The sequence below is a fragment of the Phascolarctos cinereus genome, unplaced genomic scaffold (assembly GCF_003287225.1).
Source record: "Phascolarctos cinereus isolate Bilbo 61053 unplaced genomic scaffold, phaCin_HiC Scaffold_1;HRSCAF=81, whole genome shotgun sequence".
NCBI classification, from domain to species: domain Eukaryota; kingdom Metazoa; phylum Chordata; class Mammalia; order Diprotodontia; family Phascolarctidae; genus Phascolarctos; species Phascolarctos cinereus.
Genome location: NW_027555514.1, coordinates 198,034,088 through 198,322,445, shown reverse-complemented (window position 1 = coordinate 198,322,445; position 288,358 = coordinate 198,034,088). Strand labels below are relative to the sequence as shown.

The 288,358-nt window shown below is 38.7% G+C and overlaps 6 protein-coding genes and 2 long non-coding RNA genes across 16 annotated transcripts; 2 read left to right on the top strand and 6 right to left on the bottom strand.

Moving 5' to 3' along the window:
* Positions 1–5,163: 5,163 nt before the first annotated feature.
* LOC144454054 (aldo-keto reductase family 1 member C1-like) lies at positions 5,164–33,731 on the bottom strand. The gene is made up of 9 exons (XM_021001536.2): positions 33,574–33,731; positions 24,460–24,627; positions 23,306–23,422; positions 19,502–19,579; positions 18,156–18,278; positions 17,391–17,499; positions 16,822–16,982; positions 11,109–11,191; positions 5,164–6,199 (listed from the first exon to the last, which is right to left on the bottom strand). Exons 1-9 carry the CDS (start codon positions 33,658–33,660, stop codon positions 6,157–6,159), a joined length of 969 nt encoding a protein of 322 aa, XP_020857195.1. The 5' UTR covers positions 33,661–33,731; the 3' UTR covers positions 5,164–6,156.
* A 12,161-nt stretch (positions 33,732–45,892) lies between these two features.
* On the top strand, positions 45,893–49,668 carry LOC144455616 (uncharacterized). The gene is made up of 2 exons (XR_013484337.1): positions 45,893–46,029; positions 48,919–49,668. It is a non-coding gene; the product is annotated as an uncharacterized LOC144455616 (long non-coding RNA).
* Positions 49,669–70,234: 20,566 nt separating this feature from the next.
* LOC110218692 (aldo-keto reductase family 1 member C1-like) lies at positions 70,235–118,591 on the bottom strand. 5 transcript variants are annotated; one of them, XM_078156252.1, is made up of 9 exons: positions 118,407–118,591; positions 112,847–113,014; positions 110,531–110,647; positions 107,191–107,268; positions 105,864–105,986; positions 105,122–105,231; positions 104,553–104,718; positions 98,604–98,686; positions 70,235–70,277 (listed from the first exon to the last, which is right to left on the bottom strand). In XM_078156252.1, exons 1-9 carry the CDS (start codon positions 118,491–118,493, stop codon positions 70,250–70,252), a joined length of 960 nt encoding a protein of 319 aa, XP_078012378.1. In that variant the 5' UTR covers positions 118,494–118,591; the 3' UTR covers positions 70,235–70,249. The 5 variants fall into 5 exon arrangements, with proteins under 5 accessions (XP_078012378.1, XP_020857190.1, XP_078012369.1 ...); XM_021001531.2 differs by lacking the exon at positions 70,235–70,277 and adding an exon at positions 84,514–85,054; XM_078156243.1 differs by lacking the exon at positions 70,235–70,277 and adding an exon at positions 85,247–85,382.
* Positions 118,592–118,640: 49 nt separating this feature from the next.
* Positions 118,641–136,373, top strand: LOC110218696 (uncharacterized). 2 transcript variants are annotated; one of them, XR_002327383.2, is made up of 5 exons: positions 118,661–118,727; positions 126,659–126,724; positions 132,674–132,917; positions 134,711–134,825; positions 135,877–136,373. It is a non-coding gene; the product is annotated as an uncharacterized LOC110218696 (long non-coding RNA). The 2 variants fall into 2 exon arrangements; XR_002327384.2 differs by lacking the exon at positions 126,659–126,724 and having other exon boundaries at positions 118,641–118,727.
* AKR1E2 (aldo-keto reductase family 1 member E2) lies at positions 123,448–157,214 on the bottom strand. The gene is made up of 10 exons (XM_021001541.2): positions 156,943–157,214; positions 150,446–150,613; positions 145,989–146,105; positions 141,652–141,729; positions 140,134–140,256; positions 135,920–136,017; positions 135,247–135,310; positions 132,216–132,299; positions 128,302–128,384; positions 123,448–123,853 (listed from the first exon to the last, which is right to left on the bottom strand). Exons 1-10 carry the CDS (start codon positions 156,979–156,981, stop codon positions 123,811–123,813), a joined length of 897 nt encoding a protein of 298 aa, XP_020857200.1. The 5' UTR covers positions 156,982–157,214; the 3' UTR covers positions 123,448–123,810.
* Positions 157,215–163,558: 6,344 nt separating this feature from the next.
* USP18 (ubiquitin specific peptidase 18) lies at positions 163,559–199,619 on the bottom strand. 3 transcript variants are annotated; one of them, XM_078156232.1, is made up of 12 exons: positions 199,433–199,450; positions 197,352–197,448; positions 187,127–187,252; positions 183,257–183,353; positions 180,813–180,958; positions 177,731–177,810; positions 177,104–177,250; positions 168,761–168,856; positions 167,985–168,155; positions 166,389–166,511; positions 165,742–165,791; positions 163,559–165,075 (listed from the first exon to the last, which is right to left on the bottom strand). In XM_078156232.1, exons 3-12 carry the CDS (start codon positions 187,182–187,184, stop codon positions 165,030–165,032), a joined length of 1,014 nt encoding a protein of 337 aa, XP_078012358.1. In that variant the 5' UTR covers positions 187,185–187,252; positions 197,352–197,448; positions 199,433–199,450; the 3' UTR covers positions 163,559–165,029. The 3 variants fall into 3 exon arrangements, with proteins under 3 accessions (XP_078012358.1, XP_078012366.1, XP_020857198.1); XM_078156240.1 differs by having other exon boundaries at positions 166,389–166,508; XM_021001539.2 differs by lacking the exons at positions 197,352–197,448; positions 199,433–199,450 and adding an exon at positions 199,530–199,619.
* Positions 199,620–214,954: 15,335 nt separating this feature from the next.
* On the bottom strand, positions 214,955–241,850 carry LOC110218691 (tubulin alpha-8 chain). Its single transcript, XM_021001527.2, has 5 exons — positions 241,672–241,850; positions 228,498–228,720; positions 225,303–225,451; positions 220,604–221,284; positions 214,955–215,728 (listed from the first exon to the last, which is right to left on the bottom strand). The coding sequence occupies exons 1-5, from the start codon at positions 241,672–241,674 to the stop codon at positions 215,435–215,437; spliced, it is 1,350 nt and encodes a 449-aa protein (XP_020857186.1). The 5' UTR covers positions 241,675–241,850; the 3' UTR covers positions 214,955–215,434.
* A 25,345-nt stretch (positions 241,851–267,195) lies between these two features.
* PEX26 (peroxisomal biogenesis factor 26) lies at positions 267,196–281,521 on the bottom strand. Of its 2 annotated transcripts, none has more exons than XM_021001578.2 (5): positions 281,283–281,521; positions 278,499–278,636; positions 277,834–278,129; positions 269,577–269,723; positions 267,196–268,819 (listed from the first exon to the last, which is right to left on the bottom strand). In XM_021001578.2, the coding sequence occupies exons 1-5, from the start codon at positions 281,510–281,512 to the stop codon at positions 268,716–268,718; spliced, it is 915 nt and encodes a 304-aa protein (XP_020857237.1). In that variant the 5' UTR covers positions 281,513–281,521; the 3' UTR covers positions 267,196–268,715. The 2 variants fall into 2 exon arrangements, with proteins under 2 accessions (XP_020857237.1, XP_020857238.1); XM_021001579.2 differs by having other exon boundaries at positions 277,834–278,114.
* Between the last annotated feature and the right edge of the window lie 6,837 nt (positions 281,522–288,358).

Below are 288,358 nucleotides of genomic sequence, written 5' to 3'. Positions count from 1 at the left end.
TGAGAAAATAACTTGTTTGTGTTATAGAGTTCCTAAACAATTCATTTAGCTTACTGAGAGGTTGCAACTTAATGTACAATAGATAGAAATGATTTCTAATACTTGGCTTTTACACCAGAACAAGTTTAAAGTTGAGGAAAAGGGATGTTAAGTGAAATCTCTTATATATGTGAGTCCTACTAAATCTTTATTACTTATTACAACTCGATGAGAATAAAATTAAGTGTGTCTGGCTTTACGCTGTGATTAGTGAAACTTGTTGTTTGAGGTAAAAGATTCTTAGGACTATAACTAATTTTGTTTTGAGTTTGAATTTGAGTGTACTTATCTCTATTAAATCAGTATCTGAAGTTTCCCTATTATGTTCCTTTAAGAAGGAATGTTTCCCACCATATGCCAGAATTTTGCTCATAACACTATTAAACCTGTTAGTCAGAGATATTCTCAGACAAAAATAATTCATTATATGGATGATATACTTTGCAGTTGTTCAACTCCTTGCAAACTCTCCTTATTAATGCCTGAGCTTAATCAAGACCTTCAGTCTCATAGATTTATAATTCCCCCTGCAAAGGTACAAAAGAAATCACCCTTTGCTTACTTTAGACATATTGTTTCACAGTCCACAATTAGACCCCCAAAATATTACAAATTAGGCAAGATTCTTCAAAAAGTCTGAATCATTTTCAAAAAATTTCTTGAAGATATTAATTAGCTTTAGCCTGCCTAGTAGATCACCACTAATCAATTATTTAATCTGTTTACTGCCCTGAGACACCTCACCAAGAATATTTCCCCTTAATTTGTTGGGGCGTGATATTTTACATCAACGGGGAGCTGGTATTTTCTCCTGTCCCCACCATGTTCTTCTCCTATCCATAAAGCTGATAAAATACAATGGAAATCTGAGAAACCTGTTTGGGTGGAGCAGTGGCTTTTGAGAAAAGAGAAGCTTTTTGCATTAAAACAATTAGTTGAACACCAACTTTTAGGAGGCTGCCATTTAACTTTTTATTATTTTTATTAAGCTTTTATTAAGCCTTTTATTAACTATATTCTGCCAATACAACCACCTTAATTGTAGAGAGGATAACATTTTGTGACCATTTTTCTATAAATAAATTCCTGCAATATTGCAAGCATAGTATAAAAAGTAATATAATGTGTTTGGAAAAGGCTGTTCCAAATGTATCATTTTACTAACCCTCCTTCTTTTGCCATTAAATCCCAGATGTTTTTTCTCCCAAACACATATGACAAATGCATGTAACTTATAAGCCTTCTTTTGTAAATCTTTCTTATATTCATGTTACAATTGATACTTTTCTTCTTTCATTTCTGCCACTTTACTAGTAAGTGGAACAATTAAACATGATCAATCATATTGTATAAGCTTTCGCAGTTAAGTTAAAATAGATAATGCTCCTGCTTACATTAACAAAACCTTTTCTTCCTTTTATGCTTCTTATAACATTTCTCTGATCACAGGCATTCTATATAATTAAAAACATAGATATTAAAACAATTCTTCTTAAAAAAAGGGGGGGCGGGTATCTGAGCTATTACCCCTCATTAACATTTGACTATTAATTTTTCAATAATATTAACAAAGGTGGATACACTCCAGCCGAAAAACATCTTGAAAAAAATAAACATCCAGAGGCCTGGATTCATTACTAATGAGGGGACTAGGGTATGCTTGTATCTTTTCAAAAAACTTTGATAAAGCTGTCTAGATACTGGATAAAAATGTCCAAGCGTGTACCACAACTCACAGCTCAAATGCAAAGTATGAAGATTTGGGGAAAGCACAGAAGGAGCCAATCTGCAGGGATGAGTTGCCTTCCCACATGGAGTCAAGTGAAAGTTCCCTCTAATCGAGCAATGGAAGACTCCTGAACTCATATTTTTAGCAATAGTAGCTTTACTTTCTGCTCGAGTGTATAATGTACAGAGTGCCCAGCACTACACTTATTTTCCTTTATCACCCTGGTTGTGACCCCTCACACATGTGGACAAATTGGGAACTACATATACTAATAACACCTGAATATTCGGAAGACAAGAATATCCCTTTCTCCACAACACAGCCAATGTTACAAGTACCCTCAGATCTCTAGCTTCCAGGACACCTATGTTTTTCAAAATTTACTAACAATATTGAACCCTGTCTTTTTCTTGTTACATCATTTTTGATACCAGTTTGTCTAATGGATATGTAAATTTTGCTCAATCTAATACTACTTTTGAATAGAATGTTACTTGTGTCAATTGTACTCTCAAACAGCGTATTGATAATAATGACTATATTGTACTTTCAGGAGAACACTCATCATTTGCTATTTTCGCTACTAACATCTCACATAAATAGTTCCAGAACTCTGGTGAACATGCTCCTCAAATTATTACTTCCTCCTTAAGTCAATCAAAATAATTTATTGGTCTCCTTATTACTGGTTTAATGATTGTTGCTTCTTTTATTCTATCTACTACTGTTTCATCTATTGTGCTAGAATCTGAAATTCAAACTGCACCCTTTGTAAATGACTTAGCAACAAAAATACATAAGCTTAGCACTTAAACACAAGAAGCTATTGATAGAGATATATTATATGAAGTCAATTTATTAGAGCAATCCATATTGTATTTAGGAGATGAGTTAGAAACCTTGAAAACAATGTTTAAATTGAAATATGATTATTGCTATTCTTTTATCTGTGTGAGTCCCTATGTGTGTTCAAATTTCACTAATATGACTATTCAACAAATATTGAATAAGCTTCAGGGTGCACGGCACTCTAAAAATATTACATGGGAAATTATCCAATTATCCAACATACAACATGAGATAGCTGATTCTCATATTGATGGTACTGACCCTTGAGATATTGCAACCAAACCGTTAAATTGGATACATCAACTTAATCCTCTTAATAATGTATTGATCTTCCTGTTACATGTTCTAGCTTTGCTATGTTTTGTATTAGTTTTATGTTTCCTTCTTCCCTATGTTTTAAGATATGTTGCCACATCTTAGGTGAGCTTCAGGCATCCCTTCATTATCTCAAGTTAGCATAGAAAAAAGGGGGAGATGTTGAGGGCCAGCTGTGAGGAGTCAGAGGATTCAGGCCAGCCCAGGTTTTTCCTGTAGCTTGTCCTCATCCAATGGCTGTGTAAAATCAGGATGTTGGTCTACCACCCCCCTGTACTGTCTCTTGAGAACAGGATCACTTTGGAGATTACAAGGAAACAAGGAAACCACCTCTTCTGTCTCCTGAGAACAGGATAACCTTGGAGGTTACAAGGAAGTGAGAAGGAGTACACTTGTCGTTACTTTAGGTGATGTTCCCATGAGAAATATACTTATTGTTGCTGATATGCTTGTTGTTCCCCTAGTTCAAAGGTAATATAAACGCTTTCCCTCAGATTAATAAACGGAGTTTGTTCTTTACATCTCCGACCTGGCCCACATGATTTTTTTCTCTGCTCACACTCAGTCGGGTTAGATGAGACCATGGCCAAGAATGCAGGCACTCATGGCACACAGTAGGTCAGGACTGAGCTAGATGAGATCAATCTGTATAGTGAGGAACCTTAATAATCCAGTGGAACGCAATATTTGTTCCCTTGCTTGAACTCTACGTAATTCGGGGGGCATTAGGAGTCCTTACCACACCCTGACTCAGAATGTTCTGAGTAGATTTAGAATAAGCCTAGCTACCTTCATGAGCAAATTAGCAGCCCTACAAGATTGATTACCTAAGGACTCTTGAGGCAATGCTGCCATCTGTTAAATTTGGCCATTAATATTTTGTCTCAATCTTTGCCTATCTGTGTCTCCCTGCATTTTCTGTAACCCTACTGCAGCCATTAGAAATAAACTAGATACCTGTATCTGGTGGCAGCCACCCTGATATACTGGTGAGTATGACACTGTGATCCAGGACTCAAATGCAAAGGCCACCAGTTGAACCACATGACCTGCCCAGAGGCAATATTTTATCAGATATTTGTGTTGTGTCTTCCCATGTCCTAATGTCCTTTTAGTTGACTAAGTGACCTTGATAAAGAGCTCACTTAATATCAGCACTACACCTGTTCCCTAAGGATAACCCCAGGTTAATGACAGAAGGACCATTGTGTGTAAGTCAGATAAACTACTGACCAGGGTTTGGTGTTTATGGGCCAAACATCAGTACCCCTATAGTAGAAAACCTCTTCTTTCCCACCTATGAGGTTCTCAGGATAATGTGTTGTGTCATGTCTGGTGTATTTGTAGATTCTGCTACATTGGAAGATTTCTAAGGGGAAAACACAGCTGAGCAATAAAGTCTGCTGAAAAAACATGTAGAAAAGGAGTTCAGAATGGTCAGTGGGGAAGATTAATGAAGTTTCATACTTGAAACAGCTCTCCCAGCTTTCTATAATCTGATGCTAAACTCTCCTTCTCAATAACCAGAGATTTACTCCTATTTCAGAGTTCCAGAGCAAGATAAGGTTTTAGGAATTTAGAAAGAAAAAGACAAAAAGAACTTCAAGATATTTTCTCTCTGTCATTTCAGTAGTCATATTGGGGTTACAGAGATAAAGTTAGACAAATAAAGAAAGGAAATATTTTTCTTGGTTTGTAAAAATTTACAGCATTATAAACTAATTAGAGAACAAATCCGTAAATGAAATAAAATATCTTTACTGTAAATTTCAGAATTATAGTTTAAAGAATTTTGCAAATGCTGAGGTATTTTTAAAAAGGAGATACGAATGTGAAACTTCCACTATAAATCTTTGGAATAGAGCTAATTTAAAATAGTGGCCTCCATAATTTGAAGTGCTGGTAGCTAATGGTCTTTGGGAAATTGAGATTTTGAATGAGATCATTTGTGATTGTAAATCCAAACTAAATTATAATGTGATTCATTTAATGTTTTACCCTGTATAGGTAGATCATACCTCAGTGAAAGAACCATTTGATATTTGTCATTAAGGTGATATACCTAGAAATTGCATGAATAAGAATTAAAAATGTAGTTGCTCTATGCTACTCTTTGGTGTAAAACACCAAATTGATAAGGCATGAAGTGATGTTTTATGTAAGATGATTCATAACGCATTGAACCAAATTGATATTTGACTGGCAATAAGTTTAAAAATCCATAATACTAGTTATGTTATTGTTAGACTTACAAGTTTATTTTAAAAAGAATACTTTTTATTTGATAGATTTAATATAATAGATTTTTATTTCATGTATTGTTTGGCCATTGATTATTAAAATCATTAGAGTCCACCTAGAATAATGTGTATTGCAGTTACATCTTCTTTACTACAGACAAATCCCCGACTCAAAGATCGACTTTTGCCTTAGGAGTTACCTCAGATATGGATATTTCTCATCCTCAAGGCTTGCAGGGGCTAGTGTTCTCCTGGGTTTTGAGTGAACTATCATCTATTCATTATTTGTGTGTAATCATAGCATATGATTGTTTTCTTAATATGTATATGTATGTATGTATGAATAGATTGGCTTTCTTGTATACCCCATAGTAGTGGCAAATCTCATTCCAGAAGAATTACAGAAATTACTGCATTCATGTTGGATACAAAACTAGCTGAGATGAAATCGTAGAGAACTGAAGGAGACTGCCATTCCTAGGACAGCACATCTACACTACTATATGGATGGTGCAGTGAAGAAATTGTCCATGAGAGTTGAGGAAATTAAGGAATTGAGTAGTTAGGATGCTGGAGGACATATCAGTATATATATGTATATATATATATGTTGAAGTACTTCAAATAATGGTAAGATCTGAGGAAAGAAGAAGACTGTGAGCCACATGCTAACTCTGAGACAACCTCTCTGAGGGAAGGTTACCGTTCTCAGAAAAAAGTGGATAATACTTTCACTACTGTATGGTAAACTTTGAAATGCTACATAAATGTGTACCATCATGTCTTTCTTATTGAGGGCAGGAAAGGCAGAGCTTATAATAGAGCAACTGCCTTTAACCTGTGCTTTGGTGTAGGTTTAGCTATGGTGCATGGCTTAACCATAATACTGGATTTAATTTCCATAAAATACCAACAGAATGTAAGCTATGCCTTTGAGAGAACTGCAATGTCTCAGGGCCACAAATCTTCTGAATCAAAACTTCATTAATATTCATCATTAAAAGGATAGTTGGGAATGTCCTGGAATCTAAAAGGAGAGAAACATACATATATAGGTCTTATTCATTAAAGAAATCTCTCTAACACACCAACTCCAACAACTCCCCTTCTCCCAAATCCGACCTCCTCAAATACACCCTTCCCCAAATTAAGAAATACAGTCTTCCTAGTGGTTTGTTTTCTTTGGCCCATGCACCTAACTACTGAATGAGGGCTTAGCTATAGATCCCTCTTGCCTTGGGTTCAAGCAGATTTTGTTCAGTTTCCTTAAACAGAAAGCATTTCTGAGATACAAGGAAAATAAATGGCTAGTATAATAGACCTAGAGAAGGATATGGCAAACCACTGCAGTATCTTTGCCAAGAAAATCCCAAATGGGGTCACAAAGAGTCAAACATGACTGAATCAACTGAAAAGTAAACAAAAGATCCTGGCTCCGGGATCAGAAAACTTGGATTCAAGTTCTGGCTCTCAATTATTAGCTATATGAGTATGAGCAAACTACCAGAACGTTTCAGACGCTCCATTTCCTCATTGTTAAAATGGAAAATAATATTTTTGGACAAATTTTACAAGGTTATGGCAAGGTTTACTTGAGACTATGGGTACAAAGGTCTTTGCAACCATAAATCACTATGTAAATGTCAGTTACTATCATTAAGAAGGGCCATATAATAAGGGGTATTTGGAAGGGTCTGATTTAGGAAACTGAAGCCAAGAGAGGGGAAGTCACTCCCCTTGAGTCAAACTGGTAGTAAGTGGCAGAGAGAGGAATCAAAGCTAAAACTTAAGACTTAAAATTCAGTGCTATTTTCATGATAATTGTCACATTGCCTCCCTACACTATGGCATACCTTTATCCACATCAATTAACAAAACAAGCTTTGCTCCCACAGCATAGAGGGAATTTTAGAGCAGGAAAAGTTTTGTGGTGGACTTTGGCCAGGCTGTACTATGAACTCCATTAAATTCTGATTGTTTGTATAGAATCAGAGGGAGGAGATATTCCAAGGGCAATCAATAGCATAGTAAATATTCCACTATGCAGCAAGTCAGTCAGTCAATAAGCGTTTACTGTGACTACCATATGTGAGACGCTGTGCTAAGCGATGAGGATGCAAAGAAAAGCAAAGGACAATCTCTGCCCTTGAAGAGCACACAATCTAATGGGGGGAGACCACAAGTAAAGAAATATGTAAAACAAACTATATATAAGAAATAATGAAAAGAGTGAAGGCACTGTAAATTTTTTGTGCATTTGGGTCCTTTTCCATTTTTTATGATCTCTTTGGGATACAGTTTTAGTAGTGGTATTGCTGGATCAAAGGATATACACAGTTTTATAGCCCATTGGGCATAGTTTCAAATTGTTCCCCAGAATGGTTGGATCCATTCACAACTCCACCAACAATGCATTAGTGTTACAATTTTCTCACACCTTCTCCATCATTTCCCATTTTCTTTGCTTTCATATTAGCCAATCTAATAGGTGTAAGTTGGTACCTCAGAGTTGTTCTAATTTACATTTCTGTAAGCAATAGTGATTTAGAGTATTGCTTTTTAAACTGTGGGTCATGACCCACACATGTAGGTCGTGACCCACAGTTTAAGAAGCATTGAAAGGGTTAAGAGTGAAAAACAGTTTAAGAAGAATATAGGTAGCTTTAATTTCTTCATCTGAAAACTGCCTGTTTATATCTTTTGACCATTTTTCAGTTGGGGAATGACTTGTATTTTTATAAATTTAAATCATTTCTCTATATATTTCAGAAGTGAAGCCTTTAAAGGATCTAAGACATTTCCAAAGGTCTCATGATGGAAAATACTGTCCATATCCATAGAAAAAACTATGCAGTTGGAATGCAGATTCATGCATATTATTTGTTCTTTTTTTTCTCTGTTTTGTTCTGTTTCTTCTTTCTTGTGGTTCCTCCTATTGGTTCTAATTCTTCTTTACAACATGACTAATGTGAAAATATGCTTAATAGGAATGTATATGTAGAGCCTATATCAGATTTCATGCAGTCTTGGGAAGGGGGTGGGAGGGAAGGGGAGAAAATGTAAAACTCAAAAGCTTATGGAAGTGAATGTTGAAAACTAAAAATAAATTAAGAAAAAAGAAAAAAAAAGAAATGTAATAATGATGATGAAAGGGGCAGCTGGGTGCTGCCAAGACAATGATGCAGATGAAGATGACAACAATGATGAAGATGATGAAAACAATAAAAGAGAAAAACATGGGGGAAAAAGGAAAAAAAAGAAGTGAGGCCTTTATCAGAGAAGCTGGCTGCAAAAATTGTTTCCCAGCTTTCTGCTTACTTTCTAATCTTAGCTGCACTGGCTCTGTGTAAAGAGTTTTTAATGCAATCAAAATTATCTCTTTTGTACTTCCTAATGCTCTCTACCTCTTGTTTGGTCATAAGTTCTTCTCTTCTCCATAGGTCTGACAGGTAAACTATTCCTTGCTTTCTTAAATTGCTTATGGTATCATTCTTTATGTCTAAATCATGCACTCCTGTTGACCTTATCTTGGTATACTGTGTAAGATGTTGCTCTATGTCTAGTTTCTGCCTTACTATTTTCCAGTTTTCCCAACACTTTTGTCGAATACTGAGTTCTTGTCCCACAAGCTGGAATATTTAGGTTTATCAAATAGTACATTACTATAGTCATTGACTACTGTGTCTTAAGTACCTAATTTATTCCACTGATCTACCACTCTGTTTCTTAGCCAGTACCAAAGAGTTTTGGTGGTTGCTGCTTTATGAAACAATTTTATATCTGGTACAGTTAATCTATCTTCCCTTACATTTATTTTCATAATTCCCTTCATATTCTTGACTTTTTTCTTCTAGACAAATTTTTTATTATTTTTCTAGCTCAATAAAATAATTTTTGTTAGTTTGAGTGGTATGTCACTGAATAAGCAAATTAATGTAGGTAGAATTGTCATTTTTATTACATTATCTCGGCACACACATGAGCAACTGATATTTTTTCAGTTATGTAGATCTGAATTTATTTGTGTGAAAAGTGTTTTGTAATTCTATTCATATAGTTTCTGAGTTTATCTTGGCAAGTAGACTCCCAAATATTTATATTCTCTACAGTTATTTTAAATGGAATTTCTCTTTGTGGATCTTCTGCTGGACTTTATTAATAATATCAGATTGCATGCTGTCTTGGGGAAAGCGGGGGGAAGGGATGGAGAAAAATATTTGGAACTCAAAATCTTATGAAAGTGAATGTTGGAAACTATCTTTACATGTAAATGGGAAAAATAAAATACTATTAAGTGGGGTGGGGGAATAAAAAAAAGAGGGAAAGCACCAGAATTAAGAGGGGTTGGGAAAGGCTTCCTGTAAAAAGTAGAAATCTAGTTGGGAGTTGAAGAAAGCCAGTGAAGCCAGGAGACAGAGGTGAGGGGAAGAGTATTCCAAGAATAGAGGAAAGCCAGAGAAAACATCCAGAGCCTAAGATGTCATGTCTTCTTAATAAAAAACAAGAGGCCAGTGTCACTGGATGCTTGAGTACATGGAAGGGAGCAAAGTGTGACAAGATTGGAAAGGAGGGGGAAGAACTCTAAATGCCGAACAGAGAATTTTATATATGCTCCTGGAGATGACAAGCAGCCATGAGGGTTTCTTAGCTGACAGGTGTTTGACTTAATGGTGGCTTAATGGAGAATGGACTGGAATGAGGAGAGACTTAAGGCAGGCAGACTTACCAGAAGCCTATTACCATGGTTCAAGTATGAGGTGAAGAGGGCCTGCACCACAGTGGTGGCAGTATCAGAGGAGAGAAAGCAGCATATTCAAAAGAAATTTCAAAGGTGAAATCAACAGGTCTTGGAATAGATTGAACATGAGAAGGGGTAGGGGTGAGAGAGAGTGAGGAGTCAATGATGACACCTAGGTTGTAAGCCTTGGGGCTAGAATGGTAATAGGGGAAGTTTGGAGGTGAGGAGTATGTGAAGGAAAGATAATGAGTTTAATTTTAGATGTGAAAAATAAGGTTGCAAAGTTAGAAAACCAAAGATATGGACCATGCTTATTTAAATGATCACGTTTATATGATTTCCCAATAACCCTAGGCTAATGTGGAGCCAGTCACCTAATGAGAAGAAAAGCAGTCATGGGAAGAGGTGTGGGGCTTCTCTGAAACTCACTTCCTGAGGAATGATAGAGGAGTACAACAATCCTCACAGGAAATGGGTTTGGAGGAAGCTACACCCTGTTTTCTTCATCTATCCTTGCATGCCTATGACTATACACTTCCATGGTAACATTAAAGAATGTTGCTTTAGTGCTCATCTTCACAGAATCGAGGCTTTAGGGCACCCTTCAGACCTAATTTGGAGACCTTAGAGATCATCTAATGGAAACCCTTCTTCTTCCAAATTTTCAAAGAAACTGAGATTCAGAGAGGAAAATGGACTTGTTCTTTGTCTCATAGCTAGTAAGCATCAGAAACATAACTAGAACCTGTTTCTGATACAAGGTATCAGAGATAAGTTTTGTATGGGAGAAGTTTAATTACTGAAAGTGAAAAAAAATCCATTGAGCATGAAATATGATAGAAATACAAATTTTCTATTAAACTAAAAAGACAGAGAGAGGAGGACTACATAGAGAACTGAACAGCCATGTTTGAAGACAGAGAAATGACTGTAGTTGCAAATAACTTATTGCAATTTTACCTTTGACCATCAATTGCTGAAAATTTTTTCAGACCTGACCTAGCATAAGATAGGTTCAGAATGTTGCTTCAGATAAGAGGAAGAGGAGATGTGATGACCACTGCAAAGTATTATAGTTTGTAGATTTATAACTTCTCCATGAAGGACTTGAAAAAGGACTTCTTCTTTAAAGTGCTACCCTTCATCCCTACAGCAACATATCTCTATTAAAAACTTAGATATTAAAAGCAAAACTCACTGCTTAAAGATCAGGTAACGAAGGTTTTTGTTAAGGCCATCAATGGCTTTCATGTCTTCTGGAGTCAATTGGAAGTCAAACACCTGCCAGGGAAGAAACGATATTATAATAAGTAGGATCTGCTTACAGCACCTCTGAATGGAATAGGTAACTTAATTGATTACATCAGTCACATTCTCCACTGAGACTCTTATAACTCTCTTCTGGTGTTGGAGGTGATTAGGCTAACTGAAAACTAGCTACTGCCACTTGATAGTTCCCATCTTCTTGTGGGTGGAGTCATCCTTTTCTAACTCCTCCTTTCAGAGCTGTAGACTTCCCCTTAATCTAGAACTTTGCATTTACCTGATCATGAACCCCTTGGGGATTCAGGATATTGATACAACAGGTTCATGTTTACAAATTTTTAATTCTGCTTTATGTAGCAAATAATTGCCCCAAATTTGTTGTAAACATATTTTCCCCTGTGACAACAACCATATGTATATTTGAAGCAATATAGCTTTCTTTCTGAAAATATTCAAAACCATCCTGCACACAGTGATTTCTGTGTCTGTATGGCTGACACCAAACTGACCACTTCTGACTTAGCGCAACATGTTCTTGAAGTTTCTCAACCTGTCATCAAATTGTTTCCAAACAGCTATGGTCACAGGAGTCCAATATTTGAATGCAAACAGATTTCCAATAGGTGATCAGGTGTATAAGCATACTCTTATTTGCTCTCTATATACCACACCAGAGAGCTCCTTCATTCCCCTTTGTTACCATATAATTCTATCTCATCAGTGGCATAATCATATGATGAAGATGCTATGAATATTTGCATTCTTGCAGTGCAAATAAATCTCAGGCTGTTTGAAATCCATGAGCACTTAGAAGTCATCGTGAAATTATCATTTCATTATCACAAGCATTCAGAAGAAACAAACTTTTATTGCCTCGCATTGTAATATTAAGGCTTTTTTCTGATTTAACTATATCTTCCACTTATGATACTATTCTTCAGTAATAATGAACTGGTTGTCAACACTCATCAGTGTTTCAGCAGAGTGTCTTTGAGGGTATAGCCAGTATGCCAGTGATATAGAAGAATGAAGTTATATCTGAAGAGATTATCTCCTTACAAAGATTAGTGTAGATATAAAAATTGTTAAAAAAAAATTAAGCAATATATGTAATTACACCTTAAGTATATTTATCATTTAATACAATGCTACTTAGAAAGTAGAAAAGTGAGTCTTTTATATCTTAACTAGCTGTGTATTTTCATTAATTGGTTAGGTAGCCAAAAATTTTAAATGAACTTCCATCTTTAAAGAAAGATAGCTTATGAAATTCTCCTACTATTTTCCACCACATTATTTATGGGAGCAAGCATTTTCAATTTAAACTTATTTTAAATTAAAGTGTGGAGATAAACTTGATGTGGAAACAGTTTTAAGACTGTGCTTATCTATTGTTAGATCAAATATTATAAAGTTGTGTTCAAATAAAAAGTCGTATGTCAAAATTAAGTTTACATATGATTACTATATTAGGTTAAACATATTGCAATTGTAACTTATTTCATTATGTTAGTCATATTCAAAAAGTTGGTCAAATAAATTTAATATGAAGTCTTGGCGATAATTCTAATAATATGAGGTCTTACTTGAATACTTTTTTTAATTCTTGGAGAATTTCTCACATAAAATCATTCATAATTAACATTAGAGTTTTATTTTGTATTTAGAGTTTTCATAATTATGAGTAGAATTATAATTACATAATGTAAATTTCTATTTAGATCTTTTTGTGTAAAATTTATCACTGGCATTTTAAGCACTTCATAAATAAATCTAAAACAACATTATGAACAGCATATTAAATTACACTGGTGGCTCACAACACACTGTATGTTGGTGTTGGAAAGGGTTTGGGGGACAAAAAAGTTGGGAATGACTGCCTTAGTCAACATTTCCACAATGTGAGAAGGAAATGTGCCTGAAGTATTCTCATAGTTATTCATACTGTTTTCCCTAATGCTATTGCTTTCACTCCTTCTTTGTTCTGGTTTTGAAGGTGTTAGCAGGGTGGAACATGACATCTTAATTATATGGTTGTCACCCAACTTGAGAAATTTGTAAAATATTTTTAAATCATTCAGATTCCCTCTCGTATAGCTACCATGCCCCTAACTGGATCCCTCTACTGAAATTCAGGCTGAAAGGCTCTGTGCCCTCTCCCCAGTTTTCCTCTTCTTCATCAAGTACTAACTTCAAAGCCCTGTTCCTCTTCTTTGCACTCCCCAGAGATGAATAATTTAGCAAAGAACCAACATTTAGGATCTATCACTTTAAGTTAGCTTTAGTAATAATTAAAGAGAACATTGCAGATTAAGGTAGAATATGCAGTTCACCTCCCAATAACTATAAAATAATGCCTCAAAATGAATTCTAGAGCATTAGAACCAATGAAAAGACAGAGTGAAAAAATTTTGCAGCCAAATACAACTTGGAAAATTGGTAGGAAAAATCTGTCTCACAGGTAAAAGGGGAACACAGTACAATGCAGGCAGCATCCAGTCAAACCAGCATCAAAGTCCTGAGTCTAGGCTCAGGTCAGTGACTCTGGCACAGTAGTTCAGAAGCCAGGCCCCACAGGTGCTGGGCATCAGGCAACTGAGAGACCTCTCACCCCAGGAACAATAGACCAGTGGTGAGGTCCCTCTATCCCAGTACAAGAAGCTTTGGATAGTGTCCCATCCACCCAAGTAACAGAGTCTAACTTTAAGTAACATAATAGACTGGGAAATGAGCAAAGACCAAAAACAAAACAAACAAACAAAAAAATGACCATAGAAAGTTACTATGGTGACAAGGACAATTAAAACACAACCTCAGAAGAAGGCAACAATGTCAAAACACCTATATGCCAAGCCTCAAAGAAAAAACATAAAATTAGTTTCAGGCCCCCCAAAAAAACTACTAGCATGCTCAAAAAGAACTCCTGGAAGAGCTTTAAAAGGATTTTAAAAGTTAAATAAGAGAAGTAGAAGAAAAATTTGAAAACAAAATGAGAGTGATGCAAAAGAATCATGAAAAAAGAGTCAACAGCTTGGGAAAGGAAGCACAGAAAATAGAAAAATGTGTAGAAAAATTCACTGAAGAAAACACTCCTTAAAAATAATTGGCCAAATGGAAAAGGAGGTACAAAAGCTCACTGAAGAAAATAGTTCCTTAAAAATTAGAATTGGAAAAGTGGAAGTTAAAGAGTCCATGAAACATCAAGAATCAATCAAACAAAAATTTTAGAAATGAAAAAACAGAAGAAAATGTTAAAAGTCTCATTGGAAAAAGAACTAACGTGGAAAATAGATTCAAGGGAGACAATTGAAAACATTGGAAAGTATAATAAAAAAATAAAAGCCTGGACATATTTCAAGAAATTATCAATGAAAATTCCCCTGATATCCTAGAACCAGAAGGTAAAATAGAAATTGAAAGAATCCACCAAACACCTCTTGAAAGAGATCCGCAAATGAAAACTCCCAGGAATATAATAGCCAAACTCTAGAACTCCCAGGTCAAGGAAATAATACTTCAAGCAGCCAGAAAAAAACAATATTAATATTGTGGAGCCATAGTCGGGATTATAGAGGATTTAGCAGCTTCTACATTAAAGGACTAAAGGGCTTGGAATATTATATTTCAGAAGGTGAAAGAGCTAGGATCACAACCAAGTGTCACCTGCCTATAAAAACTGAACATATAACCCTCAAGTGGGAAAATGTTTATTTGATGAAGTAGAGGGCTTTCAAGCATTCCTGATAAAAAGACAGGAGCTGAACAGAAAATGTGATTTTCAAATACAAGACTGAAGAGAAGCATAAAAGGCAAACAGGAAAGAGGAAAAGACATAAGGGATTCAATACAGTTAAACTGTTTACAAGGAAAGATGATACTTCTAATTCTTAAGAAGTGTGTCACTATTAGTCCAGTTAGAAGGAGTATACATAGAGGGAGGGTCAGGTATAAGTGGATTTTGATGTGATGACATAAAAATGAAATGAGGGATGGAAAAGAGGATTGCACTGGGAGCAGAGGGAAGAGAGGTACAATGGGGTAAATTATCTCACATGAAAGAGGCTTTAAGAGAGAATAACATATATACTCTTTCGGATATAGGAACCTAGCTTACTATATAGGGAAGTAGAAGGGGTGGGGAATAACAGCAGCAGGAGGACTGATAAAAGGGAGAGCAGATTGAGAGAAATGGTGGTCAGAAGCAAAACACGGGTGAGGAGGCACAGAGCAATAAGAACGAGAAGGATAAGCAGACGGAAAATAGGATGGAAGGAAATGCACAGTAATCATGACTGTGAATGTGAATGGAATGTATTCACCCTAAAATGGAAGCAGACAGCAGAGAGGATTAAAAACCAGAATCCTACAATATGTTGTTGACAAGAAACACATTTGAAGAAGAGAGAGAGAGAAACAGGGAGACACACACACACACACACACACACACACACAGACACAGAGACAGAGATAGACAGAGAGAGTAAAAGGAAGGGGCTGGAGTAGAATCGATTACACTTCAGCTGAAGCACCAATTGAAAAGAAAAGTTAACAATTTTAAAGAAATTTTGGATTTAATGTCTGCCATCTCAGGCAGCCAGAAGAGTGGGGAGAATAATAGGAGAGGTAAGAAGGAGAGACAGAGCTCAGTTTTATCAGATCTCCCAAGGAGACATTTCAAACGAGATGTTTAAGACCTCTGAAATTCAATATGCCCAAAAACAAGTCATTATCGTCGTTCCGAAAGCAACAATCATTCCAAATCTCCTGATTTCTGTATAAACAACCATGAGTTCTCCAGTCTCCCAGGTTCATAACCTTGGTGTTACCCTTAATTCCTCATTTTCCCTCACCCCACAAATATAATTAGTTGCCAAATCACTTATATGTCATCCTTTTGCTGAAACAGCCACCACCTTCACTTCTCACCTGGATTATTGATCACTCTCCTTCAAGTGACTCCCCAGTTTAGTCCATTCTCTTTATTGCTGACAAACTCATTAACCTTAAGTGCAGATCTCACTATGTTATTACCTTATTCAATCAAATCCCTATTGTCTTGAGGATAAAATAAAAACTCCTCCACAATCTGGCCCCAACCTATCTTTCTCTTGGTTCCTCACACACAACACTGCATTTCCTATCTCCTTCCCTTTGCACTGGCCATCCCCTATGCCTGAAATGCATTCTCTCTTCATTTCTACCTCCCAGAATCCCACTCTTCCTTTGGTATATCTCAAGTACCAACTTCCATATGAAGTCTTTTCTGATTCCCTTAGCTGTGAATGCTCTCCCTCCCAAACTACTATGTATTTAACTACTTTGTATCTCTTTTTATTAAACAAACATGATATAAAGTGAATAAATACCAAACAGTTATTCCAAAGAGTGTGTTACATAAACGCCACATACACTGTCTCCTCAGAAAATTGAAATGAACAACTACTTTCTTGGAGATCTTTTGAAGATAGGAGAGAATGTTGGTGAATTCACACTTCTGTCCACCGGACTGAATCACTGAAGTCCACTAGACTCTTTAGGAGTCAGCTTCCTAGTGACCAGCTGTCAGACTTTTCATCATTTTCTCCAATATTCCATTCAGCAACAACAGAGTTTCTGCAGCTGCTTAACCCAACATGCCTCTTTACCTGAAAGTTCTCTTTGATCCGCTTTTCAGTGAAGCTCTTTGCCAAGACTACCACCCCTCGCTGAATCTGGTATCGGAGAGCAACCTGGGCTGGGGTTCGATTGTGCTTCTTAGCAATGGCTCCCAGCACTGGGTCTTCTAGGACAAGGGGAGAATTTTGATCTACCCTGCAGGGGAAAACAAACATGTTGAAATCTGTGGTCAGGGAAGTGGGGAAGAGTTCAATGCCATGTAGATAATAATCATCCTTTAGCTTTTTTACATTTTTCAAAGCATTTCCATAGACATATCATTTGAACCTCTAATAATATCATGAGGTGGGAAGGGCAAATGCTATTATCTTTTTTTTCACATATGATGAAATGGGGCTTGGAAAGGTTAAATTCTTTCTTCCAGACCATGCAATTAGTAAAATGCCAGAAGTCAGATGGGAGTCAAATCCAGTTAATTAGAACCCCACAATCAATGCTGTTTCCAATACTCAATGTTGCACAATTTGTAAGCATGCAAAAATTTGGGTAGTCAACTGTAGTAGTGATTAAGGAATCCATTACAGACCCCCTTTCTCACCATGAGCCTCTCTGTGGGATCCCAAGGCACTATATGCTACCAATACGATATCATTTGACTTGCAGAACTCCAACAATTTGCTCTGGTTCAGGTAAGGATGGCATTCCACCTGCAGTACAGTAAATACTGAAGTTTGGGCTTATAAAAATAAGATGCATGATACCCAAAGGGATGATACTAAGCTTTTTGATAATCAAAGGACTTGGGAAGTACCTAGCTATAACCCAAAGCACAGAATGTTAGCATGTCTATTTAAAGCACTTTTCACATAGAGCCTTAGTGCTGAAAGGACAGAAAAAGCAGTTTTCAGTTAAGGAAAAGACTTAAATCAGTTAATAAAGAATATAAGATTCAGATACTGCCATTGATGAATAGTTTGATGCCTGAAAGAAGTAGGAAAAGAACTTTAGTTTAATAAAAAATTGTTTAAATATGTTTGAAGATACATAGCTTTCAGGTATTATTTGAGTACTTTTGAATAGAAAATCGATTGTACAATAAAAATAGACTCAAATGACCTTATGGATTACATAGAATGAAACCTTACATGTCTGTGAAAAGTCTTATGGATTAAAGAATCAAAGAAATATGTTTCATTTATTAAAAACAGGGAAAATGTGAGCATGAAGACGCCATTTGAAAATAAAAAATGAGATGTAGGACCATCATGAAGGTGAAAATTGCAGGGAGCTGTAGTTCCTGCACTCATTTATCAGGAAGGGCAAGGATAGGAAAGAAACTGCACTAGAATAATAATTGTTTTACCTGATTGCAGACAGGTTTATATTTAAGTCCAGGTTTATTCAGGATCATCTCCAATTGCCTGCGGTTGAAGTTGGACACTCCAATGGATTTCACGAGGCCTGCATCCTTACATTTCTCCATGGCCTGAGTAGAGAGGGATTGTGAATGCCTATAGATTCCTGGAGGACATGTGAGTAGAACCCTTTCCCCATGCATCACCTAGCCTTGATCTTTTCGCTTCCTTTCCTCTAATTTGAAAAAAAGAACCTCAGGAGAGGACACCTCACAGAATTCGAACCTGGAAGGGGCTTTAGATACAATTTAGTTGAACTTCCTTATTTTCTTTTCTCTTTTGGTCAAGGAAACAAACATCTAGAGAAATGATTGCCAAACATCATATAAGTAAACAAACCATGATTTGAGTTCAGATCTTCTGACTTTTTTACAATGCTGGTTCAGTGGACAGCTCTTTATCAGCCATATTTCTGGTTTTAAGAGAAATATTTTAACTGAACTTCATCTACGAGACTACCTTTCCCATCAAAGTATGAATATCTGGAAGTTAAGTGATTATTTCAGGAAATGACATTTAAAATCATAGCAGCCAAAGCCAAGATACTCAGAAATATTAAATTAGCCTTTCATTCTTTGAAAAGGGTGATAAAATCCACACTGTCAAGAAACAAAAATGGTAACAACCGCCAGAAAAACAACCCCCCTCCAACTTCTAACTACTTTCTCTTGTTTTTAATTTTTGTTATTTTCCAGCACACTAATTACTCTCTTCCCTGCCATTCCCATTCAATTTGTCATGGGTTCTTTCCCCTTGATCTGAATCTGACAAGATGTCTAAATTTCTTGGAGTTTGTAAGAAATCCTGGGCGTGTGACTCTTCTTTTTGTCCTCCTCATTCTATAACCCACCTCAGGGGACCCAAGATCCCACTGTCACCAACAGAGGCTGCTTCAGCAATACCTTAAAATATATAATTCCCTGGATTTTCTGATTAGCCTGTCAATCTTAATTAATCCACACTTATATACCTTTTATATTAATATAGAAGAAGACAGTAAACCATTAGGGTCAGAGACTTCACTATGTTTTAGTCCAGCTGCCCTCATTCTTCAAGTCATAGTTGAGATGACTCACTCAATATCCCCAGATCAGCGTCGGAGCTAAAATTAGAAATGTAGGTTTCTAGCGTTGCACGTGTTCCACTTAACAAGCTGCCTTGCATCTTTTCATTTGAGAAAGTTCACTTCCAGCTACCTGAGGTTCTCCCTCTCCAGTCACAATCACTATTAGGCAGGGCTATCTTGACCTCAAAGCCACAGCATATTTGTTGTCTCCTTCCACAAGTCACCTACCTCCCAAGTATCACGCAAATCCACAGAATCACTGATAACTTTGTTATTTTCATCCATTGGGATCTTCTCTTTACCAGGCTGTAATTAGAGAAAGGAGATTTTTCTTCTTGAGACACTGAAGCAAGTGAGCTGTTCTATTGCACTCAACAAACATTTATCAATATCTAATATAGAAAAAAATACAAATAAGCACTGAAAATAGTCCACAAAGTAAACATGAAATGGCATATAGCTCTTGCCTTGTAGTTTACTTTCTAGTAGTGGGAATCTAGTACATGAATAACTATAATACAAGTCCACAGGACAGAGATGCAGACCTGGAAAAAATCTAGACATATCTAAGCAAACTCTTTCTTTATATTATATACTTAAAAGTTTATTAATAATTTTTGACAAAAGAAATTTCTCAACAAACATTGAATTAAGCCCCATGAAGAAGCATATTTCCTAATACAATTAAAAATACTGCTTAGTTTCAATACATGGTTTTGAGAGATATCATGCATCAATTTTTAACTTGGTAGTCTACTGAAATTGAAAAAGAAAAGATGTATCCTTTAACTTGAAGGGTTTACAATTTTTTATACAATCGTAGTCATGTATATGCATTCACTCATTCATTCATAAAGTGTTTAGTAAGCACCTATAATGAGTAAGGCCGTGAGCTAGGCTCTGGGTTTACCAAAAGGAAACAATGCACTACAGAACAGTTTTAGTAATTCCTATTTTGTTACCTGTGGCCCAGAATCAAACTGCTAAATCTTTGATTCATTTTTATTCATTTGCCTGTTAATCAGCCTTCCACAGTTGTAGCTTGTTTTACCTGAAGAAATTCCCCCCTCCCCTAACACATTCATTCCTCTTACCTCTCTGACTCCCTTCTTCTCCCTCCTTAGTCCAATCAGCTCCCCTGTTCATTTTATCCTTTTTTCTTAAACTTCCCTTTACCAGCATGGATGATAGGATGGTTCATGTATCCCTTCAACCCTCAACCCTCTCTTTCTATAGGGTGTCTCCTTTAAACACCCATACTCACAGTTTCTCTTTGCTCCTCACTGACCAATAGACACAGTTGAGTTCCCCTTTTAGTGGGTAAGCACTGGATTATCACCTTAAGGCCACTTGGACTTGTTGACATTACTCAAATTTCTTTTGTTTCTTGCATTTTGGGGGAGGCAATTGGGGTTAAATGACTTGCCCAGGGTCACACATCTAGTAAGTATGTGAGGTCAGATTTGAACTCAGGTCCTCCTTACTCCAGGGCCAGTACTCTATCCACTGTGCCACTTAGCCGCCCCATCCCTTGCATTTCAAAACCTATTAAGAAGACAGGCTCCAGAAGTAGAGGCAGGCAGCCCAGCTGCCACATACCTACTCAAGCAGAACTGAACTTCATGTCACACTGAATAATGATCAAGAAATTAATGAGAAATGATAGTAAGTGAAATTTTCCACTTCAGAACTGCCTAAAAATTCATCTAGCAGCCCTGAGACAAGAAAAGCACACCCTTTCCCTCCCCCCAAGCAAAGCTTCCTAGAGAGATGTGGCATCTGTAGTCTGCAATGCTCTGCATCTAGGTTTAGCAAGAATGGGTGACTCATCAATTGGGGAATGGCTAAACAAGTTGTGGTATATGAATGTAATGGAATACTATTGTATGATGAATACTAGTGTATGAAATGATGAACAGGCAGACTTCAGAAAAACCTGAAAAGACTTGCATAGTCTGATCCTGAGTGAATTCAGCAGAACCAAGAAAATGTTTTACACAGTAAAAACCACATTGTGCAATGACTAATATTGATAAACTTAACCCTTCCCAGCCAACAAGGATTTAAGACATCTCCAAAAGCCTCATGATGGAAAGTGCTACACACATCCAAAGAAAGAACTATGGAGTTTGAATGTGGATCGAAGCATACTATTTGCAATTTTTTTTCTGTTCTGTTTTGTTTCCTCTTTCTGGTGGTTCCTCCTATTGGTTGTAATTCTTACTTACAACATCATTAATGTGAAAATATGTTTAATAGGAATGTATATGTAAAGCCCATATCAGATTGTGGCCTGTCTTGGGGAAGGAGGGGGAGAAAAATTTAAAACTCAAAAACTTATGGAAGTGAATGTTGATAAATTAAAAAAAATTAACAACAACAACAACAAAAGAATGGGGACTCACCTGAGAAAGCTCTAGGGCAGACCTTGAAAATCTGGGGAGGAACAGCTGGAAGAACTACTGAGGTGCTGCTGAGCTTAGGTCAGAACAGCCAAAGCCAAGGGGTTCTGAACATTCACTTCTGAGATAGTCTTGAGAACTCAGCTCTCTGAACCTCAAAGCACATGAGGAGCCAAACTCTAGGAGATGGAGATCAGTGCAAGAACCCAAGCCAAGACCAAGCAGAGCAAACCACTTGACCCTAAAGTCCAGCAAGGGCCTTTGTCTGACCTTGGAACAAAGCCCTATTTAAGAAACTGAATCTAGAGATGAGTAAATCAAACACCCAAAATAATTTTTTAAAGTATTGCAAATCCAGCTTTAAAAATAGAGATTTATCAGTCTAACAGATTGAGTATATAATATATGGATGGAAATATATCTATTACTCTAATATTCAAGAAATAATCAGACTCCAATTACTGCGATGGGTTCTCACTATTTAATGAAAACTGCTAGGAAAATTGCATAGTAGTATGGAAGAAATTAGATTTAGAACACCCACATCTTATGCAAAGATAAGCTCCAAATGTGAGTGTGGCCTATATATGAAAGGCTACATCATAAATAAATTAGACAATCTTTCTAACCCAGGCAGGTTTGCTCTGCCTGAGGCAGCCTGGGGCCTCACCAGATCTGTGCTGGCCTTGGTGGGAAGGATGGATAGGCTGTGCTCATAATTAGGTGACTCAAGCAATCCCCCAGTCTTAGCCTCTCCAAAAACAGGCAACACAGATATTATGTGACATCTTGATGGACTAAAAATCCTCAAACCTCCTAGTGTTCTAACATTAGAAAGTCCATCAACCTTATGCAATGAGAGTTTGAGCTTGACAATGGACTTATCCCACTGTTGGAGGCAATGAAGTTTTTTCTAAAAGGACTCTTTTCACAATAGTCAAAGACTAATTGTAAAACTTTGTTCTCTTCCCCTTATCCCCTGCTCTTAAATATTTTTTAAATTCTGATACTGAATCCTACCACTTCCATTCCAAATACTCCTTTTTTCTCCTTTGACTAATACCCCAAACCTTTTCTGTGAAATGCTTTTTTTCTGTCCTAAATTTTTATGCAATGCTTTTGATTGGCTGTGTACTCTAAGCAGCCTGAAGGTCACAAAAACCAAATCTACACTCAATCAAAGGAACATGAATTTGCTATCAGCAAGAGCAGATTCCCTAGCACTCTAATAAATCTCTAAGTTTTTTCCTGATATCTTTGACCCACAGTCACTGGGCCCTCTGACAGGTATATTTCTCCCAAGAAGTCAAAAGAATTCCCCCAGCACAGGGACTATAGGCATTCACCACCATGACCAGCCTCATTTCTTAAGGTTAAATCAGGATATCCTTAGGAAATGTTTACTTGTAGGCATTTACTTTAAATATTAGGACACTGACACCAAATCTTATCAATACTGGCTTTTTTTTCCTGTCAAAACATTAATCTGCAGTCCTCTAGAGACAAAGCCCAAATAAGGACAAAACATTCCTTCACTTCTTACAGAAGCAGGGCTGAAAATGCCAAGGCAGAAAAGGGAGAAATGTGGTCAAAACATCTTTGTGTACCTAGACGAGGTTCTAGTACTTACTTTAAAAGACATGGGAGTATGGATGATATAAAGGTCAATGTAATCAAGCTGGAGGTTTTTCAACGTCTCTTCCAAGGCAGGCCTGACCAGTTCTGGGCGGTGGTATGTATTCCAAAGCTAAAGGGAGTGAAAGAACATTCTAAGTAACCTGGTGAATTCTTTATCAAAGCAATTCCAAGTAGGACAGCAAACTGTGGCAATACCAGGAGAGCAGACTGAGTTCCCAGAATGGCCAATTTACAGAAAAATTGTGAAGTTCATCCTTGTCACTTAACCTCTCTGTGCCTGTTTCTTTGTTTCTAAAATGAGAGACAACAAATAAATTCTATCTACCTTCAAGAGTTCTTATGAGGTTCAAAAGAGATGTCACATGCTTTGTAAACTGCAAAAGAGACCTCTTTGGGAAGCAGAGAACTTTACCCACTAGAGCGAGGGTCTTGAACTCCCTGTTGAAGCAGGTTGTGAGTGAATGTACACCCAGTATGGAGACATCTCTGAATCAGGGGTTTTAAAAGAAGTATTAGACAAGCCTGCAGCTAGAAAGATAAGGAGGAGAAGGAGGAATAAGTTAGATTTTAGTCTTCAAGACTAAATTTAAACTGCTAGCATAATTATGAAATTGTCAGTTCAGAACAGTGAGCCCACTGAATACCAAAAAAAAAAAAAAGACATTTGGCATGTCATAATAAGGAAAATAAGCTCATAGCTTATCATTCAGAAAATATGGTCACTGTACCTACTTAGTAGTTTTTCCTGGAGGTGCTCATTTCTCTCATTGTCCCTAAGGTGATTTCTTAATTATTTGAGAAAACCAAATGTCTAGCTATTTTACACTGCTTTATAGGAGTGTAAGCTCCTAAAGACCAAAGATAATATGTGTTCTTTAATCAATGTCCCTGTGAGTCTTGCTTATTAACAGAGTGGCCACTCTACTTTTGAAATTAAATGACTGGGAGTTCAATTCCATTGTTACTCAACACTAGCTAGCCTTCCTCTTTTCCTTTATGCAGCATAATTCATTTTTGTTTTTCAGATTGCCTTGGTTGGGAGACTTCCTCTTTGATCCACATAGAATACTGTTCAAAGTTTGTCGCATTTTTTTACCATAAAAAAAATCCCACAAAACTCAATCCCTGATTTCCTCCCAACAATACCTTCCCCGTGTAGAATATTTCCTCTCGAGTCACTGTCCCATCTGCAATCTTTGCTTGGATTGCCTGTCCAACTTCTTTTTCATTTTCATATAGGAAGGCCCCATCAATGTGTCGGTAGCCAGCTTCAATAGCCACCTTTGTGGCCATCTCACCTTCACTTTTGGGAACCTAAGGATTCAATGGGAGAGAGTTTCAACCTGCATAAAGACAGCTTAGCCCAATGGACCTCCTTCCCTAAACTTCCCTTAACTATTGTTTCTCCTTCCTTGTACTCTTATCTCTCCAGTTCCACTTTCTCCCTTGCTTGTCTTTCCCTTGGTCAAGTACTACTCAAGTTCTTCCACACACAGCTGCTTTTGTAATTGTTTTTTTTTAGATCCTGATGTTTGTTTATTTTTTTATTTGGTCATTCTAAAAAGTATGGGGTATTAGGTAATAAAGAGAATTGAACATTTTGCCAGATAGACAGATGCCCAGGTCAGCTGAATTCTTTGGCTTAGACTTCAATTTTAGGATCTGCTGCTACATTCCATGCTTTTACTCCTCCCACAGCTCATAGTTTCATAGAATATTTTGTTTGAAGTATATTGAGTTCATGGCTACCACAAGACAGCAGAATACTGTGCCAGAAAACTGAGCAATACGAATTCGCATTGCAACACAGTAAGGCTTAAAGGAGAAGGAGAAAAGCTTTCAACAATGAAAAGTTTGGGAGGACTTTTAGTGCATTAGGGGAGAAAATGAAAAAAGATAAGAGAATCACTACCAGTCATGGATTGAAGAAAAAAAAAGAAAGAAAATTAACTTGATGTCTGCTATGCATGTCCACCCATTTAAACTAAAATTCTAGAATCACCTAAAGGGGCAGGGCAAAGAGTTTAGAATTAGTGTTAGGGAGTCTATACCTATAACCTCAGCTATAGCATTAATGAGAATAAGAGGGCAAACCATAGAGTTTAGAAATATTGGTAGTGAGATTTTGCCAACAACCACTTTAGGTACAGATATGGAAAGGACAATTAATCATAAAAGAATTAGAACCATCAAACCAATAAATAGGCTAAATAATGATGTTGAAGTGTAACTGGCTACTTACTCAGCTCAATGTTACTTAGTTTTGAATTACATGTAACAATGTCTTGTACTTTTTGACATGTATATGTAATATTGTATGTATGTTGTCATTATGTATTTTTTTCTACACTTACTAGAGTTGGCCTGATTTGAAGCAGCTTGTTAAGTGGTGCTTTGAAATGTGATATCTGTATTACACGTATACTATATTTCTGTATGGCTCTGAGAGTTGCACTATAAGGAAAGCTTAGAGCCACAGAACTGATGCTTTCAAACTGTGTTGCTGGAGAAGACTTTTGAGAGTCCCTTAAACAGCAAGGAGAGAGATCAAATCAGGCAATACTTAAATTAGTTCAAATACTGAAGCTGAAGCTTAAAGGCTTTGGCCACGTAATGAGAAGACAGGACACAATGGAAAAGACCTGATGTTGGAAAAGATTAAAGGGGAAAAGGAGACAGCAAAGGATGAGATGGATACATAGTGTCATGGAAACAATGAACATGAACTTGGACAGACTTTGAGAGATAGTGAAGGGCCTGGTGTACTATGGTCCATGGGGTCACAAAGAGTCACACATGACTGTACAACAACAAACATTATATGTCAAATTAGGGTAAATGATATAGATCCCAAATGATTTTCAAGAAATAAAATTACGGGTTGCAAGGAATATAGCACCAAGTTCAGCAGCTTTTCCCACAGAGTCTAGGTACTATCATTATATTTGTAAGAGAGAATAAAAAGAAGGGAAAAAAAGATTGTGGCAGAAAAAGACATTGACCTCTCCTCTTTTTTATCCTTAAAAAAATTTTTTTTAATTAATTTATTTTGATGTATCAACAATCATTTCCACAAGCTTTTAAGTTTTAAATTTTTCTCCCTCTCCTTCCCACCATCCCTCTCCAAGACAGCTCGCAATCTAATATAGGCTATATGTATAATTCCTATTAAACATATTTTCACATTAGTGATGTTGTAAGGAAGAATTAGCACCAATAGGAGGAACCATCAGAAAGAGGAACAAAACAAAAGAAAAAAATAGCAAGTAGTCTGCTTTGATCTGCATTCAAACTCCAAAGTTCTTTCTTTGGATGTGGATAGCATTTTCCATCATGAGACCTTTAGAGATGTCTTTGATCCTGGTATTCTCCTTCTCCTTCTCCTTCTTTGTTTGTTTGGTTTTTGTGTTTCTTGTGTTTCTTGGTTTTTTTTGTTTTTTTTGGTTTTTTGTTTTAGGCAATTGGGGTTAAGTGACTTGCCCAGGGTCAGACAGTTAGTAAGTGTCAAGTGTTTGCTGTGAGGCTAGATTGGAACTCAGGTCCTCCTGATTTCACGGCCGGTGCTCTCTCCACTGGGCCACTTAGCTGTCCCGCTTCTTCTCCTTCTTAAGGAAATATCTTCAACTAGGTTTCTCCCACCAAAGGAAGGTATATATGGAATAAATACGAAATTAAGAGAAAGGCTTCTCCTTCTTTTCTCTCTCTATTCAAAGGAAAAGCTATTAACTAAGGCTGACCACAAGTGAGAACTTTAGAGTCCATAGTAAAGAAAAAGGCTAAAGAAAGACAATGGAGCTTGTAAAGGAAAGATACTCAACTTGATCTGATCCCTCAGAGTAGAGGAGACCTAGAATTCAACACCTAAGGCCTCAGCAATAAAAATGAATTACACAAAAATTAGAATATAAAACTTTTATGACAAAGGAGTAGACCAGAAGAGAATGATGCAAAAACTTCTATGATCAAAACCACAAAGAAAAAAAAAAGCTTGCTCACAGAAAACTTCTAAGCTTTGAAAAAATTATATGAGTTTTAAAAAGGCATTACTAAAGAAACCAGAATTATGGAGGAGAGAACTGAAACCAGTAGCTTAACAGAAGAGGTATAAAGTTTATAAATCAGAATGGATCAAACAGAAACTAATGATTCTAGGAGACAACACAATTCTTAAAAGAAAGTGAAAGGAAATGTCAAAATTAGAAAATATAGTGAATGTGAATGGGATGAATTCATTCATAAAATAGAAGAAGTTGGAATGGACTTGGAAAATAAAATCTAACAATATATTGTTTGTAAGAAACATCCTTGAAACAGACACACAAAGAATTAAAATATGGGGTTCGGACAAAATCTGTTATGACTCAGCAGCACACAAAATGGCTGGGTTAACAATTATCATTTTAATCAAGGCATCAGCAAAAAAAGACTTAATTTAAAAGAGATAGAGAGAAAACTACATTTTACTGAAAGGTTAAACAATGGATTGATTTCATAAAATATACATGTAATCAGTGGCATAAGTATTAAAAACAAATGAAAAACTAAATGAATTATAAGGAGAAACAAAGCATAAAACTATAATAAGGGACTTCAATTTACCCCATCAGCCATAGATAAGTATAGCAAAAAATAAATGAAAAATTAAGAACATGAATAGAATCTTAGATAAATTAGATGATAGACCTCTAATGATTATTGAAAGGAAGTAGAAATAAGTATTCATATTTCTCAGCTGTGTATGACTCCTTTGCAAAACTTGATCATGACTTAAGATCAAGATCAAATGTAGAAAAAAATATGTGCATATATCACTTTACTTATAATAATATACCAGATACTGTAAGCAATAAAAAGCCCTTGGAGTTTATAGAGCAGGGGAGTGATATGATTGACCAGAGCTTTAGGAAAATCATTTTAGTGGTTGAATGAAAGATGAATTGCAATGAGTAAAGACTTTTGGCAGGTAGATTCATCAGAGGTCATCGTAACAGACCAGGTGTGAGGTGAGAGCCTTCACTAGAGTAATGGCAGAGTCAGAGGAGAGAAGTAGGCATATATGAGAGATGCTGCAAAGGTAAAATCAACAGGCCTTGGCAAAAGATATGAAGGGTGAGACACAGTGACAAGTAGAGTTGGGTGTGATCTGCAGGACTGGGAGGATTACAGCCCTCCACAGGAAGATTGGGGAAAGGTTTAGGGGGAAAGTTGTTTTGAGTATGTTTAGTTTAAGACTTCTACTATAAATCCAGTTTGAGATATCTGAAAGGCAGTTGGAGATAAGAGTGGAGGGCAGCAGAAAATTTCGGGGTAAGTAAGATTTGAGAGTCATCAGCACAGAGACATTTAAATTCATGGGAGCTAAAGAGATTACCAAGTGAAGTAGTGGAGAGGAAGATTAGAAGAGGGCCAGGACAGAACCTGGAGGGATACCTAAGGTTAGAGGGCAAGATCTGGATAAGTTTCCAGCAGAGGAGACTGAGAAGGAGCAGCCAGAGAGGGAGGACAACCAGGAGAGAGGGATGTCTTGGAAACCCAGAGAGATGAGAGTATCAAGGAGGTGAACCACAGTGCCAAAGGTAAAGGAGAATGAGAATTGAGAAGCAGCCATTGGGTTTGGCAACTTTAGAGAGCAGCATCAATGGAACGATTCAGGTGAAAGCCAGAACTGTAGGGAGTTAAGAAGACAGTAAGAAGTGATCAGACTCCCAAATGAGGAGGAGCATAGGAAAATAAAAGAGCTAGTGAAGGTCCTGTTCTTATGTTTCAGGCAGAGAGCTTTCCCCTGAGAAGAAATTATACACAGGGAGCATGGACCAAGGATCTGAAGAAGATGAAACAAGTTGAGATATTCTACTTGGGAATCTAGAATGCCACCAGAACTACTTTGAGATCTGTTCCAGTGGAAAGAGTACCTGGGTTTCCTCTATGGTGCATGGGGAAGGAATAATGTGTAAGACTAGAAAGGTAGGAGGCGAATAGGGTATAAAGGGCCTTTAATGCCATATTTTATATTTGATGCTGGAGGTAATATGGAGCCACTGGAGTTGACTGAATAGTGGTGTGACATGGTCAGATTGGTGCTTTAGGAAGACTAATTTGACAGCTGAGTAAGAGATAGACTGGGGTTAAAAGAGATTTGAGGCAAGGAGATCAATCAGCAAGCAATACCCTAATCAACAGTCCAGGCATGAGTGATGAAGGCCTGCACCAGGGTGATGACAGTGTCAGAGAAGAGACAAGGGCATGTGAGAGATGTCATGAAGGCAAAATCAAGAGACCTTGGCAAGAGATTGAATATGGTGAGTGAAACATAGTGAGGAGTCAAGGATCACACCTGGGTTGTACATCTGATACCCTCAGCAGTAATAGAGCAATTTAGAAGGGGAGAGGTTTTAGGAAACAAGAAAATGAGTTCAATTTTGGACATGCTGAGTTTAAGATGTCTGTAGAACCCCAGTCTGAGGTGTCTAGTATGTAATTAGGGATGTCTAACTGGAGGTCAGCAGAGAGATTAGGTTGGATAAGTAGATTTGAGAATCATCAGCATAGAGATAATCACTGAAACCATGGGAACCAATGAGATCACCATGTAAAATAGTACAGAGGATGAAGGGAAGAGATCCAGGACAGAGCTCTGGGGGACATCATAGTTAGGGGTGGTGGTGTCATGACCTAGATGAAGATTAGTAAAGGAGAAGTCAGACAGGTAGGAGGAAAACCAGGAGACAGTATTGTCATGGAAACCTAGAGAGCAGAAAGGATCACTGAGAAAAGGGTGATTGACAGTATCAAAGACTATAGAGATGTCAAGAAGAATGAGGACTGAAAAAAAGACAAATGCATTTGTGAATTGAGAGGTCAATTGTAACTTAGGAGAGAAGTGTTTCTGTTCAAAGATGAAGTAGAAAGTCAAATTTTAGCAGGTTAAAAAACGAGATTGAGAAGAAAGGAAGTAGAGACATTATAGATGGAGAGAGGAGATATGGAACAATAACTAGCAGGGATCAAGTGAGGCTTTTTTTTTAAGGATGTTTGTAGACAGTAAGGAAACAGCCAGTAGACCAGGTGAGATTGAAGATAAGTGAGAAGAAGATGGGATGGAATCACAGAGGGCTTTGCTTTGTTGAGGAGAAAGGTAACTCTTCATGTGAGATAGGGGTCAAGGAAGAAATAGTGGCAGAAGATGTCTCAGAGGGAGCTCTTGGCATTTGGCCTCAATTCTTTTAGTAAAACATGAGGCAAGGTTCTCAACTGAGAGTGTAGGTGGGGAAGAGCCCCAGGAGAGTTGAAAAGGGATGAAAAAGTTTGGAAGAGTCACTGAAAGGATTGTCTTGTATTGTTTATATCTGATTATCATATTGAATATCATTCAAGTTGTAACTTTTAAAAAAATGTTACTTATATTCAACAAAATTTACAAAATAAAGAAATATAACATGAAGTTTCATAAATAATGATAAAGATATGAAATATTGCTGCATTGTTTCTTACAGATTGGTCTATATAAAATATAACTCATTAATACCTGGTTTGTAATTAGCATTTTATTGTTTTATATTTTGAATTTTCCTAAGTGTAGGCAGAATAAAATATTTTCTTTTTAAAATATAAGTATAAAATGTAAATTATGTTTTGGAAGTTTGGAGGGAATATTATTATTGTTGTATACATTTAATGAATAAATCCAAAAGAATATTATGGATAGATTATTAAGTAACCTGATAAAAATAAAATGCATTTTTTGTTTTTAGGAAAACATTGAGAAACTCTGGTTTGAAGGTATAGCAGGGCCTAATGCAGATAGTAATCCTTGTACTCCTTAGCAGAAAATACTTCATGAAGTACTGTGAACAAAAAATATTCATCACCTAGTAATCAAACTTGTGATGATGTCTCCAGATCCCAGACAGATTCAAATTTTGTCACCAGGCTCATGTAAAAAATGAGAAGGACTATTCCATAATTAGTCCTTTCTCACACTTGGACTTTGATTTACTATCATGAATACTTTGTGCACTTCCTACTCCAAGGGCCTTTGAAGGTAGGTGCTATTATTAACCCCATTTTATAGTTGAGGAAAACAGGTTAAAGGACTTGGCCAGGGTCACATAGCTAGTTAGTGCTTGGGGCCAGATTTTAACTTGTCTTCCTAACTCCAGGCTTAAACCACTGAGCCATATAGCTACCCCAGGAGAAGAATTACACATAAGAGCAATGCAACACAGCCAGCATTCCTAACCATACCACAAAGCTCCATTTAAATATCATTTTGTCCAGAAAGCCTTCCGTTATCCCATTTCTCCCTCTCCCCACTTGGTTATTATCTCTACTTCAAACTTCTCATAATTCTTCGCAGTATAATTCTCTAATGTAGTTATTATATAACGTATATTAATAGTTTTCTGTGTCTGTGTCTTATTTCTCTTTTAGTTTGTGAGTTTCATGAAATTAGGAGTAGTGTCTTAGCTAACAGACCAGAAAGTATTAACACGATTGCATCTTGTTCTCCCTAGCCTGAAGGTCTCCAGATATAATGTTCCATTTTCTTGTTAGGGTAGTCCTACTTTGGCTTGTACCTTTCCTCAGCTACTCAATCAGTAAGTCCAGACCTTCACCCTATGTAACCTCAACCAGTCATAAAATTTAGTGCAGACAACTGTCAACTCCTTCTTCTTCTTCTCTCCTCTGCCTTCCCCCCAAAGGTCCTCATTTCACCTCAGAACTAAAGGGGAGGAGGCAGACTAAGCACGTCTGACAGTGAAACAGTGACACCTAGGGAGAGAACGAGTTCATAGCTGTGGCTGTTGATCTCTCCTCACCTGGGCTATTTCCCCACAAAATCCAAAGTACTTTAAGAGCCCTGCCATCCTGAATGAAGGAAGAAATAAACTGCCTGCTCTCTGGAGACCATTATGTGGAAGCAGAGAGGGGGATGGGGCTGGAAAAAACCTGCTTCTCTTGGCTGGCTCCCATCTGTGCTCACATGTTAAGCAAAATACAACCCCACTATTATCTTTCTGTCTCTTTTCCCTCTGCTAGCTGCAATATTCACAGAGCAACATGGATACTTCCCCAAAACAGCTTCCCTTGCTGCACATTCTTTTTCCTTAATGCTCAGACTCCTTCAATATCCAGATGCCCTCATGCTGACCCTGCATTTCCTGCACCTGTATCTGAAATAAAGCTGTCCCTTCTCCTCACCCCCCAGGAAGTCAGGGCAATCCACCCACCCATCTTCCAGCATCCATGTCCGCCCCCCTACCTTCCCCCGCACCCCAGCCCCGAGGCGAACAGGTTCAATAAATAATCTGTCCATAGAGTACAACTGTTACTCTCATAAGGCACTGTTTGTGGCACAAATTTACTTCACGGATGGTGCACTCATAGTAATTTTGTGACTGAAAGTGTAATTATGAAATGGGTTGTGCTTATGCCTTCAAAGCTAAAAGAGCTTCTTGCCTTGCCCTGGGCAAGGTCCTTCTCTCCTGTGTGGTTCTCTTTTCATCCTCAACCCTCAGTCAAAGGAACACTGGGCAACACTAAGCACCAAGTCAACTACAGTTGAAAAATTGTATGAAAAAAATACAATTAAATTTAAATTAAATTAATTTTATGTAATAATTATAGTTTATAAGATTTGTATAATTTATAAACATAATTAAAATAATTAAAAATAATATTAAATCTGGCAAATATTCTACAGCAAAATTTTTTTTAAAAACACGACTAAGCAGAAGTAAGGCAGGTGGCAAAACCTCTGTTTTTCTCTTAGCACTTTGGCTCCTGGATTGAGCATGCATGATATACAGCTCCACATTCTCTCTGCTCATCTGTCAAGGTCTCGAAGATGGGAAAGGCAGATACAGCAGACACTGTGTGCCACAGATGGTCCTCTCCTTTCCTCATACACTCCCAAGAGCTTTTGCAAACTCTGAGCTTAGTGAAAAACCTCCCTCCCTCCCACCTGAGGGCTGATCTCACCTTAGCTGTCTTTTCCCAACCTGGGAAGAACTACAACTCCAGGCTCTCTGGCCCACCAGTGATGGTTAACATCAAGATGTGATGTATTTACTACAGTGTCAGGGTTATACAGAAATTCACTATCCTGTATTTGACATATAATTATGTATTTCTACCCCAGAGTCTCTGTGCCGTACTGGGTGTTATGGTATGAGAAGGGAATTAGAATAACATACTTCATCGACCCTCCCAGTGTCCAACTCACCCTCACCCACAAACCCCAATGCTCTCTATACTTACACTTCTGGGTCCATAAGTACCAAGTCCCAGCACCGGGATGGTATTCCCATCATTCATTGTCACCCTATGAGAGCTGGAAAGAGCCATTTCTTTCACCTCACAGGTCAGGTCAGTTCTGTGCAAAGTCAGAAACCTCTCACGCTGTGGCAAAGACTACTGGACAGAAGCCCTGACTGTTTATATTTATACTCTATTGCCCAATAAAGCTCAGAGGGAGTGGCATGGTTATCAAGTTGCATGGGGTGGGGTGGGGGAACAGCAAGCCATGATCACCCATCTACAGCTTCCCCAAAAACTTGGCTGCATTGAAATGTTAAAGAGAGTAAACAAAGTCTCCATTTGACATAAATTTGATTGCTATCCCCTTTCTCAGTAGCTATTCCTAAAGAATGGTGGGGGAGTCTGAGTGGGAGGACTGCAGATGGAAGGCTAGAATAGGGAAGAAGTGGTTGGGGAGGGAGAGATCACAGAGAGGGAGCAACATGATGGGAAGGGGGAAAGGAGAAGAAAGCTAAGTTCGTGAGCTGATTTGGCCATATTTGCTCAAGTCGAAACTGTCCCAGCCTCCTGCTCATATTTCACTAATTCATCAACCCATACCTGTATTGTTGTGTGGTGTGGGAGACCCATAGCTAGAGTCTGAACTTTTGGAGAAAGCACTATCCAATTGCAGCTGACACAGGCTAAACATAAGATGTGGCAGGCTAGAGGGCAGGTGGTGGGGTGAAGTGTGCATAAAGCTAATCTTTCAAATCCACTTCCTTTAGGAACTTCATTCCCATCCATCCACATGCCCACTAGCAAGCTGACTGCAACCGGGAATTCATCTTTACAAGGTGAAGTCCGAATAACTCCCCATCTCAACTACCTAAAAGGGACGAAAAGTATCCACTCTCTGGAGGTTCTAATAAATTTAGTTGGCTCTGTAAATCTATAACCTCAAAGAGCCTCTAGGCTATGGAAGTCCTGTACTGAGAGCCTCTCAGCATTTCTCCACTGGATCATGCCCCTGGGAACCATCCTTCCAGAGACTCCTCAGGTTTCAGTTTGAACTTCTACAACCATCCTCTTCCTCCACAAGCAATGATGGGATAAGCCTAGCACTTTCTTAACACTAGTGGGAGCTTCCCAGTCTTTACCACATCTGCTCTTCTCCAACCTCAGGATTCCAACCCCAACAGAATCATAATCTTGGGTGAGAGATCACAGGGTAGTTTACTCAATGGAGTTAGTATTCCTTCAGGAGAGAATTATTCACTTGAGTGCCCCCTGACTCCATTAGCTGCTCTCCGTTTTGAGGTCCCAGAAAGCCTCTAACTACTGAATCTACTGACTTAGTTGTTTTTAGTCTTACTCTGCTGCAGCCCAATTTCTGTCAGAAAGCCAACAGCCAGGGAATGTTGGCTTTAGCAATTTCTCTATCCTCCCAGACAGTCTCCTGCTACACCTATTGAGCTAATCCCTCAGCCTGAGTGGGAGCCTGCTCCAGTACTAGAGAGAGGACTCCCCATACTAGATCAAGAGGGCTTTCTGTTGATAGGGAGCCATGCAATGTCCTCCCACCCCCATCTGATTAACCTAGTCTCCTCTTTATTTTCAGGGTTCTCCCCTCAACTCCATCATGATGTGAGCTGCCTTCTCTCATCCCAACCTGCTAAAACTATGCCAAGTGTTGAAGGAGCTGCCTTACAACCAGCACCATTTCAAGGTCCACTTAGGGACAAAATAAGGCAGAATCCAGAAGGTAGAGATGAAGAGGAATACTATTCCAGGCATGCAAGTCGCCCTACCAACATATTCCCTCCCTTCCATGACCAAACGACCATGAAATGTGGTTCCTTACATCCTCAACAGCCTAAAGGTCTTTGGTCGGTGGGCTTGATTGAGTTCCTGAGTCAATGATAAAGAGCTCATGAAAAAAACAAATCTCTATCAGAGTAAGATCAGCAGTAAGTGACCAAAGCTAATTTGAGTATAAATTTTAATGGCCTCCAATTGCTCCTAAGTGTCTTCTCACTCCCACTCCTTCCCCACTCCATCAGCCCAGGTCCAGGCTCCTCACTCCCTTCCCTCAAAGTCTGCTCCAGCTAAATCCAGATGAGAAATCTATACATAAAAATGCATTAGATTTTCCTAGGAATGTGCTGCACTCCCCCAGGGGCCCTAACCATTGCATTCACTTTTGAGTATCTCCCCTCAATAAAGCTGCCCTGTTTTTTCTGTCTTGTGAGCTCCATGTTTCCTTGTACTTGCTTTCAGGTATCCTTATGGAAATTTTGAAATTGCCTTTTATTATTCAGGACTCAGGGCCATTTCTACTGCAAATTTCATTTAACTAAAAGGGTTTCTCAAAATCAAACTCACCTCACCAAAATTTGCCCTATGGGATGTGAAAATTTACTTGGAGCATTCAACATTCCTCAGATGAGAAGCCAGAGGAAGTTTCTGAAAAGTATATAAAAAGTATCTGTACAACTTGGCATTAGGTAGGGGCCAAAATTAAAATGGGCTGCACTTTTTCAGGCTGCAGAAGGGTTTTTAGCAGCTCATTTTCCAAGTAAAGGTATAATTAATGAATAAACTATTTTGCAAATGAATTATATTTTTTAAAAAAGGAAATTTCAACTAACACCAATTAATTGCACTCATTAAAATTTTTATTTATCGTGAAATCGCTCCTCTCAGGCTAGAGATAGACTGATAATGGTTCGTTGCTGGAGGTCATGTGACAAACAGGAGAGAGTGAGCAGTGGCAACTCACCTGCCAAGTTACGTGATTGGCACAATAGTGAGCTAAGTGGAGCACAGACAAAGCACTCCTTATGTCTTTACTTTCTTTTACATCCTGTCCATTTTTTGTGGGCTGCCCAAAATCCTTTGGTGGGCTGGAAGCAGCCTGTGGGCCTGATCTAAACTGTCCTTGACTCTTCAGTGACCCAAATCCCTCTAGCTCTCATTGATTGGCCAACAAAAGGTCCCAGGCCATGTCCCACAGGGTCATCATTTTGGCCCTGATTGGTTCAGAGTGAATGTAAACAGTAATCCTTTCTGCTTTGGTCTGAGACCTGAGGAGTTTCTCCCAGATTGGTTGTTGTTGTTGTTTTATGGACTAGGTAAAGAGGCCATCCACTGCTTCATTTCTTGCCTAGCCTTGGTCACTGAATGGGCATTGCCTCAGTCAAACTGAGATCTATTAAATACTTACTGTTAACCTAGCCTAATAACTGAGTGGGTGTTGCCTCAAACTGAGATATGTTAAAGACCTTCTAACCTAGCCTTAATCACTGAATTGGTGTTGTCTCAGTCAAACTAAGATCTGTTAAAAATCTTAACTTAAAAAGGCAAAGGTCTTCCACTACCTTCAGGATCATCTCCAGTCATCCAGACATGTATGTGGTCACTGGACCCAGATGTCTCCAGAGGGGAAAGTGAAGCTGGTGACTGCACAGCCCTCCCTCACTTAAATCCAATTCACTTGCTTGTCTTGGCATCACCTCCCTCACCTCATGGTCCTCTTGGAGAACAAAGGACAAACAGAAGCAGCAACAGCCTCTGTGGTGACATGTAAATTCTCCACCTCCATCACTCTGTGAATGCTCTAATCTGTACCTGACTTAGTTTATCTGGAGAGTTGCTTTGCTGAGGTTTGTTTCCTTAGGGAAGGCATGATGTCATGAGCCTGTTTACCTAAGTTTGTTCAATTTTTATGTCATTGAACGAAGCATAGGCTTGGATTGAAATTTGTAAAAGAATGATTTCAATGTCACTGCTCTAACTTTACCTATAAGAAGTGTGTTTAAAATCCTAATAATCGTTCAGGTATAATCCGTGCTTAAGCATAATAATAATTAAACCTAGGGCTTGTGGTTTTCTTTTTTTTCTTTTTTTTGAGGCAATTGGGGTTGTGACTTGCCTAGTGTCACGTAGCTAGTAAGTGTCTCAAGGCCACATTTGAACTCAGGTCCTCCTGACTCCAGGGCCTGACTCTATCCACTGTACTACCTAGCCTCCAAATCTAGGTTTTTACCTCTATAATTTCTGTTAGGTGGTAAATGCATATTTGGCAGTAGTTTCCCACCATATAATGTAGTGGCACAATGAGTACAGCACTAGCCCTAATGTCAGGAGGACCTGAGTTCAAATCCAGCCTTAGATACTTTCTTTATCCCTGTTTGCCTTGGTTTCCTCATCTGTGAAAGGAGCTGGAGAAGGAATTGGCAAATCACTCCAATATCTTTACCAAGAAAACTCTGAATGGGGTCACAAAGAGTGGAACATGACTAATGAACTTAAAAAAAACTAAACCTACCACATGAACTGAGAGAGGGGATATTTCCCCATAATAGTATTAAGACACATCCATCCACAATAAGTGTAATGAAGCAGCTTGTGGAAAACCCTTGACCTTCCTCAGACTAAGTGGGTAAGTTTCCAGTAGATCTTTCACCAGTCCCCCAAGTAGAATGATTTTCCCTGGAAGCCACAGTACTTTCCTCACAGAGGGTAACACCCACCCCATGGAAATCCACCCCACCTTCAATTTCTCAGTTGGTGCTGTGCACAGAAAGCAACACCTGGAACTGGGAATCCCAAAATGCAAATTTGCCCCTAGACACTAACTATGTGACCCTGGGCATGACCTGATTGCCTATCTGTAAAATGGGGATAATAGCACTTAGGTATAAATAATAGCATTTGGGATCTAGGGTAAGATCTGGCTTTTGTTGCAGCAATGAAAGTGTTAATATCCTCCTCCCTGCTACGAGCAGTCATGTCCAGTGATTGCTATTAAAAGAACACAGTCTGTTTAAAGCAGAAGGAAGGGAAGCTAAGCTGACTGACTTCTAAGTAAATTCCTTAATTCAACCAATGGAAGCTTTCTCTTCAGGCTGAGGAGGGCCTCCATGTCTTCTTTTGTGAGTTCAAAATCAGACACCTAGAACCCTAAGAGATCATAAAATTTATTGCTGAAAAAAGACCTTAGACATAATCTATGGAAAGGCAGCATAATGCAGAGGTTCCCAAACTGATTTGGCCTACTGTCCCCTTTAAAAAAGAAAAAAATTGCTCAGCACCCCTATAGGCATGTCATTTCAAAAAAAACCCATAAAACCTTTTTTAATGAGATATCTTAAATTTAATAATTTATTATAAATTTGTGGGTTTTTTCTTACGTTGAAATTTTGATGATTCAGTATTTCATCATGTAACTGCACAATACTATACTGTAAACAAGTCATTACACACACATATTCTTGCCCATACACTCTGGCCTTCCTGACAATGAACAACACACTTGCCAGCCAACACTTGCCTGTTAGATCTGTAGGTGGACTTGACCACTGAGCAGTTATAACTTGCATTTTGTGTGCATATTTGGAAAAAAAACGTAATCACTACAACTTTAACTCTGTCACACAATAGATGAAACATGTACAAATGGTACTTCAAAAGTTTCTTTTTTCTCTTCTTTCCTTTCTTTATGCTTCCATTGCCCCCTTATTTTTATTCAACAGCCCCCCAATAGTACCCAAGACTACTACTGCCCACCCTGGATCGTTCCAGCACCCCCAAGAGGAACCTCTGGTTCACTGGTCACTGTAGTCAACAGACTTGACATTAGGAAGCCCAGGTTGGAATCTTACCTCAAACACCAGCTGTGCGACCTCAGGCAAGTCATTCTCTCAGCCTTGGTATCCTCATCTATTTAATGGGGAAAATAATAGTTGTCTTGACACTGGACTTGTATGACTCTGAAAGCAAAAGTGAAGCTGATGACTTTGGGCCACTCTGTCTCATTTAAATCCAATTGATGCTTGAGGTAGGATGTCATCCTTGATGTTAAGTGGTCCTCTTCAAATGAATGACAGCATTCCTCAAAGACTTATTATGAAGATACAGTGAGATCATGGGTATAAAGGATTTTGTAAAACTTAAAGTATTAAAGCAATTATGGTCATTAAAATCACCACCACCACATGGTCCAGACTCCTCATTTTGAAAATGAGGTGAGGCTTAGAGAGATTCAGTGACAAAGGTAAGGTGGTAAGCAATCAGAGGCAAGACTTGGACCCAAGTCTTTTGACTCCAAATCTGGGACTTTTTCACTACACTACATATTGCTAAAAGAGGAATTAAAGCCAGGAAATAGAAAACTGGTTACAAATGTTTATGAGGTTAGATTGTAATGAAAACAAACCAATGATAGCAGTTTAAAGTAAAATAATCCAGGCAACTAGTCCATCCCAATCTGATGACTCCTCTCAGAACCAACTCTGAAATATTGCATATCTAAGTACTTAGAAACTTGCTTGAATCCTGTTCCATTGCCTTGTAAACTTTTATGGGGGAAAAAAACTATCCACTTTTAGTTGTAGCAGTTTGTGACAACTTTAGGACAACAATGGGAGTTCTGACCTGACCTGACCTGACCTAACCTAACATTCTATTTCACACAGGATAGAAAAATATTCCCCTGCAAAGAATTAGCTTGCGTTTTTGCCTTTCACAACCAATGTTACATTGATGGCTGATATCCAAACACTGATCACAAGTAGGGAGCAGTTTCCTCAAAGTCACTGTTACATAACCAGTGTCCTGAGAGAATTTTAATATAGCTGCTATTTTGCCTCAGACAGTAACAGGCTGGAGCTTCCAGAATTTAGCAGAGATGTGAAACTTTGGCTCAGCTGAGTGATAGAAGAATTTCTGTCTCAGCTTTAGTATACCTATTTCATTAAGCTCAGACATCAGTTACAGCTTTGACTCTATCTGGTCAGTTCCTATTCTGTTTTCAAATTCCAGCTTGAGACAGTAACTTTAGCTCCAGTATTTGCTGATCAGTTTGTTAATTTACCTGATGTATATCTGCCCCTTCTTCTACCTATTCTTTAATGTATACATTTTTACCTTCCCTCTATAAAATTCCTACTATATCCATCCTGATTGTTTGTAAGTTAACACTTACAGAAATGTTACTCATTTCAAAACTGGTTTTTGTGTAATATGAGACTCTACTCTTAGCATATAATAAACCAATTGTTGAAATGTCTGTGCATGCTGACAAATATGATTGGCAGCAGTACTTATCAATGAATCCCTGCATACAATTTCCCATTAAAATTTGAAGACATCAAAAATGCAAATAAAAGTCTACAAAGTGTAGACTGAGAAATTCTGTCTCCAGGACTTGGAGTCTCAGCCAGTGTCACAAAGGTCCCAGGTTGCACTCTGCCTGTCAGGGTGCTTACAGAATATCCTAACTACTCTAAAAGCTGGGATATTTTACAATGATCATGTTACCTTATGAGTCCCTATAATGTTCTCTGAATTGGGAGAATGGAATGATGGTGGTAGATTAGTGGAAAGTGACAGATATGAGAAGAAAAAAAGCATCAGTAACACATTTTTCAATGCCCAGAAGAAAAGAAAATGGTAAACAGGGTGGTTTTGTTACTACCTTGTTAAATTTTATATATGTGTTTAGAAGCAAAATGTGAATACTGTTCAATTTCTTGTTTTTATTGTAGTTCAGTCATTTCCAACTCTTTGTCACTTCATTTGGGGTTTTCTTGGCAAAGATACTGGAGTGGTTTGCCATTTCCTTCTCCAGCTCATTTTACAGGTGAGAAGACCCAGGCAAGCAGGGTTAAGTGACTTGCCCAGGGTCACACGGCTATTAAATGTCTGAGTCCAGATTTGAACGCAGGAAGATGAAGTCTTCTGACTCCAAGCCTTTCACCCTGTCTACCACCCAGCTGCCTCCTTAGACCTACTTCTTTCTCCCCTCCTCTCTCCTTCTCTGCCTGTCTATCTCTCTGTCTGTGTCTGTCTGTCTGTCTCTCTGTCTGTCTGTCTGTCTGTCTGTCTGTCTCTCTCCCTCTCTCTCTCTCTCTCTCTCTCTCTCTCTCTCTCTCTCTCTCTCTCTCTGTGTCTCATTTCTTGATGATTATTTTAAAACGAAAATTAAAGCAGCCTGGGGAAAAAAAGAAGCTGCTCCCCCTCGACAATCTCTCTCCCATTTTGGGAGTGGGGGTGGGGGTCAGGATGGGGAAAGGATGCTTCCATTGATTTAGGGAGTTCTTCTACCCATGCTGGCCAGCCAGCTGTTCTGCAGTTTATAGTCTTAGAGCTTCTGAGGTTAAATGACTTGCCCATGGTCACAGGCACACATGCAGTATGTGTCAAAGGAACTGAACCCAGGGCTTTCTGACAACAATTTGTTTCTCTAGGGACTTAAGCCTGGCTAGTTTCTATCATATACAGTCTACTAATTAGATATTCATTTGGCTTAAGAAAGTCTTTTTTCTCTATATCCAATAATTTATTCACCCTTTAAACTTATCAGTTGTTTACACTCTTACTTTAACCATATAGTGTCTCAATCCTTAATACCTAGTTGCTAAACAGCTCTACCACCCCAAAAGAAAGAGTGCTTTGAATGGAGAGTAAGGGGGAGTAATTTAATACAATAAGCCTGAAAGGAGTTCAGCTGGGAGGGATTTTGAATACATTATTCAAGGGAGGTATGAATGTGCCAGAAACAAAGGTCTGAGACCAAAGAAAGGGCAGCAACAACTCAGTGAAGACAATGCTAAACCCTGGCCTAATGGGGGCAAACTCAGATGTTTGGCTAGAGCTACTCAATGTTCTACTGTATCTAATGAATAACTAGTTTCCCTGACATAACAGACCCCACCTGATTGGGCTGCCCCAGCATTCAGACCATTTCTCCTATTTCTCTTACATCTTCACCTCAGTCACTGCAGATTTCTTATAATAATGTAATAAAGACCCCTAACAGGATCACAGACTGAATTGGAGGGGAATTAGAGATTATCTTGTTCAAGGCTTTCTCCTTTAAACTCTGATGACTCCTTTTTGCCTATGAAATTTTTATGTGACCTGAGCATATAGGTATATAACATTTGTACACAAATCAAACATTTACTGATAATAAATCATAAAGAAATTAATTTTAATACAGTTCTTTGATATGCATATAATTTTACCATTTATTAAAGACAAAAGCAAATTTACATACTAATGAGATGGATGTTTGTTTATTTTTACATAAAGAATTAAATCTTGGCTGAATATTTGATACTGCTGGACATAGTGTATCTTCAACATTTTTCATGGTTGAACAATATTTTGATTTTATAATCGTCAGTGCTGAGAAAGCCACTTTGAATAAATATGTGGTACAAAATGGCAGAAGTATGTTTAGGACCATTTCATAAATTGTTGAAAAGTCTATCCTAATCCCAAGACAAAATTCATTTAAAAATTTTTTGGGAAACTCAGGTTTTAAAACTGTGTCTCTTACTAACTCAGCAAATTCTTCTTGAATGTGTGAGAGATGATCTCTCAGAAGTGAAGCCTCCTCAAAGGTCAATCATTCTTATTAATAATTCTTGATTGCTGCTTTCAAAATCCTCCCCCTCTCAGACCCTGTGGTTAAGAGTCCTTGCAAAAACTTCTGCCTTTTCTTGTCTCTGGGCAAACTTGTGTAACTACCTTACTTCTAGATTTCCCTGAAAAGATTGTGCCCCCTGAAAGATCTGCCAATGGGATAAGGGGAAGAGGGTTAGGGAGGAGGAACTCCCATGAGGGTACGAGTAAGCCTTGGTTTCTATAGTGAATTTGTACTCTTGTGGCCCACAATGGCGACTAAGGGGGTACCCTTTCTCATGAGAAAGCAATAAACACTTTTCTACTTTCAAGGTATCTAAGTCTTTGGGTTTTTTTTTCTTTATTTTTGAGTAAGTGGTCTCTGTCCCACACAGTTGGGGGCTTGTCAGGTATTTCCTTTCTTATCTGAGAAGGGCCTCTCAGGCAGTCCTTGGACAGGGGAGTTTCCTTTCACTTTTGAGGAATGGACCCGAAGAAAGACAGATACCTGAAAACAGAAACCTCAGAAAGGGAACACCAAACACCACCTGCTGAAGAATTTGAAGAATTTGAATCGGTCCATAAGTTTGTGCACACAGGCCCAGGAAAGAGAAGATCGGTGAGCCCCTGTAAAGAGGGCAAGAACTAGTGAGTCTCTGGGTAACCAGGGAGGAGTTGAAACAAAGCTGAGCTTAGGGAGGCAAGAAGGTAAGATCGGTGAGCTTTCTACAGAATGCAAGAACTAGTGAGCCCTCAGCAAGATCTAGCCAGCTCCCTTTCTGTAAGGGGACAAGATCGGTGAGTTCTCGAAAGAGGACAAGAGCTAGTGAGCTCCACCTCATGGCAAAGTACAGTGAGTCTTAATGGGAAAGAACTGGTGAGCCATGGGGAAGTCCAAAAGCAAGTGGTCAGCAACATAGTTCCTTTCCTGATGTCCTGGAGGATAGCTAATTGGACTTGGTCAAAGTATCAAGGGAAAGATAAATATGAATTGAGGATTTGAAGATTTTACAATTTGTAGGATGTTTGTTTTTGTGTTTGTGTTTGTGGTGTGACCAGGTGTTCCTATGTAAAGGTATGTGCAGAGGGATAAGTAGGTAGAAGGAAGGCAGGAAGGTTTATGAGAGTAAAAGATTTGGCACCTAATCTTTTCTGACTCCCATGAAAGAGAAAAGTTTTTGTGTGCCAGAACACAACCAAAAGGTAATTTAATTCATTCTGGTAATATTTTAAATGAAATGTGATGGTACACTGTTTGGCACTAAGGTAAATTGGGAAAATGTATGGATCTGAAATTTGTTATGATTGGAAGGTGCTTAACATAATGCCTAGCAGAGGGCAGACACTAAAAATGTGAACTATTATAATTAGTTCCTTAATTAGATGTGACCAGTATATAATGCAAATGGGAAGAAATGCCCAATTTTCTGTGTAAAGAAAGTTGGAAATACAGTCAACAGAAGTGGAGCTACCTGACTGGTAATGTGTCTAGTTCAAGTTTTAAACCTGTAGTATTGTTTCACATTGGTAAACTTTTGTATTGTTATGTCAAGTAGCCTTTGCTATTTGGAGAACCAGATTGTCTCCACCTTTGCCTGTAATTAAAGAAGGGGTTATAGCTGTAACATTTTGTCAAGACCTTCGCCCCTTACTCCAAAAGAATTTGGGTCTCATTAGTTTGAATGAAGAGGGTTAGGATCTGGGCCCCAGAAATAAAAACCCTGGAGTGTCCCACATGGAAATCTCTGGCATTCACTTGAGGCTATAATCCCATCAACTGGCCTTTCCTTTTGGGTACACTCAATCTCCCCTCCATTGTCTTACCTCCCTATGGCCCCTGGCCTTTTCCCCTCCCATCCAGAATTCCTGGCTAGCATAGATAGGGGTAGGAGTGCCCCCAGGAGACTGGACCTGGTGAAAGAGTTCAGAAAGAAAGATTTTTATTGGGTCTGTTTAACCTTTTATGAGAAGGTGGAACTTGATGAAACATTTGCTTGGGTTCCAGGGGTTTAACTGGAGTTGGTAAATATTCAAACCTTTGTGGGGAGCAGTTCAAGCTGATGAGCATGATTGCAGGAAAGGTAAAAAAAATGTCACCCTTAGTAGTTACAATTTACTTATTACCAGCAGAAATTTAACATTTTTCTGACTAGTATAGAAGCAGATTTCTATGCTACCTTTTGAAATGGCATCATTGTCTTTTTAATCCTAATTGAGTTTGTTCATTGATGGTTGTTTAATTCTGATGTATTGAAAAAATGGCACACTTGTTCACATTTTGGGATAATAGCACACTTGTTCGCATTTTAGGAACAGAAAGGAAAAGCCACAATTCTGATGTCAGCCTTGAATTTTGGGATATCAAGCAAGAGCTGAAAAAAAATTACCATTTTAATTAGAAAATGAAATATGTAAGGTTTACAGGAATTTGGATTTCTTAATGATCAGATTTTGCTATTTCAGAAAATGAAAAGTTATCAAGTATTTATTAAATACATCTCCCTTTTTCCAACACACCCACCCTTCCTCCTCCAATGACTGTCATGATATGATGTAATCTGGTTTCCAATTGTATTGGTTATGTTGCTGGAAGGGCAATTTCTTTCATAATCTAGAGTGTTAAATTAATTTGAAGTACTGAACTCCATGTGCTGAACTCCATTTTTTTTTCTGACCTTCACCTTGTATGCCCTTCTTCAGGGAAGTAGGAGTTCCTGCCTTAGAAGTTTCTGCCTTAGAAAACCAGCCAAGAAAGATACCCGCCCCAATCTTATTCCATGATCCTTATATAGTCCCAAAGGCAAGATTAACCAATAGCTTGTTTGGCTTTTGTAACTTCCTGCTTGTGCAACCCCTGACCTTTCCTCTGTGGCCTCTGCCTTTATAAACTCAAGCTCTGCCCCTGATTGGGGCTGCTTGATTTGGGTATGTACGGTTTGCAGCTGTGCACTAATAAATCCACATTTCAAATTATGTCAGGGTCTCGCTTGCTGATTTCTCTGTACAACATTTGGAGGCCCCAGGGAGATTGCAGTGTACTGTGTCCCTGTGGAGACCCACCTGGTGAGGACTGCGGCCTCCGGAAGGGGGAATTTCTCTGTTCTGACTTTTAGGGGATCCGGCCTGTGAAGATGTTCCAGGGCCCTGAAATTCAGATCTGTGTGAATAGAGGGTTTTTGAAAGTAAGAAGGTTTTGAAACCTTTGAAAAATAATATAATAATTTCTCTCTCTCTCTGCATTCTAATTCTGGCCAAATTTGAGTGTTGAGACAAAGAGAAAGAAGGGAAAAGCAATTTTTTATATATAAGCTAAATGTTGTTAGGTTCCTTTTTTATAAGGCTAATAACCAGGTTTGTTGGGGGATGGGCAGTATGAGCCAGTCTCTTAAGGCAGGGACTAGAGCTATCAGACCAGTAAAAGTAGCATAGATAAAAAGAAGCCAGTCTATAGGGGTAGGAGTGGCCCCAGGAGACTGTTGGACCTGGTGAAGGGGTCTAGAAAGAAGAAAGATTTTTTATTGGGTCAATTGTATTAGTTATGTTACTGGAAGGATGATTTCTTTTATAATCTAGAATGTTAAATTAATTGTGTCCAGAGAAAAGAGAAAAAAGAATGAATTTGGCTGTTGGCATTTTATATGATCCTGTTTTGTAATATTTCCTTTTAAGTATTGTAATTTAAGAAAGCATAAAGTTTCCAAATTCTGTCTATATTGAAAGGGAATTTTTAGTTGAAATTGTTTTGTTATAATTCATAAAATTTGTGAGATTGTTAACTAAGTTATTTGGGGTTATTGTTTTAATGTCAAAACCTAAGATTGTTAATTGATTACTTGTGTGTGAAAGGGAGGGGCACATGGCAATTCCCCTTATTATGTAAACTTGCAAGGATCCCTGGAAACTATTGGGGGGGGAAGGTCATCTGCCCTGAGAGAGAAAAAAAAAGGTGCAGTGTCCATATGTTTGTTTGAGTTGTGGCATGGGAAGGGAATTTTCTCAATTGAATGGGTTGTAAATTCAATAGAGCAGGAGGGTGTTAAAGTGTCAGTTGAAATTATAGACCAAGATATCTGTGTTTCTTTTACCATTAACATGACATAGCATAGTCTATGTCCATAAGATACCAAGATAAGAGAAGTCCCATTGTTCAGGAGAGTGTTTGGTCCAACACAGCCTGGGCTTACTGATGACAAATGGAAAGAATGCTGGCCAGTTCCATCTGGTCCTGGAAAGGGATGTTTTTAGTTTACTTGAAAAAATTTTATTTTGAGTTTTTGGCCCTTATTGGGGTTCAATTGATCTTAAATGATTATACTCACCTCAAGATGTTCCCATTGTTTAAAGGAATTATGAGAGCGGTAGTATTTTTCTGTGACCAGTCTCTTACTATTACCAATGTGAGATTAAATTCTTATTATCTAGGATTTGTAATTTTATGGGAAAGAAATTTACCATTGTTTTGAGTTTTGATTACCTAGATAATTGTCTGAGTTGTCATGAAGCCAATAGTAGAATGGCATGTGCTTCAGGCTGAGAACTGATAAAGGTTAGGGAAGAGTTTTGAGGATGACCTTGAACACAGCCTAGGTAGTTCCTTCCTGACTCTATTTCCCAATTGTTCTATTTCCTTTCTGAAAAGGAAAATTCCCACCTGATTAATCCTAAGCCCTGCTTTTAGTATCCAATGACTGCATTATTGGCTATCAGATATGACTCATGCCTGGAATCAAACAGAGCTAAGGAAGTTCTTTCCTTCTGATATGATATATGACCTTGTCCCACTGGAACGTCTCTGAGTTATCATAATACAATGCAAGTATGAATAGCTTACAATTTTCACTTACAAAGGTGTAATGTGATGTCTAATTAAATAGGATAGCAAATTTTGAGAAAAGCAACAGGATTAGATTGATTCCTCTAAGAATTATATTCAGATGTATATGATTGGCTTCCAAAATGTATCTGTCATGGAAATACAAGCTTTAAGCATGTTTAGGTAAGAAGATCACACATTTGGGTTTTTACACTAAGCCAGAGAAGCAGAGCTTCCTTTTTGAACTGCTCTAAATTAAACCTATTGCACATGAGCAAGGAACTTAATGTTCCTTAACATTGGTAATACTGATTGTATTGATTTGTATGGTTCATGTGTAAGGTTTTCTTTGTTTTCCGAATTACATGTAAATCTCTCTTCTCAAAACTAGTCTATTGTGAGCTCTCTGATTAGTTTAATCTGTACCTGACTTAATGTAATTATGCAATTTTTCAAATTACGAAAAAACTTTGTTGTATTGTTTGGACCTAGTCCTGTGTGACTGGGAAAACTGAACCATCTCTATGTGCCTTTAACTAAAGACTTATGAGGGATTCAGTTTCCTTAATAATACTCTGGAATTTGTTATTTAAGAACATTTACACCAATTTAGTAAGATTTTATGAACAAGAGTGGAAATGCATGCAAGCTATTTAGGGCTCATTTTAGAGACGTTCCTTAGGCAATATGAGATTATGGAACTTCTTAGGTTACTATACACCTGGGACTAGTGTTCCTGTGTGTGTTCCCATATGAGTTAGGGTTCTTTACAATTAGGTCAGGGATTTGTGAATGTTAATTTGTTATTTGGATAATATCATACTTGTTTAAAATTTTGTTACAATTAATAACATTAAAAGGAGAATGGCTTGTGGTTTATTTCATAAATGTCATCAGAGAAACGTGGCATGACTGAAAGCTTAAGATCTTATATGTACTGTGTTAAAATGGATTATTTAATATATCTATGTACGTACTGGAGCCTGTGGATTAATGTAAAGTATGAGACACTGAGTTCTGATGTGAATTTCTTGAACATGACAATTGGCCATGATTTCAATTTTGAGTTTGTAAAAATGATCAAGGTTATAAGGATTAAAAAATAGTAATTGAAAATTGTGCTACGATCACTTTTGTAGGAGAATGGACAGAAAGCTGGTTCCTACAAGAAGATAAGAAGAAGAAGATGCTGAGATGCTGTGCTGGAGATGGCTGGAACAAATACCAAGGACCAGAGGACTTCATCGATGATGTTCCCTGCCAGATAGCTGTATAAGAAAAGACTTTTTAAATCTTAAAGGGACAATTGCATTATTACTGTTTTCTTTTGGGTCTCTGTATCTGTGTTATGAAGGGGCTGCCCCTTTGATTTTCAATGCCTATATTTGCTTGAAGGGGTGACAGAAAGGAAAAGAAGGCTGAGAAGAATTTGAATTCAAATTTAATGTGAAAGGTGCCAAGTGTTAAAGCTCTATCAGCCTCTGGCATGTACCTCCTTTGCACCCTACAATGGTGCAGCCCCCACCACACCAAGGGTTTGACATGGTACACAAAAGAAGTGAGGAATGAAGTACTGAACTCCATGTGCTGAACTCCATTTTGTTTTCTGACCTTCACCTTGTATGCCCTTCTTCAGGGAAGTAGGAGTTTCTTCCTCAGAAAACCAGCCAAGAAAGATACCTGCCCCAATCTTATTCCATGATCCTTATATGGTCCCAAAGGCAGGATTAACCAATCGCTTGTTTGACTTCTGTAACTTCCCACTTACGCAACCCCTGACCATTTCCTCTGTGGCCTCTGCCTTTATAAACTCAAGCTCTGCCCCTGATTAGGGCTGCTTGATTTGGGTATGTACCCCTTGCAGCCTAGTAAATCCATATTTCAAATTATGCCTGGGTCTTGCTCGTTGATTTCTCTGTACAATAAATTGTGCTTCACAGAAAAGAGAAAAAGGAATGAATCGGGGCTGTTGGGGCATTCTATATGGTCCTGTTTTGTAACATTTCCTTTTAAGTATTGTAATTTAAGAAATGAGAACTTCCAAGTTTTCTCTATGTTTAAAGGGAAGTTTTAGCTGGGATTATCTGGAACTAAGTTATTTGAAGTTACTGTTTTGATGTTAAAACCTAGAATTATTAATTGTTTACTGTGTGAAAAGGAGTAAGTGCCCATTCAAAACAGTCCTCCTTGGGATATGGGGGTCAGCAGGCAAAGGCACCAAGATTAGCTCCTCCCTGGAAGGACCTAATTGATCTGAGGGAAGCCACAGTTGGCCCTGCCCCTCTCTGCTGAGAACTAAAGCAGTTACTCAAAGACCAAGAGAACTTTCACTACCTACTTCTAGCACCACCAGGGAGTTCCCATTGAAAGAGATTCCTTTAGCTCAAGGAGGAATTGAGCATGTGAATGCTCCCCATAATAGCTCAGGATAAGGAATTTTAAGAAGGATATGAAGAAGTTAATTGAGGACCCCTCAGGGCTCACTGATCAGGTCAATTTGTATATTTGGGGAGAAAATGGTGGTGATATTAGATATCTTACTCACTAGGGAAGAAGAAGATCAGATTCGGGGGTGGCGATGAAGGCCTGGGATGCTGGCCACTCGCTAGCACAAGGGGAACCAAGGAGAGAAGAGAAGTTCCCCCTTGTAGACCCAAATTGGGACCATAACAACCTGGCCCATAGAAAGAACATGAGGAAATTATAGGGAATTAGAAATGCTGTCCCTAAAAGCCAGAACGTGAATAAGATATGGGGATCAAACAGGAAAAAAGAGGAAACTCCTTCTGCCTTTTTAGACAGGCTGAAGGAGAACATGAGGAAGTTTTCAGGGTTAGGACTTGAGGATTCAACTGCACAAAGTTTGTTGAGAGTATATCTTGCAACCAACTCCTGGCCAGATATTAACAAAAAGTTGCAAAAGTTGGAGAATTGGCAGAACAGAACAGAGTTGCTGGAAATGGCCCAAAAAAGTGTATGTGGCCAGGGTAGAGGAAAGTAAGAAGGAACAGACAAAGCAGAGTACATCTGCCCTGAGGAAAGAACTTGCAGTTCCTAAACAATGAACTTGGCTTGCTGAGAAGTTGCAAGTTTCTAATGATTGGCTTTTACACCAGGACAAGCTTAAATTTGAGATGCGAGTCCTGGTAAATTTTTCTTGATTATTACAATTCCGTGGGACTAAAATTAACTATATCTGGCTTTAACCTGTAATTAGTGAAATTTTGTGTTTAAGGTAAAAGGCTCTTGGGAGTATAATTAATTTTGTTTTGAGTTTGAATTTTGGTATACTTGTCTGCATTAAAATCAGCATGTGAGAGAGATGCCACAAGCACCCAGAGGGAATGTGATCCTGTAGGTGGAGGTCTGCATCTGGGAAAAAGCTGTGAGGACAATCTTAGCCTCAATCTAGGATGGGATCCTCCTGGCTCAGTTTCCCCATTGTGTTCCTTTGAGAAGGAATGTTTCCCACCTGACTATTCCTGAGTCTGGCTATGATATGGAATTGATACTGCATGATTGGAGAACTGTGACTCTTACCTGAATTCAGACACAGCTAAGGCACATGTCCGTGTCTTTCCCTTTTATAGTAGATTTCTCTGATTAGAGCAAGTGGTCAGTAAATGAAGTAGGTGAGTTGATCTGAATTTGTAGTCATCTCATGGCCTAAGTAAGAGTAAAATCATTGTTTGATTTATCATATGTAAAAGATTCAATTTCTGAAGTATAATTAGAGAAGATGCATATGTTAAGATGCGGAATATGTAATAGTTAGAGTTATCAAAAGTGCCAAGTGTTAAAGGTACCATAAGAGTGATAATTTCAGTATGTGATAATAAGGAAATGCAACTGATGTTACCTGAAGTTTATTGTTTGTGTTACAAAAGTTATTACTGTTTCTAAATTGTATTGTATTTCTAAAACTCTTAGATTGTAAAATTTGAGGGAAATTGTTGTTATCCTCCTCCCGGTGTGTCTCCCCTGTATGCAAGACTCCTTGTCCCCCTTGGTTAAGATAGAAGGGAAAGGAGAAATCAAGGTGAAGAATCAGGGTTGAGTGCCAGTCCGAGACCACCTTGATGGTTATTAAGATTTAGTAAGGCGTGATGAGGCTTCAAATTGTATGAAATGAGAGGGGGGAATTGTGAGAGATGATCTCTCAGAAATGAAGCCTCCTCAAAGGTCAATAGTTCTTATTAATAATTCTTGATTGTTGCTTTCAAAATCCTCTCCTGCTCAGACCCTGTGGTTAAGAGCCCTTGCAAAAACTTTCTCTGGGAAAACTTGTGTAAGTACCTTTCTTCTAGATTTCCCTGAAAAGAGTGTGCCCCCTGAAGCCCTGTCAATGGGATAAAGGGAAGAGTGTTAGGGAGGAGAAACTCCTGTTAGGGTATAAATAAGCCTTGGTTTCCATAGCGAATTCGTATTCTCCTGGCCCACAATGGCGACTAAGGGGGTACCCTTTTTCATGAGAAAGCAATAAACTCCTTTCTACTTTCAAGGTATCTAAGCTTTTTTTTTTTAATTTTTGAGTAAGTGGTCTCTGTTCCACACAACTGTGTAATGGCAGATGACTCACTTTTTAAAATTTCAAGTGAGTATGGTTTATGAACCCAATGTAATTTTTTAGAATCAAAATTTGAAGGGAAGTATTTCTAAACCTGTGTGTCCAAGCACTTCAGATGATCAATTATAACTCTTACAATTAAATCTTTGGGAATGTTGTTTTCAATTATAAAATCAGCTCTAGCTATAAACATTTCTAAAGAACCATTTTCTATCCTATTCTTCCATATCACTTTTTTAGTGAAACCTTCAATTTTATCTTCTAACATAAATATGTTACAATTTTTTTCCCTTGAAGTAACATGTTTGAATCATTGAGTTTTTTGAAAATTTCTTACAAAACAGTTTTGAAAGCCATGTGTGGGGTGTTTGTGACCCCCTTGTAATAATCAGTGAGAGACTGTTCTTAAGAAAGGCAAAAAGGAGTTTTATTGCTTTCTTGCGAGAAAGGACACTCTCTGTGTCACTCAAGGTGGCATCAGTGAGAAAGTGTAAGGGTGTAAAGCTCCAAACAAGTTTATATAGACCATAAAGCAGAATCCCCCACCCACTCACTGGCTCTTCTTCCCCTTGACTGGGCTTTGAAGCTCACATTCTAAGGGGAAGAACTCCCCAGCAAGGAGGAAAGAAAGGACAAAAAGGGCAAGAAACAAGGAAGGGTTTGCTTAACAACTAGGGAGGGGGTCTAAGGAAGGATAGAATCTGGGTGAACAGTATCTGACTCTGTCACCTGATCTACTTGTAACAGTGCTTTCTCAGCCAGGCAGCTTCTGAGAAATATAAGGAGGGGTCAGCTCCTATCCTACACTGAGGGGCTTCACTATTTCAGCATTGCATTCAGCCATAAGTCAATATAAAAAAAATTACCAAATGAAATTTCTGCTCAGTCAAAAATATAACAGCTTCATCTTTCAGTTTCAATAATCTGTTTAAATTTAGCAGTCTTGAGCCACCTCAACTCTGCATGGAACAATAAGCTTCAGAGTCCAAGTCTTTCCAAAGGTTTGAAAAGAAAGGATTGTTTAGGGCTGGGCTTTTAATATAGTTAATGGTTTTGACAGTATCTCTGATGAGGAGGGATCTAGACCCCAAAAAGGAAAAACCCTGAACTTTCCCCCATGGCCAAATCTCTGGCTTTGCCTGAGGCTATAATCCCATCAGCTGGCCTTTCATTGTGGCTGATCTCCCAATTCTCTGTTACCCTAAACCTAGCCTAGCCTAGCTCTCCATTGTCCCTATCTCCTCATGCCCCCCCATTTCCCATCCTTCATTGCAGCTAGGCTCCATTCTCCCTTGGCCACATGGCCCTGGCATTCTATTATCTCACAGTCCCTGATACTTGGCCACTCCTAGATCTCTCCCACAGTCCTTCTATATATAAGTTCCATCTTCTCTCCATTAAGGTACTGAGATTCTTAAAATCTAACCAATAGCTCACTAATGTTCAGGCTCCTTAAGAGTCTTCCCAATATGATGATATTCTAATAAAACTTGTCTTTGGCTGAAAGAAGGCTTGGGTCGAATTCTTTCAGGCAGGCCTCATTTGGCGTAATTTTGGGGTCCCAGAACCCCTAAGCCCCTAAACCTCAACATATCAAGAAACAATGTCTAACTTCAGTGATTTTTTTTGGCTCTGAGTGCCTTCAGATGGATCATGCAGTGAGTAAAATTGATATGTTCATTGCTACTAGCTTTAAGTTTTGCTACAAATCCAACATTCATGCCGATCATTGCTCCATCACTATCTATACAGACTCAAATGCAATTTTTCCACTGTCAACCTTCATTTGTGAAAAAATTCATCAAGACATAGATATAGATATATCTTCCCCTATTGTGTGCCCTTCCAAAGAGCAACAAAACAATAATTCCTCATGTATGCTTCCTCCATAAATATATCTTACATAAAGTAAGAACTATGCCATGTTAGAAGTATCAGTTGTTTTATCTGACTGAATTGCAAACTTTGGGCTGATGAGGATAGGATCTGAACCCTTAAGATGAAAAGACCATGTCTTTGAAGGCAAAACCAGTCCCTGAATTTCCCCATATATTTCAGTAACCCAAATCATTGGTGCCTTTGCAGAAGGCATCTGGCCCACCCCAACCCACCTTGATTACTTAATTATCTTACTTGATACTCCTTCATCCAATTTAGACCCCTTCTCTGCTACCTCTGGAGCATCCAAGCCACTTTACCCTTCCTTAATGCCATCCAAATCTTCTTCCCATAGTATTTTCTATCTAAAAATATCAATCTCATCCCCATTAAATTGCATAAATTCTTAGAATCCTGCCCACTCGTATTGATGACACAATAAACCTTGTCTCTGACTGAAAGGCTTGAGTGATCAAATTCTTTTGAGGGCAACCTGCCCTGTACCCTTATATTTTGGAGGTCCTAGCACCCTAAACCACAACATATTGGTGGCCCTTTATGGGGAATTGTCTGACCCCCTCAAGCCTCCTCTCTCTCAATCCATTTCTTTTGCTCTGCAGTTGGGGTCACTCTCCAAGAACCCAGGAAGGCTTGAAGAGGCCTTTTGGGCCTGATGCTCTCAGGTTCCATTTGGCTCAGATGGTTATGAAGCTTTCTCAAATGAAGGCAGGCCTTCCACCACATGGGTGATGCCCTATCTGGAAGAGATACCCAATTCTCTAGGATGCTAAGGAATTGGGAAAACTTCAGGTGCCGTTTTAGTTTCCTGAGACTTACTACACCCCAGGATCCTCCTTCATGGAGGCATTCCCTGTCCCCATGACTTTGCCTGCAGGATTCCCCCTCTCTTCCAGCCTCATGGCCACCAGATCCTTGAAGCTGGGGAGGACATCCTCTCAGCAGAACTTCCCTAAGATTTGCCCCTAGGTTAGAACTGGAAAAAATCTCAGTTTCCAAGACCTTGAAAATGAAAAGGAAAAACCAAATGAACAATCAATATGATCTAGAGGACCAAGAAAAATTGTAAACATTCAAAATCATTTTTTTTCCTTAAGTGAAAAGTTGGAACAACTAAAAACATCCTAGCAGGTTCTGGAGGTTTTGAGATTGATTGTCAAGGAGTTTTGAAACACCTCCTAACATTCCCAGTTACTCCCTTTCCCTCACACCCTTCCCTTGAGTCAAGAGGGTATCTCAGTGTGGGAAGTGCAAACAGCCCCAAGTTTTCTTGTTAACCCCTCTCATCCCAGATCAGACTAAGAAAAGAGAGTGCTGGAGAACAGCAGGGAATTTGAGTCCCCCTCCTTCACCTAGTCAAAGGAAGGAGGGGAGAGGGGAAGCAGTTATATTGGGGCTTCGCTGGCAATGTCCCTGGGCTCCACATAGCCCACCCAGAAAGCCTGGAAGTGTCACTCAGGTTCAGTGCATCCTGCTCACCATCCCACACCCAACTCCCACCTCCAGCAGCTGTGGGGAGAGAGGAAAGTGACATGGGTCAAGGTAGTATAAAGTAAGAAGCCAGCCAGCCTCCAAACTTGGGTAAGCCTGCTCTTTTAAAAGTTGTAGCTTTAGCATGTTAATGATGAAATGCCAGTTTTCTATGTAAAGTAATTTGGAAAGGCATTCAACAAAATTCAAGTCATCTGATTGGTAATGGGTTTGTTTTAAGTTTCAAACTAATAAACTTTTGTATCAGTCATGCCAAGTAACTTAAAATAATTTGGTTACAGCTAAAACAATTTGGCTATCACTTATGAAAATTGTAAGAATGTGGGTTATTGTTTTAATGCTAAAATCTATAAAACTGGTAATAGATTACTCTGTTTGTGAAAAGGAGGGAATGAGTAGAAACCTTATCCAGATTGGTTTTTACACAAGGCCTTTTCATCTTGATAGTACCTTACATTAATCTGGCATGAGCTTCAAGGACCTAGAATCACCCCTTTATCACAATGAGGCAGCAGAGTAGGAATTGTGTTAAGATGTTTAATAAATTTTTGTTGACTAGTTACTGCATTGAACTGACAAGATGGAGCAGAATGAGGAAATCAGGCTGGTGAGGAGACTCACAACCATGATAGCTGATGATTCAGTAGGCTGCAGACCAATGATGGAGTAAAGGGAGAGATATGGGTTGATATTCTAGATATCCCTGGTGAGAAATCTAACAGAACCTATGATCCAATATGGTGGTCAAAATGCCCCTCACATAAAGTTATTTCCCAAAGTAACAGCACCAAGATATGGGGTAGCAGTAGAAATAGCAACCAATGAGTGGGTCAGCATCACTGCTTAGGAAATCAGTATAATTCACAACCATTTGGAAAGTGCAGAGGCATTGTGCAGAGGAGAGATTGAAGGAGGGAGAAGAGTGCATGCTGTAAGTAGTTATTGTATTGGCCATAACCAAAAAGATTTTTGGTTTTTTGAAAAAGTAAATTATCGGAGCCAAGATGGAGGAGTGAAAGCAGTGACTTGCTTGAGCTCTCCCCCAAAGCCCTCCAAATACTCATAAAAAATGGCTCTAAACAAATTCTGAAGCAGAAGAACCCACAAAAAGAGAGAGTGAAACAAAGTTCCAGCCCAAGGTAACCTGGATGATTGATCAGAAAGGTGTGTCGCGCCAGGCTGGGAGTGCAGCGCAGTGCAGCGTGGGCACGCAGGCCGCAGCAAACTTGGAGCAGGCCTCAGAGGACTGAATCACAGGCAGCTGTGGAGATTTCCAGACTCCTCAATCCATGAATCTGAAGGACATCTTAGAAGGTCAGTGGGAAAAGTCTGTTTCTGTCGGTGCTCAGAGAGGAAGGCGGGGTTTCAGCTCCATTCCCCAATAGTGTGGCCCTGGTGAGGGGCAGCTGCTTCGCGAGCTTCCAGCCCACAGACTGAAGGGAAATCCAGTGGCTGATCAGAGAGGGACTGCAGGGATCTCTTTGCCAGAGCTCAGGCAGGAATCTCTTGCTTTGCCTGTGTGTGGATCTGGATCACAGTTATGGGTGGCGGTGCTGGGGTGAGGAGGAACACTGGCATGGTGGAGCTTGTAGTGGCTGTGAAGAGGAGCCCCTCCTCACAGTTACAGGACAGAAAGGAATACTTGTGGTCACAGGACAGTAAAAGAGTAAACAACTCGCCCCTTATCATACCACCTTGGAAGAACTGAAAATTTACAGGTCCCTACAAGTATCTCCGAAAACAGCTATACAAACCCCTGAAGCTTGGGACAGTACACTCTCAACATTGGAAGCAGACTCTTACCTTAACAAAGAGTTAAACTCAAGTAATTGGCCCAGATCATGAGCAAGCAGCGCAAAAAGAGTCAGACTGTATTATCTTACTTTGGTGAAAAAGAAGATCAAAATATACAACCAGAAGAAGACAACAAAGTCAAAGCTCCTACATCCAAAGCCTCCAAGAAAAATATGAATCAGTCCCAGGCCTTGGAAGAGCTCAAAAGGGATTTTGAGAAGCAAGTAAGGGAAGTAGAGGAAAAACTGGGAAGAGAAATGAGAGTGATGCAAGAAAATCATGAAAAACAAGTCAACAGCTTGCTAAAGGAGACCCAAAAAAATACTGAAGAAAATAGCACCTTAAAAAATAGCCTAAGCCAAATGGCAAAAGAGGTCCAAAAAGCCAATGAGGAGAAAAATGCCCTAAAAAGAAAATTGGCCAAATGGAAAAGGAAGTCCAAAAGATTACTGAAGAAAATACTTCCTTAAAAATTAGGATAGAGCAATTGGAAGCTATTGACTTTATGAGAAATCAAGACACTGTAAAACAAATCCAAAAGAATGAAAAATTAGAAAACAATGTGAAATATCTCATTGGAAAAACAACTGACCTGGAAAATAGATCCAGGAGAGAGAATTTAAAAATTATTGGACTATCTGAAAGCCATGATCAAAAAAAAAGGACCTAGACATCATCTTTCAAGAAATTATGAAGGAAAACTGCCCTGATATGTTAGAACCAGAGGGCAAAATAAAAATTGAAAAAATCCACAGATTCCCAAAGGAAAACTCCTAGGAATATTATAGCCAAATTCCAGAGTTCCAAGGTCAAGGAGAAAATATTACAAGCTGCCAGAAGGAAACAATTCAAGTACTGTGGAAACACAATCAGGATAACACAAGATTTAGCAGCTTCTACATTAAAGGACCACAGGGCATGGAATATAATATTCCGGAGGGCAAAGGAGATAGGATTACAACCAAGAATCACCTACCCAGCAAAACTGAGTATAATCCTTCAGGGGAAAAAATGGTCATTCAGTGAAATAGAGGACTTTCAAGCATTCCTGATGAAAAGACCAGAGCTAAACAGAAAATTTGACTTTCAAATACAGGACTCAGTGGAACATGAAGAGGTAAACAGGAAAGAGAAATCGTAAGAGACTTATTACAGTTGAACTGTTTACATTCCTGCATGGAAAGATGATATTTGTAATTCATGAGAACTTTGTCAGTATTAGGGTAGTTGAAGGAAAAAAATTATATGTATGTATATACAGATAGACAGATAGAGGGCACAGGGTGAGTTGAAATTAAGGGGTCATATCTGGAGAATAAAATTAAGGGATGAGAGAGGATGATACTGGAGAAGAAAGGGAGAGTAGAATGGGGTAAATTATCTCACAAAAAAAACAGAAAAGAAAAGTCTGTCACAGTGGAGGGGAAACAGGGGAAGGTGAGAGGGAATGAGGGAATCTTATTCTCATAGGATTTGGCTTAAGGAGAGAATAACATACACATTCAATTGGGTATGGAAATCTGTCTTACCTACAGGAAAATAGGGGGAAGGGGACAAGAGAGCAGGGTGATAGAGAGGAGGGCAGATTGGAAAGAGGGTAATCAGAAGCAAATACTTCTGAGGAGGGACAGGGTCAAAAGGAAGAATAGAATAAATGGGAGGGCAGGATAGGATTAAGGGAAATAGAGTTAGTGTTTCACAACATGTCTACTATGGAAGTGTTTTCCACAACTGCACATGTACAACCTACATTGAATTGCTTGCCTTTTCAATGAGGGTGGGTGGGGAGGGAGGAAGGGAGAAAATTTGGAACTCAAAGTTTTAAAAACATGTGTTTTTAAAAAAATGTTTTCACATGCAACTGGGAAATAAGAAATACAGGAAATGGGGTGCAGAAGTCTATCCTGCTGTACAGGAAAATATAAGAGGAGGGGATAAGAGAAGGGAAGGTAGAGAGATAGAAGAGAAGGCAGACTAGGGGAAGGGGTACTCAGAATGCATGCCATCTTGGTGTGGGGGGAGGGGTAGGAAATTTGGAACTCAAAAACTTGTGGAAGTGAATGTTGAAAACTAAAAATAAATAAATTTATATTAAAAAGAAAGAAAAGGAAAAGTAAATTATCCAAACCCCAGTGAATAACTGTGAAGTAGAAAGCATGTGGCTGAATTATTTGGATTCCCTGACATGAATTGTCTTTTGCAGTAGGCAGACATGTGGGATGCTGGGTTATGTCTGCTTTGACCTTCTCCCTAGGTAACTGTGGTGCTATGTGTATTCTTGGTACCTTGCTAAAAGCTATGTGTTCAGTATTTGGTGACTGATAAGGACTTTCTGATTCACATTAGGGTATTATTTCTGATAGCAGGTATCTGAGATTCTGTTCCAACAACCTCAGGATATGTTTGAAAGCTCCAGATGTGATACCACAAAAGAAACAGGGCAAGTAAGTAAGAAGTTAAACAATTTGGCTGTATTCCCAGGGGAGATGGTATTTCTACTGCCTAGTATTGGTTTCTAACCATCTAAGCTCTAAGAAGAATCTAAGCCTAGAGGCTTTTGATAGGAACGAGTTTCTTAGAGGATGAAAATTACGGAATGTTAGAGGTGGAAGAGATTTTCAAATCTAGTCTGAACCTTGCACTTCCTCACATGAGGAAACTGAGAAATGAGGGCACACAGCTGACCACACAGGTGACCAAACAGGGAATAACCTCAGGTATTCCCATTCAAGTTAGTTCAATTCAAGAAACATGGATTCAGTATGTACTATGTGCAAGATAGTATTCTAGGTGCTGGGAATATAAAGAAAAAAAATGCCATGGAATCAAGGAGCTTACCTTCTATAAAGGAATTTAAAGAAATTAGGAAAGGGAAGGTAACTTAAAGAGCAGGGGAACAAAAGGCAAGATTTCACTGCCTCCTCTTAAAGATACTCTGAGTTTGCAAACCTGAGTAACACCCACCCCCCATGCTCAGGGGTACAAAAATGAGTGTCTTAATGATGATTGTAATTACCATAGTGCACCTTAAAACCCCTACGCCAATGAATAAGGTAAAGGTCCAAGTAATCCAACTGTAGATCCTTCACGCTATTTTAGCAAACATGTTTCAAAAAGTCCTTCTTATCAAGGTATTCATTCCAGAGTTTTAGAAAGGGAGCAATAAAGTATCACTATTACACAATCATGCTAAGTATTATCAGATTACGGGCTCTCCTAGATCATAATCCAAAGGTCCATAATCCAAAGAGATTTAAACAAGTTAATAACAAACAGGGAAGAAAGGTAAAATTAGTACTCAAAATCCAACATAGTGATGTCAAGGTCAAAGGGATGATTTTCCAGTTAGTATCAATCAATTTGACATAATTCTATGGAGGTAATGATTATAAGTTTTGTATATTTGGCTCCAGAACTGTGAGCTGAAGATTGTAAATTCATGTGCTTAATCATAGGAAGTTAACTAGAGGCCCTCCACCTTTGTTTTGCCTTGTCATGGTGACCAAGCCCAGTGTGGCAGGGGTGACCTGATTACATGGAAAGTCCCTCAAATTATTTTTGTACCTCTAGAACATTCTGTCTTATCTCATCTCTCATCTCTCTTATCTCATGTTATGAGTGCTTAGTCAGTGGAGATGCCCCATGCTTCATCCAATCTGTGACCCCCAATCCCACTAATACCTCATTTTTGGACCAGATGACTACACCTGGTCAGTGGAGATATTCTTTGCTTTGCCAATTTGTGACCCTGCTGATATATTGTTTGCTTATTTTAGCCTATGCGTTGTATGTCAACCAATGGAATTATTCTGTATTTGTTATAGCTGTTCTTGAATGTCTAGATATCTAACCCTATAAAAATAGGGCCCTGAATGGAGGGGGTATCTCAGATTAGGAGGAAGATCTGAGGTCTACTCCACTAGAGGGGACCATGGACCCTTTAAGTAAGTGCCATTGGCTCAAGCTCTGTCTCAGTCTCTTAGAGAGGTTGGATAATGTTAATGCCCACAAGTACAAAAGAGGTAAATCTGGCCTATATTCACACAAAAGAGTTTAAAAAACCGGGCTTATGAAACAAGTCTAATTGTACAAAGAGGTACATCTCCAATTTAACTTTCCAATGTAGTGATTCAGTCAATCAAACAAGAATTTATTGGATGTCTACTATGTACCACCCACCACGAGGGGCTAGGTTCAAAGGAAAAATGAAATAGTTCATATCCACAAGAAACTTAGATTTTTTGGGAGGAAGTCAATATGAATATATAGAGATATGATATGATATATATATACGTGTGTATATATATATATGTATATATATATATATGCACATACACACACTTTTATATACTCACACATCTACATAGATGTGTACAGATATGTGTTTATATGTGAAATAGATATGTATGAAGTTTTATAATATATGAATGTGTGTATGTGTATGAGAAATGGATGCTAGACTGTTTGGGGAAGGAGGCACTAGCAGTTGAGGGAATCAGGAAAGATTCATGTAGAAGATGGCTTTTGAGTTGAGTCTTCAAGGAAACTAGGGTTTCCAAGAGTCTAAGATGAGGAAGGAGTGCATTCCAGGCATAGGGAGCAGCCAGTGCAAAAGCAAGAAGATACAAAATGGAGTGGCATGGCTGAGGGACAGTGGTATTATTATTGTTGTTGTTGTTGTTGAGTCATTTCTGACTCTTCATGACCCCATTTGGGGTTTTCTTGGCAAAGAAACCACTGGAGTGGTTTGACATTTCCTTCTCCAACTCATTTGACAGATAAGGAAATTGAGGCAAATGGGGTTAAGTTACTTGCCCAGGGTCACACAGCTACTACATGCCTGAGGACAGATTTGAACTGAGCGACAGTAAGAAAGTCAATTTGTCTGATCACTGAGAGCATAAAGAAGAGTAATGTGTGAAGGATTGGATGGTGGGTTGAGAACAGGTTGTAAAGAGCTTTCAGGACCAAACAGTGGGGATAAAGTGAAACCTTCTGTAAGAGTCCTTTCCCAGTCCTCCTTCATCTTAGTGCCTTCCCTCTGTAACTAATACCATTTTATCCTCTCTGTCTCTCTCTCTCTCCATATATACATATATGTATACACATACAGTTTATCTATATATATTTGTTTATATTATGTCTCCCCTAAGAGAGTTCCTTTTCTCCAGCACTTAACACAGTAACTGGCACTTAGTAGGCAGTTGATAAATGTTTCTTGACTAACTGATTTTTGATTGCTTCTATAGGTGATAGAAGTATATTCATTTAGGAACTGAAGTTTATTGAGTAAGGAAGTGACAAGGTTAGACCTGAACTTTAGGAAAATCACTTGCACTTGAAGTTAAACCTGCTCCTTGTGTTCTCCCAAAAAAGCTTGAGTTTTGGACACCTACTCCCCTCCTCTAACGTTTACCCAATGAAAATTGTTTAATGGCACATTGTGTTAACTCTGTCAGAAAGAATTGGGAACAAGTAACCCATATAATTAGCTCCCCATTCCCTTTCCCACCTTTGAGTGGTGAATTTTTTAAAAAGAAGAAATTAAGTGTAAAGTAGTAAACAGTGGTAAAAAGTAAAAGTAAAAAAAAAGTAAAAGTAAAGACAATCTATTGAAGCAGATTTTCCTAAATCACCTAAGAAAATAGAAGGTGGACCATGATTAGTTCCTAACAAGGAAGTTGAGGCATTCTAGGCTTGGGAAGTAGTCAGGTTAAAGCATGAAGATGGAAATGGAGTCAAAAAAGTTCTTAATCAATCTGATGGGATTGTGGAGCACTGGCCACTGGATGAAGGCAACTGATAGGGCAAAGGGATCTTTTAATGGTGGGCTCAGAGGTTCAGCCATACTCCTTGAGACTTGGATTAAAATCAAATGAACAATCTAGTCCCAATCTAAAAGACTTGAAAAGACAATGAACTTGAGGTTAGCTCTGCCCTTGCTACAAAGTGGTGGGAGAGGCAGTAATTCTCTTCCTCATCTCAGTTTCTCTTCCTACTCTACCTTGCAGCAGGAACATACACACATATGGCTTGTATATACATATGCTTCAAGAACGTTTTTTCCTAAACCCCAGTCTTCTGCATAGAGAAGTTGAAGGAGGGAGCTTGGCACCTACAGCAAGAATCCTGCTGCTCAGGAGATGGCAGGCCCCAGAGCCAAGGTGGTGAAGGAGCTTCCTACTGGTCCTCTGGTAAAGGTTCTCATCCTGTAGAAGGCATCTGGTAAAGCCTCAGCCAAGGATGTCAGCTAAGACAGAACCTAGAGGTTGTAGAGATTATAGTGATGTGCTGTACTGAAATCAGGCTTCATGAGTCCAGCTGAGCGACAAGCCCAGAGTATTTATCTCACCCAGTGAGAACAAGTGTGGGGATATCATGATGAGAAATCAGGGATCTTTCAGCATTGAACATGTAAGTTACCCATCTATACATGTTCCTCAAGTATGATTCTCCTCATACTAACCTGTTGGTAGGAAGTGAACCTCAGATTATTTGGGGAATGAATGAATGAATGAATGAATGAAAAAGCATTTAGCGTATAACAAACACTGTGCTAAACGCTAGAGACAGAAGCGTAGAAAATGGGACAATCTCTGTTCTTAAGGGGCTCAACTCTAATTATGGAGACAACACATGTAACAGAGTTCACCTGCAGGGGGGATGGCAAATTATAGGCAAACAGTAAAGCCCAGAAGACTTCAGGACATAGTGGTAGGGCAGATGGCAATACTTGGAGGTCCTCAGTTTCACTGAAAATTTCATAGTTCATAATTCCTAGTGTGTCCAAGTATTCTATACAACTATGCCTTCTTCTCACCCAGCTGCCCCAGTGGGTGTGGAGAGCCTGAGAGTTCACTGAGGAGGGACAAAGGGAAGGGAACAGGAATGTCTTATAAGTCTTCTTACCATGTGTTGGGTTTCTATTGGGAAACAGCCATAAAATACAGTCATAAGTGAAAAGCCATGAAAACTTGAACTCTCTAAATGGTGGAAGCCTGAACATGCTGAGTGTTAACAATTATAACTTAGATGCTGAATTACGTTTTAGACACTGAACCAGAACTTAAGATACTATGACCCGTGAAAGCCATAACAAGAATATTTTGACCTCTAAGTGACCAGGACATGATCAGTACCCAAACTTATGTTTAAGCATAGCATTGGCTTAACTCCTAAGCTCATTACTAAGCATGAAACCAAAAAAAATCCACCAATTAGTAATGATGTACTCTCTAACACTTCCTCCTTTTGTTTTCTATAATTGCTATGAGAACGTTGAGGTTCTTTGAGGGGATCTACTAAACCTACTGGCTGCTACCCTAGACTGAAGATTGGCCCTGTTTTGTATATATTTGTAACGACTGATTAAACTACTACTTTAAACCAATCTGGAGATACTTGACCTCTTCTGTTGGTGTCAAAAGAACAGTCCATGGTTATGGAGGAGGTATAAAGGTTCCCCAGCCAGGGGAATTCTAGACCTTACAATTGGCATAGTTGGGGAGGATACCAATGGAATGTCAAGGGAGTATGGGATAGTCCAAAGAAGAATCCCTGGATTGCTTCCTTGTGTGTGTGTGTGTGGGGGTGGTCCTATGTTGGACACATTTGAAATGTTGCATAAGCATGGGGATGCCCTGAACACATCCAAAGGCCTAGAATCCCTTTTGATGGAGTTATGTTCTACCAGATTAGGAAAACAAGGGAAGAAAACAATAGCAGATGTAGGTTATCCGTTCCTCACGGCATTGAGAGAAACCACTACCAAGTTCTTAGACTGAGCAGCTGAGAACAGAAAGTTGCAGGAATTCCAGTGAGAAGAAACATGTAAAAAAGCTGTTTTGCCAGTTAGCCAGGTTGAAGTGAGTTTCTTGTAGACAAGAAAGCAACAAGGCATGTCATTGTGAGAAAGTCTCTTTCTTCTCTCCCTCCATCCCTGGCTGACTGCAGCAGCCTGAGTGAGTGAACAGAAAACAGAGAAAAACAGAAAATATATTTAGTGAAGATTAATTGAGTCAGATCAGAGTATGAAAGAAAGAAGACTTGGGCTGGCAAATCTTTCTGTGTCCTGTTAATTAAACCCCTAAAAGTTCAACTGATATTCTTTCTCTCCCTCTGCATTCCTGTAGCCAGGTTGTGGAGTGTAAAAGGACAAACAAAAAAAAAAGAGAAGGGAGAAATCTTTTCCCATCAGGTCTAAGAGAAGAAGGTCACTTCCATATTATAGAGAGTCAGGCTTGGGGGCTATGTCATTGAATGTTTCAAGGTGAAGAGAGGGAAGAGGCTGCACTTTGGAATACAACTGGCATTTAACCCTTTCCTTGCTCACCAAAAGGGGAAGGGTTTGAATCAGGAAACAGCTAAAACGCAGTTGACCCAGCAACATCAGTACTAGGTTTGTGTCCCAAAAAGATAAAAAAAATTTTCAAAAGGGAAATGATCTATATGTATGGAAATATTTATACCAGCTCTTTTTGTGGTGGCAAAAAAAAGTTAGAAATTGAGGGGTTATCCTTCAATTGGGGAATGTGGAATAATATTATGCGATTAGAAATGATGAGCAAAATGCTTTCAGAAAAATGTGGAAAGACTTACATAAACTGATGTAAATTGAAGGGAGCAGAGTCAGGAGAACATTGTACATGTTAACAGCAATACGATCAACTGTGAATGACTTAGCTATTCTCAGCAATATAGTTACCCAAGACAACTCCAAAAGACTCGTGATATAAAATGCTATCCTCCTGCAGAGAAAGAACTGATGAGTCTGAGTGCAGATCAGAAGCACAATGTTGAAACTTCATTTTTCTTGATTTTTTTAAAGGGGGAGGTCTGTGTTTTGTTTCACAACATGACTAATATGGAAGTATGTTTTACATGAATTATGTGCCTTCTCAATGAGGGAGGAGAGAGACAGGGAGAGAATTTGGAACTCTGGATTTTTAAAACCTAATGCTAATATTATTATTTTTATGTGCAATTGGAAGAAATTAAATAGTAATTTTTTGAAAAGATATCCAAAAAGAAAAAGTGAGTGACACCTCTAGCATATTGGGTGGATCTCCATGTTGAAGACATGAACAAACATTATACAGAATGGGCAAGCATGGACTGTGATCTGCATAGATGGCAGGAATACTACAACAATGAAATCACAGATCCATTGAAATATGTGGGTACTGTACAATAGCTACACAATGTAAATGGAAAGAACAACTGCAAAAAGATCAAAGCAGAGTGTTGCAAAATTATAATGATGAAACTTAATCCCAAAGAGACATGAGAAAGCGCTTTTCCCTGCTTCTTTGTAGAAGTGGAGATTAGTGGTTGAAGACTACATGTAATGTCAGACTTTGACATGTTGTTTAGGTTTTAAAAAAAATTATATTAGTGTATTTTGGTTTTCTGTCACCTAAATTTCTCCCCATGTCCTTCCTCCTCTCTCCACCTAGGGAGTCATCCATAACAAAGTTTTTGGTTTTCCTTTTTTTTTTAAGAAAAGAAAAAAGAAGAGAAAAAAGAAGCAAAATTGGTTAATAATTTTTTTTAAGTGTTCAATGTTGCACATCCATTCCCTCTCCCATCCTCTATCTGTGCAAAAGAGCTGGAAGTGGTGTCTTTTCATATTTTTTCAGTTCAACCAACCTGTTCTTTGTAATCTCACCATATTCATTTTCTATTATTTTGTTATTATTTTTTTTTTGTTAACTGTGTTGTTGCCATTGTACTTATTGTTTTCTTGGCTTTCCTCACTTCATTTCATACCTCTTCATCTACACCCTTCCTTGCTTCCTGGCATTTATGTTGTTTACACTTGCAAGTCATGTTGTCATCTTCCTGATCTAGCTAGTGGTTCTAATTAAGCTTCTGGGGAAAAGAATAAAAGAGGTTAGCATTTCAAATTCCATGAAAATGGAGGAGTTCCCAATGACCTAATGACATCAGGATGTTACCTATGAACCAGGAATGTCATTTATGTCACTTAGCTTGAGTATATATGGCAATGGTTTGGAAGTAGTTTGAATATAATTTTCTCTCCGTTGTGTTAGTAGGCAAAGCTATTGGTGCTCATCTTATTCTTATCCTTTTCCCATCACCTAATTTCCTGTTACCTAACCCAGGTAACTGCCTTTTAATTCATTTTCTTGCTCTTGTCAACAGTATGGTCATTGATCTGCTCTGGGAATCCTTTGAGTATGGTGTACTGACCTGCCAGTCAGAAGACATAGGTCCAAGTTCCTGCTCTATTACTAACCAGCTATGTTTCATGGACAAGTCACTTTATCTCTCAATTTCCTCATTTAAAAAAATGACAGGATTTGACTAGATGATATCTAAAGTTTTACCAACTCTACTACACTCATTCTGTGGCTTTGCAGTCAGAAAATATCAGTTAGTTTGAACAATTTATTGACTTAATTTAAGGAAGTAAATGTATTGAAGAACCATTTAATATATTTCAAAATCAATCTAAATTGTGGCAGGAGGTCCCTTTCTGTGCCTTTCAATTTATACTGGGCAGCTGATTGTATAAACTATCTATTCATAAAGCTGGTCCTGATGTTTATGTCCTGTTAATTGTATAGTAAAGGGGTCCATGATGGTGGGGTGGTGAGGAAAGGGAGGGACTGTTTATTTTCTTAACCTAGATTTGGTCCAGTTTGAAAAATAAATACTTTGGTCTCTTAGTGATCTGCTGTTTCCCTCTCACCAGCTATTTCCTTTTAAGCTAGCAGGGTTTTGAGATCACTTTCTGTGAGGGTCCCATGATTTCTGAAACAGGAAATGCAAAAGAGAGAGTCTCAGAAGGTTTCGTCAAAGAACCATTTTTTTTGCCCAATACTTCATGAGGCAAATTGCCACTCTGGCTTATGTTTAAGACACACTATTCAGCTGACAGCTAAGTGGCGAAGTGGATAGAGCACTGGCCCTGGTGTCAGGAGGACCTGAGTTCAAATTTGGCCTTGGACACTTGACACTTACTAGCTGTGTGACCCTGGGCAAGGCACTTAATCCTGGTTGCCTTGCCAAAAACAAAAACAAAAACAACACAAGATTAAAAAAAAAATTTAGAGCAACGTAACTGTAGATATAGGTCAAATAGCCCAGCTAAACAACCACAGAGTGCTCATCTGTCTTTTTCTCCTTCCGTCTAACACACACAGCTATAGGGTCAGTTTATGATCATTAACTTAGAGACCTGGACATTCTTTGCTTTTATATGCTGCCCATTGGCAGCCTTGGAATGGGAGAGAGACTGGTATCCACTGTACACCTTTTGGCAGTAAGTTCTGTCATCATGCCCCCATAGCTAAGCTACTGTGCTGTTCCTAATTCTGGCAAGGACGAAAGTGCCCTGAAAGAATTGCATAGTAACCATGCAATAGTCTGTGCGCTTCCTGTAATGACTATCATGTTGCAAAGGTTAATCTGGTACAAGAGTTAACACTAACATTTTCCAAAGGTCACATCTAGGTGTGTACAAAGTAGTTGAGGGAGAGGAGATGTGGGAAATAAGTCCACATCTTAAATCTTGAAAAAGGGTAGCTAGGTGGCACAGTGGATAGAGCACCAGCTCTGAAGTCAGGAGGACCTGAGTTCAAGTCTGGTCGCAAACCAAACACTTGACACTTACTAGCTGTGTGACCCTGGGCAAGTCACTTCACCCCAACTGCCTAAAAAAAAAAAAGCTTACAATTTACGTGTTTGCATTCAATATGCAATGTATTCTCCAAAAGTTTTTAATACCACATTTTCTTCTTCTTCTTGTGTCACTGATCGTTTTTTTATCCTTATTCCTTCTCTCCTCTTCTAGGCACAATCTTTAATTGACCTAGATTCTCCCACTGTAGAGGTACAACAGAGAGAGGAAAAGCCTGTGAAGCTTAAAGAACTAGGAGGTAGAAAAAAGGCTTATCAAACTAATTTTCGCTACAAGAAATCTTAGACATCATCTAATTCAATCTCCTGTAAGAACAACATGTTCTCTTTGAAACTTGTATTCCTGAAAATCTCTTTAGAGCATAGAGGGTGATGGATGATACTAAGAACGTGTGTACTCTGGTTGGGAAGGGGCCATTTACAGTACACCAGGTGAGAGGCTAACCCCCGTGGAAAAAAAGATTTTGGAAGCCTACCAAAGAGGGGGAAGAGAAAGAGAAAATTGATATAGTGCCAGTAGACTTTCAGCAGATTTTCTTCATTCCTGCAGTTAATAATAGAAAAATCTTCATTCTGCTCATGAAGCACTATGTAAATATGGAAACCAGCATTGTAATACTAGAGCAGCAACAATTCTCTGACCCTAAGATTTCACTAAATTCATCTGAGAAACAAGGTCATCTTTCAAGCCTCAAGACTTCAGCATTCGTCTTGCTGATAGGCCAGCATAAGAACTGGGAAATTCAAACTTGTACCCTTCAGAACTGTAGGTGGGGAGAAAGTTGTTAGACAAATAGATGCTCAGAGTGTTTTTTGCTTGACTTACCCTTTTATTGTGTAGATGATCTTTCATCATTCTTAAGTACATATTCTTTCATCTTGCTATTTTGTGCTATTAAATTCTCACTGACTTTTGAGAGGTTCGGAGGAAAATGGGAGTTTTAGAAAAGCAGTTTTGAACAGATCACAAAACATAAATCCAGATCTAGATGGGCCTTTGCAGGCCTCACCAATGACTCCTTTATAGATGAGCAAGTCCAGAAAGGTTCCAGTAGCATTTAGAATTTGAACTCCAGATTCAGGAGCCTGGATGATAAAATCAGACAAAATTTAAGAAAATGTATAGGTACTAGGGCACCACACTTAATTTTACAAATTTAAGTCCTAGGAGTAAGAAATTACTTTGCCAGGTTCTCACATGTAGCAAGTAGAATCTGGAGAAGTCCAAGCTATAAACAGAGAAAGCTGTGTCCCAGAAAGCTGTGCCAGTATGCAGTTCCTTATGATTTTGCTATGAATATGATTTTAAAAAAATCTTTATCTTAATGCAAATAACAAAATTAGAGAAACTTTTCCAATGGGAAAACCCAAAGGACTTATCTCTTATATTTCATAAGGTTCCCAAAACTGAGTTTCTGAATTCAGAGATCCCTGGAAAATGAACTTGATGTAACCCTGCTTGCCATAAAATTAATATGTACCAAAGAGGAAAACTGCATGAAAAGTGTGAGTTCTATAAGGAAGTCATCACTGGAGCTTACTGAGCAGGAAGTGATGTGATCAGATGCACTATTTAGAAACACCATCTTGATAGCAAATGGGGTGTGGATTGCAGTAGAAAGAAACTTGAAGCATGGGGACTCATTGGAAGGGTGTTGCAGTAGTGCAGCAGGGAGAGGAAGAGGGCCTGAACTAGGGCTGTGGCTGTGTGAGTGAAGGTAACAGGACATACATTTTGTTGTTGTTGTTCAGTATTTCCAGATGTGCAACTCTTCATGAGCCCATTTTGGAATTTTGTTTTTGGCAGAGATACTGGAGGGGTTTGCATTTCTTTCTCCAGCTCATTTTACAGATGAGGAACTGAGGCAAACAGGAAGATGAATCTTCCTGATTCCAAGCCCAGTGCTCTATCCACTATGCCACTTAGCTGCCACAGGGGACACACATATATAAGAGATATTTTGAAGGTAGAAGCAATAACATTTGGCAAAGATTGGAAATGTGCAGTGAATGATGAGTGAAGTGACTGTGGAGTGAAGAATGACATTGAAGCTGAGAGCTGGGTCCTTGACAGTCATGGGAAAGTTTGGGAGGGAAGGTGGCTTGGGAGAAATGATAATAAGATATGAGGCTTCTATATGGCCTCCTAGTGGCCATTTTTACCATGGATGATTTCTACATAGTCTCTTTTTCCTATGCCAAGTCAAGCACCACTGGTAAACTTTCAGACTGAAAGTACAGGTTGTGACTTGCTCTGTACTCTGATCACTAGCACACGTGCTTCTGTCAAGTAGCCACCAGAGGTATAGGCTCCAAACTTTGTTCCCTGACCCTTCCCTCCCCTCACACATAACCCTACCGTGGATCTGGTGCTCAATTTGTCCTTCAATGTTGCTGTTTATTTCTAACTGGATAATTGTGTCCAATAGACTCATCAGGTTATCTTGGTCAGTATGCCCTGTGTAATCGGTTATCTTGGAGCTCATCTTTCATTCCCTCTCATCTTCAAAATCTGTCCCAAGTCTTGAGGTACTTCCCAGGAAGCTGAGCCTTCACCTTGGCCCCTTTCAGTTGGCCCTATGCTCAGGCCCCTTCCTAAAGGGTGTATGACCAGAGGCTATTGGTTGGTCTCCATAGTCTCTGTCCCACTGGGGACTATGTCAAATATGATTAACATCTGTGCAGGAAAAGCTGCTCACTCGAACACGGAGCTTTACATACCAAAAGCTCTACCTTGGACCTCTGACAGGAGGTGAGGGGATGTCAGTGGGCACCTCCCTGTCTTCCTCTGGGCTCCTATGGGCCAGGTATGGTCTTGGGAGAGCCTCAGATCCCAAAGGGAGGAGTCAACTTTTTTTTTTCATTCTATACCTCATCATGCCCCCATCCCAGAGTCCCAGGGAAAACTTCATGTATCTTGAGTTTAGCTGTTAACAAGGTCCCCTCTAAAAAAGTTATTCAATGTAAGAAGCAGTAATTATCAGGTATAGGAAAGCCATTTATGTCCTCCACTATAAAAGAAATGCTTATACCAAAAGACTCATAAGCAATCACTGGCAAATACTGAAAACAATAACCCTTCAATGATAATCTTCTTTCTCAGTAATGAAAGTGTTATACATCCTGTTTTCTGACAAAGAAAGACATACAGAAAAATGTTTTTTAACTAGCTTTCATGGTACAGCCCTGCATCTGAAGCTTTTCATGCACAAGACTTCTGCTTCCAGAAACATCCTGTGAAATTGTTCATATGCATGGTACTATACTGTACAATGAAAAACACCCAGATATGAAAAATGAAATCTGCTATCTGTGAGACTGTGGAAAAGTGAACCTCTGTGAACCTCAGCTTTCTCATCTATAAAATGGGAAGAACAATATTTGCATTTCCTACTTCATAGTGTTGTGTGAGGAAAGCGCTTTGTAAACTTTAAAGCAGTACAGAAATATGAACTATTTTTGGTATGCACTGCATCCTCTTTGCTGCCTCATATGGCAACAATATGAATGCCAAAAGTCACTTTGGTTCCACCAGTTTAAAAGATGCAGGTGACCGATCAAAGGGGTCTACCTCACCCATCTGTTAGATAAACACGACAGGCTCAAAAGGCCTGGTTATACTAATTTAAAAAGAGAAGTAGAGACCTCAGAAAACATAAGCACTTTCATCACTACTGTGCAGAAGTTATGTTTAGATTATTTTCATGGGCCCAGTGTTCAGATAGTTCTTGTATGCATCATTCCCAGGGAAACAAAATCTTTCACTTCTCTATGACCCCATTACCCCATTGATTAAGCCCCCTGAAAAGTATTCTTGCCAAACTCACTCTGTTAAATCATCTACTTTGAATGTTAATTTGAGTAGAAATGGATACGAAAAAATCTGTCATGTCCCAGGAGCAGAAACTCTGACTCAGAGCAGCTTTCCGGTTTTCTACTTTCTCACCAAACAATGTCTTTTGAAGGGCTCTCACGGTTTGTTAGATCATGAACCACTAACTCTACTTGTTAACAGACCCTCAAAGAGTTATGATAATGCCTTGTGATGTTCTGGAAATTTCTTCCAGGGTTTATTTTTTGTCTTTTCAAATTGATTTTCTTTAAAATGAACTGTAGGTGAAAAACAGACATGGGCACAAGAGTCGTTATTGTTGTTATTGTTGTTTTTTAATGTGACTGGATATTTTGGTTGCCTTTGTCCTGTGAATTTAAAGCAAGGGAGAGAGCATTGAGGCAATACTTAATACCATCTCCCACTTTAATTTCAGAACCTGGTCAACATGAATTTTAAACTATTCAATCACCTGAATCTCTGGCTTGAGTAGGCTGCCACCTGGTGGACATATTCAATATGATAATCCCTTGTAGGGGAGTAATTATTACAGTGACATACTATGCAGAGTCTATATATCCAGTTGCCCAAGTATCACACCTAGTCTAAATAACTGTCCCAGAGTTACCTGACTCTTCACTGCTGCTCACAACTCATATCCAATCAGTTGCTAATCTTTTCAATTCCACTTCCATTATGTCTCCACCATCTGTCTCTTTTTTTCACTCACGTGACTATCACCTTTGCTTCTGTCCTTAACACATCTCTCACCTTAATTATTGCATTACTCTCCTAATTGATTTCCTTGTATCAAATATATCTTCTTTCCAACCCATCTTCCATGGAGTTGTCAAATTGAAGCTTTCTAATACTTCTAGGACAAAATATAAAGTGTTCAGTGGCATGTAAAGCCCTACACAATCTGGCCTTACCCAATTTCATAGACATTGCATATTGCTCCCCCTTCTTGCATCTTACTATCTACTCTACTGTTCCTTGCACATGATATTCTTTCCCCTGTCTACGTGACTTTTCATATGGCCTATCCCCCATGCCTGGAATAATGAAATGAAATATCAGGGAGTACAGCTTAATTGTCATATATAAGAAAATGGAGATAAGACTGAAAATATAACTGTCGTTGTGTTAACCTTTATGGCTGGAGAAAGATTGGATAAAGTCCACAGAGATTGTGGACCAAGAGAACTTCGATCCTGAAGACAGAGTTAACTGCTAAGGAGAAAAAAAATAGAAAGAGTTAGAATTTAACTTTTATCTTTCAAAAAAACACGAAGAGAAGTCTTAAGAGTCTTTGGCTGCCATTCTAAGAGAGTTAAATGGTGGAACTACATTTCCAGAACTGAGTCACATTAGCTAAAGGTGATCTGTACTCATATCTGATATATTACAAATAAGTATTTGTTACACTTTTGGTAAGTTGTAAAGCCAGTAACCTCTATGTTTCCTTAAGTACAGGAGATTAGGGAGCTTAATATAAATATAGAGATGAACAAAAGCTTATGATGGAAAAGATTCTCCAATTTATTTAATAATTAATATTTCATAAACTGGGATAGGGGCACAGCAATTATTGATTAAATAATGAAAGAGATGTTATGTTGTAATTTATGAGGAAATGTCAGCATGTACTTCTTGATTATCTTGAAATTTCTAATGAGGGAGGAAGGCAAAATGGGCCCCTTCTCCCACTGGTGAGCTCTTCCCAGAACCTTCATTTTGAAGAAAGACCAGATTTTGTCCTCTGCACTTAGCCACCATGCCCACATGCAGGTGCTTCCTTCCTTCTTCCCCAGTTTTCAGCTCCTCCTTCATGTTTTGCCATCCTCCATGAGAGTGCTAGCTCCTTGAGGGAAGAACTTGACTTCATTTTGCTTGTATTTGTATGCGTGGCTCTAAGCACTGTATGTGGCAAATTATAAGCTTTTAATAAATGCTCATTGACTAACAAACAGGAAAGAGAGATTTGGTGTGGTTGTTAACCAGATCAGGGTTACAATGTTACACACTGCCTACTGGGTTCCCGTGTAGTGTATACAAAGACCCTAAACCCTGTGATAAATGCAAGTTCCTTAATGGAAAAGAGGAGAATCTGGACTGTCTTGAATGAACCAGAGTAACCAAGTCATAGGTAAACTCAAGGTTGTTTCATAGGATTGTACAGCATCTTTGTTAGAGGGCAGAGTCCCTTACTAGAGAACTGCCCACACTCCAAAGTAGATTTCTGGAAAATATTTGGATGTTGTCACAGGCCATAAAATGGTATAAGGTCCCTGAGGGAGACATTTGCAATACCTTTTAGGCTAAAAAAGTCAATCTTGGGACAGATTTTGAAGATGGGAGGGAATGAACGATCAACTCCAAGACAACTGATCACACAGGGCATGCTGACCCAGATAACCTGATGAGTCTGTTGGACACAGTTCTCCAGTTAGAAATAAACAGCAACATTGAAGGACAAATTGAGCACCTGATCCAAGGTAGGGTTATGTGTGAAGCAAGAGAAGGGTCAGGGAACAAAGTTTGGAGCCCATGCCTGTGGTGGCTACTTGACAGAGGCACCTGTGCTAGTGGTGAGCATACAGAGCAAGTCACAACCTGCACTTTCAGTCTGAAACTTTTCCAGTGGTGCTTGACTTGGCATAGGAAAAAGGGACTATGTAGAAATCATCCATGGTAAAAATGGCCACTAAGAGGCCATATAGAAGCCTCATATCTTATTATCATTTCTCCCAAGCCACCTTCCCTCCCAAACTTTCCCATGACTGTCAAGGACCCAGCTCTCACCTTCGATGTCATCCTTGACTCCACAGTCACTTCACTCATCATTCACTGCACATTTCCAATCTTTGCCAAATGTTATTGCTTCTACCTTCAAAATATCTCTTATATATGTGTGTCCCCTATGGCAGCTAAGTGGCACAGTGGAGAGAGCACTGGTTTTGGAATCAGGAAGATTCATCTTCCTGAGTTGAAATCCATCCTCAGACACTTACTAGCTGTGTGACCCTGGCCAAGTCACTTAACCCTGTTTGCCTCAGTTCCTCATCTGTAAAACGAGCTGGAGAAAGAAATGCAAACCACTCCAGCATCTCTGCCAAAAACAAAATCCCAAAATGGGCTCATGAAGAGTTGGACATGTCTAGAAGGACTGAACAAAACCCACAGAATATGTCCTCTTACCTTCACTCACAGAGCCACAACCCTAGCTCAGGCTGTCATCACCTCCCTCCTGCTTTACTGCACCACCTTCGAATGAGTCCCCGTGCTTCAAGGCTCTTTCTGCTGCAATCCATACTCCATTTGCTGTCAAGTTGATCTTCCTAAACAGTAGATCTGATCACATCACTTCCTGCTCAGTGAGCTGCAATGATGACTCCCTTACAAAACTTATACTTTTCATGCAGTTTGCCTCTTTGGTACATATTCATTATATGGCAAGCAGTGTTACATCAAGTCCTTTTTCCAGGGATCTCTAGATTCACAAACACAATTTTGGAAATCTTATCAAATGTGTAAGTCCTTTGGGTTTTCTCACCAGATTGTGTAACAGTTTCTCTAATTTTGTTATTTGCATTAAGATAAAGATTTTTTAAAAAATCATATTCATAGCAAAATTATAAACAACTGCATCCCGTCACAGCTTTCTGGGACACAGCTTTCTCTGTTTATAGCTTGGACTTCTCCAGATTCTACTTCCTACCTGTGTGAACTTGGCAAAGTAATTTCTTACTCCTAGACGTAAATTTGTAAAATGAAGTGTTGTGCCCTAGTACCTCTACGTTTTCTTAAATTTTGTTTGATTTTATCATCCAGTCTCCTGGATCTGGAGTTCAAATTCTAAATGCTACTGGAACCTTTCTGGATTTGCTCATCTATAAAAGAGTCATTGGATGAGACCTCTAAAGGCCCATCAAGATCTGGATCTATGTTTTGTGATCTGTGATCAAACTCCCATTTTCCTCTGAACATCTCCAGAGTCAGTGAGAATTTAATAGCAAGAAATAGTAAGATGAAAAAATATTTACTGTAGAATGATTAAAGAATATTTACATAATAAAAGGGTAAATCAAACAAAAAACTCTCTGAACATCTATTTCTCTAACAACCTTCTCCCCAGTTACATTTCTGCAGGGTGCAAGTTTAAATTTCCCAATTCTGATGCTGGCTTGTCAGACAATGCTAGTCTTCATGCCTGAAAGATGACTTTGTTTCTCAGATGGATTTAGTGAAATCTTAGGGTCAGAGAATTGTTGATTTTCTACTACTGCAATGCTGGTTTCCATATTTGCAAAGTGCTTCAAGAGCAGAATGAAGATTTTCTATTATTAACAGTAGGAATTAAGAGAACCTGCTCAAAGTCTACTGGCACTGTATCTGTCTTTCTCTCTCTCTTCCCCCTCTTTTTTATGTTCTCTGGCTCTCTCTTACTTCTCATATTTGAATTTTCCAAAATCTTTTTTCCCATGGGAGTTAGCGTCTCACTAGATGTACTACAAATAGCTCCCTCCCAACCAGAGTCCACACCCTCTATACTCTAAATAGATTTTCATTAATAAAAATCCCAAAGAGAAGATGTCCTTACAAGAGATCGAATTAGATGATGTCCAAGATTTCTTGTAGCCAAAAATGATTTGATAAGCCTATTTTCAACTACCCAGTTCTTTAAGCCTCATAAAGTTTTCCTTTCTTTGCTGTACCTCTACAGTGTGGAGGATCTAGCTCAACTAAAGATTGTGCCCAGAAGAGGAGAGTAAGAATAAAAATAATATAAATCATCAGTGACACAAGAAGAAGAAGAAGAAAATGCCGTTTTAAAAACTTTTGGAGAACACATTACATAATGAATGCAAACAGGTAAATTGTATGCTTTTTCAGGATTTAAGATGTGGACTTATTTTCTATATCTCCTCTCCCTCAACTACTTTGTACACACCTGGATATGACCATTTGAAAATATTAGTGGAAACTGTTGTATCAGATCAATCTTTGCAAAAGGATAGCCATTACAGGCCATGCACAAGCTTGCTCATGATTACTGAGCAATTCTTTCAGGGCACTTTTTTCCTTGCCAAAATCAGGAAAAGCACAGTAGCTTAGCCATGGGAGCATGATGAGAGAACTTATTGTCAAAAGGTCTACAGTCTCTCTCCTATTCCAAGGCTGCCAATGGGCAGCATATAAAAGCAAGGAATGTCCAGGCCTCCAAGTTAACAATCTTAAACTTACCACATAGCTGTGTGTTTCAGAAAGAAGGAGAAAAAGACTGATGAGAACTCTTTGTGGTTGTTTACACAGGCTGTTTGACCTATCTCTACTTGTGTTACTCAGAATTAGTGGGGGGGGGTTTGTTTTTGGTTTTGGTGTTTCTTTTTTGGCAAGGCAACCGAAATTAAGTACCTTGCCCGGGGTCACATAGCTAGTAAGTGTCAAGTGTCCAAGGCCAAATTTGAACTCAAGTCCTCCTGACTCCAGGGCCAGTGCTCTATCCACAGCGCCACCTACCGGACACCTGAATAGCGTGTTTTAAATATAAGCCAGGATGCAAGTTGCCTTATGAAATATTGGGGAAAAAAAAAAGTTCTTTGACCAAACGTTCTGAGCCTCTCTCTTTTGGATTTCCTGTTTCAGAAATCATGGGACCCTCACAAAATGTGATCTCAAAACCCTAACAGCTTAAAAGCAAATAGCTGGTGAGAGGGAAACGGCAGATCACCAAGAGACCAAAGTATTTATTTTCCAAACTGGACCAAGTCCAGATTAGGAAAATAAACAATCCCTCCCTTTCCTCACCACCCCACCATCATGGACCCCTTTACTATACAATTAGCAGAATTCTGCATCAACATTAGGGTCAGCTTTATGAATACAGTTTATGCAATCAGCTGCACAGTATAATTTGAAAGGCGCACAAAGGGACCTCCTGCCACAATTTAGATTGATTTTGAAATATATTAAATGATTCTTCAATACATTTGCTTCCATAAATTAAGTCAATAAACAGTCCAAATTAATTGACATTTTCTAACTGCAAAGCCACAGAATCAGAGTAGTAGAGCTAGGTAAAACTTTAGATATCATCTAGTCAAATCCTGTCATTTTTTTAAATGAGGAAATTGAGAGATAAAGTGACTTGTCCATATCCAGTTAGTAACAGAGCTAGAACTTGAACCTATGTCTTCTGACTGGCAGGTAACAGGAAATTAGGTGATAGGAAAAGGATAAGGATAAGATGAGCTTGAATTGCCTTGTTTACTAATCTGATCCACAGTGAAGAGAAAATTATATTCAAACTACTTCCAAACCATTGCCATATATACACAAGGTAAGTGACATAAATGACATTGTTGGTTCATGGGTAACTTCCTGTTGTCATTAGGTCATTGAAAACTCCTCCATTTTCATGGAATTTGAAATGCTACCTTTTTTATTCTTTTCCCCAGCAGCTAAATTACAAGCATTTGCTAGATCAAAGGTTCCCTGTATGAACTCCTGCATTTTGTGGCAAAGACTGCTCTGAAGAGTGATTATGTCATAAACACACTAGCGGGATGGAAGAGGAGAAAACCGGCATTGAACATTTACGTGTCCAAAAGAGATTTGGAAAAGATTATCTGTACAGCTGACTAAAGCTTCCGGTGTAGCGAAGGTGGGACTGGGATGCTGCAACTATGTAGGAGCTGCAAAGATGGCACCTCACCTTTATATTCTTGAACAGGAAAAGTGTCATCTCTAAAATGTGTTGGAGATGCTCCTTCCTTTTCAGACATTCCAACATGGTGATTGCTCAGGAATATGTGGCTCTGTTTCCAGAACTATGCTTTGGGATCTTTGAGTACAACGATTAGTTGGAGGGGTTGGGGTAGTGTTAGAATATGGGAACAGAATGTTTCTTAATTTACTCAATGTTGGCTAACAAAGGGGATGTGGAAGATCTTAGGTATCATCCCAGGTATTATGAGAATGTTTAAGCCTTAGTAGACACTTACCTATTAGGGTTATAATTGGGGAAACAGATGGAAACTTCTTGACTGGTTTCAAAAGAAGAAAAAAAGAAATCAATTAAGCAATTAAAATACATAAGTAAATAGTTAGTAGCCAATTAATTTGAACATGCATCATTCCAGAAATTTTTGACTAGCAAGTGCTGGGAGATGACGTTGTTATTCTCTCAAGTGAGGATAAAGGGAACATTTGTAAATTCTACATAGCTTTTCCCCTTGGATTCTATATATTAATGCTAACAGATTCTGTACAGGCTGGGAATAAACTTCTAGTCAAATGTCCTAGAAGTAGAGAAAGGTATTAGTACATGGCTATGTTTAAATGTGTGTGTGCATTTATATTTTTCTGGTAAGAATGTCCTAGAATGAGAAGCATATGGCACAATGGCCTAAGAGTTGGTGTTAAAGCCAGGAAGGCCTGGGTTCAACCTCTACCTCTGACACATATTAGCTCTAACCCTGGGAAAGACAAGTACCCTGTTTATGCTCTAGACAACTGTCTAATAATGTTGCAGAGAAAGCACAAACCTGCATTATTTAGCAGCAGAAAGGAATGAAGATATCACTTTGGAAGGGAGAAGAGGGGGAAAGGAGAGCCCTTCAGACTCAGCCTTTATCTTGGTCTCCTCCTCTCTTCTTGGCCAGAAGAGGGGTTTGTGAACTTCAGAGTACTAGAGGATATGGATTTTTTGTTGGCATATTCTAGCAGTATCCCTAGGACAGCAACACCTGATAGAGGTGCAAAGGGAGTCAGGACAGACTAGATGGGATGAGGAAATGCAGATTCAATATTTTGCAAGGAGCTCAGCAGACAAGTTATAATATCTACCTGAGGAAAACATTCTGAGAATTCCAACAAAAGGATTTCCAGGGCTCATATTACCCCTCTTGCCACATGTGCTCTCCAAACTTGAGACCACTTTTCCTTATTTACTGGTGGGAGACTATTACAGAAACAGGAGGAATCTTTTAACATTCTTTTCTAAAAATTTCAAGCTCCAAATTTTATCTCTCCTTCTACCACTCCCTTACCCATTGAGAAGGCAAGCAATATGATACCAGTTCAATTATACAAGTCATGCAAAACCTATGTCCATATTAGCCATATTGCAAAAAACAAAAAACAAACCAATAATAAAAAGCAAGAAACATAAAATGGAAAAGGGGACACTTCAATCTGCTCTAATATCTCTCTCTAGAAGTGGATAGTATTTTTTATCATGCTTCAGATCATTGTCTTGGATCATTATCTTGATTACTGTAATTAAGTCTTCCATAGTTGACCATAATTACAATTTTGCTGTTGTTGTTACTGTGTACTATGTTCTCCTGTTTCTGCTCACTTCACTCTACATCAGTTCATATAAGTCTTCCCAATATTACATTACAATTATATACCACAGATCCTACCTCCCTTCCCCAATTAATGGGCATCCCCTAAATTTCCAATCCTTTGTCATCACAGAAAGAACCTCTATAAATAATTTTGTACAAATACGTCTTTTTCCCTTTTCTTTGATCTTTTTCGGATACAGAGCTAGTAATGGTCTTTCTGGATGAAAGAGTATGCACAGTTTTATAGCTCTTTGGACATAGTTCCAAGTAATTCTCCAGAATGGTTGGGCCAGTTCACAACTTCACCAGCAGTGCATTAGTGTACCTATTTTTTTTCACATCAAGAGGAGATGTTTTATACCAATAGTACTGCCATAATAAATACTCAGTTTTTGGTACATTTTTTTATTTGAAACTTACATATAAAATAAGAAGAGAAAAAAGAAACAAACTTACATGTTAAAACTAAAATAATAAAAATAAGAGGGGGGAAGCATTGCCATGTGCACAGCAGAACATAAGAGAGGATTCAAAATATACAGCAATAAATTTCCATATCAAGAAAGCCTATACGATAACCACTATGCATTGTGTTGAGAGCTGTCCATCTTTTCTTTGCTTCCTTGTAAATTTTCTTCTCCTCTCTGATGTGCACTTTTTCCTTTGTTCTTTTTCCCCTTTTCTCCCCTCCACCCTAGAAGGCTAAAATTAAGCATGTATTTATTTACATATAGATATAGATATGTACACGTACATATACATATACATACATTTATACACACAAACATATATAGACATATACACACAAAGATATACATATATACATGTACACTCATATGCCTATGCAAATATACACTTACTTATACATACCTATACTTATATATGATAATCCTAGTCATATATAGACATATATATTTATATGCATCTATGTAGACTAAACTAATTTCTCCTCTGTTTTTCTGAGGTGGATAACCTCTTCCTTAATAAGTCCAAGTCTTTCTACATTTTTCCAAGTCCACCAACTCATCATTTCATACACCACAGCAATATTCCCACCTTATACTATCTAGTTGCTTTAAATAGTCCAAAACAACATTGATAAATTGGCTGACACATAATGCACTTTCCCTATTTTTCCCTTTTGATTAAATCTATTTTAGCCTTAACTTTGTCCAAGATTATGATTACTATCCCTGCTCCTTCTTCCTAAGAAATTCTATTCCTGATTTTTATTTTATGTTTGTGTGTATCTCTTATTTCCTAACCCTCCTGACTCCTTCCCCTGCTACCTTGCCCTTCTACCTACTCCCCCTTCAAGGATCCCTCCCTTATCCTCCCATTTCCATTAATCTAAACACCTGCCTATATCCACTGTTAACCTATTCCCTCACGCTCCCCACTAAAAATAACTCCCTCATCCTTTCCCTCTTCCCTGTCCTCTTAGCATTTTCTTTCTTTTTGAATTTAGAAGACTTTTATAATCTCTTCCATTTCTACTTTCCCTTCTTGTTCTAATGCTGCAGGACAATTTTCTTTAATTACTTCTTGTATTGTTGTATCAAGATTCTTTTTTTGATCATAGCTTTCAGGTAGAGCAATTATTCTTAAGTTTTTTTGATCTATTCTCCAGATCACTTGTTTTTCTTATGGGATATTTCATATTCTCTTCTAGTTTTTCATTCGTTATATTTTGTTTTATTATTTCGTGATCTCTTATAACTTCACTGGCTGGAGAGAGAGAGAGAGAGAGAAAGAGAGATCAACAGACAGACAGACAATCAGTCAGACAGAGACACAAATAAAGACAGAGACAAAGATATACTGTTTTCCTTTCTTTTTTTCTTTTTTTTTTGGCTTTGTAGTCCCTGTGCACAATGAGTGCTTAATATGTGCTTGTTGGTTTGAATTGAATTATATATTCTTTTCTCCTTGGACCCTCTGCAGCATTTGACAGTATTAATGACCTCTTGCATTTAACTCAGCAAACTATTAACTATTTCTTCATTAATTGTGAATTCATCTTTTTAATTTTTGATATTGGTAATTTGATTTTCCTTCTTTTAAAAAACTGAGTTAGTTTGCAATTTATTTATTTTGTTGGTGTTTTGAGGGGGAAAAAATGCTCCTAGTCTTTGTTTTATTTTTTACTTTCAATTTTGTTAGTCCTTTCTTTGATTTTTGAGATTTCTATTTTGGTATCTAATTGGAGATTTTTAATTTATTCAGTTTTCCAAGATTTTCTAGTTCTATGCTGAAGTCATTAATCCATTATTTTCCTTTTTCATTGATAAAATTGCATATAGAGACATTTTTTCCATAAGGACTGTTTTGGCTACATCCCCAAATTTTTAATTTATTGTCTTTTTGTAATTATCTTTAATAAAGAGAAGGGGAGAAGAAATATGTGTTTATATACTACCTAATAAGTGCCAGGCAGTATGCTATGTGCTTTATAAATATCTCATTTTATCCGCACAATAACCTTGCAAAGTAGGTGCTGTTATCTCCATTTTATAAATGAGAAAATTAAGGCAAATGTAAGTAAGTGACTTGCCCAGAGTTACACAGCTAGTAAGTATCTGAGACAAGATTGGAACTCAGGTCTTTCTGACTCCAGGCTGGTATTCTATCCACTGTGCCACCTTGCTGCCTCAATGAAATTAATGATTTTTTTTATGATTTGTTCTTCAATCTACCCATTCTTTAACACAAGTCCACAATTAAATAATTTTTTCATCAGAGTTCATTCAAGATATGTTTGTTTTTCTGAATGTGTTTGTGCACTTTTAATGCCCTAGTATATGCTCAACTTATGAAGGTACTATAAACAATGGAAATATATCATACCCCCTTTTATTTCCATTCAGTGATCCCCAGAGGCGCATTATACCTAAGTCTTCTAAAATTCTATTCAAGACTTGAACTTCTGATTTGTTTAGTTTTTGCTTTTATTCATCTAGGTCTGAGAGGAATAAACTGAGGTAGTGGACTTAGACACGTGTTGGGGAATTTCTCAGGCAAGAGGATATTGACTTTCCGGGAGTGTTTCATCCACCAGGATGACCTTGGACTAAAGGGCAAACTGAGTAACTAAACTAAATAGAAATGAGATTGGCACACTAGAAAAGACACATTATGGTGTGGGAAATCTTTATTGCATTGTGTGAACAGAGCCCTGTGGGGCTGAAATATCAAACCTGTTTTTTATAGAACAGATTATTTTTGCCTCAGGACTATAGGTTACACTGACTAGAAATCTTCTAGTGGAGGTAGATCCACAGATTGGTGTGAGGATGTGTCTTAATCTGGAAAGTGCTGAACACTCAACTGTTATTTCCTTGTTCCTTTTTTGAATCTATATAATCCTATAATATACTCAAGAAACCTGGGAAAGCAGACCACCTTTTTTCAACTCTTTCACCTGCTAGATGACTTGATAAACTTCACATTCTTTTTAGCTCTTAATTCCTTTCTGCCAAAAAGTTTTGATGTCAGAAGTGGGATCTCTGATGGTCAATTTGAGAAGTCCAAAGTTGTTGAGGGCCAGCTCTGAAGAGTCAGAGGACTCAGGCCAGCCCAGGTTTTCCCTGCAGTTTGTCCTCTATCCAATGGCTATGTAAACTCAGGATGTTGGCTCACCACCCCCCTGTACTGTCTTTTGAGAACAGGATAACCTGGGATATTACAAGGAAGCGAAAAGGAAAACACTTCTTATTATTTTGGGTGATGTTCCCATGAGAAATATACTCGTTGCAAATATGCTTGTTGTTGCCCTAGTTAAAAGATACATAAACCCTTTCCTTCAGATTAATAAACGGAGTTTGTTCTTTACATTTCCCACCTGGCCTGCATGAGTCTTTCTCTCCTCACACTCAGTTGGATTAGATTAGCATGGCCGTGGACACAGGCGCAAGCAACAAGTGGCACACAAACAGGGACCGGAAAGAGTGGCTTCCCCCGGCAGAGTGGTCCTGGATAAGGCGGGTTGTTTGGCCAACAGCCCTAGAAAAGGAGCTCTGGTCATCAAAAAAGGACGACTAAAAAGGTATAGCAATAATTTTCTATACATAAGTTTTTTCACCAGGTTTAGTGGGGATTAGAAGCACAGGTCGGGTGTGTGTGTTTTACTTTCACTTTGAATTGAAGTGCCTTGGGATATTCAGTTCACAGTGAAGGTGAAATTACATGGGCCAAGTAAGTGTGTAGAAAAATATAACTAGTTAAGATGGGACATAGTTCATCAGCAGAAAAGAGAGGGAGAATATTATTTGAAAGTGTTGAAATCATTAGTAAAAGACAGGGGATTGTTGATCACTTCTGGACAGTTGGTTGAATTCTTAGATACAGTGGAACAATGCTGTCCTTGGTTTCCCAAAGAAGGGATGATAAACATGGAAAAATGGGAAATAGTAGGTAAACAATTAAGTGAATATTATTGAAAATGCGGACCAGGTGCTTTTCTGGTGTCCACTTTCTCAATATGGAATATACTTAAAATATGTGTCCAAAAACCAGAAGAGTTGCCTTTGGCCATAAAAGTAATTAAGGTAGAAGCTTCTTGTGGTACTATGAAGGAGGAAGAAGTTGCAGAAATATTAATGAAAACAGAAATTAAGAATGAAATAAGTGATGAGGTAGCTGAAGTTTCAAAGCCCAATCCACACTCTCCATACCCTGGAGCTCCTCCAAGGTATTCAACCCAGCTAAATCTTTGTTGGGAGGAGGAAGACATTGTGATCAGAGCTGTAAGACAGGCTCAAGCAGCAGGACAACAGGTCCCTATAGAACTACAGATTGCTTTGCCTGTTATAGAAACCAAGACCTTAAGTAAAATTTTGGCTGCTTTCCATAACATCTGGAAAACCATGAAAACAAAAAATAAAATAAAATAAAAATGAATATTATTTGATTTGTGCAAGGAATTTCTAGCAAACCCCTCTGAGCTTTTGAATTTTCCCTGTTATTAGCATGTTATTTGCTCTCTGTGTGTCTATGTAGTGTGAGTGAGTGTCCTTGTGTGTAATCTGAAACCTTTTGCAGCCAAGTAGCTGGAATGTGGCCTTGTTTCTCTCCCCGTCTTCCCTCCCTGATAACAGCAACCTCAGAGGAGTGGGTGGATGGGAGAGACAAGGAGAGAAAAAATGCTTTATTCTTTATTATTTAGGTTATATGATTGGTAAAAGGCAAGTAGAGAAGGATCCTCAAAGTGTCGGGTCAGAATTAGAAAGGAATAAGATATGTGTTTTAAAGGGACTTTAATCAGAGTCCATTAGAGGGATAAGTAGATAGAGAAGGAAAGGCAAGAATTTTTAAGCACATGGGAATGAGAGAAGTATGGGTAGAAAGAAAGGCATAAGCTGTTTGCATGACCAGTGTGAGCAGGAAATTTGAGAGCAAAAGATTTGGAAAATTTTGGACAATTAATAAAAGAAATTCTGTATCCTTTTACATTCTGGACTCTGGCCAAAGTTTTGAGTGTAGATGGAAAGATAAGAAAAGAAAAAGTTGTTGGAAAATTTTCTCTTCCCCTCTTCCGTATTCAGCTTTGGCTGGGTTGTGGCACCCAACTCGGCCGGGGCTGGGGTGCGGGAGAGAGAACAAGAAAAAAGGAAAGGAAGGTGAATTTTTTCCCCTCAGATCAAAAAGGAAAGTTTTTATGTATTAGAACACAACCAAGAGATAATTTAGTTCATTCTAATTAGTAATGTGTTTCTTTTAGATTTTAAAAATCTAGTATTGTTTCTAATTGGTAAACTTTTGTATTGTTCTGTCAAGCAATTTTTCCTAATTTGGATGTTATTAAAATGTGAACTAAAAGAAGCTAAAGGATGGTGGAAGAACTGTGTAAAACCATTTAAATTATTTTATCAAGCCCTGTTAATCTTCTCTTATAATGTTTTATAACTGTCAATTAGAAAATCAGGTATTTTCATCTTTATCTGTAATTTAAAAACAGCTAAAAGTTAAAACAATTTGACTATCACTTATGAAAACTACCAGATTGTTAATTAAGTTATTTAAACTCACTGTTTTAATGTTAAAACCTAAAATTTTTAATTACTTAAGAGTGAAAAGGAGGGGCATAAGGCAATTCCCTTTACTTTGTAAACTTGTCAAGGTCCCTAGAAGCCATCTGTGTGGGCAAGGTCATCTGCCCTGAGAAAATAACTTGTTTGTGTTATAGAGTTCCTAAACAATTCATTTTGCTTACTGAGAAGTTGCAACTTAATGTACAATAGATAGAAATGATTTCTAATACTTGGCTTTTACACCAGAACAAGTTTAAATTTGAGGAAAAGGGATGTTAAGTGAAATCTCTTATATATGTGAGTCCTACTATATCTTTACTACTTATTACAATTCCATTGGAATAAAATTAACTGTATCTGGCTTTAAGCTATGATTAGTGAATGCTGCTTGAGGTAAAAAAACTCTTAGGACTATAACTAATTTTGTTTTGAGTTTCAATTTGAGTATAGTTGTCTCTATTAAATCAGTATCTGAAGTTTCCCCATCATGTTCCTTTAAGAAAGAATGTTTCCCACCATATGCCAAAATTTTGCTCGTAACACTATTAAACCTGTTAGGCAGAGATATCCTCAGACAAAAATTATTCATTATATGGATGATATACTTTGCATTTGTTCTACTACTTGCAAACTCTCCTTATTAATGCCTGAGCTTTAACAAGCCCTTCAGTCTCATAGCATTATAATTGCCCCTGAAAAGGTACAAATCACCTTTGCTTATTTTAGACATATTGTTTCACAGTCTGCAATTAGACCCCCAAAATATTACAAATTAGGCAAGATTCCTTAAAAAGTCTTAATCATTTCAAAAAATTTCTTGAAGATATTAATTAGCTTTAGCCTGCCCAGTAGATCACCACTAATCAATTATTTAATCTCTTTACCACCCTCAGACACCTCACCAAGAATATTTCCCCTTAATTTGTGGGGGTGCGATATTTTACATCAAAGGGGAACTGTTATTTTCTCCCACCCCCACCCCCGCCCTGTGCTTCTCCTATCCATAAAGCTGATAAAATACAATGGAAATCTGATAAACCTGTTTAGGTGGAACAGTGGCTTTTGAGAAAACAGAAGCTTTTTGCATTAAAACAATTAGTTGAACACCAACTTTTAGAAGGCTGCCACTTAACTTTTTATTAAGCTTTTATTGAGCTTTTTATTAACTATCTGCCAGTATAACCACCTTAATTGTAGAGAGGATAACATTTCATGACTATTTTTCTATAAATAAACTTCTGCAGTTTTAGAAACATAGTATAAAAAGAAAATAATTTTTTTGGAAAAGGCTGTTTCAAATGTATCACTTTTATTAACCCTCCTTCTTTTGCCATTAATCCCAGAAGTTTTTTCTCCCAAACTCATTTGACAAATGAATGTAACTTATATGCCTTCTTTTGTAAAACTTTCTTATATTCGTGTTATAATCGATACTTTTCTTCTTTCATTTTTGCTACTTTACAAGTAAGTGGAACAATTAAACATGTGATCAATCATATTTTACAAGCCTTCGCATTTAAGGGTGTACTTAAACAAATTAAAATAGATAATGCTCCTGCTTACATTAGCAAAACATTTTCTTCTTTTTATGCTTTTTATAACATTTCTCTGATCACAGGCATTCTACATAATTACAAACAAAGATATTAAAAAAATTCTTCTTAAAAAAAGGGGGAGTATCTGGGCTATTACCCTTCATCGACAATTGGCTATTGCTTTTTTAATAATATTAACAAAGATGGGTACACTCCAGCCAAGAAACATCTTGAGAAAAATAAACATCCAGAGGCACTGATCCATTACTAACAAGAGGACCAGAGTATGCTTGTATTTTTTCAGAAACCTTTGATAAACCTGTCTGGATACTGGATAAAAATGCCCAAGCGTGTACCACAACTCACAGCTCAAATGCAAAGTATGAGGATTTGGGGAAAGCACAGAAGGAGCCAATCTACAGTGACGAGTTGCCTTCCCACATGGAGTCAAGTGAAAGTTCCCTCTCACTGAGCCATGGAAGACTCCTGAACTTGTATTTTTAGCAATAGTAGCTTTACTTTCTGTTCAAGTGTATAATGTACAGAGTGCTCAGCACTAGACTTATTTTCCTTTTCCACCCTGGTTGTTACCCCTCACACATGTGGACAAATTGTGAAATATATATGCTAAGAACACCTGTATATTCGGAAGACAAGAATATCCCTTTCTCCACAACACAGCCAATGTGACAAGTACACTCGGATCTCTAGGATCCAGGACACCTATACGTTTTTCAAAATTTAGCAACAATATTGAACCCTGTCTTTTTCTTGTTACATCATTGTTTTATACCAGTTTGTCTAATGGATATGTAAATTTTACTCAATCTAATACTACTTTTGAATAGAATGTTACTTGTGTCAATTGTACTCTCAAACAGCGTATTGATAATAATGACTATATTGTACTTTCGTAGAACATCATCATTTGCTATTTTCCCTACTAACATCTCACATAAATAGTTCCAGAACTCTGGTGAACATGCTCCTCAAATTATTGCTTCCTCCTTAAGTCAATCAAATAATTTATTGGTCTCCTTATTACTGGTTTAATCATTGTTGCTTCTTTTATTGTATCTACTACTGTTTCATCTATTGTGCTAGAATCTGAAATTCAAACTGCACCCTTTGTAAATGACTTAGCAACAAAAATATATAAGCTTAGCACTTAAAACACTAGAAGCTATTGATAGAGATATATCACATAAAGTCGTTTTATTAGAGCAATCAATATTGTATTTAGGAGATGAGTTAGAAACCTTGAAAACAATGTTTATATTGAAATATGATTATTGCTATTCTTTTATTTGTGTGACTCCCTATGTGTGTTCAAATTTCACTAATGTGGCTATTTAAGAAATATTGAATAAGCTTCAGGGTGCGTGGCCCTCTGAAAATATTATGTGGGATATTAGCCAATTATCCAACATACAACATGAGATAGCTGATTCTCATTTTGATGGTACTGACCCTTGAGATATTGCAAACAAACTGTTAAATTGGATACATCAACTTAATCCTCTTAATAATGTATTGAGCTTCCTGTTGCATTTTCTACCTTGGTTATGTTTTGTATTAGTTTTATGTTTCCTTCTTCCCTTTTTTTTAAGATACCTTTGCCACATCTTAGGTGAGCTTCAGGCATCCCTTCATTATCTCAAGTTAGCACAGAAAAAAGGGGGAGATATTGAGGGCCACCTCTGAAGAGTCAAAGGATTCAGGCCAGCCCAGGTTTTCCTGTAGTTTGTCCTCTGTCCAATGGCTGTGTAAACTCAGGATGTTGGTTCACCACCCCGCTGTACTGTCTCTTGAGAACAGGATAACCTTGGAGATTACAAGGAAATTAGGAAACCCCGTGTTCTGACTCTTGAGAACAGGATAACCTTGGAGATTACATTGAAGTGAGAAGGAGTACACTTGTTGTTACTTAGGATGATGTTCCCATGAGAAATATACTCATTGTTACAAACATGCTTGTTGTCGCCCTAGTTAAAAGATATATAAACCCTTTGCCTCAGATTAATAAACGGAGTTTGTTCTTTACATCTCCGACCTGGCCCACATGATTTTTTTCTCTGCTCACACTCAGTCGGGTTAGATGAGACCATGGCCAAGAATGCAGGCACTCATGGCACACAGTAGGTCAGGACTGAGCTAGATGAGATCAATCTGTATAGTGAGGAACCTTAATAATCCAGTGGAATGCAATATTTGTTCCCTTGCTTGAACTCTATGTAATTCGGGGGGCATTAGGAGTCCTTACTACACCCTGACTCAGAATGTTCTGAGTAGGTTTAGAATAATCTTAGCTACCTTTGTCAGCAAATGAGTAGTCCTCTAAGATTGATTACCTAAGGACTCTTGAGGCAATGCTGCCATCTGTTAAATTTGGCCATTAATATTCTGTGTCAATCTTTGCCTATCTGTGTCTCCCTGCATTTTCAGCAACCCTACTGTGGCCATTAGAAAAAAACTGGATACTTGTGTCTGGTGGCAGCCACCCTGATATACTGGTGAGTATGACACTGTGATCCAGGACTCAAATGCAAAGGCCACCAGTTGAACCACATGACCTGTCCAGAGGCAATATTTTATCAGATATTTGTGTTGTGTCTTCCCATGTCCTAATGCCCTTTTAGTTGACTAAGTGACCTTGATAAATAGCTCGCTTTATATCAGCACTACACCTATTCACTAAGGATAACCCCAGGTTAATGATGGCAGGATCATTGTGTGTAAATTAGATAAACTGCTGACCAGGGTTGGGCGTTTATGGGCCAAACATCAGTACCCCTAGAGTAGAAAACCTCTTTTTTCCCACCTATGAGGTTCTCAGGAAAATGTGTTGTGTCATGTCTGGTGTATTTGTAGATTCTTCTACATTGGAAGATTTCTAAGGGGAAAACACAGCTGAGCAATAAAGTCTGCTGAAACAAATATGCAGAAAAGTAGTTTAGAATGGTCAGTGGGGAAGATTAATGAAGTTTCATACTTGAAACAGCTCTCCCAGCTTTCTATAATCTGATGCTAAACTCTCCTTCTCAATAACCAGAGATTTACTCCATTTCAGAGTTCCAGAGCAAGATAAGGTTTTAGGAATTTAAAAAGAAAAAGACAAAAAAACTTCAAGATACTTTCTGTCATTTCAGTAGTCAGATTGGGATTACAGAGATAAAGTTAGACAAATAAAGAAATGAAATATTTTTCTTGGTTTGTAAAAATTTATGGCATTATAAACTAATTGGACAACAAATTTGCAACTGAAATAAAATATCTTTACTGTAAATTTCAAAATTATAGTTTAAAGATTTTTGCAAATGCTGAGATATTTTTAAAAAGGAGATAAGAATGTGAAACTTCCGCTATAAATCTTTGGAATAGAGCTAATTTAAAATAGTGCTCTCCATAATTTGAGGTGCTGGCAGCTAATGGTCTTTGGGAAATTGAGATTTTGAATGAGATCATTTGTGATTGTAAATCCAAACTAAAGTATAATGTGACTCATTTAAAGGGAGATAATCATAATGTTTTACCCTCTATAGGTAGATCATATCCTAATGAAAGAACCATTTGATATTTGTCTTAAGGTTGTATACCTAGAAACTGCATAAATAAGAATTAAAAGTGTGATTGCACTACCCTGCTCTTTGGTGTAAAATACCAAATTGATAAGGCATGAAGTGATGTTTTATGTAAGATGATTCATAAATGCATTGAACCAAATTGATATTTGACTGGCAATAAGTTTAAACATCCATAATACTAGTTATGTTATTGTTAGACTTGCAAGTTGATTTTATAAAGAATACTTTGTATTTGATAGATTTAATATAATGATTCTTATTTGATGTACTGTTTGGCCATTAAATTATTAAAATCTTTAGAGTGCACCTGGAATAATGTGTATTGCAGTTACATCTTCTTTACTACAGACAAATCCCCAATTCAAAGATCGACTTTTGCCTTAGGAGTTACCTCAGATATGGATATTTCTCATCCTCAAGGCTTGCAGGGGCTAGTGTTCTTCTGGGTTTTGAGAGAACTATCATCTATTCATTATTTGTGTGTAATCATAGCATGTGATTGTTTTCTTAATATGTATATGTATGTATGTATGAATATGATTGGCTTTCTTCCATACCCCATAGTACTGGCAAATCTCATTCCAGAAGAGTTACAGAAATTACTGCATTCATGCTGTATACAAAAGTAGCTGTAATGAAATTGTAGAGAACTGAAGGGGACTGCCATTCCTAGGACAGCACATCTACACTACTATATGGATGGTGCAGTGAAGAAGTTTTCCATGAGAGTTGAGGAAATTAAGGAATTGAGTAGTTAGGATGCTGGAGGAGATATCAATATTGATATGTTGAAGTACTTCAAATAATGGTAAGATCTGAGGAAAGAGTAAGACTGTGAGCCAGATGCTAACTCTGATACAACCTCTCTGAGGGAAGGTTACCTTTTTGGAAAAAAGTGGATAATACTTTCACTACTGTATGGTAAACTTTGAAATGCTACATAAACGTGTACCATCATATCTGTCTTTGAGGGCAGGAAAGGCAGAGCTTATAATAGAACAACTGCCTTTAACCTATGCTTTGGTGTAGGTTTAGCCATGGTGCATGGCTTAACCATAATACTGGATTTAATTTCCATATAACCAACAGAATGCAAGCTACTCCTTTGAGAGAACTGTAGTGTCTCAGGGCCACAAATCTTCTGAATCAAAACTTCATTAATATTCATCATTAAAAGGATAGTTGGGAATGTCTTGGAATCTAAAAGGAGAGAAACATACATATACAGGTCTTATTCATTAAAGAAATCTCTCTAACACACCAACTCCAACAACTTCCCTTCTCCCAAACCCACCTCCTCAAATACACCCTTTCCCAAATTAAGAAATACAGTCTTTGTAGTGGTTTGTTTTCTTTGGCCCATGCATCTAACTACTGAATGAGGACTTAGGTATAGATCCCTCTTGCCTTGGATTCAGCAGGTTTTGTTCAGTTTCCTTAAACAGAAAGCATTTCTGAGACACAAGGAAAATAAATGGCTAGTATAATAGACCTAGAGTAGGATATGGCAAACGGCTGCAGTATCTTTGCCAAGAAAATCCCAAATGGGGTCACAAAGGGTCAAACATGACTGAATCACTAAATAGTAAACAAAAGATCCTGGCTCTGGAATCAGAAAACTTGGATACAACTTCTGGCTCTCAATTATTAGCTGTATGACTATAAGCAAATTACCAGAACGTCTCAGAAGCTCCATTTCCTCATTTTTTAAATGGAAAATAATATTTTTGGACAACATGCTTTACAGGGTTATTGCAACGTTCACTTGAGACTACGGGTGCAAAGGACTGCAACCATAAATCGCTATGTAAATGTCAGGTACTATCATTAAGAAGGGCCATATAATAAGGGGTATTGGGAAGGGTCTCATTTCGGAAACTGAAGCCAACAGAGGGGAAGTCACCTCCCTTGAGTCAAACTGGTAGTAAGTGGCAGAGAGAGGAATCAAAGCTAAAACTTAAGACTTAAAATTCAGCGCTCTTCCCATGATAATTGTCACATTGCCTCCCTACACCATGGCATACCTTTATCCATATCAATTCACAAAACAAGCTTTGCTCCCACAGCATAGAGGGAATTTTAGAGCAGGAACCAGTATCGTGGTGGACTTTGGCCAGGCTGTACTATGAACTCCATTAAATTCTGATTATTTGTATAGAATCAGATGGAGGAGACATTCCAAGGGCAATCAGTAGCATAGTAAATATTCCACTATGCAGCAAGTCAGTCAGTCAATAAGCATTTACTATGACTACCATATGTGAGACGCTGTGCTAAGCGATGAGGATGCAAAGAAAAGCAAAGGACAATCTCTGCCCTTGAAGAGTACACAACCTAATGGGGCAGACCACAAGCAAACATGTAAAACAAACTATATACAAGAAAGAATCAAAAGAGTGAAGGCACTGTAAATTTTTTGTACATTTTCCATTTTTTATGATCTCTTTGGGATACAGTTTTAGTAGTGGTATTGCTGGATCAAAGGGTATGCACAGTTTTATAGCCCTTTGGGCATAATTCCAAATTGTTTCCCAGAATGTTTGGATCAGTTCACAACTCCACCAGCAATGCATTAGTGTTATAATTTTCCCACACTTTCTTCATCATTTATCATTTTCCTTTTTGTCATATTAGTCAATCTGATAGGTGTAAGGTGGTACCTCAGAGTTGTTTTAATTTACATTCTCTAAGCAATAGTGATTTAGAGTATTGCTTTTTAAACTGTGGGTCATGACCCACAGTTTAAGAAGCATTGAAAGGGTTGAGAGTGAAAAAAAAAGTTTAAGAAGAATATGGATAGCTTTAATTTCTTCATCTGAAAACTGCCTGTTTATATCTTTTGACCATTTTTCAGTTAGGGAATGACTTGTATTCTTACAAATTTAAATCATTTCTCTATATATTTGAGAAGCGAAGCCTTTAAAGGATCTAAGACATTTCCAAAGGTCTCATGATGGAAAATGCTGTCTACATCCAGAGTAAGAACTATGGAGTTTGAATGCAGATTCATGTATACTATTTGTCTTTTTTTCTCTTCTGTTTTGTCCTGTTTCTTCCTTCTTGTGGTTCCTCCTATTGGTTCTAATTCTTCTTTACAACATAACTAATGTGAAAGTATCCTTAACAGGAATGTATATGTAGAGCCTATATTAGATTTCACGCAGTCTTGGGAAGGGGGGTGGGGAGGGAAGGGGAGAAAATTTAAAACTCAAAAGCTTATGGAAGTGAATGTTGAAAACTAAAAATAAATTAAGAAAAAAAGAAAAAAAAAGAAATGTAATAATGATGATTAAAAGGGGCAGCTGGATGCTGCCCAAAGACAATGATGCAGATGAAGGTGACAACAATGATGAAGACAATAATAAAAGAGATAAAACATGGGGGAAAAAAGGAAAAAAAAGAAGTGAGCCCTTTATTAGAGAAGCTGGCTGCAAAAATGGTTTCCCAGCTTTCTGCTTACTTTCTAATCTTAGCACTGCCTTTGTGTAAAAACTTTATAATGCAATCAAAATTATCCATTTGGTACTTCATAATGCTCTCTACCTCTTGTTTGGTCGTAAGTTCTCTTCTCCATAGGTCTGACAGGTAAACTATTCCTTGCTTTCTTAAATTGCTTATGGTATCATTCTTTATGTCTAAATCATGTGCTTATGTTGACCTTATCTTGGCATACACCATGTAAGATGTTGCTCTATGTCTAGTTTCTGACTTACTATTTTCCAGTTTTCCCAACACTTTTAGTCGAATACTGAGTTCTTGTCCCACAAGCTGGAATATTTAGGTTTATCAAATAGTACACTACTATAGTCATTGACTACCTATTTTATTCCACTGATCTATCACTGTGTTTCTTAGCCAGTATCAAACAGTTTTGGTGGTTGCTGCTTTATGAAACAATTTTATAACCGGTACAGTTAATCTATCTTCCCTTACATTTATTTTCATTAATTCCCTTTATATTCTTGACTTTTTTTCTTCTAGACAAATTTTTTTATTATTTTTTCTAGCTCAATAAAATAATTTTTGGTAGTTTGATTGGTATGTCACTGAATAAGCAAATTAATGTAGGTAGAATTGTCATTTTTATTACATTATCTCGGCACACACATGAGCAACTGATATTTTTTCAGTTATGTAGATAAGACTTTATTTGTGTGAAAAGGGTTTTGTAATTGTATTCATATAGTTTCTGAGTTTGTCTTGGCAAGTAGACTCCCAAATATTCATATTTTCTACAGTTATTTTAAATGAAATTTCTCTTTCTGGATCTTCTGCTGGACTTTCTTAATAATATCAGATTGCATGCTGTCTTGGGGAAAGAGGGGGGAAGGGAGCAAGTAAAATATTTGGAACTCAAAATCTTATGAAAGTGAATATTGGAAACTATCTTTACATGTAAATGGGAAAAACAAAATACTATTATGTGTGTGGTGGGGAATGAAAAAAAGAGGGAACACACCAGAATTAAGAGGGGTTGGGAAAGGCTTCCTGTAAAAGGTAGAAGTCTAGTTGGGAGTTGAAGAAAGCCAGTGAAGCCAGGAGACAGAGGTGAGGGAAGAGTATTCCAAGAATAGGGGGAGCCAGAAAAACACCCAGACCTAAGATGTCAGCTTTTTTTAATAAAAACAAGAGCCAGTGTCACTGGATGTTTGATACATGGCAGAGCAAGTGTGAGAAGATTGGAAAGGAGGGAGAAAGAACTCTAATGCCAACAGAGAATTTTATATATGCTCCTGGAGAAGACAAGCAGCCATGAGGGTTTCTGAGCTGACAGGTGTTTGACTTAATGGTGGCTTAATGGAGAATGGACTGGAATGAGGAGAGACTTAAGGCAGGCAGACTTACCAGAAGGCTATTACAATGGTTCAGCTATAAGGTGAAGAGGAGTTGCACCACAGTGGTGGCAGTATCAGAAGAGAGAAAGCAGCATATTCAAAAGATGTTGCAAAGGTGAAATCAACAGGTCTTGGCAATAGATTGAACATGAGAACAGGTGGGGGTGAGAGAGAGTGATGAGTCCATGATGACACCTAGGTTGCAAGCCTTGGGGCTAGAATGGTAATAGGGGAAGTTTGGGGGTGAGGAGTATGTGAAGGAAACGTAATGAGCTCAATTTTAGATGTGAAAAATAAGGCTGCAAAGTTAGAAAACCAAAGATATGGACCATGCTTATTTAAATGATCACGTTTATATGATTTCCCAATAACCCTAGGCTAATGTGGAGCCAGTCACCTAATGAGAAGAAAAGCAGTCAAGGGAAGAGGTGTGGGGCTTCTCTGAACCTCACTTCCTGAGGAATGATAGAGGAGTACAACAATCCTCATAGGAAATGGGTTTGGAGGAAGCTACACCCAGTTATCTTCATCTATCCATGCATGCCTGTGACTATACTCTTCCATGGTAACATTAAAGAATGTTGCTCTAGTGCTCGTCTTCATAGAATTGAGGTTCCAGGGCAGCCTTCAGACCTAATTTGGAGACCTTAGAGATCCTCTAATCCAAACACTTCTTTTTACAAATTTTCTAAGAAACTGAGATTCAGAGAGGAAAATGGACTTGTTCATTGTCTCATAGCTAGTTTGCATCAGAAACATAACTAGAACCTGTTTCTGATACAAGGTATCAGAGATAACTTTTGTATAGGAGAAGTTTAATTACCGAAAGTGAAAAAAAAATCCATTGTGCATGAAAAAATGATAAAAATCCATGTACGATAAAATACGAGTTTTCTATTAAACTATAAAGACAGAGAGAGGAGGACTACACAGACAACTGAACAGCCATGTTTGAAGACAGAGAAATGACTGTAGTTGCAAATAACTTATTGCAATTTTACCTTTGACCATCAATTGCTGAAAACTTTTTTCAGACCTGACCTAGCATAAGATAGGTTCAGAATGTTGCTTCAGATAAGAGGAAGAGGAGATGTGATGACCACTGCAAAGTATTATAGTTTGTAGATTTATAACTTCTCCATGAAGGACTTGAAAAAGGACTTCTTCTTTAAAGTGCTACCCTTCATCCCTACAGTAACATATCTCTACGAAAAACTTAGATATTAAAAGCAAAACTCACTGCTTAAAGATCAGGTAACGAAGGTTTTTGTTAAGGCCATCAATGGCTTTCATGTCTTCTGGAGTCAACTGGAAGTCAAACACCTGCCAGGGAAGAAAGGATATTATAATAAGTAAGATCTGCTTATAGCACCTCTGAATGGAATAGGCAACTTAATTCATTGAATCAGTCACATTCTCCACTGAGACTCTTATAACTCTCTTCTGGTGTTGGAGGTGATTAGGCTAACTGAAAACTAGCTACTGCCACTTGATAGTTCCCATCTTCTTGTGGGTGGAGTCATCCTTTTCTAACTCCTCCTTTCAGAGTTGTAGACTTCCCCTTAATCTAGAACTTTGCATTTACCTGATCATGAACCCCTTGGGGATTCAGGATATTGATACAACAGGTTCATGTATACAAATTTTTGATTCTGCTTTATGTAGCAAATAATTGCCCCAAATTTGTTGCAAACATATTTTCCCCTGTGACAACAACCATATGTATATTTGAAGCAATATAGTTTTGTTTCTGAAAATATTCAAAACCATCCTACACACAATGATTTCTGTGTCTGTATGGCTGACACCAAACTGACCACTTCTGACTTAGCGCAACATGTTCTTGAAGTTTCTCAACCTGTCATCAAATTGTTTCCAAACAGCTATGGTCACAGGAGTCCAATATTTGAGTGCAAACAGATTTCCAATAGGTGATCAGATGTATAAGCATACTCTTATTTGCTCTCTATATACCACACCAGAGAGCTCCTTCATTCCCCTTTGTCACCATATAATTCTATCTCATCAGTGGCATAATCATATGATCAAGATGCTATGGATATTTGCATTCTTGCAGTGCAAATAAATCTCAGGGTGTTTGAAATCCACGAGCACTTATAAGCCATCGTGAAATTATCATTTCATTATCACAAGCATTCAGAAGAAATAAACCTTATATTGCCTCTCATTGTAATATTAAGGCTGTTTTCTGATATAACTATATCTTCCACTTATGATACTATTCTTCAGTTAAATGAACTGGTTGTCAACACTCATCAGTGTTTCAGCAGAGTGTCTTTGAGGGTATAGCCAGTATGCCAGTGATATAGAAGAATGAAGTTATATCTGAAGAGATTATCTCCTTACAAAGATTAGTGTAGATATAAAAATTGTTAAAAAAAATTAAGCAATATATGTAATTACACCTTAAGTATATTTATCATTTAATACAATGCTACTTAGACAGTAGAAAAGTAAGTCTTTTATATCTTAACTAGCTATGTATTTTCATTAATTGGTTAGGTAGCTAAAAATTTTAAATGAACTTCCTTCTTTAAAGAAAGATAGCTTATAAAATTCTCCTACTATTTTCCACCACATTATTTATGGGAGCAAGCATTTTCACTTTAAACTTATTTTAAATTAAAATATGGAGATAAACTTGATGTAGAAACAGTTTTAAGACTGTGTTTATCTATTGTTAGATCAAATACTATAAAGTTCTGTTCAAATAAAAAGTCGTATGTCAAAATTAAGTTTACATATGATTACTATATTAGGTTAAACATATCCAAATTGTAACTTATTTCATTATGTTAGTCATATTCAACAAAGTTGGTCAAATAAATTTAATATGAAGTCTTGCCGATAATTGTAAGAATATGAGGTCTTACTTGAATACTTTTTTTAATTCTTGGTCAATTTCTCACATAAAATATTCATAATTAAAATTAGAGTTTTATTTTGTATTTAGAGTTTTCATAATGATGGGTAGAATTATAATTACATAATGTAAATTTCAATTTAGAGCTTTTTGTGTAAAATTTATCATGCATTTTAAGCACTTCATAAATAAATCTAAAACAATTATGAACAGTTATTAAATTACACTGGTGGTACACACACTGTATGTTGTTGTTGGAAAGGGTTTGGGGGACAAAAAAGTTGGGAACCACTGCCTTAGTCAACATTTCCACAATGTGAGAAGTAAATGTGCCTGAAGTATTCTTATACTTATTCATTCTCTTTTCCCTAATGCTATTGCTTTCACTCCTTCTTTGCTCTGGTTTTGAAGGTGTTAGGAGGGTGGAACATGACATCTTAATTATATGGTTGTCACCCAACTTGAGAAATTTGTAAAATATTTTTAAATCATTCAGATTCCCTCTCATATAGCCACCATGCCCCTAACTGGATCCCTCTATTAAAATTCAGGCTGAAAGGCTCTGTGCCCTCCCAGTTTTCCTCTTCTTCATCAAGTACTAATTCAAAGCCCTGTTCCTCTTCTTTGCACTCCCCAGAGATGAATAATTTAGCAAAGAACCAACATTTAGGATCTATCACTTTAAGTTAGCTTTAGTAATAATTAAAATAGAAGATTGCAGATTAAGGTAGAATATGCAGTTCACCTCCCAATAACTATAAAATAATGTCTCAAAATGAATTCTAGAGCATTAGAACCAATGAAAAGACAGAGTGAAAAAATTTTCCAGCCAAATACAACTTGGAAAGTTGGTAGGAAAAGTCTGTCTCACAGGTAAAAGGGGAACACAGTACAATGCAGGAAGCATCCAGTCAAACCAGCATCAAAGTCCTGAGTCTAGGCTCAGGTCAGTGACTCTGGCACAGTAGGCCAGAAGCCAGGCCCCACAGCCCCTGAGCAGCAGGCAGCTGAGAGACCTCTCACCCCAAGAACAACAGACCAGTGGTGAGGTCCCTCTATCCCAGTACAAGAAGCTTTGGATAGTGTCCCCTCCACCCAAGAACAGGGTCTAACTTTAAGTCACATAATAGACTGGGAAATGAGCAAAGAACAAAAACAAAAAAAAAAACTGACCATAGAAAGTTACTATGGTGACAGGGACAATTAAAACACAAACTCAGAAGAAGGCAACAATGTCAAAACACCTATATGCCAAGCCTCAAAGAAAAAATGTGAAATTAGTTTCAGGACCCCCCAAAAAAACTACTAGCATGCTCAAAAAGAACTCCTGGAAGAGCTTTAAAAGGATTTTAAAAGTTAAATAAGAGAAGTAGAAAAAATTTGAAAACAAAATGAGAGAGATGCAAAAGAATCATGAAAAAAGAGTCAACAGCTTGGGAAAGGAAGCACAGAAAACAGAAAAAGGTGAACAAAAATTCGCTGAAGAAAACAACTTCTTAAAAAGAATTGGCCAAATGGAAAAGGAGGTACAAAAGCTCACTGAAGAAAATAATTCCTTAAAAATTAGAATTGGGCAAGTGGAAGCTAAAGACTCCATGAAACATCAAGAATCAATCAAACAAAATGTTTTAAAATGAAAAATAGAAGAAAATGTTAAAAGTCTCATTGGAAAAAGAACTGACCTGGAAAATAGATTCAAGGGAGACAATTGAAAACATTTGAAACTATAATAAAAAAAAAAGCCTGGACATATTTCAAGAAATTATCAAGGAAAATTGCCTTGATATCCTAGAACCAGAAGGTAAAACAGAAATTGAAAGAATCCACCAAATACCTCCTGAAAGAGATCCCCAAATGAAAAAACTCCCAGGAATACTATAGCCAAACTCTAGAACTCTCAGGTCAAGGAAATAATACTTCAAGCAGCCAGAAAGAAACAATTGGAATATTGTGGAGCCATAGTCAGGATTATACAGGATTTAGCAGCTTCTACATTAAAGGACTAAAGGGCTTGGAATATTATATTCCAGAAGGCAAAAGAGCTAGGATCACAATCAAGAATCACTTGCCTATAAAAACTGAATATATAACCCTCAAGTGGGAAAAGTTTATTTGATGAAGTAGAGGGCTTTAAAGAATTCCTGAGAAAAAGACAACAGCTGAACAGAAAATGTGATTTTCAAATACAAGACTGAAGAGAAGCATAAAAGGAAAATAGGAAGTAGGAAAAGACATAAGGGATACAATAAAGTTAAACTGTTTACAAGGAAAGATGTACTTCTAATTTTTAAGAAGTGTGTCAGTGTTAGTCCAGTTAGAAGGAGTATACATAGAGGGAGGTTCAGGTATAAATGGATTTTGATGTGATGACATAACAAAGAAATAAGGGATGGAAAAGAGGATTGCACTGGGAGCAGAAGGAAGAAAGGTACAATGGGGTAAATTATCTCACATGAAAGAGGCTTTAAGAGAGAATAACATATACGCTCTTTTGGATATAGGAACCTAGCTTACTGTATAGGGAAGTAGAAGGGGTGGGGAATAAAAGCAGCAGGAGGACTGATAAGAGGGAGAGCAGATTGAGAGAAATGGTGGTCAAAAGCAAAACGTGGGTGAGGAGGCACAGAGTAATAAGAACGAGAAGGATAAACAGACGGAAAATAAAGATGGAAGGAAATGCACAGTAATCATGACTGTGAATGTGAATGGAATGTATTCACCCACAAAATGGAAGCAGACAGCAGAGAAAATAAAAACCAGAATCCTACAATATGTTGTTGACAAGAAACACATTTGAAGAAGAGAGAGAGAGAAACAGAGGGAGAGACACAGAGAGAGAGAGACAGAGACAGAGATAGAGACAGATAGAGACAGAGAGACAGAGACAGAGAGATAAAGAGAAACATAGAGGCAGAGACAGAGACAGACACAGAGACAGAGAGAGACAGAGAGAGTAAAGGGAATGGGCTGGAGAAGAATCCATTATGCTTCAGCTGACGTACCAATTAAAATGAAAAGTTAACAATTTTAAAGAAGTTTTGAATTGAATGTCTGCCGTCTCAGGCAGCCAGAAGAGTGCGGAGAGTGATAGGAGAGGTAGGAAAGAGAGACAGAGCTCACTTTTATCAGATCTCCCAAGGAGACATTTCAAATGAGATGTTTAAGACCTCTGAAATTTAATATGTCCAAAACAGAAGTCATTATCATTATTCCCAAAGCAACAATCATTCCAACTTTCCCAATTTCTGTATAAAGAACCATTAGTTTTCCAGTCTCCCAGGTTCATAATCTTGGTGTTACCCTGAATTCCTCACTTTCCCTCACCCCACAAATATAATTGGATGCCAAATCTTGCAGTTTCTGCCTCAACATCTCTTATATGTTATCCTTTGCTCAAACAGCTACCATCATCACTTCTCACCTGGATTATTCATCACTCTCCTTCAAGTGACTCCCCAGTTTAGTGTATTCTCCTTATTGCTGACAAAGTCATTAACCTTAAGTGCAGATCTCACTGTGTCATTATCTTATTCAATCAAATCCTTATTGTCTTGAGGATAAAATATAAACTCCTCCACAATCTGGCCCCACCCTATCTTTCTCTTGGTTCCTCACACACAACATTGCATCTGCTATCTCCTTCCCTTTGCACTGGCCATCCCCTATGCCTGAAATGCATTCTCTCTTCACTTCTACCTCCCAGAATCCCTTTCTTCCTTTGGTATATCTCAAGTACCAACTTCCATATGAAGTCTTTTCTGATTCCCTTAACTGTGAATGCTCTCCCTCCCAAACTACTATGTATTTAACTACTTTGTATCTCTTTTTATTAAACAAACATGATATAAAGTGAATAACTATCAAGCAGTTATTCCAAAGTGTGTGTTACATAAACACCACATACACTGTCTCCTCAAAAAATTGAAATGCACAACTAGTTTCTGGGAGATCTTTTTTTTTTTTGCTTTTAGGCAATTGGGATTAAGTGACTTGCCCAGGGCCACACAGCTAGTAAGTGTCAAGTGTTGGTCTGAGTCCGGATTTGAACTCAGGTCCTCCTGACTTCAGGGCCAGTGCTCTATCCACTGTGCCACCTAGCTGCCCCTCTTGGAGATCTTTTGACAATAGCAGAGAATGTTGGTGAATTCACACTTCTGTCCACCTGACTGAATCACTGAAGTCCACTAGACTCTTTAGGAGTCAGCTTCCTAGTGACCAGGTTCCAGACTTTTCATCATTTTCTCCAATATTCCATTCATCAACACCACAGTTTATGCAGCTGCTTAACCCAACATGCCTCTTTACCTGAAAGTTCTCTTTGATCCGCTTTTCAGTGAAGCTCTTTGCCAAGACTACCAACCCTCGCTGAATCTGGTATCGGATAGCAACCTGGGCTGGGGTTCGGTTGTGCTTCTTAGCAATGGCTCCCAACACTGGGTCTTCTAGGACAATGGGAGAATTTTGATCTACCCTGCAATGGAAAACAATCGTTTTGAAATCTGTGGTCAGGGAAGTGGGGAAGAGTTCAATGCCATGCAGATGGTAATCATCCTTTAGCTTTTTTTACATTTTTCAAAGCGTTTCCATAGACATATCATTTGAACCTCTAATAATATCATGAGGTAGAGAGGGCAACTGTTATTATCTTCTTTTTACATATGATGAAATGGGGCTTGGAAAGGTTAAATTATTTCTTCAAGACCATGCAATTAATAAAATGCCAGAAGTCAGACTGGAGTCAAATTCAGTTAATTAGAACCCCACAATCAATGCTGTTTCCACTACCCAATGTTGCACAGTTTGTAAGTACGCAAAAATTTGGGAAATCAACTGTATTAGCGATTAAGGAATCAATTACAGACCCCCTTTCTCACCATGGAGCCTCTCTGTGGGTTCCCAAGGAACTATATGCTACCAATATGATATCATTTGACTTGCAGAACTCCAACAATTTGCTCTGGTTCAGGTAAGGATGGCATTCCACCTGCAGTACAAGAAATGCTGACGTTTGGGCTTATAAAAATAAGATGCATGAGGCCAAAAGGGACAATATTAAGCTTTTTGATAATCAAAGGACTTGGAAATTACCCAAAGTACAGAATGTTAGCATGCCTATTTAAGGCCCATTTCACATAGAGCCGTTAGTGCTGAAAGGAGCAGAAAAAGTAGTTTTCAGTTAAGGAAGAGATTTAAATTAGTTAATAAAGAATGTAAGATTCAGATACTGCCATTGATGAATAGTTTGATGCCTGAAACAAGTGGGAAAAGAACTTTGGTTTAATAAAAAACTGTTTAAATGTGTTTGAAGAACCATAGCTTTCAGGTATTATTTCAGCAATTTTGAATAGAAAATCAACGGCATGATAAAAGTAGACTCAAATGACCTTATGGATTATATAGAATGAAACCTTACATGTCTATTAAAAGTTTATGGTTTAAAGAATCAAAGAAATAAGTTTTATTTATTTAAACCTGGGAAAATGTGAGTAGAAAGAAACAGTTTCAAAAACAAAACATGAGATCTAGAACTATGATGAAGATAAGAATAGCAGGGAGCTGTAGTCCCTCCCCTCATTTATCAGGAAGGAAACTGCACTAGAATAATAATTGTTTTACCTGATTGCAGACAGGTTTATATTTAAGCCCAGGTTTATTCAGGATCATCTCCAATTGCCTGCGGTTGAAGTTGGACACTCCAATGGATTTCACGAGACCTGCATCCTTACATTTCTCCATGGCCTGAGTAGAGAGGGATTGTGAATGCCTATAGAGCCCTGGAGGACATGTTGAGTAGAACCCTTTCCCCATGCATCACCTAGCTTTGATCTTTTCGCTTCCTCTCCCCTGATTTGAAAAAAAAGAACCTCAGGAGAGGATACCTCACAGAATTCAAACCTGGAAGGGGCTTTAGATACAATTTAGTTGAACTTCCTCATTTTTTTTTCTCTTTTGGTGAAGGAAATGAACATCTAGAGAAGTTATTGCCAAATGTCATATAAGTAACCAAACCATGATTTGAGTTCAGGTCTTCTGATTTTTAATATGCTGGTTCAGTGGACAGCTCTTTATCAGCCATATTTCTGGTTCTAAAAGAAATATGTTAACTGAACTTCATCTACGTGACTACCTTTCCCATCAAACTATAAATATCTGGAAGTTAAGTGATTATTTCAGGAAATGACATTTAAAATCATAGGAGCCAAAGCCAAGATACTCAGAAATATCAAATTAGCCTTTTATTCTTTGAAAAGGGTGATAAATCCACACTGTCAAGAAACAAAAATGGTAACAACCACCATCCAACTTCTAACTAATTTCTCTTGTTTTTAATTTTTGTTATTTTCCAGTACACTAATTACTCTCTTCCATGCAATTCCCATTCAATTGTCATGGGTTCTTTCCCCTTGATCTGAATCTGACAAGATGTCTAAATTTCTTGGAGTTTGTAAGAAATCCTGGGAGTGTGACTCTTCTCTTTGCCCTCCCCATTCTATAACCCACTTCAGGGGACCCAAGATCCCGCTGTCACCCACAGAGGCTGCTTCAGCAATACCTTAAAGTACATAATTCCCTGGATTTTCTGATTAGCCTGCCAATCCTCATTAATCCACATGTATATACTTTTTATATTAATATAGAATAAGAGTAAACCTTTAATGTCAACAGACTTCACTATCTTTTAGTCCAGCTGCCCTCATTCTTCAAATGATAGTGAGATGACTCACTCAATATCCCCAAATCAGCATCAGAGCTAAAATTAGAAGTCTAGGTTTCTAGCCTTGCATGTGTTACACTTAACAAGCTGCCTTTCATCTTTTCACTTGAGAAAATTCACTTCCAGCTACCTGAGAATCTCCCTTTCCAGTCACAATCACTGTTAGGCAGGGCTATCTTGACCTCAAAGCCAGAGCATATTTGTTGTCTGCTTCCACAAGTCACCTACCTCCCAAGTATCACGCAAATCCACAGAGTCACTGATAACTTTCTGATTTTCATCGAATGGGATCATATCTTTGCCAGGCTGTAATTAGAGAAAGGAAACTGCTCTTCTTGAGACACTCAAGCAAGTGAGTTATTCTATTCAACTCAACGAACATTTGTCAAACACCCAATATCAAATAAAAAATATCAAATAAGGCACTGAGCCAGGTGCCACAAATAAAACATGAAATAGTGATATAGTTCTTGCCTTGGAGGAGTTTACCTTCTACTAGTGGCAATCAAGTACATAGACAATTATAATACAAGTCCACAGGATCAGAGATGTAGACCTGGAAAAAAATCTTAGAGATCATCTAATCAAACCCTCTCTTTTTATTATATACCTAAAATTTTATTGGTAATTTGTGATATAAAATGTTTCTCTACAAACATTAAATCAAGCCTGATACAAAAAAGCATATTTTCTGAAACAATTAACCAAAACTGCCTAATTTAATTATATGGTTCTAACCGATAGTGTGTCACTTTTTAATTTAGTAGTCTACCGATATATAAAAAGAAAATACATGTCCTTTAACTTGAATTGTTTAGAATTTTTTATATGATTGTAGTGACATACATCCTTTCACTCATTCACTGATAAAGCATTTATTAAGCACCTATGGTATGTACCAAAAGGAAACAATTCACTACAGAATAGTTTTAGCAATTCCTCTTTTATTACTCATGGCCCAGAATCAGACTGCTAAATCCTTGATTCATTTTTATTCATTTGCCAGTTAATCAGCCTTCCGTAGCTGTAGCTGGTTTGGCTTGGAGGAATTCTCCCCTCCCCTAACACATTTATTCCTCTTCCTTCTCTGACTCCCTTCTTGTCCCTCCTTAGTCCAATCAACTCCCCTGTTTATTTTAACCTTTTTTTCTTATACTTCTCTTTCACAGCATGGATAAAGGATGGTTCATGTATCCCTTCATCCCCCAACCGTCTCCTTCTGTAGGGTATCTCCTTTAAACCCTCATACTCACAGTTTCTCTTTTCTCCTCACTAACCAATAGACAAAGTGGGGTTTCCCTTTTAGTTTGTAAGCACTGGACCATCACCCAGACTCTTAAGGCTACTTGGACTTGTTGACATTTTACAAATTTCTTTTCTCCCTTGCATTTGGCTGGGGGGAGGGAATTTAGGTTAAGTGATTTGCCCAGGCTCACACATCTAATAAGTATATGAGGGCAGATTTGAACTCAGGTTCAAAATTTGAATTTAGGTCCTGTTGGACTCCAGGGGCAGTGCTCTATCCACCATGCCAGTTAGCTGTCCCTGTCCCTTGCATTTCAAAGACTATTAAAGAAGACAGCCTCCAGAAGTAGAGGCAAGCAGTCAGGCTCCCACATACCAAGTCCAGCAGAACTAAACTTCATTTCACACTGAATAATGATCAAGAAATTAATGAGAAACAACAATAAATGAAATCTTCTACTCCAGAACTGTACAAAAAGTCACCCAGCAGCCCAGAGTCAAGAAAAGAACACCCTTTCTCTCCCCCCAAGCAAAGCTTCCTAGAGAGATGCAGCATGTCTAGTCTGCAATGCTCTCAGTCTAGGTTTAGCAAGAACAGAGGACTCACCTGAGAAAGCCCTAGGGTGCAGGCCTTGAAAACCCTGGGGTGGAACAGCTGGAAGAAATACTGAGGTGCTACTGAGCTTAGGTTGGAACAGCCAAGGTCAAACAAAGCTAAGGGGATCTGAACATTCTGTTCTGAGATACCCCAGAAAACCCAGCTCCCTGAACCTCAAAGAACATGGGAGCCAAACTCTAGGAGATGGAGGTCAGTGCAAGAACCCAAGCCAAGACCAAGCAGAGCAAATCACTTAACCCAAAAGTGCAGCAAGGGCCCTTGCCTTCACCCTGGAACAAAGCCCCATTTAAGAAACTGAATTCAGAGATGACTAAATCAAACACCCAAAGTAATAATTTTTTAAAGTATTGCAAATCCAACTTAAAAAAAAGAGAGATTTATCAGTGTAACAGATTAAGTATACCACATACTGGTGCAAATATATCTAACCCCCTAATATGCAACAAAAAGAAGACTCCAGTTACTGGAGTAGGTACTCACTATTTAACAAAAACTGCTGGAAAAATTGAATGGTAGTATGGAAGAAATTAGATTTAGATGAGTACCTCATACCTTATGCAAAGATAAGCTCCAGATATGTATGTGACCCATGTGTAAAAAACTTTAACATAAATTAATTGGACAATCTTGCTTTATTTCTAACCTAGGCAGGTTTGCTTCTCCTGAGGCAACCTGGAGGCTCACCAGATCTGTGCTGGTCTTGGTGGGAACCATGGATAAGCAGTAGCACTACTATAGCTCAGAACTCTCTAACTTGAGCCATCTACCAGCCTTAACCTCCCCAGGAGCAGGCGCAGATTAAAAATAAGCAACACAAATATCATGTTATATCCTGATGGACCAAGAATGTGGAAGTCCCCCAACCTCCTGGTGGTCTAACATTAGAAAGTCCCTCAACTCTATGCAATGAGAGTTGACCTTGACAATGGACTTATTCCACTGTTGGGGTTTCTTCCTGTCCTTAGATAAGAGACACTGAAGTTTTTTTCTAAAAGGACTGTTTTCACAATTGTCAAAGACTAATTGTGAAACCTTGTTATCTTCTCCTTATCCTCTGACTTTAAACATTTGTTTATTCTGGTAGTAAATCCCACCACTTGCATTCCAAATACTCCTTTTTTCTGCTTTGACTGATACCCCAAGCCTTTTCTGTGGAATGCTTTTTTCCTATCCTCAATTGTTATGCAATGTTGCTGATTGGCTGTGTACTCTAAGCAGTCTGAAAGTCATAAAACCAAATTTATACTCAATCAAAAGAAAATGAATTTGCTATCAGCAAGAGCAGATTCCATAGCATTCTAATAAATCTCCAAGCTTTTTCCTCCTATCTTTGACCCACAGTCACTGGACCCTGCTGACAGGTATGCTTCTCCCAACAACTCAAGAGAATTCCCCAACCCAGGGACTATAGGCATTTACCACCATGACCAGCCTTATCTCTTAAGGTTAAATCAGGATTTATTTAGGAAATGTTTACTTACAGGCATCTACTTTAAATATTAGGACACTGACACCCAACCCTATCAACAATGGCTTTTTTTTTCCTGTCAAAACATTAATCTGCAGTCCTCTAGAGACAAAGCCCAAATAAGGACAAAACATTCCTTCACTTCTTACAGAAGCAGGGCTGAAAATGCCAAGGCAGAAAAGGGAGAAATGTGGTCAAAATATCTTTGTGTACCTAGACAAGGTTCTAGTACTTACTTTAAAAGACATGGGGCAGTGGATAATATAAAGGTCAATGTAATCAAGCTGGAGGTTTTTCAGCGTCTCTTCCAAGGCAGGCCTGACCAATTCTGGGCGGTGGTATGTATTCCAAAGCTAAAGGGAGTGAAAGAACATTCAAAGTAACCTGGAATATTCTTTATCAAAGCAATTCCTAGCAGAACAGCAAATTGTGGCAATACCAGGACAGCAGACTGAGTTCTCAGAATGGCCAGTTTACAGAAAAATTGTGTGTAAGCTCATCCTTGTCACTTAACCTCTCTGTGCCTGTCTCCATAAAATGAGAGACAACAAATAAATTCTATCTACCTTCAAGAGTTCTTATGAGGTTCAAAAGAGACATCCCATGCTTTGTAAACTGCAAAAAGGACCTCTTTGGGAAGGAGAGAAATTTACCCACTAGAGCAAGGGTCTTGAACTACCTATTGAAGGAGGTTGTGAATGAATGTACACCCAGTATGGAGACATCTCTGAATCAGGGGTTTTAAAAGTACGAGACAAGCCTGAAGCTAGAAAGTTAAGAGGAAGAAACTCATGGATTGAGGTGAGGTGTTTTCTGTGGGCCAAACCTATCTGACCATTGAACAACGAGGTATCCTCTCAACTCATGTTAATGCTGGATTTCGAATATTAACAAAGCCGTGTTTTGGTAACTTACACTAGGAAGCAGTAGCTACAGAATCAAATGTCAAAAGACATAGTAGAGAAGTAGGCACTGACTAACATACAACACCTTCACTTTCACCTTATTGGTTGGGTAAGTGGCCAATTTTCACTACATCAGTTCCTAAGATTGAACACAAAGATGATTTAATAGCACACCAGAGACAGACAACAGGCTAGATTTGTTCCTTTCTATGCTTTTAGTTTGGGAGGAGGTTTTAGGAGATGATAAGCAACATTGCTATTACTTTAATCTCTTACTATTTACTTTTCTTCCTATTTCACTTTGGAAACCTTTAATATGATTTAATTAATTGTCCTAATCCAAACTCCTGTCTCCAACAAAGTAATGTAATGACTAATATCTTCTGCAAGATTCAGGGACTTTTGAAATGCTAGAAACCAGCCACCTTTGGGGACCAAAAGAAAAGAATAAGACTGAGCTAGAATAGGTTGATAAAGTACCTTTTAATCCTTTTCTCATCTAACTCCAGTTAAATACAAATAGCATGACAAGACTATGAGAAAACCTTTAGACTTCTTAATTAATTTAATTAAATAAAACCCATGAAACTTTTTAATGATATAATAGCATGTTGCTGAATTTCTAACAAATTTGAGTGCACATTACTGCTATTCAGAAGCAATTAAGCCCACATACTCTTCCTTAAAAAAAAAAAGTTGCAATCTACTTTGTTTTTGTCTGGTCTTTCAGGCATTCTTCTATGTTTCCCACAATGATAAGGTGCTTTTAAAGAATGACTAATATGACTAATAATCAGCTACATATTTATGATTTGTATTCTTTCCATTAAATCTGGAATTCAACTTCCTGTTAGATAATTTATTTCTAATTTACAAAAAAAAAAATACAGGTTTATCAAACACTAAATTCCACAGTAAGAATATTACTTTCCTCCAAATTAACTCTACTTTTGACCCATTAGATAAAAAGAAAAGTCCACTAACTGATCATCCCATACATTCTCACAATTTAGTCAAGGAGCTTATGTCCTGACTGAACGTAGGAATAATTTAGATTATAGTCTTCAGGTTTAAATTTAAACTGCTAGCACAACTATGAAACTGTCAATTCAAAATAGTGAGTCCACTGAATACCAAAAAAATGATATTTGGCATGTCATAATAAGACGAATAATCTCACAGCTGCTCATTTAGAAAATATAGTCACTGTTTCTCCTTAATAGCTTTTCCTGAAGGTGCTTGTTTCTCTCCTTGTCCCTGAAGAGATTTCTTAATTATTTATCTAGGGAAATTAAATGTTCAGCTATTTTAAACTTGCTTATAGGAGTGTAAGCTCCTGAAGAGCAAAGACAATGTCTGTTCTTTAATGAATATCCCTGTGCAAGTGTGCATCTTGCTTATTAACTGAGTGGCCACTCTACTTTTGAAATTAAATGACTGGAAGTTAAATTCCATTGCTTCTCATCAACATTAGCTAGCCTTCCTCTTTTCCCTTATGCAGCATAATTCATTTTTGTTTTCTAGATTGCCTTGGTTGGGAGGATTCCCCTTTGTTCCACATAGAATATTGTTTATATTTTGTCACCTTTTTTCAATTTTGAAAAAAAATCCCACAAAATTCAATCCCTGATTTCCTCCCAACAATACCTTCCCGGTGTAGAATATGTCCTTTCTGGTCACTGTCCCATCGGCAATCTTCGCGCGGATTGCCTGTCCAACTTCTTTTTCATTTTCATATAGGAAAGCCCCATCAATATGGCGGAAGCCCACCTCAATAGCCACCTTTGTGGCCATCTCACCTTCGCTTTTGGGAACCTAAGGATTCAAACGGAGAGAGTTTCAACCTGGATAAAGATACCTTAGCCCAATGGACCCCCTTCCCTATACATGGCCCTTTAACTATTGCTTCTCCTTTCCTCTATTCTATCTCTCCAGCTCCACTTTCTCCCTTGCTTGTCTTTTTCTTGGTCAAGTACTACTGAAGTCTTCCATTGAGCAGCTGCATTTTGTAATTTGTTTTCTTTAGATCCTGATGCTTGTTTATTTTTCCATTTGGCCATTCTAAGAAGTATGGAGCTATTAGGTAATAGAGAGAATTAGACATTTTGCCAGATAGACAGATGCCCAGGTCAGTTGAATTCTTTGACTTAGACCAAGGGTGGGGAACCTGTGGCCTTGAGGCCACATGAGGCCTTCTTGATCCTCAAGTGGGCCCTTTGACTGAATCCAAACTTCACAGAACAAATCCCCTTAATAAAAGGATTTATTCTGTAAAACTCAGACTTAGTCAAAAGGCAACACCCAAGGATTTAGAAGGCCATATGTGGCCTCCAGGTCCCAGGTTCCCCACCCCTGGCTTAGATTTCAATCTTCAGACTTCAGTTTCAGGATCTGCTGCTATACATTACATGCCTTTCCTCCTCCCACAGCCCATAGTTTGATGGAATGTTTTGTTTTAAGTATATTGAGTTACAGGCTTTTGCAAGACAGCAAAGTACTATGCCAGAAAACTGGGCAATAATAATTCACATTGCAAAGCCAATAATGCCTAAAGGAGGGGAAAAGTTTTCAACAATAAGAAGTTTGGGAGAAGACTTTTTGTCTATTAGAGAAAAAAACAAAAAAAAAGAGATAAACTTAAAAGAATCCCTCCCAATCATAGATTAAAAAAAAAGAAGAAAATTAACTTGACTTCTGCTATCTATCACTACATATTTAAATTAAAATTCTAGAATCACCTAAAGGAACAAGACACAGAGTTTAGAATTACTGTTAGGGAATCTATACCTATAACCTTAGCTATCATATTGATAAGGATAAGAGGTCAAACAATTCAAGTTTCAAAGTGTTGGTAGTGAGATTTTGCCAACAACCACTTTAGGTACAAATATGGAAAAACCCATTAATCGTAAAAGAATTAGATCCATCCAACCAATAAATAGGCTAAATAATGATGTTGCAGTATAACTGGCTACTTACTCAGCTCAATGTAACTTTTTTTGAATTATATATAATAATGCTTTGTACTTTATTACATGTATATGTAGTGTTGCATGTATGTTATTCATATATATGTATATATATATATATATATATATTTACTGTTGCTAGAGTTTGCCTTATTAGAAGCAGCTTGTTAAGTGTTGCTTTGAATTGTGATATGCATATAATATGTATACTTTATGTATATATGGTGATGAGTTGTACTATAAAGAAAGCTGAGCACCACAGAATTGATGCTTTCATACTGTGGTGCTGGAGAAGACTTTTGAGAGTCCCTTAGACAGCAAGGAGATCAAATTACTCATTACTAATTAATTCAGGCTAATCACTGGAAGGTCAAATACTGAAGGTGGACATGAACTTGGACAGATTTTGAGAGATAGTGGAGGACAGAAGGACCTGGTGTGCTGTGGCCCATGGAGTCACAAAGAACCATACATGACTGAACAACAAATATTATAAGTAACATTAGGGTGAATGTTATATATCCCAAAACGATTTTCAAGAAATAAAATTATGGGTTGCAGGGAATACAGCATTAGGTTCAGCAGCTTTTCCCACAGACTGCAGGTACTATTACTATATTTTTAAGGGAGATTAGAAAAAAGGGGGGGGGGAGATTGTAGCAGAAAAGGACATCAACCTCTCTTCTTTTTTTTCTCTGTTTTTATTAATTTATTTTGATTTATTAACAATCATTTCCATAAGCTTTTGAGTTTTAAATTTTTCTCCCTCTCCCTCCCCAAGACTTAGGCTATATATATACATTCCTGTTAAACATATTTTCACATAAGTGATGTAAGAAAGAATTAGAACCAATAGGAGGAACCATCAAAAAGAGGAAACAAAAACAAAAGAAAAAAATAGCAAATAGTATGCTTCGATCTCCATTCAAACTCCATAGTTCTTTCTTTGGAAGTGGATAGCATTTTCCATCATGAGACCTTTGGAGATGTCTTTGATCCTTGCATTCTCCTTCTCCTTTGTAAGGAAAAGTCTTCAACGAGGTTCCTCCCACCAAATGAGGGTATGCATGGAATAGTTAAGAATTAAAGAAAAGGCTTCTCCTTCTTCTGTCTAGTCAAAGGAAAAACTATTAACTAAGACTGACCACAAGAGAGGAGAACTTTGGAGAACACAGTGAAGAAAAAGGCCTAAAGAAACCCAATGGAGCTTGTAAAAGAAAGGTACTCAACTTGATCTGATCCCCCAGAGTAGAGAAAACCTAGAATTTAACCCCTAAGGCCTCAGTAACAAAAATGAATTAAGCAAAAATTAAAATAAAAAAACTTTTATGAATACAGAGATGACAAAGGCACTAACCAGAAGAGAATGCAAAAACTTCTGTAATCAAAACCACAAAGAAAAAAAAGCTTGCCCACAAGAAAACTTCTAATTTTTTTTTAAATTATGAGTTTAAAAAAAAGTATAAAAGAAATCAGAATTACTGAGACAAGAACTGGGGAAAGGAGCAATAGCTTAATAGCAGAGGTACAAAACTTCAGTAACACACTCTCTAAAAAATCAGAATGGACCAAACAGAAATGAACGCTTCTACAAGACAACACAATTCTTAAAACAGGGTCAAAAGCAATGTGAAAATGAGAAAATAAAGTGAATGGGAATGGGATGAATTCATCCATAAAATAGAAGTTGGAATGGATTTGGAAAACAAAATCCAACAACATATTGTTTACAAGAAACTTACTTGAAATAGACTCAAAAAGAGTTAAAATAAGGGGTTGGGACAAAATCTATTATGACTCAGCTGAACACAAAATAGCCGGGATAACAATTATGCTATTATGCAATGGCAATAGCCAAAATAGATTTAATTTTAAAAGAGATAAACAGAAAATTTATTTTCTGAAAGGTAACACAATGAATTGATTTCATACTTAATATACATGTAATCAATAGCATAACATTAAAAACAAAGAAAAAACTAAATGAATTACAAAGAGAAACAAACCATAAAACTATAATAGTGAGGGACTTCAATTTACCCCATCAGCCCTACATAAAATAACAAAAAAAAGTGAAAAATTAAGAACATGAATAGAATCTTATGTAACTTAAATATGATAGACCTCTAATGATTATTGAAAGGAAATAGAAATTAGTATTCATATTTCTCAGCTGTGTATGACTGCTTTGCAAAAATTGACCATGACATCATAATAATGTTATATTATAAAGGGCCACTGAAAAAAGTATTAAAAATAAACCATACCACAAAGCTCCATTGAAATATCATTTTGTCCAGAAAGCCTTCCCTTATCCCATTTCTCCCTCTCCCCACTTGGTTATTATCTCTACTTCAAACTTCTCATAATTCTTTGCAGTATAACTCTCTAATGTCATTATCATATAATGTGTATTTATAGTTTTCTGTGTTTGTGTCTTATTTCTCTTTTAGGTTATGAGTTTCATGAAATTAGGAGCAGTGTCTTAGCTAACAGACCAGAAAGTATTAACGTGATTCCATCTTGTTCCCCCTAGCCTGAAGGTCCCCATATACCATCTTCTGTTTTCCTGTTAGGGTAGCCATGCTTGGGCTTGTACCCTTCCTCAGCTACTCAACCAGTAAGTCCAGACCCTATGTAACCTCAACCAATCATAAAATTTGGTGCAGATAACTGCCAGTTCCTTCTCCTTCTTCCGCCCCTCTCTCTCCTCCCTCAGAACTAAAGGGGAGGAGGCAGACAAAGCACATCTGACAGTGAGGCAGCGACACCTAGGGAGAGAATGGGTTCGGAGCTGTGGCTGTTGATCTCTGCACAGCGGGGCTATTTCCCCACAAACTCCAAACTACTTCAAGAGCCCTGCCATCCTGAATGAAGGAAGAAATATCACTATGTGGAAGCAGAGAGAGGGATGGGGCTGGAAAAAACCTCTTTCTCTTGGCTGGCTCCCATCTGTGCTCAGATGTTAAGCAAAATACAACCCCACAATTACCTTTCTGTCTCTTTCCGCTTTACTAGCTGCAATACTCACACAGCAACATGGATACTGCCCAAATACAGCTTTGCTTGCTTTGTACTCTTTTTCCCTAATGCTCAGACTCCTTCAATATCCAGATGCCCTCATGCTGACCCTGCATTTCCTGCACCTGTAATTGAAATAAAGCTGTCCCTTCTCTTCAACCCCAGGAAGTTAAGGGAATCCACCCACACATCTTCCAACATCCATGTTCCCCTGAGGGGCACAGGTTCAATAAGTAATTTGTCCATAGAGTACAATCCTTACTCTCATAAGGTACTATCTCTACATAAGGTACAGATTTACTTCAAAGATGGTGCACGTTCATAGTAATTTTGTGACTGAAAGTGTAATTATAAAATGGCTTGTGCTTATGCCTGCAGAGCTGAAAGAGCCTTGCCCTGGGCAAGGTCCTTCTCTCCAGTGTGGTTCCCTTTTTGTCCTCAAGCCGCAATCAAAGGAATACAGGGCAACATTAAGGACCAAGTCAACTACAGGTGAAAAATCATATTAAAAAATCATACAATTAAATTTAAATTAAATCAAGTTTATGCAATAATTATAGTTGATAGGTTTTATATAATTCATAAACATAATTAAAGTAATTAAAAATAATATTAAATCTGGAAAATATTCTGCAACAGAATTTTTTTTAAAAACACAACTAAGCAGAAGTAAGGCAGGCAGCAGGACCTGTTTTTCTCTTAGCACTTTGGCTCCTGGATAAGAGCATGCATGATACACAGCCCCACATTCTCTCTGCTGGTCCATTTAATTATCATCTGTCAAGGTCTCGAAGATGAGAAAGGCATATACTGCAGACACCGTGTGCCACAGGTGCTCCTCTCCTCTCCTCTCCTCTCCTCATACACTCCCAAGAGCTTTTGCAAACTCTGGACTTTGTGAAAAACCTTCCTCCCTCCCACCCGAGGGCTGATCTCACCTTAGCTGTCTTTTCCCAACCTGGGAAGAACTACAACTCCAGGCTCTCTGGCCCGCCGGTGGTGGTTAAATTCAAGATGTGATATATTTAACACAGTGTCAGTTTTATATAGAAATTCACTATCCTACATTGATACGTAATTGTGTATTTCTACCCCCAAAAAGTCTCTCTAACGCCATACTGGGTAGCATGAGAAGGGAATTAGGATAATACACTTCGTCTCCCCTCCCTATATAGTGCTCACCCTCACCCACAAACCCCACTCCTCTCTATACTTACGCTTCTAGGTGCATAAGTACCAAGTCCCAGCACCGGGATGGTATTCCCGTCATTCATTGTTACCCTATGAGATTTGGAAAGAGCCATTTCTTTTCACCTCACAGATCAGGTCAGTTCTGTGCAAAATCAGAAAACTCCCACGCTGTGGCAAAGACTAAGCCTGAAGCCCTGGTTATTTATATTTATACTCTATTGCCCAATGAAGTTCAGACGGAGCGGCATGGTTTTTGAAGTTGCATGGGGTGGAGTGGGGAGGAACAGCAAGCCACGAATCACGTCTCTACAGCTTCCCCCAGAGCGTAGCAGCATTGAAGTGTTAAAGTAAGTAAACAAAGTCTCCGTTTGACTTAAATTTGATTGCTATCCTCTTTTCCGGTAGTTCTTCCTAAAGAATAGTGTGGTCTGAGTGGAAGGACTGGGGAAGGAAGGGCAGGGTTGGAGGAGGGAAAAAGGAGGTGGGGAGGAAGAGATCACAAGGAGGGAGGAGAGCGATGGAAAGCGAGAAGGGAGAGGAAAGCTAAGAAGGTGAACTGATTTAGGCAGTCTTTTTGACCCTTTCGCCAAGGAGGCAATAAACACTGAGTTTGAAAGGAAGCAATGTCCCCAAAGGAAAGTAAAACTGTCCAGGAAAGAGAATGAGTTCTCCAGGCATGTATATTGATAGCTTTATCTGCCTTGGCTTGCCAGAATCTCCTTGTGGTTAGATATTGGGTTAAAGGAATTAATTTTTTTTATTATTTGTGCTTTTAAATAGATTTTATCTGTTATTCTAGTCATAGTAATATTATCACTGAAAATGTTTATTTTGTTCTTTACCTTTGATGCTTTTGAGTTTTGAGCTGAATTCAGCTCAGCATTTCTTAATATTTTTGGAAGATTTTCTTTACTTCTTATTATAATGTTTGGTGTATCTTTTTAAAATATTTGCACTGGTTCTACAGCTTGATTTTTTTTTAAATCTAGTTTCTAATTTGTTTCCTTTTACATTGATTTAATTTCTCTTTCAGGTTGATTTACAAGATTCACATCACAAATAGTATTTAAAACAAAGTGCACAATTTTGTAGCCCTTTGAGCATAGTTCCAAATTGCTCTCCAGAATGGTTGGATCAGTCCACAATGCATTAGTTTTCCAGTTTTCCCACATCTTCTCCAACATTCATCACTTTCCTGTTTTGTCATGTTAGCCAATCTGATAGGTGTGACATGGTACCTCAGAGTCATTTTGATTTGCATTTCTCTGATCGATAGTGATTTAGAGCATTTTTTTCACATGACTATATACATCTTTAATTTCTTCATCTGAAAACTGCCTATTCATGTCCTTTGACCACTTATCAATCGGGGAATGACTTGTATTCTTATAAATTTGACTCAATTCTCTATATATTTCAGAAATGAGGTCTTTATGAGAGACACTGGCTGTAAAAATTGTTTCCCAGCTTTTTGCTTCTCTTCTAATCTTGGTTGCATTGGCTTTCTTTGTGCAAAGACTTTTCAATTTAATGTAATCAAAATCATCCATTTTGCATTTCATAATGTTCTCTATGTCTTGTTTGGTCATAAATTCTTCCTCCTCCATAGATTTGATAGATAAACTATTGCTTGCTCTCCTGGTGTGCTTATAGTATCAGTCTTTATATCTAAATCATGTACCCATTTTGACTTTATTTTGGTATATGGTGTATGGCTAGTTTCTGCCATACTCTTTTCCAGTTTTCCGAGCAGTTTTTGTTAAATAGTGAGTTCTTATCTCAGAAGCGGGAGTCTTTGGATTTATCAAATAGTAGATTACCATAGTCATTGATTACTGTGTCTTGTGTACCTAACCTATTCCACCATTCCACCACTCTATTTCTTAGCCAGTACCAAGTCATTTTGACAATTATTGCTTTATAATACAATTTAAGATCTCATACGGCTAGGTCACCTTCCCTTGCATTTCTTTTCATTAATTCCCTTGATATTCTGGACCTTTTGTTCTCCCAGATGAATTGTGTTTTTTTCTAGCTCTACAAAATAATTTTTGGTAGTTTGATTGGTATGGCACTGAATAAGTAAATTAATTTGGGTAAGATTGTCATTTTTATTATATTCTACCCATGAGCAACTGATATTTTCCCTATTTAGATCTGACTTTATTTGTGTGAAAAGTGTTTTATAATTGTGTTCATATAGTTCCTGAGTTTGTTTTGGCAGGGAGACTCCCAAATCTTTTATAATGTCTACAGTAACTTCAAATGGAATTTCTCTATCTCTTGCTTTTGGGTTTTGTTAGTAATATATAGAAATCCCAATGATTTATGTGGGCTTATTTTATATCCTACAACTTTGCTAAAGTTGTTTATTATTTCAAGTAGTTTTTTACTTGATTCTGTAGGATTCTTTAAGTATACCATCATATCATCTGCAAAGAATGATAGCTTTGTTTCTTTTTTGCCTATTCTGATTCCTTCAATTTCTTTTTCTTCTCTTACTGCTAAAGTTAACATTTCTCGTACAATATTGAATAACAGTGGTGATAATAGACATCCTTGTTTTGCCCCTGATCTTATTAGAAACGCTTCTAGCTTATCCCCATTACATATAATGCTTGCTGATGGTTTTTGATACATGCTACTTATTATTTTAAGTGTATTATACTCATAACAAGTTACTGTAATCTCTTTGCTAATATTTTATTTAAAATTTTTGCATCTATATACATTAGGGAAATTGGTCTATAATCTTTCTCTGTTTTGGCTCTTCCCAGTTTAGGTTATCAGCACCATATTTGTATCACAAAAATAATTTGGTAGGACTCCTTCTTCATCTGTTTCCCCAAAGTTTACATAGTATTGGAATTCATTGTTCTTTACATGTTTTATAGAATTCACTTGTAAATCCATCTGGCCCTGGAGATTTTTTCTTAGGGAGTTCATTGATGGCTTGTTCAACTTCTTTTTCTGAAATGGGGCTACTTAGGTATTTTATTTCCTCTTCTGTTAATCTGGGCAATTTATATTTTTGTAAATATCCAACCATTTCACTAAGATTGTCAAATGTATTGACATACAGTTGGGCAAAATAGCTCCTAATTATTGTTTTAATTTCCTCTTCATTGGTGGTGAATTTACCCTTTTCATTTTTGATGCTGGTAATTTGGCTTTCTTCTTTCTTTTTTGTTTTAATCAGATTAACCAAAAATTTATCTATTTTATTAGTTTTTTCCCATAAAACCAGCTCTTAGTTTTATTAGTTCAATAATTTTCTTAATTTCAATTTTATTAATCTCTCCTTTGGTTTTCAGAATTTCTAATTTGGTATTTAGTTGGGGATTTTAATTTGTTCTTTTTCTAGCTTTTTTTAGTTGCATGCCTAATTCATTGATCTCTTCCTCCTCTATTTTATTCATGTAAGCATTGAAACATGTAAAAGTTCCCCTAAGAACCACTTTCATTGCATTCCATAAGTTTAGGTATGTTGTCTCATTATTGTCATTCTCTTGGATGAAGCTATTGTTTCTATGATTTGTTGTTTGACCCACTCATTCCTTAGGATTAGATTATTTAGTTTTCAATTAATTTTAGTCCATCTTTCCATGGCCCTTTATTACATGTAATTTTTATTGCATCATGATCTGAAAAGGATGCATTTAATATTTCTGCCTTTCTACAATGGATTGTGAGGGTTTTATGCCCTAATACATGGTCAATTTTTGTGTAGGTGCCATGTACCACTGAGAAAAAGGTATATTCCTTTCTATCCCAATTGAATTTTCTCCAGAGGTCTAACATTATCTAACTTTTCTAAAACTCTATTCACCTCCTTAACTTCTTCATTGTTTTATTCTGTGGTTAGATTTATCTAGTTCTGAAAGGGGGAGGTTGAGGTCCCCCACTAGTATAGTTTCACTGTCTGTTTCTTCGTGTAACTCCCTTAACTTCTCCTCTAAGAATTTGAATGCTATACCACTTGATGCATATATGTTTAGTAATGATATTACTTCATTGTCCATGGTACTTTTTAGCAGGATGTAGCTTCCTTCCTTATGTCTTTTAATTAGATCTATTTTGTTTTTGCTTTCTCTGAGATCAAGATTGCTAACCTTGCTTTTTTTACTTCATCTGAAGCATAATATATTCGACTCCAGCCTTTTACCTTTACTCAGTGTGTATCCCTCTGCTTCAAATGTGTTTCTTGTAAACAATATATTGTAGGATTATGGTTTTCAATACACTCTGCTATCCACTTCTATTTTATGGGAAAGTTCATCCCATTCACATTCATAGTTATGATTGCTAACTGTATCTTTCTCTCCATCCTATTCCTCTCTCCCCCATTTATGCTTTGCTCTCTTTTCTCCTTTTCCCTCTTTGCTGGTATTTTGCTTCTGACCACCCCCTTCCTCAATCTGCCTTTCTATCAGCCCCCTTCCTTTTCTTTCCCTTTCCTCTACTACTTCTTCCCTCCTTTCTATCTGCCCCTTCCCTTTTCTTATGCCTTTCCTCTCCTACTCCCTATAGGGTAAGTTAGATTTCTATACCTGAATATGTTATTCCGTCTTTGTTCCAAATCTGATAAGAGTAAGGTTCATAAATAGTACTTTCAAAACTACCCTGCTTGTCTGTACTTCCTTCTGAACTTTCTTCTCTTTTTTTCAGTACATTTTAAACTGTTACAAGGGTGCTTTTTCTTTTCACACCATTACTGGTAACCTCTTTCTCTCCCTTCCATTGCCCTTCCCCCAATTAAAAACAGAGAAAAAAAGAAAAAAATCTTGTAAAAGGGGCAGCTAGGTGGCATAGTGGATAAATGCTTATTACATAAATTCTCCCTCACCCTCATCCAGTGACTCAGAATTACCTCCAAGTCAACTAAAGGACTCGCTTCCTTCCAGATAAAATAAAACTGGCCATAGTTATCTAGCTGGAAAAACACTTGCAGGAGAGCCAACTCCCTCTTGGCTGAGAAATTCCCCAGCAAACAATACTTGTAATATATACATACATCTGAGTCTAATAAACACGGTACCAAATCACTACAATAAAATTGCACCCTCATTATTTCACTTACCATTACTTTATTAACAATCACGTATTTCTCCACAGTGAATTAATTGAATAATGTAAATTTAGGCACTGTAGCACACAGGTTGACATTAGCGATTTATAGGTCAGTTTTCTAAAATCCCTCAATACCTTGTCTTCAGTCCCTTAGTACTAGAGATTTTGCAAAAACATGGAAAGTCTGGCCACCCTCCAAATGTTTATATTTCCCAACTAAAGCTGCTCCTATATACATTTTTTTAAAACACAAAACACTTTCCAGGGTTGGGGTAGTAGAGAAAATTTTCTAGAAGTCAAGATTGCTGTCTTTGTACTCAGATGTGAAGGGCAGAGAAAGAAGGCCAGTCCAGACCATCCTCAGTATTCGATGTTGAAAGGATAGTCTTTGTGATTTTTAGCACTACAAAAAGAGAAAAAAAAAAGATCCTGGTAAAAATTTAACAAATAAACATCTGAACCAAGTAATGTGTATTGTTTCTTCCTGTTGGCATAAAGTTAATCTTAACCCCACTTAGTGACTTGCACAGGAGTTAATAATGCAGGTGTGGCAGGAGGTGGGGATTTCGCTGATAATAGAGAACCTCCAGGTGAGGAAACCCCCTCTACCCAGCACCTTCTCTGTAATTTAGAATCTCAGAAAGCTGCTTAGAGCAAGGGTTCCCTGCCTGTTTTATAAAACATTTTAAAAATGTAAAAAACATTATTAGTTCATGATGGGGTGCTCATGATGGACCCCTAAAAGGAAAATACCATGTCTTTGGGACCTGAACCCCAAAACCCCTGAACCCAGATCTCTGGTGTTCACCCGTTCCCAGTCAATAATCCTTTTAACTGCCCTTTCACTGGGGATCTCCCACCACTTAACTCCTTTCATTGTAGGGTACCTGGCCCTAGCCCAGGCTACTTGCCACTCCTTAATCCCATCCAGATCTTCCCACAGTCTTTCTGTATAAAATATCAATCTTATCCTCATCAAACGTTCAGATTCTTAAAATCTGGCCCACTTGTAGGGGCATTACAAATAGTGCAGACTCACTAGGAGTCTGCCCCACTTCTACTGGTTTTACAACAAACTTGCTACTTGGATTGAAAAAAGGCTTGAGTGGTTGAATTCTTTGGAGGCAGATCTGTGCCCTGTACCCTTGCATTTTGGGGCTCCTAGCACCCCTAGACCACAATAGTTCAGGCTGTGTGGGACAACGGCCACACTAGAATTAAAAGTTCAGAGGCTGAGGTAGAGATCAGAAAAGATTTTATTCTTTCTCATGAGAAAGGGCACAGCCCTTGTCCCTCAAGCAGCGGCAGCCAGAGAGTACAAAGTCTGTTAGCGAGGAACAAAGTTTTATTGTCCTAACCAGATGCCCCCTCCCCATTCCTGACCTCTTCTTCCTATTGGCTAGGTTTCAGGGCTTACAATCTAAACTGGCTTTCTAAGACCCTTAGTACAATAATATCCTTATTTGGAAATATTTGCCTAGATTGATAACCATTTAGAAGTTCTCCCTAAAAATATAAGTAGGAAGCCCCTGGCGGTTAAGCTAGCAGTCTTTACAATGTTTATCTTGCTAGAGGAATTGGAAGGCAAGTCAGCTCTTGCTTAATGCACAGCAAATGTTTGACTGCTTTGGGGGTACAAAGGGAATTTATGAGTTTTAGTACTGAGGAAACTTCATCTGTCTCACTCAAGGCCAAGCAGAAATAACTCTAATTCCATGTGACAGTTTGCAAAGTATGGTATAGATGGTTACAAAGCACCCCTTGGCATACCTTTTTAGGTTATATATAAACACTCCCACAACCTAAGAAAGATTTGTCATTATTTTCACTGTTGTCATTAATTGGCTCTGTAAGACCACAACATTGATGCTACTGGCAGAACTAGCCCCAGATAAATACTGGTATAAAATTGGCAAGGAGCTGAATAATGCTACAGTGGAGTGTGCTTATAATTCATTACTGAATATTTTAGGAAACTACTTTACTTCTGTGACAATAAAATCTTATGTGGGTTATGCCTCCAATAGCTAAATATTAATATGAATAATTTCACCACCATAAAGCTCTTTAAAAGTTTTTAAAGTATGAAAAGCTTACAAAAAAGGCTAAAAGGCAGCATGGCATATGATAGGGAAAGTACTGGTTTGGAGTCAAGAAGACATGCAAACACTGCCTCAGACACTTACTAGTCAAGTGCCTCAGGCCAAATTAATTAACCTCTTTAGGCAATTCTTCAATATTAATTTATTTACTAAATCAGGCACATCACAGGCCTCCCAACCAGGAATAGAGGAGATCACAGACAATTTTTATTGCATGAAATTCAAAAGTTTTGGGATTAACAAAATTAAGGCAAGTAGGATAAGAATGGAAGTGACTAGAAAAAAACTTTGCAACTATTTTTGGTAACGGTTTGATATCCAAGATATGTAGATAACCAAAGACAAAAGCTAATACCTGTTGTATAAATGGGGGGAAATATCAGCAAACATTTCCAAAGAGAAGAACAATCATAATCACTAATAACAAGCAAAGTGAAAGCTGAGGCTTCACCCCCACAGCTAGCACACTGGCAAAGATGACAAAAAATCGGAAGAATCAATGTTGGAGGGGTTGTGGTAAGAGAACTTATACTAATACATAGTATTTAGGACTGCAAAATGGTCCAACCTTTCTGTAAAGCAATTTGGAATGATTTTTTTTTTAAAAAGAGACAGTTGCCATCAATTCCCATTGCTATGCATGTACCACCAACTCCCAAAGGAATCAATCACAAAAAGAAAGGCCTTATATATTACCAAAATACATATAGAAGCACTTTTTGTAACAGCAATAAACTGGAAACATAGTAGATGCTTATTGACTGGGAAAATCACATATGCAATGACTACGGAATATGGAAAGAACAAGAATAATAGAATAACTGAAGTTAACATTATGAAATTATAATGACCACACTTGGTCCCAAAGAATAGATATAAGAAAAGGTTCCTCTTTTCTTTGCGGAAGTGTTGGCTAAAGATAGGGGAACACTGCAATAATATCAGACTTTTTCTATACTATTGCCTTTGCTAAACTGTTTTTCTCTTTTATAAATTTTTATTATGAGATAACTGTTTGGTGGAAAGTGAGAATAGAAATATTGGAAAATGCAGGTTATACAAGAACAAAAAAAAATGTTAATAATTTTTTTCTTTGGTGGAGGAAGTTTCCATGCCAAGAATTCTCCATGCTGATGAAATCAGAGTTCATCCTGAAAGCACGTCCCAAACAGGTAAACATGTGCCTAAACAGGGTAACGTGGAAGGGCAATAACTCCACAAGCATCCAGAAAACACAAAATCATTTTGTGATCAGCTTTGACTTTTTCAGTGACTCTTCCTCGGACTCTTGTAAATTAAACTAAGTAAATTTACAGGTGAGTTGCTTCTCTACCACCCATTAAATTTGTGCAGGCATTTGACCCAGATTTTTGTCCTTGGTCTCCCTATCTGTTCCTGACATAAAGTTCCTACCTTAGTCCTCAAGTTCTAGACCAAATGTAATCATTTGTGCCAGCCCTACCATGGTTTTTACCTAGGTTTTGCCTTGGTTTTACCATTCTGAAAGGATAAGTGGCCAGAACAACCTTCACCAGGAGGGACAGTGATATACACCTACCATTCTATCTGATCCTGACTGATCTACAGTCAAGGCCACCCACCACTAAAGCATGCTAGCTGAATCCTGCCTCAGGATTGGGTTAGGGTGAATCCCATGATTCTTGACTCTACCTGGAACTGGTAACTGTCCCTGCTGTGACATTTTGTTTCCCCAGAATAGGCTATTATAGATTATCAGAACAGCCTGTCGATGTTATCCCCACCACCACTATCCTCCAAGGCAGCTCAAAAAACCTCAAAGTAGAACCTGAAGGAATATAGCTGTGGACTAAAACATTCTAACTTTTCAAACGGATGAGGATTCATGGGTATTTCATCAGCTATAAACACGTTTAACCCCACTCCATCTACACTGGAAAAGTAAAGTATATTTGCATATCACCTGTTTATACATTTCTGAGATGCATGTTCAGAAAATTGGCAGGAGAGTTTCTGGCAAATCAATGAATTCAATCAATCTTTCATTGTGAGGTACTGAGGTTAAAAAGATGAAAGGGTTTGAATTTCTGACCCGATGGAAAAATACAGCACTCTCCACTGTCCTAACTCTACTAGAGTGATATAACACGCACAATATACACAAAGTACATACATTTGAGGAAGGAAGCATTCATACCTGGGGGGAATTTGGAAAGGCCTTTTGAAGGAGATGGCACCTGAACTGAACCTTGACAGGATCAAGGAGTTCTAAGAAACTAAAGTGAGGAGGGAAAGCATGGCAGACATCTGGATAGCTTGTGCACAGTGACACGGAGGCAAGAGAGAGACAGACATTACAGGTGAGGATAACAAAAAGTTCAGAAGTTTAGAAAGATCAGAAGAAAATTGCCCCTTATTGGTTAAAATGCAGCAGTGCAAGTAATGCTTCTGTCTTTCTAAAATGAAAAACAGGCAGGAAATGCCCCATGTCTGGGCCCTAGGATTTGGCTCAGAAAATGGAAATTAACTTGGAGTAAGCAGTAGCATGCAAAATGCCAATGAATTACCTTGCCTGACATCAGGTCTTTAGGATCTAAGGTAAAATCTCTCCTCTTTGAAGCATTTCAAAGCTGATCCTCAATTTTAATGGCTTTTGTTGTAGCAATGAAACCATTAATATCTTCCTCCCTGCTACAAGCAATCGTGTCCAATGATTATCATTAACAGAGCACACACTGTTTAAAGCAGAAGAAAGGGAAGCTAAACTTACTTCGGAAATTCAGCCAATCGAAGATTCCTATTCAGGCTGAGGAGGGCATCCATGTCTTCTTTTGTGAGTTCAAAATCAAACACCTAGAACCATATGATATCAAAAAATTTATTGCTGAAAAAAGACCGTAGACATAGTAAGCACGGTATAGTGGACAGACTTGAAGTTAGGAAGCCCAGGTTGGAATCTTACTTCAAACACTAGCTGTGTAACCTTAGGCAAGTCGTTCTGTGAGCCTTAGTATCTCATCTATTAATGGGGAAAATAATAGTTATCTTGCCACTGGACTTCTATGACTCTGGAAGCAAAAGTGAAGCTGATGACTTTGGGCCACTCTGCCTCACTTAAATCTAATTCATGCTTAAGGTAGGACATCACCCTTGATGTTAAATGATCCTCTTCAAATGAATGACAGTACATTCCTCAAAGACTTGTTATAAAGATACAATGAAATCATGGATATAAAGGATTTTGGACAACATAAAGTATTAAAGCAATTATTATCATCATTAAAATCACCACCACCACATGGTCCAGACTCCTCATTTTGAAAAATGAGGTGACGAGGGACAGCTAGGTGGCACAGTGAATAGAGCTCCGGCCTTGGAGTCAGGAGGACCTGAGCTCAAATCCAGCCTCAGACACTTAACATTTACTAGCTTAGTAGCTGTGTGACCCTGAGCAAGTCACTTAACCCTGATCGCCTCACCAAAAAAAAAAAAGGCAAAAAAAAATGAGGTGAGGCGTAGAGAGATTAAGTGACAAAGGTAAGTAAGGTGGTAAGCATCAAAGCTAAGACTTGAACCCAATTCTTTTGACTCCAAATCTGGGGCTCTTTGACTACACTACAAATTGCTAAAAGAGGATTTAAAGCCAGAAAATGGAAACTGGTCACAAATGTTTATGAGGTTAGAGTGTAATGAATACAAACTAATGATAACAGTTTAAAGTAAAATAATCCAGAAAACTAGTCCATCCCAATCTGACGACTCCTCTCAGAACCAGCTCCAAAATATTATATATCTAAATACTTAGAAACTTACTTGAATCCTGTTCTATTGCCTTGTAAACTTTTATGGGGAGGGGGGGGAAACACTATCTGCTTTTAGTTGTAGCAGTTTGTGACAACTTTAGGACAAGAATGTGAGTTCTGACCTGACCTGACCTGACCCAATCTAACATTCTATTTTATACAGGATAGAAAAATATTCCACTGCAAAGAATGAGCTTGCATTTTTGCCTTTCACAACCCATGTTACATTGATGGCTGATATCCAAACACTGATCACAAGTAGGGAGTAGTTTCCTCAAAGTCACCATTATATAAACAGTGTCCTAAGAGAATTTTAACATAGCTGCTATTTTGCCTGAGACAGTAACCGGCTGGAGCTTGCAGAATTTAGCAGAGATGTGAAACTTTGGCTCAGCTCAGTGATAAAAGAGTTTCTGTCTCAGCTTTAGTATACCTATTTCATTAAGCTCAGACATCAATTACAGCTTTGACTCTATCTGGTCAGTTCCTGCTCTGTTTTCACAATTCCAGCTTGAGACAGTAACTTTAGCTCCAGTATTTGCTGATCAGTTTGTTAATTTACCTGATGTATATCTTCCCCTTCTTCTATCTAGTCTTTGATGTATACATTTTTACCTTCCCTCTATAAAATTCCTACTATGTCCATCCTGATTTGTCCTATGTAACATTTACAGAAACATTACTCATTTCTAAATTGGTTTTTGTGTAATATGAGACTCTGCTCTGAGCATATAATAAACCAATTATTAAAATGTCTCTGCATGCTGACAAATATGATTGACAGCAGTACTTATCAATAAGTCCCTGGATATTTTTATATCCCCAGTATTTGGGCACAATTTCCCAATCTGAAGACATCAAAAATGCAAATAAAAGTCTACAAAGTGCAGGCTGAGAAATTCTGTCTCCAGGACTTGGGGTCTCAGCCAGTGTCACAAAGTTCCCAGGCTGCACTCTGTCTGTTGGAGAGCTTACAGAGTATCCAAACTACTCTAAAAACTGGAATATTTTACAATGATCATGTTGCCTTATGAGTCCCTATAATGTTCTTTGAATTGGGAGAAGGAAATGATGGTGATAGGTTACTGGAAAGTGATAGATATGAGAAGAAAAAAAGCATCAATAACACATTTTTCAATGCCCAGAAGAAAATGGTAAACAGGGTGGCTTTGTTACTACCTTGTTAGATTTTATATACGTCTTTAAAAGTAAAATATGCACAAAGTTCAATTTCTTTTCCTATTGTTCAGTCATTTGGGGTTTTCTTGGCAAAGATGCTGGAGTGGTTTGCCATTTCCTCATCCAGCTCATTTTACAGATGAGAAAACTGAGGCAGGCAGGGTTAAGTGACTTGTCCAGGGTCACACAGCTACTAAGTGTCTGAGTCCAGATTTGAACTCAGGAAGATGAAGTCTTCTGACTCCAAGCCTGTCACCCTATCCACTGCACCACCTAGCTGCTTCCTTATACCTACCTCCCCCCCACCCCAATCTCTCTCTCTCTCAGCCTCTCTCTCTCTCTCATTTGTTGATGATTATTTTAAAAAAGAAAATTAAAAAGAGAAGGGAAAAGGGAACAGGTAAGGAAATAAGCATTTGTATATCACCTACTATGTGCCAGGCATAGTAATAAGCCCTTTGTAAATTTCATCATATGGTCTTTTCACTAGCTTTGATTTGGCCTAGAAGATGGGGTTGGCACCTCTGAGAAATTGTTAAACCCTGTTTATCTCCCTTTCTTGGGTGAAAGAGTTAGCAGCCTGGGGAAAAAAGAAGCTGCTCCCCCTCAAAAATCTCTCTCCCATTTTGGGAGTGGGGGGTGGGGGTGGGGAAGGGAAGGCATCCAGACCTATGCTTCCATTGATTTGGGGAGCTCCTGGACAGGAAGTTCTACCCATGCTGGTCAGCCAGCTGTTCTGCAGTTTATAGTCTTAGAGCTTCTGAGGTTAAATGACTTGCCCATGGTCACAGGCACACATGCAGTATGTCTCAAAGGAAGTGAACCCAGGGCTTTCTGACAACAATTTGGCTCTCTAGGCACTTAAGCCTATATACAGTCTATCAATTAGATATTCATCTGGGTTAAGAAATTCTTTTTTCTATATCCAATAACTCATTGACCCTGTTAAACTTGTCAATTGTTCACACTCTTACTTTAACCATACAGTGTCTCAATCCCTAATACCTAGTTACTAAACAGTATTGCCACCCAGAAAGAGAGTTTTGAATGGAGGATAAGAGGGAGTAATTTAATACTGTAGGCCTGAAAAGCTGGGAGGGATTTTGAATACATTATTCAAGGGAGGTATGAATGTGCCAGAAACAAAGGTCTGAGACCAAAGAAAGGGCAGCAACAACTCAGTGAAGACAATGCCAAACCCTGGCCTAAGGGGGCAAACTCACAGGTTTGACTAGAGCTACCCAATGCTTTACAGTATCTAACGAATATCTGCAGCTTCCCTCATATAACCAACTCTACCTGACTTGGCTACCCCAGCACTCAGACCATTTCTCCTTTTTCTCTTGCATCTTGGCTTTGGTCACCCCAAATTTCTTATAATGTAACAAAGACCCCATTCACAGGATCACAGACTGAGTTGGAAGAGATTTGAGAGATCTACTTCAAACCTTTTATTTTTACAGGTGAAGAATCTGGCCTGGAGGAGTGAAGTGACTTATTTAGGGTAATAGAGGCAGTAAGTAGCAGAGCCAGGATTTGAACCCAGCTGTTCTGACTACAAATCTGTCCTGTCCACTCCATCCTCCTGTCTCTAGTTCCCTGATCCTGAAGAAATCTAAGGAGATTGCAACTCCCTTTGCACCTTTTGACCTGATGACTCGTGAATTTTTGGCGCAGTCATCAACAAGCCAGCAATACTTACCTGGAAGTTCTCTTTTATTCGACTTGGTGTGACAGACTTAGGGATTACTGCCACATTTCTCTGTATATGAAATCGGATCAAAACCTATGGGAAAAGACCCACATATAGAGATTGTGTGAGTCAGTTAATAACAGTTTTTTCCCAATAAAGAGTATAATCCTGCTTACTTTAATACCTCCCCACTCCCAAAATAATCATTCTAATAGGTAGTTTTTATTATATTATCACCAAAATCTGAAATTAATCAACCAAATTCTCCCACCATGTTATATATGGAAGGTTAGTGAGCCTCAGCTCTCTAGTAATTATGACAGTAGAACAAAATAAATTTCAATAATAAATTCTGCCTTCCAATACACTCTTGTTTATGATATTAAATGCTATAAGGGTTTAATTATTAAATACTATAGGAATTAGTTTGCTGGGGAATGCTACAAATATCTCTGTTTTTATTCCAGTTTTTAGGGAAGGGGTTAAACAAGAAAGTGTTCATGGAACTGGCAACACTATAGATTTTGTGAATCATTGAACATCTTTGTGGGCCATCATCATCATCATTATCATCACCATCGCTACAATCAAGCTTGTTTAATACCTTCCTCATCTCCTGAGGAAATGAATACTCATCTTTTGGAGAAGTTAATATCTAGCAGCAGGAACTTGTGGTGTGTAGAGAAGACCTAGGATAACTGACTGCAGGGGGTAGGTTATTGCATGGTTCTCTCTTCTTAAGGCTGGTTTCAGGCTCAGGGCCAAAGAGTCTTTCAAGCTCTCTCTACATGACCTGGCTCCAAACTGCCTTTCTAACTTCATCTCATACTACTTACCGTCTTCCACATACTTTATTCTCTAGTCAAATTTGACTGGTTACCAACACATGAAAACATCTCATGCTTTCCCTCCTTTGTGCTTTTATTCACGTAATTCCCTACTCCTAGAAAGCCACTATTGTAAATATGATTCACTCTTCAAGATATAGCACAAGTAGCCCCATTTGGATCATTCGGGGAAGGGTACAGAGGGCAATCTATGGAAGAAAGGACTCTGTATCTGTGAGCCCTTTTGGCAACATCTAAGGCAGGGCTAAATGAACCATTCTATTTTGTAGTATTTAATATCATAAAATATCAGGTCCCCAGAAGGGTGAAAGATATTTCTCCTCTCACTATACCAGCTCCCTTTACAACAATCCTGTGTTACCTGTGAGGAGGGCAAATGGCACCTGGCCACTCAGAGTGGACTACAGGGAGCTGAACAAAGTCATCATGCCTGTCCCTACAGCTACTCCTGATTTTGTCAGTGCAGCAGAAAGCTGAATGGTATGGGGCTGTCAATCTTGCCAATGCTTTTTTCTCTATTCCTGTGGCTGAGATTAGTCAGGAACCATTTTGTTTTCACCTAGGAAGGAGTCTAATATACCTTTATTGTTCTCTTCAAGGGCTACCTGAACTTTCCTTCATATTATTATTCACACATTATGCTTGACAGAGACCTGAAAGATGACTCTCTTCCTATAGTGTGCACTAATTAGTGTACACTAATGTACACCACTACATTATTTGCACAATGTTAATGGGGCCAAATGAGGCCTAGATCAGATGGTGGCCTATATATGAGGAACAAAGATAAGAATCAACTTTAAGGAAACCCAAGGTCCACTCAGTCAAGTTTTGAGGAACACAGTGGGTAAGGAAAACCCAGAGGATTCCAGGCACTATTCAGAATAAGTCATTACCCTGGCTTCCCCACAGTCTAAGAAGGAAGCCCAGAGAACCCATATTTCCCTCCTGGTTTTCCTGATGACTCCCATTTACTGATTCATCTGCAAGTATATACCTCTTTCAAATGGGATCCATAATAACCCTGAAATACCTAAAGTAGCCTGTCCAATAGTCTCTGTCCTTGGGCTCTTAGGACCTTGAAAAGCCCATAACTCTAAAGACTTGCCATCATTCACTACATGGATGAGACTAAGACTTGAGACATGGTCTTTCAGAAGGGGGAATTCTGGCTTTTATTCTCCTCCACGTTTTTTTTAATTTTCCCCTTTTTCCCTTAGTAATGCCTATGCTAAAAGGACTATCTAGTAAAAGCTCTATAAGAATTTAAATGATAGAAGGTCCTCTGGAAGATCCTTAAAACCTTGCAACTAATGGGTAGTATGTGATAGGCAGTATGTGATATTTCCCTGATACAACTTCTTTCTATTTATTGCTTTTTTTTTTGTTTTTTTGTTTTTTGCTTTTAGGCAATTGGGGTTAAGTGACTTGCCCAGGGTCACACAGCTAGTAAGTGTCAAGTATTTGGTCTGAGGCCGGATTTGAACTCAGGTCCTCCTGACTTCAGGGCCGGTGCTCTATCTACTGTGCCGCCTAGCTGCCCCAACTTCTTTCCATTTACAACATGGGAAGGTTTTACCTAAAAGAAAACAAAGCTACCTCCAGGGCTTAACTAGTTTCACCTTCCTTAATGTAGCTTCCTTTCTCTTCCTTCAGTCAACATTGGGCAGGCCAGGACAAAGCTGACCCAGGAGCTGATTGGCCCCAGCTTCCTGATCATGTGCAGGAATAAAAAGTCTCAGTCACATGGAGTCTAAGGTTCTCAGATATGGTGGGTATCTAAGACTACACAAGTCACTCTGATCACCTGTCAATCACACACATTTCCAGTAAGGAGACAAGGGGAACCTTGTCCAGAGCAGTTATGTATCACCATATATTTGTCGCATATTCTTGATGTTTTAGGACAAAGTAAACTTCCTTTCATAAATGTTCAGTAACTCATGAGTTACTTTGATCCCAACTGAACCTGAACTAAGAAAGTGCTGATATTGGAGCTATACCTCCAACACATGTACATGTCTTATTTCTTCTAACATACTCTAAGTTCCCTGAAAGCAGAGAGGGACTGGGTCTTATTTATCTTTGGCTCTCCCATAGAGTCTAGTAGAATGCATTTTACATGGAAGGCGCCTTTGCTAAATTTGTTGAATATCATTTAGCAAATATGAGGGAACTTTCCATCCCCATACCTGAGCTTCAGATTTCTTGTATTTTTCGGCAATCTTCTTAATAATGGGTTCACTGAAGGCATCACTAGAGAGAGGCAACAGAATTAAACAGAAGACTGAACGACCAGCCCACCGCTGCTTTCCCCTCATCACCATTCTTCTGGACTCCTGCAGTAGCAGACCTTTCCATAGGCTTCCCTTCTCCCATCTATCCAAATGGCTGCCAACTCAGTTTTATTAAAACAAGGGCCCGACATTGTCACAAAAAGTTTCAGAGGCCATCTCAGGATATAAACTCCTTGTGTCTTATATTTAAAGCCTTCATAATCTGCTTCCTGCCTTTCTAAGCTTACTGTTCATCACCCTACTCCACACACTCTACATTCTCACCACAATGACCTACTAATCCTATGTACACAATAGCCTGTCTCCCACCTTTTTGTTTTTGTAGAGATTATCCTCCAAATCTGGTCTGTACTCTTTACCTCCACCCTGCATAATCCTTAGCTCCTTTCAAAGCTCAGCTCATGTGTCACCTGCCACACAAGTCCACTCTTGAGCTCCCTGATTTCTAGTGCCCCACCCCTGTGGAAATTACTTCACATATAATTTGTATTTTCTCATGTGTGTACATGTTATTTCCCTCAACAGACTGCAAGCTCCGTGACAGCAGAAATGAACAAAGAAGATTTACCTCGAGCCCCCAAGCGGACGATAGGCTGTCACAGAAATACCTTTCGAATGACAATAGTTGATCAGCTTCTCCTGAGTGAGGAACGGGTGGCTCTCTACCTAGAATCAGATTCACAACTCATGTCAAAAAGAAGTCACAAAGACAATATTCTTGGTTGGGTCTGATTATTTCAAAGAATTATATCTTACTTTTATTCATACCTTTTGTTTTTAACATTGTATTTATTTCGGAAAATATACCTCCCCCCAATCCCTTGCAAAAGGTTTCAAAAGAAAGTGGGAAAAAAAGTGGTTAAAAAAAACTAACCAATGTATTGACTGTGTCTGATAGTAAATATAATATGTCACACCCTTAATCTCACAATTACTTCTGCAGTAAAAAGAGGCAGGTCCATCTTCTCACCTCTTCTTTGAGACCAAACTTTGTCATAATAATTAAAGAGTATCAAGTTTAATTTTTTTTCTTTCTGTTTACATTGTTGCAATTCTATATATCATTTTCTTGGTTCTACTTACTTCATTCTGTATCAGTACATGTCTTACAAATATCTCCCAATTTGTTATATTTATCATTTCTTATAGTGTAACATTCTTTTTTTTTTTTTTGGTGAGGCAATTGGATTAAGTGACTTGCCCAGGGTCACACAGCTAGTAAGTATCAAGTGTCTGGTCTGAGACCACATCTGAACTCAGATCCTCCTGACTCCAAGACCGGAGCTCTATCCGCTGCGCCACCTAGCTGCCCCATAATGTAATCTTCTTACAGTGAAATAATACTCCATTACATTCATGCATCAGATTTGTTTAGCCATTCCCCCAATTAATGCTCATCTGCTATAGTCTCAACTTCTTTGATAACACGTAAAGTGCTACTATGAATACTTTAGTGTATACTGAACCCATTCTGCCATCTGCTTGGTATAGATGCCTAGTGACGGGATCTCTGGACATTTTTACCACCACCACCCCTTTTTTTTTAGCATAATTCCAAATTACTTTCCAGAAAGGTTGTACCAATTCACAACTCCACTAACAGTATATTGGTTTGCCTTTCTTTCTGAAGTTTTCTCTAGCATTGCCTGTTTTTACCTTTTGATGCTGCTGCTAGGTTAGCTAGGATTCTGGACGTACCCAAGGATACAATCAGTCAGGCTCTGATCCCTGGAGCCTGACAACATGGGACCAGCACAAACCATCTTCTACCTTCTATCTAGGTTTCCAGACTTGCCCAAAGGCCTAATAGAGCCATACTCTGCTTTAAGCATCATGAGACTAGGCAGGACAAACCATTTCCAGCCTCCTCAATAAATTTCCAAATAGAACACATCACCTGCCACCTTCTCACTTGCTGTCCTACAAATTGAGGGCCATAACGCCACCAAGATTACTACAAATTATACTTCCTGGCTGAAAAAACACTACTTCATTCTTATGACTACCTCAAAGTGGGCTTCCAGGCACCTCTGTGGACAGAGCGACAGCAGGCCTAGCAGTTGAGAACTGTGCCACAACCTTGCAGGATCAACCTTGAATCTTCTTGCCTTTATCAGCATACCTCACTATTTCTCTGCCTGGTTGTTGTTCAGTTGGTTTCAATCATGTCTGACTCTTTCTGACCCCATTCAGGGTTTTTCTTGGCAAGGTTTACTCTGCCTCAACTCATTCGCAAATGGCTGAGGCTGAACTCCTGACTACCAAAAAACAAATCCTCCTCCATGGCTCTAGCTGTCTTCTCCCTCTTTCCTATTAACCATAATCCAGCCCCCTACAAAATCTGACTCCAGATTCACCATCACCTTCCATTGTAGACTCCAAAATGCCTACTGCCAAATTGACAAACTTCTCATCTCATATCACTTCCTTTCTACTTCTCTCTTATGACACTCACTGAACCCGGCTCCTTCCTGATGAAACTGCATCTCTGGCCAACCTTTCCAGCACCTGGCTGCATTTTGTTTCATATTCCATCATTGTCATGGTAGAAGGAGTCAGAACATTGCTTGTTCCCCATAGCCACTTCCACTCTTCCCCTATAACTCTCCCTCAGAAACCACTACTTTGAAGTTTGTGCAACTCAAATTTATGACCAGTTCTGACTGCTAGCACCGGTACCTGACTGCTAGTATCTACCAGCAACCAGGACAATTTCCCTCCTTTCTCAATGTGTTTAGTGCCTGGCTCCCAGTCTTCCTTGCTACCTCAATTCCTGCCTTCATTCCAGGGGACTTTAAGAAAATATTGATGTTCCTTTAAATAACCTAACTTCCCAGGTCTTCAATCTAGTCAACTGCCATGACCTACTCCTCCACTCTACCTCAACTACACATACAGAGGGATGGTCATACCCAGTGTTCTACTTCCATGTTAAAGAACTCTGAATTTAAAAAAAAAAAAAAAGAACTCTGAATTTCCTTTATCAGGTCATAACCTTTTCTCTTTCTGTCTTCCCTATGCCTTATTCCTAAAACTATTCATCCTCACCATAATTTTTAATCCTTCCATCCCTCAGGACCATTCCAAGCCATCATTCCTGCTCTAGCCACACTTCCTCTCCTTCCCAATCTTGACCCATTGTTGACGCAGTTATTCTTGAATCCCTTGCCCCTTGTCCTATTTCCAATCATATCTTGTAAAACATTCACCCTGTATACTCTCATCTTCTACCTCTTTCAGTTTTTCTCACACACTATTGAATGAAACCGAAGGAAATCAATTTGTAGGCTGAGTCCACTATAAATCTGTGCTAGCTAATCTACTTGGATCTCACTGCAGCAAAACCACCCCATTCCTCTTCTTTAATTGATTCCCTATCTCTGTTACCACTCTAGTCTCCAATGATTGACTAGTCTATGGACTAGTTTAGACTCATCTAAGGAGGCCTGTGACCAATCTCTCTACATATATCCTTTATTTCATCCCCTCCTATCTTCTCCAGCTTACCCAACACACTCATCCCCTCTCTAATCATCAGTCTTTCCCTATCTACTGGTTCCTGCCCGAATGCCTCTCTATTCATTAAAAAAAAAAACAACTCATTGCATCTTACCATGCCTGTTCACTATTGTCCTATAATTCATCTTCTCTCAGCAAAATTGCTTGAAAAAGTCATTGATAATCAATACTTGCACGTTGTTTCACCCTCTGTAGTCTGGCTTCTGACTTCATCATTCAACTGAAACTTCTCTCTCCTAAGTTACCAATGATCTATTAATTGCTAAATCCAACAGTGTCTTCTCAGTCCTCATCCTTCTTGATTCCTCTGCAATCTTTGCCACTGTGCATCACTCTCCTCTCCTGGATTCATTTCTCCACTCATTGTCTTCAGGACACTGCTCTCTCCTGGTTCTCTTCCTATCTGTCTGACTATGCCTTCTCAGTCTCTTCTGGATTTTCATCCATGCTACACCCACTAACTGTGCCTTCGCCCAACCACCCACCCACCCCAGGCCTTGTTCTTTTTTTTTCTCTAATTTTTTTACATGGTGACTTTACCAGCTCCCATGGGTTCAATTATTATTTCTATGCAGATGGTATCTAGATCTATTTTTTCAGCCCTAGTCTCTCTCCTGAACTATAATTCCACATTAACGATTACCTATTGGACTTCTGAATGGAATATCCAAGAGGTATCTCAAACTCAATATGTCTAAAACAAAAGACCCTCCATCCCTCTTCTGAACTTTTTCCATTCTTCAAGTCACCCAGGTTAGCAACTTCAGTATCATCCTCAACTCTCATTTTCCCTTACCTTTCACATATGTCATGTAAATTTAGGGCAGAGTTTGGGTGGATGGCATGTAGCAACACTAGGATTAATAACCACTAGGTTTATTAACACCCATGGCCAAGCCCAGCATGACAGTGTATGAAGAGATGAGTAGGAATTTAGACAGGGATAGAATTTTATGCAGCCTTCTTCATGCACTATTCCATGGGCTATGGTGGTCTCATAGAAATATGGATTGCAGCTCACAACCAAACAACCAGAGAATTTCTGTTGCGTGGCAATATGATGCCCCAGGCTGTATATAGCAAGAGGAAGTCTCAGCTGACTTCAGGTAAGCTAACCTTGAAAACAGCTACTTGTCTACCTGCCTGTTAGTGTAACCAACACCTTATCATGGGCAGCTAGAGAAGGTTACTTCTGGTGGAAGATTAGAACTAAAAAGACATTTTCATCTATTGGCAAATTCTCTAACTCTTTTACAAACTCACCTGGTTGTTTGTTGGCTTGTATCGTAAATCAGGCTTGTTCAAAAGTCTCTCAATTTGTTTGTGATTGAAATTGGAAACCCCTATAGCTTTCACCAGTCCCTCACTCAACAGATCCTCCATGGCCTACAGGAAAACAGAGTACATTTAGCATAGAGAAGGAAGGAAAGAAGGGAAGAAGGGAGGGAGGATTAATTAAGTGTTTACTATGTATCAAGCACTATACCAAGCACTTTACAAATATTATCTCATTTGATCCCCATATCAACTCCAGGAAGTAGATGCTAAATCCATAACCTTATGTAGTTGCCTCTGTGCCCCATTGTCCCTCTCAGCAACAGCACTCACTAGAGCAGACCTCTAAAATCCACGCTTCTCTGGGAAGAGTAGTCAATGCACTGATTTTGGACAATTTTGCCACGGGGCAGAGCTCTATAACCTACTATATATCATGACCCCTTCCTATGCTTCATATCTATCCACCCCAGACATCTTGCCATCTGTGCTGCTGTAGGGCCATACTTCTCTTCCCACTCCTCACTCCCTCCTGAGTTCAAGACCTAGATCTTCCATTGTGTGGCACTACCCATCTGTACATAAAGGGCTTAAATTATACCGTTATTAAGATTCTTTGGAGATATAATGTTTTGTAAGTCTACAGAAAAGGCTTGGCATATTGTGTAAAGCAGCCATTCTCTAATTGTGGCACACAGACAATTAGGAGTTCTCAAGACCTTTCTTAGGAGAGCCAAGAAGTCAAAACTATTTTCAAAAAAATACTAAGATGTTATTTGTCATTTAAAGTATTCCTCACATTTCCAACTACATACTTTTGTGAGGTTGGATTTTCTTTATATATTTCCAACCAAAAAAAATAATGCAAGAGATTGAATGCAGAAGCAAGTGTGGGCATACAGCTATCTTCTATTAAGTCAAACATTAAAGAGATTTGCAAAAATATGTAAAAACAAGGCCATCATTTTTACAATTTTTTTGTTTTAAAATATAATTATTTTTCATAAAAATATGCTTTTAAAGATATAATAGCTTTACTCTTATTACTTTTAATTCAGGTCTTCAATAACTTTAGAATGTGTAAGGGTCTTAAGATCAAAAAGTGTGAGAACTGTTGGTCTGAAAGAATACTAAAAACCAAGAGATCTTCGTTAATTAATCACCTTCTAGTTTACTCTTCCTTGAAGTGATGGCCCACAATAGTTGGGGGTTAGGGCATGGAGGAAGCAGGGGACAGTTGGGAGAAGGTGTTACTATCCCTAAAGCTAATGCTATAGATTAGAGGAGAATTCTGTCTCCTTCCTAATTAGCAACATATAGGGATATTCCCAAGATTCTGGATTTTTCAGCTAAATGGTCTTTATAATTCACATGGCAAAGTTCATATTTCAAGCTGACAACTCCAGTTTGTGGGAAGGCAGCCACTCTTGGTGAAGACCCTACAACTTCCAAAACCAAAGACAGGATGTAAGTAAGTAGTCTTCATCTGTGAGAGTCTGGGCTTACCTCCCATGTGTCCAAGTAGTCTGTTTCACTGGCAATAATCATCCCATTCTGGTCCGTGGGCAAGTCATCATCTCCTGCCTGTAAAGAGAAGGAAATTAGTTTAATATAGCTCTCTTTTTGTTGTTCTTATCACGCTGAACAAAAGTTCTCTCTCCTCTACTTTCCACATCAAATCAGCTGCCAAGGCCCATAAAGTCTCCTTGTGTAATCTCAGCTCCATCAATACCTTCCTTTCTCTTCCTACAGTCAACACCATAGTTAAGAACTTTGTTACTTCATACTTCTTAGCTGATTTCCTTTCCTCTAGCCCCTTGCCCTTCCAATCTATCATTTTTCTAAAAATTACTAATATTTTGTTTCATACATCAATATAACTTCTGAATAACTCCCCCAATAAATCCTCTCTTAGCAAAAGAACACCAGCCAAGCAGAATAAACTATTACAAAAAGGTGCACCAGATAATATACACAACATTCTTTGCCTGTGGTCCAAAGGCAGGAAACGTATATCATTATCAGTCCTCTACAGCCAAGGTCTTCCAGTCAATCCATTGATGAAATAACTTTTCTTATGCAAAGAGGCTCATCATCAGATTGGCTCTAGAGTGAGGAATTTTTTTTGTTATGAGACCTCTGCAAGAAGGCGATCTACATCTGTGGAGGAACAACCACACTGACAAATTTACAGCTCTTTGATGTATTGGTGTGTACGTAAATCAGCTTATCACTCTTTGCACAATTTTTTAGGCACCTTATTTCCTACAAAATAAATGACCAAATTCCATGGCTTGGTATTCAAGGCCCTCCACAAGCTCAAAATATCAGAGTTGGAAAGAACCTCAGAGTCCATTCATCCCAACCTCTTTCTGAACAAAAAACTCCTCTTCAACATCCGCAACAAGTGGTTATCCAACCTTCACTTGGAGACCTCCAATGAAGGGAAACACTTTATCTCCTCAGACAGGCATCCCTTTTTTTTTTTGCATATTTCCAATTGTTAGGAAGTTTTTTCCCTATACCAATCCAAAATGTTTCTTTCTATAGCTTCCATACATTTCTTCTAGTTGTCCTGTAGAGCCAACAGAACAAGCTGATAAGGTCACCATGTGAGAAGAGTACAGATAAAGAAAAAATGAGGGCTGAACACAGAGCCTTGGTGTAACTCACAATTAGGGGATATGATATAGATGATGGTGTAACAAAGGAAACTGAGAAGTGGTCAGAAAGATAGAAGGCAAACAAGGAGAACTCTGTATCATGAAAACCCAGCAAAGAGATAGTTTGGTTGTGAAGGGGAGTAGGATATTGGGCAAAAATTAGAGGTCATGGCAGGATCTAGTCAAGGTTTTTTTAAAGATGGTGAGACCTGGACATGTTTGTAGGCAACAAGGAGGAAACCAGTAAGTAGGGAGAGATTAAAAATGAGAGCAAAAGGGGATGAGTGAGAAGACAAGAAGAGGATAAGGATGGAATCAAAGGCACCTGTAGAGCAGATGGCTTTGTTGAGGAGAAAAGTCATCTCAACTTCAGAGACTGGAGGAAAGGAGGAAAGAGTGGGAGATAATGTCAAGGGTAGGAGGCAAGGTCCTCAACTAAGATCATGGGAGAAGGGGAAAATGTAACTAGTTAGAGGAGAGAAGAAAAGGTCTGGAATAACCTCAGTGAGAAATGGGAAAAAATAAATTAGGGAGGACTGAAAAAATTGTTGCACAGTTAACAGTCATATCTGACCCTTTGTGAGCCCATTTGGGGTTTTCTTGGCAAAGATATTGGAATGATTTTGACATTTCCTTCTCTAACTGAAGCAAAGAGGTTAAGCTCAGATTAACATAAATTTGTAATGACCCAGTCAGCTCAGCAGTGTTGTGTTACTTCCTTCAGATCTGTCCAACAGCAAGTAGGAGCAGGGGAGGAGGATGGACATAAAACAAATTGGGTTTGGTAAGGCATATGAGGCAACAGGAATGTTGGAGGTCAAAGGTTTTACTGCTGATTAATTTCTTCGCTTTTGCTTCCTGTGAATTTGTGGGAGTCTCTATTACTCTTCTTCCTGAATTATAGCTAATTTCTGTGCTTGGCAGATAGATACGTAAATGGTTTTAGTCTTCCTTTTCTATTAAAAGTCCTTTTGATTAAATTTGTAAGACTACAACCAGATGAATTCTTTCTACCCCTTATTAGGTGGATAATATCCCTGGCCAAGAGCCCATCATTCCCATATTTCAAGCCAGAAATCTAAATCTTGTTCTCAAGAACCAATCTTCTCATTTAGCTGTTCACTTCCCATAATTGTCTCTCTTATACAGTCCTTATCTTCCCCCAGCAGCAGTGATTAAAGTATCATTTATGGCCTTAAGAGCCATAAATTTTCTTGTCCAATAGCTCATAATCCTTGCCCAACTCTGATGTTTATCATCTATGAGACCAAGACAAGTAACTTTACCTCCTTGATTTGTTTGCTTACTTGTTAAATGAGGGTGTTGTACCATATAAGCTCTAAGGTCCCTCCCAACTCTGTTTCTTGAACTTATGATCCCATGATCTAGAGCCTTCTATATTCCTTCTGACAATATTATTTGTACCTGCGTGATTCAAGGGAAGTGGACTTAACAAGTTTTAGGAGATACCTGGGTTTTGAGAAGACAGAAGACATCTATTGCTAGGTTTGTACACAAGGCCTTTTCATCATGATAGTACCCGTCAACACATCCAACTTGACAGTACCTTACATTAAGCTGGCATCATCTTCAAGGACTTAGAATCACCCCTACATCACAATGAGACATCAGAGTGGGAATTTTATTAAGATGGTTAATAAATTTTTGTTGAGTGGTTACTGGATTGAACTGACAAGGTAGAGCAGAGTAAGGAAATCAGGCTAATGGGGAGACTCAAAACCATAACTGATGATTCAGTAGGCTGAAAGCCAATGATGGAGAAGGGAGAAAGAGATAGGGGTTGATATCCTAGATATACTGTGGGGATAAATCTAACAGAACATATGATCCAATATGGTGGTCAAAATGTCCCTCACATAGGGTCATTTCTCAAAGTATCAAGATATAGGGTAGCAGTAAAGATAAACCCACTGGGTTGGTCAGCATCACTACTTAGGAAACAGCTATAATTCATGGCCATTTGGGAAGTGCAGAGGCAATGTGCAGTGGAGAGATTTAAGAAAAGAGAAGAGAGCGTGCTATAAGGAATTACTAGATTTGGATACAAGCAAGAAGATTTTTGGTTGTGTGAAAAAGTAAATGATCCAGACCCCAGTAAATGACTGTGAAGTAAAAAGCATAAGACTAAATTATTTGGATTCCCTGACATGAACTGTCTTTTGTAGTAAGCAGGCATGTGGACCATGAGTTGTATCTGCTTTGATATTCTCCTTAGGTAGCTATGGTGCTATGACTATTCTTGGTACCTCACTAATAGCTGTGTGTTCAGCATTTGGGTAGTGATAAGGACTTTCTGATTCACATTAGGCTATTATTTCTGATAACAGCTATCTGAGATTCTGTTCCAACAACCTAAAGATATGTTTCAAAGCTCTAGACGTGATACCACAAAAGAAACAAAGCAGAGAAAATAAATAAGAAGTCAGAGAAAATGTTGTAGCACCAGTAGCTATTCCCAGGAGGGATGGTATTTCTTTCTACTGTCTATGTATTATTAGTTTCTAATCATCTAAGCTCTAAGAAGAATCTAAGCTCTAGACAGGCCTTTGATGGGAATGAGTATCTTAGAGGATGAAAATTATAGAATGTTAATGGTGGATTTTGAGAGCATCTAGTCTAAACCTCGACTTTCCTCACATGAGGAATCTGAGACACATAGAGATTAAAAAATTGTATGAGGGCACACAGCTAATTGGTGACCAAACTGGGAACAAACCTCAGGTATTCCCACTCAACTTAGTTCAATTCAACAAACATGGATTTAGTACCTACTATGTGCAAGACAATATTCTAGGTGCTGGGAATATAAATATTAAAAAAAAAAAGGATAGAGCACTGGCCCTGAAGTCAGGAGGACCTGAGTTCAAATCTGGCCTCAGACACATAACACTTACTAGCTGTGTGATTCTGGGCAAGTCACTTAACCTCAAAAAAAAGGGGAAAAAATGCCATGAAATCAAAGAGCTTACCTTCTATAAAGGAATTCAAACAAATAAGGAAAGGGAAGGTAACTTAAGGAGGAGGAGAACAAAAGACAAGATTTCACTGTCTCCTCTGAAAGAGACTCCAAGGTTGCAAATCTGAGTAACACCCACCCCCTATGCCTAGGGGTAGGAAAGTGACTAAGTCTGAATGATGAACGTCATTACCATACTGTACCTTAAAACCCATAGGCCAATGAATAAGGTAAAGGTCCAAGTAGTCCAACTGTAGATCCTTCAGGCTATTTTGGCAAGCACGTTTCACAAGGTCCTTCTCATGGAAGGTATTCCAGAGCTATAGAAAGAGAATAATAAAAGTATCATCATCACACAACCATGCTAAGTATTATCATTTTATGGGCTCTCTGAGTCAAAGGTGAGGTCTATAATCCAAAGAAATTAAAGCAAGTTAAGAATCAAATAGGGCAGAAAGATAAACAAGCATTTATTAAATGTATATCACACATCATTAGGGGCTAGATTAAAAGGAAAAAATGAAACCATTCATACCCACAAGAAACTTGCATTCTATTGGAGGAAGTCAATATGAATATAAAGAGACATGCAACACACACATATGCATATATACATATCTATATATATGCTTCTATGTATAGATGTGTGTTTGTATATGAAATAGATATATATAAGCATATATAATATGTATGTATGTATGTATATGAAATAGATGCTAGATTGTTTGGGGAAGAAGGCACTAGCAGCTGAGGGAATCAGGAAAGATTCATGTAGAAGATGGCTCTTGAGTTGAGTCTTAAAGGAAACTAGGGTTTCCAAGAGTCTAAGATGAGGAAGGAGAGCATTCCAGGCATGGGGAACAGCCAATGCAAAAGCAAGAGGACGTAAAACGGAGTGGCATGGATGAGGGACAGTGGTGTTGTCATTGTCATTTCCGACTCTTTATGTCCATTTGGGGTTTTCCTGGCAAAGAAACCACTAGAGTGGTTTGCCATTTCCTTCTCCAGCTCATTTTACAGATGAAGAAACTGAGGCAAACAGGGGTTAAGTGACTTGCCCAGAGTTACACAGCTACTAAATGTCTGAGGCCAGATTTGAACTGAGGGACAGTAAGAAGGTCAATTTGGCTGATCCCTGAGAGCATAAAGGGGAGTAATGTGTAAAAGACTGGAAGGTGGGTTAAGAACAAGTTGTAAAGAGCTTTCAATACCAAACAGGAGACAAAGTCACACCTTCTGCAAGAAGCCTTTCCCAGTCCTCCTTCATCTTAGGTTAGGGCTTTCCCTCTGTAACTACCACCAATTTATCCGGTATGCAACTTGTTTGTATCACGTCTGTCCTAGGAGAGCTCCTTTTCTCCAGCACTTACCACAGTAACTGGCACTTAGTAGGCAATTAATAAATGCTTGTTGACTAACTGATTTTTGATTGATTCTATAGGTGATAAGGAGCCACTGGAGTTCATTGAATAAGGAAGTGACAAGGTTAGACCTGAACTTTAGGAAAATCATTTGCACTTGCAGTTAAACCTGCTTCTTTTCTTCCTAATAAGCTTGAGTTTTGGCCACCAACTCCCCTCCTCTAACATTTACCCAATGAGAATTGTTTAATGGCAGGTTGTGTTAACTCTGTCAGAACAGAATCTGGGAACAATTAACCCATATAATTAGTTCCCTATTCCCTTTCCCACCTTTGAGAGTTGTATTGCTTTAAAAAAAGAAGAAATTAAGTGCAAAGGAGATGGACTGAGTAGTTCTCCTAGACAATCCAATGAAGAAGATAATAGAGGGCAGACCATGATTAGTCCTTGACAAGGAAGTTGAGGATGGTGTACATTCTAGGCTTGGGAAGCAGCCAGGTTAAAGGCGTGAAGATGGAAAATGGAGTTGAAGAAGTTCCTTAATCAATCTGATGGAATTGATAGGACAAAGGGAACTTCTAATGATGGGCTCAGAGGTTCAGCCATACTTATTGAGACTTGGATTAAAATCAAATGAACAATCTAGTCCCATTCTAAGAGACTTGAACTTGAGGTTAGCTCTGTCCTTGCTACAAGGTGGTGGGGGAGGCAGTAATTTCTCTTCCTCATCCCAGTTTCTCTTCCCTTCCTCTACCTTGCAGCAGGAACATACATATGGCTGTAGGAGATATGTGCTTGAAAGGGGAATTAAGAACATTGTTCCCTGAACCCCAGTCTTCTGCATAAAGAAGTCCAAGGAGAGAGCTTGGCACCTACAGCAAGAATCCTGCTGCTCAGGAGATGGCAGGACACAGAGCCAAGATACTGAAGGAGCTTCCTACTGGTCCTCTGGTAAAGGTTCTGGTTCTGTAGGAAAGCACCTAGTAAGGCCTTAGCCAAGAATGTAAGCTAAGCCAGAACCTAGAGCTGTAGAGATTGTAGTGATGTGCTTTACCGAAATCAGGCTTAATGAGTCCAGCTGAGCAACAAGCCCAGACTATTTACCTCACCCAGTGAAAACAAGCGTGGGGATATTATAAGAAGACATCAGGGGTCTTTCAGCATTGGACATGTAAGTTACCCATCTATACATGTTCCTCAAATGTGATTCCCTTCATACTGATCTGTTGGTAGAAAGTGAACCTCAGGTTATTTGGAGAAATGAATGAATGAAAAAACATTTATCATATACCAAACACTGTGCTAAATGCTGGAGATATAAGCATAAAAAATAGGACATTCCTCATGGGGCTCAACTCTAATTGAGGAGACAACATATATAAGAGTTCAGCTGCAGGGAGATGGCATATTTACGGGTAAACAGTAAAGCCCAGAAGACTTCAGAACACAGTGGTAGGGCAGATGATAACACCTGGAATTCCTCAATCTCATTGAAAAGTTTATAGTTTGTGACTTCTAGTTCATCCAAGTGTTGTGTACAGCTATGCCTTCTTCTCACCTAGTTGCCCCAGGGGGTGTGGAGAGCCTGAGAGCTGATTGGGGAGGGGCAAAGGAAAGGGAAGAGGAATGTTTTATTACAAGTCTTCTTACCATGCTGTTCTATTATAGCCTTTTTCTTTAGCTAATTGTCATCTGACTGACTTCTGAAAGGTAAGAACTTATGATTGGGGAGTGGGGCCTTCAATGAAGTGCCTATAAGGCACACAAGAATTTTCTCCATGATATTTCACTCTTAGGACATTAAAGAAGTAATATGTTTGATAGCCATCATTGGAAACTCATATTTCCAATTTTCATCAAAATTTCTAGGCAGTTTTCTTCAATTTATGTTAGTCTGGCCCTAATTTCTTTTAAAACTTAAGTCTATGGTGTCATATTACTTTCCACAGAGCAGAACTTGGAGTAGTTATACTCTAGGGAACCCATCCTGAGAATTAGAGGTACCCCAAGAGTAAATAAATATGAGTAAACAAATAAAAATGGTAATACTGAACTATGAACAAAATAAAACAAATAAAAATGGTAATACTTGAACTATGAACAAAATACCAACTGATATCTATCAGTAAAGAAAAACTAGTAGATAGGTTAAATAGGGTCAGTTTTTATTAAACCATCTCATTTCATTGAAGCCATCAGAGCCCATTAAGCAAACTAAAGTATGTTTAAATTTTCCCAAGTAAATTGTCATTTTATAATTTAATCTTTCATTTGAAAGAAAGCTCAGTCAACAATTTGATAATATTTATACCAGTAAATTAGTCAGGGGTCTCACTTAAACTAATAATTACCCTTTAACAATGTAAGCCAAAATGATTCATGAATTTGTTAATTAATAGACCATAAACTATAAATAGATTAAATAGATTATAAACCATAAATTGACTAAAAGCACTGATTCATGAATTTGTTAATTAATAGATTATAAACTCCCGGAGATCAGGGACTGTTTAATTTTTTGTCTTTGTATCCACAAAATGTACCTCAGTTCCTGGAACACAGTAGGTGCTTAATAAATGCTTGTTGATTGATTGTTCTTCCTTGTTGTCAGGGATGAATCTTTAGCCATAATTGCATCCTATTATTCATAGCTGTATCTACACAGTGGATAACTCACATCATTTTTACCTTGTCCTAGACCATATTATACGATTTAGGGAGCCAAGAGCTGGGAATTTTCCTTCCTAAATTTGTTCTGCTGATATTTAATTGTTGGAATTACATTAATTGTTGGAAGAGAGCAAAGGTCTGGAGAGAAACACAGGATCATGGTGGAAGCTAATCCAGATTTAAATGTTTTGCATACTCTACAAAATATATCATCTACCTACAGATAAATAAGAATTGACCATATATATTTGCATATTTAGTTCAATAATTCAAGTCAATAGCCTTCTATGAAATGCTTATAAGGTAAATAGCACACAAGAACTTCTCCGGGCTATTTTACTCTCAGAACATTAGAGAAGTAATATGTTTGACACACATCACTGGAAAGTCATATTTCTAATTTTCATGAAAATTTCTACACAACTTTCCTCAACTTACATTAATCTTTCCCTAATTTCTTTTAGTACTTGAGCCTGGTCATATCACTTTGCATAGTGTTGTACCAGTGGAACACACTACAGAAAAGAAGTCCCTGAGCAACAAACATGATCAATGTGTCAACATATCCTTCTGGACTCTAAAAAATCCTTCTGCCAATTCTACCAGCTGTGAGTCCAGGGGAGGAATACCTTGGAGACGATGAAAAGGTCCTCCCGTTTCACAACGCCTTCTTTGAGCTTTTGCTGGATACCTTCTCCCACTTCCTTTTCATTGTGGTACACAAAGGCACAGTCAAAATGGCGGTAACCCAGATCTATGGCAGTCTTTACTGCTTCAGTCACTTGATGTGGAGAAGACTGCAGCATGAGAAAAAATAAATAAATAATGCTGCTGTTTTCATGAGATCCCCACCCTATTTATATTTATACCCTTTTAGCTTTGGTTCTAGAGATCAGTGAACAGGCAGAAAACAAAATCTATAGGCACATCAATAAGACCCAATTAAGGAAAATACAAAGAATTAAAATCAACAAATGTTTAATAAATGTGCCATGTACTGTGATAGGCACTGTGGATCCAAGTATAAAGTACAAAACAATCCCTCCTCCAAAAGGGTTTACAATAAGTACATACAAAAATACTTACGGCACAAGTATAAAGTTATACATATACACATACACAAAACAAGGCACTTTGGGAGGAAGGGCACTAGCAGTTGAGGGGAATCAGGAAAGGCTTCATGCAGAAGATGCTACTTGAGCTGAATCTCCAAGGAAGAGAGAGACTCTCTGAGGCACAGATAAAAGTCAGGGTCCCATACCTCAAGGAGTTTATAGTCTAGTTAGTAAAACAACAGAAACATAATTACAGACGATAAAAAGCAGTGGCAGATGGCTGGAGGTGAATCTCACAGAATCTGAGGCACTAGCTCAGAAGCATGGAGCAGCTAGGTGATGCAGTAGATGGATGGAGTGCTGGGCCTGGACTCAGGAAGACTCATCCTCTTACCACTGTCCCTGAAAAATATATTGTTTATTCCTCCCTCAACTCCTTTGCTTATGGTTTCCCCACTGCCTAGAATATCCTCCTTCTCTTCTCCACTTTTGTGAGCTCTGTCCTTCCTTCCAATCCCAGTTGCTGGCCCACCTCTTCCTCAAAGACTTCCTTCACTAATAGCCAACAGTGAGCTCGCTCTCTTCCAAACTGTTACTGTTGTTGACTCATTTTAGTCATACCCAACTCTTCACGGCCCTATTTGGACTTTTCTCAGCAAAGATACTGGAGTGATTTGCCATTTCCCTCTCCAGCTCATTTTACAGATGAGGAAACTGAGGCAAACAGCTAATAAGGATCTGAGGGTGGATTTGAAATCAGGCCTTTCTGACTCCAGGCCCAGTGCTCCATCCACTGCACCACCTAGCTGTACCTCCTGCTTATTGAGGTATAAAACTGTGATATGTAGACTCGGCAAGGAGGTTCAGTCCTGACATGGAGGGACATGGAAGATGACCAACAAAGTCTGAATCAAAGAGAGATTCCGTATAAATGGCAATGTCTCCAGATGTTCATATTTGTGGACGACATTTAGCAGATTGCATCAAGTCCCAGAAAATTACCATAAAATGAAATCCAAAGTCACTTTAATTAAAGAATTCTTATCTAGGGGCAGCTAGGTGGCCCAGTGGATAGAGCTCCAGCCTTGGAGTCAGGAGGACCTGAGCTCAAATCCAGCCTCAGACACTTGACACTTACTAGCTGTATGATCCTGGGCAAGTCACTTAACCCCATTGCCTAGCCAACCAAAAGAAGAATTCTATCTAGCCACTCAAGGAAAACCAAGTCAATAAAGAATGCTTATCATCCAGACTATGACATTCACTGAGTTAGACACTGCACAGATTTAGCTGGGTCCATCAGTACCCATATGTTGGACTGAACCTACATATAGATTGAACAGGAGGTGGAAAAGTAGACTAGATTTCACTTGAGAAATTGTACATAGCTATTAATGACCCCAAAACTTCCTTTTTCTTTTTTTTTTTTTTTGCTTTTTGGTGAGGCAATCATAATTTGTATGTCATATCATTGTTGCCATTAGCTATAAGGAAATTATTGATTCTGTAATTTATTCATTGACCATTCATTCTTTAGGATAAAGTTATTTAGTTTCTAATTAATTTTTAATTTATGCTTCAAAGGCCCTTTACTGAATGTAATTTTTATTGCTGTGCTTCCAAAATTTGTTCCTGGCTCCATGCATAGCTAGGATACCTTGTGAACACACCTCTCCTCCCTGGATCTTTGACCCAGAAACTGAGTGATGGCCAACAAAGCTGCTAGATGGTACCCATTCCTGCACTCAGTGCTAGTTCACATAGCCTCTGGGATCTCTTTCAGGCCTGGTACTTTTTGTCTCGGCCCCTTTCTGTCCCTAGGTGATACCTGTACAACTTGGCAGTAGGTAGAAGACAAAATTAAAATAGGTTAAACTTCTTCGGGGCCGAAGATAGGTTTTAAGTGTTTCACTTTCCAAGTAAAGGTATAATTAATGATTAAACTATTTCTCAAAAATACTTGTTATTGAGGTATAATCAAGAAACTACAATCAGCAAACACTTCTTTATGAAGTCACCTTCAGTAAAAGACTTCCCAGCAGCAGCAATTTCTTTAGAAATCTGAAAATTAATCTTAGTAGCCACTTCGTTTTCTGAGTTTACTTTCTTGAAAAACTGGTGTTCCCCAATGAAATTTTTCAACAATTTGGATGCTTTAATTTGTTTTTAATTGGTGTCCACTTTGCATAAGTTAAGATGTTTTGGTTCTAAATGGCAATGAAGATTGTATGCCTTTGGAACGGCACGGCAAACAAGGCACAATATTTTGTCTCTCCTGTAAACAGGTATCTATTTGTCCACTCTGGATTAAAGACTCTATGTTCTTTTTTTTTTTGTATTTTTTTTCCTTTTTAGGCAATTGGGGTTAAGTGACTTGCCCAGGGTCACACAGCTAGTAAGTGTCAAGTGTTTGGTCTGAGGCCGGATTTGAACTCAGGTCCTCCTGACTTCAGGGCCGGTGCTCTATCCACTGTGCCATTTGGCTGCCCCAAGACTCTATGTTCTGATTCAATCTTCTGTTTTATCACCCATTTTACAAAGTTGCCCCAAAAAAACTTTAATGTTAGAACCAAAAACTCTTCACAGCAACTGTTCACATACAAAGAAATACTGAACTGAGTGTCTGACCTAGGAGAGAGCGCCAGACGTTCACGTAACTTGGAGGGCGGCCGTACAGCGAGGGAGGGGAAGATGCCCCTGCATTATTGCTGCTCATCGAATAGCAGGAGTCAGCTGCATTGGAGTGTGGCTGCACTCACTTTGTCCCTGTTCAACGCCAGTAATGACCAAAAACAGAGCAAAAAGATATGACTCTTGCTCCTCTCAGATTAGAGACAGACTGACAATGGTTGGTTGCGGCAGGTCACGTGACAAACAGGAGAGATTGCACAGCGGCAACCCACCCTCTAAGTTATATGAAGGGTACAACAATGACTAGTGGAAGGTGGGTTAAGCAGGGCACAGACAAAGCACTCATTACATCTTTACTTTCTTTTATAATCTCTACATTTTTCACAGGCCTCCCAAAATCCACTGGTGGGTTGCAAGCAGCCCGCAGGCCATGTGTTGTGCAGGCCCACCCTAGGCGCTGGAAAGTTTTTCTCTGCTGCCTCCACGAGAACTATTTTGGACAGCTCTCATACTTTATGGCAAAGACCTCTCTGTCTCCCTTAGCTGCCCTAGGCTGGAAAAATGACTCTCTGTGACTTCTTCTTGGCTTTTCTGATCAGAATTCAGTCTGGGTGAGCTAGGCAAAAATGCTTTCTCTCACTCTGTCATCTTTTTTTTTTAAGGCAATTGGGGTTAAGTGACTTGCCCAGGGTCACACAGCTAATGAGTGTCAAGTGTTTGGCCTAAGGCCAGATTTGAACTCAGGTCAACTCAACTCAACCAACTATATGCCAATAAATATGACAATTGAAATTAAATCGATGAATATTTACAAAAATATAAATTGCATAGAGGGGAGGACCCTTAGGGTTTCTGGCCAAAACAGAAACAATTGCTATTTACATTCACTCTGAGGCAATCAAGGCCCAAACAATGACCAAGTGGGGCTTGGTCAGATAGATTTCTTTTTTTTCAACTAGGTAAAAGAGACCTCATTTCTCTACCTCATTTCTTACCTAGCCTTGATCACTAAATGAGTGTTGCCTCAGCCAAACTGAGACCTGTTTAAGACCACTTTAAAAGGCCAATGTCTTCCACTGAATCCAGGGCCATCTCCAGTGGTCCTGATCTATATCTTGCCACTGGACCCAGATGGCTCCAGAGGAGAAAGTGAAGCTGGTGACTTTGCACAGCCCTCCCTCACTTAAATCCAATTCACTTACATGTCATGGCATCACCTCTAAAGAGGACTAGGACTTTGGGGTGCTGGGACCCCAAGATCGTGGTACCGGGCCCTGCTGAATGAATTCAACTCAAATCTTCTTCAGCCAGAGGAAAAGTTTATTAGTGATAAGTCACATTGACCAGGTGACACCCATAAAGGCGAGCATGCATGAGAGGTTCTCAGCCTTGTGGGCCTGAGATTCTCAGCCAGGTGATGCCTGTAAAGACTAGCAGGCATGAGAGGGTCTCAACCTTTTGAGCATGAGATTCTCAGCATCTGAATGAGGGCCAAGGTGGATCTTAAATACTAAAGTAACTTTCGGTGGCCAGAGAAGGGGGCTGGGAAATGGGTCTAGGTAAGAATTCTAATTGGGGAGGTCAGAGAGATTGAATAGACAATGGGAATAGATAATGGAGGGAACAGGAAGGCAGAAGTTTGAAAGGCATCTGCACAAAATCAAGGTGGGGCTAGGACTTTCAAAAGGAGATAAAGGGGAAGGCCTTTCTGGGGCTTATAGACAATAGGGAGCCTAAGGCTTTCAAAGGGAGATGAGGGGAGTCAATTAGGAAATTTGAAGGTTTAAGGGTTTTCTGGGTCCTGTAGACAAACAGGAGCCAGATTCTATTCAGGGCAAGGGTTGAAGGTGCATCTGAATAAGATCTAAAGGTAAGCTAGGGCTTTCAAGGGAGATGAGAGTCTGGGGCCTGTGAGTCAGATTCCCTTTGGGGCAAAGATCTTGGCTTGGGCCCTGCCCCCATCAACCTCTTTGATGTCATGGTCCTCTTTGAGAATGAAAGAAAAATAACAATAACAAAAACAAATTGCAGGGATTAACAGAACAGGAAATATAAACAATTCTATCTTAGAAAAAGAAATTGAACTCCCAAAGGAAAAAAATCCCAGGACTAGATGGATTTAAAAATGAATTCTACTAAATATTTAAAGAATTAATTCCAGGGGCAGCTAGGTGGTGAAATCGATACAGCACCCACTCTGGAGTCAGGAGGACCTGAATTCAAATCGTACCTCAGACACTTGGCACTTACTAGCTGTGTAACCCTGGGCAAGTCACTTAACCCCATTGCCCAGCCAAAAAAAAAAATAGAATTCCAAAACTACATAACTGTTTAAAAAATAAGTAAAAAAGGAATCCTACCAAATTCCTTCTATGACACAAATATGATCTTGATACCTAAACCAGGGAGAGTCAAAACAGAGAAGAAAATTATAGAACTATTTCCCTAATGAATATTGACTTAAAAATGTTTTAAATAAAATACAAGAAGGAAATTACAGCAATATAGCACAAAGATCATATATCATTATGACTAGACTGGCTTTATACCAGAAATGAAGGGCTGGTTTGATATTAGGAAAGCCATTAATTATAACTGACTATATTTAATAGCAAACCAAAAAAAATCATGATTATTGCAATAGGTGCAGAGAAAGCTTTTTACAAAATACAATATTACTTCTTGTTAAAAAAAATTAGAAAGCACAGGAATAAATTGAGCTTTCCTTTAAAATCTTAAGTAATATCTATCTAAAACCAAAATTAAGCTGTAATAAGAATAAGCTAGAAATCTTTCCAACAACATCAGCGGTGATTCAAAGATGTCCATGGTCACCATTACTATTCAAAATTGACCATAAACAAGAAAAAGTAATTGAAGGAAATAAAGAGGAAGCAAAAGTGTCATCCTTTGTATATGATATTCTGGTTTGCTTAGAGAATTGGAGTAAACTAAAAAATAATTGAAATAATTAACAACTACAGCAAATTTTCAAGATCTATAAATAAACCCACACCAATCATCAACATTTCCATATATTATGAACAAAACCCATCAGAAAGAGATAAAAAGAGAAATTCCATTGAGAATAACTATGGACAGAAAAAAATAACGCATACAGGAACTATATAAACACAATTTCAAACCATTTCACATCAATAAAGACAGAGATAAGCAGGGGCCGAAGTCAGGCGCCTGCGCTGGCGGCCAAAGGTGAAACTGACTCTCCGAGAAGGTAAGGGGATGGGAGAAGGGGGAGGGGGAAGGAGGAGGGGAGGAGAGACTAACTAGCGCAGGTGACCCGGCCTCCCCCTCCAACCTCGGCTAGCCACCCGCGTGCTCGAAGCGCGGCCAAAACCCAGGCAGCACGAGCCGAGAGCCGCCCGCTCTGCGGGTCAGGCCAGCCTCCCCCATTCCAAGGCAATGGGAGTACGCTCTACCTTCCAAGTGCCGAGACCCAGGACGGGGATTTTCTCCATCTTACTCCAGACTCGACCAGCTGATCACTGAACGACTCCCCCGGGTAAACCGGAGTCATAAAGGGCCTAAGTGCTTTTTGATTGGCTGTTTGGAGGCTGCTCAGGCTCCCATTCATTCGTTCATTCATTCATCTAGTTTACCCTCTTTTTTGCTGGGTGGTTGGTAAACACCGGCTACATCAATTCACTGCGACTTGGCCACGCTGATTTTGCATGTTTCTAAATTTAGCTGTTTCCAAATGGAGAGAAATGCGGTGAAGTAATACCGTTATCTTGTCTGAAAGGCAGTTCGAGATGGGACAGCGGAGGTCAGCTGAGAGTCTGGGGCAGGAGACTGTAGGTTTGAGAATCATCAGTATAATCTGCTTCCAGGGAGAGAACTGACGAACTTTGCATGCAGACTGAAGCATACCTTTTTTTACTGTATTTTTTCTTCTTGTTTTTTGTTTGTGTTTTCTCCTGCAACATTGCTATTATGGAAATGTGTTTTGTACGACTTCCCGGGTAAAATCCATATCAAATTGCTTGCCTTCTCAAGGAGGGGGGGAGACACAGAAGGGAGGGAGAGAATTTGGAACTCAAAAAAATTTTTAAATAAATACTAAAATTTACATGTAATTGGGAAATATTTAAGGAAATTTTATGTATATTATATATATATATATTATTTTTTAATGAGAATCATCAGCATAGAAATGATAATTAAATCCATAGGAGCTGATAAGATTACCAAGTGAAGTAGTATAGAGGGAGAAAAGAAGGTCCAGGATAATCCCTCCATCTACCCTATATAACCTATAGCAACAAGTGTGGGGTTGGGGGTGCAGGGGAGAGAGAGAAGCAGAGAGAGAAACAGAGACAGAGAGAGTCAGAGGGAGAGACAGAGAGAGACAGAGAGAGAGGGAGAGAGTAGATTAAAGGATGGCTTAGTCCTAAAGTAGGGGGGAAAGGGGCGGGAAATCAATCCTCTAAGCATATACAAAAATAAATATCTTTTTACAATAACAAATAATTGGAAACTGAAGAGGTGTCCTTTGATTTGGGAATGGCCAAACAAGTTATGATATATGAGTGTTATATAGTACTATTGAGCTGAAAGAAATGGTGAAGGGGATGATTTCAGAGAAACTTGGGAAGACTTGTGTGAAATGATGCAAAATGAAGTGAGCAGAACCAAAGCAATGTATACAACAGCAACAGTATTGTAAAGACAAGCAACTTGGAAAGTCTCAAGAACTCTGATTCAGCATAATGACCAACCACAAGTCCAGACGACTCTTCATAAAGCATGCTACCTATCTCCTAATAGAGAGGTGATGGACTCAGTGCAGTTTGAATATATTTTACTTCTGGACAATAATGGAAGAATTGTTTTTGCTTGACTATACATGGTTTGTAAAAGGGTGGTTTTCTTTTAATTTCTTTCTCAGTGCAGAGGAGAATATTAGAGGAGAAGGCAGATTTGCATTGATTGAAAAAAAAATTTGACATTAAAAAAAAAGTTGCTAAAATAGTGTTACATCCATCCTACAAATTACAATGTATTGGTAAAATATACTCTGAAAAGATGAACTACTTAACATCAAAGTTTGAAAAAGAAGAAGAAAATACAAAGTATGTAGTACTTGTAGGATGTAACAAAGATAGGGATTATACCCAGGGAAAGCTACAGAAAGGAAACTTTTAGCGTCTCCTGCTCTGTACTAATGATCTCCTAATTTCCAAATCCAAAGCCTTTTCTCAGTCCTCATTTTCCTTGCCTTCTCTGCAGCCTCTGACACTGTTGATTACTCTCTCTTCCTTGATACCATGTTCTCTCTAGGTTTCTGTTTCACCATTCTCCTGGCTTTCCTCCTATCTATCTGACCAGTACTTCTTTATCTCATTTTCTTCCCTCCACCCCCAAACCTTCCACCTCACCTCCTACTTTCCCTATTACTGCAGTGGGCAATACCATCCTCCAGGTCCCTCAGGCTCATAACCTAGGAGTCATCCTGGATTACTCCCTATCCCTCACTCCCCGTATCCAAGCTGTCGCCAAGACCTGCTGATTTTACCTTTGTAACATCTCTCAAATATGCCCCGTTCTCTGCTTTGACACTGTCACCACTCTGTGGAGTACAGGCCCTCATCATCTCATGCCTGGTTTATTGCAATAGCCTGTTGGTAGATCTGCCAGCCTGAAGTCTCTCCAGACTCCAATTCATCCTGTATTCAGCCAATAAAGCGATTTTCCTAAAACACAGGTCTAATCATGTCACACACACACACACACACACATTCCACACATCCCAATAAACATCAATGTCTTCCTATTACCTCCAGGAGCAAATACAAAATGTTCTTTTTAGCATTTAAAGCCCTTCATAACCTAGCCCCCTCCTACCTTACTCTCTGACACAACTCTTCCATCCAGTGACACTAGCCTCCTGGCTGGTTGTTCCACAAACAAGACATTCCATCTCAGCTCTAGGATATTCTCTCTGGCTGTCCCCCATGCCTGGCTCTCTCCCTCCTTTGTTCCAGCTGCTGAATTCCCTGGATTCCTTTAAATCCCAACTAAAATCTCAGCTTCAGGAAGCCTTCCCTAACCCCTCTTAATTATTTCCTTTTTTTTTCTGTATATAGCTTGTTCTGTATATATTTGTTTGCATGTTTATCTTAGACAGTAAGCTCCTTTAGGACAGAAAACTTACTTTGCCTCTTTTTGTATCCCCAGTGCTTAGCACAGTACCTGGCAAATAGTAGGTGCTTAATAAATGCTTATTGAATTGAATTGTTGACTTTCACCATGCTGCATCTTTCCTTCACTGAATAGCTGACCAGGGAAAGAGAGGAGAAGATAAAGTTGAAAGGACAGTAAAAAGAGAAATGCTAATAATTAAAAATAGCTATTTACAATCACTAAGTCCCAGGGCAGAATAAAACATCAGTTGGTCAAATAGCCAATTTGCTTTTGCCTAGAAAGAACTATAATGGGGAAGGGAAGTTAAGGGAAGGGAAGAAGCATTTATATAACGATTACTATGAGCCAGGTACTGTGCTAAATGCTTCACAAATATCATCTCATTTGATCCTCACAACAACCCTAGGAGGTAGGTGCTGTTATTATCACCATTTTTGTAGTTGAGGGAACCAAGGGAAATAGAAGTTAAGTGACTTTTCCAGGGTCACACAGCTAGTGTCTGAGGTTGGATTTGAATTCAAGTCTTTCCCATTCTGGGTCTAGCCCTCTAGTGGCTGTTATTACCTACCTCCTCTATAATCTATAATCAAATCTTAGGAAAATATTTTTTCTGCAAATAGAATTTGAAAAGAACTCAGAAATCATCTTGTCCAACCCCTGCCTGAAGTAAGAATCCTCTCAACCACATGATAGCATGGTTCAATGGAAAGAGCCCTGGATTTGGAAACAGCCCTGATTCATATTCCAGCTTATTTACAACCTTTGCATCCTTTTGAAAGCCACTTGATCTCTCTTGGCCTCAGTTTCCCCAGGGTTGAGGTTAAGCTCATTTTTGTGGGTCCTTTCAAGTTCTAAATGAAAAATTCTGTGATGCTCAACTTGTGGTCTAGCACTTAACACAGTGCCTGAAATGCCATAGGAAGATAATAAATACTTGTTGCTTAGTTGTCCAGCTTGCAATGAAAGATCTCCAAGGACATATCTCCCAAGGCAGCCTATTCCTCTGATTAACGGTTTGTTCTAATTCTTAGAAATTTCTCCTTATATTAAGTTGAAATACACCTCCCTATAACTTCCACCCATTATACTTTCTGGGGCCAAGGAAAATAAGGATGAGAGTCAAGCAAGGAAAAATGGAATTTAGGCAAAGGTCTAGTGCCACTCAGGTGTGGGCTGGGAGGCTTGACAGAGAGCCAAAGGTGTGATCTTCACGTGGGATATCTTCTGAATGTGCCTTATCTCCTATTGCATGGAATGGAACCACTGACCTAGAGATAATTGGGTATCACTGGAATTTATTGAGTAGCTAGAGCAGGGGATGGTCAGACATGCATTTTAGGAAAATCACTTTGGCAGCTGTGTGGAGAATGTATGGATGTGGGGAGACATAAGACAGAGAAGCCAATTAGAAGGCTAATATTCCAGGTGAGGGTTGATGAGGGCCTGAGCTAGGATGGTGGCTATCATAGGGTCCCCATAAGGGGACCTATAAAAGGCATGTTGAAATCTATAAAACCTCTGCTATGAAAACAGGTGGATGACTTCGAGTGGAGCTGGTCAGAAAACACAAATACTTGTTTTCTCTTGCTATAGGACCTCTTACCCAGATCATGGCAATAGCCCTTCAGTCTCTCCTCCCCTCTAATCTGCCCTTCATAAAGTTGCAGAATTAGTCTTTCCTGATTAAAAATCTTTACTGGCTCACTCCCCTTTGCCCAAAGGATAAAATATAAATTCTTCCATTTTAAGGCCCTACACAGAGCTGTTCCAACCTCCCTTTCCAGTCTTATTTTACATGTCTCTAGCTTTCACATACTCTGTGGATTCTAAATTCCAATCCCACTGTACAACTAGCTGTATTCCAGTTTCAACCTGCCCTCCTCTGCCTCTGTGCATTAATGCAAAGCATCTCCCATGCCTGGAATACCTCTTCTACACCTCTGCCTGCTGAATCCATTTCTTCCCTTTAAGACTCAGTTCAGATTGCATAAATTTCATAAAACTTGCCTCCAGCTAAAAACAAACTCTCCTCAAACTTTCTCAGAAGTAGAAAAGTATTGACCAACGAGGGCCCAAACCTTAGAACAGGTTCCAATTTGTCCTTCTTGGTGGTTTACATAGAGTACCCACAATACTCTACCTGGTTCCGATCCAACACGTGGTAGCTTGATGGGCCTACTTCTGGCCATAAATTACTGAAGGGCTGGTACCGTAGAGTGGAATCATCTCATTGGAAGAGGAGCCAGAAGGACTGATAAGATGAAACTGAGTTCACAAACAAAAGGATAAATACATCCAAGGGTGTGCTGGAGTCCATTCAAACTAGTTCTTAAGAGTTGATTGTTGAATTTTTGATCTGAGTATTAACACATAGAAAAATGCTACAAATCAGGAGTTGATTTACTGACTTGAGAAAGTGATGGACTTAAGTATATCATGCCTGCATTTTTTTTTCCATAAAGCCAGTTAATAAACATTTATGAACACACCATGGAATATTCCCCTCTCTTGGTCCTTTTGCTCTTTTCCTTCTTGGTGATAAAGGAAATAGAAATACTATTAGCCACTGAGTGGGGGAACAGCAAATTATATGCCCCCAGTGACCTTAGATGATTCTATGAACACATGTCACCTTTGTTTCTTTTGTGTTAGTTCCTTATTTTTGTTAGGTGAATGAGTATCCTGAGAAGGGACTGCCCAGTTGATCAATGGTTTAGGAGATCTGTGAAAACTGTCAGAGATCCTACATGCAACTGAAGTTGATATCAGAGACCACTGGAATCAGTAGCAGCAGTAGCCAAGAAAGCTGTTTGACTGAACCAGTCTAACAGTGTGATTGAACTTTCAACCAGCAATAAGGAGCCAGTGAAGCTGAGCAAGGGAGTAACTCTTCCATCACCAATGCCATGTCCAGAAGCAAACTTGATGGAGAAAAGAACTCTCAGGGCCAGGAGTCACAAGGTAACCATCAGCCCCGTATGTTCTCTACATGTATACCTCATTACCACTGTGACTTAATTTTGAACCTACTCCCCACAGACACCTTGTGTTTTTAGAGGAACAGTGTGCCCCTATTTGGGGAGGAATGTTTTGTATCATCTGCTTTAATTTTGATCCTACTGTCCCCAGGAACCTCACTGTGCAAGAGGAGAGTGTCCCAAGACTGAGGGATGTTTTTGTACCTTTTGAGCTTGTTTGTAAAAGCTAATTGAGTCAACTGATTGGTTGCCATTGGCAAGCACATGAGCATACTTTTGCTTGGGAACAAGGGTAATAGAAGTCTTATCCTCTTACGAGTCATCTCAGTTACCTGAGAACCCAACCTGTCAGTGAAGTTGGGGAAGTGGCCCCAGAGAGGTACTACATAAGCATTATTCCAGGCCTCTCCTTTGCCCTAATCTTTACTTCATTCTACTATATATCATACTTACTTGTTTGCAGGTAGATATAGACACATGTCTATATCTGTAGCTATATGTATTCATATAAATAAGCATGATGCACACACACATATATGTATGTGTGTGTGTGTATATATATATATAGATATATAGATATGTAATTGAACTTCATTAAGGCTCCTATCTCCTTTTCCAGTCCTATCATTTTCATCCAGTTACCTTGCATTCTTGCCAAATTGAACCAGTCTCCTTTCCCTTTTGCACTTTTGTACCTTTACTAATGTCATCTCCACAATCTAGGATACTCACCCTACCATCTCCAATTGGTATGACCTCCCCATTTTTCAAAGTTGTTAGATGCTATATCTCTCTGTTCAACCCAGCCACAAGTGACTTTTCCTTTCCCTTAAAAGGAGGTGCTCCGTAGCACTTGGTTAATAGCCCTTTTAGGGCATTTTTCATTGACTATTTTATTGTGTTTCTGTATAGATCAGTTGGTTAACAAGCATTTATTAATCACCTTTTATGTGACATGTACAATGCTAGCCAACAAGAATACAAATACAGAAGTGAGACAAACTCTGCCCTCAAAGAGCTTACATTCTTTTAGGGGAATACAACATATAGAGGCAAATGGTGGTCACACAATTAAGCTTTGATAATCAAGTATAGCCAAATGGCAGTAAATTGTCAAACCCTTTCCAGATGCGATGGTAGTATCAATTTGATTATTATTCCTGAGTCAAGAGCAAGGCCCTGCATAGACTCTGGTGTCCTGGTGGATTGCTGAATGAGATGTGAAGCATGAACAGGAACTAACTACTCATAATGGGTTGAGGTGAGCTTTCACTCAGTCACTCAATGATTAGGATAGCTCAGCCTCAGGTCAGAGTCTCAGAGCTGAGTAAATTAACTCCTCTGGAGCTGAGGAATGGACTCCAAAGCACTGGGTCTAGAATGTGGTTGTTCATGGTAGAGAAAAGAAGCAGCACAAATGGTGAAATTCCCATCACCAGATGGGATGTATGTAGTGGTAAGGAATCTTAGGGAGTTTCTTGAACTCGTCTTTTTGAGTTGCCATACTTTCCGGAAACAATGAACCGGAGTATGCAGGAAGCCCTGCATATGTCAAGGATAAAGGTGCCCCGGAGCTGATATAATTTGTTATTTGCATCCCAGCTGGACTTGGGAGTCAAGATAAGAGCCAGTCAGTCTGCACCAGGCTGAGAAATTGCTTGTGCAGCTGGGACCCTTGTCGATAAATAAGCAGACCATCCTATCTTCATGGTCTAGCAGCTCCCCAGGGAAAAGAATGCTGCTTTTGCCATTGCCTTGCTCCTCCCCTTCAGCAGAAGTTTTGTCCTTTTCCCACCTTTACTGCATCTTTCCCCCTCCCGTGCCTCACCCTTTAGGTGGAGATTTGTTTCCTCTTCCTTCCTTTATTGGACTATCATAAATATGCAAACCTCTGTATAGATTGTGAACTCTTTGGGTTCCACATGCATGTTCATTCCTCTTGTAATAAACCTACTTTTCACATAAATTTTGTGAAGTTGTGATTGCCTGTTGACACTATCTTTTTTTCAGTTTCTTGAGGACAAGAACTGTGTGTTTGTTTATCATAACACCTAGCACAGTACCTCTCATGTAGTAGGTATTCAATGGATATTTGTGGAAGGTAGGAATTCTGAGGAAGGCAGGAAGGCAAACAGGAAGAAAGAAAGGCAGGAGGGAAAAAGGAAGGAATACCAAGTTCAGTGAAGTTTAAGAAATAACTCTGCTTTATAATAAACATAATTATATAGGCACAAAACAGGATTGAATTCTCCTGGAACTACCCATGGAAATGATTGCTTTATAAATAGTGATATAATCCTTTTTTGGAAGTCAACATATTTTGAAGGTAGAAAAGGACTCTGGTATCATCTGACAGTCATGGAAGAGGCTGGAGAGCTAGGCAACTAGCTCTCAGTCTTTGTGTAAACCAGAAGATAGGCTGTTTCTCCCCTAAGAAGGAAGAATAGAGGGAAAAACTTTAATCAGTTAATACAAGAGTTCGTAGGAAGATAGTATAGTGCTAATATCAAGCCAGTTCCTAGGCATTATTTTTTATGGTCACTGGTAATACACCAATCAAAGGAGCATTTTCTTCTCTCCTGTTCATTTGTATCTTTTGGCAATATAGCCTACATCTAAAATGGCACCCCTAAAAATCCAGAACCCCTCCAAAAATGCTATCCCTCCCACTTCAGTGTTAAATTATTCCCTCACATCCACCCCATACAATGGGCACTCAAGAGTTTATCTGGTCCCTGAATGATAAAGAATAATTTCTGCTCTAGTATATAAAGTCCAAAGAGAAACTTTTAGTATATATAATAGATCACCTTTTGAATCCCATGGCCATTTAATAGAAGAGAGACAGCTAGTAGGACAGAGGTTAAATTTCTGCAATGTTTTGTTAACATAGCAAATTGACAACTACAATTCATTATCTGAGTTTTCTTTTGTCAGTTTTTTATAATACACAAAAAGGGAAGGAATGGAAGAGTAAATAAGGTTCCCAGCCCAGTTGTTGCTCAAAAAACTCGGGTTTATGACCCTATTAACACCAAGGACCTTATGGAATCTCAAATCTTTTTGCACAATTAATGAAACAAATATTTTTCTTACCAAGATAAATAATAGCTCCCATAAGTCTTTTTGATATCTTCCCACGTTGCCTACAAGAACACAAACAGATAAAGCCAAATGGTCAATATTTATTAAATGCACAAAGCATGGTCCTACATAACATAGGCTTGTTCATTCCCACCATATTCACCACTAATGATCTCAAGACCCTGGAACATCTAATTATAGGATGTCCTTTCTGCAAAGCCTTTCTGACTCTGTCTATATAGCAGTTTGCTTAGTCTGTTTATCATATAATATCTGAGTCTGTGGTTCTTAACTTCAATTAGTATTCATATAACACAGTTCTTTGTCACAGTTTCTTCTGACATCCTGATGCTCCCCCTAAATGCATCAAAGTTCAGGGACAATGAATCTAAATATTCATATCTTTGGAAATGGCCCCTAACAGATAAATTCAGCAGACGGGCCTTTCTCAGGAAAGGGTCTAGAGACTCTAATTTTAAAAGATTCCCAAACCACAAAAGGGACCCCTCTGAATTCCAAAAAGCAGACCCAAAACATCTTTGGCATCATGAGCCCATCTGATATTGGTCCTATTCCATTAGTATGTTCTAATTCCAATTGATATGGTATGGATATTCTGAATGTGTGGTTGACCTAGTGTAAGAAGCCAGATTCTTTACCCAGCAGACATTGGAGTCATTAAAGCAGAACCATCTGCCATCAGCAGGATTACAGATGTAGGCACAGTAATGTCCATAGCTGGCTGTCCCCATGTGAGCAACCACAGCGAAAAGTTCATACTGCTGGGAAGAAAGGAAACAAAGCACAATAAGGTATCCCTGCGACATGTAGGCAATAGTCCACAGGGGATATAGAAGGGCTATACGATTTGTAAGAATTGGCTTGTTTATTGATACTATGTTCTTTCTTTCTTTCTTTTTTTTTTACATGAGGCAATTGGGGTTAAATGACTTGCCCAGAGTCACACAGCTAGTCAGTATCAAGTGTCTGGTCTGAGACCAGATTTGAACTCAGGTCTTTCTGACTCCAGGGCCAGTGCTTTATCCGCTGAGTCATCTAGCTGCCCCTATGATACCATGTTCTTCAAAAAGGTAATAATAGCACTTCTCTCCTAGGATTATAGTGAAGATAAAATGAGATATGTAATATGTACATACATAAAGCACATTATGAGTAATACAATATAAGAAAAGCATACAAGCAACTGACCCAAACCTTAAAGCACTGCATAAATGTTAGCTACTACTGCCGTTGTTGTTGCTAACATTCTGCTGTCAGGGAGCCTGGGACTAGGAGATACCTATAGTAACTTAAAGTTTCAGTCCCTCTAAAAACAACACATTTTCACTGTTTCTAGTTGCATCCATAATTCCTGTACCAGCCAGGCATAACTATGATGGAAAGAGTTTTGGGTGTGGAGTCAGACAACCTGAGTTCAAATCCTAGTTCTGCCTCTTATTAACTGCATGACCTTGGGCAAGTCACTTAACTTCTGGAGATACCAGTTTCTCCTCATCTGTAAAATAGTGTTGGATGGGCTAGATGATCTTGGAGGTGCATACCAGCTCTAAGACTGTGTCTCTATGATCATTTCCCCAAAGAAATGGAAAGTATCTTCTTAGAGTCGGTAGAGCTTAGAGGGAATGGGATTGAGAAACAGAAATTCTTCCTGCATACAAATGCAGCAACACTAATGGAAGAGCTTATTAATTGAAAGATATGAATCCACAAATAATACCAAGCAGCCAACAGGTGTTTTGGCCACTGCCTGTCCTAATTAGTACAAGCAGGTAGGTGGTGCCATAGTGCACAGGGCTCTCTGAGCCTGGAGTTAGGAAAACCTAAGTTCAAATCCAACTTCAGACACTTACTAGCTCTGTGACTCTTGCCAAGTCACTTAACTCCTGTCTGCCTCAGTGTCTTCAACTGTAAAATAGGGATCATAATAGCACTGACCTTGCAGGGTTGTTGTGAGGATCAAATGAGATAAAGCATTTAGCACAGTGCCTGGCATGTAGTCATTGCTTAATAAATGCTTATTCCCTTTCCCTTCCGCAAACAGAGACCATTATTACTGACTAGGTAGAGGGGATGGAAATATAGACCGAGGCAGATGCTCAAAGGTGTCCTCTCTGAAAGGGTGGGTCAGTTCTTTTCTAGCAGGCTTCTAGATCTTCAGGGTTCTTCAATCCAGAGACTCAAATGAACAGGAGAAAAGAATCACTTCTCTGACTAGGGTTAGCAGTATCCCCTACCTGTCCTTCAGGGTCCCACCAATCTTGTACTGCTGGAAGGACCTGACTGAAATCCAGGCTTTTGGGAAAACTCAGTGGGTGGATGATCTTCTGAGTCCTTGAGAAATTCTTGGAGGAGAATCGCATAAGGTGTAATGTCAGTGTGGGGGGCAAGTTGATTACCTTCTTGGTCTGAGAAGTAGAAACAAAGAAGAGTAAAAGTCCATACTATTAGAGGAAGAAAGGTACTAGGATGAAAAGTCAGCCCAGCATGAGAATGTTGGATTTCATCCCACTGATTCCCCTTGGCAAGATGAATCAGGATTGGAGCAAAGGGACATCTACTCAATTGTAACAAGCTAGTCTGTGCTTTTTGCATTTTAAGAAAGATCAGTATTATTTTACCACGCTAGAAATTTTACCCAACTAAACAAATTCAATTATTTTCTGGTCATAGTAGGAATTTGTCCAGCACATCTAGTGGAGGTAGTCCAACCTTGGCCTCATTCTCCCTTCTCCCCTTTTGAAATTCCTTTCTTTTGGGAATGAAGTACTCTGATGAACTGTGGCAACAATTGTCAAAAAATCCGTTTCAATTTTGATATTGACATATTGATCATGATTCAGACTAATCAAGCCAGGGTCCAGGGGCCCAAGATGGAATGAATTCAAGAATCCAAAGATACTATAGGGAAACTCTACCTCAGCCAGGAATGTCCTAAAATTTCAACAAGGGTGACATTGGAATAACAAAAAGTCTGGTGGAAGGAGGCGGGCACTCACTCAGGGCTAATTACCTGTTGCCAATAGGTCATCTTCCCACAATTCTCACAGAAACACTTGTTTTTGCCTGACAACTTCATGGGCTGGAAAAAACATTGTAGGGAATCCTCCTGTCCCAGAAGACACAAAGTGAAATACAGTGTCAGACCTTAACAGTCTTGGCTTCTGTCTCATCATGTTCCTCCTCTTCTTCCTCACAAATTCCCAGCCCCTTCAACTCCAACCTGATGTATTTACCAAGTAGCTCTGCTTTGGGGGCTAAGGGAAGTTGATATGCCACCTAATGCCACCACGTTCCCTTTATTACAATATGGGTTCCCTTTGTGTAGTAGTAAAAAACTGGAGGCAAAAAAGGAGATGTCCACCGGGTGGGAAAAGGCAGAACAAATTGAGGTGCATGCATAAGAATAGATAAATATGAAGAATTTAGAGAAGTGTGGGAAGACATATGAAGCTGAGTGAAATAAGAAGAACCAGGAGAACAATATACATGCTAACAATGTAAATTGAAAGAAAAAAAAATTGAATCTGAACACTGTATAATGTTAAAAAACCAAGCTTGGCCTTGAAAATAGATAAGAAAATTTACCTCCCTACCTTCTTTAAGAGGTGGGGACTGTAAGTATGGAACAATACATACCTATGATCAGACTTGATTGACATATTGGTTAATTGTACTAACTGCTTTTTGCCTCTCTTTTTTATTTAGTGGGAGAGAAGGAAGATATATTTGGAAGCGAAGGCAATGAAAAATAAAAGATGCTGACTTCTGGTTAAGATGGTGACATGGAATGTCTATAAGAACCCAGATCACCCATAAATACCTCAGCAAAGATCTAAGTGGGCACCTGATTAAACAGTGATTAAGATGACCAAAGGAAAATACCAATAAGCTCCTCAATTATCTCCTCAACAAGACAGCCAGAAGCCTGCAGCTTCCAGAAGAGGGGATATGTCATGGGAGGTAGAAACCAGCATGAGCTCCCATTCATGGAGCCTGAAGCCAATGAGATCTTAGCCCTGGCCTGTCAGAGAAATTGTACTGGTCCAAGCCAACCCCCACAGGTCACTATGCGGGGAGATGGGGCTGAGCAGTATAAACCTCAAGGAAGTTCAAGCTGTAGCAGGAGACAGGGCCAGCTCAGCACCAGGTGTGTAGGTCTTGTATCACACCTAAGACAAGCATTATCTCTGAAATCTGATTGGGACCCTTTAGGGCCACAGCAGGGTACAGAGCTTGGAGCTCACGCAAAAAGAAAGAGATAGAGGAAAGGCCAAGCCCAGGATTGTAACAGAGGGTGGGGCCCAGTCCCAGCTCTACTATCCAGAAGTTCAGGGCCTCTGCCCTCCAGGATAGTGAAGAGATAAAGCCAAGAAGAGCTACATGCAACTACATGCAAAAGTCCTACTCTAGGAACTGAGGCTAGTGATATGAGTAAATAAAACAAAACCAAAAACTCTAGCTACAATGAAAAAATATTATAGCAATGTGAAATTATGGTATTATAGGTAAAAAGAACTCCCAGAGGTAAACCCAGAAAAAAAAAATTCCCACATCAAGTACAAATAAAGCTTGTCCACGAGTACAAAATGGTTTGTCTATAAGCACTCTAAGAGAAGGCATGAGAAATTAAAATTCATTTAAAAAATGAAATTCAATCTCAAGGGGAAAAAATTAGAAGAATAAATATCTTAGAACAGAATATGGAAAACCTTAACCAAGTAGCGAAGTTTCAAAAAATAGAATGGATAAAATAGAATTCGTTGACTCCATGAGATAACAAGAAATATTAGAACAAAGTACAAAACAATAAGGAAGCATACAACTCACCGAAAAAACTGACCTAAAAAAAAAAGTTGAGGAAAGATAATTTAGGCATTAGTGGTCTCCCTAAAAATCATAACCAAATAAAAGATCTGGATACCATATTTCAAGCAATCATAAAAGGAAATTGCCCAGATCTATTAGAACCAGATGGCAAAGTGAAATAGAAAGAAATTACTGACCACTTCATGAAGGAAAACCCAAATTGGAAAACAAGAATATCATATCCAAAATCCAGAAGTTTCCAGTCAAATGTATTGGCAGGAAGTCAGAAAAAAAAAGTGATCAAGGAGCAAAGGACCACGGTCAAGATCGCAAAGACTATGCTGCAACTAGTTTAGAGGAAAGAAAATTTTGGAATATGATAAATACTCTTACAACCAAGTGTGTTCTGGTAAATGTATAACAATTGGGTGTCTGAAAAAAAATGCATGTATGACACACTTTTAACTTAAATTTGCATCCTCTCCATCAAGTGCATAAATCCAGACAATCAAGAGAGCAATAAACCAAGCCCTAATTTGTACCATTTAATGATTTCTGAGGTATAAATGCTCACACTGAAAATTTAAGCATGCTCAAGAGACAGTTCAGGCTCTTGTACAGCAAGTAGAACTTGTACAGTAGGTAGAACTTACTCTCAAAAACTGACTATAATCCTACAAGGAGAAAAAAATGTATCTTCAACAGAATAGAAAACCTTCAAGCATTTCTGGTGAAAAACCCAGTGAAGAGTAGCATCTTTGAAATGGAAACACAAGAGACAAGTTAACCTAGAGCACTAATAACTGGAAACAAAATGAGTGCCCATCAATTAAGCGGCTGAAAAATTATAGCACATAAATGAAATTGAACATTATGCCATAAAAATGATGAAAAGGATGGCTTCATATGAATTAATACAGAGTGAAGTGAGCAGAAACAGAACAATTTGTATAATTGTTATACTATAAAGGAAAACAACTTGGAAAGATTTAAGATCTGTAATCAATGCAATGACCCGTTATGACTCCAGAAAGACTAATGATTAAACATTTTCAGAGATGACCGAAGTATGAATTCTTGACTAAATTTGTTACACGAGAGGCTTTCATTGGTGGGGAAGGCGGGGATTGTTGTGAGGTCAGAATGGAGGATAGTGATAGTGATTGCAGAAAAAGGACAAAGGAACATCTATGAAACATTTATGATACACAAAAGACAGTGGAAAGAAGTTCAAAAGGAGACATAAACACATAAACAAGTAGATCAGTTGAGGGTACCACCAGCCTGCCAGTCATCCAGGTTCAAAGCCTAGATGTTGTCTTCAACTGTCTACCTCTCTCTCACCAGCTCCCCACCCCCATATCCAATCTATTGCCAAGGTTTGCCAATTTTGTCTTCATAATATCTCTCATATATATCTCCTTCTTTCCTCTGACACTGCTACCACCCTGGTGAAATTCCTCATCACCTCACACCTGTACTTCTGCAATAGCCTACTGGTGGAGCTGGCTGCCTCAAGTGTCTCTTCACTCTGGTCCATCCTCTACTCAGCTGTAAAAGTGATCTTCCTAAAGCTTGGGTCTGACCACGTCACCACCACTCCTACTCATTAAACTCCAGTGACTCCAGATCACTTCCAGGATCCAATATAAAGTCCTCTGGCATTCAAAGCCGTTCATAACTTCCCCTCCCCTTCACCTTCCTAGTCTTCTTATACCTTACACCAGGCATGCCCAACATATGGCCCACCAAAGGATTTCAGGTGGTCCTAGAAAAATGTAGAGATTATAAAAGAAAGTAAAGATGTAATGAGTGCTTTGTCCATGTCCCGCTTAACCTGCCTTCCACTAGTGACTATTGTGCCCATCATGTGACATGGTGGGTAGGTTGCCACTGCACACACTCTCTTGTTTGTCACATGATACATACTGATTGGTACTATTGTGTTAAATTTAATATACACCTTAAAAAACAAAGTCATACAATTATTTTTTATGTGAAAATGTTTTCTTGATGTTTGTCAAGTTTACAATTTTCATATATATAATTTATATATAAGTTTATGTTATATATCATATATAATATATTACATATTTAATATATTATATCATATGTCATATATAATATATCACATATTTTATATATTATATAATCTATATTAATATATTATACATATAATTTTTTTATTTTTAAAATTTTCCTTAAAAAGTTATCAATCAATTTTTTAAATGAACATGGATGTATTTTGGATGGTTGCCTCTGCACTATAAAGACATTTTATAATATGGTGATACTCAAAATAATTTTCCTATCTTTAGAGGGACCTTTTCAAGGATCCCAATCCCTTCACCCTTCCAGTTCTGTCTGACCCTATATTTGAAAACAAAAAAGAAAGGCACTGATGACTTACAATGATTCTAGGAAGAGAACAGACAGCTATATGCCTTCGCAGCCAGTAGGACTGTCCTCATTTGACACTTGGCTTGTCCTACTGTGGTCTCAAAAAAAAAAAAAAAAGACTTTCCAAAATGAAAATGATCTTCTCTGAGCTGTAAAGTTTCAGCCAAAAAAAAAATAGTTTTCCAAGAAAGCCAGCCTGTACTACATAATGTAGCAGCTACTTGTTCATTCTTGGATTTGTTCATCATTTCACATGTTTTTGTTTTGTCTCCCTAGCTCCCTTCCTTTAATAATCAGGAATTATGGGGCGGAGCCAAGATGTCAGAGTGAAAGCAGTGACTTCCTTGAGCTTTCCCCAAAATCCCTCCAAATACTCTTAAAAAATGGCTCTAAACAAATTCTGCAGCAGCAGAACCCACAAAAAGACAGAGTGAAACAAATTTCCAGCCCAAGACAACCTGGATGGTTGATCAGAAAGGCATATCGCTCCAGGCTGGGAGCTCAGCACAGGGCAGTGTGGGCATGCAGGCCACAGCTAACCTGGAGCAGGCCTCAGAGGCTGAATCTCGGGCAGCTGTGGAGGTTTCCAGACTCCTCAATCCACTAATGCCAAAGACAATTTAGAAGGTCAGTGGGAAAAGTCTGAGACAGGAAGGCAGGGTTTCAGCTCCATTCCCCAAGAGCTCCATTCCCCCATGCCCTGGGGGGAAGCTGCTGCTTCCCAAGCTTCGGGCCCATAGACTGAGGGGGAATCCAGTGGCTGATCAGAGAGGGATTGCAGGGATCTCTTGCTTTGCTTGTGTTTGGATCTGGGTCACAGTTCTGAACAGTGGTGCTGAGGTGAGAAGGAGTGCTGGTATGGTGGAGCTTGTAGTGGCTGTAGAGAGAAACCCCTCCTCACAGTTACAGGACAGAAAGGAGTACTTGTGGTCACAGGCCAGGAAAGGAGTAAACACCTCACCCCTTATCACACCACCTTGCAAGAATTTACAGGTCCCTACAAGTATCTCTGAAAACAGCTGTACAAACCCCTGAAGCCTGGGACAGTACATTCTCCACATTGGAAGCAGATTCCTACCTTCACAAAGAGTTTAAAACTCAAGTAATTGGCTGGGATCATGAGCAAGCAGGGCAAAAAGAGTCAGACTATATTATCTTACTTTGGTGAAAAAGAAGATCAAAATATACAACCAGAAGAAGACAACAAAGTCAAAGCTCCTACATCCAAAGCCTCCAAGAAAAATATGAATCAGTCCCAGGCCTTGGAAGAGCTCAAAAGGGATTTTGAGAAGCAAGTAAGGGAAGTAGAGGAAAAACTGGGAAGAGAAATGAGAGTGATGCAAGAAAATCATGAAAAACAAGTCAACAGCTTGCTAAAGGAGACCCAAAAAAATACTGAAGAAAATAACACCTTAAAAAATAGCCTAACCCAAATGGCAAAAGAGTCCAAAAAGCCAATGAGGAGAAAAATGCCCTAAAAAGCAAAATTGGCCAAATGGAAAAGGAAGTCCAAAAGATTACTGAAGAAAATACTTCCTTAAAAATTAGAATAGAGCAATTGGAAGATAGTGACTTTATGAGAAATCAAGACACTGTAAAACAAATCCAAAAGAATGAAAAATTAGAAAACAATGTGAAATATCTCATTGGAAAAACAACTGATCTGGAAAATAGATCCAGGAGAGAGAATTTAAAAATTATTGGATTATCTGAAAGCCATGATCAAAAAAAAAAGAGCCTAGACATCATTTTTCAAGAAATTATCAAGGAAAACTGCCCTGATATTTTAGAACCAGAGGGCAAAATAGAAATTGAAAGAATCTACTGATCTCCTCCTGAAAGAGAGATCCCCAAGGGAAAACTCCTAGGAATATTATAGCCAAATTCCAGAGTTCCCAGGTCAAGGAGAAAATATTACAAGCTGCCAGAAGGAAACAATTCAAGTACTGTGGAAACACAATCAGGATAACACAAGATTTAGCAGCTTCTACATTAAAGGACCGCAGGGCATGGAATATAATATTCCAGAGGGCAAAGGAGATATCTTTGATTCCCAGCATGGTACACATGATTAAAAGAACACAAGATTTGAAGTCAGAAGACCTGGATTCAATCCCTGCCTCCTCTACTTACTGGTTGTGCCACCTTGAACAAGTCAGTTATCTTGCTGAGTTTCAGTTTACCCATTTGTAAAATGGGGAAAAGAAAGCATTCATCTCTTCCTCAAGACTAATGAATCAGTGTAAATTATGGTAGTACTTGGTAGAGAAGAGCAGCCTAAGTTCGAATCCCACTTATCTTGATTACTCCCTATGTGACAAGGCAGGTCATCTAACTTCTCTAGGCCTCAGTTCCTTTATCTGTAAAACAAGGGGTTGGGCTGGGTGGTCTCTACGGTTCTTTCCAGCTCTAGCTCTATGATCCTAAGTAAGGTACTTTATAACCATAAAGCCCAATATAAATATAAATTATTATCATTCCTTATACACCAAAGAGTATAGTGCTTGTGCTCAGCCAATCAACCATGATTTTTAAAATAAGGAATGTGAAAGAACAGAAATAAGGGATTTGTGTCAGGGGGAGAAAGGAATTGGAAGGAAAGAAGAAAGGTGGGTCCAGCTAGGTCTCTATCCCAAAGAGATCAAACAAATGGGAAAAGGACCCACATGTACAAAAATATTTATAGCAGCTCTTTTTGTGGTGGCAAAGAATTGGAAATTGAGAGGATGCCCATCAGTTGGGGAATGGCTGAGCAAGTTGTGGTATATGAATGTAATGGAATACTATTGTGCTATAAGAAATGATGAACAGGCTGACTTCAGAAAAACCTGGAAAGACTTATATGGTCTGATGCTGAGTGAAGTGAGCAGAACCAAGAGGACTTTGTACACAATAACAGCCACATTATGCAATGACTAATATTGTTAAACTGAACCCTTCTCAGCATTATGAGGATCTAAGATATCTCCAGAGGCCTTGGGATGGAAAATGCTGTCCACATCCAAAGAAAGAACTATGGAAGTCGAATCGTTATCACTTATTTTTACCTTCTGTTGAGTTTTGTTTCATCTTTCTGATGGTTCCTCCTATTGGTTTTAATTTTTACTTACAACTTCATTAATGTGAAAATATGTTTAATGGGTATGTAAATGTAAAGCCTATATCAGATTGTGTGCCGCCTTGGGGAGGGTGGGGGGGGAGGAAGGGGGAGAAAAATTTTCAACTCAAAAGCATATGGAAGTGATTGTTGATAAATCAAAATAAATTAATAAAATTTTAAAAAAGAAGAAGAATAAGAAAGGTGGGGATTACAAATAATGACAAAAAGGAAAATTAATAAAGGAATGGTTAAAAAGCAAATAGTTTAGCCAAATCAAATAGAAGAATCCTGGATGACCTATTGACATGTGTGAACAAATGAAAAAGAGGCATAATGAAATGGAAAGCCATCATCCTACATAAATCTAAGCTGGTAGTTATCAAGGATACCTAAAGCCTACACGAGTAATCCAGATTTCCCAAGTTCAGCTGCATCAAGTACTGTCAGGACACAGAGTATCACAAGTAGGAAATGCTATAATTGGAAGCTATACATATTTTACTTTAAGCATGGCCATGAAACCTAAAGTGAGACAAGCCTATGATAGATATACAAGGAAGAAATGGAACTAGAATGAGTTGAGCCTGCAGAAGACAAGGCTAAGGGGTACCTGAATAAATCTTAAAACATAGTAAGGATTCCAAAACAGAAGACAACCAGCTTGTTCTCTATTTTTAGTGAGACCAAACCAGAAAAAAACTTTAAATATCATGAAGAATGTACAACAGAAACAAGTGAGGCATCTCCTGATGATAAAGGTTGCTGAATACTAAGAAAGTTACTGAGGGAGACAGTAATTTGGTTAGAGTTCATGATTTTTAAGACAGAATCTCATCTCCCTAGGATGCTTTGTATGTCATTCTGTCTTAAGGAAGAAGGATAGACAAGATGGCCTCTTAAAAGTCTCTTTTGGTTTTCCAAGAATCTTACAGTCTCTTCTCAAATTACGTGACTCACCTAAAGAAAGTACAGGGATAATCAATGGGAACATAGGATGTTGGCCATGCCAAAGCTGGAGCAGAAAATTCCCCAAGAGAAAACACTAACCAGCGTTGTCAGAGGTTGTGAGTCGATATCAAAAACAGGGAGGGAAAGAGTCAACATGCTGCTATCCCTGCAGCTCTTCACAGTGCAGTTCAGACAGACCAGGGACTCCTGCATTGTGATAGTATATAAGTTCTTCAGCCTCTCTGACTGCAAAAAGAAAGAGACATCTTAGCAGAGGCTCAAGTAAAAACTACAACTGCTTATCTTCTCTATTTCTATCCTTTACTTCTTCTTCTCAAACATCGCCCTTAATTTTTACCTTCTTTTTTCTCCTCCCTTATCCTCAATGAAAATGACAAACAAGGCACATCTTTAAACCATCTCCTTCCTCCTTTTCTTCTCTTACCTTCTACAGGAAGCCTTCCCCATTCCTCCTTAATTGTACTTCCTTTCCTCTGTTGCTTATCTCTAATTTACCCTGTATGTACCTTGATTATACATAGTTGTTGCATGTTATCTCTCCCATTAGGTTTTGAGCTCCTCTAGAGCAAGGACCGTCTTTTGCCTTTCTTTATGTCCCCAGTGCTTAGCATGGTGCCTAAGGTATAGTAGGTGCTTAATGAATATTTATTTGCTGACTCCTAGAATAGGTAGCATTTAAAATGTTTTTCCGTCTTAAGTCCTTACCAGCTCTGAGTCTGTAATTTGGCTCTGAATCAAGTTCCAGAGGGTCAGGAAGAGTTGGGCAGCATCATGGTCAACAAACACTACCAAAGGAGACAAAAAGACATATCAGTAGTCTGACAGATGTCTCTTGTCCTTCTCTCCGTCTCACTCCTGCTTATCTCCATTTGGGAAGCTGTTTGTACAGGACATCATTCTGACATCTGCTTTCATGAAAATGGCAGCTCATTGCCCTAAATGTGGCATCCCATCTCCATTCCCAAGCACGGAATCTCAGACTTGGAAATGACCTCTATAATCCAAACCATATAGAAACCCCTCCATACAATATGCCTGGAAGATAATCATGCAACCTCAGCTTGAAAACCACAAGTGAGGGTGAACCCACTAACCTCCCAAAGGCAACCCATCCTCCTTTGGGATAGCTGAAGGTGAAGTCTTCTCTACATCTTGTCATTTTTTTTATAGACTAAATATTTTCCAGTTCCTTTAATTAATCCCTATCTAGCATGTTCACCATACTGGTAACTCAGCTCTAAAGATGCTCCATTTTGTCAGTGTCCTTCCCAAAATCTGGTACCCAGAGCAGGACACAATACCTCAGTTTATTGGAAAAAACAGTTGTTCTATCCCCTATTCTCTTAGTTGCCCTCCTATGGAAGCTCTCTAGCTTATCAATCTCATTCCTAAAATGAAACCCAGAATTGAACATTGTACTTCAGCTATAGTCTAAGGCAAAGAATCATAAAATCACAAAATTTGAGACTTACAAGGGATCACAGGTATACTCTAGCACAAATCATACCCCAAAGGAATCTCTGCTCTAACATCAAAAAACGAGAATAAAAATAAGAATAACAATGGCTATCATTTATATAGCACTTAAAGCTTTGTAAAACACTACATATATTATTTCATTTGAGCCTCACAACAACTCTGTGAGATGGGTGCTACTATTACCCCAATTTTACAGATGAAGAAACTCAGATTGAATAAGGTAACATGACTTGGTCAGGGTCACATAGATAGGAAGTCTCTAAGGCAGAATTCAAAGTTGGGTCTTCCTGACTCAAGTCCAGTCACACTACCTAGCAGCCTGGACCAACAAGTGGTCATTCAACCTCAGATTGAACACCTCCAAGGAAGAGGAATCCTCTCAAAGCAGTCGATTCCACTTTGGCCTGCTCTAATTCTTAGGAATTTGTTCCTGACATCAAGCCTAAATCTGGTTCTTTTCAACATCAACTTTCTACTCCTGGCTCTGCCCTTGGCAGCCGGAGATAACAAGACTTATTCTTCCTTTGAACACTTTCTTTCAAACACTTAAAAACATCTATCATAACACCATATGTCTTCTCTCTCTGAGATAAACATACCCATCTCCTTCAGGCAAAGCTCATATGACACAAATTCCTGAACCTTCTGGTTGTCCTCCTCTAGACATTCTCCACCTTATCAATATTCTTCTTAAACTGTGGCTCCCAGAACTGAGTGCAACATTCCAGATGAGCTCTGACAAGGGCAGAGCCCAGGGGGACTATCCTATCTATCCCTGGAAGCCCTTTATCTCTTAATTCAGACCAAGATGGCACTGACATTTTTTTTTGACTGCCACATGACACTCATATTGAGTTTGTAGTCCACCAAACCCCTAGATCTCCTTCAGCTCAACTGTTATCTAACCCTGCCTCCCTTTCATACACAAGAGTGATTTTTTGGAACCCAAATGTAATACTTTATGCTTTTCCTTCTCAAACTTCATCTTATTATGTTGTTGTTATTATTATTATTATTATACTATTAAGTTATTACTATTGTTCAGTACAGTGCTCTAATTTGTCAAGATTGGATCCAGATGGTCATACAGTATGTTAATTGTCCCTCCCAGCTTTGTGTTCATCTGTTGATTTGATAAGCATGTCATCTGTGTATTTATTCAAGTCAATGATAAAAATGTTAAGCAGGCCAGGGGCAAGCCCCAAGCCCCAGAGTACTCCACCGGAGATCTCCTGCTACGCTAACATCAAACCAATAATTAATATAATTCATTATACCTATCCAGCCAACCCGTTCTGAACCCATCTAAATATGTTATCATCAACTGGCACATAATAGGCACCATATAAATGTTAGTTATTTTTATTATTGTTTCTATCTTTTCTACAAGAACCAGTGTGAAGTATTTTATCAAAATGCTTTACTAAAATCCAGGTAATCTATATCCATAGCATTCTCCTCATCTACTAGTTTAATAATTCCAACAAAAAAGAAAATGGGGTTAGTCTGATGTAATACGTTCTTAATAAAGTCATGCTAGTTCTTTCTAATCAGATTTCATAACGACCCATTCTAGTGTTTTTCCAGAAATTGAAGTTCACTGGCCTATAGCTTAGAGACTTTAAAACATTTGAAGAACATTTGTTCTTCCCACACCTTGTAGTTTTTCCTCCCCTTTCCCATGACCTTTCAATTATTGCTACCAGTGGTTCAGCAATCACAACATCAATTCTTTCAAGGTCGAAATATAGTTCATCTGGGCAAGGCAGTTTGAATCCCTCAAGCACAGATAAGTGTTCTTTTACTATCACCTTACTTATCTGGTATGTCCGTTGCCTGTTAGCATTATTTCTGTTCTGTGGCATAGAGGATGGAAAGCTGACCCTGAAACCAAGATCTGGGGTCACATCCCACCTCTGACAAATATTGGCTGTATGATTCTGGGAAAGTCACTTAGTGCTTTAGAAAACTCTCCAAGATTGCTGTAAGTTGCATAGAAGATGCCAAGCTGTATCAGTAGATGAAGTCTCCTCAGCTGGGAGCTCCCTATACCAATGAAATCACAGGTACCTATCCTCTATCCATTTCCAATGAAAAGGTGGTTCTCTTGGCAGAGATAGTCTAAGAATTAATGTCTGTCAATGTAGCAGAGCCAAAGACCCTCAAATTCCTGGATATAGCAATTTTGATTACCAAATCACCCTGAACAGCTCTTATACTCACCCTTACACACATGCACACAAACACCCATCCTCACCCTTTCTGCCCAACCATAAACAACAGCACCATAGCTAAATGACTTCCTTACATGGAACATTATAGTTTTGCAGGCAGGATGCCAACTCCACAGGCCGTACTGCCCTCACCCGGCTGTCTTGCATCTTCTCCAAGAGCAGAAGTAGCTGGTAGGGGACACTTCTCTTCCGCTTCTCCTGTTCCCTAGGCATTGTGATACTGAAAAAACAGAAAGGTCACATATTGTGAGGGTTCCTGGAACAGATGAGCTCAAAAGAATACCCTTTCAACAAGGAGACAGACACCATCATTTCCTCACCACCATCACCACCCCTTACCCTTCCTTGCTATTACACTAAGAGCCAACCCAGGAACGAGAGTGGACCATAACATCATTCTGACAGCCTAGAGTCATTGTCAACATTTCTGTTAGACATGTGTAAGCCAAACTGTAGGTTCTCTACAAGAGTTACAGTATCACACCACAGCACCTAGAAACTAACAAAAAACACTACAGAACAGAAATAAATATCCCCACACCCAAACAAAGCAGAAGAAGGAAGTGATTAGGTTCATGGTTTCACTAGTCCAGTTAGTGGTTCCCACACAATGGGTAAACCATGATCTTTACCCTCTGTTCACAGCAGGAAAAAGTTTTCAGGAAACAGACTATCCAGAATGTCCAGTCTCAAACAAGCAACCTTTCCAGCTATGCAGCCAATTAAAGGTGGCTACCCCCACCCATGTGGTAGGGAACCAAGGAAACCTCCACATTAAGAGATCTAGGCAGGCCTAAGCCAGCTCAGGGCAGCTAGCTAGTACCAGGATTGGAGTAAAGAAGACTCATCTTCCTGAGTTCAAATCTGGCCTCAGATATCGACTAGCTGTGTGACCCTGGCAAGTCACTTAATTCCGTTTGCCTCAGTTTCCTCATTTGTAAGATGACCCAATTTCGAAATGGCAAACCACCCTCGTATCTTTGCCAAGAAAACCCAAATGGGTTTACAATGAATCAGTTGTGACTGGAATGATCAAATAACAAAGGTAAGCCCCAGTACATCGATAAAATGAAAAGTAATTCATTAACAGAAAGGTAATCAAGAAAAGGCTCTCGTAGGAAATGTTCCTTCCCCTCCTCCGGTTCCCTTGGCACCATGATCCTGAATAAGTAGAGGAGCCACATACGCTGAGCGTTCCTGGAAGAGATCCACCTATTATTAGTGGTTAGATGGAACAGAGGCTCAGGAGAGCACAACTAAAATTGAGGGAAAACCATCAGAGGGTGTCAGAGCCATAGGCAGAGCGCCTATGTACCTCAAAGCCCCTTACGGGTATCAGAGAACCTTACTGTAGAGGTGAAACATGACACACCGGGCTTTTAGGCAAGTGGGGGCCAAAGTAGCTTGTGTTACATCGATATTTTATTTATTACCATTCATTTTGTATTTTCATAACAACCTTCACTTTGTTTATCCCAGTAGAATATAAGGGACAGGACTGTCTCACTTTTGTCTGTGTATTTCTAGTACCTAGCAGGGGAGGGAAGATTATGGAAAGAAGAAGAAAGGGAAAGGGAAGCATTTATGTATTACCTACTATGTGCTATACTAAGTGCTTTTACAATTACCTCATTTGAGCCTCACAACAACCCTGGGAGGTAGGTGCTGTTATCCCCATTTTACAGATGAGGAAATTAGGGTAAATAGAAGTTTAGTGACTTGCCCCAGGGTCATGCAGCTAGTAAGTGCTTAAGGCCAAATTTGAACTCAGGTCTTCTGGACTCTAGGCCCCAGTGCTCTATAGATGTTTAATGGATGGTTGTTGAATTGAAGTTAATTGAACTGAGTAGTCCAAACTTATAAATAGGGACAAGATCAAGCGCTTGAAAGAAAGAAGCAGAACAAGGAGATTAGTTGGGTGTTCTTGAGATTGGATCTGGAGAGAGTGGCTCTGACTCAAAATCTTGGTTCTGTATAACTTTGGGCTAGGCAATCTCTGACATCCTTTCTTAGTTTTAAATCTACTATCCTGGGCAGCTAGGTGGCACAGTGGATGGAGCTCCAGCCTTGGAGTCAGGAGGATCTGAATTCAAATCTGGTCCAAGACATCTGACACTAACTGTGTGACCCTCGGCAAGTCACTTAACCCCATTGCCTCATCAAAAAAATAAATAAATAAATCTACTATCCTAAGAGATGTTGATAATACAGAAAATAGACACTGAATCACTCTATCCCTGTGTCTGTGGTTGCATGGACCCTCTTCTAGCAGCTAAGCAATGAGGGAAGAGGCCAATCATGTATAAATTCCTGGAAGACACACACTGTTTTGTATCCCTGGAGTAGAGCAGAGTCTTTAGACATGATGCTTAATAAATGGTTATCTAATTCAGGAGGCCCTCAGCTCACCATGAATGATGAAATTTTTCTATAAACATAAAAGAAAATACAAATTTATAATTTACCAAATTATAATTCTCAGTCATAAGCTAATGAACTACCCAGGAAAAGGACTCACTTCTTCAAGATTTTGGTGAAATTCAGGTTCATGATGAATACCTGGAGCAAAGAGTTGAGACAACAAGTCTGTCCGATGTTGTACAAACCAACAGGGCCTGAAACACGGCAGAGACCGAAAAGAATAAAAATCAGCAAGATCAGAGCATAAAGGGATTCGTTCAAATCCACAAGTATTTATTGAGCACTAACTGCACACATAAAGGAGGACAGCTGAGGTAGAAGAAATAATTTTGGCTTTGGGGACTTTGCAGTCAAGTGGGAAATAAAAACCATAAACACATGAAAAGTCAAGTAACAATGAGAGGAGAGATATCACAGGGAACATGTGATTAACAGCTTAATGAAATGTACAAAAAAATAATTGTTGGGAGAACCAGGGAGAAAGAAAAAGAATGTTTGTAAGGAAAATGAGACTGGACATTCCAATCTGCAGCAGCTTCTCTGCCCACTAAAGAAGATACCTCCAAGGTTAAGCTCATCACCTCTAATCTCATCACCACTGCCGCTCACTCAAGCCTTGAATGACACACCTTCCCTCAGCCTCCTCTTCCCTGTGGCTGGAGGGATGGCTGTTGGAGTACAGAACTACTCCTGATGTCTTCCTTTGTAAAGGGCAGAAACTGGACTTTGGGACTCACTCCGTTCTGCATGTGCTGCTCTTCCTGGTTTCAGCTCCACAGGACAAGATGCTCCCATGCTGATTACTCTCTAATATTTCCCCACCCATTCTGCTTTCCTGCCTCCTTCTGTGTCCTGTCTCCCCGTATTGGATTGGAAGCTCCTTGAGGTCAGGAATTTTCTTTTTTATTAATTGTATCCCCACTGTTTAGCTCAGTGCCTGGCACATACCAAGCAATTAACAAATGTTTACTAAATTGGATTTATTGGACTTAGGCTGGGTCTCCCTGCCTCTTTTGCAGTTCTCACCTAAAGAATAGAATAAAACGGGCCAAACTTTGGGTAAAACAAATGGGATCACAATCTGCCTTAAATGTAGTATCAGTTTCCTCTGAAAATATCTATTCCTTATGATACAATAATGTTCCTTTATATACATATGCCACAATTTGTTGAGAGTTTGGATTTTTTCCTTTGAAAAATTATCTGCTTATATCCTTTTATCTATTGGGGATGGCTTTTAGTCTTATAAATTTGAATCAGTTCCTTACATATCTTGGAAGGGAGACCTTTAGCAGAGAAATTGTTACAAAGATTTTTCCCATTTAACTATCCCTTCTGACTTTTACTACATTAGATTTGTTTTTGTAAAAAAAAAAACTTTTAAATTCTATATAATCAAAATTTTCCATTTTATCTTGTGATTCTCTTTATTTAATCTTGAATTCTTCCACTATCAATAGAACCAAAAAGTAATTTCTTCCTTGCTGCTTTAATTTGTTTATGATGTGGCTTTTTATATATGTTGCATACCATTTGGAGCTTACCATAGTATATAGTGTAGGGTATTGGCCTAATTTCTACTACACTACTGTAAAGTCTTCTCAGCAGTTTTTGTCAAATAATGAGTCCTTCACCCAGTAACAGCAGTAACTATGCTAGTGTGTTTGGTTGCTTCTATGTGTTGATTACCTGATCTAGCCCACTGATGGACCTCTCTTTTTTAAAACTAGTACCAAATCTCTTTTTTCAATTATATAAAACACTTCCATATTAGTCTTGTACAAGACTCAAATAAAAGAAAAAAATGAAAGAAAGTCAAAAATAGCATGCTTCAGTCTGTATGCAAATAATATCAGTTCTTTCTCTAGAGGTGGATAGTCATCCTTAGTCCTTTGGGATTGTCTTGGATCATTGTATTGGATCACTATATTGCTGAGAATAGCGAAGACATTCACAGTTCTCCATTGCACAATATTGTTGTTACTGTGTACAATGTTCTCCTGGCTCTGTTCACTTTACCATGCAGCAGTTCATGTAAGTCTTTCCAGGTTTTTCTGAAATCATTTTGCTTGTCATTTCTTATAGCACAATAATATTCCATTACGATCACATACCAGAGCTTGTTTAGCTATCCTCCAACTGATGGACATTCATTCAATTTCCAATTCTTAGCCACCACAAAAAGAGTTGCTATAAATATTTTTGTACACATAGATCATTCTCCCTTTTTTTGTATGTCTTTGGAATATAGACCTAGCAGTGGTATTGCTGGATCAAAGAGTATGCACAGTTTTATAGCCCTTTGGACATAGTTCCAAATTATTCTCAAGAACAGTGGGATCAGTTCACAACTCTACCAACAATGCATTAGTGAACCAGTTTTCCCACATCCCCTCCAACATCCAGCATTTTCTTTTTTTGTCATATCAGTCAATCTGATAGGTGTGAGGGGATTCCCCAGGCTTGTTTTAATTTTAATTTCTCTAATCAATAGTGATTTAGAGCATTTTTCCATATGACTATAGATAGCTTTGATTTCTTTGTCTGAAAACTACCTGTTCATACCTTTGACCATTTATCAATTGGGGAATGACTTGTATTTTTATAAATTTGCCTCAGTTCTCTATATACTTGAGAAATGAAGCCTTTATCAGAGACACTTGTTGCAAAAATTTTTCTCAGTTTTCTGCTTTCCTTATAATTTTGGTTGCATTGGTTTTGTCTGTGCAAAAGATTTTTAATTTTATATAATCAAAACCATCTATTTTACCTTTTGTAATGCTCTCTGTATCTTCTTTGGTCCTAAACTCTTCCCTTATACATAAATCTGATAAACTATCTCTTCATTTGCTTATGGTGTCACCCTTTAAGTGTAAATCATGTACCCATTTTGACCTCATCTTGGTATATGGTGTGATATGCTGGTCCATACCTACTGTCTGCCATATTGTTTTCCAGAAGTTTTTGTGAAATAATGAGTCCTCCCAGTAACAGGGGTCTTTGGTTTTATCAAACACTAAGGTAGTGCGTTTGATTGCTTCTGTATGTTGATTACCTGATCCAGTCCACTGATGGACCTCCCTCTCTCTCTCTCTCTCTCTCTCTCTCTCTCTCTCTCTCTCTCTCTCTCTCTCTCTCTCTCTCTCTTTTAAACTAGACTAGAACCAAATCATTTTAGTGATTATATTTTGTACTACAGTTTGAGATCTGGTATTTTTTTTTAAATCTAGTTTTGCATAATGCTTCCCTAACCATCAGGACTAAGATGTTAGAATAACAACAACAACAATAATTAGCTAGGATTTATACAGTACCTACTACATGCCAGGCACTATACTAAACTCTTTACTAATATTATGGCAGCTTCCTGGAGATTCTGCCTATCCTAAACTCATCGTAAACCAGAAGGGACTTGATTTCCTAAAATCTTAGAAACACAGGAGCTCTCCGACTCACTGCCTCATAAACTGTCGAGGCGGGAGACATCTTGAGCCAGAAAGAGCAATGGCTGAGGATTCTGGACACCGTCTTGAATCTGCCACTAACAAACTATATGACTGGGAAAGTTATTACTAAACCTCTCCTAGATCTGGTTTCCTCGTTTATAAAAATAAAAAGGTTGTAACTAATCCTCTGAAGGACCTTCCAGCTCTAATGATCTTTGATTCTAAATTCTTTCCCTTTTCACATGACCTTGAGATCAGTACATCCTATATACCTTGATGATTATTGAGGAAATCACCATTCATTCATTTCAGCATTCCTAAATCAAGGGCTTCCCATGCAGTCAACAGGAAAGAGAAGACTAATAAAGTGAAAAATATTAAGGGAATGAGAGGTGTCAAATTATTGATCACCACTTGTTAAAGTCATGAGAGCTTTATTGAAAGCCCATGCTTAGTATATTCCAACAACTTCTGTGTTCTTATGTAACTGAAGAGGGAGAAAAATGAAGAGGAATAATAACCTTTATGGCTGTCTCCAGCACTGCAGAGGTATCTCAGCTGCTCTGTCTTCCTCTTCATGGTAGTTCTTTATCCCCAGAGGATTTGGCTCCACGTTCAGAGATTCCACTGGTTCTGCTTCTCAGGTTCTATTCAAAAGGTAAGATACCTTGCCCATTAATGACCACTATTGGTAGCTCCCAAAGCACCATACTACAAGCCGGTCCTTAATACAAAGATAGGCACTGACCAGTGAGTACAGTCGTAGAAGCCCCCAGTGGCATTACCTCTGTAAGACACAAACCAGGTGTAAGGGGTGGGGTAGGAATGAAGAAGCAAGGCCTAATAACATGATCTTCTGTAATGATCAGCTAATGATGGCACCAATTTTTAAAAATTAAGTTCTGAATCCTGATAAACCTTAACCAGACCCTAGAGAGCTCATAAAAATAAAAATATAAAAAAATGACTAATACAATTAATACAAATATAAAGGTAGATCAGGGCAATTTCTGATCAAATTAAGAAGTTTTTAAAACAACCCCATACCTGGTATAAAAGTATACCCAAACAGGGTATAAACATCCAGCTAGGTTGTGTAAAAGATAGACTTATGGACCGAGAGTCAGGAAGACCTGAGTTAAAGTCCAGCTTCAGACACTTACTCTCTGTGTGACTCTGGGCACGTCATTTAACTTCAGTCTGCCTCAATGTCCTCATCTGAAGAATGGAGATAATAATCCTACCTACCTCCTGGGGTTATTGTGAGGATAAAATGAGATATATGTAAAGGGCTTTTCAAACCTAAAAGTGCTGTATAAATGCTAGGTATTATTATTATTTCTAATAACAGTGCAAGGTATTGGCCATTAGATGAAAGTGAGTAACTGAGAATCATCTACACCTCATGGTGGCCTTTAAAAGGCAGGTTGGCCCCATTCTACATAAGTTCTAAGGAAAGAGTCAAGAAGAAAACCATCTATAGAGGAAGAAGGCATTTCTTGAGGATCGGTTTGCTCCTTCAGCAAAGTGTGTAAATGAGGTCAGGGGAAGAGCTTTCCATTTTACCTCTTCCACCACCAACAGCTGTCTTACAATAGAAGTACATCGTCATAAGAGACATTCAATTCCATGCTGCCTGACAAGGGAAATTCAAGACATTGCTTCTTTTTTTATTGTTGTTGTTTTTTGTTGTGGTTTTTTTTTTTTGGCTAGGCAATGTATCTGAGGCCAGATTTGAACTCGGTCTTCCTGAATCCAAAGCCGGTACTCCATCCACTGCATCACCTAGCTGCATCCCCCCTGACCCCCTGATATTATTGCTTCTTGAAGTAACCCAACAGGAACTGAGTTGTAGAATTGAATAGAAATGAGTCAGGGAGAGTAGAATCTATATGCTGGATTGGGTAACTAAAGGAGCTGAGTTCAACTCTGTTTCTTTTTTGGAGGAAATAAAACTATACAAATACTTTTATTTCTGTAAACTCAACTGAAAAGTAGTGACTTTGCTTGTTTTTTTTTTTTTGGCTTCTTGGGACAGAAATGCTTGGCCTAGTTTTTGCCTGAAAGCATCAAGAGCCAACGTGTTCCTAAAACACCTCTTTGGCTTTATTTATTCTGCCCAAGTTGGAATTTTCACAATTTCCTTCTCCCTCCTTCCTATTCAGAACTGATTTACTGTGAAGAGGATCATCAAACTTATTCTTACAAAGCCGGTATCACCTCCTAATACAGAAAAGCATAAGAAATAGTAGGTCAGGCTTTACTTGCTTTTGAAACTCAGCCTCAAGTCACCATGCAACAATGCCACCTAGTGGAAGAAAACAAGAAGAAACTTCACTCTATAATAAACATTTCCATAGCTCTTCAAGGTTTACAAAATATTTTCTTCACCACAGCTCTGTGAAGTATAAAGTGCTGGTATGATTAACCTCATTTTACAGATAAAAAAAAACCATGGGCTCAAATAGACAAACTGACGTGCTCCAGCTACCAAGGCCTAGAACACTCAGTTGATGAATATCTATTGGGGCTAATTCTCTGCCCAGCTTCTGTGTAGGTACAATGGGGGAGGAGAAATGGAAAGACAGAAATCTCGTAGGGTGAGTAGGTTATGGCACATTGCAAACAAGGAAGTACTAAGAAGATTAGGAGTAAAGAACGTCATCAAAGATTAGAATGGCCAAAAAAAAAAAAAGAACCTAGGCTCGTTATGTAAAGAGAGCAAGGGATTACTAACTAATAGATAACCCGTTTGTCTTCTCATGATATCAAGAAAAAGTAAAGGAAATTATCTCACATAAAAGAGGTGAGAAAAGGCTTTTACAGTAGAGGGGAAGATGATGAAGTGGAGAGTGGACGACACGAACCTTACTCTCATCAGAATTGGCTCAAAGAGGAAATAAAACACATACTTATTGGGGTACAGAAATCTATCTTACCCTACAGAGAAGTAGGAGGGGAAGGGGATGAGAGAAGGAGTGTGAGGTAGATGATAGAAAAGAAGGTGGATTGTGAAAGTGGAGGTCAGAAGCAAAACACTTTTGAGGAGGAACAGAGTGAAAGGAGAGAGAGACAGAGAAAAGAACAAAGAGGAAGAAAATAGGATGGGGGAAATAAACAGTAATAACTGAAAAAAATTTACAGGAAGTTACTCTGATAAAGGCCTCATTTCTCAAATATACAGTGAACAGTCAATTTATAATACAATATATGATATACAAATATTATAGTATTATAATATAAATTTATAATGTCATTCTGCAATTGATAAATGGTCAAAGGACATGAACAGGCAGTTTTCAGATGAAGAAATCAAAGCTATCTATAGTCATATAAAAATGCTCTAAACCTCTATATTTTTGTAATTTTTTAATTTTAAACTTAAATACAAAATAAGAAAAGAAAAAACACTGCTATGTGCACAGAGGATGCAAAAAGAGGATGCAAAATAAAAGCAATAAATTTCCATTTCAAGAAAGCCTATACAATAAACATAATATGTTGTGTTCAGAGCTGCCCATCTTTTCTTTACTTCATTGTAGGTTTTATTTTGTTCTCTGCTGTGCACTTTTTATTTTGCTCTTTTCTTCCCCCTCCCTCCCTGCCCCACCCCCAAGAAGGCTGCAGTTAAGCAGTTACACACATACACACATAATACATACATATATATGTATATATATGCACACATTCATATATACACATGTACACACAAACATACATACATATATATACACTTGCATACACATATATCTACATAGATGTCTATAATCACACCTATATATATATATATATACACATATACATTCATGTGCATCTATGTAAGACCATACTATACATGTTTGTGCTGTTTCTCTGAAAGTGGGTAACATCTTCCTTCTTAAGTCTAAGTCTTTCCATATTTTTCTAAATCCACCAACTCATAATTTCCTACATCATAGCAATATTCCAACCTTATACTGCCAAGTTATTTTAAATAGTCTAAAACAATATTGACTAATATGGCTGCATATAGTGTAGTTTCTCTATTTTTTCTTTTTCCATTAAATCTGTTTTAACTTTAACTTTGTCTGAGATCCTGATTATTACCCCTGGTTTTTTTTCCCAAGTAAATTCTACTCATCTTTATTTTATGTTTGTGTGTATCTCTTATTTCCTATTCCTCCTGACTCCTCTACCTCACTTCTACCCACTACCTTGCCCTCTTATTACTTAACCTACCCCTCCTCCAAAGATCCCTCCCTTACTCTCTGCCCCCCACCCTTTCCCCTTGCCCTCTTGTTTCTATCTGAATTTAGAAGACTTTTACAGCCTTCTAAATATATATGTTGCCCCTCTTTATCCCATTTCCACTAATCTAGGCACCCCCGACTATACCCCACCTTATCCCATTCTCTCACCCTCTTATTTCTTTATAAATTTAGAAAACTTTTACTCCCTTCTAAATGTATGTATTGTTCTCTCTTTAACTCAGATCAGATGTGAGTAGGGTTCCCTTTAAAAACCCCTCCCCACTCCTTACCCTCTTAGCATTTTATTTCTTTCTGAATTTAGAAGACTTCTGTATCCTTCTAGATAGATATGTATTGTTTCCTCTTTAACCCATTCCCAATGAGAGTAGGGTTCCAGAACTAACAGTCCTCTTCCCCCACCTAATTCCTCTGTGTAAGTTCTCCCTCCTGCACCTCATATGTATAAGATAATTACTTTTTTTAGGTTTTCCTCAATGGTTTTACTTTTTAGAATCACATCATACTCAGGTCTACCCCAATCTTTCTTTCAAACTACCCAAATGCTATTTACAATCTTAGACATACAGTTTACATTTCCTCATATAAAAAGTAAACAGTCTGTCCTTATTGAGTCCCTTGTAATTAGTCTTTAATGTGTACTTTATATTTCTCTTGGATCTTGTATGTCTAATTTTCTATTAAGTTCAGGTCTTTTTGCAATAAGATCCTGAAAGTCTGGCAATTCACTGAATATCCATTTATTTTCATTCAGAATTATGCCTAACTTTGCTGAGTATGATATTTTCAGCCGCAACCCCGGTTCTTTTGCTCTTTGATATGCAGTATTCCAAGACTTCTGTTTTTGTTTTTGTTTTTTATTTAATATCACAACTGCTAGGTTTTGTGTGATTCTAATTGTGGCTCTGTCATATTTGAATTTTTTTTCTTGTTTCTCGTAATATTTTCTCCTTGAGCTGGGGGTTTCAGAATTTAGCTATGATATTCCTATAGCTTTTCCTCATAGGATCTCTTTCAGGTGGTGATCACTATATTTTTTCTATTTCTACTTTCCCTTCTTATTCTAACACTTCAGGACAATTTTCTTAAATTATTTCTTTTATTATTGTATCAAGATTCTTTTTCTCATCATAGCTTTCAGGTAGTCTGATTATTCGTATGTTTTCTTTTCTTGATCTGTTCTCCAGATTAGTTATTTTTCTTATAAGATGTTTCACATTCTCTTCTATTTTTTCATTCTTTATGTTTTGTTTTATTATTTCTAGGTCTCTTATAACTTCCCCTTGCCCAATTCTGATTTTCAGAGTCATTTTCTTACTTAAGATTCTGGATTTCCTTTTCCAGTTGATTAATTTCCTTTTCATAATCTTGTTTTTCTTAGATTTTTATTTTTTTAATTTTCCTCATTTGATTTTTTAAGTCTTTTTGAAGTTCTTCTATGAATTCTTTGTGGGCAGGTGATCATTTGACATTACTCTTCGGTTAGGAAAGGCTTTTTTTGCTTTAGTATCCTCCTCTGAAGACAAACTTCATTCGTCTCTATTACCTTAGTAACTTTTTATGGTTGGTTTCTTTCTCCTTTGCTTGCTCATTTAAAAAAAAAATTTATAGCAACTTGTTGTAATCACCTCTAGTTGTAGGGTATGGTACATGGTGCCTCTGGCTTTAGTCCTCCTTCAGTTTTCCCTTCTGGCCTGGAACCAAAATTAAGAACTCCGCCCTCCTGTAAGTGTCCACAGTCAGTGGCTCCACCCCATTGCTTCCGTACTCAGTGGGTGTGTGCTGGTTCCTTTTCATCCACAAGTGAGAGTGGCATCCCCTTATCAGCAGAGGTTCCCTCAGTCTTCCCCTACTCAGACACCAGACTCCCCACACTGTCCAGGAGGTGAAAGTTCCTGTGGCTGGGGCCGAGGCTACCTCCCAAACCAACTAATCCCAGGGTTCTCTGCATGCTGTTTCAGCAGAACAAGCCTGGAAGTATTCAGATTTCACAAGCACCAAAACTCAGTCCTCAGGATTTTTCTTCCATTCTTCTCTGGTTGTATTGGGAGGACCCCTGTTCTGCCCTAATTCTTGTATATTTTTACCACTCCTTGTTTGTCTTGAGGCAATATTTTCTCTTGTTTGTGGGGGAAATCTAGAGAGCTTAGAATTTTCTGACCTACTCTGCTTTTTTCCCAGAATCCTCTCCCTTTCTAAATCACTACTAATTAGAGAAATGCAAATTAAAACAATTCTGAGGTACCACCTCACACCTATCAGAAATGACAAATGCTGGAGGGAATGTGAAAAAATTGGGACACTGTTGGTGGAGTTGTGAACTTATTCAACCATTCTGAAGAGCAGGTTGGAACTATGCCCAAAGGGCTGTAAAATGGTGCATAGTCTTTGAGCCAGCTGCTAGGTCTGCATCCCAAAGAGATTTAAAAAAAAGGAAAAGGACCTATATGTACAAAAATATTTATGGCAGGTTTTTTTGTGGTGGCAAAAAATTAGAAATTAAGGGGATACCCATCAACTGGGGAATGTGGAATAGTATTGAGCAATAGAAATGATGAGCAGAATGCTTTCAGAAAAATCTGGAAAGACTTATATAAACTTATGCAAAGTGAAGTAAGCAGAATCAGGAGAACATTGTACACAGTATCAGCAACATTTTATGATGATCAGCTGTGAATGACTTAGTTATTCTCAGCAATACAGTGATCTAAGACAATTCCAAATGACTTGTAATGTAAAATGTTGTCCCCCTGCAGAGAAAGAACTGATGGTGTCTGAGTACAGATCAAAGCATAGTATTTAAACTTTATTTTTCTTCGTGTTTTTTGGGGGGAGGTCTGTGGTTTCTTTCACAACATGACTAATATGGAAATATGTTTTGCCTTCTCAATGAGGGGAGAGGGAAACAGAGAATTAGGAACTCACAATTTTAAAAAAAACTAATGTTCACATTGTTTTTACGTGCAATGGGAAAAATTTAATTTTAATTTTTTAAAAAGAAATCCGAAAAGAAAAAGTAAGGGACACCTCTAATACATTGGATGAATCCCTATGTTGAATTTATGGGAAGACATGAATAAACATTATACAGGATGTGTAAGCATGATCTGTGATCTGCATGTATGGCAGGAATACTACAACAACGAAATCACAGATCCACTGAAATATTTGAGTACCGAACAATAGCTACAACAATGTTAACAGGAAGAACAACTGCAAAATGATCAAAGCTGAGTGTTGCAAAATTATAATGATGAAACTTGATCCCAAAGACACATGAGAAAGCACTTTTCCCTGCTTCTTTGTAGAGGTGGGAGATTAGAGGTGGGGACTACTACATATAATGTCAGAATGTTTTGATATGTTGGTTAGGTTTCAAAAAATAAATTTCCATTAATATGTTTTGGTTTTCCATCACCTAAATTTCTCCTCATGTCCTTCCTCCTCTCTCTTCCTAGGGAGGCATCCCATATGAAAAAGTTTTTGTTTTCACTTTTTTAAGAAAAGAAAAAAGAAGAGAAACAAGATTGATCAATAATTTTTTAAAAGTATGCAATGTTCCAAATCCATTCCCTCTCCCACCCCATCTGTGCAAAGGCATGGGAGGCAGTGTCTTCTCATATCTCTTCTATTCAACGATTTGTTCTTTGTAATTTCACAACATCATTTTCTATTGTTATCATCATTTTTCCATTAACATTGTTATAGTCATTGTGTATATTGTTTTCTTGGCTCTGCTCCCTTCATTTTATGTCTATTCATCTAAGTCTTTATGTGCCTCCTGGCATTTATTTTATTTGTTATTGCTTACGTCATGGCAACATTTTATTACATTTATGTACCACAATTTGCCAGGCATTCCCCAGCCAATGGGCATCTACCTTGTTTCCAGTTCTTTGCTACTACAAAATGAGCTACTATAAATATTTTAGCGTGTCAAGACCCCCATGCCAAGACCATCCCTCTCTTTTTACTATCAGGAGACACCCTGTTTTCCAGAGCTAAAGCCCAGCAAGCAAGCTGTGCCCTAAGGTTGGCATAACAACAATCCTTTGCTCTCACCCTCTGGATGAGCTCAACCGGCAAAAATCCCACAATGGTTTCACACCAGCACCAGGTAGTCCCTGAGCTCAGCCACACACCTGCGATACCCTGCTGTGGATCAAACTTGTCTCATTGCTGCTATTACCCTTCATCGTCAGGGCTACAGCTCACTATGTAGCCACTAGTATACGTATTGAGATCTGCCCCCACTGAAGCAGGTCTGCTAGTAGAGAAGGCCCTGGTACTTATGTCTAGTTTTCCTCCTCTAACAGAATAAAGAAAGCTTTGTGCTTCTGACCACTGTTATCTCTTTGTTTTTATTTTATTTTTCAGAGTTAACAGTGGTTGCATAACCTCTGTGACTCTTTGGTCATTTATTTTTAGAGTTGACAAGTGTATATAGGGATTTCCTTCTCATCACCAACCATCTTGGGGTATATGCATAGCAGTGAAATCCCTGAGCCAAAGAGTATGGACATTTTAGCTACTTGTTTGCCTAATTCCAAATTACCTTCCAAAATGGTTCTACTATAAAAAAAATAAATGGTTCTACTAATTCACAGCTCCACCAGCAATTCATCAGTGTTAGCATTTTTTCCAAAACCGTTTCAACATTGACTTTTAGTTTTTGTCATCTTTGCCAATTTGCTGGATGTGAGGTGAAAATTCGGGGTTGTTCTGGTTTGCTTTTGTTTTGTTTTGTTTCATTTCTTATTACAACATTATTTGATAATAGTTCACAGTTCTTCCAAGAACTATTTGTTCATATTCTTTCACCACATCACTATTGGCCATGGCTTTTGGTCATCTTGACACCAAACTCTTATCTGAGAAATTTAATAAGAGTTGTTGATTTTTCCCCATTTGACTTGTTCTCTGCTTGTCTTAGATGTATTAATTTTGTTTGTGCAGAAGCTTTTCAATTTTACATAGTTGTGAAACCATCTGTTTTATCTTTTTTAACTACCTCTATCCTTTATTTGATTAAGAATACATCCCATGGTCGTGGTCATTGGTTAGTTTTAATAAACTTCATCTCATTCCTATATTTGTTCTTTCTTACAGAAAAAGGTTCTCTGAAAGTAGAAGGGGATAGATTGTGCAACTGTAAGCAATGGAAAAACCAAAAACATGAATAAAAATTTATTTTAAAAAATGTTTGAGTATTGAATTGAGTGGAGGCTTTTTCTATGATCCAAAAATATTCCCCTAAATATCTATTTGTAATTGAGGCAAAAGGAAAGTCCCACAGGAAGCTAAGCCTTCACCTAGGCCCCTTTCTAAAGGATGCTTGGTCCCCATGGTCTCTGTCACTGGGGACTACGTCAGAGATGATTGACATCTGTGCAGGAAGAGCTGCTCAGGAAGAGTCGAACATGGAGTTTTATATTCCAAAACCTCTGCCTTGTACTTCTGACAGGAGTTGAGGGGATGTCAGTGGGCACCACCCTCCCACAAGGGGCTCTTGCTGTGGACTTCTATAGACCAGGTTCAGTCTTCAGGGAGCTTGAGACCCCCAAAGGGAGGAGTCAAGTTTTTTTTTTTGCATTCTATACCTCATTGTGCCCCCATCCTAGAGTCCTAGGGAAAATTTCATGCATCTTGGGTTTAGCTGTTAACAAGGCCTCTTCTAAAAAAGTTATTCAATGTACAAAGTAGTAATTATCAGGTATAGGAAGTCGTTTATTTCCTCCACTATAAAAGAAATGCTTATAACAAAAGACTCATAAGCAATCACTGGCAAATACTGAAAACAATAACCCTTCAATCCTAATCTGCCTTCTCAGGAGTAGGAAGACTCTGGAGATATTTGGAGTTTTGCTAAACAGATTTTACTTTCACCTCAATTTGCACTATCTGAGCAATAGCTCAAAATCCAGGTTTTCTGGTCAGCCAGAGCATGCTTCATTCTCCTAGCAATGGTATCATCCCCTCTGAGAAGGATATAGCTGCAGAGTGTACCTCCTGCTGCCAGCCAGCACTCAAGAACTTCCAACCTCTAGAACATACAAGGTAGCCTCCAAGACTAAAAATATCCACCTCAGCTTTGCTTTTGACCACTTGTGCTCAGGAAGAGAAACAAAGCAGAAGATGCAGCTAAGGATTGTCTCAGGATCATTGGTACAAGGTACCATGTGTAAAAAACTTGTACTCACTAGCCCGTGCATATAGCTGCAATAGCTGCCACTGGGTGGGGGAAAGGGAGAGAAATCACTCTGGGGGTTGGGGAGGTAAGAGACAGACAGACGATTTCTGGCCTTCATTTTTTAAAAATCTATTAAGTGGGATCAAACACCAATTCTTTTGATTTAGTGCCCCACCCTACCCCAGGTCACATGGACCAAGAAGAATCACAGATGCTCTTTAACAAGGAAACTTTAACCCACTACAAGGGGCCGGGGTATAGGTTCTTCTAACTACTCTATTACATATCCTTCAGCCAGGGTCTTCTTACCTCAGGACATGCAGGAAGTGACAGGACCTGAATTCAAAGCTGGATTTTTTAGCTTTAAATCCAGTCTAATTTCCACCCTTCTACTTCAACTAAAATCCTAAAAAACAAACAAACAAAAAAAGAAATCAAGGGACGCTAGCTCTGTTTCCTCCAAATGAAACACTTTAATTTTATAAGAATAGCTAAACCTGATTAACAGGTGAGTATCTTTTCCTATTTTGAACCCCATATCTGCACTCTAGGAGAGGCATCAGGAGGAGCAGACAGACAGAGTGCTGGGCTTAGAGTTAAAAAGTCCTGGGTTCATATACCATCTCTGACATTTACTGGATGTATGGTCCCCAGGTGCCTCAGGAAACCCCCTAGAATTTACTCATGAAATCATAAAGGATTACAGAAGTTTCTCAGAAGCCAAAATTAGAGGTACTTTTCATAGCACCTATAGTCCTGAGCATAAGACAGCCTTAGGTGGAACAAAAGTAGTAACTGCATTCCTTTTGTAAAAGTGTTATTCATCCTGTTTTCTAACATACACAGGGTTATGGAAAAAACTTCTTAAAAATAGCTTTGATGGTTCAGCCTTGCACCTGAAGCTTTTCATGCACAAGACTTCTGCTTCCAGGCCATCCTGTGAAATTGTTCGTATGTATGGTACTATATTGTGCAATGAAAAAGACGGATGTGAAATCCAAAAGTCTCTGAACCTCAGATTCTTCATCTGTAAAATGGGGATAACAATATTTGCACTTCCTACCTCATAGTGTTGTTATGAGGAAAGTGCTTTGTAAACTTTAAACCAGTACAGAAATATGAATTATTTTCAGTATACACTGCATACTGTGTGCTGAGCTCCTCATATGGCAACAGTTTGGATGCCAGAAGTCAAAATGTCTTTACGGATGATTATTTTATGATCAGTTGATCAGGATCTGAGCATTTCAGCATAATACTCTGAAATCCTAGAGTCCATTTTAACATATATATAAAATACCATTATTGTGCTCATATTGTTTCTGGTCATTTATCCAATTACTTCCTGTAGCCAAATGACTAAATGGCAACCTGATAAAAAGATGCTAAGATTACTAGCACTACACTGGATTTAGTTTATGGTTACTATTCATATTTTTCATAACCATGATTTTCCTGTTTATTATTATTATAAGCAAGTTATATAGTAAATGTGCTTGCATATGTCAGGATCCAATTATTTTGAAGAAACTAGTAAGTCGAAAAATCCAGTTCTTTTCCCCAAAAAAATTCGGCTCAGAAACTGCTAAAAATATGAAGCAAAGTTTCTTGTTCTTTTTAGTTTCTTAAAAGACTCAAAATAACGTGTTAAATGTGTGACAAACTACCCCACTTATCCAGAAAATTCAGTTAATAAAAACCAGGGGTCCCAGAATTATCTCGGCAAATTAAAAAGTTGCCTAAACTCTCTACGTCTGCCTCAATTCCCTGCCTCACTTTCTTTGCGTCAGAGGCAGAAGTTGAACCCAGATGTTCCTGAAATCAGTGCTAGGTTTCTAGCCACTACTCTCCTCTATTTTATAAGAATAAGTAAATAAAATTTTTAACCTTTATCATAAATAGCCGAAGGCAAAAACATTTACTTATCTGGCCAAGCCACTTCCTTTTCCATCAGTTAATCGATAGTGTCTATTATGTGCCAGGTATTATGCTAAGTGCTGGGGATACAAAAAGAGGCAACCAACAGTACTAGTCCTCAAGAAATTTAGTCTGTTTAACTTTGAGTGGGAAAATAGTCTTTTTTTAATAATCAATATTTTATATCAATAGTTATATATTTCCTTACATTTTATTTAATAGTTATATATTTCCTAAATAGCCCGTATCTCCAGTATCCTCAGAAATGAATCACTATTTTTGTGTAATGATTTTGAATTTCATTTCTCCCAGGCAGAATTATTTTTTAAAATTTCTTAGTTCTAAAATATCAATATAATGCATGCAAAAAAAAATAGTTCTTTGTAAATCACCATAACAAATAAACCTTTACCCATCCAAATGGTTTCAGGTGCTGAAAAACCCTGAAGTGACTTCGGATATGCCAAACTTACTCCATAGACTTTTTGGGAAAGAATTCTTCAACTCAACCCTGGACCGCTGCAAAAGAGATAAACCGAGTACAAGGAAGTATGAGGGACGTGCACTTACTGCAGGCAGTAAAACGGCAGCGAGAAGGATCCGCAAGATAAACTCTGCTTCTGAAATAGTGGAAGAGGTTTCCTGAGCATCTGTCAGAAAAGAGTTCTGCTTTCATCTATGCCTTCCTTGGATGTATTCTGTCGCTTTTCTACAGAGGGCAACTGTGAGCTCAGTTGAGTTTTGATTTCCCCCAGAATGGAAAGTGAAACTGAGCAAGCTGTAGCGGCACCGTCGCTCAGGCTTGCAAGGCCAGCGTGGAAGCAAAATTTCTTTCAGCTGCGAAGAAAGAGGGAGGAGAGCAAGGTAAATTACCCCTTGCCTGCATCAGTCATTGAGGAACCCGCCCCACCTCTACCTCGAAGCTTAGGGCAGATCCAGGTACACTGGAGCTGACAGAATGGGAATGGGATAGAAGAGATCTGAGACGTACGTTTTGTTTCGGTCGGGACTTTGATTTTACAATTTGATGTATATTGTGCACATAAGTATTTTTACATGGGTGTATATGTATGGACCTGTAGCATACATAAAAGTTCTGAGAAAATAAATGACGGTCCATATACTTCAGAATATTCATAGTAACCGTTTCTGTTCTTTTTAGTTCTAATTTAGTTTTAGTGTGGATACACACATACATACACACACGAAACAAGGTAGAAGCCCGCGGAATGGGAAATGACTAAACAAGTGATGCTATCAAAATGTACTGGAATATCATTCCACCTTTAAAAAGGAAAATTATGGGGCGCCGTGGATAGAGCACCAGTCCTAAAGTCAGGAAGACCTGAGTTCAAATTCAGCCTCAGACCAAACACTTGACACTAGCTGTGTGACCCTCGGCAAGTCACTTAACCCCACTTAGCCCCAACTGCCTGAAAAAAAAAAAACACAAAAACTCAGAAGCATGGGAAGACATAAATGAACTGAATTGATGTGCTATAATATAAGGAAAACCTGGAAAACAGTATACACAATTAAAATGGAAAGAACAATAAAATCAAACTGAGCAGAGTGTAATTGTAATGACAAAGCTTACTTAACTCAGAGATGAGTTGAGAAACTTTGTGTTCTTCCCTTCTTCGCAGAGGTTGCAGTGCAACATTGCATATAACATGGGACACAATTGTGTTGGTTGTGTTAGCTGAACTGCTCTTTTCCTCTGTTTTATTCTTTGTCAGACAAGATAGTTCCCCAGGGAGAAAAAGAAGGAATATATGGCTATTAGTCTAATATTTTTAAAAGGAAAAAAAAATTATTAATTCCCATTAATAAGAGGAATAAAATAGGAGTTGGTGAAGAACCCAAAAGGGATAGAATATTCTCAAAAACTGATAACAACCAACCACATACAATCTGAAAAAAGAGAAAAGGAGAGGCATAGTTGCCATGGAAAGAACACTCTCTAGGCAGAGAGTTGGAAGATTTGGGCTCTAAATAATTGAATGTGTAACCTTAGAAAGGTCGCTTTACTTGTCTGGGCCTCTGAGGTATCATTTGTAAAGGAGCTTGGACTTATCCATGTCTGAGGTCTCTTCCATTTCTAACATTGTTTTATAACCAATGGGACTATGTTGGGTTAGATGAGCTCTCAACAGCATTGATTTTTTTTGAACCATAAAAATTTAAAAACATTTTAATAGATGCCAGTAATCTCCAAACTACATGGAATGAAGGTTTTGAAAATATAGAGACCTATTGTAACCCAAAGTTTTAAAAACATATTAAAAAATTGTTTATAAAATAAAAAAACTTTAATTTAAAAAAAAAATCAAAAAATAAACAAAAAAATAGAATTGAATAAAATGAGGGGCATTTAAAAAATATATAGCGAGACCTAGAAGAAGAAATTAAAACCATATGGGAACAGGATGAGATACAGCTCATCCCTACCATCCTTTCATTTTTTAAACTAATATTTTATTTTTCCCCTATTACATGTCAAAACAGTTTTTAACATTTTTTAAAGTTTTGAGATCCAAATTCTATCACTCCATCCCTTCTTCCCCTTCCCCTTCCCTGAGATGGTGAGCAATCTAGTTTAGGTTATACACACGCAATCATGTAAAACATTTCCATATTAGTCATTTATACAAGAAGATTGAACAGAACAAAAAAGAAAAAAAGAAAGTGAAAAATAGTATGCTTTGGTCTGTATTCACACAACATCAATTCTTTCTCTGGAGGCAGGTAGCATTTTTTATCATGAGTCCTTTGGGATTGTCTTGGATCATTATATTGCTGAGCACAGCTGTCATTCACAGTTGATCATCATACAATATCGCTGTTACTGTGTACAATGTTCTCCTAGTTCTGTTCACTTCACTTTGCATCATCAGTTCATGCAAGTCTTTCCAGGTTTTCTTTTCTTTTCTTTTTATGTTCATTCATTTATTTATTTTCATTTACTTTAGTTTTCAACATGCACTTTTATAAGATTTTGAGCACTAAATTTTTACCCTTTGCTCCCTCCCCCCTTCCCAAGGTGGCATGCAATCCAATATAAGCTATACATGTACAATCATATTAAACATATTTCCACATTAGTCATGTTGTGAAAGAAGAATCAGAACAAAATGGAAAAACTACAAAGAAGGAAAAAAAGAGAGAAAGAGAAATTAGTATGCTTTGATCTGCATTCAGACTCCATAGTTCTTTCTCTGGATGTGGATAGCATTTTCCATCATGAGTCTTTTGGAATTGTCTTAGATCATTGCATTGCTGAGAAGAGCTAAGTCTATTAAAGTTGGTCATCACATAATGCTGCTGTTATTGTTGCAGTGTTATGATTCTACTCGCTTTACTCAGCATCAGTTCATACAAGTTTTTCCACATTATTCTGAAATCTACCTACTCATCATTTCTTATGGAATTCCATTACATTCATATACCACAACTTGTTCAACCATTCCCCAATTGATAGGCATCCCCTCAATTTCCAATTCTTGCCACCACAAAAACAGCTGCTGCTATAAATATTTTTGTACGTACAGGTCCTTTTCCCTTCAAAAAAAAATCTCTTTGGGATATAGGCTTGGCAGTGATATTGCTGGGTCAAAGGATGTGTTTTACATATTTTACATATTTCATGTTTACAGTTTTATAGCCCTTTGGCATAGTTCCAAATTGCTCTCCAGAATGGCTAGATCAGTTCACAATTCCACCAACTTTGTGTTAGTGTCCCAGTTTTCCACATCTCCTCCAACACTTATTTTCCTTCTCTTGTCATGTTAGCCAAACTGTTGGGTTTTGAGGTGGTACCTCGGAATTGTTTTAATTTACATTTCTCTAGTCAATAGTGATTTCAGAGCCTTTTTTCATATGATTATATTTTTAACAACATTGATTTTAAAAGGAAATACACAAAAATTGGAAGAAAAGGCACATAACCAAGGGGAATTTAAAGGTTAGGCATAGATACATGATATCAACAAATGAAAGCCCCAAATGAGCTATGGACAACTTTTTAAAGTATATTTATAAGCACAAGTTTACCTATATGTGTTCAGAATAGAGTGAATAGAGTGGCAATACTTATTCTGACTAGTCATAAAACAGTAAATTCTCCTAGGGTAAAGATCCACTCTTTAGAACATAGTAACACTACCAGCCAGCCTAGGCCCTTCAGAATTCCAGGTTTAGGTAAAGACATTAGTTTTGATGAGGATTATGATCAGGGATCAGAATAATTTAGGATATCCCAGAGGAAACTGGGGAAATGGTAATCCACACAGCCAGATAGATGATAAATGCTAATGTTTACCCATACAATGCATGCCTTAAATCTAATTGCTTATGTTTATTGACACGTGTTAATTACTTCTTGTTTAAGTATGTTTTTGTTTTATTGTGCTTTTGTTTATGGATATATGTAATGATATGTAATATATTGTAATGATATGTAATATCATTAATATATATAATATATTCTACCTGTAAACTAGGCCTATAGTGACTAAAACAGCCTATCAAGTGGCCTGACTATTGAATATATCATTGCTGTATATTTGCTGAACATAGTCTTGTAAGAGGATTGCTTGAGACAGGGAGTTAATCATCCTTATTCTTTTATGTACTGATGCATATTTGATGCTATCTTGTTTGATTCTAGATTGCATGTCTAGCAAAACTTATTTGTAAATTTCTTTTTTTTAATCTTTTGGGTTTTTTCCAATTACACATAAAAATAATTTTTAACATTTAAAAAAATTTTAGTCCCAAATTCTCTCTCACCATCCTTCCCATTCCCCACTCAAAGCAAGTAATTTGATAAAGGTTAACTATGTGCAGTCATGCAAAACATATTTCCCTATTAGTCATGTGAAAGAAAACACAGACATCCCCCCCCAAAAAAAGAAAATAGAAAGTTAAAAATGTATCCTTTGATCTGCACTCGGACTCCATCAAAACTTTTTATATCATGAGCCCTTTGGAACTGTCTTGAATCGTATTGCTGAGAATAGCTGTCATTCACAGTTGATCATTGTATAATGTTGTTGTTGTATATAATGTTCTCCTGGTTCTGCTCACTTCACTTTGCATCAGTTCATGTAAATCTTTCTAGGTTTTTTTGAAAGCATCCTGCTCATCATTCTTTATAGCATAATTGTATTCTACATCCCCAAATGATGAGCACCCCCTCAATTTTCAATTCTTTGCCAATACAAAATGAACTGCTATAAATATTTTTGTATATATAAGTCCTTTTCCTTTTCTTTTTTCAAAATCTCTTTTGGACACAGACCTAGTAGTGGCATTGTTAGGTCACAAGATATGCACAATTTTATAACAATTTGAGCATAGATCCAAATTGCTCTCCAGAATGGTTGAATCAGTTCACAACCCCACCAACAGTGTCCCAATTTTCTCACATACCCTCCAACATATGTCATTTTTTTCCTATCATATTAGCCAATCTGATAGGTGTGATGTAGTACCTCAGAGTTGTTTTAATTTGCATTTCTTTACTCATTAATGATCATTTTTTCATATGACTATAGATAGCTTTGATTTCTTCATCTGAAAACTACCTGTTCGTGTTCTTCGATCATTTATCCATTGTGGAATAACTTATATCCTTATAAATTTGATTCTGTTCTCTATTTATTTGAGAAATGAAGCCTTTAATCAGAGAAACTTATGGTAACCCCACATACACACACAATTTTCTGTTTTCCTTCTAATCTTGGCTGCCTTGGTTTTGTTTGTGGAAAATTTTTTTAATTTAATATAACCAAAATTATCCATTTCACATCCCATTATTCTCTCTACCTCATTTAGTCATAAATTCTTACTTTATCCACAGATATGACAGGTAAACTATTCCATGCTCCCCTAATTTGCTTAAGATATTACCCTTTATATCTAAATCATGTGCCCATTTTGACCTTATTTTGGCAAACTGTATGAGATATTGGTCTATACCTAGTTTCTGCAAAACTGCTTTACAGTTTTCCCAGCAGTTTTTGTCAAATAACAAGTTCTTGTCTCAAAAATTTGGATCTTTGGGTTTATTGAACACTACATTACTATGGCCATTTACTACGGTATATTGTGTGCCTAATCTAGTCTGCTGATCTGCCACTCTATTTCTTAGCTACTACCAGATTGTTTTGCTAATTACCACTTTGTATTATAATTTGAGATACAGTGTGGTTAAGCCACCTTCCTCCATATTTTTTTCCCTTGAATTCTCTTCATGTTCTTGGCCCTTTGTTCTTCCAGATGAATTTTGTCATTTTTTCTAGTTCTATAAATAATTCTTGGTAGTTTGATTGGTATGGCACTGAATTAATTCAGGTAGAGTTGTTATTTTATTATATTGGCTCAGCCTACTAATGAGCAACTAATATTTTTCCAATTGTTTAAATCTGACTTCATTTGTGTGAAAAGTGTTCTGTAATTGTGTTCATAGGTTTGTCTTGGCTAGTAGACTACCAAGTGTTTTATATTCTCTACTATTATTTTAAATGGAATTTCTCATTCTATATCTTGCTGCTGGATTTTGTTGATATTATATAGAAATGGTGATGATTTGTGTGGGTTTATTTTATATCCTGCAACTTTGTAAAATTGTTAATTGTCTCAGCTAGTTTTTCTAGTTGATTCTCTAGGATTCTTCAAGTATAGCATCATATCATCTGCAAACAGTGATAATTTTGTTTCCTCATTGCCTGTTCTAATTCCTTCAATTTCTTTTCTTCTCTTATTGCTATAGCTAGTATTTTTAGTACAATATTGAATAATAGTGGTGATGATGGGCATCCTTGCTTCACTCTTGTTCTTGTTGGGAAGGCTTCTAGCTTATCCCCATTACAAACAATGCTTGCTGATGGTCTTAGATAGTACTTATCATTTTAAGGAAAGCTCCATTTATCTCTATGCTTTCTAGGGTTTTTAATAGGAATGAGTACTGTATTTTGTCAGAAGCTTTTTCTGCATCTATTGAGATAATCATATGATTTCTTTGGTTTTGTTATTGATATGGCCAGTTATGTTGGTAGTTTTCCTAAAATTAAGCCAGCCCTGCATTCCTGGTATAAATCCTCCCTGGTCATAGTGTAAAATCTTTGCTATATATTGCTGTAATCTCATTACTAGTATTATATTTAAAATTTTTGCGTCAATATTCATTAAGGAGATTGGTCTATAGTTTTCTTTCTCTGTTTTTGCTCTTCCTGGTTTAGGTATCAGTACCATACTTGTGTCATAAAAGGAATTTGATAGGACTCCTTCTTTGTCAGTTTTTCCAAGTAGTTTATATAGTATTGGAATTAATTATCTTTAAAGATTTGGTGAGCTTCATTTGTGATCCATTTGGTCTTGGGGATTTATTTCTTAGGGAGCTCATTGATGGCTTATTCTATTTCTTTTTCTATAATAGGGTTATTTAAGTATTTTATTTCTTCTTCTATTAATCGGAGTGATTTGCATTTTTGTAAATATTCATCTATTTCACTTAGACTGTTAGATTTGTTGGCATATAATTGGACAAAATAGCTCCTAATAATTGCTTTAATTTCATTGGTGGTGAATTGACCCTTTTGATTGTAATTTAGTTTTCTTCTTTTTCTTTAATCAAATTGACCAATGGTTTATCTATTTTATTGATTTTTTTTCATAAAATCAGTTCCTAGTTTTATTTATTAATTCAATGGTTTTCTTACTTTCAATTTTATTGATGACTCCTTTGATTTTCAGGATTTCCAATTTCATGTTTAAGTGGGGGCTTTAAATTTGTTCTTTTTCTAGTTGGTGTTTGTTTTTTTTTTTAGTTGCATGCCCAATTCATTGATCTGCTCTTTCTCTATTTTGTTGTTATAAACTTTTAGAGGTATAAATTTTCCCCTAAGTACTGCTTTGGATGCATCCCATAAATTTTGTTATATTGTCTCATTATTGTCATTCTCTTTAATGAAAATATTGATTATTTCTATGATTTGTTCTTTGACTCACTCATTTTTTAGGATTAGATTATTATTTGCAAATTTTCAAACCACAAGGAGGAACGGAACACACACACACCGCTAGCCCTGACAGGTAGACAGGGTAGGAAATGAACGAAATAGAAACCCTCAAGAAGAAATGGAAACTGTGACAAAGCATTGTGGGAAGTGTAGTTTTTTAATCCCCCATTACAACCCGTTTCACTCCCATTTTCTGCTGGAGAGGATGAAGGAATTTTTGAGTAATGAAAACAGTAGGATTGGATTTGGACTGGGCCCTGGGGAAAAGGAGCTGGATTCAGAAAGAAAGAGCAGGTGGGACAGCTAGGCGGCGTGGTGGGTAGAGCACCGGCCATGGAGTCAGGAAGACCTGAGTTCAAATCTGGTCTCAGACACATAACACTTACTAGCTGTGTGACCCTGGGCAGGTCACTTAACCCCATTGCCTAACAAAAAAAAAAAAAGCAGAAAGAAAGAGCAGGGAATTAGAGTTCTCATCTCCAAGGCAGTTATTTAGCCATCCCTTCTCTAGCTTTCTATGGCTAACTGCAGCTGGACCAATGACAGCTGCTGAGATGTAGTTTTCCCTTGTTAGAGGAGAGATATTTCAAATGTATAAAGAGTACACATTATCCTGGTAGCTCACCTGTGTGGTGGGAGCTTCAGTCAAAGAATATGTGTTGTGGGGGGATACAAAGGAATTGAATTGTTCTTATCTCCCCTCCCCCACCCCCAATCAGCTAGATGACACTGGTGCCTGTTTCTGAGCCTGTTTCTTTACTCCGCTATAAAATGTTTTATTTGTTTATTGTTGTAGTTTTATTTCTCATAAATATCTGTAGTTGACCCAGAAGTTAATTTCCTTGTGTCCATTTGTTAACGGTATGAATAAGCCTAAGAGACAGCTCTGGTAGTTCTAGCTACAAATAAAATTGACTAGGAGGCTTTCTTCCTAGTCTGGTCTAGAAACCTAAATCCCTGGCCCATTGTTAGAGAATATCTAATCAGAGGCATACATTATAAGCCATTTATCCTGTATTTTTGTTATAACATTATAAGCTCCCAAAAGCAGAAACGTGGAACCCTTTCTTTTCTTAAGATTGAAGAACCTAAAACCTTCATTATTGATTCACTAGAAGGCCCTGAGTCAGCTTTGGGAAGGAAGAAGGATACAATCTGTAACAGGTTTTATGAAATTGGAAGGACTTGGACTATAATCCTGGCAAACGGTGCAAATGTAGGAACCCTGGTTCGCTGTAGCCCAAGTTAGATGTACTTTCTAGAAACCACACAAATCGCCCAATCCTCATGAGTTCCAGTTCACACTGCATTCTCCAAACCACCAACCAGCCTAAGTTCAAATTAATATAGGACTCCAGAATTCCAATTTCTACCCCCTAAGTGAGTTGAGACTCTGACAAGTTGTATAGGAAGCAGGCTGAATATCCTGAGACATCTGTATTTGGATTTCTTTGAGTGCGTAAGGGAGGGCTCAGATAATATACATCTTGGAACTCCTGGACCCATATGTTCAGGAGAACTTCCAGAATTTAGGAAATACCAAGTTTATAGACTCTTAGTAGATGTTTCTACATGTTTTATTATGCATAAAATATAATCTCAGTGTACTCTGCATTGGGCAGAGTTCCGTTCTAAGCAATTCGTTTTAAGCATTAAGTTGACAAACTAAAGGATACATTGAAGATAGTAAGAGGCTTAGAAAAACTGTCATATTAAAAACTAATTGAGAACATTAGTGATGTTTATACTGGAAAAGAGAAAATTTAGTGGGAAATGTAATTGTTTCTATATATTTGAAGGGTCCTCAGGGCAGCCAGGTAAAGCAATGGATAGAGTGCTGGCCTAGAGTCATGAAGGGTCATCTTCCTGAGTTTAAATCCAGCCTCAGATATTTACTAGCCATGTGACCCAGGGCAAGTCACTTAACCCTGTTTGCCTGAGTTTCTTCATCTCTAAAATGAGCTGGAAAAGGAAATGGCAAACCACTTCAGTATCTTTGCCAAGAAAATCCCAAACGGGTCATAAAGAGTTGGACTCAACTGAAAAACAACAATAACATATAAGAGAGGGATTATAATTATTCTCATTAGTTGCAAAGGTTAGAATTAGAAGCAATTGGTAGAAGTGGAACCAGCATGGCATAGTAAATAGAGAGCAGGCCTTAAAGTTAAGGAAGTCTGGGTCCAGGTTCTACTTCTGATCTCATTCAACTAAAACTGCTCTCTCCAAAGTTACCAATGATCTCTTAATTGCCTTTTCTCAATCCTTAGTCTTTGAATTCTCTGTAGCCTTTGACATTGTCCATCACCCTCTTCTTCTTGATACCCTCTTTCCTCTAGGCTTTTATGAAAATCCTCACAGCAGCTCCTTTTCTGTCTCCTTTGTTGGGCCTTCATCTAGGTCATGCTCACAAACTTTGGATGTCTGCCCTAATCCCTCTTCTCTTCTTCCTCTATACTATTTCATTTGGCTATCTTTTCAATTCCCATAAATTCAATTATCGTCTCTATGCATATGGCTCTCAGATATATTTATCTAGCCCCCTTGAATATCTCAAACTGGATGTACTTGGACATCTTAAACTCAACACATCTCAGACAGAATTGATTTCCTTTCCTCTGACTCCTCCCCTCTTCTTAACGTCCCTATTACTGTTGAGTAAACCACCATCCTCCCAGTCACTCTTAGCTCCTCACACTTTGTCACCCTCCCCCATCCCCTGCCATATCCAGTCTGTTGCCAAGTCCTGTCATTTCTACACTTGCAATGTCTCTTGGATACTCCCTCTTCTGTCCTCTGATGCTGCCACCAAACTGGGGCAAGCCCTTATCTCCTCACATCTGGACTACTGCCACAAGTTTTTCCCCAGTCCAGTCAATCTTTCAAAGTGATCTTCTTAACGTGCAGTTCAATAATTGCAGCTGCCATCTAAAAGCCCCAGGACAAAATATAAAAATCTTCTTTTGGGTGTTTAAAGCTCTTCATAACATGAGCCCTCCCTCTTCTAATGGGGGATCTGCACATACTACTTCCTTCACATAGTCTTGCAAATTTTGGCCAAATGCCAAACTCCATTCCCTCTTCTCATCCTATCCTTTCCTATCTCCATGCTGTTTCTCATGCCATCCCTCATATCCCAGGCCTACAATGGACTTCCATCACCTACATCTGTCAAAGACTTCTCCTTTCTTCACTACCCAGTTGAAATACAGCCTCCTTCTTAAAGCCTTTCCTGGCCCTCCACCAACCACTACAATGATGAGAGGAACCTCTTCTTTCTGAAATTTCTTGTGGCATTTGTCTCTATCATATTTTATCTTGTATCACACTTCCTTGTGTCCATGCTCCTTCACTCTTCCATTAGACTTAAAAGCAAAGACTATGTCATATGAAGCAGGAACTTCACGAATATTGAACTGACCTAAATTGAATCCATTTGGCTTGCTCAGTGAGTACATTTAAACCTCTCCATGAAGCCTGGTGCTTTATGGTAGGGAAACCCACGATTTACCAATTTTATCATTTACCATAATGGTAAATGGCAAAGTGGTAAAAATTCACCATTTAAAAAAATTACCTTGAAGAAAATTACTTGGGAAACTAGCCTAAAATAAGTAACAGTTTTCAAGAAGTTTGAGAAAAGGAATGCCATTCTTAGTCTCATAGTAAGGAACATAGGATCATAGACTTCAAGTAGAAGAGCAAAGAGGTTATCTTCTTCTTACAAGTGAGGTCCAGAAAGATTAAATAACTTGTCTGAGGTCACACAGGTAGAAAAGAGCAGAGTCAGGATTCAAATTAGGATCATATTTCCACTCCCAGCTTTCCATTTCATTTTTCTTGTTATTCTTACCCATCATTTTCCATATGAATTTTTATGATTTTAGATTATATTATTTCATGAAATAATTTATTGGTATATTGATTGGCATTGTGTTAAATCTATAAATTGAGTTGGGTAATATTAACACATATTTGCTCAACATAAGCATTAATAGCAGGTATTCAGTGTCCTTTCCACTGTACTACATTGCTTTTGCTCAGAAAATCGTAGTCTGTCACTTTGAAAAAAAAAAGATTGGTGGTGATATAAATTATTTATATTTCTTTTTGAAGTTTATTTACTCATGAAAACATAAAGTTCTGTAAGCTATTGTTGAATTTGTTTAATTTCCCCATCTCATTTTTATTGTTTTGACAATGTATGTTGCTTCTGATTTTTCTACTCTTTTTTCCCATTATGCTAAAAGTGTTTGCTTTTAAAAGTTATAGGGGTTGGATTGTCTCCCGTGCTAGTTCTATTGAACACTCTGTCTTAAGAGAGAGGTATATCTAAGCTGGAGCGTGTTAAGGGTGGGGGAGGGAGGGAGAATAAGTTCCTTTTTCCTGGTGTGTACTGCAGAAAGTTTATTTGGTAGGAAAACTCAAGGAAACTAATCATCAACCTGGTTTCATTTGTTTCCCCATTCCCTGTTATACTTTAGCACCTCCCATAATCTTTTGGCATCTTGCTGAGTGAGTGAATGAATGAATGAATAAATGAAAGAAAATTCATTTATTAAGTGCTTAGTATGTATCAAGTACTGGGAATGCAAATACACATCAAAAATAGTCAATTAGTTCAAGAAGCTTACATTCTAGAGCATTGAGCCTGGTGTCAGGAAGGTCTGAGTTTAAATGTGGCCTTAGGTACTTACTAGCCAGGGCACAGCTAGGTGGCAGCTAGGTGGCACAGTAGATAGAGCTCAAGCCAAAGTTAAGTCACTTCACCTCTCTCTGTCTCAGTTTCCACATCTTAAAAAATGGGGGTAATAATAGCACTTATCCCACAGTGTTACTGTGAGGATCAAATGAGATGTCTAAAACATTAAAGTACTATATAAATGCTCACTTTTATTATTACTATCATTATTATTATTATTATCATGGAAGATAACATATATGGAGTAGTGATGGCTGGGGAGGGGAAGTTTTGGTCTGGGAAGTCAATTGACTCCTTTCCAGAAATCGTAGCCTTGACTTCAGAAAAACCCGGAAAGATTTGTATGGTCTGAGGCTGAGTGAAATGAGCAGAACCAAGAGAATGTTGTACAATGAATAATATTGTTAAACTTAACCCTTCCCAGCAATACAAGGATCTAAGACATCTCCAGAGGCCTTGTGATGGAAAATGCTATCCACATCCAAAGAAAGAACTATGGAAGTTGAATTGCTATTTTTTTTCTTCTTCCATTGAGTTTTGTTTCCTCTTTCTGACGGTTCCTCCTATCGGTTTTAATTTTTACATATAACATCACTAATGTGAAAATATGCTTAATGGGAATGTAAATGTATAGCCTATATCAGATTGTGTGCCATCTTGGGGAGGGAGGTGGGGAGGAGGGGGGAGAAAAATTTTAAACTGAAAAGCATATGGAAGTGATTATTGATAAATCAAAATAAATTTTTTTAAAAAACAATAAAAAAAAACAGAAATCATAGCCTTGTAGCATTGATTCAATTACTGTATGAAGAGCAAGAATGAAGGATGATCAGTCTGGGACACAGATATAATGAAATCCAACCCATCAGGAATATATCAGCCCCAGGGCAAGAGCTGTAGTGCTAGGTCTCAGGCAGAGGAAGGTGACACATTCAATTCCAAACTCTTCAGGACTAACTCCAGGAAGGAGAATGAGAAAGGCTCTTTTGCAGATGACAGCTCAATAGGTTCCTGATTTCCAGCTTGCCCATCTAGAGGCTTTGAGGAATTTTCCTGTGGGTGAGATTGGGGCCTATCTCGTCATTGAGCAAGATCTTAGTTCACTACAATCTAAAGGACTCATACACTTGTATATTTTTTCTGGTGTATTACAATTTGTAGAATTCTGATTTCTTTCTGCTGTTTGCTTGGATAAATGGGTTTAATCACTACTGACTATTTGTGATGATCCTTTGTGAAATTAGCATTTGGTGGAAAGGAGTTAAGCTTGCATGTGTATATATGTGGGTTACCCTTCCCCTTTTAGAAATAGCAACAAAGAGTGAAGTGAGCAGAAGCAGAAGAACATTGTACACAATAATGGCCACTTTGTGTGACGACTAACATTGATGAATTTAACCCTTCCCAGCAATACAAGGACCTAAGACATCTCCAAAGGCCTCGTGATGGAAAATGGTATCCTCATCCAAAGAAAGAATTATGGAGTTTGAATGCAGATCGAAGCATACTATTTGCTTTTTTTTTTCTCTTCTGTTGAGTTTTGTTTCCTCTTTCTGGTGGTTCCTCCTATTGGTTCTAATTTTATATATATGTGTGTGTGTGTGTGTGTGTGTGTGTGTGTGTGTGTGTGTATTAGCCTATATAAGATTATGTGCTGTCTTGGGGGGGAGGAGTAGTGGAGAGGAAGGGGGAGAAAAATTTTAAGCTCAAAAGCATATGGAAGTGATTGTTGATAAATAAAAATAAATTAATAAAAAAAGAAAAGAAAAGAAACAGCAGCAAAGGATCAGCTAGGTGGTGCAGTGAATAGAAGTCAGGAGGACCTGAGTACAAATCCAGCCTCAGAACAAACATTTGATATTTACTAGTTGTGTGACCCTGAGCAAGTCACTTAACCCCAATTTGCCTAAAAAAAATTTATCTCATTTGATCCTCACTTATCTCACAGTAAAGTAGATATCGTTATTATCCTCATTTTACATTTGAAGAAATTAAGATAAACAGAAGTTAAGTGACTTCCTCAAGATCATACAGCTACTAAGTGTCTGAGGCTGGATGTGAATTCAAGTCTTCTTGACTCCATACTCATTGCACTACCTACTTGCTTTAACATGCCTTTCTTGAACACAGTAGGCCCATAACTAAATGTTTGTTGGATTAGATTGTATGAACAAGTGTGATCCAGCTATATCCAAGGCTCAATGAGGTCTATGACACTGTTCAGCTTGCAGATGGTCTGTTGACTGTGGCCAAGCCCCTTCCTCCTCCTACCACTACAGAGGGAAGAATGGCAGTTGATACTCACCTGAGATGTGAAGGGGGCAAAGACAAATAGAAGAGGACACCCTAGTAATCCGTAGGGTAAATTAAAAATACAACATCCCAAAGATGGAATCATCAAACCATGATTGTAAGGATAGGACAGGCAGAAAATTAAGCAACAAGCAGAAAACTTAGGGAAGAACCACTGATACAAAGTGAGGCAACAATTATAGGCTTTCATAATGTGTGAGGTAGACATATGATGTGTGAGTTAGACAGTGGTGGGCAGAGGACCAAATGAGATCCTGTAACAAACAGCTCACATAGGATCGGTTCCTCCAGTAGCCAGCAGCCTTGAGGGGTCTACTCAAGTGTCTGAAGGTCAGAATAAGCAGAATTTCCCTCCCTTTTTTATCTAGGAGGATAAGCCTTTTGAATTGTAAAAATGAAATGTTCTTTATGTAAAAAGATAATGTTACTCCCCTCTCGGGGTTCCATATCATAAAGGGATAATGCTACTTACCTGACTGTTCCATACTGAGCTTCTCTAAGGTTTTTCTTTGTTTTTCCCCAGCACTAGCAATAATTTGTCATGGGGTTTGCAAGGACAGCTGGTTAGTATCAGGGGTGCAGGCCAGATGCAGGCATGTAGAGTGAAACTAACTAGCCTCTATAGGGAGTAAACCTGTGTTTACCCTCCTGAATAAAAGCCTTAGGCTACCCAGCCTCACCAGCCACAGACTTGGTCAGCTACAGAAAGTGTCAGATCTGGGGCCTATGACCAAGAAAGGGTGGCTGATAAGGAGAAATAATGGGATCCTTGGATTTAGAGGTGAAAGGAAATCAAGTACAACATGTTATTTCCCAGATGAGGACCCTGAAGACATGAAAGATGCCTTACTCAAGGTTACATAGTAAACAGGAAAATCAGGATTTGAACCCAGATGCTTCACATTGAGGAAAATGACCAATTACTCTAATTTCCCCAAAATATGGGAGGACTCAGGTAGCCTTTTAATTATATTTATTTAATCACGGGATCTCATAATCTCTTCTCTCTCCCCATCCCCAGGCCTTGCTGCTTTCCCCTAAAAACAAACAAATAAATAAACAGATAACCCAGTTCCTACTGCCTTGAGCTGTTGATACAAACCTGAACTGCAAAATAAAACTATTAGTTGGACCTTGCCCCAAATGTACATTGGATTTAATTGGAGCACTGAATCCCGGCCTTCAGATAGTGACCCACATGTTTTTTGTGCAGTATATCCAAATTGGGTTGAACATACAAAAGTATATGGTTGACTGGATGAAAAATGCATTATTCTCCATTCTTGAACCTATTAGCAACTGCCTAACCTATCACTATTATTTCCAGGTACTCATTCCAGTAAGTCAGGCCTATCTTCTTTGGAAAGTCAGATTTCATTGAGTAGAGGCCATGCAAATGAGGAAACATAGACAATAAGTAAGGGGAACAAATATAATTAAAACTCATCCCCTTCATTTTCATCTTCAAATGAGTCAGTCCCCACCTCTTCATAGTCTTTCTCCAGAGCAGCCAGGTCCTCTCTGGCCTCTGAAAACTCGCCTTCTTCCATACCCTCACCAACATACCAGTGCACAAAGGCACGTTTAGCATACATCAAGTCAAACTTGTGATCCAGCCGGGCCCAGGCTTCAGCAATGGCAGTGGTATTGCTCAGCATGCAGACAGCCCGATGAACTTTTGCCAGATCTCCTCCTGGTACCACTGTGGGAGGCTGATAGTTGATACCCACCTAAAGTTCAAAAGGAGGGGAAAATATTAGAGCTGACTCTCAAGCAGTCAGTGAGTAAGTACCAAAGGCACTTTGATGATAATAATGATAAGCCAGGTAATAAGAGATTGAAATGTAGGTTGAGATGTAAAAATGGAAGTGAGTCAGTAAGTATATCTGAAGGAGAATGGTAAAAAGAGGATTTTCAGATCCTGGGTATGGAGGAAAAGGAATAGAAGAGGTGACTTGAGGGATAAGGAATAGTAACAGAATGCTAGTTAAGGTACATGAAAAATTCTAAGGTTCTAAGGGCCAGAGAGAGAAGATCAGGAGGATAGCACAAGAGAGGGGGAATGATGAGAAGGACAACAAACTTTGACATTGTAATCCATGCCTTCTTGGAACTCTTTCCTCCCATGAATTGATTTTCTTCCTACTTTTTTCCTTCAGAGTAACCTTTGATGACTTCTCCAAATATTTATGCTTTCTCTTAACTGTAGACATCTGTCAAAGTTCTGATCTCTCTTCTTTACACACAGGAGTTGGGAGAGTTCCACAACTCCTCTGACCTTCCCAAGGACTTTACAATTCACCTTTTGCACTTTCTCTTACACCTTATAATAAGGCTATTTGTAATAATGCATGCATATTCTCCCCTCCTAGATTGTAAGCTCCATGAGTGCCAAGATCATGTCTTATTCTCTATATTTCCCACAGTTCCTAACACCTTGCCTTTCAAATAAGGGGGACTATGTAAATGTTTGTTGAATGAATGAAAGTTATGGATAGAAAGAGTAAATGGAAACATACAAGTTGGTAAACAAGAGTAGCAAATAGGGTTAGTGTTAATGTGTCGGTAGACACACCAGACATACATCATTCCCCAAGTTACTTTGTTGAGTTAGAATTTTATGAAAAGTTGGTTTCTTGCCAGCTGGCAAGTTCCTTTTAGAAATATAACCAAAAAATTTAGGAAAGGTGATCTTTCAAGGATTGGGACCTATTCCAAATTCTCAGGTCATCATGGCTTAATGTTAGCTGGTGCCCATGTCTCCTGAGAGGCATAGTTGAAAAGAAAAGCATGAAACTTGACTAAGAAAAACCAGCCGTGCCTGACTTACTAACTGATCAAGTGACAGCAAACAGGCAGAGTGGCCTCTGGGAAATCCCAGTCCAAGTTGAAAAGGAGGCTATGATACTAGCAAATGCTCCCACACAGCCCCCCTACCTTAACTCCAGGTTCAGGGAACTTCAAGGGACTAGAAAAAAACTTGGTCTGAGAATTCCAAATCACAATGTTCTTTCAAAGACCCTGAGAAGGGCACTAGAAAAAAATTCTCAAAAAATTCTACATTTCACTTCCCATTCATGTCTCAACACCTATATTTTGGCTTCCAGTCCCATCACTCAAACAAAACTGCACTCTCCAAGGTTACCAACTATTTCTTACCTGATAAATCTGGTGGCCACTTATCAATTATCTTACTTGACTTCTCTGAAACTTTTGACACTGATGATCATCTCTTCCTCCTGGACATTCTCTCCTCCCTTGGCTTTCCTTTTGTGTTGTTCTTTCTTGGTCTTCCTTTCTCAAAGCTGATGCATCTCCTACCACAAGTGTCCCTTAAGGCTATCTCCTCCCTTCTCTTTTTCATCACCTCTCTGGACCATTACAGTAGCTTCCTAAATGTCCTCTCTGCTTCCATTATGTATCCTCTCCAGTATATTCTTCATACTACTGCCAACATTTTCCTAAGGAGCAGTCTGACCAGGTTATTCTCCTACTCAAAAATTTTCAGTGGCTCCCAATTGCTCCCAGAATAAAATACAAGTTACTTACTCTGGAACTGAAAGCCTTTCATAATCTGCTCCAATATACCTTTCCAGTCTTGTTTTATATTACCTCTTTTATGTACTCCAGCTTCTAGCTATTTCCAGAAGTCAGAATCTCTGCGCTGAAACATATTCCCTACTTACCTCTCCTTCTGACCATGTTGCTGTCTATAGTGGGAATTCAGTAAATGTTTAGGATCAATATGTTTAGAGTTAGAAAGGATCTTAAGATCTAACTCCTAATTTTACAGATGAGGAAACTGAAGCCCAGAGCTGTTAAGTGACCTAAATAAAGTTACACTGATAGTATGTGGCAGATATGGGATTGGAACCCACATATTCTGACCAGAGCCAACATTCTTTCCACTACATAGTGATGCTGATGGTACCTGGCAAAGCCCATCATGATGAGGGTCACTCAGCCCATGGGCATGCAGGGCACACTGGGCAGAATAAGTTACAGTCACTTAACCTAGAGGCAATTTCCATTCATCTAGGTAGAGGTGCTATTAAAATTCATGATTGCCAGCATCCAGGGACCTTTCTTAGAATCTCATGAGTCTTTTACCATCTGAGATTTGGCATTTTCTAAAACGAGGATGATCCACCTATGTTTATATACAGTCCACCAATCTTCCCCAGCTTTGGCTTATACATGGCAAAGGGGAAATGCCAAAATCTTGTGGGTAGCAGGGAGAATTTTAAATTGTTCTCTTTAATTAGGTATTTAGCTTCCTAACATATAAAAATAATGGAATACACTTACTCAAATGCTAAATAAACCCCACATAGATAAACTTCTATACAGGCAGGTGGGGGGTGCAAATTCTCATGTTGAGCAGAGTTATGCCATCCTCATAACTTAAAACTATTTGCTTGATTAAAATATGAAAAGAGTGAAAGAATTATTATATCTTAAAAAATAAAATGTATATAGTGACTAAGTTTTAGTACCTTTAGGCAAGGACTCAAACTGAACTGCTTTCCCTGAACCAGAATTAACAACTCCAGGTTACAAGGACAGCCTGGTTGTCAGAGGCGAATAGGTGGTGCAGTGGATAGGGAGCTAGGCCTAGAATTGGGAATATCGTAGTTCATGCCCAAAGGGCTATAAAACTGTGCACACCCTTTGACTCAGCAGTAGCACTTCTAAGGCTGTATCCCAAAGAGATCATAAAATGGGAAAAGGACCCACATGTAACAAAAATATTTATAGCAGCTCTTTTTGTGGTGGCAAAGAATTGGAAACTGAGGGGAGATGCCCATCAATTGGGGAATGGCTGAACAAATTGTGGTATATGAATGTAATGGAATACCATTGTGCTATAAGAAATGATGAGCAAGCAGATTTCAGAAAAACTTGGAAAGACTTACATGAACTAATGCTGAGTGAGCAGAACCAGGAGAACATTGTACACAGTAACAGCCATGTTGTGCATTGATAGACTTAGCCCTTCTCAGCAATGCAAGGATCTAAGACATCTCCAAAGGTCCCATTATGGAAAATGTTATCCACATCCAAAGAAAGAACTATGGAGTTTGAATGCAGATTGAAGCATACTATTTGCTTTTTTTTTTCTTCTGTTGTGTTTCGTTTCCTCTTTCTGGTGGCTCCTCTTATTGGTTCTAATTCTTCCTTACAACACCACTAATGTGAAAATATATTTAATAGGAATGTACATGTATAGCTTTTATCAAATTGCATGCCATCTTGGGAAGGGAAGGAGGGAGGGAGGGGGAGAAAAATTTTAAACTCAAAAGCTTATGGAAATGATTGTTGATAAATCAAAATAGATTAATAAAAAAAAAAAGGAATATCTAAGTTCAAATCCAGCCTTGGACACTTCTTAGCTTTATGACCCTGGGCAAGTCAATTTACCACTCTGTGTGTGTGTGTGTGTGTGTGTGTGTGTGTGTGTGTGTGATAATTCTCACTCATATCCCAGAAAAAAAATTAAATAAAGTCTGTGACTTATCTCCCTGAGCTTTTCTCAGCCAATGGGTCGTTGAACAGTTATCAGTTAATTGTGACTTCTCTTCCAATACCAGTCCGGACTAGAATTGAACTGGTGGCCCATTTGGTGAAAAGATCTCTTCTCAAACTAACCAACCTGCTTTCCTGCTGATGATGATTACTTGTTTAATGATCATAGCTGAGCAAATAGAGAAGCTAATTTTATTTTTAACATTACTGTTTGATTTTAGCCTCTGCTTCATAGTAAATTAAATTGCGATTTATTTGGTGTTGGGGGCTGGGGAAAGTTGAGAGTACACAGAGAAATATATTATATATCACACATATTGCTCACTTATGATCTTCATTCAGATGTATCCCTGCAATCTCCAAATTAAAGAAAAAATATTTATAGTAGTGATTTGTTGAAGTAATATATAGCTAATCATATATTTCATAGATCCCTTCATTTTTTTTACTCGATTAAGTTATTTTTAATAAAACTTTGATAAAATATTTTTTTAGTTAAAAAATTTTTAACATGATTTTGCTTGTTTTGTCTTTCAGAAATTAGACGTCAGACTTACAGACCAACTAACAATGTTTGGAAAGTGCCTTATATTGTGGGCATCCAGAAGTATGTTTGCCTCAGTTTCCTCAATTATAACATGAGGATAATAATAGTACCCACTTCACAGGGTTGTTGTGAAGATTAAATGAGATAATATTTTTAAATATTATCATTCCAGTGCCTAGCATGTAATAGGACTTCTATAAATGCTTATTCCCTTACCTTACCCCAGGTTGCTGAATAAGAAATTAAACGCCTAATTTTTTTCATGTGATCTGTTAACTGAACTAGGTTGTATGAATGTGCATACATGTTTATCTAGCAAATCAATTCAAACCAGAACCAAACCAACATATTTTCTAAAATTACTAAAAAACCAGATGACACTGGAATATCATAATAATCTGCTAACCAAATCTGAAAAAAAAACAGTATTTCATAACAAATCCCTATGCCTAAGAGGCACAGAAACCTCCAAATGAATACTTTTCTTCCCTCTGTTCCCTCTGCTCTTCCTTCTCTGAATCAGTGTTCTCACCTTGAAACCTGTGGGGCACCAGTCCACAAACTGGATGGTTCTCTTGGTCTTGATAGCAGCAATAGCAACATTCACATCTTTGGGGACAACATCCCCTCGGTAGAGCATACAGCAAGCCATATACTTGCCATGCCTTGGGTCACACTTTACCATCTGGCTATTGGGCTCAAAGCAGGAGCTCGTGATCTCAGCTACTGAAAGCTGCTCATGGTAGGCTTTCTCAGAGGAAATGATAGGTGCATAGGTGACCAAGGGGAAGTGAATGCGAGGATAAGGCACCAAGTTGGTCTGGAATTCAGTGAGGTCCACATTGAGGGCACCATCAAAGCGGAGGGAGGCAGTGATGGAGGAGACAATCTGGCTAATGAGGCGGTTGAGGTTGGTGTAAGTCGGACGCTCGATATCCAGGTTGCGACGGCAGATATCATAGATGGCCTCGTTGTCTACCATGAAAGCACAGTCCGAGTGTTCCAGGGTGGTATGAGTGGTCAAGATTGAGTTGTAAGGCTCAACCACTGCGGTGGAAACCTGAGGGGCTGGATAGATGGCAAACTCCAACTTGGACTTCTTGCCGTAGTCCAGGGAGAGACGTTCCATCAGCAGAGAAGTGAAGCCAGAGCCAGTGCCCCCACCAAAGCTGTGGAAGATGAGGAAGCCCTGAAGGCCTGAACAGGAGTCTGTCTAAGAGACAAAGAGAAATCAAAAGAAACCATGGAGATGAAAGAGTTTTCAAGAAGAGGTTGGCAGTGGGCAAACAGTCAGATATGCCAATGTCCCTTTGATCCAAGGCCAGCATAGACCTGGGGTTTCAATGGCCCCTTATTGCCACAGGCAATATGAGACTGTGTGTCACTTCAACTGTTTCATACTGGCAAAAAATCAGATTAGCATACACATGTTCAGCCTTTAAGGCTGAAAAAGCACCATTATCCTTAGGGGTATATGTGCTGCCTCCTTTGTCTTGATGGTGGGCAGTTTCCTCCTGGATACTTTCTTTAGGTTTTTAGGACACTACTCCATTTTTTTGTTGTTGGGTTTTGTTTTTTGTTTGACTAATGTGTTTTCTTTTTAAATTACAAACATTTACAGATTACTCACACTTCATGAAAGGTTTCTTATAATAATGAAAAACTATTAAGTAAAATTAATAGTACAATGGCTTCATCTGAGAGCATGCAACATTCCATATCTATAGCACACACTGCGCCCCATCTCTCTGCTAAAAAAAAATGACAGACATCTATTTTCTCTCCCTGCTACCTCCCACCCCATTGGCGGGGGGAGGAGAAGAAGAGCAAATTTCCTATAACAAATGGGTATAGGAAAGCAAAAAGAAAAAAAATCTACCAAAGGCTGTGTACAAAAATATATTTGTCTCAATCTGCCCCTTAAATCCATCACTTCTCTGTAATGGATAAGTTTCATTATGTTTTCTGAAATCATGAATGGTCATTGTACTATTGATCATAGTTCTGACAGTCTTCAAAGTTGTTTGTTTTTATAGTGTTGTTATTGTATGAATCAATCTTCCAGTTCAATATTCAAAATTGATCATTTTTGTAATATTGATGTTATATGTAAATTGTTCTCCTGGTTCTGCTCACTTCACTCTGCATCAATTTATATAAATCTTTCCATCATCTTTTAAATAATCTATTTCTTTATTTCTTTTATTATTTTTTTTTGGTGAGGCAGTTGGGGTTAAGTGACTTGCCCAGAGTCACACAGCTAGTATTTCCTTATTTCTTACAATGCAATAATACACCATCATATATATTCATATACTTAATCATATACTTAATCAGCTATTAACTGATGGACATCTTATTTTCCAGAATTTTGCTACCACAAAAAAAAGCTGCTATAAACCTTTTGTACATAAAGTACCTTTTCCTCTTTCTTTAATCACTTTTGAATATAGGCCTACCAGTGATATAAATGGGTCAAAGGGCATGTATTGTTATTAATTTTTTGTGTGTAATTCCAAATTGCTTTCCAGAATGGTTGTACCATCCATAGGGCCACCAACATCTCATTAGTGTGTCTGTTTTCCCACAGCCCCTATATGTTTACCATTTCCTTTTTAAAAATGTTTTCCATGTTGATGGTTATGAAGTGGAATCTTAGAACTACTTTACTTTGTATTAATTACAATTAACAGTAAAAAAGAATCTTTGTTGCAAGTTCTTCTGATAAAGGTCTCATTTCCAAGGTATATAAGGAATTGAATCCAATTTATAAGAATAAGAGTCATTCTCCTATTGATAAATCATCTGAGTTTATGAACAGGCAATTGTCAAGGGAAGAAACCCAGGCTACCTATAGTCATATGAAAAAAATGTTCCATCTAAAGAACAACTTCTTATACTTATCTGACCACTCCTCAATCTTCTTTACTGGTTCATCATTCATATCACTATGGGTGCTCCTCAGGACTCTGTCCTTCTCTTTTCTCTCTGGGTAACCTATTAAGCTCCCATGGGTTTAATTATCTTTGCAGATAACTACAGCCCCAGCCTCTCCCCTGGACTTCTGACTTCAGATCCATTGCCCACTCCCCACTGCCTCTGAGGTCGCAGAATGACAGTCCCTCAAAGAATTGGGGTGGGAAGGCAAGATGCTACTGCCAGAAGAGCTCAGGGAATAGGTGGAGAGTCAGCTATGATGAAACAAGACAAGGACCCCAGGATGTCCATCAATTGGGGAATAGCTGAACAAGTTGAGGTATATTATTTTAATGGAATACTGTTGTGCTATAAGAAATGATGAACAGGATGATTTCAGAAAAAAACTTGCAAAGATTAATATGAACTGATACAGAGTGCAGTGAGGAGAACCAGCAGAATAATACACAGTAACAGCAGTGTTATACAATGATCAACCATGAATGACTTAGCTATTCTCAGAAATTCAATGATCTAAGAAAATTCCGAAGGACTCATGATGAAAAATGCTATCCACCTCCAGAGAAAGAGCTGATAAAGTCTGAATGAAAATCAAAGCATACTGTTTTTCGTGGGTATTTTTTGTAGGGTATGAATTATCTTTCACAATATAACTAATATGGAAATATGTTTTACATGAGTGCATATGTATAACCTATATCAAATTGCTTACCATCTCAAGAAGAGGAGAGAGCAGAGAGGGAAGGACAGAATTTGGAACTCAAAATGTTTTTTAAAAGTGTTAAAAATTGTTTTTACATACAACTGGAAAAAAATACTATTAAAAAAAAAGATGAGGACCCTAGTTATTGGAGCTGTGACACAAAGTCAAACAGAACAGGAACAACAACAAAAAAATAGAATGAATCACTGAACTACTGGTTGTAATTAAATAGAGGGGAGGAGAGGGAGAGGGTGGGGGAGGAGTCTCAATTTCCTAATCTAAAACCAAAGGAATTGGACTAGCTGGTGCTTGAACCCTGAACATTCTTCTATAATCTATTGGAACACAAGGTTCCAACTCTAGATCTATGATCCTTTAACCTCTAAGATCTCTTCTAGTTCTAAATCTATAATCCCTTAATATCCCCATGTCCTTCCCTATGACTAGGTTCCCATTGCCAGCCACTAGACTTCTCTAATACTGCCTGATGTCAGGAAGCCCTGACATACATTTGTGAGTAATATATCAATATAGATTTGTATATTTTTGTGAGTAGATTTATTCAATCTGGGTAGCTAGGGGGTACAGTGGTTAGAGCACCAGGCCTGGAGTCAGGAAGATTCATCCTTATGAGTTCAAATCTGGCCTCAAACATTTACTAGCTGTGTAACCCTGGGCAAATCACTTAGCTCCTTTTGCAACTGACTGCAGTGTTTTAATCACTATTCTGGTAACTCCCTGAGATATGTAACACCATGGACATTCTTCTATAATCTATTGGAATACATGGTAGTGCTCCTAACTTAGAGCTGAATACTTTCAGTTCCCAGGTGGAAGCTCCTTTTTGTCTGAGATTCATAGGCAAATGGCTAAAATGGGAGGCACCTCAGAGATCATTCAGTCTTTCTATTTCATTTTATAAATAAGGAAACTGAGTCCCAGAGAAATCACATGACTTGCCTTATATTGAAATAGCTAGGTAATGGCAGAGCTGGAACTAGAACCTGTGAACATGCACTCTGTAATGACTATACTATATGTTAGAACTTCCCTTCTTCACAGGGAAGCAGGACAATGGAGTTGTACAACAACCAGCCAATTAAAAGGATTTCTGAGGCTCAGAGCTGCTTGACATACCAGTGATCCTTTGCCAGTGAATTCTAGCTGAATTTGGAGATGCCTGTAGCTGACAGAAACCACAGAACCAGCCTTGATCAGCTCAAGGGCAACCTTGAGCAGAAGCTGCAGACCCAACACCTGGACCAGCACAGTGAGACCTGAATTTTAGTTCCAGCTCTTCCATTAACTAACTGTTTGACCTTAACCAAGGAACTCAATCTCTCAGGAACTCAGTTTCCATATCTACAAAAAGAAGAGGTTGAACTAGATGGTCCTTCCAAGAAGGACCAGTGGTAATGCTCACCTGGGAGCCCACATTCTGTGCAAGCCTACAGACATCATCATTTCTCAGAAGTCTCATCCTTCAAAGCTATGTTCAGTGGCTTGGCATGATGGACATTTACCTTGCCAGCTCAAAGAGAAAAGAGTCCCCTTCACCCTTGTCCATCTCTTAGCCATCCTAGACACTTACCAGCTTCCTGATTCGATCCAACACCAGGTCAATGCTCTCCTTGCCAATGGTATAATGGCCACGGGCATAGTTGTTGGCAGCATCTTCCTTCCCAGTAATCAGCTGCTCTGGATGGAAGAGTTGTCGATAGGTACCAGCCCGAACCTCATCTGCACAGAGAAGAAGATCATGAGTATCCAAAGCCAGAACTAACACTGCCCCTGGCCTGAACACCTGGAACCAGTGTAGAATAAGGAAAAGGATCAATGTCAAAGGCAATATGAGTCAGCCATTCCTATAGTCCATAGTAAACTCAGCCTTCACCCTCCCCAGTACTTATCCTCTTCTGTGCTACCTTTCTACTGTGTCCTCTGGAACTCAATTTTTTTTAAAGACGCTACTCTTCATCTGATAGCATTCTCTCTCTCTCTCTCTCTCTCTCTCTCTCTCTCTCTCTGTCTTTCTCTATCTCTCTGTCTCTCTCTCTCTGTCTCTCTCTGTGTCTCTCTCTGTCTCTCTCTCTGTCTCTCTCTCTGTCTCTCTCTCTCTCTCTCTCTCTCTCTCTCTCTCTCTCTCTCTCTCTCTCTCTCTCCATTCCTTTGATCTTCTGGTACTCACTGAAACCTGACTTTCTATTAAAGACACCAACATCTTTTCTTACCCTTTCTAAGAGAGGCTACTCCTCTCACACTCCTTTACATATAGTCAATCAGTCAATAAGCATTTATTAAGCACTTACTCTGTGCTACATACTATGCTAAATGCTGGGGAAACAAAGGCAAAGGATAGTCCCTGCCTTCAAGGAGCTCAAATGCTTATGGGGGAGGCAACATGCAAACAATTATGTACAAACTATATACAAGATAAATTGGGGAATGGCTGAACAAGTTGTGATATATGATTGTGATGGAATATTACTTGTGCTATAAGAAATGGTGAGCTCAATGATCTTAGAAAAACATGGAAAACTTGTGCAAAATAATGAAGGGTGAAATGAGCAAAACCAAGAGAACCTTGTATAGACTAATAGCAATATTGTTTTAAGAACAATTTTGAGTGAATAAATAATTTTGATTTTTACAAATACCCAAATTAACTACAAAGGACATATGAAGGAAGACACTATCAGCATCCAGGGACACAAATGTGTATGTGTACATATATATATATATATATATATATATATATATATATATATATATACACACACACACATATACATATTTATATTTAATGATAGCCATCTGGGGTGTGGAGAAAAGAAAAAATTTACATGACAACTTTATCATATTTTTTAAAGGAATAGCAAGTTGTTTCATGTGTAATCAACTTTTTTATTATATGAACTAAAAATTTAATAATATTTTTTAAATGATAAATAGGAAATAATCAATAGAGGAAAGGCACTAGAACTAGGGACTGGGAAAGGCTTCCTGGAGAAGGTGAGATTTTAACTGAAACTTGAAGGAAACCAAGGAAGGATGTAGAGATGAGGAGGAAAGCATTCCAAGCATGGCCAGTGCAGAGGAATGGAGTGTCTTGTTCATGGAACAGCGAAGAGACCAGTATCACTAGACTGAAGAGTATTGGGAAATGGGGGGGGGGGTGTAAGAAGACTAGAAAGGCAGAGGTGGTACTAAGTTATGAAGGGTTTTGAAAATCAAACAGAGCATCTTTATATTCAGTCCTGGAGGTGACAGCAAGCCATTGGAGTTTATTGAGTGGAGGGGGTAAGGGGGTTGACGTGGTCTTCCCCGTGCTTTAGAAAATTCACTTTTGTGGCTGAATGAGGAATGGATTAGAGTAGGGAGAGACTTGTGGCAGGCAGACCAAGCAGTAAGCTGTTGCAGTAGTCCAAGCATGAAGATACAATGGCCTGCACCAGGGTGGTGGCGGTATCAGAGGAGAGAAGGGGGAGGTATCAGAATCATGCTGCAACAGATTGGATGGGGAAGTGGGGGGTGGAGAGACAGCAAGTTGTAGAAGTTGACACCTGTGTTTAAATGATGAAGAAACTTGGACCCAGCAAGGGAAAGACCAGGGTTCCACAAGAAGCAAGAGGCAGCACATAGACTTGAACCCAGCTCTCCTGACTATGAGTTCCTTGCTCTTTTCTACCACACCACACTTCCTCTTGTTTACCTGCAAATATCCATGAAGCTAATATGTCAGTGGGACCATTTTTTTTTTTGCTAGGCAATGGAGTTAAGTGACTCGCCTAGAGGTCACGGAGCTAGTAAGTGTCAAGAGTGGGGCTGGATTTGAAGTCAGGTCCTCCTGACTCCAGGGCTGGTGCTTTATCCACTGCACCAACTAGCTGCCCCAGTAGAGGCCATTCTTGTCCCTTAGTGCAATGATCTCTTTCCATCAGTCCCACTACTTCCAAAAAGACTATCAAGGATTTGTCTATTTGCCTCTGAGGGTAGCCTTCAAGTTCGGGGGGGGGGGTTTAATTCATAAGGAGGGGCTTGGAATTTCTATTGAATTGCAGAATAGGATGGCCAATAGCTTTTGTGGTGTTCCTCCGACCCTTGCTTCAAATACTAGGTGAGGGGAGAGGCAGATTGATATAGCAGTAAGAGCAACAGCAACAACCAGTCAGGACTTTTCTGGACTGACAAGCATGCATCTCTCAACAAAGGGGTAGAGAATGAGGTATATATGTTCAGGTATGGCCAATTTCTTAACCTGTTTTGCTTAACAGAGCACTTATTTGTTAGAAAGGAGGTTTCTATTGGAGGAGGGAGAGTCATTCATAACTGACAATGATGCTTAAAAAACTAGCATCAAAAAACTTTTTTTTTGGAATTGGAATTGCTGGAAATTCTTATTCAAGTATCGGTTGGACCAGATGGCCTTTGGGAGCTATTCCATCTCTGAGCTTCTGTTAATCTTGGGTCAGAGGACTTGGATTTGAATCCTGGTTCTTCAACTAACAAGTTGTATAACTTTGAGCAAGTTCCTTTCCTTCTCTCACCTCTGTGAAATAAGGAGGTTGGACTAGGTGATTTTTGAAGTCCTTTCAAATCTCAGGTCGATGACCCTCTTACCAAAAAAATCTCTTAATGTGGCTATGTGGCAGACTGTCTCCAGGAGTCAGATCCAAGAAGGGGAGTGTGAAGTAAGGATATACACCACCTCCATGCAAAATCAAGATTTTCCAGCATTTTTCAATGTCCAATTAAGGACAGGTACTCCTGGTGAATAGATACTTACCTACTACGGAGGGTTCCAGGTCAACCATTACTGCCCTGGGCACATGCTTCCCAGTGCCAGTCTCACTAAAAAAGGTAGTGAAGGAATCGTCATTGTTAATCTTGCTGGCCTGGGTGCCAAAAGTACCATCAGCTTGGATGCCGTGCTCTAAGCAGAAAAGTTCCCAACAAGCATTGCCAATCTGGACTCCTGCTTGACCCACGTGGACTGATATACACTCACGCTGTGAGAGGGGAGAGAAGAAGAGAAAGAATACAGAGTGCCAGTCATTCCTCTGCCTTACAGTTGCCTCCATTTCTGGGAGTTTGTTCATCCCTGGAACATCCCTAACTAGAAACTCAATTTGTACCTGTAACTATTCACACATCCCACTAAGAACATCTAGACCTGGCTTCTTGGGTCCAGGGCAATGATTCCCTAGAATTTGGTATGAGATTATACAACACCCTCCACCCTGCCTCCATGAAGTATTGTTGTAGAGATAGAAGCGGGACCTTAAAGGTCTAGTTACTTGCCATGGATTTTTACTAAAAAGATAAGTTCTACTTTTCCCTTCTCTCTCTCTCCTTCTCTATTCCTATCAAACCGACTATATACCAGAGCCACAAGGCTTGTGACATATTGCCATGGGAAAAGCATGTGACTCATCTGTTTATTTCTATTCTTATCCATGGTTTGACACAGACTGGGGTGGCATTTCAAAACTTGGAGTTATCCAAAATGGGGGTGGGGCTTCCTAACCATTCCACTAAGTCCTGAAGCAAGGACCATGCTGGACAACAGCTCCCCTCCAACCACCCACCCAGTGGATCCTATGAGTTTTCTAATTCTCCAGGGGCAGAACTAGGACATGGAGAACAAGGCAATGTTCCTATCTCTTAGCCCCTAAAGGGTTCCAGGACTAAGTGCTTCCTAATTTGATAAATTCCACAGGTATTTAAGTATTTAAGGAAAACTACTTAAGCCTACACCTGTGCTAGATCTCGAGTGATACCGAATAAGTATAAGATGTGGTCCATACTCCTTAGGAGCATACAAGCTAACAAAACAAGACTTAGCACACAAATGAAACAATTAGGAATTAATACCAAACCATATGTAACAAGGCAGTAAATTCATAGACTTACAGAATTGAGAACTAGAAAGGCACTTTGTTGTTGTTCAGTCATACCCAACTCTTTGTGAACCATTTTGGAATGGGGCTCTTTTGGCAAAGATACTGGAGTGGTGTGCCATTTCTTTCTCCAGTGGATTGAAGGCAAACAGAAGTTAAGTAACTTGTCCAAGGTCACGCAGCTAATGTCTGAGGCCAAATTTGAACTCAGGTCTTCCTGACTCCAGGCCCAGAACTCTATCCAGTGAGCCATCTAACTGCCTTTAGAAAGGCACTTAAGAATCATCTAATCTAATGCCTTTATTTTACATATGTGGTAACTGAGGCCCAGAGAAGTTGAATAAACTTGCTTAAGGGCAGCTAGTCAATGAAAAAATCAGAGCTAGAATCTACATTCAGTGTCCTTTCTTCTATACCACAATTTAAAACAACTAAGTAACAAAATAAGCATAAGTTCTCTGGACCATTGAGAAGTTTACTGACTTATACTTCCCTGCCCCAAAGTCAGTCATTCAACTAGCATTTATTAAGTGGCTACATAGAGAAGAACAGGTAAGACTTATAAGTTAGTGGCCCTGACTCTCTGCCTGGAAATTGCCAATGTTATCTTCTGGGACTTCTCTCAAATACCCTACCCCATCCCACAGTCCCTCAACTCCACCTCTATCTTAGAATTCCCTTTGGCATAAGAGTAGGCAATTATACTTCAGAGGTCTTTTTATGGTCTGTGCCCTTGGCAGCATTATGATTCTCTATTTCAGAATACCTATTTCACTACCTTTCTAGTTACACCCACACATGTGGCAGTTAGTTGTGGCTTTCTGGCTTCTTAAAGAGGGTATCATCAGCATGAAGTATTAGGACATCTGGAGAACCGACCTCCACACATTTCTTTGCTCTATAAACTCTATAAGGGCAAGGTTATGTCTTATGGGCATATAAAAATGACTGAATGACTACTGTTTTATCTAACTTTATATCTCCTCCAACACCTAGCACAGCATTTTTGCACACAGATTGTGCAAACCCTTGCTGAATTTGGGTTTGGGGCGGGGAGTATTGAATTTGAGATGTTCTTCTGTGGTTCTGACCTACTATCTCCCAAGCAAAACGTTCTACTTCTCATCTATGCTTCTGGTCTTATCCAAGGAACAGCTCTGCCTCTAATCTGTTTCTCCTCTTCCTTTCCTCCCAGAACAACAGCCAGAATAACTGCCCTGGGCTTTAGGGGAGACAGGGAGAAAGAAGGTAGAGCAAAATGTCACTAAACTATACTGTTTAACCCAGTGATATTACTACTAGGTCCCAAAGAAACCAAAGAAAGAGAAAAAGGACCCACATGGATAAAAATATTAATAACATCTCTTTTTGTTGTAGAAATGACTTGGAAAATAAAGGTATGCCCATTCTTTGGAGAGTGGCTGAACAAATTATGGCATATAAATATGGTGGAATAATATTATACCATAAGAAATTATGAAAAGGATGGTTTCAGAAAAACCTAGGAGGAATTGTATAAACTGATGTAAAGTGAAGTGAGCAGAACAAATTATACAATAGCAACACTTACTTAAGTACCACAGTTTTATACAATAATAAAAGAAAAATAACTTTGAAAGACTTAAGAACTCTGATCATTGCAATGACCAATAACAATTCTAGAAGATCAATGATGTTCCACACCTCCTGACTCAAGAGGCAGAACAAGGCATACATTTTCAGACATAGCCAATGTTAGGATTTGTTTAGCTTGACCATGTGTATTTGTCACAATGTTTTGTCTTTCTCTTTCTTTTTTTAAGGGGTGGGGACAAAAAGAGGGTTGAAGACAGGATAATCAAAAAATTAAAAAAGAAAATAAAAAAGAAGAAATAAAAGATGGATGCTGAAGCATTTTTAAGTACATAGAAGAGAACAGAAGGCCAGAAAGAACCACAGACAAGAAAGGAAGCTTTGAAAGAAACCACATATTAAATTTATCACATATTTTTAAAGAAAAGTTGTACATAATAAAGAATTCACAATTTCATGTGCAAACCTCTTTCTATACTACTATAGATATGGAAATGTTCATTTAATTTGATGCTTATTAAGTTCATAATTAAAAAGAATAAAATTCTTTTTTTAAAAAAAAGAGGAAGAAAAAAGGAGAGAGGAACATTAAAGTGGATAACACTTTATCCTCTTAAAAAAGCATAATTTGAAGCTATATGATGCTGGTCAACTCTGCTCCCTGTGTCACCAGGCAAATCACTTTGTCTCTTGAACCTCCATTTCCTAATTTGTAAAATGAAGGGGTCATATAAGTAATCTCTAAGATCTCCTCTAGCTCTGTATCTAATGACCTATGATTCCCTGCTGGGAGGATAGGCTAAGGAGTTACAAAATCCTTCAAGGAATGACTAACTTGAACACACTGTGAACCACTAATTTAGTTAGTGACCTCCATATGTTTAGTTTCTTCTTAATGATTTTATGACCCTATATGATTAATCAAACAACATCCCCATCTTCTTTCACAGTCCTCTCCTATAGAATTCAAAGCAGGGGGTTTTCACTACCAACCTCATCTACAGAGGTTATGAGTTACAGGGGACCAGGAATGTCTAGGTGGCCCCCAACTGTCAAAAAGCCTGAAGAGATTGGCTTCTATTGAAGGCAATAGAAAGTCACCACAAGAAAGAAAGGGATATAGGCCTAAGGAGGTTATAATGGCAGAGTAGGAAACAGAAAATCCCTACACAATTATATTCTTATCATCAGGACCAGGGTTCTTCCTGTGTGAGACTATATAAAACCTCCCCACACCCCACTGCAATATAAGGTACTCAGAGAAGAGAGAGGCCCTTTTGCCTTTAAAGGATGTTTTGGGTGGAAAGAGGGGAAAATGGTGGTAGGCTGTCCTGCCCAAATCCTCTAACTTTTAGAACTGAAAAATCCTTCTCTATCATCACCCTAATAAGCCTCTCCATGGTCCCAAAATCTCAGAATGAAATTCTTCCATATAAAAAAATACAACACAGAAACAGGGCCTGGAAAAGCCTGTCCTGCCCACCAGCAAGGGAGAAGATGGTGCACTGTCTAACCTCCATATAGAAGTCCCCAAGGTCAGTGATATGCAGTGGTAACATAAGGCAATAGTCAATCCATGGCAGGGCAGCAGCAGCATCTTGCCCCTAACTAGATTCCAAAACTTCAGATATGAAGCACAGAAAATTAAAGAATGGCTCATAGAAACAGCTTCTTTGAAAATAGGTCATCCCTCCCTAACAGAGCCAGGGGCCAATATGCCTCAGCCCTAGAAGGGGTAAGCTGATCTTACAGAGGAAATTTAAGTCATAGGCCTACTGCAAACTCATATTTCAAATACCCTTTCTGGCCATCCAGGACTCACACTTATTCTTTCTAACTATATCTGCGTGGCTCTATTTTAAACCTGAGCTTGTCACCCAGGGCCTTCTGGTGTAAGGGGTTGGTTTTTGTTTCTTATGAATTTATGAAACTAGTCTGAACGTCTGAGTTTATGTAGCCATCTGAAAGAAGTAAGTTATTATTAAGGGTGTCTGTTTCCCTGAGGGGTGTGTGTGTGTGTGTGTGTGTGTGTGTGTGTGTGTGTGTGTGTGTGTGTGTGTGTGTTCAGGTCACCTAAGTTATCCTGGATAGATAGGGGGGTCCATCTTAACTGGAAATATCAACAGAGAAGGGAACACCATACCTTCAAAAGGTCCTATTCTAACTTTTCTATCAAGAAATCTTTTCAAATGCTTTAACTTAGATCATTCAGGGTGCCATTGTAATGCATTTCTCTCTATTTGAGGTATAGCTGGTCACATCATCTTTTCTTAAAAAATTCTTTACAGACTTGAAAAGCTTTGGGTCTAAGATCTACTATTAGATATTCTAAGGAAAATACTACAAACTGCCCTGTGGCATATTCTGTGTTAAATCCTGAGACTAATTCAAAATCATATTTGCAACTCTGATTCATTCATCACAGAATATTGCACTTTATATTTATCTGCATTTGTGCCTTATTGCCCTGTTAGCTTATGTGCTTCATGAAGGCAGGGGTTATGCTTTCTCTAGGAAGCATTTAGTAAATATTTGTTAGATGAATGTTTGTTGAATGAATCTTGCTATCTCACCTGGCATGAGCTTTTGCAGAGTTAGAAAAATAATAACATTGCTAGTAGCCAGGCTAGGGTTATTAGAGATATTATACTGTTGGTCAGGATAGCTAGGGGAAATGAGATATTTATTTATACTACAGAGGGAAAATTAAAAGCTAATGAATTTCAGAAGAGATTGTTTGGACTCCTGCCCTATTAATTCTAATTAGGACATATTTTAATTGAAGGCTCACTCAGATCAAAGGATAAACGTGAGCAAATAGACCTAGATTCATGTCAATGAATAAATGTAGCACAAAAAAAGATTCAGATACTAAATTAGGGGCTATAATAAAGCCTAAAATATTCATTATGATGAAAAGTAGGAATAATGGGTGCTTCTTAATAAGCGATATCACTGCATTAGCAATGGTGATAAGAAGATATGTAAACTAAAAAGGTTCTTTAGCATTGCAGTTGCAGGAAATGATAGGATCATAAATTTGTACCTGAAAGGTATCCTAGAAGATATCTAAACAAGCTTCTTCATTTTAAAGACAAGGAATCTGAGGCCCAGAGAGTTTATGTGACCTGATAAAAGGTCTTGTAGATAGTGACAGATCATTGGAGATTTTGAGTCTCAGATAAAATGCTGTCTATTCTTCTCCCCAATTCAAGCCAATTCAATTCAGCCAATATTGATTGAGAGCCTGCTATGGTCCAGGCCTTTTGCTTTTCCATAATTCACCTCCATTTCCCAACCTTTCCTTCCTTTCTCAAAAGAAAGAGGGGGCCAAGTTTGCATCAAGAAGGAAGAAGGCAAAGTGCTTTAATAATATAAGGGTCAGCCCATTTCAGACTTTGACAATTTTGATGTTTGAAAGGGGCAAAAACAAAAACTTATACGTGGAAAATACTAAGAAAGCAAGGACAATTCACCTGCCTAGAGCAAAGCTGCTATTTGTATATGACCAAGTAGAGAACTTTGGAATTAATAAACAAAGACTCAAGATCCCAGAATTGTTTTGTGATCATCTAACAAATATGCATTACCTTGTCCCGGCTTAGCTAGCAGAATGATTGGTTACTCATCATGAACGATAAGCCATTTCTGAATCAGGAAGAACTGGTCAGAGAAAAGACCTCACATCTGTGTGAGAGTCTGTCTCTTTCTCTCTCTGCACTGCCACCTCGGAAGCAGAGGAGAAGAACCTCAAAGCTTAGCTGAGGAAGCAGAACTGGAGAAGGTTCTATTCATCTCAGGCTAGGGGTCTCTGGCTTTCTAAAAGAACATATCATCTCAGCTGAAGGTAAGCTTGAAACTTGAAGTGTCAGAGACTATAGATGTCATCAAGAAACAAGTCCAACTAAAGCAGAAGAGCAGCCCACCCTAGTAGCAGAGTAGCTATTAGAGCAGTCCAGTGCCTTGACCTTTCCTGCTTAGACTCCATGCTGTCTTAGGAGTTAGTCCAGCGCAGCAATGGAGCAGCCCAGCTTAGCAACAGAATCACTCTTCCAACACAAATCCCTTAAAGTAACCTTTGGAAAGACAAGTTCTAAGAAAGAGAAAAGACATTGAAAAGAACCAAAATTCCAGAGTCATGTCACCCTGACCACATATGCCTCACTACCATGCTACTTCATTTATGCCCACTTTCCCTTATGGACACTGTGTGCATTTGTGGGAGAGTGTGCCTCGTGTTTATGAGTGTAATATTATATAATTATCATTCTAGTTTTGCCTTTTTAGTAAATATTTTAGCTAAGAGTACATTGAGGGGGGGCCGCTAGGTGACGCAGTGGATAGAGCACCGGCCCTGAAGTCAGGAGCACCTGAGTTCAAATCCGGCCTCAGACCAAACACTTGACACTTCCTAGCTGTGTGACCTTGGGCAAGTCACTTAACTCCAATTGCCTAAAAAAAAAAGAGAGAGAGAGAGAGTATATTGAGCCAATTGGCTGATTTGTTGATGGGAAATACACCAAAGGGATTCAGAAAATATAGTATAGCATGACTAGCCATCCACAAGGATTAGTCCTAAAATCCTGAAAGTAGTGGTTGTAGCAGCCACTTTCTCTTAGGAAACTCCAATCTGCTGACCTGAGTACAAGTTGAGGGGAAATGAGCTAGAGAAATGGGAAGGTGGTCCACACCAGTAATTCATGTTGTTCAGTTCTTTTTTGTCACGTCCTACTGTTCATGACCCCATTTGGAGTTTTCTCCTGCTGAAGTGGGTTGTCATTTCATTCTCCAGCTCATTTTACAGATGAGAAAACTGAGGCAAACAGGTTAAGTGACTTACCCAGAGTCACATAGGTAGTAAGTGTCTGAGACTGGGTTTGAACTCAGGGAAATGTGTTTTTCTGACTCCAGGTCTGGTGCTCTATCCACTGTGCCACCTAGGTCAATAATTATGGATCTTACTCAGATCTGTTATGTAGAGAAGCTAGAATTCCAGTCACTTCCCTTGAAGTAATTATTCTTGTCATTCATTAAATTAATGGCATGAAAGCTTTCATTTTGCATTTTATCTAACTTGTACTTTTGTTGCTGGAATTATTTTTAACATATAGAGGACTAGAACATTTTCCCATCCTCCTTATTTAGGGGTTCTCTTTCTCCTCTAATTTCCGGACTCCTCAAACTTCTGTAGTATACTTTTCAATTAACTTTAATTGTTCATATGGTTCTTTGCAACGTTTTGACTTCTATCACTTTAACCTTTTGGCTTTTCACTTTCAATTGTTGACCAAGGGTATTCAGAATTTCTGATATATTTTTGTTTTCCAGATTCCATACCATTTGATAGCCTTTAATTAGGTGACACGGAGCTCAGGTTTTCTACTGCATTCATCTGCTAGATGTTGATAAAATTTCCCACTGTTTTTCAACAGGTCCTCAATAGTTTTCTCAAGATGTTTTTGTCATGGTAGCATTCGATGCCTGTCTTTAGAAGTTTTCCTAGATAATTCTATTTTTCTTCCTCTGATGCTTACCATGGCAACAGCCACAGTATATACTGTGTGTGCAGGTTCTGAAATTTTTTTTTTACTCATTGTCCAATGTTGTGGGATAATGCTTATCAAGTATTGTCAAATAATGTGGAACGTGATAGTTCAGCAGATACCAGCTTTTTTAAATTGATCTGTTTTGGTATAGTTAGTCTATTTGAGGGATTCACATTCAAAACAGACTTTTTTTTGAAACTCTAAGTACATTCATTTTTTCAGAATTATTCAAGCCTCTCTCATTTTTTGCCATCTATTTCATTATTTGGTAGCACTTCTGGTGTTTGTGTTAAATGTAGGTTTTTCAATGCCTTCTATCTTCAGCTCTTCCTTCTTTAGAATTAAGGAACTTCTCATTTCTACTTTTATTTCATCTAATCTGTGTTTAGCAATAAAGCTTTTTTTTCCCCTTACAAGTGCCTTCATCAATATGCAATATACTGTTGTGTAATTTGGAGCTGAGGATATCTTTGAGAAAAAGTAGTATGAAGTCCTTGCCTAAATCTGCTAAAAATCTGTTTCCTATTTTGATATGTAATAGTGGCACATAATTAACACCTTCCTAACTTCAGTCATTTCATATGACTCATGGTTTGCCTGCTTTAATGGATAGCCCAAAATGCACTGAAGCATTTCTATTAGTTAGAGTATTGTTACTTCTGAGTTGCTTGGCTATATCTTGCCTTCTTATGGCACCTGTACACATAGCACCAATTGATCCATTGTCTTCCATGTCAAGCTACTCATCATAATGGTCCCAAGCAGGGCCAGTCTGCAGCCCTATGTCCCCAGTAGGGTGGGAGCAACATTATTTTTAACCGATTTTTATTGACATATTTTGATTGTTACATCACTACAGTTTTTCTTGTATCCCTTTTAAAAGAATTTTTCAAAAAAAAAAGAATGAGAAAAAAGTCAGCAAAACTATATCAATACATCATGGGGGGAAAAAAAACCTGACATTGTATGCAATGTTCATACCAGTAGGACCCTGCCCCACCTTCACCCCCACACATACACATTCACCATGGCAAAGGAGATGGGTAAGGTATCCTCTCATCCCTCTTTTGGGGCACCAAACTTGTTCTTCACTATTTTGCAACATTTACTTTTGACTTTTTTTGTGGCTGTTGTTCTTTCCATTTATATTGTTGCATTCATTGTGTGTGTATTGTTTTCCTGGCTCCACTTACTTCCTTTTCGTCAGTTCATCTAAGTCTGTCCACGAGGAGCAGTATTTTAATCAACCCTGCCTCCATGCAAGTGGTCTAGGTTTTTCCTTAAAAGACATTGAAACCATTCTTGAGACTCAATTATCTCAGAGAACTAAAGTCTTAGGTTGTTGACATCACTCCCAGTCGCCTGAATACAAAAAACCATGAGGAGCTTCATCCTCTCTCTGATGCTTGTCTGGAGGGCCACAGTGGGCAGTAGAGCTTTGCTCAAGTGAGTCAGTTTTTGATGTCCTCACTGAAAATCCTTGTTGAATATCCTTCCCCTGCTATGCCTACATTTATCTTCTTCTGTTAACTGTTGAATAACCTACAAGTGTCTCATTTCATTCCAATATTGTTCATAATTACCAGGGGACTGGCCTGAGTGAGGCTGAGTTTCTTAGATTTATAGACAGTTTCATCACACTGGCTGTGGTGCTAACCCCAAGCCCAATTATGTGGCATTATAGGCTTCCTTCATAGTTACCACATCAGGTACATTACCCTGGGTAGCTTTCCTTTATTTTGCCATTGCCTCCCCCTCACAGCATTGATGATGGGTTAGGATTCCTGGTAGTTACTATTATTATATTTATTATTAAGGGAATAGGATACTTTAATAAGGACACTAAGTATCCCATAGCCAAAGCTCTCCAACCTAAACAGATTGCCCTGAGGTCACTGGAGAGTTTCCTCCCCAAACACGTCTAATATATTGAGTGGTAACCCCATCACCATAAGAAAGAGGGTGAACAATGCCTGAAGGAGGCTATGTGAGGGTTTGTTGAAGCCTGTTTAGTCTATACTTGGAGGTATGCTGTCAGGAATGCCAGAACCTCTGACCCTCAACCCATAAAATGTCAATCAGCTCCCAGAAAGGTTGAATATAGTTTGCCTAGAGAATAGCAGAAGGGATTGCCTATTTCTGGACAAGCTTCTAACCTAGAACCACCTAAATCTAATAACCACAACTCCCACTAATGTGAAAGGTTTAAAAAAAAACAATAAATCTTGGTGAAACCTGTCTTCAACAAGGGATACATCCCCAAGTCTTGCATCTTTTACCAGTAATCCAGCAGTATACATCAAGGGAAAGGATTATGAGTGGAAATAATAACAATACTACTAATAATAATAATAACTGCATATCAGTACACTCAGTAGGTGCCCAAGACAGATATGCTTCACTTTAAGAAAATTCACTATACAAAAAAAAATTTTGAAACAGCATGCATTAGGGACTGCTTGATTATTCATTTGACACTAGGCAATTCCTTCACTTACCCCTACGCCTCTTTAAAAAAATCAGCCACAGGTTTCTATTAAGTAATCAGCTACCTTGGCGAATTTAAAATATACCATTAGAAAATCTGATTTGCATAGAACTTTTCAGGAGCACATCCAGTTATGTGTTACAGCCAGCTCTAGCCAGCTTGGAGAGCCAACTGTTAAATTTTCAGTATGAGCATTTACACTTTAGAAATTGTTCATTGCTTAAAATCAGGGCTTGATTTATTGTTTTGACTTAAGGAAGTGTTATACATGTTAAATTTTAAACTGTGTACGCTTACTCCCCTATTCCACCCCAGCCTGGTTGTTAAACATTTACCAGAACATCCCTGTATTGCTCTATAAATAATGTTTAACCTCAGGAATAGTGCAGTAAAAGGCAGAGGGAATGAAATTATCATCAGACTGGAAGCCTAGTAACTAGAGACTACTACTACTACTACTACTACTACTACTACTACTACTAATAATAATAATAATAATAATAATAATAATAATAACTGGCATTTATGTAGTGCTTTAAGATTTGCAAAGTACTTACATCCATTACCTCATTTGAGCCTCACAACACCCCCTAACATACCTATTGTATAAAGAGAGATGTAGCTGTAAAGCTTGTATGAATAACAGTAGGTTTAGTATTTGTAGTGCTTTCCCCAATGACAGATTCAGAACTCTCCTTGTAGGCTTTGGGTACTCAAGAAAGCACTTAGAAAATTTTATAAAGTGCTATCTCAATGTGAGATTACAGTACCAAAGCTTAAAGGAATCTTAAGATCACTTGTTCCTTCTTTTTACAGAAGAGGAAACACAGACCTATTGTGTAGCTTACCTAAACTTACACAGGTAAATTAGTGACAAAACCAGGACGAGAAGACAAGTTTTCTCCTGAGTCAGAGTCCTGTCTCATTTAAGGTCTCCAGGAGTGGAGCACAACTGGCCATTATGAGGACAGGACTCCTTTTCCCCTAAGAAATTTATAATTTTGTTCACAGCTCTGGTACTCCCTGGACCAGAATACTAAAGAGAGTAGCTGAGGGAGCAGGGAAGAGGTTTAGGAAAGGACTACATGGGGAGGAGAGAAGGGAAGGTCATAAACAAGTAGAACAGAAAGCAGGAGCTGAGAATTAATACCGCTCTAAGCAGGGCATGTGTTCTTCTACCTTCCATTCCCCACCCCCATCATCTCTCTCTGACCTTCCCCTGCAGTAGTAGGGCCAGAAGTACTATAATTACCATCTCATACAGGGACTGAAATTTGAAGAGTCTTTATGGGTTTACTTTGCTACCTATTTCAGGGATCTGGGATAGGGGAAAGTGTTCTCACTGAAGGTGTAGGGATTCTAGAACGTGATACAAGAGGAGATCTCTGAAGGATCCCCAGAAAATTGGATATTTAATTGAAGATTAGAGTGCTCCCTGAGTGTGTAGCTTGGGAAGAGAAGAAAGGGAATCAGTTGTTATTTTCCTCTTCTTGGTGGGAGACCGGCGGAGAATAAGGTTAGGGAGTGGAGAAAGGTATTGGGATACACAAAGGTGAGATACTTAGCTTCCCCATACCACAATGATCTTGACCCAGCCTCTCAGGCATGTGGAGATTTGCAGAGGGTCCCTTATACCAGACAGCCTGAGATGGAAAGTTGAAAGTCTACATGACAGCCTTCTGCTGGCCCCAGCCCTACACCCAAGGAGCAGGACCAGGCAAAAGAACTGAAGGAACCCTAGCTGCCTCACTTCCCACTTCCAAATTCTGAGGCCATCAAGATATCCAAAGTTGCCAACTGAGGCCACATTTTCCTTCTATTGGTGTAGAGTTAAAGGAGCAATAGATTTCAAGTTAGAATAGTTGGGTTTGAGTTCCAGGTCTGCTACCTAACCAATGTGACCTCAGAAAGTTATTTGACCTTTCTGGATCTGGCCTAAATAAGTTCTAAGATCCCTCCCAGCTCTAACTCTTGTGAATTCATATACACCAAGGCCATTCGCCTAGTCAGCAGCCCTCATCTTGTTTCCCCAAAATTGCTCCCCCCAACCTCACTCATGGCAAACACACATACCACCTGCACCCAGCTGGGATCTTCCAACATGAGTTAAATGGAAGTTTTCCCGATTCTTCAGGATTCCCCCAGATCCTTTGTCACTAATCCTACTCTCAGGCTCTGATCTCCCTAACCCCCCAGCTCCAGGATAATCCTATCCTGTTTTCTGCACTTTCCTTTCAAGTAAGGCGTCTGTGGGTTCTCTGCGATGTTCTGCCCTAATGTTGCTGATCGGCTCTGGTCCCTCAGGGTCCTGGATATGTCACTCTTACCTACCCCCTGACCTCAACTCTCCAAGGAAACCATTTTTCCTTTCTATTCCTGGCACTGCCAGTTCTCTCTCCTTTGACCTTCTCCCAGCCCCCCACTTCCCAGGACCCCGCGTCCAGGATCTCTCACCATCCTGGCGGCAGCAGCTGCAGTGCTTTTCTCCCACGGGCTTCTCTTAGCAGACACAGCTTCTCTACCTCTCAGCTTGCAGCTCCACCAGTGCCTTCTCCGCTGTTGTGACACACTGAGGCTAGAGGGAGCCAGGGACAGGGACTGACTCGCAGACTGTGGCTGCCCTCCAGCTTCACAGTCCCCTGGGGATAAGGGAAGGGGAGGAGAAAGTCAAAGTGACTTCTACCCCAACCCCCTTCTCCTGCTCTAGCCTTCCTGGCAAAAATACACTTGTGAAATGTTCATGAATCATTATTGTTACTGCTACTACTACTACTAAGTTATATTTACAAGACACTTTATGCTTGCAAAGCTATTTGCATGGATTCTCATTTGCTCTTCACAAAAACCTTGTTGGGCAATCTGTACATGTATTATCCACATTTTGCAGAAGAGGAATGAGACTCAGGGAAATTAAATTATTTGTTCACAAGGTCATATAGCTTGCAGAGAAACAGGGACTCTGCTCTTGCATTCTTTATAATCCTGATGCCCAAAGCTGTAGTCCTATTACCAATATAATAGACCCACCGATCCATGGTGCTGGAGCACTCTTCCACTAAAGGTTCCCTGCTAAAGGTTCAAGCAAACTGGGGGAAACTAGCTTGTTTTGGAGAGGTTAAGCTTTTTCTCCTTGTCTGCTATCTACCTCATATAATAGAACTCTAGGAATAATCACTTACTCTTAAATATGGCTCAAGTCTAGGGTCTCCTCTAGAAGGTTCTCACTGCATAAGACAACTATTTATTTCCTCCACTACAAAAGAAAAAGCCTCATAAACATATGTTGACAAATACCAAGAAACATGATACAATAACCCATGACTCCCATTATACTCTCCACATGCTCAGAAGACAGGAGGAAAGCATGTCAGGGAAAATTGCTTCTCACTTGACTCTTGAGTGGGCAGCTCATCTGCCCACTGGCTCTTTGACAAAGACTTTCATCACTGGTGAGGAAGGGGGCAGCAAATGGGCACCAATCAGAAGCGTCTGTTTGGTTATACATGCCCTTCATCAAGAGTCCAAAGCACTCCATGGGAAGTAGCCTAGACAGAACAAATGTGTCACTGCAAATGACCAAGGTATGAGTTTATGCCCTCATATACTCCATGGAATAGCCATTGATTGATTCTGTGTGTGTGTGTGTGTGTGTGTGTGTGTGTGTGTGTGTGTGTGTAAGAGAGAGAGAGAGAGAGAGAGAGAGAGAGAGAGAGAGAAAGAAGAAGAAGAAGAAGAAGAAGAAGAAGAAGAAGAAGAAGAAGAAGAAGAAGAAGAAGAAGAGAGAAGGGTAGTCAAGGAAGCCTTCCCATCCATTCTGCTAGATTTGGGCACTTCCACTGCAGCTGACAATGTACTGGTTCTTTCCAATGGACAAGGCACTTGTACATGTACAGAGGGCTATGGTTGGTCACCCTATGAATTATCCCTAAAATCACTGCTTACTCAGTAGATTTTAAAAGGGAGAGAATTTATGCTATCACTGTCTTCTTCTCTGTCAACCAAGTGGGACTCTTCCTCAGACTTCCAGCTGAGGAAAGATTCTCTTTTCCCTGGTAGCAATGACAGCTGCTCATCTATGGCAGCTGTGTGTTTCAGGACAGGCCTGAGCCTGGACTTTAGGTCCCTGACTACCTCTTCTGTTTTGTGCTTCTTTGCTTAAGCACAGTTGATAGAACAATGATCCTGAGATGGGTATTTTTAGCCTAAGACCAACTTTTGTGAATTCAAGAGGTTGGGAGCTCCCAGGTCTGGGTTCAAGAAGGTCCTGACTCCCCTCTATGGGGTGTCTTCCAGGATATAAACCTAGCCTCTGTGAGCACACAGCTAAGGCTCCTTAGTAGGAGAGGGACACTGTGGCATTCCACATTCATTAAGTATGATTTACATCTTTTATTTAACATTTAAATTTACAGACATTCTCTCCAATATTTAATTCTACTCTTCCTCCTCGATTCTGACTCTAATGCTTACTACCTGTATGAACTTGGGCAAGTTGCCTGACCTCCACAGGCTGCAGTTTCCTTATCTATAAAATGAGATTGTATTAATGGTCTCCAAGGTCACTCAGTGTCAGCTCTTTATCTATGATCCTGTGTCCCCAATACATCCATGACATAACAGGTTGGACTGTCTCTACCCCTGAAGAATGCATGGTTAGGTATCCAGTCTCACAACTGATTGTGCCTGGTATAATAATCAGTCTTACCCTTTCATTTTTCTTCCTTTGTTATACTTGACTCACCTACAAAATCCCTTTTCTCCTAATACAGATCAAATATTCCCATCTGTCCTAGAATTTATGTTTCTATCACATTTCACTGTTACTTTTTTATTGGCGTTACCCAGTCAGAATTCCATTTAAATTGATCCAAGATCAAGATAAAGCATTAGAAAATCATACTTTTCTCCTAGAAATAATTATTTAGTTTTGGAGGACTATCCCAAAACTATGAGGAGCCACTTGAAACTCTAGTCACTGACCAGAGCATTCATTGTTTCCTACTTCATCTCCTCTTCTGAGGAGGTACCAGTAAGGAGCAAAAACAAGATACAGCTTGGTTTGTTTTCCTCTGTCCTGGATGGTGAAACTGTCCACCCTGGACAAACCATCACTGATGGTTTTGTGATTTGGACTAGAAGATATATCCTACTTATCCCATCCTCTTTCCCTTACCATGGGGAGGTTGGATATTCAATTCAGTTCAACTCATCACCCATTTATTAAGTGTTTATTATGCGCAGGCACTGTCAGGGAAAATTGCCTAACAATTGGAGCTGTCCAAATGGAAACAGCTACAAAGAGAGGTGGTGGGTTCTCTTCTTTGCAAGTCTTCAAACAGAAATTAGATGGCCACTTGTTGGGTATGTTATAGTAGGAATTGCTTTTAAGTATGGGTTCTACTAGATAGTCTTTCAAGTCCCTCTCAACTCTCAAATTCTATGATTCCATGATTCTTTGGCCCATTATGTTCCCCACCTTACCCCCAGAAGGAAAATCACGTAAAGCTTAGGTTTGGCTCACATTTAGGCTCTCTTCCTAAGAAGAAAGTAAAAAGTAACTCAATGTATAATATGAATCAGGTATGGAACAGATATTTATTTCCTGTTTTAAAAAAAATGCTAAGCACAACACACAAGCACACAATTAAGCATGTATTGACAGAACATAAAACAGGATTTGGTAACAACTTATAACTACTGCTTACTTTCCTGGGAAGCTGAGATTTAAACTCTGTTAGAGCATAGAGCAATTGGAGGATTGCTAAATAGGCACTTCTGAACTTCACTTCAGCTCCGCACAAGAGTCCATGTCTTGTTAGCCATACCAGGGACTGGGCTCCCTATCTTGTCTGTAGTTATCTTTTCCTATGCAGAAACTTCCCCGGCTTCCAGTCAGTTCCATCAGGACTTCTTGTTTTCTCAAACTCACAGTCACTTTGAAACTTGGACAAAACCATGTTAAGATAAATTTTTAGCTACCTATACTCAGGAAAGAAGCATAAAACAGAAGTGGCTGGGGTTGACATCCAAACTCGGGCTCACCTAGGGAGGACATATGCTTTAGCTGCCATATGCTAATGGCTACATGATAGCCAGAATGGGGAAAATGGTGAGCTGTCTTCCCCCAACTCTCACAGGAAGAATCTTGAATGACCCTGCTATTCTACACAAGTAGGAAGAGAAAGAGGCAATTAAGCATGAGTCACTCCCCTTTTAAAGACCCACTGAGTTATCTCTTCTTGCTCAGTAGCAAAGCAGCAAACTCATAACTCTTGGTACTGGAAATACTTTCTTGTTATTGGAAGTCATTTCTTAAGTCCATAGCAAGCATTCTTCTCTGGTACAAGGGCTCATACTCCTTGAAGCTGTTTCCTTTCCTCAGTGTCTCCTGACTATCAGTTTTCTGTAGTATACCACATGTGCATGATCATACAACTGACAAGAGATACAAAGAACAAAAATAATAGGATGCTTTGTGTTTATTGGTTTTTTAAAAGCATTTGGCTTGGTATAACAATATGCAATCTTGAAAGCTGTTCCCAGACAAGATGCCTCCCATGAATGAATTAAAATTATATGCCTCTATAATAAATGTGACTACAGAGATAAAGACATATACTTACCTAAGGTCATAGAGTCTCAGTTTTAGAGTTGGAAGGAATCTTAGAAGTCATCTACTCCAACTCCTTCATTTTATAGATGAGAAAACTGAGAGCTAGAAAGGTCAAGTGACAACCCACTATCACACAGGTATAGCAGAACAAGGATTTGAACCCAAGTTCTCTAACAGCATATTCAGCACTTTGCAACACCAAACTAGATGTCCTATGGTGTCATGGAAAATGTTCTACACAAAGTCCAAAGAAGAAAAGGATTCCCTGTTGATGGCAACATTCTCCAGATGTTTCCATTCAGACATGACATTGTACCAATTGCACTGAGCCTCAATACAAAACCTCCTCAGTGAAATCCATAGCAGTGCAAAGGTAAGCAGTCTCACTATTTACACTGGACACTTTTCTAGCCTATAACACACAACTGGAAAATGAAGCCCATCAAGTTAGTCCATTAATATCTGCATGTGCATTTATATTATGGATAAATTAGGTATATGGACAACAAGGTGAGCCCTGAGTAGAGTAGAAAAAACCAATTTGGGTTGCATTGGGAAATTGCATAGTACTTTCAAAGAATTAACACTTATTGCTACCATAAAAGTCCATGAAACACCATTATTTCAGAAGAATAAAAATGCTGAATAATGCAAAAGACAATGGAGGTCTTTTCGGATTCTAGCTTGTAAAATGCACTATATGTGCCCTTGAATTTACTCTTTGTCTTCTCCAGAAGATTGTAATGTCAATCACCTTCCTCTCTCTCTAATTTTTAACATCTCCCTATCTATTGATTCCTTCCCTGTTGCCTTCAAACATGCCCAAATTACCCCATCCTTAAAAAAAAAAAGGAACAAAACCTTTACTAGACCTTGCCACTCCCTCAAGTTATCATCTTATATCTCTCTCCCTTCTCAGCCAAACTCCTAGAAAAAGCTATCTGTATTCACTGCCTCCACTTCCTCTATTCTCAGTCATGCCTCAACCTTTTGCAACCTGACTTCTAACCTCAATCAACTGAAATTTCTCTCTCCAAAATTACCAATGACCTCTCAAGTGCCAAGTCCAATGGTCTTTTTTCAGTCCTCATCCTTCTTGGACTATCTATAGCATTTGACAGTGTTGACCTGGTCTTTCCTGAAACTATTCTTTCCTGGTTCTACTCTTCCTACTCCTTGTCAGTTTCCTTTTCTGGTTCATCATCCAAATTACCTAATTACAGATGATGCCCAAACTTCTGTCATAAGCCTCTTACTCTGTCTTCTTCTTTTCCTACTCTCTCTCTCTCTCTCTCTCTCTCTCTCTCTCTCTCTCTCTCTCTCTCTCTCTCTCTCTCTTTCTCTTTGAAACTTCATTAAGTCTGATATGTTTAATTATTTATCTCTATACTGATAATTCCTATATCTCTATATCCAGACCCAGTCTCTACCTTGAGCTTCAAACACATATCACCAATTGCCTGTTGAACATTTCCAGAGAGATGTTAGACTCAATACGTCCAGAAAGAACTCATTATCTTTTCCCCCAAACCTTCTCCTCTATTTCTGTTAAAAGCACCATCATTCTTCCAGTTTCCTAGGTTTGTAGCCTTGGAATTAACCTTGACTCCCCACTCTCCCTCACCCCATATATCTAATCAATTGCCAGATCTTGTCATTTTTACCATTATGACATCTCTCACTTTTAACCCCTTCTTTCAACTTATACAATTACCACCTTGTTTCAAACCTTCGTGACCTCTCTAGATTATTACAACAGCCTGGTCTCACTGCTTCAAATCTCATTCCACTTCAGTCCATCCTCCATATTTCTATCCAAAGGACCAATAAAGTATTTTGCACATATAGATTCTTGATAAGTATTTGCTGAATTGAACTTGCGACCACTCTTTCCTAGAGCTTGGTAGTAAAAGGAAGATGATATGTAAGACATAGCTTAAGGAGATGGCAGGATCAAGTGAAGATTTTTTAAGGTTAGGGGAGGCCTGAGTGTGTTTGTAGACAACAGCAAAGGAAACAATAGTGTAACCCCTGTTGCGAATCCCATTGGCCTGTCCCAAAGCCCATTGGTATGAGACTCTCTCCTTAATGGTGGAGATGAATGTTCTTCCCTGTGTGAGGGGTGGGATGGAGTTGTTGAGAAGCTAGAGAGTTAGAGCCTTCTCTAGGCCCCTTTGGGTACTCATCAAGCTTCATCTGGTTTCCAACTTCTATCTTTGAGAGAAAAGATGGAAGAGCCAACTCCACTTCAGATGGCTGAAGGAAAAGACTCTGGGAAGACATAAGAAGAGTAGACAGTCTCCATACTGTACCTATCCCCGAACTGCTCTACTAGAAACTTTGGGAAACTTCCCCTTGGGTGAGATTTGAGACTCTCTCTTGGTTAAGCAGAGTTATCACCATCCCAGTGAGAAAGCTCCTTCACTTTCTATTGTCTGGTATATATTCTCCCATGTTAACTTTCTCTGACTTCTGTTTGGCTATGAAATTGGATAAATGGGTTTCTTTGCTATTTGCTACATGTATTCATCGTGGAACTAATATTTGGTGAGAAATGGGTCAAGCCTTGGATGTAAAGTGTGGGGTCTAGACTAATAATATTTAAAGGAGCTGATAGATATAACTCTAGCCTGGTATCCTCTCTCTCTGAGGAAAGCATAGTGTTCTACAGACTCAACTTTCTGCACCCCCTTCTGGAAGGAATGGAAGTCATCATTAGAGAAAGGTAGGGAGAGAACAGACTGTAGATATCTATTTTGCGTCCCTTAGAGCCACACAGGGGAAATTAGGCAGCACAGTGAATAGAATGCCAGAACTGGAGTAACATAGCTCATCTTCCTGAGTTCAAATCTGGCATCAGATACTTACAAGGTGTGTGACCCTACACATGTCACTTAACCCTATTTGCTTCAGTTTCCTCATATGTAAAATGAGCTGGAGAAGGAAATAGCAAACCACTCCAGTATCTTTACCAAGAAAACCCCAAAAGTGATCACAAAGAGTCAGACACAACTGAAAAATGACGAACAATAGAGCCACATAACAGCCCTTGCAACATGTAAGCCTTTCTACACATATAGGGCCCGTTCTTTTCCTACAATAGGAAAGGAGAGCTTGGAGATGAGGGAGAATGATTATTGACAAGCTCTCACATGAGCAAAAGTTGCCTATGTTCTCATAGCCATAAGTAGAAGGTTAGCCTTAACAAAAAGTTAGTTCTTCCTCAGAGACCAGAGTATAGGAAGGAGAATGAATGAGTTTTGAGTAGGGGAAATGAAAGTCCTCAGAGTCTCATTTGAGGCCATAAGGCTTTAATTTTTGTCAGTAATGTAAAAGGTGAGGTCATCAGCTGAGAGATAGGTAAGGCATCTTGAGAGAATAAAAGGTTAAACAAAGAAGAATAAAAGATTGCTGTGTAATAGTGAGAGACTAGTTGAGCTTGGATAACATCAACCTATAGTAAACCCAGCATGCATTCTTTTATGACTTAATGGTATTCAGCAAGATGAGAGTAGAAGTGAAGAAAAGCAGATGGTAAAGATGAGCCAAGGTTGAGGATTGGCAAAGTGTGAAAGGCAGAAGGACAAAGAGGCAAGAAATTCAGGGTAGAGCACAGAATATATTTGAACTAGTCAACTACAGTGTCAAGACTATGAAGAAAAGAAAGGGAGGTCAGCAGATGTAATAGATTAGGAGAAAAGGGAGGAGTAGAAGGATCAAAGGTCATGGTAAGAACAAAGAATAGATTTGGGAGGAGTGACCCAGAAAGAGAGATGGAAAGATAGGAGGTTATGATCAGAAAGTGGAATTTTGAAGTCCAAGATCGTGGATATGGGTGGCATATTTGTAAGCATTGGTAAGAAGCGAAAATGTCATTGGAGTAAGAGGTGCTGAAAAAACAGGAGGCCAAGGTGATCGGAGGGACTCTATGTGTGGGAGTTGAGGTGGGGGAAGGGGAGTGGGGTGTGTGTGTGTGTGTGTGTGTGTGTGTGTGTGTGTGTGTGTCCCAACACATGAGGAAAGGGGTTAGGTAGAAAAGAAGATTAAGACAGTTCCTCAAGAAAAGAGTGATAGTCACTTAGAAGCCAGGATATCATAGTAATATGTATCTGGACAGAGTGATATAAATAGATGGTATAAACCGCAAAGGAAGGGAGGTTGCTGTGTGATAGTGGCAAAGAGAAGATATGGTAGAGAGGAACAGACTTCCTTTTCCTGAAGTTGGGTTTCTATGAGCAACAGAATTTGGACAGTGCAAAATAGGAAGACACAGGATGAAGGGGAATCTGCTAATATTTCACAGGGTATTTGAGGCATAATGGAGCCAGAGGCCAGATGATGATTTATTTGTACCTTGGAGGGATAGGGCTGAGGCAGAGAGAGATGAATATGTAGGAAGAGATTGGGACATCGGGAGAAAGGGAAGATTTTCATCTCAGCAGATGAAACTCTGAATCACAGAGATAAGGGGATCAGGAAGTGGGTGTTTGAACTAATTAACTGGGGCTTCTACCCTCTAGAGTCCTGTAATGACTGAGTGTTGTAGATATACAGGCAATAGTATAGGTTTCCAAGACTTGTCACTTCAAATACCAAAGGGGTGTATGGAGGTTGGGAGGAGATGGAGGCCCAGTAGTCTGGCTCAGTTAGCGATTGGGTCTCCAGGGACTAGACTGAACTTAAATTCAGTGCCAGTCATCCAAGCCTTCCCATTGAGATTATCTCTAATTTATCCCATATAGATCTTGTTTTTACATAGTTGTTTGCATGTTGTTTCCCCCATTAGATTGTGAGCTCCTTGAGGACAGGGACTGTCTTTTGCCTCTTTTTTTATCCCCAGTGCTTAGTACAGTGCCTAGAACAAGCAGGCTCTTATTAGGTTGACTTAAATTGAAGATATATACCGAATAAATTGAAGCTAACAGAGGGAGGGCACTAGCATTAAGGGGACAGGGAAAAACTTTTTGTAGGAGGTGGGATTTTAGCTGGGACCTGAAGGAAATCAGTGAAACCAGGAGAGGAAGAGAAGAGAGAAAAATCCAGGCACAGAGAATTCCATGCTAATAGTCAGGAGACACAGAAGGAAGGAAGAGGAAGGAGGTGGCACTGTGCACTTTACAGACATTAACTCATTTGATCCTCACAGCAACCCTGTGAGATGGATGCTATTATTATCACCATTTTACAGTTTGAGGAAGCTGAGGCAGGAAAACATTTAAATGACTTGCCCATCTATGACCACACAGATAGTAAGTCTCTGAAGCTGGATTTTCATTCAGGTCTTTTTGACTCCAGACATAGAGCCCAGTCCACTTCACTACCAAACTGCCTAGAAAGCAGTATAGCCAGTGGGAAGATGGTAGAATAAGGCAGAAAATTACTTGGCTCTCCCAAATTCCTCCCCTGCTCCCACCACTAAATACTGTAAATAAGGACTCAAAGTGAATTTTAGAACAGCAGAAATAATTAAAAGTCAGGGTAAAGCAGTTGTCTAACCCAACAAATTTGGGAGGAAATTAGGATAGATCTGACCTCCTGGGGTGGTGGTCTGGCTGGTGCAGAAATACCTCAGCAGATACCTGCCAAGTCAACAAAGAGCAAGCCCTGGGGCAGCTGTGTGGGCAACAGCCTTAGCTTTGGGGACTTTCACCCACAGATGGTGTGGAAGTCTGGTGATTGATGGAGGAAGATTGCAGACCAGGCCCACTGACCAGACAAGGTCCCAGGCTGTAGAGTGAGGAGTGAGGATTGAGGTTGCAGAGGGGCAGGCGCTGCTGGTTGTGGTCACTCTCAGGAGATCAGAGTCCTTAGTTTCAGTTCCAGGGCAAAGGGAAGAGCATATGCTTAGGGTCCCCAGAAGGACCATAGGGAGTATTTATGGTAGCAGCAGTGCTGAGGGCCCTGGTCACTGGCTCAGGGGCAAAACACCTGAGGTTACTCATAGACCAAGGCATGAGTCAGAGGAACACTGACCACACCTGGTTTTGGATTATAGAACACTGGAAGAACCAAAAAGTCAAAAAGTCAAGACCTCCCGAATGAGCTCAGTAAACAACAGCGCACACACACACAAAAAACTGAAGCCTGAGACATTACCCAGAAGCAGAGCCCAACCCTAACATAAAATAAGCCATTTAAAAAAAGAGTAAACAACTGAGTAAACAACAGAGATAGCTACTATGGTGATAAAGATCAGGGTTCAAACTCTAGAAAAATACAATGGAGTAAAAACAGCTGTTCTTAAAGCTTCAAAGAAAATGGTAAAGTGGTCACAAGCCCAAAAAGAGTTTTTAGAAGAGTTTTTACTTATTTATTTATTTGTTTGTTTGTTTGTTTGTTTGTTTAATTTTGGCTAGGCAGTGAGGAAAAGTGACTTGCCCAGGATCACACAGCTAGTAAGTGTTATGTGTCTGAGGTCAGATTTGAACTCAGGTCCTCCTGAATCCAGGGCTCTATTCACTGCACCACCTAGCTGTCCCCTTAGAAGAGCTTTAAAAGGGCTTTTAAAAACCAAATAAGAGAGATTGAGGAAAAATTGGGAAAAGAAATGAGTAATGCAAGAAAAGCAAGAAAATTATGAAAAGAAAACCAACCAATTAGAAAAAGAAATCCAAAATCCTATGGAAAAAAATAACTCCTTAAAAATTAGAATTGGGCAAGGGGAAGCTAATGACTTCATAAAACATCAATAAGTAATAAAACAAGATCAAAACAATGAAAAAATAGAAGAGAATGTGAAATGTTTCATTGGAAAAAACAACTGACCTGGAAAACAGATCAAGGAGAGATAATACAAGAATTGTTGGACTACCTGAAAGCTATAATAATTTTTTTAAAGAGCCTAGACACTATAGTTCAAGAAATTATTAAGGAAAATAGCCCTGAAGTTTTAGAACTAGAGGGCAAAATAGAAGTTTAAAAAATCCACCAATCACTACCAGAAAGAGATTCCAAAATGAAAACTCACAAGAACATCATAACCAAGTTTTAAAGCTCCCAGGTCAAGGAGAAAATATTACAAGTAACTAGAAAGAAATAATTTAAATATTATGGAGCTACAGTCAAGATAATACAAGATTTGACAGCTTCTACATTAAAAGACATGCAATATGATATTCTGAAGAGCAAAGGAGCTAGGTTTGCAACCAAGAATAACCTACACTTGACACTTACTAGCTGTGTGACCCTAGGCAAGTCACTTAACCCCAATTGCCTAAAAAAATTTTTTTTAATAAAAAAAATTTTTTAAAGAATAACCTACCCAGTAAAGCTGAGGTAAAGCAAAACTGAGAAAGAGAAAAATGAATATTTAAGGAATTAATGGCCTTCCAAGTATTCTTGAGGAAAAGACTAGAACTGAACAGAAAATTTGACTTACAAAAATCAAGAGAAATATAAGAAGGTAAACATGAAAGACTAATTAAAAGGGATTTAATGAGGTTAAACTGTTTACTTCTTATATGGGAAATTGATATTTGTAACTTTTAAGGATGCCATCATTATGAGTGTAGTCTGAAAGAGCATACATAGATAGGAGGCTTGGGGCTGAGCTGATTATGATGGGATGATTCTAAAAAATAAAATTGGGTGGGGAGAGGTAAAATGGAGTAAATTATCTCATATAAAAGAGGCATGAATGGAAGGATTGTTATGGTGGGGGCAGGGGGAAGAGGAGGGCAGGTAATGCAAGAACCTTATTTTCATTGGAACTTGGTTAAAGAGGGAATAATACATACATCTAGTATGATATAAAAGTGTTCTTAACTTACAGAGAAATAGGAGGGCAAGCAGATAGGATAAAGAAGGGACTCTTAGAAGGGTGTGTGGATTATGGAAATGATGGTCAGAAGTAAATTAGAGTTCTGAGGAGGGATAGGATAAAAAGAGAAGGATAAACAGTGAGGAAAAATAGGATGGAGGGAAATATACAACTGGTAATTATAACTTACAATTTGAATCAAATAAACTCACCCATAAAGCAGAAATGATAGCAGAATGGATCAAAAACCAGAACCTAACAATATGTTGTTTACAAAAAACACATTTAAAAATAAGTGATACGTAGAGCAAAAATAAAGGCCTGGAATAGAATTTATTATACTTCAGCTGTTATAAAAAAAAGCAGGCATAGTAATCATGATCTCAGGCATAGGTAAAGCTAAAATAGATTTAACAAAAAAGATAAACAGGGAGAATACATTATGTTAAAAGGTACTATAGATAACAAAGTAATATCAGTACTAAACATTTGCACCAAATGCTATAGCATCCAAATTTTTAAAGGAAGAGGTAAATGAATTACAGGTGGAAATAAATAGCAAAACTATAATAACGGAAGACTTCAAACTTTCCTTATCAAATGGTTAGATGAATCTAACCAAAAAAATAAGTAAGAAAGAAGTCAAGGAGATTAATAGAATTTTAGATAAGCTAGATATGATAGATATCTAGAGAGAACTGAATGGGAATAGAAAGGAATACACCTTTTCTCGTGGTATATGGCACCTTTACAAAAACTGATTATATTTTAAGGCATGAAAACTTTATAGCTAAACACAGAAAAGCAGAAATATTAAGAGCCATGGAAATACAAATTAACAGTTAATTAGAGACTAAATAATCTAAGCCTAAAGAATGAGTGAGTTAAAGAACAACTTAGAGAAACCATAAATAATTTGATTAAAGAGAATGATAATAATTTGATAACATACCAAAACTTATGGGATGTAGCAAAAGCAGTAATCAGAGGAAAATTTATATCTCTAAATGTTTTCATCAGTAAAATAGGGAAAGAGCAGATCAATGAATTGGGTATGCAATTTAAAAAAACTAGAAAAGAACAAATTAAAAATCCCCAACTAAACACCAATTTGAAAATCCTAAAAATCAAAGGTGAGATCAATAAAATGGAATATAAGAAAACCATTGACTAAGGTTTATGAAAAACCAATAAAATAGATAAATCATTGGCTGATGTGATTTTCTAAAGGATAGAAGAAAACCATATCACTAGTATCAAAAATGAAAAGGGTGAATATACCACTAATAAAGATGAAAATAAAGTAATTATTAGGAATTATTTTGCCTAATTATATGTCAATAACTTAACAATTTAAGTGAAATGGAAGAATACTTACAAAAATATAAACTACTTAGAGGAAATGGAATAACTAAATAAGCTTATTTTAGAAAAAGAAATTGAATAGACCATAAATGAGCTTCCCAAGAAAAAAGCATCAGATGGATTTACAAATTATTTTGTACCAAACATTTAAAGATCAACTAATTCCAATATTAAATAAATTATCTGGAAAATAGGCAAAGGTGCTACCAAACTCCTTTTATGAAACAAATATGGTGCTAATACCTAAATCAGGAAGAGCAAAAACAGAAAAAGAAATTTATAATTTCTTTAATGAACACTGATGCAAAAGTTCTAAATAAAATACTAGCTAGGAAACTACAACAATATATCACAAAGATTATACATTGTGACCAAGTGGGATTTATACCAGGAATGCAGGATAGTTTTACATGAGGAAAATTATCAACATAATTGATTATATCAATAACAAAAGTAACAAAAATCATACGGTCATATCAATATATGCAGAAAAGGCTTTTGACAAAATACAATACTCATTCCTATTGAAAACATTTGAAAACATAGGTATAAATGGATTTTTCCTTAAAATGATAAGAAGTATCTACCTAAAACCATCAACAAGCATTATATGTAATGAAAATAAAGTGGAAGCCTTCCCAACAAGATCAGGAGTGAAACAAGGTTGCCCATTATCACCAATATTATTCAATATTGTATCAGAAATGCTAGTAATAAATGAGGAAACAAAACTATCATTCTTTGCAGATCATATGATAGTACTCTTACAGAATTAACTAATTGAAATAATTAACAACTTTAGCAAAGCTGCAAGATATAAAATAAACCCACAAAAAGCATTACTATTTCTATACGTTACCAACAAAGCCCAGCATCAAGAGATAGAAAGAGAAATCCCATTTAAAATAACTATATACAACATAAAATATTTGGAGGTCTAACTGCCAGGACAAATTTAGGAAAATATTAATTGTTCATGAGTAGGCTGAGCCAATATAATAAAAATGACAATCTACCTAAGTTAATCTATTTTTCAGTGCCATGCCAATCAAATTACAAAAAAAATATTTTATAGAGCTAGAAAAAATCATAACAAAATTCATCTGGAAGAACTAAAAGTCAAGGATGTCAAGGGAATCAATGAAAATGTGAAGGAAGGTGATCTAGCCATACCAGATCTCAAACTGTATTATAAAGTAATAATTATCAGAACAATCTGGTACTGGCTAAGAAATAGAGTGGTGGATCAGGAGTATAGATTAGGCACACAAGACATAGTAGTAAATGACCATAGTAATCTAGTATATGATAAACTCAAAGATCCAAGCTTTTGGAACAAAAACTCATTATCTGACAAAAACTGACATTAATCCCATCCTCCCCCACCCTTCCAAAGCACCTTCATTCCCCTCACCCCAGTAGGGATTGGTAGAAAGGAGATGATAGGGGTTGGGGGGAAGACTAGGAGAGGACAAAAGTGAATGCAATTTTGGACATGCTGAGTTGAATGAAGGTAGTAGGAAATATACAAATGGAGATGCACAGTGTACAATTAGAAATAGAATTAGAGCACATTCTTCCAAAAGGAAATAGAATTAAAGGTCAGGTGAGAGATCCTACAGCTATAGCTACAAGATTAAAGGTGACCTGGGGCAGCTAGGTGGCACAGTGGATAGAGCTCTGGCCTTGGAGTCAGGAGGACCTGAGTTCAAATCCAGCCTCAGACACTTGACACTTACTAGTTGTGTGACCCTAGGCAAGTCACTTAACCCCATTGCCTAGCAAAAAAAAAAAAAACAGAAATAAAAAAAGATTGAAGGTGACCAGAAGCAGAGCCATAACTAGAGAAAGTTAGATAGAAGCCTAAGGAGAGACCAACATGTCATCAGCAAAAACAGAACAAAGTGGGGTCAAGCCAGGGAAAAACTCTTCTAGAATACAGTAAGACCTCAGCCTTAGCCTCTGTGTCCCACTTCCAGATTATATGCTCACCTTGTGGATGGGTGCAGTCAGTCCAGCAAAGGGATGGCTTATCATGCTGGAAGTTTGGCCTGTTTCATTTCCCCAGCCTGAGGCATCTGTACCTTGTACAAGGCTAGCTAAGTGCAAAGTAGGCACTGTGCAAAGTCCTGGGAATACCAATAGAATTGTAAGCTCCTCAAGGGCAGGGACAGTCTTTTGCCTTTCTTTGTATCCCCAACACTTAGTACATTGCCTGGCACATAGTAGGTGCTTAATAAATGCTTAGTGACTGACTGAAATAGAAACACAAAGAAAGACCTCAAGGAGCTTACATCCTAAAGGAGCTTCCTGTCCTACAGCAGAAAGACAAAACATAAGAAGAAGCTAAAGGGGTGGGGGAGGAGAAGTACTTATTTGGGAGAGTGGTAGAGAAAGATGTCTAAGTCACGAGCAGAGTCTGAAGAGTGATGAAGGAGTGAACAGGTCCTGGCCTGACAAGAATATTGTTAATATCAAATGTAATATGAACTTTCCCCTCCCTCTGAACAATCCTAGAAATGTCAGAATTCTAGCAATGGCCTTGCATTCCCGCTCTTGAGGTCTTTGCTCGACATTAAGTTGAGCTAAGTCTCTTCTCTGGGCCAAAGTGGCTTCTAATGTTCTTGGGTCCCTCATTGGGATTTGTGGCAAATTAGATCATGAAGGGTTAAAAAAAAAAAACAGAATGAAGTGGGTTTCCAATCCTGGACTGCCAAGGGCAGCCAGGGTCTCATGACCAGGCCTCCCTACCTAATATGACTCCCTCCCCCTTTCCTCCTGTGTGGGACAAGTGAAAGTTTCTCATATGAAATGGAAGCTATGGCCCAAAATTTAGTTAAGGCTTTAGCATTAGCCAGGCCTAAGTTTTGGTTTCCTGTAAATCATGTGATCGGGGTCATACATCTGTTGCCCACCCCTTCCCTTGTTTTGTAACCACCACCCCAGCCTTATCTTTGCCAAATAATGCAATCTCCCAGCTTCCAAGCTTGTTTTGGGTAAAATGTATCTCTTAGTTTCTGGGTAGAATGTAAGGTCTCTTACCTCAACCAATGGGAATAAAGAGATTCAGGTTAAAAGGTGGGAGGGTGGGGTTTTCTGAGTATTGTTTGTCTAGGGGTATATAACTGTTTACTTGCTGCTTGTATCCTGCCTCCCTACTCCAGTCTGCCCTGGGTAGGTGATATCCAATTCTCGCTGGAGACTTGCTAAATAAAACTTCTGTTCTACCTAGAGAGACCTCTGAATTTTTATTTGGGTAGGTGGTCTCAATCCCATTCACTCCTAAAAGTATAAAAACATTTTTTGCAAGTTTCCCGTGGGACATCTATGTATTCAGACATAGGTGATCCCAGGCCCACAGGCTTGTGATCTTATTATCTCTTTTAAAGGTGCTTTATTCCTCCACTTAGGAATTTGACTTATTTCAGGACGTGATAGGCCCTGAAAATGGAAGTTCCAGGAGGAACAGACTAATAGAGGAAAGGGGGGGAGAGATATCTTCCAGGGTGAGAAGCCTAAAGGGTGAAAAAAGCTACTGGTGAGGCAAACAATGGTGGTTAAAGCATCTTCCAGGATGACAAGGTTGATGGATAAAGAAGTCCAGAGAGTCAGGGGCAGTTAGATGACACAGTGGATAGAGCACAGAGTCTGGAAGACCCGAGCTTCAATCTTGCCACAGACACTTATTTATTGTGTGACTTCGGGCAAGTCACTAAACCTCCCTGTCTCACTTTCCTCATCTATAAATGGAGATAATAACAGCTCCTACATCACAGGATTGGCATAAGGATCAAATTAGTTAACGTGTAAAATGCTTTCAAACTTTAAGGAATATATAAGGTAGTTACTATCAGTCAGGAGCTATTCCAGTTGAAGAATGAAGGATTAAACATGGCTGGCCTGGCTCCTTCTTTAAAATGAAGTTGGAGGTGTGAGAAATGAACTCTCAGAGGTGAAGCCTCCTCAAAAGGTCAATAATTTTTGATTATTATTTTCAAAATCCTCCCCTGCTCAGACCCTGTTTTTAAGCAGGTAACAGAAAGAATAAGCCCTGCCCCACCCCCAACCTGAACCGTTTGCCCTTGGCTTCCTGCCTCTTTCCTTGTCTTTGAATTTTGGGCCTGGAATGTAAGCCCCACCTCCCAGTTAAGGGGATAGGAAGAAACTTTAGAGCTTAGAATGTAAGCCCACCCTTAGTTAAGGGGGTAAGGGATAGGGGTGGGTGGAGACTTGCTTTTATAAGGCAGCCCCTGTTACTCAATCTTTCTCTCTCCCCATGTGTATTGAAGGAGCAGATATCCATCTCTCAAGTTTGTAATAAAGGTAACCTTTGCTTTCCACCTTGAGAAGTCTCTGAGTTTAATTTGGGTTAGGGTCGCTGTCCCACACAGAGGAATAAAGGTGGCGGGCTCTTCCAGAATGAGAAAGCCCACTTGACTTGATCTTACACCCTTCCAATCCATCAGTTAAATTGTCTGTGAAAAACCAGTGGGGGAAGAAATAACTCCCCTCTAAATCACAACACCTGGGAGACTTAACCACTCTAGATAAAGTCCAGTGCCCGGACTTGACTCACATTAGCTCACGGTGGGGAACCTGTGGCCTTCAGGCCACATGTGGCCTTCTGGGTCCTTGGGTTCAGCCTTTTGACTGTGTCCAAATTTTACAGAACAAATCCTTTTATTAAGGGGATTCATTCTGTGAAGTTTGGACTCAGTCAAAGGGCCCCACTTGAGCTGCTGTAGCTTAAGTTTTATTTTAGAGGATTCACAATAGAAGAACTCTGAGGGTGTAATCTTGCAGCAAAAGGACAGAGTAGTGAAGACCAAAAAAAGAATTAATTAGGTAGAAGGCCCAGAAAAGGGCTCTGCCATGGAAATTCATAGATAAAGAAAAGGTATGGTCAACAGTATCAATGTTACATTACCAGTGAAGAGGGGGGAAGGGAGATTATCTGAAAACTCAGAGGAAGCACATTCAGTAAAGTGGCCACAGCAGGAAGGAAAGGAAAGAGAAGTAATTATTAAGGAAAGGTTTCAACTTAAGTGAAGTTGAAAGATAGCTGACTCAGCAGAATGTCCACAGTGAAGAAAGTTTTCATACTGGAGAAGAGTTGGGAGAATATACCATGTAGGAGGGTTAGGATCAAATAATTCCAGGTGGAGGAGTTTGGAATTTATTTTATAGGTAAAGGAGACCCACTCAAAATTTTGAGGAGGAGAATAACATAATAAAAAGGATGGTTTTAATTTTTGCTTTTTTTAAAAAAGTTTATTGTTGACATCTTTTGTTTTGAAATTACCTTCATTTCTGAATGTAACCCTCTCTCTTCTGCTATCCAGTTTATCATTTCTTATAACATAGCTTCTGAAGGGGGTGGGGGGGAAGCAGTTCAGCAAAACTAATCAACATATCAATTGATTCTGGCAGTACATGCCCCGTTTCCCACCTCTGCAAAGAAGGGAGAGAGGTGCATTTTCTCATCTTTTCTCCAAAGTCCTGCTTAGTCATTATAATTACATAGCATAATAGTTCATAAAGTGTTTTAAGATACAAACTGCTCTGCCCAGATATCTGGTAAGGCGCAGGGGGCAGAATCATAAAGACTCCTAAGTATTTGAAAAACAAATGCTTTACATGAGATTGTTGCCTTTTTTTGCAGGTATTCTACTGGTTCAACTTTGAAAAGTGCCTGGAATTGGTGCATGCACAGGAAACTACCTTTTAAAAAAAACTACCAATGTGACTTTTCCCCAATGGACCTTTTTTACAAAAAACCGTTTGCTTTTCAACCAAGTCTGCTGCCATGTTTTAAGATAGCGTCACTGCTCAGCTCAATAGGATTCAACAAGAAACATTCTTTTCCATTGTAGACTCCAGGAGAAAAGAGAGCCCAAGCCCTAGCCATTTTTACTTTTGGACCCATTAGCTGCTGTACTATTTGTATTTCATGTACTTCTCCCACCTTCATAATATGCACAATGACAAGTGGAAATTAAAAGGCCAAGAGGCTGCTGGAGAACAAGACCTTGTCTTAGGTGACTTTAAAATTAGAAATGGGTCATAAAATCCACTAACCTATAAGGGCCCTGCCTCCTGATGGCAGAGTAAACTGTTCCCTGACAGGTCACAGAACACCACAGATGAAAGAAGCCAAGTGCCAGAGTAACATGATACCTCTCCCTCCATTTCCCCCCTTCCTTTTCCTTCCTTACCGCCATTGTGCTTTTTCACAGTCATAGAGGGGATTACTATCTCAAAATTGTGCAGACCTCAAAGGTCCAAACAGTAATTGAAACATGCCCTTCACAACAAGCCTGAGAGGTGGCCAATCCAGTTTCCCTCTGAAGACCTTTAGCAATGGGAAGCCACCCTTTCTTTACACTTTGGGACAGTTCTAATTGTTAGGAAGTATTTTCTTTAGTAGCACTGAAATCTGCCTCTGCATTTTTATCTGTTTCCCAGAGTTTTGCCCTCTGGGGCCAAACAGAATAGACTAAATCAAATACTTTAAGCCAGTTATTAAATGACCTCTTCCCACCTCCACCCCTAAATCTCTTCTTCAACCTAAATATCTCCAAGTTCCTTAAAATGATTCTTATATGGCATGGTTTCTGGTCTTGTCACCATCCCGTCTTTCTCTGGATACACTTCAGTTTATTAGTGTTGATGAGGTCTAGAGGCTTTTGGGGTGCTGGGACCCCGAGATCACGACACACAGGTCCTGCCTGAAGGAATTCAACCCAAGCCAAGGAAGAAGTTTCAGCCAAAGAAAAGGTTTGTTAAAGATCCACTATATTGGTCAGACTCTTAAGGAATCTGAGCACCTGTGAGGTATTGGCTAGATTGTAAAAATCTGACCAGTGGCTAGATTTTAAGAATCTAAGCCTCTTAGCTGGAGACAAGATGGACCTTATATACAGAAAGACTATGGGAGAGATCTAGGAGTGGCCAAGTAGTCTATGGGGTAATAGAACTCCAGGGACCTGGATCTCAAGGCCAAGGGAGAATGGAGTCTAGATAGGATTAAGGATGAGAAGAGGCCAGGGGCCATAGGGAGGTAAGACAATAGAGAGCTAGGCTAGGTTAAGGGTAACAGAATTGGGAGATTGGGTGTAGCCACAATGAAAGGCCAGTTGATGGGATTATAGCCTCAGGTGAAAACCAGAGATTTGGCCACTTGGGAAAATCCAGGGTTTTTCCATTCTAGGGTCCATATTCCATCCTCATCAGTGTCATTCTTCAAATGCAGTTCCTACAGTTGAACCCAAAATTCCAGATATGGTCTGACCCAGGGCAGAGGACAGCAGAACTATCACCTACATCATTCTGGACACTGCCTCTACTAATGCATTTGGTTTTTTTGGCTACCATCTCACTGTTGACCACTATCAAGCTTGGCAGTTTATGAAAATCCCCAGAACTTTCCACATCAGCTATTATCTATATATATCTTGTATTTGCATGTTGATTTTTCAGAGCTCAGTGCCAAAAGATCTTCTAATTGCTCCTATTAAATGTCACCTTACTAGATTCAGCCCATACAAGGTCTTTTCGGGTCCCAGCTTTGCCACCCAACACAAACATTCAACTCAATATTGGCTAAATTTAATTTTTTAACAAATGATACCTGCTTACAGCAACAGAAATGGTTCAGAGAGAGAAGCCCTACTTTCAACATTAAAAGGCTAGAATTGTCTAATTCTTTTGCCTAACCTGCACTTCAATCTCACTTTCTAAATGCTCTAAGCCTTGCACAAAGAACCAAGTAAAGGGATCAGAACACTACTTTAAATGTAAATGTGAAGCAGATTACATGATTTAGAATGGCTTATACTTTCAGGCAGGGTAGCTAGGTGGTACAGTGGATAGAGTGTTGGCCCTGGAGTCCAGAGGACCTGAGTTCAAATCCAACTTCAGGTACTTACTATCTGTGTGATCCTGGGCAAGTCACTTAATCCTGCTGTAAAATGAGCTGGAGAAGGAAATGGCAAACCACTCTTCTTTGCCAAAAAAAATCCTAAATGGGTCACAAAGAGTCAGGCATGACTGAAAACAATTGAGCATACATAACAAACTTTCAGCTAATACCTTAGCAGTCAGCTTTGGAACTCAGAAAAGTTGTATTTAAATCAGTCTCGCTAACAAGTGGCAATATATTCTAGCATACTGTTATGTTTGACTAGGATGGCCCCTACTGCTTCCTATACTGTAAGTCAGAGAACAGTCAGCAAAATTAATATGCTTTTATGACCCCTCCCCATATCCCACACTTTTTTGTTCCTGGGTATTCCTTTCTTGGGAGTATAAAAACCAGGAGAGAGGACTCTTTTTCTCAAGAATGAAGACAGGAAAAAGTAGATTTTACTCTGGTCAAAATCGAGTTTAGTCTATTCCCTTGCTATTTCATCTGAGCAGTTCTTAGCCCAAGCTTCATCCTTGGCTTAGCAATATTTCAAAGTCAAACTCACCTAAAGAGGCCTAAGCCTCTCTCTGGTCACATCATATCTGGAGTATCATCTTGTAGAAGCCACCAAGTTCTTTGTTGCTCTAACAAGCACTCCCAACATTTACAAGGAATAACTGGCAAGCAAAAAAACACATCCCTAGTCAACCTTTAAAGTTATTGAGCTTCAGGGCAGCTAGGTGGCGCAGTGGATAGAGCACCGGCCCTGGAGTCAGGAGGACCTGAGTTCAAATTCGGCATCAGACACATAACACTTACTAGCTGTGTGACTCTGGACAAGTCACTTAACCCCAATTGCCCCACAAAAAAAAAAGTTATCAGCCTTCCAAGAAAGAAAAGAGATTAGGATATATTTTCGAAGGACTAGAGTTGACCCTTCAAAACTTGGATGTTAACAAAGATCTTTAATGGAATGACACTTACTGGGAACTTCAGGATTGTAAGAGGATTTTTATTTTTCCAGGAGAAACGGAAGAGGTGCCAAATGTGGCATATCAGACAAGAAGCATCACTCAAAATCCCGAGATCTGAGGCCTAGTCTCCCCTCTGCCACTAACAAGTTACATGACCTTGAATAAACAAGACATTATTCTTCTGTACTTTAGTGTCCTCATCTGCAAAGTATCAGACTAGATCATCTTTAAGGTCACTTCTAGCTCTAAAAATTCTGAAATATCACCATATAAGTGCCCAACTATAGCAGAAGTTTTTAACCTGTATTCCATGAACTTTTAAAAAATATTTTGATAACTATATTTCAATACAACTGACTTCCTTTGTAATCCTATGTGTTTTAAGTTCTTAAAAACATTATCCTGAGAAGAGGTCTATAGACTCCACCAGACTGCTGAAGGGGTCAATGATACACAAAAAACATTAAGAATCTTTGATCTAGACCAGAGTTTCCCAAATTTATTTGACCTACTACCCCCTTTAAAAAAAAATTACTCAGCGCCCCCATGGAAATCTACTTTCTTTAACCTTTTAGTGATTTTTAAAAAAAAATTTGCATCATTTAAATTTTTTTTAAATGATGCACCTTAAATTTAATAATTTATTGTAATTTTGTAGGGTTTTTTCCTGCTTTCAAATCTTGACGATGCAATATTGTATCATGTAACTGTACAGTATCATATTGTGAACAAGTCATTACACTTACATATTCCTGCTAATGCATGTTGGACTTCCCCACAATGCACAACACACTTGCCTGCCACCACTTGCTTGGTTTTTTGTTCCTTTGTTTTTAGGTAATTGGGGTTAAGTGACTTGCCCAGGGTCACACAGCTAGTGTCAAGTGTTTGGTCTGAGGCTGGAATTGAACTCAGGTCCTCCTGACTCAGGGCCAGTGCTCTATCCACTACACCACCAACTGTCCCTCACCACTTGCTTGTTAAGACCCGTCAGTAGACTTGACCACTGATTGGTTATAACTTGCATTTTGTGCATTTCTTTGGAAAATAATGTAATCACTTCAACTTTATATTACACAACAGATGAAACATGTATGAACAGTTTTTCAAAATTTTTTTACCTTCTCTTCTTTTCCTTTTGCTTCCACCCCCCCTTTATTTTTATTCGACGCCCCCCAGTTGCACCCGAGGCTACTACTGACCCTCTGGATCAGTCCAGCTCCCCCAGCGGGTTGTATTGCCCTCTCTGGGAACCTATAATTACTAAGGTTGGACTCAGATCAGGCTCACACTTGCTCAAACCCTCTTTGGAGGTAGGAGTTTTAGCCGGAATCTTCAGAACCAAAAGTCCCAAAGTACCTGATCCAAAGTATTATTTCATAATCCCTAAATTATTTTATTTTTAAAAATAGATTTTATTGATTTTTTGCTTTTATATCAAATTTCCCTCTGTAGTAATCATTCGTCTTCCCCTCCCAGAGAGCCATCACCTATAATAAAGATTATTTCTTTTTTTTAAGCAGAGACTTTTTTATTCTTTTCTTTTTTCATTCCAAATTCTCTCCCATTTCCTACCCCATCCCCGACCCAATGAGAAGTCAAGAAAAATAAAACCTATTACAAGTGTATAGTCATGCAAAACAAATTTCCATATTAACCATGTTTTTAAAAAAAGAGAGGAAAAAAAAAATGCTTCCATTTGCATCAGTTCTCTGTCTGGAGGTAGATAGCATGTTTTGTCATGAGTCCTTTAGTCCCAACCTAAAATCAGACTACATGCAGTTATTACCCTCTAACCTTTCCCAAGGAAAGAATGCAGAAAAATATCCTGAGCACTACTTAGGGAGGTAGAAATGTTTTTTAAAAATCATATGCACACATACATATATATTCTTAAACACACACAAGCTCTTATGTTCGGGACTTTCATGATGAATTCAAAAGGTCCTGGGATACCACTGCCAGAAAGTCACTCAAAGTGCATTCCTCCAACTCTGATCATTGTAGGACTCATGAGAAATTTGGACCCAGATTCCAAAGTCTAACAGATATTCTTTTGCCCCAGTGCTCTCTGCTGATCAATGCCCACTTGCATTTCTAAAACAGTAGTTTCCAGAGTGATGATGTCAGGAGCCCATCACCTCTGACTGCAAAGGTCCCACCTCTGACACAAATCACTGATGACCAACCCTTTGGTGTATGCTGGGCCACAAGACCTCCAGCAGCTTGCAGTATAGCTTACTGCAGTATGTTTCTCCAGGGACACACACACAACACAGGGAACACAAAGAGAAAGCCCACGCTCTCTTGCTGACACACACAGGTCTCAGGCTGGCTCTTCCTTGGTCTTATCAACAACTAGTCCCAAAGTTATAATTACTAACACAGACATGCTTTTAGTTTAGCTCTTATGAGCCTCCCAACGACCCTGTGAGGTAAGTACTACAGGCATTATCTTTATTTTACAGGTGAGAAAACAGAGGACTGTGGAGACCAAATGGTTTGTCTTTGGTCACACAGCTAGTGTCAGAGGTAGGGTTCAAATTCAAGTTTTTTTAACTCCATGTCCAGGACTAAATCCAAGGTTATGCAACCTGTGATGCCCAGATGCCTAGGCTAGCCCTGCTTTTATGATCCATCCACAAGCAGCCTCAAGGAGGGACAAAGCCTGGTGCCCTCACAAATGTTAATTGAAATGACAGTTCCCAGTCTACAGATCTACTGTCCTGCCTTCTCAATTGTGGCAAAAGTTATTGGCATCGTACTATTCCAAAGGTCATCCTGCAGTCTCCTGGCAGGCTTTGTATACTACGCTCTTCTCTGGGAAGGGGATGAGAAGTAACTGTTGCTCTGTAGCTCCTGACACCTCCTACATACCATCTCCTCCCAAGTCCTGCTCCCATTTCTCACAGCATTAATTAAATGACTCTGGATTCTAGAAAGTGATGCCACTGGAGCACATACTCTAGCCAGTCTCAATGAGCTAGTAAGTCTTTGAGGGGCTCAGGGACAAATTGTGACTTGTCATCCAACAATCAGTCTAGCCAAATTGGAGAGAATGGCCACATAGTGATGGATGTCTCTGGCCACAACAACTGATGAAGGCCGCCTCCAAAGGCAAGGAGGGGATGTGATTTACAGAACTGTTGGCGTATCCATGATGGTGTAACTGTGGCTCTTCCGCAGTTCTGAAATACTAGGGATGGTCTCTGCCAGGGGCCTGGTCTGCTGCATGGAAGGAACATGAGTTTCTTGGATTTCATAACATGTTAGTTGATTGGTGTTTCATCCCAAAAATTTACACTGAAAACATATAAAGGTAAATAAGCAAAAGGCAAATAAAGGAAAATACAGAAGCATATCAGTTTGAATCAATTCAACATTTGGCATACTCAAAGGTGATCCATAGTACTTTCCACAAAAAAAAAATTTTATTGTACAGTTCTTTCAAGCCTGAGGTCTCCTTCTCCACCCCACATAATTACCTAATTCCATTTTTAGTCATCAGTCCCTGCTGCTGCCCTACTTCTCAAGGCCACGAGTGAAAAAAACCCATGCATTATCCAAATAAAAGGGAAATTTTAAAACACGGGATGGGAGGAGGTGATCAGGAATGATAGGACATGCAAAGGGATGAACCAGCTGCTGTCCCAGAAACACAACCAACAATCCCACCCCCATAGGTAAGGATAAAGAGAATCACAGGATAAAGAGAAGCAACCCTCAGTCAAAGGACATAAACACTGGGGCAAGAAAACAATGCTATGTGTCAGGGAGAAGGACTTAGACAACTGCCCAGTAACCTGGAAAATTAATCCGAAGGGCACAGAGTCATTCTGACAAAAGATGAGAAGGACAAGAAATTGCTTTCTCTTTTCAGTGGAGTTGCCTGGAGTTTACCAATGTGGTACAAGCTCAGTTTCTAGCCTATAATTCTTGATCTGTCCAGCCAGACTGAGATCTGACTTGGAATGATAGTTAGCTAATAACAGCTAACATTTATGTAGTGCTTATTATGTGCCAGGCACTATGCTAAGCACCTTACAAATATTATCCAGTTTGATCCTCTGAACAATCCCAAGAGGAGCTATTATCATCCCCATTTTACGGATGAGGAAACTGAGGCAAATAGAGGTTTAAATTCACACAGCTAGTAAGTCTGAGGCCAGATCTGAACTTAGATCTTCCTGACTCCAGGACTGGCAGTGTATCCACTGTGCCACCTAGCTGCCCCTAATTTTCTGAGAGCTTTGGAATCTATGTAGAGGTTCAAATTTTTTATCATCTCTTGAGAAACAAAAGCATTTTCCACCATCAGGTCTCATTCATGCTAATTAATAGAATGAATTTCAGATAGACTTTGCAATACTTCTATGTGATAAAGAGCCAGAGTCTTTTTCAATTAGGTTCAAATGCTCTGACCCTTCCCATGTGACTCAGTCTCTAGTCACCAAGCCTACTTCTCAATGATCCTTCCTCTGGACAGAGACAAGAATATTCCATAACTCCTGTTCATCATTCCAAAATTATCCCATTTGAGAGGGCCTCTCGGTAGTGAGTTATCCTAAAGGAGAAGGCCTTTATTGGCACCAACGACTTCCTCGTCACCTAGAATCATGGCACTGAGACTAAAGAAGGTGGAATCTATAAAGAGGAGAGAGGTTGGGGGCAGTATCACAGTCCATATCTGCCCCCCCCCAGGTATTTTGTTGGGCAGGCTGTAGTCCACGTGACCAGACCTAGCTTTCCCAGATTATCATTAGCCCTAAAATAACACAGGCCCCAGACATCAAGCTGAAAGAATGTAGAAGTCAATAAGACGTTCTGCCAGTGTCACTGCCAAGAGTGGAACAGCCAAGTTGTGTTGCAGAGTTCACTCCATCACAAGTTATAAGATGACAGGTAGCATGGAGAAAAGATGGTCCCTCGAATGCGATAGAAGACGTGAGCCAACTTGTAGAAGAAAGGCAGTGAAGAGGGACAAGCTGTGGGACAAAAAGAGATTTTTGTGAACGGCTCTTCCCTTTCTCATTTTCTTCATCCTTATCTTCACCTCAGACCACCTTCTAAAATTTCACCCACCTACTCGTCTTCTCCACTATGATCTACCTGATTAGAGTTTCCCCTTCTGCCTAAAAAATAACCATTGGCAGCCAAAATTATCACCTGGCCTCGGGCCTGGGAAACTTTGGAGTAGGTATCAAAGCCTTAAACCTCAGGGAGAATCTGTAACAGATCCTTCTATACCTTCCCTATTTGGGAACCAGGACCTCAGAGACTACAGAGAATCTAAGGGCAAGAGAGAGTTTCAAAATTTTCATCAGAGGCATAAAATAAAGCAAGAAGGCAAAGATTTGGTGGGAATGAATGAAAACTATTGTTATTTTTCCTAAGGACTAGTGAATCTCTCTTAAAGCAATGAGGAAATGCAATGAAGGGGTAAAATGGACACAGGAATTACTAAAAACAGAGAAACGAGACAGGTAATGGAACTAGAAAAAACAGGAAAAATAAGTAAGAATGTTTGAAAATGTCTTAAAGTAAAATTATTTAAAAATTAAATGTAAAAGAATAAAATAGAGAGAGAGCAATAAAAATTAAATTGAAAGGGAAATGGTGAAACTACTGTAAATTTGTATCAGTCTGGTCAACGTTTATTTTTTCCTACAGAGCCCAGGCAAGTGCATGGGCACTTGTCTTCAGGTGAGGAAAAAAGGAGAGCAATCACACTTCATCACTCACCTGGATCAAATCTCACTACCAAGAGGCAGAGGATCAAAGCAATCAAGAAGGTCCTCTTTAAGGGCAGAGAAAGGAGATGGTCCACCACAGACGCTAGCAACCACCGTAGCAACTTCCACAGGGCCAGCAGCTTTCGGCAGAAGGTGCCTGGGATAGGAGGACAGGGAGTTATAGCTGGGAGAACTGCCCTGACCTGATGTCCTAAGCTTGATTCCAAGGCCCAACTGCAAGGTAATGAGACTGACTTCTCTTGTGAAGCTCTTAAACTGGCTCTGATGAGAATCCCAAAAGTGTAGTTCAGGGAAAGAAAAAAAGAAACACAACAGAACCCCACATTTTAAACAGCAACTTCATAATAAACCTATGCTTACATTTCTACAATACCCCAGTTTAGGAGGAACCTTTCTCAATGATTATCACTACTGTACATATGAGGCCCAGAGAGGTTAATTGCACAATTAGTGAGTATCTTAAGCCTCTTGATTCTAGGTCCAGATCTTTGGCCACTATAGCTGACTCCTAAGGCAATTTACATACTGCCTACCTCACAGGGCTATGATAGAGAGGGTGCTAGACTTTGGAATTAGGAAGATCTGAGTTCAAATTCTGCCTTAGACATTTATTAGCTGAGTGGCCCTGAGGAAGTCATTTAACTTTTCTCGGCCTCAGCTTATTCCTCTATAATATGGGGATAATAATATCACATCTCATAGGATTCAATGAGTCACAAAAATAAAATATAAGCATTTTGCAAACATTAAGGTGCTATTTAAATGTCGCTACCAAAACTGTTTTTTAAACCTTAAAGTACTATGTAAATACTCTCTATGATTATTTTCAAGGACAACATCCATTTGGCTGGACATAGGAGTAGATTTGTGGTTTTTGTTTTGTTTTGTTTTTAAATAAGACTCACTGAAGTCATATCTCCTACTTTGGCCTGAAGTACTAATACTACTACCCAGTCCACAGAATCAGTTCTTGCTTATTCATCCAGAAAAGGGTAAGCAATATAAAACAGTTAATACAAAAGCAATTTGTATTTGGGTTGGGAATACAAAAACAACAGACATTTATCACATTTTATGTGGAAGACAGATCAGAGAGATGACAAACTGGAAACTGGGATACCAATTTATGATGGTTGCAATAATCCAAGTAAGAGATCCTACAATCCATCTACAACCTAGCATACGGTTTTCTTTTTCTTTTTTAATTAAATTTTATTTTCAAAGACCAGCCTTCTTGCTTTCTTTCTTCCCTCCCTTGCTCTTCAAAGAGAAGTCAAGAAAAATACATGCATAGTTAAACAAAACAAATTTCACATTGTCCCTATCTAATAAAATATGTCTAAATCTATACTGTGAGTCCATCACCTCTCTGTCAGAAATTAAGCATCACGTTTCATCATGAGTCCTTACAAATTCTGGTTGGTCACTATGATGATCAGAGTTCTCAAATTTTTTTCTTTTTTTTTTTAATATATTTTGTTTTAATCAGACAAAATCTTGCTTTTCACTCTCCCATCCCACTCCATATAGCCCCACTGAGAGCACAAGAAAAAACCCATTACAAATACGGATAGTTAATCAAAATAAATCTTCACTTTAGCCATGTCCTAAAAAATATTTGTCTCATTCAGTACTCTGATAGAGAGGTGAAGTATTCACCAGAGTGTTTTATTAATAGTCTTCTGGAATCCTGGTAGACCATTATTCTGACAAGAGTTCAGTACAATAGTATTAAATCACATTTTATAAACCATCACTTGTTCCATTCTTTGCTAGCTCAGAAAAAGCAACAAATATTTTTGTATATCCTTAGCATTTGTTTTGTTTAGAGCTAATCCCTTCCCTTCCCCACCCTCCCTCTGATTTCCTCTCCCCCCTCCTATCTTCCTGTTAGGTGAAATATATTTCTGTATCCAAGTGTGTTTGTATGTTCATGTATTCTTCCTTCTTTTGACCAGTTCAGATGAGTGAGGTTAAAGTGCCAGCCACTCTCCTCCAACCCCTCTTCCTTTTCTGTACAGATGTCTACTTGTGTTCCCTGAACATATGAGATAATTTTCTCTAGCCTTCCTTTCTTTTCCTTTTCCCTTCTCTTTCCATTACTTTTTTTTTTTTAGGCAATTGGGGTTAAGTGACTTGCCCAGGGTTACACAGCTAGCAAGTGTCAAGTGTTCGGTCTGAAGCCGGATTTGAACTCAGGTCTTCCTGACTTCAGGGCCAATGCTTTATCCACTGCACCACCTAGCTGCCCCCATTACCCTCTTAAGATCATGGAGACACAACAGCACCACTCCCAAGTCTTGTCTAATTGGTTTTCCTCTAAACTTTGAAGATGATAGGATTCAGAGGGGACACATGTATCATTTCCCCACATTTCAGTGTAAGCAATTTATCCTTATTTAGTCCTTTATCATTATTCATGTTTATTTTTGTATATTTCTCTTCATTCTTGTGTTTGAACTTCAAAATGTCTCCACCACTCTGTTTTCTGGCCTTTTCATCAGGCATACTCAGAAGTCCTCCATTTCATGAAAGCTCCCCTCTAAGCAATAACCCAGTTATACTGAACAAGTTATTCTTGGCCGTAAGCTCAGATCCTTTGCCTTCTAAAGTGACATATTCTGAATTTTCTGCTTCTTTATAGTATGACTAAATCATGTGTGATCTTCACTGTGCCATCTTGGTACTTGAATCCTTTCTTTCCAACTGCTTGAAATATTTTTCCATTGACCTAGGAGCTTTGGATTTTGGCCATGATGAAGTCTGGGGTTTCTTTAAGAAGATAACTGGTGAATTCTTTTCCACTTTGCCCTCTGATTCTAAGAGATCTGGATGATTTTCTTTTAATATTTCCTTTTTTAAATTTATTTATAGTTTTCAACATTCACTTCCATAAGACTGTGAGTTCTAAATTTTCTCCCCATCTCTCCCCACCCCAAGACGGCATGCATTCTGAATATCCCTTCCCCCAATCTGCCCTCCCTTCTATCACCCCCCTTCTCTTATTCACTTCCCCTTCTATTTTCCTGTAGGGCAGGATAGATTTCTATACCCTTTACCTGTATATCTTATTTCCCAGCTGCATGTAAAAACATTTTTTAAACATTCATTTTTAAAACTTTGAGTTCCAAATTCTCTCCCTTCCTCCCTCCCCACCCACCTTCATTGAGAAGGCAAGCAATCATGTAAAACACTTCCATAATAGTCATGCTGTGAAAGACTAACTATATTTCCCTCCATCTTATCCCGCCTCCCATTTTTTCTATTTTCTCCTTTGACCCTGTCCCTCCTCAAAAGTATTTGCCTCTCTGGCCTCAGACACTTGACACCCATCAGCTGTGTGACCCTGAGCAAGTCACCCAACCCTGATTACCTCACCAAAAAGCCAAAAAAAAAAGTGTTTGCCTCTGATTACCCCCTCCCCAATATGCTCTCCCTTCTATCACCCCCTCTTCTCTTATCCCCTTCCTCTCTATTTTCCTGTAGGTTAAGATAGATTTCCATACCCAAATGAGAGTAAGATTCACTCATTCCCTCTCATCTCCCTGTCTTCCCCTCCACTGTAAAAGTTCTTTCTTGCCTCTTTTATGTGAGATAATTTTACCCCATTCTACCTCTCCCTTTCTCCTTCTCCCAGTACAATCCTCTTTCACCCTTTAATTTTATTTTTTAGATATCATCCCTTCATATTCAGCTCATCCTGCGCCCTCTGTCATATATATATATATACACATACACACACACACACACACACACACACACACACACACACCACACACATACATATATATTCCCTCCAACTACCATAACACTGAGAAAGGTCTCATCTGTTACAAATATCATCTTTCCATGTAGGAACGTAAACAGTTCAACCTTAATAAGTCCCCTATGATTTCTCTTTCCTGTTTACCTTTTCATGCGTCTCTTGAGTCTTATATCTGAAAGTCAAATTTTCTATTTAGCTTTGGTCTTTTCATCAAGAATGCTTGAAAGTCCTTTATTTCATTGCATATCTATTTTTTCCCCTGAAGGATTACACTCAGTTTGCTGGGTAGGTGACTCTTGGTTTTAATCCTAGCTCCTTTGACTTCCCGGAATATCATATTCTAAGCCCTCCTATCCCTCAGTGTAGAAGTCACTAAATTTTGTGTTAACCTAATTGTGTTTCCACAATACTTGAACTGTTTCTTTCTGGCTGCTTGCAATATTTTCTCCTTGGCCTGGGAATTCTGGAATCTGGCTATAATATTCCTGGGAGTTTTCCTTTGGGGATCTCTTTCCGGAGGTGATCAGTAGATTCTTTCAATTTCTATTTTACCCTCTGGTACTAGAATATCAGGGCAGTTTTTCTTGACAATTTCTTAAAAGATGCTGTCTAGGCTTTTTTTGATCATGACTTTCAGGTAGTCCAATAATTTTTAAATTATCTCTCCTGGATCTATTTTCTAGGTCAGTTATTTTTCCAATGAGATATTTCACGTTGTCTTTTATTTTTTCATTCTTTTGGTTTTGTTTTACAATTTCTTGATTTCTCATAAAGTCACTAGCTTCCAATTGCTCTATTTTAATTTTAAGGAATTATTTTCTTCAGTGAGCTTTTGGACCTCTTTTTCCATTTGCACAATTCTGCTTTTGAAGGCATTCTCCTCATTGGCTTTTTGGATCTCTTTTGCCATTTGGGTTAGTCTATTGTTTAAGGTGCTATTTTCTTCAGTATTTTGGGGTTGTTGACTCATTTTTCATGATTTTCTTGCATCACTCTCATTTCTCTTCCCAATTTTTCCTCTATTTCTTTATCTGCTTTTCAAAATCCTTTTTGAGCTCTTCCATAGCCTAAGACCAATTCATTTGTTTCTTGGAGGCTTTAGATGTAGGAGCTTTGACTTTATTGTCTTCTTCTAGTTGTATATTTTGATCTTTGTCACCAAAGTAAGATTCTATAGTCTGACCCTCCTTTTTTCCTTAAGTGTTCTTATTCCTTCAATAAAAACTTTTTTTTTAACTCTTGTTTCATCTCTTCCAGAAATTCTAGTTGAGTTTGTGCCCCAGCTGTGTTCTCTGAGGTTTTGCTTGGAAAGGTTCTGGAGTCACTCTTCTATCTTTATGTATTGAGCATCTCTGCCACCACAATACCTCATTATGGTGGGATTTTTCTTTTGTTTACTAATTGTTCCAGAGCACTTCCTGACTTTGTACTTGATGTTAGAGCTGGGCTCTGCCAAACTTTTGGAAGGAAGATTTGGGCTGGTTCTATTGCTACTTTCTTAGTTGTTAAGAGTTGTGTTATTCCAGGATCTCAAGGACAGGCTGGGGACCTCTAAGTTTCCATATGCTCCCAAGTAGTCTGATCTAGGGCAAAGTTTGATTGCTGCCCCACTGGACTGAACTCTGCAAGTTCCTGGGTTTGTGTCTGGGCAAGAGTAGACTGCCACTGAATAGACTCTACCCCTACCAACCAGCTGGAAGGCTCTATTGGTGCAGAGTGGCAGCATCAAATACCTCTTTGGTTTGGGATTCCCACCCTGGTTATTCTTCTGTATGTTAGGCTAAATGCTAGAAGTATAACCCCAACTCTGAATTTGGGATCTGAGCCAGAAGCTGCTGCTGGTGGCTTCTGAACTTTTCCCTTTTTCTATACACAACCTGGAACCTCCCTACCTGGGAGTACCACTCCCCTGCAAAGGTCTCCTTCTTAGTACTTTCTGAATCTGTGACCCAGGACTGGTCACAGCTGCCCGCTGGCTCTTGTCCCCATTGCAATGCGCCACATGGGTCTGGAATGCCTTGATTCTGGTCTGGGGCCTCCTCTTGCCCCAGTTCACAGCCTTTCTCTGGACCCTGACAAGCACTACCTTTTGCATGTTCTGAGTCCCAACACCTGTGTCTGAAGATGTCCCTGTCTGTCTCTCTGGGCTGACTTGGGCTGGACAAATAACTCATTGTGAATTTTTCTGGATTTCCCCATCAAGATTCAATCTGGTGTATGTTCTAGATTTGTTTAGAAGAATTTTGTGGAGGGGAGTTCCCTGTACTACTTCCTACTTCACATGATCTTGGCTCCACCCCCACTAGTAGATAGCTTTCAAGAGTTTCTGCAGCTAAAAAATTTGTCAACATGTGATCAACATGTTGCAAAAAGCCTTTCCCAATTTAGCTAGGCTAGTTATTGGGCAACAGACATACAGCCTATCACTGGGCACAACCAGTGGACCCAATTATCTAGACCAAACTAACACTGGAGAAAATTTAAAGCTGACCTGATTTAACAGAAACAACCCTTATGAACATCTAACTCTTCTACTCTCTGATTCTTTTGCTCACCACGGTAATATATTCTTCCATATTTTGATTTGTTTGGTAAACCAACCACTAGAAGAAAGCACCCTGTCTAAATGACCAGTACAGTTATCCTTCCAGACATACCTCCCAGTATGGAGTACTATTATGTCATTCTAGTTTACAAATCAGTCTTTTGTTTAAGCTTCTGGAGATCAAGGGCTATCTCACCTGAACTTTGTATGTCCCCAAAGCATTCTGCACACAGTAGGAGCTCAATAAACATCTGAGATTGCAGCGAATGACTTACCCTGAATCAGCTAATAATATCAAGTTTTTGAAGCTACAAAGCTGAGGACCAGACTCTAAATCTGGGGTGACTCCAGGAGACTCAGCCAAGGAATTTTCCTCTAATACCATCTTTTGGATCTTTCAGAAACAGTTAATTCACAGGTTGGAAGGGCCCTAAGAAGTCACCTACTCCAACTCACACCTGAATAAATATGACCAAGAAGTATCTATGAAGTCTCAGCTTGAAAAAACCCCCACTACTTTCCAGCATGACCCATGCCACTTTGGCAGAGTTCTAATTGGTTGGTTTTTTGGGTTGTTTTTTTTTTGGCTAGGCAATGGGATTAAGTGACTTGCCCAGGGTCACACAGCTAAGTATGTGTTATGTGTCTGAGGCCAGATTTGAACTCAGGTCCTCCTGAATCCAGGGCCAGTGCTCTATCCACTGTGCCACCTAGCTGCCCCTGGAGTTCTAATTGTTAAGAAGGTTTTGCTTAAATAGAATAAAAAACTGCCTATTACTTCCAACCATAGATTCTAGCTCTTCTTTGTGGGACCAAGGAGAAAAGGTCTAATTCCTCTAATCCTCAAGGCTGTTGTAGAATCAAATGAGAAAATGTACATAGATTTACCATTTTATTTTGTTTAGGTTTTTCTTTTGCAACATGGCTAATATGGAAATATGTTTTGCATGACCTCACATGCTTCCCTTCTCAAGAAGGGGAGAGAAGAGGAAAGGAGAGAGAGAATTTGGAACTCAAAATTTTAAGAAATGATTGTTAAAAATTTGGGAAATATTTATCAAATGAAATAAAAATAAATAAAAATAATTTTAAAAAGAAAAAAGAAAGACAATGCACATATATTGATCTGTAAACCTTATACATAAATGTAAGCCAATATTATTTGGAAGTATGACACTCACTCAGAAATACAAATTTCAGTATATCTGTTTTTTTCTAAAAATCATTCTCATTAAAGCCATGTCTCTAAATGAGCCTCCCTTTCTCTAATCATTCTTGTGACTGTTAAATTAATCTTCCTTGTGCACTTAACATGCACAAGCACTTCCTTGAGAAGTTATCATGTTTTTTATAAGGACTTTTAATTTTCCACCAAATAAGGTACAAAGTCCTTAGCCTGGGATTCAAGGCCCTGCACAACCTCAAAAAGTCAGAATCTCAGAATTGGAAGGAAGTTCAGAGGCTATCTAGTCTAACCCAAACATGAGCAAGAATCCCCTTTAAAAAGTACCTGATAGGTGGCATTGAGACTTTACCTGAAGCCTCCAGTGAGAGAGGGAGCCCATGATTCTCCCAAGGCAGCCAATACTGCTTTCAGACAGGTCTGATTTTTAGGAATTGTTTTCTTTCATTTAGCCCAATTCTGCCATTTTACAACTTCCACCAATTCCTCCTAATTCTGGCCTCAAGAGCCAAGCAAAACAAATCTAATCCTTCTTCCATAAGTCAGCCATAATAAAAACAACAATTTTCTACAGAGCTTTGAGATCTGCAAAGTGCTTCACCTGAATTATCTCTATCCAATGAGTCTTTTTGTCCAGACTAAATATCACACCAGGCATTACTCTCAAGCGCTCATGGATATCAGCGCAATGTACTGAATCTCACTAAGGCCTAACTTCCCTGAGGATTGAGAAGGACGCAGTAATGTCCTACCTCCCTGGTTCTCCTTTTGTGGGTCCGGTTCCCTGGTTTCCTCGAGGTTCTCCTCTTGCTGCTGCCTTGCTGTGTAGATGGCCTGAGAAGCAGCCTGTCTCTGTTCCTCCTCTGCACAGAGCCCAGCCATATCCTCTGCATCTGTCCAACAGTGCAAGGGCAACAGCACCCGAAACAGATGAAGTTCAAATATGGCCCCATGTTCTGGCAGGTCTCGATTGGCCGGATCTCTCAACCAATTGCTGGCCACCTCCAGGATCGCCTGGGGTTCCTTTACTTTGCTGTATAAAAGAATGCTACAATCCCGAACCCCAACAAAGAACAATGTCAACCATTCATCATTATTCATATTCCTCTTCTCTTAGCTCCCAACCTCATTCCATATGAACGCTAGGAGTGGAAATCTTTGGAATTTCTGGGATCACCTCTAAGCAAGGTTGGCCTCCTTTACTCTCCTCCTATGCCCTTCTTCTTGCCATGCTCTTTATCTTTTCCCCTTCTGTAACCCCCTGACACTTCCTCTATCCCTCTATCTGTTGTATTTCAGGGTCCAGAGATTCAGGAATCAAAAAAATGAGAAGACACAGTTAGCAAATGAACCTTACTGAGGATATCAGGCCCCTTTGTTTCTAGTGTGCATCTATGAACTGTCAATGGTAACTTACCACAGTTCCAGAATTTTGGGGGGCAGATGTTCTGGGACCTGATAATACTGCAGAAGCCAAGAGAGAACTTCTCGCCACCGATCCATCTCCGCCAGGGCCTGGATCCCCACCACACACAGGAAGCACTTCAGGTCCTTGCTGCAGTGGATCACAGTTTAAAAGTAGAGGCTACCACTCCATCTCTCCCTTGCCCTCCCCCTTCCATCCTGGACCTGGGGTGCTCTTCCCCTCCTAGTTCCTTAGCTATCATCATCATCATTCTCACCATTCACTAGACACATTTCACAAATGGTCTAGCTAGCCTCAGCACTTAAGGAATGCTCTTCTCAGGTGCTGAAGACCACTGAACATTCCTGAAGGACTGAGAAACACTAGAGCAAATCTCAGTATGTTGTTGCCCCCCTCCAAGACTGTACAGGTGATAACCAGGTTAAAACGAAAAGCAGGCTTTAGAGGAAAAGAATGATGATAATAATAGAAGCTAGCATTTATACTGTGCTTTAAAGCTGGCAAAGCACTTTAATGTTAACTCATTTGATCCTCACAACAACCCTGTGAGGTAGGTGTTATTGTTTTCCCCATTTTACAGATGTGGAAACAGGCAATAGAGGTTAAGTGACTTGCCCAACCAGGATCACACAGCCAGTAAGTATCTGAGAAAGAATTCAAACTCAGGTCTATCTTGACTCTCAATTCTTGAGTTCATATACCAAACCACCTTAAAACAGCAGCCTACAGGGTAACATCTAGCCAGAAGGGGTTTCAGAGAAGGAATGTATTGTAGTTAACTGTGAGTATATACACACATATACTTATATATAATACATACAACTATTCATACATACACACATACATATCTTTTTAGACATCAATTCATGAAACTACTTCCTTCTCTCCTGAGGAAGAAATAGCTATGTCAATAAGGAGCTGAATGTCCTAGCTTTTTAATTTAGCTTTCTGGAAAAATCTAAAGAAAAACACTGCTCTTATATGGCCAGAAGTGTCATATGGCCATGGTGAGGCAGAACCAGGCATTTCTCCAGTAACTAGACAATAGAGAAGAAGCCATTGACCGAATCTCAGACCCTGCCACCACCTCCTCCCTTTCCACAGTAAAGGCCTCACAGACTGAGAAGAGGGAGGCACCTGGCCAAGGAAGGTAGCTGTGAGGCACTGCTTCTCACTGTAATCTTTGACCCAACTGGCACATTTCCCTTACCATCCACCACCCTGAATGCTACCCTGGCTACAATTCCATCATAAACTTAAAGCAAGAGTCTTCCCCTGCTGAGAAGCGAGCCAAGGACATATACAATTACTACAACTGTAAAACATTAAGACAGCTTTAAAGTGACAACAAAACCAATTTAAAAAATCACACTATAAAAAGCATACCTGTCTTTTCTTTGAACAAACAGTTAACTGCTAAAGGGTAGGGTCACCTGTACTATCTGGTAAAACTGCTCTTTTAGGCTGTTTTAACTATCTCAGCACAAGCTTCTTAGAGACAATTTTGCTTTTCACCCATGTATCCCCAGTGGCTAGCATGGTGACTTGCAAATAGTTGAGTGATTAAGAAATGTTTGTTGAATCAATTATTGTGGAAGATCAGGTATGAAGAGTAAAGAACTTGTGTGATGGATCCAAACAAAATTTATCAATTTTTTTTAAAAATGGAAAAAAAAGACACCCGAACTCCTCAGATTAGGCAGGGGGCTATGAGCTTAGGATCATAGATTTTGAGTTACAAAAGGCCTTAGAAGACATCTAAAAAAGTGATGTCCTAATTTTTTTTTATCCCATACCCTATCAATAAAAAATTTTGAGCACCCTCCAACATATATATTTGCTTATTTGTAAATTATATTCATGTACTATTATACTAATAATGTTTGATATAATTAACATAACTTTAAGTATTATATAATTTATGTTTATATGTTATAATTAAACACTATAAAATTTACAAAAATAGAAATTAAAAAGGATGAGCTAAAGATGAAATAATATTATGTATATATATAGGACTGAGATATCTTTTTAAACATCAATTCATGAAACTACTTCCTTCTCTCCTGAGAAGGAAACAGCTATGTCAATAAGGAGCCGAACATCCTAGCTTTTTAATTTAGCTTTCCAGAAAAACCTAAAGAAAAACACTGCTCTTAGATGACCAGAAGTGTCATATGGCCATGGTGAAGCAGAATCAATAGGGAGTCACTAGAATCAATAGGGAGGCACTAAAGTTTACTGAGTAGGGGATGACATGATCAGACCTGGGCCTCTGTAATATCAGTTTGGCAGCTGTGTGGAAAAAATGGACAGACAGAGGAAAGACTAGGGGCAGGGAGACCCAATTAGAAACTAGTGCAATAGTTGTGGATCAAGAAGTGATGAGGGCCTGGGGGGGTGGGTCACAAGGTATGATGTGAGGGTAGAATACAGAAGATATGACAACTGACTGAACATACATGGTTCAGGAGAGTCAGTCAAGGATGATGCTGATGTAGTGGAAATATGAAAGTTCATGTGCAAAGTGGTTTTTGGGGAAAAGATAATGAGATCTGTGATGCAGATTACAACCCACACTATACACCTGCTGGTTCTGTGGGAGTTGTTCTGTCCTACTGAAACCAAAGGGGGAAGGTCTTACCCTTGCAGGGACACACCTAGCTGAGGCCAAAATATAATAGTTCACACGCCTAAAGTATTTTCCTACGAAGAAGGCACCATGAGAGTTATTATTATTCAGCTAGATGTCAGAGCCTCCGAATCTCTACATACCTGTCCTCACACTCCTCTGCCTGCAAGCAAGAGCCCAGTCTCTCACAGCCCCTTTGGCATGTCTCCAGGCATGCCTTGAAGTTCCGGTGCACCACTAGGTAGTCTGCAGCCTCTTCCAGCAAGCTCTGGAGCAGAGACGGGGGTGGGGCCAAACCCACGGGCTCACTGCTTCTGAGTGACCCCACGCAACCCCTGAGTCCCAGGGCAGATATTGTCCCTTCGTTTTTCATGGCTCACTTCGGCTGGCGACTTTGGGATGGATGCTAGTCCCTCGGCTGGGGTCTGCCTGGGGAATAGGAGAAAGCCCCACCTACACGGTGCCCTGCCCCCCTGCCAACAACAGCACAGACTCTGGACTCAGAGAGGGAAAGGGCGCTGTGAGATCCAGACCGACCCCCATTTTACAGATGAGGAGACTGGAGCCCAATGAAGTTAAGTAACTTGCCCGAGGTAAGTCCTCCTGGGAATGTGGCTACGAGAGCGGACTGGGAAAGCTGGATTATCTTCAGGGGAAGAGGCAGAAAGTGCGCGGCTCCCAGTGGTTCTGCCTGCGGGGGGTGGGGCTGGACAGTTACCAGCCTCCAGGCCACCTCTGCCGAATTTACCGACTCAAGCTGGAACTTGGCAATGCCTGGCTTCCTCTGCCGCCGCGGCTGCGGTGGGGGCTCGTCTGGGGAGACCCGGGATCCAGGCCAGCTCCGCCGGAGTTCACGGGAGTCAGCCTTGCCCTTGGTGAGCTCTGCTTCCCCTGCAGGGAGGGGGTTTCTCTGCAGAGTCGCCAGCTCCTCGGCCACCTCCGCCTGGGCTCACCTGAGTCCACCTAATGGGACCTCTGGACCTTGCTGCTGCCGCTGCTGCTGGGGTAGCCCACATTCGGCAGGACCTTCACCCAGGAGAGTGAAATCCACCATGGAAAGCTCCCCTCCCGGCTCCAGGAGAGAGGAGGGGAAGCTCAGCCCTCTGCGGACATGTTGGCAGGCGCTGCCTGCGCTCTTCCTCATAAGCACATGGGCTTCTAGGGGAAGCACTCTGGGAATTGTAGTCTTCTCAGCTCCCCGGTCACGAGCTCTGGATGGGGAGGCACGACTACAACGTCCAGCATTCCAGCCTCTAGAGAATGTGAGCGGCTGCTGGGGAGACAAGACTGGTGGCACTATCTCTCTCTAAAAGTATTATGGCGATAAAAGTGTGCTTATGGGACAACTAGATGGCGCAGTGGGTAGAGCACCAGCCCTGGATTCAGGACAGACCTGAGTTCAAATATGGCCTCGGACACTTGATACTTACTGGTTGTGTGACCCTGGGCAAGTCACTTCACCTCATTGCCTAGCCAAAACAAAAAATAAAAACAAAAAATTGTGCATACCCTTTGACCCAATAATACCACTACTAGGTCTATACCTCAAAGAGAAAGGAAAACGATCTACATGTACAAAAATATTTATAACAGCTCTTTTTTGTGATAGCAAAGAATTGGAAATTGAGAGGATGCCCATTAATTAGGAGTTGTGGTATATGATTGTGAATGGAATACTATGGTGCTATAAGAAATGATGAGCAGGATGCTTTCAGAGAAACCTGGGAAGACATATATGAACTGATGCAAAGTGAAGTGAGCGGAACCAGAACAATGGTTGTACACAGTATCAACTATATTGTATGATCAGCTGTTAATGACTTAGCTATTCTCAGCAATAGGATGATCCAATACAATTCCAAAGGACTTACGATTAAAAATGTTCCATGGAAATGAAAAAACAAAAAGGAAAAATTTAAAAATCCTCCAGAGAAAGAACTGATTAGAGTCTGAGTGCAGATTGAAACATACTTTTTTTTTTACTTTTTTTTTGGGGGGGGTTGTTTGTGGGTTTGTTTGTTTTGGAAAATGACTAATATGGAAATATTTTACATGACTGTACATGTATAATCTATATCAAATTGCTTGCCTTCTCAAGAAGGGGAGAGGGAGGAGAGGAAGGGAGAGAATATAGAACTCAAATTTTTAAAAGAATGTTAAAATTTTTTCTTTACATGTAATTGAGAAAAATAAAATTAAAATTAAATGTTAAAAAAAGAAAAAATTACAAAAACTTCTCTTTTTTGAAAGGCACTGGGGCACAGTGGCTAGTGTGCTGATCTCAGAGTCAAGACCAGGGTTTGAATCCTGCTTGTCAGCTGTGTGACCCTGGGCAGATTGCTCAACTTCTCAATGCCCCAAGCAGTGCTCCAATACTGAATTTTAAAAGAGAACTGCCATACAAATCATTGAAGAAGTCTCTATGCCAATAAAAACACAGATTCCCAACCAAAACAAATAAACCAAAACAGCCACAACAATCTGGATGTACTCTTGCTACTATAGCACCTACGCCATTCAAGCATTTGCTCTTAACAGGTTTGGGAGTCAGTCACTTGGTGGTAACTGGTCACCCTTGAACCTCATGGAGATGTCAGGATACTGGAGAGAGAGAGAGAGAGAGAGAGAGTGCATGGGGTTTAATGGAAATGAAATTTAATCCAACAACAACATTTATTAAGTGCCAATAATGTTCAAACCATTGTGCTGGCATTAGAGATACAAAAAAGGACAAAAAACAAGCAAAACCAACAGCAACAGTTCCTACCCTCAGGGAGCTCACATTCTACTACAGGCATACAACATGCATCCAGATAAATAAATAGAAAGTGATTTGAGTGAGGAAAGAACTCACATCAAGAAGGTTGGGAAAGCCGTTAAGTATGGGGGACACTTAGTGCAAAGGATTGGAGGGAGAAGGTGGTGTGTAAAGGTAAGCTGATAGTCCAGTTGGAACAGAATGCAGAGTGAGTTAAGGGGAATTATGTGTAATCAGGCAGGAATAGGAGATTGGAGCAAGGTTATGCAGGAACTTTAATGCCTGATTGAAAAGTTTGTATTTTACCCTTTGTAAATAAGATTAATTAATTAAATATTAAGTAAGGAACTGCTGAAGGTTTTTGAGGAGGGAAATTATTTGGTCAGACCTGTAGGCTTTATAGAAAGATTAATTGGGGGCAGCTAGGTGGTGCATCAGATAGAGCACCGAACCCATCCTGGAGTCAAGAGGACCTGAGTTCAAATCCGTCCTCAGATACATAATACTCACTAGTTGTGCAATTCTGTGCAAGTCACTTAACCCCAACTGCCTCACCAAAAAAGAAAAAAAAAGATATAGGAAGATTAATTTCACTATTATGTGGGGTGACTTCTATTACAAACTTACTACAACTTACTTGATCATCTTAGAGAGTTCATTTGGCCAAAAAATTAATCACCCTTTGGATAACCTGGTTAGCCTCCCTGACTTTAGGCCACAGGCATACAGACTGTCATAGGGCCCATTCTCTATGCCTTTCCATCGTGTGTTCCATGGCACTATACCATGTGTTCCATGGCACAGCCTTTAAGAACTCAGGGTCCTTTCCATGCCACCCTTAGGCATCGAAGTAGGACATTTGTCAAGGATCATACACATGAACAGAGGAGACATAAACCTATAGGTTTATGTTATCAGATATGAGGGCAAGGGGATTTCTTGGATGACTATCCATATTTGTTTTCTTAGAACTCACAATGATAATTTCTGGATAATTAGATATCCGGGGCCGGAAGTTAAATCTTCTGACCAATGGCTGTGAGAAACAGACCTTTATCTCAGTCCCAATTCTTAATCCCAACTCTCTGCTCCTGTCTTTAGGTCAATGTTATTTAGACTTTTTTGATCATGTACCCCATCAGTTAAAAAACAAAATAAGAGAAATAAACAAAACCTTGAGCATGCACCTCCAATATATATATTTTAAATTATATGCATATATTATGCTAATATATGTAACCTTTGGATACATGGAGTGAGGGGGTCTTTCGATAGCTGTAGTGCCTTACACCTCTCACATCAGCATACGGATGCCTACTCGTTCTCTAGACTGGCTTGATCATTCCATCTTTTCTTCACATGGTCAAGTTCTAGGTGCCCAGAAAAGTACCACCACCATAAGGTTACCTTCTCAGGATCCTAGGCATTAACCTGTTGTGAAAGAATATACTTCCTTCCCCTATTCACCATTATCTCCCATAGTTCCCCTCCAATCCATTTCCTTTTACAGAAATCAGCCTTTACAATGATGATACTTTTAAATCTTAAACATATTCATTTATTTAGCAATAAGGTAAAAGATATAATAGTAACACAGGTGCTCATAGACTAGAGGAAATGTAGGAATGATAAATATATTACAATCCACACATAAATCCATATCACACTTCCACAAATATATCTAGTATCTGTGGGGGAGAGTAAGCACACATTTATAGAAACCTGTCAAGGAAGCACATGAAGGAAGAAAATCCATGTTTTCAGGGTAACTCACAACTCTGGATTGAAGGCTTTATTGTCATTGATCCATTCAGGAACATCTGTATCCTATAAAGGTACTTCTCTGCTAACTACTTGTCTACTGGTCCTCATTGCTCCCTAGCTGGACAATCTTCTATTCTCAAACCAAGGCACGATTTTAGAAGCTCTTCCAATTTATAATCACCCTGGTTAGCAGATCCCTTTAAACCTCCCTTTGAGCTGCAAAAGTCATCAGGCTAACTATCTCTGGACACTGCAGATAAGAACAGCCAAATGTTCACTTGTCAACACACTGTGTGATCAGTCAGTTTCCACCAACAAATATTTTTAAGTGCCTGCTGTATGCTAGCCACTGTGTTAAATGCTAGAGATACAGAGAAATAGTCTCTGTTCTCAAGGAGCTCACAGTCCCATGGAGACACCCTGCAAACAACTATGTCTAAACATGATATAGGATATATACAAACTAGATATATACCGGACAAATTAGAAATCATTTCAGATTAATATTAGGGAGGACAGAAAAGTCTTCCTAAAGAAGGGGAGCCTTTATGTGAGACATGAAGAAAGCCAGGGGGCAGAGATATAGAAGGATAGCATTTCAGGTCTGTGGGACAGCCCATGACAATGCCCAGAGCTGAGAGATGGAGTGGCTGTGTAAAGAACAGTAAGGAAGCCAGTGTCACTAACCAGGAAGGAGTATATTGTAAAGTGACTAGAAATGTTGGAAGGGGCTGGATTGCAAAGGGCTTTGAACACCAAACACAGGGTTTTGTATTTGATCTTGGAGGTGATAGGGAGCTACTGGAGGTTATTGAGTAGGGGAAGTGACATGGTGAGACCTGTGCTCTAGGAAGATCTCCATCAGTGGAGGGAGTTTCCTCACTGGAAACCTTCATAAAGATTAAATCACAGGCGCTGAACAGCAGCAGCATCAAAAACCTTGACAATACCCCTGTAAGATAGTAATAAAAATACTGCTGTTTTACAAGTAAAGAAATGGATGTTTATGAGGTTTATTTGTTTATGATCATAGCATTAGAGGCAGGATTTGATCCTGGATCTCTGGGCTACAAGTCTAGTCATATTGTCCCTGTCAGATAACTTTTCCTAAAGCAAGACTTTGTGCATGTCACTGATTTGCTCAAAAGTCTTCAATGTCTATTCATTGCTTATAAATCAAAGTTCTAACTTATCATGGCATCCGAGGCTCCCAAAAACCTGGATCCAACTTATCTCTTCATTCATTTATTCATTCAACAAAAACTCAGAGTGCTCCAATCTTATTGTCTCATTACTAAAGGCTTAGAGGAACAAGCACTAGATGCGGAGTCGGGTGAACCTGATATCTGAGATCTGGTTCTAACTGTATAGCCCAGAACACATCCATTGGAAAAGTCACAACTTCTAAGAATTATGATCTCAGTTGCCCCTTCACTTCAGCAAGGAATCCTTTTTACACCTAATAAATTCACTATCCCACTCACCACAATGACTATTTATAACTTTTTCTTCCCTCTTCAAAACTCCCATATCTCCCCTTCCCCCCCCACCCTCTTAGCTGAGAACCTTGCCTCGTATTTTACTAAAAATAATTGAGACCATTTGCCAAGAGCTCCCTCTTCTCCCCTCTTCTCACAGCACTCAGATGCTTTCCCCCACTATCTCTTCATTGACTCCTGTCTCACATAAAGAGATGGCTCCTTCTTGCCAAGGCAAACTCTTCTACATGCACAAGTGATCTCATCCCATCCCATCTTCACCAGCATATTGCCCTTTCTAGCATCCTCTCTCTAATCTTCAATTTCTTCCTGTCTACTAACTGCTTCTGTACTGCCTACCCACACACCCACAACCTCTCCATCTTCCAAAAACCCTCACTTGATCCATCCATCCCTGTGAGCCTATATTTCTCCTCCATTTTATAGCTAAACTCCTTGAGAAGGCCATCTACAATCAGTGCTTCCACTCCCTTTCCTCTCACTCTCTTCTTAGCATTGTTATTCAATTGAAACTACTTTGGAGAAAGTAACTGATGATGTCTTCTCAATTCTCATTCTTCTTGACCTATCTGCAGCCTTTGACACTGTCATTCACTCTCTTTTCCTTGATAAGAGTCTCTGAATTTTTTGTTTAACAGCGCTTTCTCCTGGCACTGACTGCTATCTGACTATATTACATATATCTATATATCTATGTCTATATTTATATATGTATATGTGTATGTATATCTATGTGCGCACACAAACATACATGTGCATACATACATATATGTAAAGATATATACGTGTGTTCATATCTATACATATATACATACAAACATGTGTGTGTGTGTGTATACACACACACACACACACACATACATCCACACACACATGCACATTGTATTGACTATATTACCTGACTATATTTCCTGACTGCTCTTTTCAATCTCCTTTTCTGGATCCATGATCAGGATTCCATGATCACTGACATGTATATCACAAGGCCCAGTCCTGAGCCTTCTTCTCTTCTCCCTCTATACTTTCACTTGGTGATCTTCTAAGCTCCCATGGATTCAGCTATTATTTCTATGCTCTTTATTGCAGCCGTAACCTTTCTTTTAAACCTCAGTCTTGCCTCTGCAACCGTCTATTAGGTATCTCATACTGGATATCCCGTAGACATCTTAAACTTAGCATGTACAAAACTAAATTTGCC

Excerpts from the sequence above, each read along its gene's own strand:
- LOC144454054 (XM_021001536.2), bottom strand. The coding sequence starts at position 33,660 with ATGGCTCTTTCCAGCTCTCATAGGGTGACAATGAATGATGGGAATACC. Across the intron at positions 19,580-23,305 it reads ATACTCCCATGTCTTTTAAA|CCTGGTAAAGAGAAGATCCC; the intron begins GTAAGTACTAGA and ends CTCTAATTACAG. Across the intron at positions 6,200-11,108 it reads CGTTACCTGATCTTTAAGCA|ATTCCAGGACATTCCCAACT; the intron begins GTGAGTTTTGCT and ends CTCTCCTTTTAG.
- LOC110218692 (XM_078156243.1), bottom strand. The coding sequence starts at position 118,493 with ATGGCTCTTTCCAAATCTCATAGGGTAACAATGAATGACGGGAATACC. Across the intron at positions 113,015-118,406 it reads GTACTTATGCACCTAGAAGC|GTTCCCAAAAGCGAAGGTGA; the intron begins GTAAGTATAGAG and ends TTGAATCCTTAG. Across the intron at positions 105,987-107,190 it reads ATTTGCGTGATACTTGGGAG|GCCATGGAGAAATGTAAGGA; the intron begins GTAGGTGACTTG and ends CTCTCTACTCAG.
- AKR1E2 (XM_021001541.2), bottom strand. The coding sequence starts at position 156,981 with ATGGAGAAAATCCCCGTCCTGGGTCTCGGCACTTGGAAG. Across the intron at positions 146,106-150,445 it reads ACCTTTTCATCGTCTCCAAG|CTCTGGAATACCTTCCATGA; the intron begins GTATTCCTCCCC and ends CTCTTTCTATAG. Across the intron at positions 128,385-132,215 it reads GAATAAAAGAGAACTTCCAG|GTGTTTGATTTTGAACTCAC; the intron begins GTAAGTATTGCT and ends ATATGGTTCTAG.
- USP18 (XM_021001539.2), bottom strand. The coding sequence starts at position 187,184 with ATGAAGAGGAAGACAGAGCAGCTGAGATACCTCTGCAGTGCTGGAGAC. Across the intron at positions 183,354-187,126 it reads TGCTGGAGACAGCCATAAAG|GCCCTGTTGGTTTGTACAAC; the intron begins GTTATTATTCCT and ends GCCGTGTTTCAG. Across the intron at positions 168,156-168,760 it reads AGATGACCTATTGGCAACAG|ACCAAGAAGGTAATCAACTT; the intron begins GTAATTAGCCCT and ends TCTACTTCTCAG.
- LOC110218691 (XM_021001527.2), bottom strand. Across the intron at positions 225,452-228,497 it reads CCTGGAACCCTCCGTAGTAG|ATGAGGTTCGGGCTGGTACC; the intron begins GTAAGTATCTAT and ends TTCTCTGTGCAG. Across the intron at positions 221,285-225,302 it reads TGGATCGAATCAGGAAGCTG|ACAGACTCCTGTTCAGGCCT; the intron begins GTAAGTGTCTAG and ends TTTGTCTCTTAG.
- PEX26 (XM_021001578.2), bottom strand. The coding sequence starts at position 281,512 with ATGAAAAACGAAGGGACAATATCTGCCCTGGGACTCAGGGGTTGCGTG. Across the intron at positions 278,130-278,498 it reads CCCAAAATTCTGGAACTGTG|CATTCTTTTATACAGCAAAG; the intron begins GTAAGTTACCAT and ends TCGGGATTGTAG. Across the intron at positions 269,724-277,833 it reads ACAAAAGGAGAACCAGGGAG|GCACCTTCTGCCGAAAGCTG; the intron begins GTAGGACATTAC and ends CTCCTATCCCAG.